General features: G+C 36.1%; 20 protein-coding genes and 6 pseudogenes across 20 annotated transcripts; 17 read left to right on the top strand and 9 right to left on the bottom strand.

Moving 5' to 3' along the window:
• The first annotated feature begins 1,148 nt into the window (after positions 1-1,148).
• LOC130849856 (olfactory receptor 10AG1-like) lies at positions 1,149-2,093 on the top strand. Its single transcript, XM_057729064.1, has one exon. It carries the CDS (start codon positions 1,149-1,151, stop codon positions 2,091-2,093), a length of 945 nt encoding a protein of 314 aa, XP_057585047.1.
• Positions 2,094-18,301: 16,208 nt separating this feature from the next.
• LOC130848646 (olfactory receptor 10AG1-like) lies at positions 18,302-19,276 on the top strand. The gene has a single exon (XM_057727075.1). The coding sequence runs from the start codon at positions 18,302-18,304 to the stop codon at positions 19,274-19,276; it is 975 nt and encodes a 324-aa protein (XP_057583058.1).
• A 14,495-nt stretch (positions 19,277-33,771) lies between these two features.
• Positions 33,772-34,725, top strand: LOC130849791 (olfactory receptor 10AG1-like). The gene has a single exon (XM_057728959.1). It carries the CDS (start codon positions 33,784-33,786, stop codon positions 34,723-34,725), a length of 942 nt encoding a protein of 313 aa, XP_057584942.1. The 5' UTR covers positions 33,772-33,783.
• Positions 34,726-47,495: 12,770 nt separating this feature from the next.
• On the top strand, positions 47,496-48,503 carry LOC130848645 (olfactory receptor 10AG1-like). Its single transcript, XM_057727074.1, has one exon. It carries the CDS (start codon positions 47,496-47,498, stop codon positions 48,501-48,503), a length of 1,008 nt encoding a protein of 335 aa, XP_057583057.1.
• Positions 48,504-65,606: 17,103 nt separating this feature from the next.
• Positions 65,607-66,551, top strand: LOC130847895 (olfactory receptor 5I1-like). Its single transcript, XM_057725604.1, is given in 1 exon segment — positions 65,607-66,551. A coding segment is annotated over 1 exon segment (945 nt).
• Positions 66,552-71,365: 4,814 nt separating this feature from the next.
• On the top strand, positions 71,366-72,289 carry LOC130849943 (olfactory receptor 5W2-like; annotated as a pseudogene).
• A 14,225-nt stretch (positions 72,290-86,514) lies between these two features.
• Positions 86,515-87,450, top strand: LOC130849814 (olfactory receptor 5W2-like). The gene has a single exon (XM_057728995.1). It carries the CDS (start codon positions 86,515-86,517, stop codon positions 87,448-87,450), a length of 936 nt encoding a protein of 311 aa, XP_057584978.1.
• Positions 87,451-97,697: 10,247 nt separating this feature from the next.
• On the top strand, positions 97,698-98,627 carry LOC130849836 (olfactory receptor 5W2-like). The gene has a single exon (XM_057729024.1). It carries the CDS (start codon positions 97,701-97,703, stop codon positions 98,625-98,627), a length of 927 nt encoding a protein of 308 aa, XP_057585007.1. The 5' UTR covers positions 97,698-97,700.
• A 9,746-nt stretch (positions 98,628-108,373) lies between these two features.
• LOC130849504 (olfactory receptor 5W2-like) lies at positions 108,374-109,306 on the top strand. The gene has a single exon (XM_057728442.1). The coding sequence runs from the start codon at positions 108,377-108,379 to the stop codon at positions 109,304-109,306; it is 930 nt and encodes a 309-aa protein (XP_057584425.1). The 5' UTR covers positions 108,374-108,376.
• An 8,803-nt stretch (positions 109,307-118,109) lies between these two features.
• On the top strand, positions 118,110-119,048 carry LOC130849809 (olfactory receptor 5W2-like). The gene has a single exon (XM_057728989.1). It carries the CDS (start codon positions 118,116-118,118, stop codon positions 119,046-119,048), a length of 933 nt encoding a protein of 310 aa, XP_057584972.1. The 5' UTR covers positions 118,110-118,115.
• A 19,242-nt stretch (positions 119,049-138,290) lies between these two features.
• Positions 138,291-141,523, top strand: LOC130848644 (olfactory receptor 5W2-like). The gene is made up of 2 exons (XM_057727073.1): positions 138,291-139,214; positions 141,461-141,523. Exons 1-2 carry the CDS (start codon positions 138,291-138,293, stop codon positions 141,521-141,523), a joined length of 987 nt encoding a protein of 328 aa, XP_057583056.1.
• Positions 141,524-151,304: 9,781 nt separating this feature from the next.
• LOC130849644 (olfactory receptor 5W2-like) lies at positions 151,305-152,246 on the top strand (the record flags this gene model as incomplete). Its single annotated transcript, XM_057728679.1, has 1 exon — positions 151,305-152,246. A coding segment is annotated over exon 1 (936 nt), but the record flags the coding sequence as incomplete, so codon positions are not given.
• A 508-nt stretch (positions 152,247-152,754) lies between these two features.
• On the bottom strand, positions 152,755-153,025 carry LOC130848643 (developmental pluripotency-associated 5 protein-like; annotated as a pseudogene).
• A 6,573-nt stretch (positions 153,026-159,598) lies between these two features.
• LOC130848642 (olfactory receptor-like protein OLF2) lies at positions 159,599-163,690 on the top strand (annotated as a pseudogene).
• Positions 163,691-177,646: 13,956 nt separating this feature from the next.
• On the top strand, positions 177,647-178,585 carry LOC130850085 (olfactory receptor 8U9-like). Its single transcript, XM_057729424.1, has one exon. The coding sequence runs from the start codon at positions 177,647-177,649 to the stop codon at positions 178,583-178,585; it is 939 nt and encodes a 312-aa protein (XP_057585407.1).
• A 6,499-nt stretch (positions 178,586-185,084) lies between these two features.
• On the top strand, positions 185,085-186,024 carry LOC130850257 (olfactory receptor 5W2-like; annotated as a pseudogene).
• Positions 186,025-194,936: 8,912 nt separating this feature from the next.
• LOC130849650 (olfactory receptor-like protein OLF2) lies at positions 194,937-195,875 on the top strand. Its single transcript, XM_057728694.1, has one exon. The coding sequence runs from the start codon at positions 194,937-194,939 to the stop codon at positions 195,873-195,875; it is 939 nt and encodes a 312-aa protein (XP_057584677.1).
• A 9,967-nt stretch (positions 195,876-205,842) lies between these two features.
• LOC130849912 (olfactory receptor 5I1-like) lies at positions 205,843-206,766 on the top strand. Its single transcript, XM_057729165.1, has one exon. It carries the CDS (start codon positions 205,843-205,845, stop codon positions 206,764-206,766), a length of 924 nt encoding a protein of 307 aa, XP_057585148.1.
• Positions 206,767-211,207: 4,441 nt separating this feature from the next.
• On the bottom strand, positions 211,208-212,131 carry LOC130850233 (olfactory receptor 5I1-like). Its single transcript, XM_057729641.1, has one exon. It carries the CDS (start codon positions 212,129-212,131, stop codon positions 211,208-211,210), a length of 924 nt encoding a protein of 307 aa, XP_057585624.1.
• Positions 212,132-218,274: 6,143 nt separating this feature from the next.
• On the bottom strand, positions 218,275-219,826 carry LOC130848641 (olfactory receptor 5L1-like; annotated as a pseudogene).
• Positions 219,827-222,706: 2,880 nt separating this feature from the next.
• Positions 222,707-223,648, bottom strand: LOC130849407 (olfactory receptor 5D16-like). Its single transcript, XM_057728270.1, has one exon. The coding sequence runs from the start codon at positions 223,646-223,648 to the stop codon at positions 222,707-222,709; it is 942 nt and encodes a 313-aa protein (XP_057584253.1).
• A 10,828-nt stretch (positions 223,649-234,476) lies between these two features.
• Positions 234,477-235,412, bottom strand: LOC130849422 (olfactory receptor 5L1-like). The gene has a single exon (XM_057728300.1). The coding sequence runs from the start codon at positions 235,410-235,412 to the stop codon at positions 234,477-234,479; it is 936 nt and encodes a 311-aa protein (XP_057584283.1).
• An 8,755-nt stretch (positions 235,413-244,167) lies between these two features.
• LOC130849246 (olfactory receptor 5D18-like) lies at positions 244,168-245,109 on the bottom strand. The gene has a single exon (XM_057727988.1). The coding sequence runs from the start codon at positions 245,107-245,109 to the stop codon at positions 244,168-244,170; it is 942 nt and encodes a 313-aa protein (XP_057583971.1).
• Positions 245,110-255,929: 10,820 nt separating this feature from the next.
• On the bottom strand, positions 255,930-256,910 carry LOC130848640 (olfactory receptor 5L2-like). The gene has a single exon (XM_057727071.1). It carries the CDS (start codon positions 256,908-256,910, stop codon positions 255,930-255,932), a length of 981 nt encoding a protein of 326 aa, XP_057583054.1.
• Positions 256,911-263,726: 6,816 nt separating this feature from the next.
• Positions 263,727-264,671, bottom strand: LOC130848639 (olfactory receptor 5D18-like). Its single transcript, XM_057727070.1, has one exon. It carries the CDS (start codon positions 264,669-264,671, stop codon positions 263,727-263,729), a length of 945 nt encoding a protein of 314 aa, XP_057583053.1.
• Positions 264,672-273,613: 8,942 nt separating this feature from the next.
• On the bottom strand, positions 273,614-274,534 carry LOC130849040 (olfactory receptor 5L1-like; annotated as a pseudogene).
• Between the last annotated feature and the right edge of the window lie 2,723 nt (positions 274,535-277,257).

Below are 277,257 nucleotides of genomic sequence, written 5' to 3'. Positions count from 1 at the left end.
GAACAGTTGCTTACACCCAGGGGACTATTCCAAAGAAGCAATCACGTTGACTTACTTTTAATTTATTCAAGCAGTGAGTAAATCAATTTTTGTAGAACAGATATGCTATGCATTACACCAAAAGATGTATAGAATATCAAAAGAAGCTTATAATCTAGTTATAGCAAAAAGAAAAGTACAATATATAGATGGGAAATCTCAACCCAACATATTCACATGTCTGAACTAACCCACACATGTACAAAAATAATAATAATAATAATGAATGGATGAAATGGGTTAGCAGAAAAATAGCATTTACTGAGGACCTGGGTAATTCAAGCAGATTTCAGAGGTGAGTTGTGCTGACATGTCTCTTACAATAAGTGTGTGAGAGGTGAACATTCTACTTAGAATTGCTTTCTTCAACATAAGTGCGAGATGAGTCTGCCTCTTACCTGTTGAGTATTCATTGACAGGAAGACCAGCTTACAGTTCCTTTCCTTCTGACTGAAAAATCTGAAAACAAATTATGACTGCTGATTTTACAGACTTTACATTGAAATACACAGTTTTAAATATTAAACATTATCACATAATACTGAGTGGTCCACACACCAATTTTGTTTTAAGATAAAATGGCCTAAATATACAAATATCAAAACTAAATGAGACATTGAAAGTAAAAAAGGCACACCATCACTTTTCAAAATTAACTATATACATCTCTAAAACTATTTTAGGTGCCTTACAATGTATTTAATTGTGCAACCAAATTAGTTTTGAGTTGATGCTGATTAAAAACAAAATTGTGAGGTGAGGAGAAAAACGTTATCTAGAAGAAAAAAATCACTGAAACAATTGAACCTAAGTTCAAATTTTGCATGTTTGAGTGTTTAGATGAATAGCAAAATTACAATCTCATGCCTTCAGAAACAAAGAATGTAATAAATGGCAGAAAAAAGAGCCTAAGAAATTTTTCCTTAAAGATATTTTTAATAATAGTGAAAAATCCATTTAACCACACTTTTAGAGATCTTATCAGTTTTAGGTTTTTTTTTTCATAGTATATTGGAAAAATCAGAAAGTACACCATCCTGTTTATACACAAAAAAACAAGACACAAAGCAAGTGAAATGATGGTACCTCTAAATAAGTCATGCCCACAAATGATATATGAAGAGATGAAAGCAGAAGACAATGTTTCCACAGTCATGCATTTTGAACTCCTGGGATTTTCTGACCTTCCAAACCTTCAAGGATTACTATTTGGCATGTTCTCCATAATTTACGTAATTATCTTAACAAGAAATAGCCTCATAATAGTAATAACTAGGCTAGACCCTGTGCTACAGAAACCCATGTATTTTTTCCTGGCAAATTTTTCCTTGCTGGAAATTTGTTATGTGTCTGTCACTCTCCCTAGGATTCTGGTGAATCTTTGGACTCAGGATAGAAGGATTTCTGTGCTGAACTGTGCCACCCAAATGTGTTTCCTCCTTATACTTGGAACTGCTGAATGTTTCCTCCTGGCTGTGATGGCCTATGACCGCTATGTGGCCATTTGTAACCCTCTGCACTATCCCCTAGTCATGAACCAAAAGACCTGTATCCAGCTGGCTGTTGGCTCCTGGATCAGTGGAATCCCAGTGCAGATAGGGCAAACATGTCAGATTTTCTCCCTGCATTTCTGTAACTCTAACGAAATTAACCACTTCTTCTGTGATGTACCCCCCATTCTGAAGCTGTCCTGTGGAGACACTTCCGTGCATGAGCTGTCAGTCTATGTCATAGTTCTGTTGTTTGGTGTTGTCTCTTTTATGTTGGTACTTGCCTCTTACAGCAAGATTATTTGCACTATTCTGAGGTTGCCAACAGCCAGAGGAAGAACCAAAGCCTTCTCCACATGTTCCTCTCACCTGCTGGTTGTGCTTTTATTCTTTGGATGTGGTACCATTACCTACTTCAGGCCCAAGTCCAGTCATTCTGCAGGAACTGACAAAATGCTGTCTCTGTTCTACACCATAGTGACTCTGATGTTTAATCCCATGATATACAGCCTTTGGAACAAGGATGTAATTGCAGCCCTGAGAAAATTGGTACTGAAAACATAGTGCAATGAGTTTAATTAAAAATGTTCTAAGTGTTTGCTGCACAGTTATTAGAGAAAAACTTTAAATCTCTATTGTCCCCCTTTAAGAACTTAACCACTTCTAGCTCACAAAGTACTTTTTGATACTTTAAAATAAGCTACAATCCACTGTGCTTAAACATTTATTAGGCAAATTATCTTCCATGCTCTATACCTAAAGAATAATCCTGAATTATAAATAAAAGAGTAATATGCCTGGCATGCTTTATTAAAAAAATTCCACGTGTTAAAATTTTTGGCTGAAATATACTGTAAAATATGCAAGATTATTTACAAAAATAATGGCTTATATCTTCACACTTGCCTTTGTCAGGTCTTTTTTATTCAATAACATGGAAACTGTCGGTGGGAAGGTCAATTGATACAGACACTGTGAAAAGCAGTATGGGGGTTCCTCAGAAAACTAAAAATAGAGTTACTATACGATCCAGTAACCCCACTTCTGGGCATATATCCATACAAAACTAGAATGCAAAAAGATATATGCACTCTTATGTTCATAGCAGCACTATTCACAATACTCAAGACATGGAAACAGTTAAATATCCATCCACAGATGAATGGATGAAGAATATATGGTGCATGTATACAATTCAATACTACTCACCCATAAACAAGAAGGAAATAATGTCATTTGCAGCCTCGTGGATGGACTTAGAGATGATCATACCAAGTGAAGTAAGTCAGAAAGAGAAAGACAAGTACCATATGATATCACTTATATGTGGAATCTAAAGCATGACACAAATGAACCTATCTATGAAATGGAAACTGAATGAGGCACACAGAGAATAGACTAGTGGTTGCCAACAGGGAGGAGGGTGAGAGAGGGTTGGATTGCTAATTTGGGATTAGCAAATGCAAACTGGTATACATAGAATAGATAAACAGCAAGGTCCCATGGTATAGCACAGAGAAATATATTCAATATCCTGTGAAAAACCATAACAGAAGAATATGAAAAAGAATGTGTGTGTGTATATATATATATATATATGTATAACTGAGTCACTTTGCTTTATAGCTGTATTTGGCACAATATTTTAATTCAACTATACTTTAACAAAAATAAATTTTAAAAATTATTAAAAATAATGGTTATAAATATCTGTGATATACAGTATATCCTTGTTACTTATCCATTTTATATGTAGTAGTTTGTACCTACTAATCCCATACCCCTAATTTAGTCCTAGGGGTTTCTTTGATGAAAGGGACATCTCACAATATCAATTGTCAAGGGAAAAAAATGACTTGTTTACACATGGTGTTTGCTTTCCTTTTACTATGAATTATGTCTAATTTTCAAAAATGTGCTGGTTAAATGTTTGCTCATCTAAACAGTGACAATGGAACAGGGCTAAATCTTGATTAACATCCAATTAAATAATCAAAATATCAATAAACCTTTATATCATTATGAACTCAGTGTTTATTAACAAGTGTAGGATTATGACTTCCTTTGTATTTTTACAAAATTCCTTGAGACCTTTATATTTCCTCCTTTTATTTATTTAAACCTTGTGTTCCTACTCTGTTAATTCACGAGACTCTAGAAATTATTTTCTGGGCATTTAAATATTTATTTTCTATCCATTACCAGCTAATATATTTGAAATTCACTGGAAGGAAATTTATGACATGGTTTATAAAAACAATCCTTGGATGTTACACATACTTTTTTAACTAGCCAATGATTGCTACCAGGAGCTCCATTAATTTTTTTGAAGTAAAGGCCAATAAATTATTCTTATGGATCTTGCGTTTTCTGACTTTTAAATTACGCCTGATTTCTGGATGGGAGCATTTAAAGACCTCTGGCCACCAAACATATAAGGGATCCAATATAAGTTTGGTGAGCCATTTAATGAAGGTTTAGATTCTCCGTTATGGATGCAGTACATCCATCACCAAAGTACATATTTAATGAGGAAGGAAACATATACATTCCTGTCCAGATTCATGTTGGATGTGTGTTGTTATATGTTGAAAATTACTTCTTCATAGGGAATATCTACACATTGTTTCTTTAGCAATAGTAACAAATTGGCATAAGATCCCTCTAAAGAAAATACTTGTGAAAACTAAGCATAATTACACCTAAGAACGTAATAACAATTATACTTTACAAAAGCCTATCTCAACAAAAAAATTTGTGACATATAGTGATGTATTTCCTTAAAGGATATATAATAGATTTTAACATCATGTCTTTAAAATGCAAAACTGTATTTGGCTTGTGATCTGAACTACAGTTCCTAACACCTCCTATCTGCTGATTGTCTCAGTGTAGCATGGTCTTCCATGGGTGTAGTAAGTTTTAATAATAAAAACAAAGAATGAGACTTCAATTCACAGCTGAACAGAGGGTCAGCAAGCGGGAGCATGGGAACTGGAGAGATGGTACAGGGTGAGAAAAATTGTTGCCAGTAAGGTGACGTACTGAGAGGACAGGAGGGAAGAGGTCCGTGGCAAGAAGTGCCTGCCTCTGAGAGCTGCCTGGCCATGATGACAGTTGGATGCTGCAGGCTCACGGGTGGAGGGGAGGAGATGTGGGCATAGCCTCTCTCTCTCTTTTGGCACCTGCACTGGGCAGTGGAGGGACCCCCTGTGGGCCACCTAAGGCACTCAGGGATAACAGAGATCCTCAGGCCCTCAGGCAGGGCGGGGCTAGCTTAAAACTCCTTGGAATGCCAGCAGCAAGGAGGCTGACAAGTAAAAGAAAAAAAAAAAAAAAAAAAACCATGAGAGAGGCCCAACTCTGAGACTTTCTGTTTACACCTGAGCCACCGGCCTCCCTCTGCAACAGGCACCGCCAAGCCCTACTGAAACAACAATGCCCCACTGCAAACTCACTCCAAGGGGAAGGAGCCACTATTGTACGCTCTCCCTCGCCACAAACCAATGCTTAAAGAGGAACAATAATGGAAGCTCTGCTGGTCACAGAATAACACAAAAAACCCAAGGTGAGTAGAAAGAAACTTACAGCTGAGACTCTAAGGAAACAGAAATATTAATATCAATTCTATAGAATTGGTCCATTCTGGGATAAGTTCTGGGATTTTTTTTTCTCTCTTTTTTTCCCTTTATTAATTATGATCTTAGTTCTATGGGATCTACAAGTTTTACAACATATGTTTTTTTTAATTCTATTTTTATTTTTTTGCCTTTTTATATACTTCTATTTCTAGCTAAGTTTTTGGAAGTACAGACTCTATATCTCTCATACCTTCCTTTCATCTCTATCTTTTATACATTTCTATTCCTTTCTTTTTATTTCCATATTTCAAGTCACACTGTTCCCCTGTTTTCCATCCATTATTAGTTTATTTTATCTTAACATACTTATAAGCAACACTATCGAACTGCTCAGACTCCTTGCTCTATTCTCCAGATGACAACCACCATGGTATTTAATGTTAGGTTTTGTCTTTATCTTAGTTCTTAGTACAATTGTCTAATTTCATTCTGAGAATCTCCATTCTGTCTGGTGGCACCCTAGCTCTTTTTAATATTTGATCCTAGCTTACAAAATCTCCCTGGATTAGTGTTTCTATGTGTAAGGTATTTGTTTGTTTCTTTGTTTTTGCTTTTGTTACTGTTTTGTTCTGTTTTGGTTGTCAATTTCTACTGGGTTTCTCTTTGAATATCTGATAGCATACTGGGGTTCTTCTGTCAGGTCTTTCTAGAGCCTTATGTCCTAATGGATTCAGTAACTGTGTGTCTTATACATGTATGTGTTTCCTATAATTAGTATTTGTTTAACCCAACACTCGGACATTAGTCTGGGGCTTGGACAGTCTTCTATAAACCCCTCTATCACCGGGACAAGCAACGCCAGCAGTTTGGACAACCATGAGGAAACAAAGAAACACCATGCAGGCAAAGGAGGAGGGAAAAAGCCCACAAGACCAAATAAATGAGGAGGAAGTAGGAAAAATGCCTGAAAAAGAATTCAGAGTAATGATAGTAAATATTATACAAAATCTCAATAACAAAAGAGAGAAAGTACAAGAAACAGTTCATAAGAACTCAGAAAAACAAACAGCAATGGATAACAAAATAACTGAAATTAAAAATACTCTAGATGCTATAACCAGCAGAATGACTGAGACAGAAGAACATATAAGTGAGTTGGAAGAGAGAATGGGGAAAATAAATGCCACAGAGCAGGAAAAAGAAAAAAGAATAAAAAGAAGAGAAGAGAGTCTCAGAGACCTCAGTGATAACATTAAGCACATCAACATTTGAATTATAGGCAACCCAGAAGAAGAAGAAAACAAGAAAGGGTCTGAGAAAATATTTGAAGAGGTTATAGTGGAAAACTTCCCCAATATGGGAAAGGAAATAATTCACCAAGTCCAAGAAGCACAGAGAGTCCCATACAGAAAACCCAAGGAGAAATACACCAAGACACATATTAATCAAACTAATGACAATTAAACACAAAGAAAAAAAATTTTAAAACAGTAAGAGAAAAACAACAAACAACATATAAGGGAAAACCCATAAGGATAACAGCTGATCTTTCTGCAGAAACTCTGCAGGCCAGAAGGGAATGGCAGGATATACTGAAAGTCCTGAAAGAGAGAAACCTACAGCCAAGAATACTCTACCCAGCAAGAATCTCATTCAGATTTGAGGGAGAAATCAAAAGCTTTCCAGACAAGCAAAAGTTAAGAGAATTCAGCACCACCAAACCAGCCTTACAGCAAGTGCTAAAGGAACTTCTCTAAGTAGGAAACACAAGAATAGGAAAACACCTACAAATACAAACCCAAACGATTAAGAAAGTGGTAATTGGAACACACATGTCAATAATCACTTTAAATGTCAATGGATTAAATGCTCCAACCAAAAGACACAGACTGGCTGAATGGATACAAAAACAAGACCCTTCTCTATGCTGCCTACAAGAAACCCACTTCAGACCAAGGGATACATATAGACTGAAAGGAAAGGGATGGAAAAAGATATTCCATGCAAATGGAAGTCAAAAGAAAGCTGGAGTAGCAATACTCATATCAGACACATTAGACTTGAAAGTAAAGACTATTACAAGGGACAAGGAAGGACACTACATAATGATCAAGGGATCCATTCAAGAAGAACATATCACAATGGTAAGTATCTATGCCCCCAACATAGGAGCACCTCAATACATAAGGCAAATGCTAACAGCTATAAAAGGGGACATCGACAGGAACACAATAATAGTGGGAGACTTGAACACCCCACTGACATCAATGGACAGATCATCCAAAGAGAAAACAAATAGGCACACAAGCTTTAAATGACACATTAGGCCATCTCAACTTAATTGTTATTTATAGGACATTCTATCCAAAAACGACAGAATACAACTTCTTCTCAAGTGCACACGGAATATGTTCCAGGACAGATCACATCTTGGGTCACAAATCAAACCTCGGCAAATTCAAGAAAATTGAAATCATATCAAGCATCTTCTCAGACCACAATGCCATGAGACTAGATATCAATTACAGGAAAAAAAAACTGCAAAAAATACAAACACATGGAGGCTAAACAATTCACTCTTAAACAACCAAGGAATCACTACAGAAATCAAAGAGGAAATCAAAAAATATCTATAAACAAATGACAATGAAAACACCACAACCCAAAACCCATGGGATGCAGCAAAAGCAGTTCTAAGAGGGAAGTTTATAGCAATACAGTCCTACCTTAAGAAACAAGAAAATGATCGAAGAAACAACCTAACCTTACACCTCAAACAACTAGAGAAAGAAGAACAAAGAAACCCCAAAGGGAGCAGAAGGAAATAAATCATAAATATCAGAGCAGAAATAAATGAAAAAGAAAGGAAGGAAGCCATAGCAAAGATCAATAAAACTAAAAGCTGGTTCTTTGAGAAGATTAACAAAATTGATAAACCATTAGCCAGACTCATCAAGAAAAAAAGGGAGAAGATGCAAATCAACAGAATTAGAAATGAAAATGGAGAAGTAACAACGGACACCTCAGAAATACAGGAGATCATGAGAGACTACTACAAGCAACTATATGCCAATCAATTGGATAACCTGGAAGAAATGGATACATTCTTAGAAAAATATAATGTTCCAAGACTGAACCAGGAAGAAATAGAAACCATGAACAGACCAATCACAAGTATGGAAATTGAGGCAGTGATTAAAAATCTCCCAACACACAAAAGCCCAGGACCAGATGGATTCATGGGCGAATTCTATCAAACATTTCGAGAAGAGCTAACACCTATCCTTCTCAAACTCTTCCAAAATATTGCAGAAGGAGGAACACTCCCAAACTCATTCTACGACGCTACCATCACCCTGATACCAAAACCAGGCAAAGATGTCACAAAAAAAGAAAACTACAGACCAATATCACTGATGAATATCGATGCAAAAATTCTCAACAAAATACTAGCTAACAGACTCCAACAGCACATTAAAAAAATCATACACCGTGATCAAGTGGGGTTTATCCCTGGGATGCAAGGATTCTTCAGTATACGCAAATCAATCAACGTGGTACATCATACCAACAAATTGAAGGATAAAAACCATATGATCATCTCAATAGATGCAGAAAAAGCTTTTGACAAATTTCAACATCCATTTATGATAAAAGCTCTCCAGAAAATGGGCATAGAAGGAAATTACCTCAACATAATAAAAGCCATATATGAGAAACCAAAAGCCAACATCATTCTCAATGGGGAAAAACTGAAAGCATTCCCTCTAAGAACAGGAACAAGACAAGGGTGTCCACTCTCACCATTATTATTCAACATAATTTTGGAAGCTTTTGCCACAGCAATCAGAGAAGAAAATAAATAAGAGGAATACAAATTGGAAAAGAAGTAAAATTGTCACTCTTTGCAAATGACATGATATTATATATAGAAAACCCTAAAGACTCTACCAGAAAACTGCTAGCACTCATTGATGAGTTTAGTAAAGTAGCAGGATACAAAATTAATGCACAGAAATCTCTTGTATTCCTATACACTAACAACGGAAGAGCAGGAAGAGAAATTAAGGAAACTCTCCCATTCACCATTTTAATAAAAATAATGAAATACCTAGGAATAAACCTGCCTAAGGAGGCGAAAGACCTGTATGCAGAAAACTTTAAGACATTGATGAAAGAAATCAAAGATGACACAAACAGATGGAGGGACATACCATGTTCCTGGATTGGAAGAATCAACATCGTGAAAATGACTGTACTACCCAAAGCAATTTACAGATTCAATGCAATCCCGATCAAATGACCAATGGCATTTTTCACAGAACTAGAGCAAGAAATCTTAAGATTTGTATGGAAATGCAAAAGACTCTGAGTAGCCAAAGCAATCTTGAGAAGGAAAAATGGAGTTGGTGGAATCAGGCTTCCTGACTTCAAACTATACTACAGCCCCACAGTGATCAAGACAGTATGGTACTGGTACAAACATAGAAAGGAAGATCAATGGAATAGAATAGAGAACTCAGAAGTAAGACCAAACACACATGGGCACCTTATCTTTGACAAAGGAGCCATGAATACACAATGGAAAAAAGACAGCCTCTTCAATAAGTGGTGCTGGGATAATTGGACAGCAACATGTAAAAGAGTGAAATTAGAACACTTCCTAACACCATACACAAAAATAAACTCCCAATGGATTAAAGACCTACATGTAAGGCCAGACACTATAAAACTCCTAGAGGAAAACATACTCTATGATACACATCAAAGCAAGATCCTTTTGGACCCACCTCCTAGAATCATGGAAATAAAATCAAGAATAAACAAATGGGACCTCATGAAACTTAAAAGCTTTTGCACAGCGAAAGAAACCATAAACAAGACTAGAAGGCAATCCTCAGAATGGGAAAAAAATAGTTGCCTATGAAACAACGGACAAAGGATTAACCTCCAAAATATACAAGCAGCTTATGAAGCTGAATACCAAAAAAGCAAAGAATCCAATCCACATATGGGCGGAACACCTAAATAGACATTTCTCCAAAGAAGACATCCAGATGGCCAACAAACACATGAAAAGATGCTCAACATCACTAATCATCAGAGAAATGCAAGTCAAAGACACAATGAGGTATCACCTCACACCAGTCAGAATGGCCATCATCACAAAATCTGGAAACAACACATGTTGGAGAGGGTGTGGAGGAAAGGGAACTCTGCTGCACGGTTGGTGGGCATGTAAGTTGGTACAGCCATTATGGAAAACAATTTGGAGATTCCTTAAAAAACTACAAATAGGACTACCATATGATCCAGTAATCCCACTACTGGGCATATACCCAAAGAAAACCATAAACTGAAGAGAAACATGTACCATAATGTTTATTGCAGCACTCTTTACAATAGCCAGGACATGGAAGCATCCTAAATGCCCATCAACAAATGAATGGATAAAGAAGATGTGGCATGTATATACAATGGAATATTACTCAGCTATAAAAAGGGATGAGATGGAGCTATATGTAATGAGGTGGATAGACCTAGAGTCTGTCATACAGAGTGAAGTCAGAAAGAGAAAGACAAATATTGTGTGCTAACTCACATATATGGAATCTAAAATGGTACTGATGAACTCAGTGACAAGACAAGAACAAGGACGCAGATGCAGAGAATGGACTGGAGAACTCGAGGTTTGGGGGGGCGTGGGGTGAAGGAGAAGCTGAAATGAAGTGAGAGAGTAGCATAGACATATATATATTACCAACTGTAAAATAGATAGCCAGTGGGATGTTGCTGTATAACAAAGGGAGTTCAACTGGAGGATGGATGATGCCTTAGAGGACTGGGATGGGGAGGGTGGGGGGGAGTCGAAGGAGGGACGGAATATTGAGATATGTGTGTAAATACAGATGATTGAACTTGGTGTACCTCAAAAATAATAAATAAATAAAATGAAAATAATAATAATAATAAAAACTGAAATTACAGTAAATCTATTCATATTTCTTTTTTAGTCTTACTCTGTTTCCTTGGAAGAGGGCCATATGTATTGAAATTGCGAAGAAAGTCTCATTCTTAAGTGAGAATAAAATGTACTATTTAGGCTAAAAAGAGAAAAATGCCACTGCAAAATTATTTATATTATTCCCACTATATTTTATGCATATACATATTTATATATGAAATATATGTATATGAATTATCTAGTTACTGCAGGTCATAGTATGTAATAAAATGCTGCAACATATATCATTACATATAATTTAGTGCCTGTTTGACATTTTGGTGAATTTGCATTTTGACAATACTCGTTCCATGAAGATACCACTCAAATGCTCAGTCTAGTCGATGATATTTTCCCATTCACTTTGAATGCCTTTTTTTTTGCTAATGTAAGGAAGTAGTTGAATATTTGTCTGGGTACCTTGATTGTCATAAATTAACTCTTAGTGTCTAGATATATGTCATGAGGATGGCAAGTAAGGAGTTAAAAGTATGATGCCAATATAAGTATGTTAGTTATACTAATCTAAACACACCTCTAAATTAGTGACCTGGTCAGCTGGACATAAGGCAACATGTTGAATGATTGGAAAAGCCAGAGGGAATGTGTCTTGGTGTTCATCTCCTGATACAGGAACTTTAAAATTAATATGTAAAATCCACCAATTAACATGAGTGAAGTAGACTTTTACTCCTAAGTGACTTAACCAGATTTATCCTGGGATTCAATGTTATATGATGCATCACACAATAATTTATGGCAATTAGGAAGCCAATCAAATGAAGATCAAAGAAGTCAATCAACCTATCTCATAGGGAGATTGTGGCAGACATCTCTCCCTAAGATGTGAACCAGAATCCCTAGAAACTGTCCATATGCTACATTACTTGACGAAATGGACTTTGCAGATATGATTAATGTCACAAATCATTGAGAAATGGAGATTATCTGGGTAGACCCAATCTGATCACATAAGCCCTAAAAAAGAGGAATAGAAATAATAGTATTCCAAAGATATGTTATGACAGATGGAGCAGAGAAAGCAGGGCTCATTTTGTCCTTATTGGTTCTAAACTCTGTTGGGGCCAAGAGCCAAAGACTGTTGTGATCTCTAGAAGATGAGAAAGACATTTGGCTGGCTGCCAGCAAGGAATCAGTCTTGAGCCTCACAACCTCAAGGAATTCAATTCTGCCAATAATCTAATTGAACCAGTATGGCTGAATCCACAATAGAGCATACAGAAAGATGCAGTCCTGCCAACACTTTGATTTTTGCTCAATGAGACCCATTTTGGACCTATGATCTACAGAGCCCAAGATGACACATGTGAGCTGTTTTAAGCAACATCATGTCTGTCAATTTATTACAACAGCAAGAGAAAAGTAATTCAGAGGTTCACATAAAATGATGTAGGAGATGTTGTAGACCTGCTCAGGATATGACAGTGTAAATCTTCTGTCCCACAACCAGTTTAACTGTAGAGTTTGAGGATTTGATATATTCAGCTTCCCAGCCTCCTTTCCAGCTGAGTATGAGGAGGTGACTCAATTCTTGCTGATGAGATGAATGTAGACATCAACAAGTGCTCTGTCCTTTGTTTCCACTTCTTTACATTCCTGGAAGATTGCGGAAGTCATATCTAAGAATGGAATAGCAGGGGAATGTAAGAAACCTGGACCTCTGATGTCACTATTTTAAAACCACAGAACTAGTCACAGCATCCCAGCAGAAGTGTTGCTGTGTTAAGTAAATAAGTGTTTTATTGCATGGCCTTAAATACGATTCTAAGAGAGAAAATATCTACAGCATTACTGTTTCACAGCGTTTGGTTGTGGATAGTATCTCTTCAGTGTCTTTTCAGCTGGTGTAAATGTTCTTTTGTGGTTTCTCAGGAATGCAGGTTTTGGTGCTTTTAATGAGTGCAGTGTGACTGAGCACTTTGGGTTCCAAGGGTGGTTTTCTTTGCTGTGCATGCATTCAACATGCTTTTATCTCTTGTATGAACTTCTGTAGATATAGAGAGCAGTGAATATAGACACTTTTCACTGATATGCAAGAATTTAATATTCTCCAAGTCTCCAAGGGAGAGTAGTATGAAAGATCTTAAAATGATCTATTGATATTTCAAAGAAAAGAGTTGCATGTTTCTGCAGGTGTGGCTTTCATAATTATCATATTCCACAGCTGGACACTTGATCATTTCAAAGCAGTTTTTAGCCAAATATCTTATATTTAAAATTATATTTCACTTTGTCATCAACTTTGTTCCTGCTGCTGTATAACTTTGACATTAAAAACCATTGTTAAGTCTGGGCTTTGCAGGTTTCCTTATAACTTGGCTCACAATCAATATGACCCCTTCACCATTATTTGAAATAATATCCTGAAGATGAAAATGATTTCAATAGATATGATTAATAACACCTGTATTGGTACTACTGACCTATGCTTATATTTCAATCAATTTTTCCTTTGAACATTCATACAGTCACAATAATAAATTCCTGTAACTAAAATTTTATCATTAAGGTAAAGTCAGCAACAAATTTACAAATTTACAAAAGGAAGAATAAGTTGTCCTAATTGTCTTGACAGATATAAAATTCACCCAAAAGGGAAAATATTAGCAAATCACATATTCAAAAAAAATACATATAGATTATACAAACACCCCAAAATCAACAGGAAAAAAGGAAACAACCTAATTAGCAAACGTACAAAAACTCTTAGATAGATATTTTACTAAAGTGGACGTACAGAAGTCAAATTACCACATAAGATGCTCATCATCATTAGCTATTATCAAAATGCAAATTAAAGCCAAAATGAGGTTATGCTATACATGTATTTTAATGATTAGAATTAAAATGAAATAAAATATATCACAAACTATTTTAATATAACTCAAAATTGGTACATAAGTATATAACCCTTGAATAGTGAGAGCTGTCCATGCATGGACATAATTTTCTAAAATATGATTTTCCATCTATCCTATCATTAATCTTTATAAAGGTCTAAATCTATTCCTGTTTCCTATAGTTAAATCAAATATTCTCCTCCATTGTATTTCGTGAGTGTGTGTCCATGTGTGTTTGTGTGTAGGTGTTGTTACAGAAAATATTCTATACTTTTATAATCACTGCACTGAGAGCAGCCAAAATTAACCTGAGGACATCCTTGGCTGGGAACGCAATACAATAATCACTTGGAATTTTAGGTTGTAACAACTGAGGGCAGTTTATTGATAGAAATAGGGAGTCTTAGCCAGTCACATGGCAGTACAGCTGGAACTATTTCCATCCTTTCTTCCCATTTGGTGTGACCTTGTGAATAAAGTTGAGGTGAGGGACTATTCCTGGAAACCCTGCAGATGCTGTTTCCTGTTTGTACATCTAAAAAGGAATAAGTGAGTCCCCCCTCATTAACCACCCCCCTTTTCTGTAGCCTGGGAGGTGATGAGGACCACCTGGCTCCTGTGGCTGTGGAGATGGAAGATTCATGTGGAAGATGACAAAACTGCCCCCAGCATCCCTGGATTTTCTACTTCTGAATTTTTCATGATAGAAAAATAAACCTCTAATTTGAGAAGTATAATTGCATCTTTTTTTTAGAATGTCTTTTATTTGTTATCAAAATTAACATGTAATCATAAATTTCTGATTTTGCAATGCTTATATCTCTTAATAATCACAAGATACTGTAAGGGAGGTAGAGAATTTTGAGGAGGAGTGGTAGGGAGAGATGTGGTTTGGGTTGTTGTACCAGACTTCTTTAGTGGCAGGCAGAATGGTTTCTTGCAATTAGGAAATGACCCGGGGAAGCAGCTGATCCCAAGAGGAAAGCATATTTCTTATTTAAAGAGCTCTATTTGTTACAACAATAGAATGTATTTTAGATGCTGGTGAACTCTGTTTCAAATATATGTGAATTACCTAACTCTCAAAGAAAAAACAAAACAAAACAACTTTCTCATTTTCTCTCTGTCTCTTAACCCTATCTATAAAGTTAAGCAGTATATTTAACTTGAATTTAAACAGGTAAGTATAAATCATTTTTGTCTAATACTGAATTTAGTTTTATATATATCTGTATATATGTTTAGCATCAGCAAGAGAACACTTATTTTGGAAAATTTAAAAAAGTAATCCTTTGATGTAATTGTTATTTACCTTAAAACCCTGATTCACATAGCTTTTTATGTTTCTCATTCTCATCACTATAGTATCAAATTACAAAGAAATTGCGGAGCAATTACAAAGTACATACTTAGTAACATAATGGGCCAGTATACCAAAGATTACTAACCTCTTCATCACTGTCATCATTATAATCATACAGGTGCCATTATTATATGTTAAGCATGTTTTTAAGCAGTTTGCATATATTTAACCTGGGGATATCTCTTAAAATTTTAAGTGTATATAACTAAGGAGTAAGATAGTGAATGGTCTTTATTAAATGGGTTTGTATCCTACTAATACCAAGAGAATCATTTCTTTGAAATATTAAGTTCTATGGTAAATGAATCAGAAAATACTAAAGGGATAATGACATGTTTTCATTTTTATCTTTGGAGACTTCTCCTAAAGGAAACAGGGTTCTGAACTGCATTCACCAACTGTACATTTTTATTTCCTATCTTCAATTTGATTTTATAAAGTTGCACTAAATCATATTAAATGCATTGTGATATAGCTGGTACATTTGATATCATAACCCACATATAAAAGAAAATCATTATTTCAGTGGAAAGGCCAAAATAGAATAAAAATGAATTATTTGTGTAAAAACAAAAGTAGCTACATTTAGCTGAATTAGTGTATTCCTTTTTGAGTAATACAAATAGAAGGATTGAAAGATTTCCAGAAGTCACAGAACCCAACACCTATGTCACATGATTCGAGGAAATTTTTTGATAGAGTTTAGAAGATAAGTCCAATTTGTACAGGATTTGAGAAATTATAATATTTCTTTGCAAATGGTTTTACACTAATAGTTCTGTTTAATAGAGTATTCATGAAATGTTGATCCATTTGACAAAAATTGATGCAAAACAAGATTGCTGTAAATGTATGAGAACACCGTATTCTTTATATCAAGTTCTGCTGTCCTTTTTCTGGCAATTTTTTTGGCACCTTAGTTTCAGTATGTTTTTCAAATGTACTACCCTACTTGAACAGTAGGAATAGTTGAGAGAGGGGATCAACAGACATGCGGAGACCTTACATAAAGAGCAGATACAATAAAAAGATTAAAACAAATGTCAGTGTCTGAAGGTCATGGTTAGCTCATCGAATGTAGGTGCAGGATGCAAGCTAGTTGGAAAAAAAATGTGGATTATTCATTCAAAAAAACCCTTTCAATCAGTGTTCCAGTACTATACTCTACATTGAAATAAATAGGTGAATAAAACATATTTAAGGTGTCAGGAAGAGGTAGTAAAAACAAAAAGGCATTGTAGTGTAGACTTACACACATGAAATAATTCTTAAAAATAGTCCCTATCAGTCACTAGTTTCTGATCATTTTAAAGACACAGTTACAGGGTTTTTACATTTCCTAGAATCACATTTTCTTTGAGAGGATTGTATAGCAATGGGGCAAGGTTTAAATGCCCTCAGTATCTTAATATATAGTCTGGAATACTGCAAGTGGTAAAAGAAATTACTATTTAACTTTCTAAGTGACAGAATTCCTCAGAATGCCCAAATTTTGGATGCATTATTGCTTCTGTCCCTTGTGTGTCTACATTTTTGTGGCTGAAATATTGACCATTGTTCTCACTTAACACCCTTAGAATATGGATATAGGTGTGTCTCCTTTGCAATTACTTAGTATCTATTGGCTTTCAAATAGTTAACACATACTATGCAAGTTATGTACAATTTACTGAAAACAATGAAGTAATTTGCTACTTTGAAAGAGTGAGAAAAAAGAGTATAATTTCTAATACACCCCACACACACAACAGGGAAGGCATGCTTGAACTATAGCAGGAGGGAGGGAGAGAGGAGGTCTGGATTTTGGGTAGGAAACCTTGCTTTCACCTTGGAGACCACTCCAAAGAAGCATTTGTGGACTCACTTTTAATGTATTCAAGCAGTGAGTAAATCAATTTTTTGCAGAACAGATAGGGTATGCATTGTATCAAAAGATATATAGAATATCAAAAGAAGCTTATAATCTAGTTATGGCAATAAGAAAAGTACAACATAAAGATGGGTGATCTGAACCCAACACACTCACATCCTGAACTAACACACACATGTGTACAAAGAAAAAAAAAGAATGAATGGAAGAAATAGGTTAGCAAAAATAGCAATTACTGAGGACCTGGGTAATTCAAGCAGATTTCAGAGGTGAGTTGTGCTGACGCGTGTCTTACAATAAATGTGTGAGAGGTCAACATTCTACTTAGAATTGCCTTCTTGAACATAAGTGCTAGATGAGTCTGCCTCTTACCTCTTGAGTATTCATTGACAGGAAGACCAGCTTACAGTTCCTGTCCTTCTGACTGAAAAATATGAAAACAAATTACGACTGCTGATTTTACAGACTTCATAGATTTTATAGACTTTTACATCAAAATACACAGTTTTCAATATTAAATATTATCATGTAATACTGAGTGGTCAACACATCACTTTTGTTTTAAAATAAACTGGCCTAAATATACAAATGTCAAAACTAAACAAGACTTTGAAAGTAATGCAAGGACAACATCAACATATCACTCTTTAAAATTAACTATAATCATCCCTAAAACTATCTTAGATGGCTTATAAAATATTTAATTGTGCAAACAAATTAGTTTGGGATTGAAAATGATTAAAAACAGATCAAGAGGTGAGGAGAAAAGGATGTCAGCCAGAAGAAGAAAATTGCTGATACAACTGAATATAAATTCAGATTTTCCATTTTTGGCAGTTTACATGAATAGCACGTCTTATATTACAAGTGCTTCTCTTCAGAAACAAAAAAATATGGTAATTTATAGCAGCAAAAAGAGACTAAAGAGGTTTCTTTACCTTAAAAATATATTGAATAATAATGAAAATTCCATTTCACCACACTTTTACAGATCGTATCTGTTATAGGTTTTGTTTTTTTATAAGGAATTGGAAAAATCAAATATACTCTTCTGTTTATACACAAGAAAACAAGGGCCAATGAAAGTGAAATGATGGTACCTCTGATTGACTCATTCCCACAGATGAAATCTGAAGAAATAGAAGCAGAAGACAACATTTCCACAGTAATGCAATTTGTACTCCTGGGATTTTCTGACCTTCCAAATCTCCAAGGGTTACTATTTGGCATGTTCTCCGTCATTTATATCATTATCTTAACTGGAAATAGCCTCATAATAGTAATAACTAGACTAGACCCCGTGCTACAGAAACCCATGTATTTTTTCCTGGCAAATTTTTCCTTGCTAGAAATCTGTTATGTGTCTGTCACTCTCCCTAGGATTCTGGTGAACCTTTGGACTCAGGATAGAAGGATTTCTGTGCTGGGCTGTGCCACTCAAATGTGTTTCTTCCTTATACTGGGAACTGCTGAATGTTTCCTCCTGGTTGTGATGGCCTATGACCGCTATGTGGCCATTTGTAACCCTCTGCACTATCCCCTAGTCATGAACCAAAAGACCTGTATCCAGCTGGCTGTTGGCTCCTGGATCAGTGGAATCCCAGTGCAGATAGGGCAAACATGTCAGATTTTCTCCCTGCATTTCTGTAATTCTAACCAAATTAACCACTTCTTCTGTGACATACCCCCCATTCTGAAGCTGGCCTGTGGGGACACTTCTGTGCATGAGCTGTCAGTCTATGTCATAGTTCTGTTGGTTGCTGCTGTCCCTTTTATGTTGGTACTTGCCTCTTACAGCAAGATTATTTGCACTATTCTGAGGTTGCCAACAGCCAGAGGAAGGGCCAAAGCCTTCTCCACATGTTCCTCTCATCTGATGGTTGTGCTTTTATTCTTTGGATCTGGTACCATTACCTACTTCAGGCCCAAATCCAGTCATTCTGCAGGAACTGACAAACTGCTCTCTCTGTTCTACACTATAGTGACTCCGATGTTTAATCCCATGATATACAGCCTTCGGAACAAGGATGTGATTGCAGCCCTGAGAAAATTAGTACTTAAAAATTAGTACTATGTGTTTAATTATAATAAATGTTTTAACTGTTTGCCACACAGTTATCAGAGAAAAAATCTTCCCACTCCCCCTTTATCTTTCATTGTTAGTGTATTTTGTCTGTTTTTGATTCACTAGCATGGAAACTGACCAATAACAGTTAAATAATGTATGTTTTGTAGGAGAGATTGAGTGAGTGAATGAACAAATGCATACTGTCATGCCCTACCTCAGACTCCTGGCAAAAGCTAGAGATTTCAGAGAACCAGTAAACACTGGGAGCATATTTATTTAACACACTATACCCTCATGTGGAATTACTCCTATCATAATAACAAAAGAACAGCTTTCATGCATTGAGTTGTTTTCCTAGGTGCGTGGTGTACCAGAATTTTCCTGTTTGTCTCAACCTTTTTACTTTGCACATATTTCTATATTCTATGTAGCAATTTTGGGCCCAAAATAACTTGCTTTGAGTTATGTACCTTTTTCATCCCTGCCTTCCAAAATACTCCAATGATAATTCATACTTTAAAAATACAATCTCTGTGTACTCAAAGTGAAGAAAAATGTTACAAGTTAGTTTCATAATTACACAAAGTTCACACATTTGCATTTATATTAGTGTGTCTTGCATAATCCTCAATATTTTTCACCTTTTTAAATGATATAAAGTTTAAAAGTTTGAACTGATATTATCAAGGAAAGTGACCATCTGTCATTAGCGTCATAGACACCCTTCCTCCAAGTTTCATCTTCAAATCAGCATCTCACATTAAGAGAATATTTGGTGCTTCTACACCTGAGAAGTTATGCCTCCAGTTCTTTTGACAATTATGCCATTTTGTAGTTTTAGTTATAATTGTACACATGTGTGTAAGTCAGTGTTAGCTCCTATTTTACAGATAGTTATATTTTACTCCATCAGTCCATTTACATCCTGTACCATCTAACACGATGTACTACATTTATTTGTTTATGTATTTTATTCATGGTGTCTATATGTTCATATCCCTTCTAGTTTAATATTTTGTATGTTGAAATGACTTTATACATAGTCCATACTGGAGATTAGGATGATGATTATAATAGTGATAATAAAGGTGATGATTTTGATGGAGATAACAGGGGTGGTATTTTTTGTTTCTGCAATTTAGGAAAGCAGGAATCACTTCATGGAAAGACTGCTGTCTCCCAAACTCTCATAACTGATTTTTTAATCTTCACCAAATTTTGAGCAGGTCAATTAGCTACTTTTCTTTCCCACTTCATTCCTTAAAAAAAAAAAAAATATAAAGTGGCTATATTGTTAAGGTCTTTTTGGCTGTATTCAGTAATGTGTAAACCAGGCAATATCCAACCCACAAACAGAAAAGAACTCTGTGGAGCTCTACAAGACATGAGAATTTACAGGCAGGAGGGAGCAGAATCAAAGAAGTTCTATGAGACAAAAATCAGATTGATTATTACAGTTAATTTCATTATAGGCGATGGTTAGTGTTTATCAGGCAGTTTACCTAACTAGTGCTGACTGGGCAGCTCCTGATTGACTAGTTTAAGGTTTCATTTTTGAGAGAGCCAAAACTGTAACTAACTTCAGTTTGGAGACATGGGCATTGGCATAAGCAACTCCATTTCAGTCCTGCCATGCCTTTAAAAATTCACAATTATCAAATGGTGAGAACACACACTTTCCTATGAATTCCAGAATTTTCATAAGACTCCAGCATGGAAAAGTATTTGGAAAAGCTTAAAGCACCAAAAATTACAGTATTGTCTCTATTTAGGTATGGAACCAGTAGTTCTCATTTTTTTAAAATTCAAATTTATGTAGAAAATCAGTATAGTGCCATTTTCATTGAAATACAGTTGATTTAAAATAGCATATTATTTTCAGCTGTATAGCATGGCAAATCAGTTCTTCTACACATTATACTCCATTAAAAGTTATTAAAATATACAAAATTACAATAAGGTACTGCCTCATGCTGGTTAGAATGGCCATCATTACATAGTCTACAAATAGCAAATGCTATTTTTAGGGTGTGGAGAAAACAGAACCTTGTTCCTACACTGTTGATGGCAATGGAAGTTAGTGCAGCCACTGTGGTAAACAGCATGGAGGTTCCTCAAAAAACTAAAAATAGAATTAACATATGATCCAGAAACCCCACTCCTGGGCATATATGCATATGAAACTATAATTCAAAAAATACATGCACCCCTGTGTTCATAGCAGCAGTATTCTCAGTAGCCAACACATGGAAATAACCTAAATGTCCATGGACAGATGAATGGATAAAGAACATATGGTACATATATACAATGGAATACTACACAGTCATAAAAATTGAAATAATGCCATTTGCAGCAACACTGATGCAGCTAGAGATTATCATACTAAGTGAAGTAAGTCAGAAAGAGACAAATATCATAGGATGTAACTTATACGTGGAATCTAAAATATGACACAAATGAACCTATCTATGAAACAGAAACAGAATCAGGCACATAGAGAACAGACTGGTGGTTGCGAGGGGAGGGCTAGATTGGGAGTTTGGGATTAGCGAATGTAAACTAGTACATATAGAATAGATAAACAACAAGATCCTTCCTACTTGTGTAGCACAGGGAACTATATTCAATATCTTCTTAAAAAGCATCATGGAAAAGAATATGAAAAACAATGTATATATATATAACTGTCACTTTGTTGTGAAGCAGTAATTAATAAAACATAATTCAACTATTCTTTGATAAAAATAAATTTTAAAAAGTTATTAAAAATAATTGTTATAACTCCCTGTGCTATAAAACATATCCTTGTTACTTGTCTATTTTATACATAGTAGTTTGTATCTACTGAACCCACATCGCTAATTTAGCGCTACTGCTGTTTTTGATGAAAGGGACATCACACAATATCAATTATCTAGGGAAGAAACATGGCGTATTTACACATCAGATTTGTTTTTTTATTTAATATGAATTATATTTAGTTTTTCACAAATATGCTAGTCAAGTGTTTGCTCACCTAAACAGGGACAATGGAACAGGGCTAAATCTTCATAAATTTTCAAATAAAAATCAATAAAAAATTATATCATTATGAACTCAGGGTTTATTAACAATTATAGGACTTCCATTTTACTTTTACAAAATTCCTTTATATTTATATCTTAAATATCTTTATATTTCCTCCTTTAATTTCTCTAAACCTTGTCTTCCCACTCTGTTAATTCACAAGGAGGAAGCCTCTAGAAATTACTTTCTAGGCATTCAAGTATTTTCTATCCATTACTAGCTAATATATTTGAAATTCACTGGAAGGAAATTTATGACATGGTTCATAAAAACAATCCTTGGCTGTTACACATACTTTTTTAACTAGCCAATGATTGCCACCAGGATCTCCATTAATTTCTTGAAGTAAAGACAAACAAATTATTCTTATGGATCTTGCTTTTGCTGACTTTTAAGTTACACCTGACTTCTGGATAGTAGCATTTGAAGACTTCTGGCCACCAAATATATAAGGGATCCAGTATAAGACTTGGTGAGACATTTAGTGATGGTTTAGACTCTCTGCTATGTTACAGCAGGGGCTGCAGTACATCCATCACCAAAGTATGTATTTAATGAGGAAGGAAACATGCACATTCCTGTCCAGGTTCATGTTGGTTGAGTGTTGTTATATGCTGAATATTGCTTCTTCACAAGGAATATTTACACATTGTTTCTTTAGCACTAGTAATGATTTGGCATAAGATCCCTCTAAAGAAAATACTTGTGAAAACTAAGCATAATTGTGCATAAGAATGTAGTAACAATTATAATTTACAAAAGCTGATTTCAACAAAAAATTTGTGACATATAGTAATGTATTTCCTTAAAAGATATATAATAGATTTTAACATTGTGTCTTTAAGATGCAAGATTTTATTTGGCTTGTGATCTGAACTACAGTTCCTAACACCTCCTATCTGTTGATTGTCTCAGTGTATCATGGTCTTCCACGGGTATAGTAAGTTTTAATAATAAAAACCAAAATAGCAGTAAATCTATTCATATTTCTTTTTTAGACTTACTCTCTGTTTCCTTGGAAAAGGGCTATATTGAAAAAAGTTTCCAAGGAAGGCTCATTCTTAAGTGAGAATAAAATGTGTTATTTAGGCTAGAAAGAGAAAAAGGCCATTGCACAATTATGTATCTTATTCCCATTTTATGTTACACATATACGTATTTATACATGAAATATATGTGTATGAATTATCTAGTTACTACAGGTCATAGTATGTAATATAATGCCACAGCATATATCATTACATATAATTTAGTGCCTGTTTTGACATTGCGGTGAATTTGCAGTTTGACAAGACTCATTCCATGAAGATACCACTCAAATGCTAAGTCTACTTGACAATATTTTCCTATTCACATTGAATGACTTTTTCTGCTAGTGGGAAGAAGTAGTTGAATGTTTGACAGGGTGCCTTGATTTTTGTAAATTATTGCTTGCTTCTTACCCATTAAGACTACTGGACTTATTTAATGATGTTTCACTCTAGACCTAGTGTATCTTCAACTCATATGCCTCTCCTAGATACAGGAATTGTGAGTGTGTGAGGGAGGTGGCCTTCTCATGTCACTAAGGACCAGTGGATTAGACAAGAGTAGATGATTCTCTTCAAATTCCCAAGCCTATGAAGCAAACAATTATATAAATCTTTATGTGATTTTCCCATCTGAACTCTAAGTGCTTTGAATGAACTGTGTATTCCAAACTCTACCTCCAAGTCCTATCTGAGAATGTTTGATATATAAGCTTGTACCCAGTGCAGACATTTTTACCTTCGTCTTCTGCCACTTTGGAAAAATCTTTATTCAATATATTTTTAAGAACTTTTATTGAAATACAATTGACATACAATAAACTGCATATATTTAAAGTGTACAATTTGATTTTTTTTCTTTTTAGTAATATATATATGGCAATCCCAATTTCCTAATTCATTCTCCCCCAACCCCCCTCCCCACTTTCCCCACTTGGTGTCCATATGTTTGATCTCTACATCTGTGTCTCTATTTCTGCCTTTCAAGCCAACTGATCTGTACCATTTTTCTAGATTCCACATATATGATATTTGTTTTTCTCTTTCTGAGCCACTTCACTCTGTAGTACAATGCCTAGGTCCATCCATGTCTCTACAAAAGTCCCAATTTTACTTATTTTTATGGCTGAATAATATTCCATTATATATATGTACCACATCTTTATCCATTCATCTGTTGATGGACATTTAGGTTGCTTCCATGTCCTGGCTATTGTAAATAGTGCTGCAATGAACATTGGAGTGCATATGTCTTTTGAATTATGCTGTTCTCTGGGTATATGCCCAGTAGTGGGATTGCTAGGTCATATGGTAATTCTATTTTTAGTTTTGAAGGGACATCCACACTGTTCTCCATAGTGGCTGTATCAATTTTCATTCCTACCAACAGTGCAAGAGGGTTGCCTTTTCTCTACACCCTCTCCGGCATTTACTGTTTGTAGATTTTCTGGTGATGTCCATTCTAACCTGTGTGAGGTGATACCTCATTGTAGTTTTGATTTGCATTTCTCAAATAATTAGTGATGTTGAGAAGCTTTTCATGTGCCTCTTGGCCATCTGTATGTCTTCTTTGGAGAAATGCCTATTTAGGTCTTCTGCCCATTTTTGGATTGGGTTGCTTGTTTTTTTGATATTGAGCTGCATGTAGTGTTTATATATTTTGGATATTACTCCCTTGTCTGTTGATTCGCTTGCAAATATTTTCTCCCATTCTGAGGGTTGTCTTTTTATCTTGCTTATAGTTTCCTTTGCTGTGCAGAAGCTTTGAAGTTTCATTCCACTTATTTATTTATTTATTTTTTATTTCCATTACTCCAGGAGGTGGGTCAAGAGGTGGGTCAAAAAATATCTTACTGTGATTTATGTCAAAGAGTTCTCTTCCTATGTTTTCCTCTAAAAGTTTTATAGTGTCTGGCTTTACATTTAGGTCTTTAACCCATTTTGAGTTTAATTTTCTGTATGGTGTTAGGAAGTGTTCTGATTTCATTCTTTGACATGTAGCTATCCAGTTTTCCCAGCACCACTTATTGAAGAGTCTGTCTTTTCTCCATTGTATATCCTAACCTCCTTTGTCATAGATTAGTTGACCATTGTTTATCTCTGGGATTTCTGTCCTGTTCCATTGATCCATATTTCTGTTTTTGTGCCAGTACCATACTGTCTTGATCACAGTAGCTTTGTAGTATAGTCTGAAGTCAGGGGGTCTGATTCCTCCCATTCTATTTTTTTTCCCTTAAGATTGCTTTGGCTATTTGGGGCTTTTTGTGTCTCCATACAAATTTTAGGATTTTTCGTTCTAGTTCTGTAAAATATTCAATAATTTTAATGAAACTGTAACCATGGTGATAACAATCAGCACAACAAGCTGTAACAACACTTACGACCCACCTTTTGCCAATAAACCCAGGTGAGGATTTTTTTCATAGCTAAATGGCAAATTTCCCTCTGCCCTTCATATACAGTTTCTTTTCAAGCAAATCCAAGGACCAAGTGTCACCTTAAACCTGACAAAAGAAATCATATAGCAAGCAATATCATGAGGTTGACTAAGGCTCAGCAGAGACAGATGACTCTCACGGGTTACAATTCAAGCAATTTTTGTATTTTTTTTTAATTAATAGAAGGGAGGTTAGCAGGTATAACATTTTATCTCATGAATTGATATTAGCAAGTTCTTTACCAGATGGCCAAAGACAAATTTCTTATGGTTAGCTATGAGGATGGTAAAATTTCTTAGTATCCAACAAATTATGCAGGATGTCACATCACTAAAGAAACTTTGTTGCTAAGGGCAGTGCCTATAGTTATGCTGTGAGGACAGCAAGTGAGGAGTTAAAGGTATGACACCAATGTAAGTCTGTTAGTTATACCCATCTAAACACACCTCTAACTTAGTAACCTGGTCAGCTGGACGTAAGCCAATGTCTTGAGTCCTTGGAAAAGTCAGAGGGAATCTGTTCTTAGTGCTCATCTCTTGATAGAGGAATTTTAAAATTAACATGTAAAACCCACCAAATAACAGGAATGAAGTATAGTTTGACTCCTAAGTGACTTAAGCAGCTTTATCCTGGGTTGCAATGTTATATGACACATCACTCAGTAATTTGTGAAAATTAGGGACCCAATCAAATGAAGATCACAGAAGCCAATCAACCTATTTCATAGGGAGATTGTGATAGGTATCTCTCCCTGAGAGACGAACCAGAATCCCTGGAAACTGCTAATATGCTACATTACTTGACAACATGGACTTTGCAGATATGATTAATTATGCACATGCACCCCAATTTTCATGGAAGCACTATTTACAATAGCAGGATATGGAAGCAACCTAAATGTCCATCAGCAGAGGAATGGATAAAGATGTGGTACATATATACAATTTAATATTATTCAGCCATAAAAAGGAACAAAACTGGGGCATTTGTAGAGACGTGGATGGACCTAGAGACTGTCATACAGATTGAAGTCAAAGAGAGAAAAACATTTATCGTATATGCGGAATCTGGAAAAATGGTACATATCATCTGGCTTGCAAGGCAGAAATAGAGACACAGATGTAGAGAACAAACATATGGACATCAAGTGGGGAAAATGGGTGGTGGGGGGGTTGGGGTGGGATGAACTGGGAGATTGGGATTGCCATATATACATTACTAAAAAGAAAATAAATGAAATTGTACACTTTAAGTATATGCAGTTTATTGTATGTCAATTATACCTCAGTAAAATTTCTTCAAAAATTAATTATAATCAATTATAGTCATATAACTATAATTATGTGATATAACTATATATAAAATATATATTATATTATATATATAAATATATATCATATTACATTTTATATATATACTATACTATATTTATATAATTATAATTAATTATAATTATAAGTTTTTCTGCATAGACCCAATCTGATCACATAAGCCCTAAAAAGAGGAAGAGAAAGAAAGAATGGTATTCCAAAGATACATTGTGACAGATGGAGCAGGGAAAAGGCAAGCTGATTTCATCATTATTGGCTCTAAACTCTGTTGGGACCAAGATCCAAGGACTGTTTTGATCTCTACAAGCTGAGAATGACATTTGGTTAGCTACCAGCATGAAATCAGTCTTCAGTCTGACAACCTCAAGGAACTAAATTCTGCCAATTATCTAAATGAACAAGTATGTCTGAATCTCCACTAGAGCATACAGAAAGAATGCGGCCCTGCCAACACTTTGATTTTTATTCAATGAGACCCATTTTTGACCTATGATCTACAGAGCTCCAAGATAATGAATGTGTTACTTTAAGCAACTTAATTTGTGGTAATTTCTTAAAACAGCAAGAGAAAAGTAGTACAGAGATTCACATAAAATGGTGTAGGAGATGTTGTAGATCTGCTTTGGATATACCAATCTAAATCTTCTATCCCATGGCCAGTTTAACTCTAGACCATGCAGATTTGAAATACTCAATTTCCCAGCTGCCTTTCCAGCTGACTATGAGAAGACAACTAAATTCTTGCTAACGAGACAAATGTGGACATCAACAAGTGCTCTGTTGCTTGTTTCCACTTCCTTTCATTCTTGGAAGGTTGCAGTGGTCATATCTGAGAATGGAAAAGCAGGAAAATGTGAAAAACCTGGACCTCTGTTGTCATTATTTTAAAAGCGCAGAACTAGTCACACCACTCCACCAGCATTTTGCTGTGTGAAGTAAATAAATGCATTTTATTGCACAGGCTTCAATATGATTCTAAATGTTTCACAGTGTTTGGCAGTAGTTGATATTGCATCTGTAGTGTCTTTTCAGCTGGTGCCAAAGTTCTTTTGTGGTAGGAAATGTTTCTCAAGAATGCAAGTTTTGGTATTTTAATAAGTGTATTATGACTGAACACTTTGGGTGTCCCAAGTGTGCTTTCGTTTGCTATGCATATGTTCAACACAGCTTCATCTGATATGAACTTCTGTGGATATAGACAGCTGTGAATACAGATACATTTCATTAGCACTTTGCAAGAATTCAGTATACTCCAAGTATGGATGGGATAATAGTAAGAAAGGTCTTAGAATGATATAGTGATATTTCAAAGAAAAGAATTGCATGTTTCAGTAGGTGTGGCTTTCATAATTATGATATTCCACAGCTAGATATTTGATGACCTAAAAGCAGTTTTTAGACAAATATAGTACATTTTAAATAACATTTCACTTTGTCATCAACTTTGTTGCAGCTGCTATATAATTCTGACATAAAGAAGCATTGTTAAGGGACTTCTCTGGTGGCACAGTGGTTAAGACTCTGCGCTCCCATTGCATGGGGTTGGGTTCAATCCCTGGTCAGGGAACTAGATCCTACATGCTGCAACTAAGAGATCACATGGCACAACTAAGGAGCCCACCAGCCACAACTAAGACCCAGCACAACCAAATAAATAAATAAATAAATAAATAAATAAATAATAAGCAAATAAATTAGGAGACTTTGCAGATTTCCTTATAACTTGTTTTACAAAGAATATGACCACATCATCATTATTTGAAATAGTATCACGAAGATGATAACTATTTCAGGAGATATGATTAATAACACCTGGGTCTGTACTGACCTGTGCTTATGTTTCAATCTATTTTTCCTTTAGACATTCATACAGTCATAATAATAAGTTCCTATAACTAAAATTTTATCATTAAGATAAAGGCAGCAACAAATTTACAAATGGTCTCTAATGGAAGAATAAGTTGTCCTAATTGTCTTGACAAATATAAAATACAAGCCAAAAGGGAAAATATTTGAAAATCACATATTCCAAAAAAGAAATATATTCATGTGTGTATGTGTGTGTGTGTGTGTGTGTGTGTATACTATACAAAGAACTCAAAAATCAATAGGAAGAAATCACCTAATTATCCAATGTATAAAATTCTTAAATGGATACTTCACTAAAGCAGATAAACAGAAGTCAAATAATCACATAAAAGATGGTCACTATCATTAGCCATTATCAAAATTCAAATTAAAATAAAAATGAGATTATGGTACACATTTATTTCAAGGATTAGAACTAAAATAAAATAAATTACAAAATAATATAATTCAAAATTTGGTGCATATATCTTGAAAAGTTTCCAATTCTTGGGCATAATATTTCTAAAATGTTTTTCTCTCTATTTATTAATCTTTATAAAGGTACAAATCTATTCCTGCTTCCTATAGTTGAATCTAATATTCTTCTCCCTGTATTTTGTGAGTGTGCATCTATGTGTGTTTTTCTGTAGGGGGTGCTACAGAAAAAACGTTCTATTTATAATCACTACAGTGAGAGGAGCCACAATTAACCTGAGGACATTCTTTGCTGGGAACTCAATACAGTAACTACCTGGAATCTTAGCTTGTGACAACTGATGGCAGTTAATGATAGAAATAGGGGGTCTTAGCTGGTCACATGGCAGTGTAGCTAGAGCTATTTCCATCCTGTCTTCTAGTTTAGTGTGATCTTGTAACTAACATTATCATGAGAGATTATGCCTGGAAATTCTGCACATGCTATTTCCAGTTTGTACATTTAAAAAAAGAGCAATTGAGTGCTCCCCATTCCTCCATCCCCCTTCTGTAGTGGGGGAGCCAATGAGGACCACCTGGCTTGTGTGGGTGGGAGGATGGAAGATTCATGTTGAAGATGACATAACTGTCCCCAACAGTCTTAGATTTCTTACTACAGCATATTTAATGAAGGAAAAATAAACTTCTCTTTAAGACACTGTACATTTGCTTTTTCTTTAGAACATCTTTATTTTATAAAATTAATATGTAATCATAAATTTCTGATTTTACAGTGCTTATATTTCTTAATAATCACAAAATACAGTGAGAAGTAGTGAATTTCGAGAGGGAGTGGTATGGCCAGATATGTTTTTCTTTGTTGTACCAAACTCCTTGAGTGGCAGGCAGAAAAGTTTCATTTAGTTCAATTAGAAAGTGACCTGGGGAAGCAGCTGATCCCAAGGGTAAGAATATTTCCTATTTAAAGAGCACTATCTGTTGTGAAGATAGGAGATATTTTAGAAGGTGGTTAACTTTTTATCAAATAAAAGTGAATTACCTGAAAGCCAAAAAAATTCTCATTTTCTGTTTCTCGACTCAATCAGTAAAGGAAAACATTATATTTAATTTCAATACAAACAGGTAAGGACAAATCATTTTCATCTAATGTCAAATTTAGTTTTAAATGTATCTATTTATACTTAACATTAGTCAAAGAACACTCCTTTCAGAGAATTAAAAAGGAATCCTTTGTTGTTATTGTTGTTTAATTTCAAAACCCTGATTTATATAGCCTTTTTACTTTTCTGACTCTCATTATTATATTATCAAATGGCAAATTGCAAAGTACTTTGTAATATAATGGGCCAGATACCAGAGATTACCAACCTCTGCATCATCGCTATCATAATCATGGCAAATGCTAACATTTATTAAGTGATTACTGTGTGTTAAGTATGGATTTAAATTGTTTGCAAGTATGAAATCTGGGGTTATCCCATAAAAATTAGTTATATATTACTAAGGATTAAGATAATAAATGGATTTTTTGCAAGGGTTTTGCTTCTACTATACCAAATGGATCCCTTGTTTGTCAAAATTAAGGTTTATGGTAAATGAATCTGAAAATACTAAAGAGGTATTCGTATGTTTTTGTTTTAATCTTTAGAGATGTCTCATAAAGGAGTTAGGCTTCTAAACTGGAGTCACCAATTTTAGATTTTTATTTCCTTTCTTTAATTTTATAAACTTTCCATCAACAGTACTGTATACATTTTGATGATAGATGGTGTATGTTTATCATAAACCTCACACCAAAGAAAGTCATTATTACAGTAGAAGGACCAGAAAAGTAAACATGAATTACTTGGATAATAAAAAAAGTGACTACATAAGCTGAATTATTTAGTGATTTTCTTTCTAAGTGTATAAATAGAAGTACCTAAAGATTTCCAAAAGTCAGAAACCAGCAATTTTGTTGTAAAATTTAAGAAAATTGTTTCCAGTGAGATTGAGTTTAGATTAAATATAATACGGGTAGGATTTAAATAATTTTAACATTTTTACTTTACATTGATAATTCCATTTAATATTCATACAATCTTGCTCCATTTGACAAATAAAAATTTGAGGATAAAAAAGATTTCAGAAATGTAAGCACTATATTTTTGATTGCAAGTTCTGTTGTTTGACTTTTTCTGGCTGTTTTTGTACCTGAGTTTCAGTATGCTTTTCAAATGGACTACCGTACTTGAACAGTAAAGAATAATTTTGAGAGAAGATCAAAAAATGAGAGACAACCTTACATAAAGAGAAGATACAATAAAAAGAATAAAGCTGATGGCAGTTTCTGAAGGCAATGGTTAATTCATCAAATGTAGGTGAACTTAGAGGGCTGGGATAGAGAGGGTGGGAGGGAGTCATGTGAGGGAGGGGATATGAGGATATATGTATAAATACAGCTGATTCACTTGGATGTACAGCATAAACTGGTACAATAGTCTAAAGCAATTATATTCCAATAAAGAGCTTAAAAAATAAAATAAAATAAAATTACATGAAAAAAAATGATGAGTTATTCAACAATCAATTTTAATCAGTGTCCAACTGCTATACTCTTCATTGAATGAAACAGGTGAGTAAAGCATGGTTAAAGGTGTCAGAATAAGGTAGCAAAAAAAAAATAGGCATGGTTGTGTGGTCTTACACACATGAAATCATACCTTGGTAATGTCTATTAGCCACTAGTTTCTGACCATTTTAAAGACTCAAAGCATTTTTATATTTCTTATAATCACAGTCTCCTTGGAAAAATTATACAATAATAAGGTAAGTTTAAATACCTTTAATACTTTAACATGTAGTCTGCAATATTGTAGATGGTAAAAGAAATTATTATTAACTTTCTTTTTCTTAGTCACAGAATTTCTCAGGATGCCCAACTTTTGGATGGACTGTACCTTCTGTCCCATGTGTGTTTATATTTTTCTAGCTGAAATGTTGACACTTGTCCTCACTTAACGCACCAAGAATATGAATATAGGTGTGTCTCTTCTTTGCAGTGACTTAGTCTCTGTGGAGTTTCAAATTAGTAAACACATAATATGAAAGTTATATACAACATACTGAAGATAATGAAGTAATTTGCAATTTCCCCAAGCATGAGTGTAAAGAGTATAATTTCTAAACACACATACACACAAACACACCACAGAAGGCAGGCTTGAACTGTACCAAGAGGGAGAGGGAGGTTGCTCTGATTTTTGGGTAGGAACCCTTGCTTATACCTTGAGGACTATTGCAAAGAAGCAGTCAGGTTGATGCCTTTTAATTTATTCAAGAATTTTATGGAAAAATATGCTATATATTGCATTGAAAGATGTATAGGATAACCTTAAAATCTAGCTATAGCAAAGAAAAAAGTGCTTAACAAGGATGGGCAACCCCCCAACCCAACACATGCACATGTATAACACATATGTGAAAGAGGAATGAATGAATTACATGGGGTCAGCAGAAAAACAGCAAATATTGAGGATGTGGTTACTTTAGGAAGATCTCAGAGATGAGTGTGGCTGATGTCACTTTCATACAATAACTGTGTGAGAGGTGAACATTCTACTTAGAATTGCCTGCTTGAATGTAAATGCTAGATGTACCTACCTCTTACCTCTTGTGTGGTCCTGGACAGGCAGACCAGCTTAAAGTTCCTTTCCTCCAAGCTGAAAAAAACTGAATAAAAATTATGACTGCTGATTTTATAAACTGTGAAATACACAGTTTAAAAAATTACATATCATCCCATAATATTCAGTGCTCAGCTCATCAATGTTGTTTTATAGTAAAATATCTAAATATGAAGAATGTAAAAACTAAACAAGATGTGGGGATACCACAGGAAATAAACATTTTAAAAATAAAATATATTTGTCCCCAAAATTATTTTATATGGCTTACAAAATGTTTACAAGAGTAATGAAATTAATTTTGGATTGATAATATTGAAAAACAGAATTGAGAGGTGAGGAGAATAGCACAACAGTTGAAAACATGAAATCACTGTCACAATTGAACATAAATTCAGATTTTGCTTTTTTCAGTGTACAAATGAATAGCAAAATTACAATCACATCTTCATAACCAAATAAATAAGATAATAAATAGCAGAAAAAAAAGGCTGAAAATATTTTTTTTCCTTGCAAATAGATTTAATAATAAAGAAAAATATACTTCACTATACTTTTAGAGAACCTGGCATTGTAGGTTTGGGTTTTATAGGGGATTGAAAAATCAGAATGTATACCATCCTGTTTTTACACAAGCAAGCGAGAGTCAGTAAAAGGGAAATAATGATACCTCTGACTGAATCATTCCCACAGATGAAATCTGAAGAGATGGAAGCAGACAACATTTCCACAGTGATGCAATTTGTACTCCTGGGATTTTCTGACCTTCCAAACCTCCAAGGGTTACTATTTGGAGTGTTCTCACTCATTTACATCATTATCTTAACTGGAAATAGCCTCATAATAGTAATAACTAGCCTTGACCCTGCACTAAAGAAACCCATGTATTTTTTCCTGGCAAATTTTTCCTCCTTGGAAATCTTCTACGTGTCTGTCACCCTCCCTAGGATTCTGGTGAACCTTTGGACTCAGGACAGAAGCATTTCTGTGCTGAACTGTGCTGCCCAAATGTGCTTCTTCCTTATACTGGGAACCACTGAATGTTTCCTCCTGGCCGTGATGGCCTATGACCGCTATGTGGCCATTTGTAACCCTCTGCACTATCCCCTAGTCATGAGCCAAAAGACCTGTATCCAGCTGGCTGTTGGGTCCTGGATCAGTGGAATCCCAGTGCAGATAGGGCAAACATGTCAGATTTTCTCTCTGCATTTCTGTAACTCTAACCAAATTAACCACTTCTTCTGTGACGTACCCCCCATTCTGAAGCTGGCCTGTGGAGACACTTCTGTGTATGAGCTGTCTGTCTATGTAGCAGCTCTGTTGTTTGTTGCCATCCCTTTTATGCTTATTCTTGCCTCTTACAGCAAAATCATTTGCAGTATCCTGAGGTTGCCAACAGCCAGAGGAAGAACCAAAGCCTTCTCCACATGTTCTTCTCACCTGCTGGTTGTTATTTTATTCTTTGGATCTACTATTATTACCTACTTAAGGCCCAAATCCAGTCATTCTGCAGGAACTGACAAACTGCTGTCTCTGTTCTACACCATAGCGGCTCCAATGTTTAATCCCATGATATACAGCCTTCGAAACAAGGATGTGATTGCAGCACTGAGAAAATTGTCACTTAAAAAGTAGTAGTAGTTTTTTACAAATGCTTTAACTGCTTGCCACAGGGTTACAAGAGAAACATTTTAAATCTGCAAATTCCCCCACTTAAGTAGTTAACCACTTACAGTTAATACTGTACTTTTAAATATGTTTTAAATACTAACCTGCAATTTATTCTGCTTATGTATGTGAGTCAAAGTATCTTCTATATGCTATGCCTAAAGAATAATCCTGTCCTATGAATAAAAGAGTAATGTGCATCACAAATTTCATAAAAAAATTCAAAATTCTGTCTGTTAAGAATTTTGGTTTGAATATACTGAAAAATATGTAAGATTAGTTACCTAATTAATCACTTATAACTTTACACTTTTATTTGTTGGCATTCTTTGATTCTATAGCACAGAAACCGGTCCATAGCAAGTTAAATAGTGAATTGTGAGGGAGGGATTGAATGAGTAAAAAGAAGAATGAATATTGGCATGCCCTACCCAGGGCCCTGGCAAAATCTAGAGATTTCAGAGAACTAACATTGGGAGCATATTCATTTAACCCACTATACACTCATGTAAAATTACTCCAATCATAATAGCAAAAGACAGACATTCATACTCTTAGCTCTCTCTATGAGCATATCTTTATTTTTTTTTAAACTTTTATTGAGATACAGTTAAAAGACAATAAACAGCATATATTTAGAGTGTACAATTTGCTATCCCAATCTCCCAATTCATTCCCCCCCAACCATCCCCGCTTTCCCCACTTGGTGTCCATGTGTTTGTTCTCTACATCTGTGTCTCTGTTTCTGCCTTGCATTTCCTCTTTCATAGTTGTTAGCATTTGCCTTATGTATTGAGGGGCTGCTATAACGGGTGCATATATATTTATAATTGTTATCTCCTCTTCTTGGATGGATCCCTTGATCTTTATGTAATGTCCTTTCTTGTCTCTTGTAACATTTTTGATTTTAAAGTCTATTTTATCTGATATGAGTATTGCCACTCCAGCTTTCTTTTGATTTTCATTTGCATGGAATATCTTTTTCCATCCCCTCACTTTCAGTCTGTATGTGTGCCTAGGTCTGAAGTGGGTCTCTTGGAGACAGCATATATATGGGTCTTGTTTTTGTATCCATTCAGCCAGTGCCTTTAGTCCATTTACATTCAAGGTAATTATCAATATGTATGTTCCTAGTACCAATTTCTTAATTGTTTTATTGTTTCTGTAGGTCCTTTCCTTCTCTTATATTTCCCGCTTAGAGAAGTTCCTTTAGCATTTGTTATAGGGCTGGTTTGGTGGTCCTGAATTCTCTTAGCTGTTGCTTGTGTGTAAAGCTTTTGATTTCTCTATTGAATCTGAGTGAGATCCTTGCTGGGCAGAGTATTCTTGGTTGTATGTTCTTCCCTTTCATCACTTGAAATATATCATGCCACTGCCTTCTGGCTTGCAGAGTTTCTGCTGAGAAATCAGCTGTTAACCTGATGGGAGTTCCTTTGTATGTTATTTGTTGATTTCCCTTGTTGCTTTTAATAACATTTCTCTGTCTTTAATTTTTGTCAATTTGACTACTATATGTCTTGCTGTGTTTCTCCTTGGGTTTATCCTGCCTGGGACTCTCTGCACCTCCTGGACTTGGGTAGCTATTCCCTTTCCCATGTTAGGGAAGTTTCCAACTATAATCTCTTTCAATATTTTCTCGGATCCTCTCTCTCTCTCTGCTCCTTCCAGGACCCCTATAATGCAAATGTTGTTGCATTTAATATTGTCCCAGAGGTCTCTTAGGCTGTTTTCAGTTCTTTTCATTCTTTTTTCCTTATTCTTTTCTGCATCAGTGATTATCACCATTTTGTCTCCCAGGTCACTTATTCGCCCTTCTGCCTCAGTTAATCTGCTGTTGGTTCCTTCTAGTGTATTTTTCATTTCAGTTATTGTGTTGTTTACCTCTGATTGCTTGTTCTTTAGTTCTTCTAAATCTTTGTTAAACATTTCTTGTATTTTCTCAATTCTATTTCTGAGATTCTGGATCATTTTTACTATCATTACTCTGAATTCTTTTTCAGCTATATTGCCTATTTCCTCTTCATTTATTTGGTCTTTTGTGATTTTACCTTGTTCCTTCATCTGTGACATATGTTTTGTCGTCTCTTTTATCCCCTTCCTTTGGATGGGCGGGATTGTGTCCCTGTCCCACTGGGTGTTTGGTCTGAGGTTTCAAGCACTGGAGTTTGTAGGTTGTTGAGTAGAGCTGGGTCTTGGTGCTGAGTTGAGAACCTCTGGAAGACCTCACTCTGATGCATATTCCTTGGGGACTGGGGTTCCCTATTAGTCCAATGTTTTGGACTCAGAGCTCCCACCTCAGAAGCTCAGGCCTGATGCTGGGCTTGTGAATCAAGACCCCACAAGCCGTGTGGAGCAAGAAAAGGTAAAAAAAAAATAGTAGGAGAACAGCAGAACAATAGCAAGGTAAAAAATACAATAAGAGTAGCAAACTAACAGATGTGTTAGAAAAAATTTAAAAAAATAGATGGATCAACAACTAGAAGGTAAAACAACTGCAATAGCCAAAGTGGGGGTGTGGGAAAAAGAAAGAAAAAAGAAAACAAAAGGAAAAAAAAGAAAAAAGAAACAGGCCAGAAAAGGCCTTGGCTGTGGGGGCAGGGTTTAAGCAAAGGCAGGTGTTAGGCAGTGGGTAGGACCTATGCTTAGAAAAGGCCCTGGGGGTAGTTGGGAATGGGGCTTAGGCCCAATGAGGCAGAGGGGCGCAGGAATGCCTCTGGTCCTAGGGGCAAAGGGCAAGGCCCAGGTACCCAGCAGGCTCCCTGGGCCTGAGTTGGTGGGAGAAATGCTTTCCCCAGTCCTCCAATCTCAGAGGGTCCCTCTCCTTGGGCTCTCTTCTTCCCCACCCCCTCCCTCTTATTCCCCTAGGACCCTCACAGTTGGAGGGGGCACTGGAAGGTAGGAGACCAGACTTTGATGCCCAACAGGCTTCCCAGGGCCACTTGGGCTAGGGAAATGCCTGTGACACCTCCCCAGATCTCCCAGTCTCAGAGGGTCCTTGTCCATCTCTCTTCCTCTTTCCCCACCACTTTCCTGGGTTCCAAGCAGCTGGGGGGAGCTCTGGACTGTGAGAGACCAGGTCCCTGAGCCCATCATGCTTTCCAGGGTTAGTGGGCAGGGAAAATACCTTCCCCATCTCCCTTGATCCTCCAATCCCAGAGGGCCCCCTCCACTGCCCTCCTCCCCCCTTCTCCCCTGCTTTCCTCTTACACCCCTAGGACTAGTGTGACCTAAAGGAGACCTTGGAGGACCAAAGATCAGGCCTGGGAGCACAACAGGCTTCCTGGTTCCAAGCGCATAGGGAGATTTCCTGCAGTGTCTCCCTGATCCTCTGGCCCTGCAAGGTACCCCCCGCCACTCTCTGTCTCACTTCCTCTTCCCCTCTCCTCCCTATCTCCCATGCCTATCAGGCCTGCACAGCTGGAGAGGGTCCCAGAGAACAAGGGACCAGACTTGGGAGCCCAGCAGTCCTGCCAGGCCCAAGTGGGCAGGAGAAAGACCTTCTGCACCTTCCTTGGTCCTCTGATCCTGGAACATCCCACCTGGTGTCTGCCTCTCTTCCTTTTCCCCTGCCATAATCCTACACCCCTAGGACCAATGAGTCTTGGAAGGGGCCCTGGAGAGTTGGAGACCAGGCCTGGGAGCCCAGCAGGCTTTCCAGCCTAGTGGGCAGCAGAAATGCCTTCAGCTCCTCCCCCAATCCTCTGATCCCAGAGGGTCCCTCCCCCCTTCCACCTCTCTTCTTCTCCCCCCACCAATTCCCTCCTACACCCCTAGGACTAAGGGCCTGGAGGGGTCCATGGAAGGTGCAGGACCTGCCCAGAAGGAATACCTGGTGGCACCTCTCCTATTCTTCTGGTCTTGAGAAATCCCTTCCCACCCATGCTGTTTGACTCTCTTCCTCTTCCCCCTCCCCACTTCCTTCCATGCCCTTAGGACCCGCATGCCAGAGGGTACCCCAGGGAGGGAAGGGCCAGGCCCAGGAGCCTAGTCGGCTTCCCTGGCCAAGTGGGCAGGGGAAATGCCTTCTCACCTCCCAGCCCACAATCTCAAAGGCCAATCTCCACCAGTCCACCTCTCCACCTCTTTTCCCCTCCTCCCTCCCTCCTACACCCCTAGGACCCAGGCGGCCTGAAGGGGACCCTAAAGGGTGGAGGATCCCACTAGGGATTCCAGCAGGCTCCCAGGCCCAGGATACCAGCAGACCTCCTGGCCACCTGGGCAAGAGAAACCCAGATGTGGTCTCCCAATCCCCCTAGGCCTCATGGGTCTCTCCAGGTGGGAACCTCTCCCCTCACCCAGCCACCCCCTGGGGTCACTGGTCCTGTCCAGCTTCCACTTCTCCAACCCCCTGACTTTCCCCATGTCCTACCTGGTTGCTCAGTGGTTCCTCTGGTCTCCTTGGATCTCAGGTCCCCCACCAGCCTCTGGCAACTGATCTAGTTGTGGGGAGATATGTACTCCACTTCTTCCCACACTGCCATCTTGACTCCACCCCAACAAATATATATTTAATGAGAACCATGTGCCTTCCTATCCAGATTCACTTTTGGATGAGCTTTGTTATATGTTGAAGATTGCTTCTTCACAAGGGCCATTTACACACTGTTTCCTTAGCAACAATAACATTTTTGACATAATGTCCTCCAAAAAAGATACTGGTGAAAACTAAGTATGCTTACCCATAAGATGTAGTAATGGTTACAATTTACAAAAGTTTCTTTCATCAAAGAAGTGAGGAGTAAGTAACCTTGGAGGATATATAAAAGTTTTCAACATAGTGACTTTAAGCCACAAAACAGTATGTGGCCTGTGTTTTCTGAACTACAATTCCCAATAAGCTTTATATACTAATTTTCTCAATATATCGCTCTTTTCCAAGATTATAGTAAATTTTAGTACTAAGATTTAAAATTGTGCTAAATCTACTCATGTTTCTTTTTAGACCCATTACCTTTTGGTTCCTTGGAAGGGGACCACTTTAAATCGAATTTCCAAATAAGGCTTTTTCTTAAGTGAGGATAAAAAACACTATTTAGAATAAAAAGTGAAAATAGTCATTGCCATCCTACAATCGTATCATCCAAAAGCTAGGACCAATTGAAACCATCTTCCTGTTCACACTGAATGGCTTTTTTTGCTAGTGTAAATGAGTAATCAAATATTTGTCATTATGCCTTCATTATCATTAAACATTGACTGCTTCTTACCTACTAAGATTAGTGGGTTTTATTTGGTGATGTTTCACAAAAGGGCTATTAGATCTTAAACTCATATGTCTATTCTAATTACATGCCAAGAGTTGTGGGTGTGCAAAGGAGGTCGTGTCCTTATGCCACTAAGGATCAATGGGTTAAAAAAAGAGAAAGTGAATTTCTTCAAATTCCTAAGCCTGTGAAAAGCAAACAAACGCCAACTATATGAATTTTTATATCGATTACTCATAGTAAAGGCAGATAGTGTGAACGAACTATGTACCTATTCCTCTCCCTACCTCCATGTCCTGTGTGAGAATACTGAATATATAGTTTTGTACCTGATCCAAGCATTTTTACCTTGGTCCTCAGGTTTTCATGTCTGCAAAATCTGTTCAGTAATTTTTCAGTGAATACACATTTGTGGTGATCACAATCAAGGCAACAATCTGTAATAACACTGAAAACAATCCTTCTGCAAATAAGCCCAGGCTAGAATGCCTTCATGTCTAAAAAGCAAAATTCTCTCTGCATTGGAGATATAATTTTTCTTTGTACAATTCCAAGGACTAAGTGTTATCTGAAGCCTGATGAGAGAAATCCTATAAAAGTCAGCAAGCATGAGGTTAACTAACTCTCAGAAAAGAGAAGTAGTCTCAAATGTTAAAGTTAAATTGGATTTTTCTATATTGACATAAGGGAGATTATAAGCTAAATCATTTTGTCTCATAAATTGCAAGCTAAAATTCTTTACCAGATGTTCAAAGATAAATTGTGTAGACTTAAATATGAGAAAGATAAAGTTTCTTAGAAAGTTTAAGAAATTAAGCAAGATGCAGTTAGCAATAAGGAGCAGCATCTATAGTTATGTCATGAGGAAGGCAAGTGAGGATTTAAAAGTATGATAGCAATCTTAATATCTTAGATACGCCAATCCAAACACACATCTAAGTTAGTGAACTGGCAAGGTGAGCAGGAGGCAATGTGTTGAGTGCTTGGAACAGTCAGAAGGGATATATTCCTAGTGCTCCTTTCCTGAAATGTGAGCTTTAAATGTAATATATAAAATCTTCCAATGAATGTGAATGCAGTGGATTTTGACTCTGAAGTGGCTTAACCAGCTTGATCCTGGAATGCAATGTTATATGGTGTATCAGTGAAATGTTAAGGAAGTTATGGATCCTATCAAATGAAGATCATACAATAAGCTAATTATTCTATTTCATTGGGAGATTGTCATAGACAGAATAATGGTCCCTCAGAAATGATCAGTCCCTAATCTCTGAAATCTGTGACTGTGTTACATTACTTGACAAAATGGACTTCCCAGATATGATTAAAACCACAAGTTGTGAGATGGAGAGATATTATGGGTAGGCCCAATCTGATCACACAAACCCTAAAAAGAAGAAGAGAAAAGAAGAAGGGTATCCCAAAGATATGTTATGACAGAAAAAGTATTGCTGGCTTTAAAGATTGATGCGGCCTTGAGCAGAGAACTGTCCTGATCTCCAGAAGTTGAGATGACATTTGACTGACAGCCAGCAAGGAAATAGTCTCTTCAGTCCTACAACCTCAAGGCATTGAATTCTGCCAGTAATCTAATTGAGCAAGAATAACTGAATCCCACACAAAGCATAAAGAAAGAAATGCAGCCCTATCAACATTTTGATTTTTGATCAGTGAGACCCATTTTTGGCCTCTGATTATAGTGCTATGAGGTAATACATTTGTGCTGCTTTAAGCCACTCAATTTGGGGTAATTCATGACAACAACAAGAGAAAAGTAATACACAGATTCACATAAAATGATGTAGGAGACATTGTAGACTTGCTTAGAATATGCCAGTGTAAATATTCTATTTCATAACCAATTTAACTGCAGAGGTTGGGGATTTGAAATATTCAATTTCCCAGTCTCCTTTCCAGCTGACTATGAGGAGATGACTCAATTCTTGCTAATGAGATGAATACAGGCATGAAGCGCTCTGTTCTTTTCTTCCATTTCCTTTCATTCCTGGAATCTTGCAGCAGTCATAATTAATGGAAATGCAGGAAGATGTGAGAAACCTGGCCATCTGATATTTTTAAATTTAAAAGCACAGGACTATTCACACCATCCCACCAGACATTATACTGTGTGAAGTCAATACATGTGTTTTATTGCACAGGCTTGAATATTATTCAAAAGGAGAAATATGTGCATATTAATGCTTCACAATGTTTGGTGGTGGTAGATAATACCTCTGTAGTGTCCTTTCAACTGGTGCAGAAGTATTTTGTGGTAGGAAATATTTCTGAAGAATGCAAGTTTTGGTATTTTAATGAGTCTATTATGACTGAACACTTTGGGTATTGCAAGGGTACTTTCCTTTGCTATGCATGTATTCAATAAGCCTCCACCTGATATATGAACTTCTGTGGATATAGACACATTTCATTAGTACTTTGCAAGAATTTAAGATACTCCGAGTGTCAATGGGAGAGTAATAAGAAAGGTCTTAGAATCACCTATTAATATTTCAAAGAAAGGAGTTGTATGTTTCTGTAGGTAAGGCTTTCATAATTATAATATTCCACAGCTAGACATTTGATGATCTGAAAACAGTTTTTAGACAAATACATTAAATGCTAAATAACATTTCACTTTGTCATCAAATTTATTGTTGCTGCTGTATAATTCTGACATTAAAAGACACTGTTAAATCTGCAGGCTTTGCAGATTTCCTTATAACTTGTCTTACAAAGAATATGACCCTTTCACCATTGTTTAAAATAGTATCCCAAAGATAAAAATGATTTCAAGAGATATAATTACTAATGAGTGCATTTATACTATTGCTCTGTGTTTATGTTTCAATCTATTTGTTCCTATAAGAAAATTTTAACATTATGATAAAGCCAGAAAAATATTTACAAATGGTCTCTAGAAAGAATAAGTTGTCCTAATTGTCTTGACAGATATAAAATACAAGACAAAAGGGAAAATATTTGAAAATCACATATTTCAAGAAAGATATATATGTCTATATATATATATGTCTATATATATATATAAACAATACAAAGAACTCCCCAAAATCAACAGAAAGTAAATAAACAACCTAATTATCAAATGTATACAACTCTTAAACAGATACTGTACAAAGCCAGATAAACTGAAGTCAAATAATCACATAAAAGATGGTCACTATCATTAGCCATTACCAAAATGCAAATTAAAACAAAAATGAAATTATGCTACACATGTATATTTCAATGCTTAGAATTAACATAAACTAAAATAAATCACAAAATAACATAGTTCAAATTAGGTGCATAAATATCTAACCCTTGAATAGCTTTCAATGCTTGGGCATAATGTTTCTAAAATAAGTTTTTCTCTTTCTTTAATTATTAATATTTATAAAAATATAAATCTATTCCTGCTTCCTGTATTTAAATCTAATATTCTCCTCCCTGTATTTTGTGAGTGTGTGTCTATGAGTGTTTGTCTCTAGGGGGTGCTAGAGAAAATTTGTTCTATTTATAATCCATACACTGAAGAGAGCCAAAATTAACCTGAGGACATTCTTGGCTGGGAACTCAGTGCAGTAACTACTGGGAATTTTAGGTTGTAACACTTGAGGGCAGTTGATAGAAATGGGGAGTCCTGATTGGTCATATGGTAGGGCAGCTAGAAATATTTCCATCCTCTCTTCTAGCTTGGTGTGATCTTGTAACTAAAGTTGAGGTGAAGGGCTATTCCTAGAAACCTTGCATGGCATTTCCATTTTGTACATCTAAAAAGGAATATGTGAGTGCTCCCCTTTCCTCCATCCCCTTTCTGTAGTCTGGGAGCTGATGAGGACCACCTGGCTCACATGGATGTGGGGATGGAAGATTCATGTTGAAGATGACATAACTGTCCCCAACAGTCCTGGATTACTTACTACGGAATCTTTAATGAAAGAAAAATAAACTTCTCTTTAATTTAAGACATTTGTACATTTGCTTCTTTTTTAGAACACCCTTATTTTATAAAATTAATAGGTAATCAAGTTTCTGTTTTACGATGCTTGTATTTCTTAACAATCACAAAATACAATGAGAGAGGTAGAGAATTTAGAGAAGGACGGGTATAGCCAGATATGTTTTTCTTTGTTGTACCAGACTCCTTGAGTGGCAGGCAGGAAGGTTTAGTTTATTTCATTTAGAAAGTGACTTGCGGAAGCAGCTGATCCCAAGGATAAGAATATATCCTATTTAAAGAGCACTATTTGTTATGATGATGGAGATATTTTAGAGGTTGGTTAAATTTGTATCAAATAAAAGTGAATTACCTAACTGCCAAAAAAAGAGAAAACTTTCTCATTTTCTGTTTTTCAACTCAATCAATAAAGGTAAGCATTATACTTAACTTCAATAGAAACAGGGAAATGTGAATCATTTTTATCCAATATCGAATTTAGTTTTAAATATCTATTTATATTTAGCATCAACCAAAGAACACTCTTTCAGAACATTTAAAAAGGAATCCTTTGTTGTTGTTATTGTTTAATTTCAAACCTTGATTCATAGAGCCCTTTTACTTTTCTGACTCTCATTATTATATTATCAAATGACAAATTACAAAGTACTTTGTAATATAATGGGCCAGATACCAGACATTACCAAATTCTGCATCATCACTATCATAAACATGGTAAATGCTAACATTTATTAAGTGATTACTGTGTGTTAAGGACATATTTAAGTTGTTTGCATGTATTAAATATGAGGTTATCTCATAAAAATTAATTGTATATAACTAAGGAGTAAGATGAGTAAGATGGTAAATGGACTTTATTCAAAGGGTTTTGCATCCTACTAATACCAAATGGATACCTTGTTTGTTAAAATTAAGTTTTATGGTAAATGAATCTGAAAATACTAAAGAGGTATTGTTATGTTTTCATTTCAATATTTAAAACTTTTCATAAAGAAATTAGGCTTCTGAATTGGAGTCACCAATTTTAGATTTTTATTTCCTGTCTTCAGTTTGATTTCCTACACTTGTTCTCAGTCATACTAGGTACATTTTGATGATAGATGGTGTACATGTTTATCATAATTCTCACACCAAAGAAAGTCATAATTACAGTGGAAAGACCAAAAAAATAAACATGAATTACTTGGATTAAAAAAAAAGTGACTACATAAGCTGAGTTATTTAGTGATTTTCTTTCTGAGTGTATAAACAGAAGTATCTAAAGTTTACTGGAGGTCAGAAACCAACAGATATCTTGCAAGATTTGAGAAAAAAAATGTTTTGGTGAGATTGATTTCAGAAGATTAAATATAATTTGGGTAAGACTGGAATAACTTTAATATTTCTTACTTTACATTGATAATCCATTTAATATTCATAAAAGCTTGTTTCATTTGACAAATAAAAATTTGAGGATAAAAACATTTCAGAAATGTAGAACACCATATTTTTTATTGCACTTTCTGTTGTTCAACGTTCTCTGGCTATTTTTCATTCCTGAGTTTCATTATGCTTTTCAAATGTACTATCCTATTTGAACAGTAAAGAATAATTTAGAGAGAGGATCAAAAAATGAGAGAAGACCTTCCATAAAGAGAAGATACAATAAAATAGAATAAAGCCGATGGCAGGTTCTGAAGGCAATGGGTAACTCATCAAATGTAGGTTCATGATGCTTACTAGTCTAAAAGATTGATGAGTCACTCAACAAACAATTTTAATGTGTCCAACTACTTCACTCTTCTCTGAATTAAATAGGTAAATAAAGCATAGTTAAAGATGTTTGGATAAGGTAGTGAAAAAATAGGTAATGTTGTGTTGTCTTATACACATGAAATCATATCTTAGTAATGTTACCTATCAGCCACTAATTTCTGACCATTTTAAAGATTCAGTTAAAGCATTTTTACATTTCTTAAAATCACATTGTCCTTGAGAGAATTATACAATAATAGGGGAAGTTTAAACATCTTTTGTACATTAATATATAATTCAGAATATTGTAGATGGTAAAAGAAATTACTGTTTAACTTTCTTTTTCTTAGAGAATTCCTCAGGATGCCCAAGTTTTGATGGGTTGTAGCTTCTGCCCCATGTGTCTACATCTTTGTAGCTGAAATGTTGACCCTTATCCTCACTTAACACCCTTAGAATATGGATTAAAGTATGTATCTTCTTTGCAGTGATTTAGTCTCTGTGGACATTCAAATTAGTTAACACAGAAGATTAACTTTATGTACAATATACTGAAAACAATGAAGCAATTTGCTACTTCTGCAAGAGTGAGTGAAAAGAGTATAATTTCTAACACACTCCTCCACACATCCCACAGAAGGCATGCTTGAGCTACACCAGGAGGGAGGAGGAGTTTGATCTGACTTTTGGGTAGGAACCCTTGCTTACAACCTTGGGGACTATTGCAAAGAAGCAGTCAGGTTGACTCCTTTTAAATTATTCAAGAAGTTAGTAATCACTTTTGTGGAAAAAATATACTGTGTATTGCATTGAAAGATATATAGGATATCAAAAGAACCTTAAAATCTATTGATAGCAAAGAAAAAAGTACTTAACAAGGGTGGGCAAACTCAACCCAACACATGCACATGCATGAACTAACACACGTATACAAAACAGGAATGAATGAATTACATGGGGTTGGAAGAACAACAACAATTATTGAGGATGTGGGTAATTTAGGCAGATCTCAGAGATGAGTGTGGCTGATGTCTCTTTCATATGATGACTGTGTGAGTGGTGAACATTCTGCTTAGAATTGCCTGTTTGAACTAGATGTACTAATTCAAGATGTGCTAGATGTACCTGCCTCTTACCTCTTGTGCAGTCCTGGATAGCAAGAACAGCTTAAAGTTTCTTTTCTCCAAACTGAAAAATCTGAATAAAACTTATGACTGCTGTGTTTATAAACTGTGAAATACACAGTTTTAAAAATTAAATATCATTCCATAATATTCAATGGTCAGCTCATGAATTTTTTTTATTGTAAAATAGCTAAATATGCAGGATATCAAAGCTAAACAAGAAGTGGAGATGCAACTGGAAAGCCATCATTTTAAAAATTAACTATACTTGTCCCCAAAACTATTTTAGATGGCTTACAAAATATTTACAAGAGTAATGAAATTAATTTTGGATTGATAATATTGAAAAATAATTGAGAGGTGAGGAGGATAGCACAAGAGTTGAAAACATGAAATCATTGTCACAATTGAGCATAAATTCAGATTTTGCATTTTTGAGTGCTCAGATGAACAGAAAAATTACAATCACATCTTCAGAACCAAAGAAATAAGATAACAAATAGCAGAAAATAAGAGACTGAAGGGATTTTTTTTTCATACAGATAGATTTAATAATAAAGAAAAATATATTTCACTATACTTTTAGAGCACCTGGCACTATAGGTTTGTTTTTATAGGGAATGGAAAATAAGAAGGCATATCATCATGTTTATACACTAGAAAACAAGAACTATTGAAAATGAAATAATTGTATCTCTGATTGAATCATCCCCACAGATGAAATATGAAGAGATGGAAGCAGAAGACAACGTTTCCACAGTGATGCAATTTGTACCCCTGGGATTTTCTGACCTTCCAAACCACCAGGGGTTACTATTTGTAGTGTTCTGCCGCATTTACATCATCATCTTAACTGGAAATAGCCTCATAATAGTAATAACTAGGTTTGACCCTGCACTACAGAAACTCATGTATTTTTTCCTGGCAAATTTTTCCTCACTGGAAATCTGTTATGTGTCTGTCACTCTCCCTAGGATTCTGGTGAACCTTTGGACTCAGGACAGAAGCATTTCTGTGCTGAACTGTGCTGCCCAAATGTGCTTCTTCCTTATACTGGGAGCCACTGAATGTTTCCTCCTGGCTGTGATGGCCTATGACCGCTATGTGGACATTTGTAACCCTCTTCACTATCCCCTAGTCATGAACCAAAAGACCTGTATCCAGCTGGCTGTTGGGTCCTGGATCAGTGGAATCCCAGTGCAGATAGGGCAAACATGTCAGATTTTCTCTCTGCATTTCTGTAACTCTAACCAAATTAACCACTTCTTCTGTGACATACCCCCCATCCAGAAGCTGGCCTGTGGGGACACTTCTGTGCATAAGCTGTCATTCTATGGAGTAGCTTTGTTGTTCATTGCCAGACCTTTTATGTTGATACTTACCTCTTACAACAAGATCATTTGCAGTATCCTGAGGTTGCCAACAGCCAGAGGAAGAACCAAAGCCTTCTCCACATATTCCTCTCACCTGCTGGTTGTTATTTTATTCTTTGGATCTGTTACCATTACCTACTTAAGGCCCAAATCCAGTCATTCTGCAGGAACTGACAAACTGCTCTCTCTGTTCTACACCATAGTGACTCCGATGTTTAATCCCATGATATACAGGCTTCGGAACAAGGATGTGATTGCAGCACTGAGAAAAGTATTACTTAAAAATAGTACGATGCATTTATTTATAAGTATTTTCACTGGTTGCCACCGGGTTATCAGAGAAACTTTTTAAATCTCTTCATTCCCCTGTTAAGAAGTTAACCACTTCTAGTTTATACTGTATCTTTAGATACTTTTTAAATACTAACCAGCAATTTACCTTGATTACATAGATGTCAAAGTATCTTCTTTACTCTAGGCCTAAAGAATAATGCATAGAAGAGTAATGTGCATCACATATTTCATAAAAAAATTCCATCTGTTAATATTTTTGGTTTAAATATAGTAAAAAGGGATGGAATATGGGGATATTTGTATAAATACAGCTGATTCACTTTGTTGTACAGCAAAAACTGTCATAACAGTGTAAACTAGTTATATTCCAATAAAGAGCTAAAAATAAATAAATAAATAAATAAATAAATAAACTGAAAAATATGCAAGACTATTTACCTAAATAATCACTTATATCTTCACACTTATATTGGTTGGCCTTCTTAGATTCTATAGTGCAGAAACTGGGCTATGACAGTTAAATAATTAATGTGTGAAGGAGGGATTGAATGAGTAAAAGGATGAATGAATATTGCCTTACCCTACCCAGACCCCTGTCTAAATCTAGAGATTTCAGAGAACTAATAACATTGGGAGCATATTCATTTAACCTACTATACACTCATGTGGAATTACTCCAATCATAAGACCAAAAGACAAACTTCAATACACTGAGTTCTCTTCCTAAGTGCATGCTCTACCAGAATCTCCCTGTTTGTCTCAATCCTTTTACTTTGTGCATATTTCTATGTTCTACTTACCAATTTTGGATCCAAAGTAATTTACCTTGATTCATTTCATTTTTTCATCATTGCCTTCCAAATAGTTAATCCTATGCCAATTTATATATTAAAATAAAATGCCTATTAATCTTAAAACATACAAAAGTGTTACAAGCTATTTTTAGAATTATCCAGTTTGCACAATTGCATTACATTAGTGTGCCTTGCCTAATTGTCTATATCTTTAACCCTTTTTATATGGTTTGAAATATTTAAACCATTGAACTGATGTTATCAAGGAAAGTGAACATCTACCATTAGAATCATTAATGCTAATCTTCCCAATCCCATACTCAAATAAGCTACTCACGTTAAGATACTTTGTGCACCTGTCCCTGAGAAATTCTGCTGCAATTCTTTTGACAATTTTGCCATTCTGTAGCTTTAGTTATAATTGTACACACATATAATAAAATAATTCTAGCTCCTATTCTATAGGTAGTTACATTTTACTTTATCAACTCATTTATATCCTCTATCATCTAACATGAGGTAATACATTTGTTTATTTTATACATTTGTTTGTTTATATATATATACAGTATACATGTATATATCCCTTCTCATGTAATGTTTTATATATGAATTTTATACACAGTCTGTAATGGAGACCAGGATGACCATGATATACTCATGACAAAGATGCTGATTTTGATGGAGGCAGCAGCAGTGGTAGCTTTTGTTCCTGAAATTAAGTAAACTAGGTGTCACAAAATCATGGGAACTGTGCTGTCCCAGGAGTTCAGATCACCAATTTTTAGTTTCTCTTTACCAAACCTAGAGGAAGTCCTTTGGCTACTTTTTTCATTTCAATCTTTTAAAGAACAAAATTAAAATGAGTACATTGGAAAGACCCTTTGGCTCTATTCAGCAATTTATGAATGGGACGACATCCAGTCTAGCAGACAGGAGCTCTGCAGAGCTCTACAAGGCAAGAAATTTTATAGGCAGAAGGGAAAAGAAATAAGGAAGTTATATGGGGCAAAAAGCATATTGGTTATTGCAGTTACTTTCCTTAAAGGGAATGATAGGGGTTTAACAGGCATTTTACCTAACACTGATCAGGCATTTCCTGATTGACTTGCATAAGATTCCATTTTTGGAAGAACACAAAAATGTAATTATGTTAAGTTTCTGTTTGATGACGTGGGGATTAGCATAAAAAAATATTTTTAGGCCTGTTGTCTTGCCTTTAACAATTCACAGCACAGGGCTTCCCTGCTAATGCACTTGTTAAGAATCCAACTGCCAGTGCAGGGGACACGGGTTCAAGTCCTGGTCCGGGAAGATCCCACGTGCCACAGAGCCACTAAGCCCAGGCGCCACAACTACTGAGCCTGTGGGCTGCAATTACTGGAGCCCGCAAGCCTAGAGCCCATGCCGTGCAGCAAGAGGAGCCACTACAGTAAGTCCGCAACGAAGACCCAATGCAGCCAAAAATAAAAATAAATAAATAATAAAATAAATATAAAAAAAAAAAACTGCTGGTATTTAAAAACAATAACAACAACAACAACTCACAGTGACTAAGGTGGTAAGACTCCACTCCTCTTTAGTAACACTGAGGATTATTACAAGGCTCAGTTATCCACCTAGCATGGAAAGTCATTTGGAAAATCTTAAAGTACCAAAAATTGATGTGTTGGCTGTATTTAGGTATAATCCTCCATCAAATCACTACATCTGTTGTATTTTCTATTCAAATTCATGGAGATGATTATTGTATTGGTATTTTTGAGGAAAGAGGCTTTCCCCATATCAGTTACCTAGGGAAGAAAACCTATGTGTTTACGCACTGGAGTTATTTCCTTTTATTAATGTATTAGGTTGATTTTTTTTTTTTTGTCTTCCCTGGAATATACTTTATTTGGTGAGACATAAATTCCACTTTAATTTAATGCTGAAAATGTATTCTTTTTATTTTGGCTCTTTATTGGAATATAATTGCTTTACACTCTTGTACCAGTTTTTGAGGTACACCAAAGTCAATCAGCTTTATTTATACACATATCCCTATATTCCCTCCCTCCCATGACCCCCCCCTCCGCACCCTCCCCATCCCAGCCCTCTAAGGCATCTCCCATCATCGACTTGATCTCCCTTTGTTATACAGCAATTTCCCACTGGCTATCTATTTTACAGTTGGTAGTGTATATATGTCTATGCTACCCTGTCACTTCGTCCCATCTTCCCCTTCACCTCTCGCCCCCTCCAACCTTGTGTCCTACAGTCCATTCTCTGCATCTGCATCTTTATTCTTGTCTTCTAACTGGGTTCATCAGTGCCTTATTTTTTTTAAGATTCCATATTTATGAGTTAGCATACAATATTTGTTTTTCTTTTTCTGGCTTACTTCACTCTGTACGACAGACTCAAGGTCAATCCACCTCATTACATATAGCTCCATTTCATTCATTTTTATAGCTGAGTAATATTCCATTGTATATATATGCCACATCTTCTTTATCCATTCATTTGTTGATGGGCATTTCGGTTGCTTCCATGTCCTGGCTATTGTAAATAGTGCTGCAATAAATATTATGGTACATGTTTCTTTTTGAATTATGGTTTTCTCTGGGTATATGCCCAGTAGTGGGATTACTGGATCATGTGGCAGTTGTATTTTTAGTTTTTTAAGGAAACTCCAAACTGTTTTCTATAGTGACTGTACCAACTTACATTCCCACCAACAGTGCAGAAGAGTTCCCTTTTCTCCACATCCTCCCCAACATTTGTTGTTTCTAGATTTCTTGATGATGGCCAGTCTGACCGGTGTGTGGTGATACCTCATTGTAGCTTTACAGAGCTAAATCTTCATCAATATTCAAATAAAATGTTAAATTACTTTTTTATGATTTTAAATTCAGGACCAATTAATGGTTGTAGGTTTATGAGTTCCTTTATACTTTTACAAAATTTTTTGAGATCTTTACATTTTCTCTTTTTATTTCTCTACCCTGGGTCTTCCAAATCTGTTAATATACAATGAGGCAGCCTATGAATCACTTTTTGGAGATATAATTATTTATATCCTATCCATTTCCAAGTAGGATAATTAAGGTTAACTGGAAAGAAATTTATGACATAGTTTATAAAAAGAGACATGTGGGAATCCCCTTGCAGGCCAGTAGTTAGGACTCGGCACTTTCACTGCAGGGACTTAAGTTCAATGCATGGTCTAGGAACTAAGATCCTACAAGCTGCACAGCACAACCAAAAAAATAAATAAATAAATAAAGTCATGTGACTTTATATATACTTAGTTGACTAGCCCATGCTTGCTACCTAGGACTCCATTTATTTCTTGGAGTAAAGCGCAAGAGATTATTCTCATGTATCTTTCTTGTTTGGATTTTTCAACTATACCAGTTTTCTGAATAGTAGCATTTACTGATCTCTGCCCACCAAATATATGGGGGATCCAATATATAACTTGGTGAAATATTTTGCTGAAGAACTAGATTCTCTGTTATGCTAAAATAGTGGCTTCAATATATATATACATATATCATTACAAATATATATTTAATAAGAAAGGAAACATGCACATTTCTGTCTGGATTCATTTTGGATGAGCGTTGTTATACGTTGAAGATTGCTTCTTCACAAGGGCCATTTATACACTGTTTCCTTAGCAATAGTAATACTTTAGACATAATGTCCCTTTTAAAAATACTGGTGAAAACTAAGCAGTATTACACATAAGAATGTAGTAACAATTATAATTTACAAAAGTGTCTTTCATCGAAGAAATTTTATGACATGTGAAGAATATGTGTCCTTAAAGGATATACAAAATATTTTAGCATGGTGACTTGAAGCCTTAAAATAATCTGTGTTCTGTATTCTCTAAACTATGAGGGTGAGTCAAAAATTATTTGCACTCTGGCTGTAGAATTTAGGGAAGTTTTCATACAACTGAAGTGCAGATAATTGTTGACTCACCATCTTACAATTCACAACACCCTCTATATTCTGATTGTCTCAATATATCACTCTCTTCCAAGAGTGTAGTAAATTTTAGTAATAAAATGTAAAGTTGTGATAAGTCAATTCACATTTCTTTTTAGTCTCCTTACTCTCTGGCTCCTTGGAAGGGGGCCACATTAATGGAGTTACCAAGGAAAGCTCATTCTTAAGAGGTTAAAAAGTATTTAGACTAAAACATGAAAATAATCAGTTTTAGATGCACAATTTTATATATATATAATTTACATAACTTTATATAGATACATAATTTAGTGTTATTTTAACATTATAGTAAATTTGCTTTTAGTGAGAAGACTTATTGTACAACCATACCACTCAAATGTTTAGACTAGTTGAAAAAATTTTCCTGTTCACATTGAATGGCTTTTTTTGGTAGTGTAAAGAAGTAGTTGAATATTTGTACATATGCATATATTTTGTTCAAACATCATGCAACATTGTCTATGTGTCCCTCTCTACAATCTGTATTGTCCAAAAGAATGACAATACCTGTGACAAAAAAGTGACTCTGGGGAGCAAAAAGACCTCCTATTGTATCTAACTGAAATGATTTCTAAACATGCAGGCTGACCTTGGAAGTGGAGTTGTCATGGGAGATTGGTTGGTAAATGAGATTGAAATGTACTCTCTTGACTGGATCATGGAAATGGCCGTGTATAACATCATAATGATACTTTTGTTAATTGACAGTATTTTAAAATGTATTTTTTTATATTTTAAAATGTATTTTTAACTTCATATAGTAAATTTTAAACTTACATGCAAATGAAAATGCACTTTTTTGTTATAAATCCTATAAGAACTTTGCCAAAGCCAAAGAGCTGTAAAACCAAAAACACAATCAAGATACAGAACAAGTCCAAACTCATTCTGCTCACCACACAACAGGCCAATAAATTGGGAGATGAGCTTTGGGATAAGGAATAGTGACTTTATTCAGAAAGCCAGCAGACCAAGAAGATGATGGACTAGTAATGTCCTAGAAAACCATCTTACCCAAGTCAGAATTCAGGCTTGTTTTATATTGAAAGGGGACAGGGGGTGGGGAGTGTGGGTGGTTGGTTGTTGCCAAATTCTTGGTGTTCTTGCAGTTGTCCACATAGGTCATGTCATGATGTTTCTGTGAACCTCCAGCAAGACAAATGTTATTCTCTGTTCTGCAACTTTTTATCTCTGCAACTTTTGATTTTTAATGGGAAGATAGTATACTCTTAAAAGTCAGAGCCTTGAAGATGGGCTGTCATATTTTAGGCTATAGACAACATTGTTAACTTGAAGTAAAAGCAAAAAAATACAAAGCTTAAAGTAAAAGATCTAATAGAGATTCAGGTTCATTCTTCCCTATTACAATTCCCCAATGTCCATGTCCATTCCATAGTCTTGTGGGGAAGAAGGAGTGATGACTGTTCTGGCTACTCCTTGCTGAACAGGCGCAATGCAGGGGTGATCATGGGATGGAATTTATCAGTCTTGGACAAGGAACATTCCTTAGAATCTTTAGTCAGTAGTACAATCCTCTTTTCTTCTTTATCTGCAACTACTTGAACTTGATGAAACCTCTTAGCACTTTGTTGAACTTGGGGTTTGGTTCCAGTTCCCAATACATATCTATTAATTTTACCTTTCCGACTGTGCCATGATTACGCCATATTCTTGTGCTCTTTATTTGGATAAGTAAACAAATAGGTTGATCCTTTTAAGCTACAATGAAATTATAATCTCAATATTTATCATTTTTAAAGATAAGCATTCACAAAGCCATCACTCCCCAGGCCTCTCAGAAGTTGGATCATTTTCCGATGACAGTGATGCTGCTTTAATCTTTGTGTGATGAATCCACGGCTTTACCCCAGGTAACTTGACAAAGGACTGTGTGGTAAGTAAAACCATATGTGGTCCTGTCTACCTAGCAGTCAGCTGATGTTCAGGCCCTTGTTCTCTCCAGGTTTTAAGGAAGACTTGGTCTAGGGGTTGGAAAGGGTGTAAGGCTACTTCAGTTGGATAGGCAGACCTGTTGGAGGCAAACTCATGAACAGAGGTTAGTATAGTGCCCAAAGTTTTAGTGTAATTGGAAACAGCTAGGTCTTTCAGAGGATTTATAGAGTCTCCTGCCCAGGCAAACACCTGCAGTGGCCTACCATACAATATTTCAAAGGGTCTTAATTTAAGGCTCCTTTTGAGAGCCACTCTGATCCTTAGCAGGGCAATTGGCAAGGGCTTATCCCAAGTTAAATTAGTGTCTTGACATAATTTAGCAATACTCCTTTTTATTATATGATTCATTTTCTCCATTTTTCCTGTTGATTGTGTTCTCCCAGATGAACGTAGTTTCCAAGTAATTTGATTGGCTTTAGACACTTGTTGGGTCATGCTAGAGACAAAAGCAGGCCTGTTATCACTTTGAAGGTCATTAGGCAGTCCAAATCAGGGAATAATCTCCATAAGGAGAGCTTTAATCACTTTGAAGGCTTTTTCTGTCTGGGTAGGATATGCCTCCACTCATCCTGAAGAAGTGTCAGATACTTGCAGGTATTTGAAATTTCCTGCAGCTCAAGGCATTTGAGTCCAATCTTCAGTGGGGCAGGTTCCTCTTTGTTTGCCCCACCTGAGGAGGTTTGACAGTTGTCTTTAAGTTATTTTTAACACAGATAATGCAATTCAGAGTGACTCACTGGATGGTTTTTTGAAAGAGAGGCCCCATTATATACTTGTGAATCCATCACAAGGTGACATCTCTCCCATAACAGGTATGACCATGAATGTGTTGCAGCACAGTGTCCAAAAGTGCCTCAGGGGTCAAAACAATTGTTCACTGCATTTCCAGCCAGGTGAGGTGTGATCAAGAGTGAATCCCCACTCTTCCTCTGTCTCCTTGTCCTTTTCTGGATACACCAGCTGGTATTTTGACAAGTCAGCAGCATCAGGAGAAGTGACCCTATCATGGTTTGATATTCCCCTTCCTTAGCTGCTTTCTTTGCAGCTTGGTCAGCTATCTGGTTGCCTTTTATTACATGTGTGTTGCCCTTTTGGTAGCCTGGGCCATGCATTATGGCCACTTGTAAGGGTGTGTGGATGACGTCTAATAATGACAGGATTTCAGATGCATGTTTCATGTCTTTATTGTTTGAAGTGAGGTGTCCCATTTCTTTCCAGATTGCCCTGTGAGTGCACACCATGGATAATGCATATTGAGAGTCTGTGTATTTCTTTTTGTTGTTGTTGGAGTATAGTTTCTTTACAATGTTGTGTTAGTTTCTGCTATACAGAAAAATGAATCAGCTATATGTATACATATATCCCCTCTTCTTTGGATTTCCTTCACATTTAGGTCACCACAGAGATTTGAGAGTCTATGTATATATTTAGCCACTTCCCTTCAGTGAGTATTAGGGCTCTTGTCAGAGCAATGACTTCTGCCTTCCAAGCTGAGCTTCCTGGGGACAGGGCTTTTGCTTCAAGGATCTTTTTAAGGGTTACCACTGTGTACCCAGCACATCGCCTACCTGGGTCCATGGTGCTGTTTCCATCACTGAACAGTTCTATATCTGGCTCATCTGAGGGTTGGTCTGTTAACTCCGATCTGTTACAGTACACTAGCTCAATTACCTGTAAGCAGTCATGCTCTGCTGGTGGTACAGTATCCACCAGGGGCAATGTGGCTGGATTTAGGCTGAATTCTTACACTGGGATTGTCTAAGAGAATGGCTTGTTACTTTCCCATTCTCCCAGAAGTCAGTCTTTGTGTTCCAATACAGAAAAGCCATGGTGAGGCACATACACAGTGGTGAGTTGTCCCAGCTTCCTGAAGTATGTCACATGTAGCTGCTACAGCTCGAAGGCAAGGAGGCCATCCCCTAACAAACTGTCCTAGTTGTTTTGAAAAATCAGCAACTGGTCAAGGGATACTCCCCAGAGTGTGAATTAACAACCCAAGACTTATTCTTGGGTTATCTCTCACAACATATGATTTGAAAGCTTTCTTTAAGACTGGTAGTCCCAAAGCCAGGTCTGAGACTAATTTGTTTTTAATTTTTCAAAGGCTCTTTGTACTCTTTGGTCTAAGTAAGGGGTGAAGGGCATATCATTTTAAAGCCTCATAGAGAGGACTTACCATAGCCCATAGTTTGGCATCCAAATTTGTCAGAACCCTGGTCATTCCCAGAAACTCCCTCAGTTGTCTCCAGGTCTTAGATATTCCCAAGCCTGCAATTGCCTGTTTACTATTGAGGTAGGAGATAGATGGGCTCCAGGCTAGGCATTTACAACTGGTCTCCTGTTTACATCTCATGAGGCAGAGAAAAAGATGAGCTCCAGGCCAGACATTCATTACCGGCTCCCTGTTTACATTTCCTGAGACAAGACTACATATTTATGACTGGACTCCTGTCTCTACTTTGATATCTGCACTTCGATTTAAGAAAGAGCAACAGGAATAGGGTAAATAACCAAACATTGGACACTGTTATGGCAGGGACAGGGAGGGACTAAACCCTGTTAAGAGATCAAGAGGCTATGCACTCCCCATCCTTGGAACAAGGGAGACATTACCCATGCACAGAAAGGCTCCTTGGAGGTCAAAAAGAAGGGGGGACCAGCCCATAATATGTTATGTTAAGCCTTTCCCATAGGCCTCTGGGATGAAATCCATCTTGGAAAAAAGTTGCACATGCATGATAGGGAGAGTCTTAGGGCAGGTCAGTTATGGGAAAAGAAACCAGATAATTGGCCAAAGGTAAACAAAGAGCCAGAAGAACTGTTCTATATAAATGACCTAATTGCCTCTTTACTTTGCTCCTCCTTATTAAAGGGGGGCACCCACACCCTTTCTCTCCAGGTGTGCATCTCTACTTTACTTCTGTCTTAACTAAACAAACTGTTTCTCTGTGTGCTCTCCCACGTGTCGTTATGCTATGTCTCTAATAATAAACTTTGTACATGCTTTTACAGTTTTAGCCTCAGTGAGAAATGCATTTTTCACTGGGGGCAAGATCCAGGGAAGAATAGCTTCTAGCCGCTCACCCTTGCTGGTCTGGCAGCGAGGACTTCTGGCTTTCATCCAGGCTACCCAGGTTCAGTTCCTGGGCAGGGAATTAAGACCCTGTCTCTCACCACCACTGCTCACTGCTGCCTCACTGAGATCACTATCAGGCAAAAGATCTCACTGTCCTTGGGAAAGGACAAAGCCTAGATATGTGACTCATTGCTTACATATCTGGGCCTTTTTCTGGGAACCCTTATATCCCCAATCAGCCAAATAGTTCAGGGTCCTGATGGTATTTTGTAGACACTTATCACATGTAAGGCATGCTATGAGCAAGTTGTCCACATATTGGAGTAAGAGTCCTTCACCCAATATTAAGTTTCCAAGGTCTTTAGCCAACATTTCATCAAATGAGATAGGAGAATTCTTAAATCCTTGAGGCAAGACTGTCCAACTATACTGCTGGTTTACCTGTGTTTCTGGATCCCACCATTCAAAAGCAAACAACTGCTGTGATTCTCCTGCAATAGAAATACAGGAAAAAAATTGTTCAAGTCCAAAGCTGAGAACCAGCTGTATTCTTTCGGAATAGTTGTGAACCGAGTGTACGGTTTAGGTACCATCAGGTGTAAATCTTGGACTACTTCAGTAATAGCCCTCAAGTCTTGGACAAAGTAATACACTGCTAAGTTTGTCTTTTGACAAGGAGAATGGGGTCTTTTATGGGAACTGCAAGGTATAATCAGTACCATTTTTAAAAACTTTTCAAGAATCTGCTGAATTCCATTTAGATTAGGTATCCCAGCATCCCTTTTTAATGGGACTTGTATTGGCCATGTATTTTTGGCCTTCCCTGGGGTGCTGTCAGCCCACATATCTGGCCTTATTTTTTTACAGACCTCAGGGCAGAGGGTGTGGGAGGAAGAGATCTGTCTCCTTTTCCAGGGTTTCCATGAGCACCATCTGTAAGCTTAAGGCATACACTGGTGCGACACTGATGTCAAGTTGTTTAACTTACAGAGGGGATCTCAGCCCAAAAGAGAGATTGGACACTCTGAAATATATATGAAACTGTGTTTCAGGGTGAGGTCCCCTAGTTGGCATTCTAGGGGTTGTAAGAAAGAATGATTTTGCACTTCCCAGAAACTCCTGTGAACAGAAAGGGTTGAAATGTTTTCTGTGCCACCTTGGTTTTTACCACAGAGCATGTTGTAATTGTACCTATTAGAAAGTGCAGTGGAGTCTAACACAACATTGTAAAGCAACCACAGTCCAATAAAAAAACAAACAAACAAACAAAAAAAAAACTCCATCAACTTGTCAAAGTTATGCAGGGCTTCTGTGGGGAAATTGGAATTGGCCACCTCAATACCCCATGAGCACCAGGGCCTCTTCTGTCATCATCAGAGTGTTCCTCTCTTTCTACCCTATGAGAGGCTCTCATCTTTCTTTCTTTTTTTTTTTAATCTACAGATTGAGCTATTATTTTTTTTTTATTTTTTAAGCTCTTTATTGGAATATAATTGCTTTACACTGTTATGACAGTTTTTTTCTGTACACCAAAGTGAATCAGCTGTATTTATACATATATGCCCATATGCCCTCCCTCCCGCGACTCCCTCCCACTCTCCCTATCCCAGTTCTCGAAGTCATCACCCATCATTGAGTTGATCTCCTTATGTTATATGGCAACTTTCCATTAGCTTTTTTACATCTGGTAGTTCATATATGTCAGTGCTACTCTCTCACTTTGTCCCAGCTTCCCCTTCACCGCTCTGCCCACTCTGTGTCCTCAAGTTCATTCTCTACATCTCCATTCTGTCTTTCATTTCTTGTTTTCCTTCTTATTTTTTAGCCTAGGACAATCTCTTTTCCAATGCCCTCCCTCCTTACAGTAAGTGTACAGTTCCCACCCCAGTGGTGAAATCCAATGCTACCGCCAGAAAAGTTTCTCCTTTTTGCATCTTCTTTCTTCTGCTGTGGTTCTCTCTTGTTGAACACTTTAAAGGCAACACCTACCAAGGCACCATCTAACTTTTGTAAGTTTCTTCTTATATCTGGGGTGCCTTGCCCAGTGAAGGTCATATTTACCATTCTTATATTCTCAGGGGACTCAGGGTCTGCATCCATGTAATGCCTATAAGCTCAATAAATTGTTTCTAGAAATTCTAATGAACCCTCATAGGGTTTTTAGTGTATCTCCTGAAATTTGTTTAAGCCCTTTGGCCTAAGTACACCTTTTGAAAGACCTGCTAAGATACACTTTCCATAATGCTGTAGGAATGACATGCCTCCATTATTAGGATCCCAGTTAGGCTCAAAAGTAGCAACTTATCTTAGCATGTCATATTCCAAAAAGAAGAGTTTCGGCCTCTTACAAGATATTTGCTAGCTCATGCAAACTACATTTTCACCTTGCTTTGACAGTTTCTCCAGGACTGATTCATGGTTAAATTATCATTAGCCTTTGCTGGTTTGACACTTGTTCTAGAACATGAGTTCAACATTAATTCAGTTGTATTTTAACTGGTCTGCCATAAAAGTAATCCAGCCAATTGGGGTATTGATACCAAGGATGAGAAGTACAGAATCATGACTTTTTGTTTGATGATGGTTTAGTGGAACCTGAGAATCAGATTTTCATGTGCAGAGAGAAGAGTGATAACTTACTGAAGTATCAAAAATGTTCTCTTAAAAGAAAATTTAAAAATCTGAAAAACATATATAGAGGGTGAGAAACAGAATACTGTCTAGCCTAATTAGAGATCCCAAGTATCCCAAAGATCTCTAGAAATGCTGACAGATTAGAAAATTCTTCAGGACTGATTTAGAGACTTACAAACTAGACAACAATAGTTTTCTCTGGTGCCATCTAGTGTCTTAGGATGTAAAAGCTAGGTTCTAAGGCAAATGGGAAACACTTTAAAATTTTTGTGGAAGTATAGTTGATTTACAATATCATGTTAGTTTCAGGTGTACAGCACAGTGATTCAGATATATACATATATATGTTCAGATTTTCAGATTCTTTTCCCTTATAGGTAACTACAAAACATTGAGTAGCTTCCCTGTGCCTATACAATAGGTCCTTGTTGGTTATCTATTTTAAATATTATACTGTGCATATGTTAATCCCAGCCTCCTAATAGTTCTTTCATTTGCAAGTAGTCCCAATGGTTAAGACCATTTTCTGGGAAAGTCTGATTTCTTAAAGCTGGGCATTGTAGGTATTTGAGTGAAAGCAGCATATATGTTCCTAATGACCTATACCACATCCTGTTGCAAGCCTCAAACAAAAGATACTTAACACAAACCCTCTTGACCTTGTCACTTTCCATCCCATTCCTTGTTTTTAAATATTCAACATGTCATTAAATCCATTCAATAAGTTGCTATTCTAGGTGTATTTTTCAATTTCATTTGATTCTTTTCTAATGATCCAATTCTTTGCTGAGTGTCTCCACACTTTTTTCATTTTCAATTTTTTATTACAATTTTCTTTAAGATATTATTAGAGTTATTTTCAAGTCTTTGCTTACCAACTCCAATTTGTGGTTCAACGTGCATTTGCTTTTAGCATTTTTCTCCTTGTTTATTGGTCATAAAGTCTTTCCTGTTATCATACTTAGTAATTTGTTTATTACACACCATAAGTGGCTATAAAGATTTTCCAGACTCTTTGTCCCACCAAAGAGGCTTCCATCATTTGACTGATAAGTTCCATCCAGTCAGAAACTGGTCCTTATGGCTTTGGCAGGATGCATTGTATCTCCTGTCCACCCCTATTACTAGGGCTCGGCAATCCAGAGCTTTCACATAAGAACTTGTCTACTCTTGTGTTTCAGAGGTTTCTGGCTTCTTCTTAATCTCCCACCCCAAGGAACTTAAAATTTGACAAATGTTGTGAGAGGAAGATCACTGTATTTGAGGCCACACAAATCTTCAGTTTTGGTACTCTAATACTATACGCTTACCAAAAGTTCTGCAAGTTTTTCTGAGAGCAGCAGAAATATCATTTTTTTGTGAAACCGTCATACAAAATGCATGTAAGATTAATCAAATTCATGATGAGAACCTGTATTTACTAACTAGGATAGTTTTGCTTCCCTTTGATGCTCTCAGGCATAAGATGCTTACTTAAAACTCCTTCCATCTTCTCAGAAAGCACCTGCTGACAAGTTTTACAGAAGCCTCCACTGGGCTCAACCTTCAATGCCACAAAAGATTAAACTGATGATATCAAGTTTTTGGAACTTCCATGTGATTTCTGAAACAATGTAAATAATGATAAGTACATTTTAAAATATCTGAACTGTTTACAAAGAACCTCCACAATAATGGGGTCTTTTGTAGGATTCCAACCTACAATATTACTGAGAGTAAAAATTGCCTGTGCAAACCAACACTAACAGAGTAGTTAAGTTTAAAAATAATAACTCATGATGGCAATCACCTGCTAATTATTCCCTGGGGTCCCTTGGAAATTAGCATGTTTGGAATCCTTCAATTATTAAGTCCCTAATGCCATGAGAATGTATGTAAAAGTCCTTGTTTCTATCAGTGAAATGATTCATCTAGGTAATAGGAAACTAGCTCCTTCCTTGGTAAGTAGCTTCTGTGGTTACCAGACTGGCTTTATGGGTGCAAAAATAGGTTTTGTGGATCTGAGAGCAGGAACCACTGATAAGTGTCTAAATACTTAAGAAAACACACTTATCAGTTAGCATTGCACCCACAAAGAAATCTGTGTCACTCATTCTCATACAGCTTCTACAGGGATCTTGCTTGTTTAAATGCGCTTTTTTAACAGATAAAAAAAACTGAAACATAGCTGGCTACCTGATAGTTTCAAATCTTCTGTTGTAACATTGTTTTGTTATACATTTGGGTAGAATTTAGTGAATCATAGTATTCTGTTTAGATCTTTTTGTTCATTACCATTTAAGGCAAGAATCCAAGATTCACTATTCACTATCTTCTCCTACTTTTACCTTCATGCTTTTCTCACTCACATTTCTCTCCACGGAATTGTTAGACTATCAGATGGGATGCTCACTCTGAGTTCCCTGGAGTAATGCTCTGTGTTTTCAGTAAATGAGTCATTTTGTCCTTTCTCAGCAACTCTGCTCCTCAGCCTGTCTCAGGGTGGCCACACCATTAATGCTCTAACCACCTTCATGGTTGCCCTTGTGAGCTTTGACTTTGGACACACCTGAATTTGAATTACACCTGTCAACTACTGGTTGAATGATTTGAAATATCTAAGCTTCAATGTTGTTGTGCAAAATAAAGAATTAATAATGAGAATCTAGCTTATAGAAAGCCAATCTATATTAAAGAGTTGGAGTCAGGAGCTTGGATTCCAATTCTGTTTTCATTGCATCTTAGCTCTCAAACTCTCTGTGCTTTAGTTTCTTCATCTTTAAAAAAAATGATGATAGTGATGGTTACTACATCACAATTTTGTTAGTTTTTAATGAAAATTAAGTGAAAAGAAGCAGGAAATCCCCAGAAGTCAGGTAGGTGCTGGGAGCTCTGGGGGTGGGGGAGTGGGGTGAGTTGCAAAAGAAAAAAAAAATAAATATGAAGTGCTTAGAATATTGTATTTCACATCATAATCATTATGTAAATAATAAGCATCGTCAATGAAACCTTGCACATAATGCGAGTCATAAACTAAGAATAAGAGAGAGCAGTGGAGCAATTGAAACTAGTCTCTACTGTTTACCTGCTATGCATCAATCTGTCTAAAGTGTGACAACAAAAAAGGATAGATAGGTAAATAGACAGTCATTATTATAATATAGATTAAATATATATTTATATATGCTACATATATACACATGTTATAATACTGATATAGTATATATAGTACAATCCAGTATGTATATATATTATAATACAGATTCAGATAATATATATGGATTAAAATATATATATATACACATACATATTAAACTGTGCAAGGTCACAGAGCCAACATGTGGCCCATGTGAGATTCTAACCAAATTCTTATTAACCCTAAAGTCAGGGCTTTTCTTTTCTAAATACACTGATTACTTTAAAAACAGATGAAATAAGAATAAATTAACTACTATCCTGAGGTAGTTCTGCATCTTATTCTGAGACAATTACATAAGACAGCACACTAACCCTTCTTATTCTCTTAGACTTTTCTGTACCCATGTTATAGTGTGGTTTTAATAATTAGACAATATTACAAAAAAAAACCTTCTTCGCCTTGCCACTGTCATAATGATTTTTACATAAATGAGAGAATGACCTCAAACCATTTTGCGCCGGCCACTGTGGCAACACTAACATAGCTCATTGGACGTTTAGCTTGTTTTATATATTTCCAAGACCATTCTTCAAGGCTAAGGTAAAATTTCTTGTAGTTCAAAGTCAGGTTCAAATTCATCCTACTTTCAGGACAATTCCGATATCCCAGAAGCAGGAATTTTGACAGAATTCTTAGACCTGACACCCTGAATTATACTAGCATAAAGGTCAATGGCAACTATTTGTGTTTCCTCATACATCAGTGAGGGGGCTAGAGAGAGTCATTTTCTAAAACGTAGAAGGTAATTTATGACTAGTTTTTGCCCACTTTACCCAGCCAACTAATATTCATTAAGCGCTTACTAGAAGCCAAGAATTTTAATAAAAGCCAAAAGGAAAAAGTTAATTATTTTAGTAATATCAACTTAGTATCTTGAGGGGATTTATGCGATTGCCCTAAACTCTTTCCTGTCAAAAACAAACTCACAGCTGGTGTTTACTGACATTTATTTTCACTTCATTACTATCCTTTTCACTTTACATTTAAAAAAAAATAACTATAGTAAGTTTCATTACATCATTCCAACCGCTTTGTCAAGAGTACAACACACTACTATCAGTTAAATTCTGGACAAAAGGAGCATATTGTTCTATAATTATCATCACAAGCTGTACTCTTTAAGTCAACATATTTTTAATAATTATATATATGTTTTTTCTTCATATCATCATTGTATTCATTAGTACATTACTTCCTTTAATCCTTTGTACCAGCTATTTTGCTATATTTGGGATACAAAAAGGTAAGAAAAATCAGACATGATCCATGCATGTCTGTCCAGTGGAAGAACTAGTCATTAATCAAACGAATAAAACCACCAACTGTGAGACATAGCTACTAAATTCTGATATATATTTCTCAGAGTTTATATTTGAAAGGAAGTTTGGTCTGGGATTCTTTCTTTGACTGCTTGCTTGCTTGTTGAAATAAGAAAATAACCTTATAATTATGTCTAATTTTTTTTCTTTCCATCAATATAACATTTTAGGATGTTAGAATTCTCATAAAAAGGAAACAACACAGAACATGGAGTTTATAGATGGAAACTATACCTTGGTGACTGAGTTTATCCTGTTAGGGTTTCCAACTCGCCCTGAACTGCAGGTTGTCCTGTTTCCTCTGTTTCTGACTTTGTACTGTATGATTTTAATGGGGAACATTGGCCTGATGGTGTTAATCAGGGTTGATCCGCATCTTCAAACCCCCATGTACTTTTTCCTTAGTAACCTATCCTTTGCAGACCTTTGTTATTCTTCCGTCATTGTTCCCAAAATGCTGATCAATTTCCTCTCTGAGAACAAATCAATTTCCTATCAAGGTTGTGCGCTGCAGTTTTATCTTTTCTGTGCCTTTGCAGATACCGAATCCTTTATGTTGGCGGCCATGGCGTATGATCGCTATGTCGCCATCTGTAACCCTTTACTGTACACGATTGTGATGTCTCGGGGCACCTGTGTATGGTTGATTGTCTTGTCATACTTTGGAGGTAACATGAGCTCCCTGGTTCACACATCCTTTGCATTTATTCTGAAATACTGTGATAAAAATATCATTAATCATGTTTTCTGTGACCTCCCTCCCCTGCTTAAGTTATCCTGCACAGACACGTCAATTAATGAGTGGCTTCTCTCCACCTATGGCAGCTCAGTGGAAATTATCTGTTTCATCATCATCTTCATCTCCTATTTTTTCATTCTTCTCTCAGTCGTAAAGATCCGCTCTTCCAGCGGCAGAAAGAAAACCTTCTCTACGTGTGCCTCTCACCTGACTTCCGTGGCCATCTACCAGGGGACACTTCTCTTCATTTACTCATGACCCAGCTACCTGTATCCTCCCAACACTGATAAAATCATCTCAGTATTCTACACCATTATCATCCCAGTGCTGAATCCCTTGATTTATAGTTTGAGAAACAAAAATGTAGAAGACGCTGCTAAAAAACTCTTAAGATCAAAGATAAATTCCTCTTGAGATAGAAAGTTCCAAGATTCATCTAAATTCCCCATTACAAACTCTAGCTAGGAACCTGCAACAACCTCATCAGCCTGTACACAACTTCTTACACAGGGAATTTATGAAGCCCTTGTTTTTCACACAGACAAGAGCATTTCATAGCCCCAAGATATAAGAAAACAAAAGTTTCAAAGTTGCTACAAAATAATAGTTGGACCACTGTCCAACCATTAGGAGCTTAGAGTTAATGATAGAATGGGTTGCCTTAGGTTCTCTTAAGGGATATAGTATATACCTCAGAGACGTGGGCGGGGGGCGGGGGGGATGCAGAATATCTCATTTACAAGGCTGCATTTACAAAATTACTGGATTAGGGAGGAAGCCAGATTCTTTGATTCATATGCCAGCTCTTGTCCAGCTACTTCAGTTGCACTTTGAACAAGTTAATTTTTCTCTGCTTCAGTTAACTTATCTGTAAAATGGGAAGAATTATGTAGGTACTATAGTACCTACATAATTGATTGTTTCATATTTAACTGACTAAATGCTGAGAATAGTGCCTGAACTATTTTAAACAGTTGATAGATCTTAAATACGTATATTTATTTATTTAATTAATTAAAATACATATAGTGCACTAACATGGTGAGGGGCAGGGATGTTATGAAAGCCATAATACAAAATCAAATGCATTTTCTTAAGTGTAGCTTAATAACATGTCGAGAACCTTCTATATCCAATCTACTCCAAAGTAATTTGGAAACTTTTTCTAAGTAGCAACTTGAAGAATACAGGTTAATTGCAAGGCAAAGTATTTGTTTTCCTTCCTATCTTTTATTTTTTATGCATCAAAGTATTACTGAAAGTGTGGAACCTCCTTCTCTGGTACCTCAGGAGCAAAATCAGCTACCTAACATATAACCTGTGTCTTAATGGGCAGATCGACTGACATGACATTGAAGAGCACCACACAGAGAACATACACTTGAAGACTGAACTTAGAGGACATATTTAATTGCAAAATATATTTCCATAACGGTTGTTTTTCCTGTTTATTATTATCATCTTTATTATTTATTATATTATCATTTAATTGTCATTTATATATCTTTTTTGGTGAGGTATCTTTTCAAATTTTCCCCTTTTTATTGTGTTTTTATTATTTGTGGGAATTATTTGTATATTATTTGTACAAATTCTTTGTCACATATGTGGTTTGCAAATTTTTTTCAGTTTATCTAACATCTATCTATATTATATAATAGTACATAATAGTAATAATGATTTCATAAACATTATGTAATAGTAATAATAAATGGTTAGTGAAAAACTTTTCTTTCTAATTATACTCTTTTCATATTGCTTCAGTTATCTTTTGCTATATAAACTCTATCCCCAAATGACACTGTTTAAATAATGACTACTGGGCTTTATTCTATTATCCCTCATGTCGACTGAGGTCAGACAGTATTCAACGAGATGGTGGGTTATGCTGTATGGTCTGTATAATGGTACCAGGATAAGAACAGCTAGAAAGGTTGACTGAACTGGTTCCATTTTTCTCTCCGTGCAGTCTCATAGCCTGTCACAAGCTTTATCCAGAAGATAAGTTGGAATTCTTACCTTCCAGTTCACAGCATTCAGAAGCTGTTTTTGTGAAGGCTATACTCATTGTTGACATGCAATATTTCTACCAATTTCTTTAGTTATAACAGTTAAAGAACAGCAAAAATTCAAAGGGAAAATAAATAGGCAGTATCCATGGAAAATATGTTTAAAAAAAAGCACTGCCATCTTGAATCTGCTCAAAATATCATCAGCCTGGTATAAACTCTAAATTACATATTCCAGATTTTTTTATGAATAGCTTTTAACATTTTAAGAAAATTTGTGAATTTGTGTGTGTGATCTTCTATTTTTTGCTGTGCATGTACTTAGCAAATCCACTGAATGAGCAGTACTTGAGCAGCACAGATACAGAAAGGAAAGTGACAGACAGCAGTTCATTGTGAAAGCAGGGTTAGCTCTGGGACCTTTGGAAGTAGTCGAATCAAAGCAGATACTACCACGACTCAAGAAGCATGGAAAATTTATTGCTATCACTTGGCAAGGATATAGAAAGAATATGAAAGTGAAACTCACTACTTCTCAATTTTGCAGAGAACTAATATGGATAATAGCAAGTGAAAATTATTTTTAGGAAAAAAAAACAGAACTCTCATTTTTTAGAAAAAAGAAGTATCCATGCCAAAAATTTTAAATGAAACAACCTTGCATATATTAGCTATATGACTGGGAAAAAAGAAATCCTCCTGTTCTGTTCTTTTTCCATTACCCTCTATTTCCAGTAGCCTTAAATAAATCTTTAGCAACAATTTGCAATTCCTTGTACGAGGGACCTCAGGGAATACCAAAAATAGAAACTGATAGTCTCAAAGCCTTAAATGTATTAGAGAGATTCCTTTATGAATAAAATAAACATAATTCAAGAAAGAGTGTGCTAAGTATAGGGAATGTGGTAGAGTCATAAGTCAGTGAAATGCCCCTGGATAACATGTGGCTGGAAGATGGGAATAAGACAATGTTTCGTGATGAGAGTGGCCTTGAAACAAGAATGATTATAGCATCATTATCCATCATACCAAAAAAGCAGAAACAACCCAATGTTCATCAAACTGATGAACAGATCAACAAAATATATCCATAAATGAAATATTTTTCAGCTATAGAATAACAAAATCGACACATGCGACAACATGGATGAACCTTGAAAACATTATGCTGAGTGAAAGAATGATGACACACACAGATACACCTGCTGTACAGTTTTGCTTATATGAGACGTCTGGAATAGGCAGCACATGCAATCAGAATGTAGACAAGTGGTCACCAGGGGCTGTGGGAGGGGAGAAACAGGAGCAATCAATAATAGGTATGGGTCCCTTATTGGAGTGATGAAAAATGTTCCAGATTTAGAGAGTCATGATGGCTCTACAACCTTGAAAATATACTAAAAAAAAAAAAAAAAAAAAAAAAGTGTACATGTTCAAATGGTGAATTTCAGTGTGTGTGTATATATATGTTTAATTTTCAAAAAAATAACACCATTGAAAGTCAATAATAATCATAAATATGGTTTTGATAAAGGAAGATGTTTCAAAAACACAAGAAACAAAATGAACAGTAGGAAACAGTTGGAAATGATTAAATAGGGTTCTATTTGAGTTTCAGAAGGTGGTATTTGAGTTTCAGAAGGTGGTAACTGTGAATCATCATAAAAATAAGTTTTTATCTTCTCCTTAACATAGATCATATTAGTTACAACAGTGAACCATGAAAGCTCAGGGCTTTGCTAACGTCTCTGTAATCATGGGGGAATATATTGAACTAGAAATATAATTAATGACATGTTTGAAAAACAACAAACCATAAGGGCAGGAGCTTCAGAGATTTAAATCCCAACTGTAGCCGTAAAATAAAATGCTATCTACCTATTGTTCAGCTACCTGAAACTTCCTCACCTCTGGTAGGTTCCTGAGTCTCCAAAATTAAGTAATAGAGGACAGGAACAAATCTTACCTTTTCAGAAAAAAATGAGAGATTTAAAAATGAATCACTTATGCCTGCTTACTCAATGTAACAAACACTGCAATTTGATGGCCACAAATGGTATTTTCTTCTCAGTACTGAAACACTCAGACTGAAGTTATTAGTATCCATGAGATAACATTTAAATATTTATTCTAATCTAGATGTACTGAAAAGCCTTTACTCCTTTTATCACTGGGTAAATATTAACATAAGTTTAAGGGTTTGTGCTGTTTCATTTCAAAAGTAATTGAGGTTCCTTGTTACAAATAACAACATGTAGAAAAATTGAACTTCATGTGAACCATATGCCTTATTTGCTTAAGTCCAAAAATATATCCATCACTCACATTCCAAATATTATATATCAACAGAGACATACACGAAAGCAAACACAAGACACACACACACAAGGGAGATAAGCCTATATATTTCAGAAGTGTGTATTCTCACTCATCCCATTTGCATTTTATAATATAAAAGTCCTTTTAAAATCCAAAGATATGTAAATGCGTATGTTAAATAAGGGTGTTTTAACTTCTTTTTAGCATTTTCCTTCAAAGAGTCAAAAGGTTCATCCTTTGGCACCATACAATTTCCACAAAAAAATGAGTATTGTGACAAAACAAAAATACACTTCTAGAGAAGTGGTCAATAATACTTATTTAATGGCTCACTAAATACTGAACACAACATAAACCAAAACAAGAAACACAATTATTTTTTTTAGTATTATTAGTCCATAATATGCCCATTGTTTCTGGAACTAATACAAATAAGTTTAAACCAATCACATTTTTGAGAAACGTTAGAATTATAATTGCTTTCTGTACCCAAGTGAATATTTTCAAGCATAGAAAATACTTAGTCCTATGTCTTACATATGGTGTCTCTTCCACATTATTTTCAAGAGGAAAAGAGAGGGAAATATGTCCAAATGTATTCCCTGAGATAAAGAAAGTAAGGCTCAGAGACAAGCTTGCAGAAAGTAACACACCACACAAATGACACTTAGATTTGGTTCAGTTTCTCAACTGTCTATTCCAGGTAATTTTTGTTACTGGCCAATATATAGCTATACCTTTGGAAGAGTGGGTGGCTGACTGGATCATTTTTTGAGTATAAAAAGACTATTGCAGAAAGAAATCATTTTCTGCTTTATGATATTTTGCAGATGCGCAGAAGTGTTACACATGCACATGTCATTTTCTTGCTCACTTTCTCAAAAGTTTACATAAGAAAAAGAAAGGATGGATAGAGGGAGTTGCTTGTCCTTGACTGAATTCATATTCTTGGGATTTACTGAGAACACCAAGAAAAAAGTGACCCTATTTACCATGTTTCTGCTGGTTTATCTCATTAATCTTCTGGCGAATCTTGGAATGATAACCCTGATTAGAATGGATCCCCAGCTGCACACACCCATGTACTTCTTCTTCAGTCACCTCTCCTTCTGTGACCTCTGCTATTCCACAGCAATTGGACCCAAGATGCTGGTGGACCTATTTGTCAAGAACAGGTCAATCCCCTTCGATGTCTGTGCTCTGCAATTCCTGATCTTCTGTACCTTTGCAGATTCTGAGTGTCTACTGCTGACAGTGATGGCCTATGATCGGTACAAGGCCATCAGCAACCCCTTGCTCTATGCAGTCAGCATGTCCAGCAGAGTGTGTTCCCTGCTCATGGCTGGGGTTTACCTGATGGGAATGGCAGATGCTTTGATACACACAACGTTAGCATTCCGCTTATGCATCTGTGGGTCAAATGCGGTTAACCATTTCTTCTGTGATTTACCTCCACTTTTCCTCCTTTCCTGATCCGATATCCAGGTCAATGAGTTGGCATTATTCATTGTTTTTGGTTTTATTGAACTGAGTACCATTTCCAGAGTCCTTGTTTCTTATTGTTATATTACTATGTCAGTCTTGAAGATCCACTCCCCTGGGGGTAGATTCAAAGCTTTCTCCACCTGCACCTCCCACCTAACTGCTGTGGCAATTTTCCAAGGAACTGTACTTTTAATGTATTTCAGGCAGAGTTCTTCTTACTCTCTAGATCAAGACAAGATGACATTGTTTTACACCCTTGTGGTTCCCATGTTAAACCCCCTGATTTATAGCCTGAGGAACAAAGATGTGAAACAGGCCCTGAAAAAACTGAAAAATTAAGGTGATTTTAAATGTGTATATTATACAGACACACACACACATAGTGTTTGTTGTTTTTGTAAAATTGTATTCATGATCCAAGAGAAACAAAGTTGTCTCAAATACTTTGTTAGTAAGTGAACATTTGTTATAAAGTCCAATCTTTAGAAATACTGCAGTTCCAAAACAGACCCTGCTTCATTATATGTCTAGTGTATATATGACATCTCCTCTTTGCTGAAAACTTTCCAGAGTTTTGTAATTTTGCCAAGTTTTATTGTTCATTCTTTCATTCAAACATTATTTCAATTACACTAAAATTTGTTCTGTGTTTACTGAGAGACCTTTGAGTATTTAGGTTCTTTATCATTCTATGGTACTTACTATACTTTGTATACTAATGAATATAAGCTAGAGCTAATAGCAAGCACTGATTAACTACACTGTCAAATAATTCATAAGAAGCCTCAAAATCATCATGAAAGAAAAAAAAAAAATGGAGGGCTAGAAATCCAAAGCAAAATGTCTAAAGCTACTGTAACTTTAGACAGAAATATTCAGTCTCAGATTTAAATATGATTCAGATTTGAGATGAAAAGATAGTAGACAGAGAATCTGACAATTTAGACAGTTCTTTTTTTTTTTAATTTTTTAATTTTTTTTTGGGGGGGTACACCAGGTTCAATCATCTGTTTCCATACACACATCCCTGTACTCCCTCCCTTTAGACAGTTCTTGAGATGGACAAGCTCGTGTTTTTTAGCACTGAAGAAATCATGTTTGCCAGAACATGGAAGAACTGTGGGGGCATTCTGCTAAGGGAAATAAGTCAGACAGAGAAACATAAGTTCTCTGTGGTCTCACATATATGTTGAACCTGAAAAACTCAAACTCAGAGAAGTAGAGATTAGATTGGTGGTTTCCAGGGTCTGGAAGGTGGAGGAAATGGGAAATGTTGATCAAAGTGTACAAACTTCCTGTTTTTTCATGAAAAAGTTCTGGGCATCTAATGTATATGGTAACTATTTAACAATGCTGTATTGGGTACTTGAAATTTGCTAAGTGAGTAGAGTTTAACTGTTCTTAGTATAAACACACTAAAAGTGGTAACACTAGTGATAAATGTGTTAACTGACCTTATTGTGGTAATCATTTCACAATGTATACCTATATCAACTAATCACGTTGGATACCTTATACATGTTGTTTGTCAATTTTACCTCAGTAAAGCTGGAAAAAAGAGGAGAAGAAGCCCAAAGTTTAGGTTACAAAGAGCAATGGAAAGGGTGCTGGTAAATGACATCATTGTGCTTTCACTATCAAATATTTACCCTTCTGTCACTTCCTCCAAGATAATCTCCTTCCATACTTCCCCATTCTCAGCTCTGGTTGAGCCCCCCTCTTTTTCTCTTTGTGGTTTGCAAATAACCATCTACTTAAATCATTATTTTATATCACCCTGCTTGTGAGCATTCTTTGCTAAAGTACTGAGCATTCCATATCTGTTATCTAATGCCCTGTGTGTTGTCTGAGAAACAATGGGAAAATTTTTTTAAAACATAATAAATTTAAAACACCAAATAACATTTTTTGAGTGATAATTGTATCTCAGTAACACAAAATTAACAGAGGGTGTGGTATTTACCATATATATGTATATTTTATATGTATATATAAATATATTATATATTATATATATAGTATATGCATATATACAACAGATTTGGAAAGTACATAAAGTGGTATGGATAGTAAAATAATGGGCTTATAAAGACATGCATATTAATTACACTAGCAGTAAAGTGCTATACATTCTTGATATTTGACTATTTCATCTGCTTTGTTCTTGTTTACTGAAGCCTAAAGCACTGAATCTGTTTGTTGAGAAAGTGTGAATTTTGCCATATACTGAAAAACCATGTAAGAATTAAGGGCATACTTATCTGTCTATTAAGATTGTAAAGGCTAAAATCCACTAGATGTATTAGGTTTTCTAGCTGCAATTTAAAGTTTCCTTACATGAAAATATTTTACAATGTAACTGGAGCCTAAGAAATCCTTCTATTATTCAGGGTGGCATTTATGAGATGGTATGACATGTTAGGAAAAGATCTCATGGTGGATAAAAGCCTACCTAGAACTATGTTCTGAAGAAGGTAATTTTCTGGGTAAACATTTGCCCACACTGAATTGTTTTAGTGTCACCAGGGCCACCAGGAAAACCCTAAAAACAGATTTTTTTTCTGTTGCTTATTTGTGAGGAATGAATTTCTCTTTAAGATGTTTTTCAAATATTTAAGATCTCCATTTTTAATGAAAACACAAATCCCATTGAGAGATATTTTAGATTATACAATTTACAATAATGATGTAGCTACCCAAACTCAAGTTTAAATTGTTGGGTGGGGGTAGAGCAAAGGGATGTTTGTCTTCATGGTTTTAAGGAGAAATATTATTAAGAAGCAAAAACTGGTTTCTGGTTGAGTAAAATGGAGCCCAAGGGATTTTTGAATCCTAGAAGACAAAAAAGCACCTTGGAGAAAAGTTAACTTGGAAAGGCATCAAAAATTGGTGACTATACGGGAGGGAGTGAGAAACATACGGAGGCTCCGCAGCGCAGCTCAACATTCCCGGACCTAGACGTCGATCCACGGCTGAATGGAGGGTCTGGGAGCAGGGACTGTGGGAACCGGAGAGCTGGTTCAGGGTGAGAAACATTGTTGCCGGTAGGGTGACGGACCGAGAGGACAGGACGGAGGAGGTCCGCGGAGAGGAGTGCCCGTCCCTGAGAGCTGCCCGGCCATGATGGCGGCTGGAGGTTGCAGGCTCACGGGCGGGGCGGGGGAGGAGCCACGTGCATAGCCTCTCTCTCTCTTTTGGTGCCTCTGCAACAGCCAGTGGAGAGATGCCCATGGGCCACCTAAGGGGCTCAGGGATAACAAGCACCCTCAGGCACTCGGGCGGGGCTGGATTAAAACCCCTTGCAAGGCCAGCAGCAGGGAGGCTGCCAAGAGAAAAAAACAACAACAACAACAACAACAGCAACAACAAAAAAAAAACGCCAAGAGAGGCCCAACTCTAAGACTTTCTGTTTATGCCTGAGCCACCAGCGTCCCTCTGCAACAGGCACCTCCAAGCCCGACTGAAACAACAGTGCGCCACTGTTCACTCACTCCCAGGAGAAGGAGCCACTATTGTACCCTCTCCCTCCCCACACACCAACGCTTACAGACAAACAATAAAGGAACCTCTGCTGGTCACAGAATAACGCAAAAAAACCCAAGGAAAGGAGGACACTTACAGCTGAGACGCTAAGGAAACAGAAATAGTAGTATCAATACCTATTGAACTGGTCCATTCTGGGATCAGTTCTGGATTTTTTGTTTTTCGTTCTCTCTCTCTCTTTTTTTTTTTTTTTTTGATTTATTAAATACGATCTTAGCCCTAAGGGATCTACAAGTTTTATAACATAATTTTTTAATGGTATTTTTTATTCTTTTTTTTTTTTTTGCCTTTTTATATACTTCTATATCTAGCTAAGTTTTTGGTAGTACGGACAATATATCTCTCAAACTTTCCTTTCATCCCTATATTTTATACATTTCTATTCCTTTCTTTTTATTTGCATATTTCCAACCACATTACACTCTTCTGTTGCCCTTTCTTCCAGCCTTTTTAAGTTTATTTTATCTTAACATACTTATAAGCAACACTATCGGTCTGCTCAGACTCCTTGCTCTATTCTCCAGATGACGCACTGCCTTGGTATTTAATATTAGGCTTTTGTCTTTATCTTAGTTCTTAGCATAATTGTCTAATTTCATTCTGAGAATCTCCATTCTCTCTGGTGGTACTCTGGCTCTTTTCTATATTTGACCCTAGCTTACAAAATCTCCCTGGAATAATGGTTGTATGTGTAAGGTGTTATTTGTTTGTTTGTTTGCTTTTGCTTTTGTCTCTGATTTGTTCTGCTTCAGTTGTCAATTTCTGTTGGGTTTCTCCTTGAATATCTGATAGCACACGGGGGTTCTGTCTGGTCTTTCTAGAGCCTTATGTCCTAACAGATTCAGTAATTGTGTGTCTTATACATGTATGTGTTTCCTAGACTTAATATTCGTTTAATCCAATACTTGGACATTAGTGGGAGGCTTGGACAGTCTTCTATAAACAGCTCTATCGCCAGGACAAGCAACCCTAAAAGTGTGGACAACCATGAGGAAACAAAGAAACACCATGCAGGCAAAGGAGCAGGAAAAAAAACCCACAAGACCAAATAAATGAGGAGCAAATAGGAAAAATGCCTGAAAAAGAATTTAAAGTCATGATAGTAAAAATGATACAAAATCTCAATAACAAAATAAAGTAAAAGAAACAGTACATAAGAACTCAGAAAAACAAACAGCAATGGATAACAAAATAACTGAAATTAAAAATACTCTACATGCTATAACCAGCAGAATGACTGAGGCAGAAGAATGAATAAGTGAGTTGGAAGATTGAATGGGGGAAATAAACACCACAGAGCAGGAAAAAGAAAAAAGAATAAAAAGAATAGAAGACAGTCTCAGAGACATCAGTGATAACATTAAGCGTACCAACATTCGAATTATAGGCATCCCAGAAAAAGAAGAAAACCAGAAAGGGTCTGAGAAAATCTTTGAAGAGGTTATAGTGGAAAACTTCCCCAACATGGGAAAGGAAATAATTCACCAAGTCCAAGAAGCACAGAGAGTCCCATGCAGAATAAACCCAAGGAGAAATACACCAAGACACATATTAATCAAACTAACGACAATTCAACACAAAGAAAAAATATTAAAAGCAGCAAGAGAAAAGCAACAAACAACATATAAGGGAAAACCCATCAGGATAACAGCTGACCTTTCTACAAAAAATCTGCAGGCCAGAAGGGAATGGCAGGATATACTGAAAGTCCTGAAAGAGAGAAACCTACAGCCAAGAAAACTCTACCCAGCAAGAATCTCATTCAGATTTGAGGGAGAAATCAAAAGCTTTCCAGACAAGCAAAAGTTAAGAGAACTCAGCACCACCAAACCAGCCTTACAACAAGTGCTAAAGGAACTTCTCTAAGTAGGACACACAAGAAGAGGAAAATACCTACAAAAAACAAACCCAAAACAATTGAGAAAATGGGAATTGGAACACACATGTCAATAATCACTTTAAATGTAAATGGATTAAATGCTCCAACCAAAAGACGCAGACTGGCTGAATGGATACAAAAACAAGACCATTCTATATGCTGCCTACAAGAAACCCACTTCAGACCAAGGGATACATATAGACTGAAAGTGAAGGGATGGAAAAAGATATTCCATGCAAATGGAAGTCCAAAGAAAGCTGGAGTAGCAATACTCATATCAGACAAATTAGACTTGAAAGTAAAGACTATTAAAAGAGACAAGGAAGGACACTCCATAATGATCAAGGGATCCATTCAAGAAGAACATAGCACAATGGTCAATATCTATGCCTGCAATATAGGAGCACCTCAATACATAAGGCAAATGCTAACAGCTATAAAAGGGGACATCGACAGGAACACAATAATAGTGGGCGACTTGAACACCCCACTTACATCAATGGACAGATCATCCAAACAGAAAATCAGTAAAGACACACAAGCTTTAAATGACACATTAGACCATCTTGACTTAATTGATATTTATAGGACATTCCACCCAAAAACGACAGACTACACTTTCTTCTCAAGTGCACATGGAACATTTTCCAGGATAGATCACATCTTGCATCACAAATCAAACATCGGCAAATTCAAGAAAATTGAAATCATATCAAGCATCTTCTCAGACCACAACGCCATGAGACTAGATATCAATTACAGGAAAAAAACTGCAAAAAATACAAACACATGGACGCTAAACAATTCACTCCTAAACAACCAAGGAATCACTAAAGAAATCAAAGAGGAAATCAAAAAATATCTAGAAACAAATGACAATGAAAACAAAACAACCCAAAACCTATGGGACGCAGCAAAAGCAGTTCTCAGAGGGAAGTTTATAGCAATACAGTCCTACGTTAAGAAACAAGAAAATGATCAAATAAACAACCTAACCTTACACCTAAAACAACTAGAAAAAGAAGAACAAAGAAACCCCAAAGGGAGCAGAAGGAAAGAAATCATAAAGATCAGAGCAGAAATAAATGAAAAAGAAAGGAAGGAAACCATGGCAAAGATCAATAAAACTAAAAGCTGGTTCTTTGAGAAGATTAACAAAATTGATCAACCATTAGCCAGACTCATCAAGAAAAAAAGGGAGAAGATGTAAATCAACAGAATTAGAAATGAAAAAGGAGAAGTAACAATGGACACCTCAGAAATACAAAACATCATGAGAGACTACTACAAGCAACTATATGTCAATCAATTGGATAACCTGGAAGAAATGGATACATTCTTAGAAAAATACAGCCTTCCAAGACTGAACCAGGAAGAAATAGAAACTATGAACAGACCAATCACAAGTATGGAAATGGAGGCAGTGATTAAAAATCTCCCAACACACAAAAGCCCAGGACCAGATGGGTTCACGGGCGAATTCTATCAAACATTTCAAGAAGAGTTAACACCTATCCTGCTCAAACTCTTCCAAAATATTGCAGAAGGTGGAGCACTCCCAAACTCATTCTATGAGGCTACCATCAGCCTGATACCAAAACCAGGCAAAGATGCCACAAAAAAAGAAAACTACAGACCAATATCACTGATGAATATAGATGCAAAAATCCTCAACAAAATACTAGCTAACAGAATTCAACAGAACGTTAAAAAAAATCATACACCATGATCAAGTGGGGTTTATCCCTGGGATGCAAGGATTCTTCAATATATGCAAATCAATCAACGTGATACATCACATCAACAAATTGAAGGATAAAAACCATATGATCATCTCAATAGATGCAGAAAAAGCTTTTGACAAAGTTCAACATCCATTTATGATAAAAGTTCTCCAGAAAATGGGCATAGAAGGAAATTACCTCAACATAATAAAAGCCATATATGAAAAACCAAAAGCCAACATCGTTCTCAATGGGGAAAAACTGAAAGAATTCCCTCTAAGAACAGGAACAAGACAAGGGTGTCCACTCTCACCACTGTTATTCAACATAGTTTTGGAAGTGTTAGCCACAGCAATCAGAGAAGAAAATGAAATAAAAGGAATCCAAATTGGAAAAGAAGAAGTAAAATCGTCACTCTTTGCAGATGTCATGATATTATATATAGAAAACCCTAAAGACTCTACCAAAAGACTGCTAGCACTAATTGATGAGTTTAATAAAGTAGCAGGATACAAAATTAATGCACAGCAATCTCTTGCATTCCTATACACTAACAACAGAAGGGCAGAAAGAGAAATTAAGGAAACTCTCCCACTCACCATTGCAAACAAAAGAATAAAATACCTAGGAATAAACCTGCCTAAGGAGGCAAAAGATCTGTATACAGAAAACTTTAAGACATTGATGAAAGAAATCAAAGACGACACAAACAGATGGAGGGACATACCATGTTCCTGGATTGGAAGAATCAACATCGTGAAAATGACTGTACTACCCAAAGCAAGTTACAGATTCAATGCAATCCCGATCAAATGACCAATGGCATTTTTCACAGAACTAGAGCAAGAAATCTTACGATTTGTATGGAAACACAAAAGACCCCGAATAGCCAAAGCAATCTTGAGAAGGAAAAATGGAGTTGGTGGAATCAGGCTTCCTGACTTCAAACTATACTACAAGGCCCTAGTGATCAAGACAGTATGGTACTGGTACAAGCATAGAAAGGAAGATCAATGGACTAGAATAGAGAACTCAGAAGTAAGCCCAAACACATATGGGCACCTTATCTTTGACAAAGGAGGCACGAGTATACAATGGAAAAAAGACAGCCTCTTCCATAAGTGGTGCTGGGAAAATTGGACAGCTACATGTAAAAGAATGACATTAGAACACTTACTAACACCATACACAAAAATAAACTCCAAATGGATTCAAGACCTACATGTAAGGCCAGACACGATAAAACTCCTAGAGGAAAACATAGGCAGAACACTCTATGATATCCATCAAAGCAAGATCCTTTTTGACCCACCTCCTAGAATCAAGGAAATAAAATCAAGAATAAACAAATGGGACCTCATGAAACTTAAAAGCTTTTGCACAGTGAAAGAAACCATAAACAACACTAAAAGGCAACCCTCAGAATGGGAAAAAATAATTGCCTATGAAACAACGGACAAAGGATTAACCTCCAAAATATACAAGCAGCTCATGCAGCTTCATACCAAAAAAGCAAATAACCCAATCCACAAATAAGCAGAAGACTAAACAGACATTTCTCCAAAGAAGACATACAGATGGCCAACAAACACATGAAAAGATGCTCAACATCACTCATCATCAGAGAAATGCAAGTCAAAGCCACAATGAGGTATCACCTCACACCAATCAGAATGGCCATCATCACAAAATCTGGAAACAACAAATGTTGGAGAGGGTGTGGAGAAAAGGGAACTCTCCTGCACTGTTGGTGGGACTGTAAGTTGGTACAGCCACTATGGAAAATGATTTGGAGGTTCCTTAGAAAACTACAAATAGAACTACCATATGATCCAGTAATCCCACTCCTGGGCATATACCCAAAGAAAACCATAATCCCAAAAGAAACTTGTACCATAATGTTTATTGCAGCATTATTTACAATAGCCAGGACATGGAAGCCACCTAAATGCCCATCAAGAGATGAATGGATACAGAAGATGTGGCATATATACACAATGGAATATTACTCAGCTATAAAAAGGGATGAGATGGAGCTATATGTAATGAGGTGGGTAGAACTACAGTCTGTCATACAGAGTGAAGTAAGTCAGAAAGAGAAAGACAAATATTGTATGCTAACTCACATATACAGAATCTAAAAATGGTACTGATTAACTCAGTGACAAGTACAAGTACGCAGATACAGAGAATGGAGTGGAGAACTCGAGGTATGGAAGGGGGCGGGGGGTGAAGGGGAAACTGAGACGAAGCGAGAGAATAGTACAGACATATATATACTACCAACTGTAAAACAGATAGTCAGTGGGAAGTTGTTGTATAACAAAGGGAGTCCAACTCGAGGATGGAAGATGCCTTAGAGGACTGGGGCGGGGAGGGTGCGGGGGGACTCGAGAGGGGGAGAGTCAAGGCAGGGAGGGAATACGGGGATATGTGTATAAAAACAGATGATTGAACTTGGTGTACCCCCCCCAAAAAAAAAAATTGGTGACTAAGGACAATGCTACAGGCTCCCAGTCTGTATCAGAAAATTAAATAATGGTGGTGAAACTCTACTGTATCAGTGTGTCAGGTTTTTGATTTTAACTGGTGGAAAATTATTAGCAATTGTTTATGTGCTTTGAGCTTTGCCTCAATAATATATCCAGGGAAATGCATTTGGTATTTTAGTATTGGGTTGATCACACCAAGAATGGCTATGACATATAAAAAGGCATCAAAAATTGTCCCTAGAAATCATTTTCACAAAATTAAAAATGTACTAGTTACATGAAATTTAGCTTGAGGAGTTACCTAGTTTTATTAAAAAAAAGAAGGTAGGAAAAAAACAGGAAACAAGCAAATGAAAAACAGAAAAGTAAACCAAACAAATAAGAAGAAAATCTGTGCCTCATTAAATCCTATATTAAGATTCAGATGAAACAGGAAATTAGATATGAGCAGGATTTTTAATTTTAGCCCACTTAACAGATATTGTCACTTTTATTGTCCTTTCCCTAATAACTAAGGTTGCTGTGAAAATTCTTACACATCAACTGCTGTTTATACATATTCTTGATGAGAGTATCTGTTCAATTCCTTTGCCCAATTGTTATTAACGTTTGTTTTCCTATAATTAATGAGAGCTCCATATATTTGGGGGACAAGATATATAGATAAATGGCTTTCAAGTATTTTCTTTACTTAGTTATACATATACAGAAAAGTAACAATAACTGCTCCTAAATACAGTATAGTTTCTCTCTGATTATATTTACCCACACTGTTCCAGGTATTTCTTGCACATGAAGAGTATTTTATGACTTAAAATGATGATCGCTGACTTGTTATTTTTCTCCTTCTCATGTTGCCTGAGGTCACATGAAGTAGGCAGTGGAAGGATGGGCTAGGTTGTAAGGTCTCTCACGTCTGGCACAGGATGAGCATGGCTGAGAAATGGGCTCAGATTCTCCCCTTCCCACTCCATGTGACCTCAGGACCTATCACATGGTCATTCAGATGATTAGTTGAACTTCCTACATCGTAGATCATGGCTTTCACATCCTGTCTTCTTAAAGATAAGACTAACAAGTAACTTACAATATTTCTGCCAATTTCTGTTGGTCAAAACAGTTAAAATATGCAAAAACTCAAAGGGAGGATAAATAGGCACTGTAGCTCTGAGGAAAATGTGTGAAAAGTGTACAGCTCTCTTTAATCTTCCCAAACTATCATTAGCCCATTGTAGAACTCTGTAATTCCTATTTCCAGATATATTTAGTAATAGCTTTTGATACTGTAATTATATCTGTGAGAATATGTGCAGTCTGTTCTTTTTTGTCTTTTTACTAATATTTATTTTTTATGAAATTTTAAAGCTTATTTTCCATTTACAGTTATTACAAAATACTGGCTATATTCCCCATGTTGTACAATACATCCTTGAGCCTATTTTGTACCTCATAGTTTTACCTTCCACTGCCTCACCCTTATCTTGCCCCTCACTTCCTCCCCACTAGTAATCACTAGTTTGTCCTCCTTATGTGTGACTGCTTCTTTCATGTAATATTCACTAGTTTGTTGTATTTTTTTAGCTTCCACATATAAGCAATACCACACAGTATTTATCTTTCTCTGCCTGACATTTCACTTAGCAAATACCCTCCGAGTCCACCCATGGGGTTGCAAACAGCAAAATTCCTTCTTTTGTATGGCTGAGTAGTATTCCATTGTAAATATATACCACATCTTCTTTATCCATTTATCTATTTGTGTACACTTAGCTTGCATCCATGTCTCAGCAATTGCAAATAATGCTGCTATGAACACTGGGGTGCATACATCTTTTTGAATTAGCATTTCTTTTTTTTTTTTGATATAAACCCAGGAGTAGAATTGCTGGTTCATATGGTAGTTCCATATTTACTTTTTTGAGAACCCTCCATACTGTTTTCCACAGTGGCAGGTTGTGTAGTCTCCTTTTATTTTTGTTGTGCATTTACTTAAAAAGCCCCTGAGCAAAGCAGTACTTGAATAGCACACATGTAGAGGAAGAGTGACTGACATTTTAATCATTCAGACCATTGTGAAAGGAGGATTAGTTCTGGGACATTGGGAAGTAGTCCAAGCACACCAGATACCGAGGTGGTAGAGCAAAGTTCAAGGAGTGTGGAAAATTCCATTGTTGTCTGTTAGGTAAGATTTTGGGAGGACATAAAACTGAAACTTCTGTTGTTTTTCAATTTTGCATAGAACTAATATGGATAGTAGGAAACATTATCTTAAGAAAAAATGGAACTTGCTGATTTAGAAAAATCGTCATCCATATAAAATTTTTAAATGAATCATCTTTGCACCTATGAGCTATATTATTAGAAAAATCCCAAAAGCAGGTATATTCTTATTCTTGGTACCTAAATCTCTACTTTGGTAGCCAGAAACACTTAGTAATAAATATTTAGAAAACATTACCTTTTCAAATCATTGTACCAGAAAATTTAGGAAATAAAAGGAAAAAAAATGATTTTATTCCTGAGGCCTTAAATGTGATGGAAATATTCTCATATGAATAAAATAAACATAATTCAGAAAACAGTGCATTATTTAGGGAATGTGAGAGAGTCACAAAGTCAATGAAATGCCCCTGGATGATATGTAGTTGGAGGATGGGAATAAGACAACGTTTGGTGATGAAGGCTGCCTTGAAAGGTAGAATCTAAAGGAATGTTACTACATCATTTTCATTTTAAATAAAGAGTAGAAACAACCCAATGTTCATCCAACTGAATAATGGATCAACACAATGTGTTCCATCTATTCTGTCCATAAAATGAAATATTATTGTGCCATAGGATGAAATAAAATTCTGACCTGGAGCAACATGGATGAACCTTGGAAACACTCTTCTTCCTCAAGGAAAGAATCCAGGCAGGAAGACAAAAACAAAAAAACGCATAAAAAATTCAAGCAAAAAAACACATACTGCAAGATTCTGTGTATATGAGATGTCCAGAATAGGAAACCACATAGAAGTAGTGGTTGCTAGGGGCTAGGAGGAAGGGGAAAGGGAACTGACAGGTAAGAGGTATGGGTTTCTTATTGGAACGATGAAAATGTGCTGGAGTAGATAAAGGTGATAGATGAAAAACCGTGAAAATATGCTAAATCCCGAGGAACTGTATACATTAAAAGGATGAATTTCATGGTATACATATTATATTTCAATAAAAAAGAAAATAGGATCAAAGAGTAATATGTTCCTAAATGAGGTAGGAAGGAGAATGTTTCAAAAACACAATGAATATTCAAAAGGAGTTGGTAGTTTAAGGGGGAAGTTTTGAGTGTCATTAAGTTTTCTCTTTTACTAGAAAAGCACGATATAGTCTCTGGGTAACTGTGAAACACACCATGAATACAATTTGTAGTTTCCTTCCTACCACAGATCAATGTGGTGACAATAGTGAAGCATAAAAGCTCAGTGTTTGCTAAGCTGTTTCTGAATTCACAGGGGAAAACACAGAAGCAGAAACATTATTAATAAATCATTTGCATAATATCAAAGCCTAGGGGTAGTGGCTTCAGAGATTTAAGTCCCAACGTAACTGGTAAAATAAAAAGCCATCTGCTTATTGCTCAGCTACCCAAGACCTGCTCCTCTCAGGTAGGTTTCCAAGTCCTAACATGAAGAATATAGCAGAAAATACTTAACATTTTGAGAAAGAGCAAAAGGTATTTGTAAATGAAATGTTTATGCCTACTTATTCAGTAAATAAACACTGCCTTTAATTGCTGGAAATGATATTTATTTCTCCGGTTGGGAAGAATCTGTCTGAACTTCTTAATATGCACAGTATATCTTTTTCATTATTTTATTTGGATGTTGACTCACAGGAAAACTACTCCTTTTATCATTGGATAAGTATATACATGACTTGAAGCTTTGTTTTATTTTGTTTAAAAAATAATGTAAGTACCACAGTAAAAATAAAAATGCGCAAATTCCTCTTCATGTAAACAATATAACATTTTTACTTAGCTCTAAGGAAAAAGTCCATTGCTTACATTCTACTCTCATATACATCAAAAACATATACACATCAAACTCATGACACATAAATATACACATACACAAGGGACAGTACGTGTATTTCTTGGAAGAGCTTATTGTCCCTCACCTCGATGTCATTTTATAATATTAAAGCCCAAATAAAATCCAAAGAGATGCTTATGTATGTGTTGTTCTGTTGTTTTCAATTCCTTTTAGCTCTTTTCTTCCACCGGTTGAGAGACTCATGATTTGACAGCAACCATTCTGCAAAGAGTTAATGAGTATTGTTGCAAAGCGATAATAAATGTCTGGAAAAAAGGGTGCTGATTCTTAGGTCGTGTCTCACTAACTACTGAACACAACATAAATCACAGCTGGTAACATAATTACCATTATCATTAGCCAGTGGCATGCTCATGTTTTCAGGAATTAATACAAATAATTTTAAACCAATCATATTTTTGAGAAACTTTAACATTGTAATTGCTTTTGTATCCCTGTGAATATCTTTAAGAGTAGAAGATGAAAAGTCCTGTGTCTTAAAGCTCAGTATCTCTAACGTGGAAAAGAAGAGCGGTAAATTCAACCAAATGTATTTCCTGAGATGAAAAATAAGGCTCAGAGATAAGCTTGTAGAAAGTAACATACAACTGACGTTTAGATTTGGTTCACTTCTCAACTGTCTATTCCAGGTAATTTTTGTTATTTGGTAATAGAAAATTATGTCTCTTTAAAGAGTAGGTGCATGATTGGATAATTTTTTGAGTATAAAATGAGAATTACAGGAAGAAATCATATTTTACCTTATGATATTTTGCAGATGTGCAGAAGTGTTACACATGCATGTGTCATTTTCTTGATCATTTTTTAAAAGTTTACATAATAACAAAAAATGATGGATACAGGGAATTGCTCATCCTTGACCGAATTCATTTTCTTGGGATTTACTGAGAATACCAAGAAAAAAGTGACCCTATTTACCATGTTTCTACCTGTTTATCTCATTAATCTTCTGGTGAATCTTGGAATGATAACCCTGATTAGAACAGATCCCCAGCTGCACACACCCATGTACTTCTTTCTCAGTCACCTCTCCTTCTGTGACCTCTGCTATTCCACAGCAATTGGACCCAAGATGCTAGTGGATCTATTTGCCAAGAACAGATCAATCCCCTTCTATGGCTGTGCTCTGCAATTCCTGATCTTCTGTACCTTTGCAGATTCTGAGTGTCTACTGCTGGCAGTGATGGCCTATGATCGGTACAAGGCCATCAGCACCCCCTTGCTCTATGCAGTCAGCATGTCCAGCAGAGTGTGCTCCCTGCTCATGGCTGGGGTTTACCTGATGGGAATAGCAGATGCTTTGATACACACGACATTAGCATTCCGCTTGTGCTTCTGCAGGTCAAATGAGATTAACCATTTCTTCTGTGATTTACCTCCACTTTTCCTCCTTTCCTGCTCTGATATCCAGGTCAATGAGTTGGCATTATTCATTGTTTTTGGTTTTATTGAACTGAGTACCATTTCAGGAGTCCTTGTTTCTTATTGTTATATTATTCTATCAGTGTTGAAGATCCATTCTGCTGAGGGGAGGTTCAAAGCTTTCTCCACCTGCACCTCCCACCTAGCTGCTGTGGCAATTTTCCAGGGAACTATACTCTTTATGTATTTCCGGCCAAGCTCTTCCTACTCTCTAGATCAAGACAAGATGACCTCATTGTTTTACACCCTTGTGATTCCCATGCTAAATCCCCTGATTTATAGCCTAAAGAACAAAGATGTGAAACAGGCCCTGAAAAGATTGAAACTTAAAAGATGGTGTTAAGTGTTTATATTTCACAGAGACAAACATACACACTTTTTCATTTTTGTATTTTTAAAATTACATTGTTTGATACAAGAGAAATAATAGTCTCAAATACTTAAAATTAATAAATGAACATTTGTTATAAACCCCAAACTTTAGAAATGTTACTGTTCTCAAGTACAGCATGCTTCACATTGTATCAAGAATCTATGTATAGCACTTCATCTTTGTTGAAAGCTTTCTGGAGTTTTCCAATTTGGGCAAATTTAACTGGTTCATTCTTTCATTTATAAAATATTTTAGTTACCTGAAGATTTATTGTGTATTTACTGGGAGACATTTCAGAATTTTTTATATTCTATGGCACATACTGTTTTCTGTACTAATGAATATAAGTTAGTGTTAATAACAAGCATTAATTAACTAAATAGCTAAATAATTCATAAGAAGCCCCAAATCATCATGAAATAAAACAACGAGGGCTATAAATCCAAACCAAAATTATAATTAGTATGTCTTTGGGTAGATATAGTCCATCTCAGATCTGAAAATTATTCAAGTTGGGAAATTAAAAGATATTAGTCAGAGGCTTTGATAATTATGTGCGTCTTGAGGTAGATAAACCCATGTATTTATTTATGTATGTATATATGTGTGTATGTATTTATTGTTTGAATCTATCTTTTTAAGAACTCATTGAGATAATTGACATACAATAAACTGCATATATTTAAAGTGTACAATTTGATATTTTTTTCTTATTAGCAATGTATATATATCAACCCCAATTGCCCAATTCATCCCCCCCAACCCCCCCCAAGCCCATGTCTTTTGAAAGTAAAGAAGCCTTTTTTGCCACAATATGTAAGAGCCATGAAGGCATTATGCCAAGTGAAATACGTTCAGGCAGTGAAAGATAAGTACTGTATAATTTTACATATATGTTGAATCTAAAAAGGATGAACTCATAGATATAGAGTGTAGATTGGTCTGGAAGATGGAGGAAGTGGGAGATATTTATCAAAGTATACAACATTTCTGTTATGCGATGAATGGGTTCCGGGGATCTAATGTATATGATGACTCTAGGTGACAATTCAGTATTATAAACTTGCTAGGAGAGTAGATCTTAACTGTCCTCATCATACACACACTAAAAATGGTAACTGTGTGTTAATGAATGTGCTAACTCATGGTAAGCATTTCACAATGTATACACATATCCATTCTTCAGCTTGTTTACTTTATACATGCTATTTGTCAATTTTATCTGAATAAAACTTGAAAAACGAAGGAAAGAAGGTTATAAGGACAATGGAAAGGACTTTGGTAAAGTACATCGCTGTACTGTCCTTTTCAGCTATCAATCCTTCTGTCACTTCCTCTATGATAATTTCCTTCCTGTCTATCCTCTTCTCAGCCCTGGTTGAGTGTCCCTCTTTGTCTCTTAGTGATTCACAAACAACCATTTACTTAAATCAGTATTTTACTTCACTCTGTTTGTAAGCATTCTTTGCTGAAGGACTGAGCATTCCATCTTTGCTATCCAAAACACTCCATGTTATCTGGGCCACAACAGGAAAATAAACAAATACAAAGAAAACTGAAAGCACTAGATAACATTTTTGAGTGTTAACTATATCTCAATAGCAAAATTAACAGAGGGATGTATTTAATATTTATAAATATTTACTATACATACATATATACTACAGTATATATATTGCATGCATATACACAACAGGTTTCTGGAAAGATGCACAAAGTTGTTAGGATTCTAAAATAAGGCATCCATAAAGATATGCATATTAATTACACTAGGAGTAAAGAACTATACATTTCTGATGTTTGGCTATATCACCTTCTTTTATTGTTTCCTGAAGGCTAGAGCACTGAATCTGTTTCTTGAGAAAGCATGGATGTGGCCATATATTTGAAAAGCTTTATAAGACTGAAAGATATTCTTAACTGTCCATTAAAATTTGTAAAAGCTAAAAGCCACTGAAATTCTTAAGTTTTCTCACTGCCATTGTAAAATTTCCTTATGTGAAAATATTTTAGAACAGCCATAAAGCTAAGGAATGCCTCTGTTATTCAGAGTGGCATTTATGAGACACTATGTCATGTTAGGAAAATATCTCATGGTGAATAGAAACCTACAGAGAATTCTTATTTTAGATAAAAGGTTTAAAAGTTTATTTCTAGCATATTCCATCAATTCACCCAAACTCTTTTGGAATTGTTGCTTATGAGGAACAGTATAGCAGAAAAACATTGTCTGAATACAATAAAGTCCAAACAAAATAAGGTGTCATTAGGTTGCCATCAATAACCCATTTCCATCCATTAGACAGAAATTTATTACAGTATCTAAAGAGTGACTTGATTTAAATATTAGCCCATGTTATTATATCTACTTGTGCCATATAAAAAAAGAAAAAAAATTGCCCCATTAAATGGAAAACTAAACATGGAATTACCTGATTCTTCTTCTCCCAGAATTTTCATAGTTAAATAACAGATTATGGGAATATTTTTTAAAATAATTTATAACTCAGAAGTCTTAGCAAGAAAGTATAAGGACTCTTCTAACTTGGAATTCCACAAAATAAATTTGCACTAAAGATTTTGATGTATTCTAGCCTGTTTACTTCTATCCACATCACTATATTTCCCTTGTTAGTATATCTACATCACATCCTTCTTATACATCCACCAATGACTGATAGCAAATACCATTGTACAAATGCAATATTATCAATGACAGTGTGTAGTAGGCTACTACTACAGTCAAGTTCCTATATCTTGACACTTCATCCTTGACACTGAAATATTTAAGTATAAATGTGTCATAACTATGGTAGATTTGAGTATGTGTCTAAGAAGAGAACAGAGAGATATATGTGTGGCATAGGCTGTATAATTACATTTGTAAAAAATAGTGTTCAATAATCAAATAAGTACAAAGTTCTGTGTTAAATACAGAGGCAGCAACTTTTAATTAATTTATTTAATTTGTTTATTGTCTGTGTTGTGGTTGGCGGGGTGGTGTGTGGGCTTCTCATTGTGGTGACTCCTCTTGTTGTGGAGCACAGGCTCTAGGCATGTGGGCTTCAGTAGTTACAGCACACAGACTCAATATAGTTGTGGCTCACAGGCTTAGCTGCTCTGTGGCATGTGGGATCTCCCCAGAGCAGGGCTCAAACCTGGGTCTCCTGCATTGGCAGGCAGATTCTTAACCACTGCACCACCTAGGAAGTCCCAGAGGCAGCAAATTTTAACCTCCCTGACCTCTCTCTCTTCAGAACCATGCTAGGAACCAGGTAGCAATGCCACTCTAAACTTAACTCATCACCCTTCTGTTCTATCCCTCAGATTCTCCTATGTAAGATACAGACCTCAACTAGAATACCTCCAAGATCCTTTCCAGCTGACACAAACTGTTTCTATAAAATCTGACTCTACTGCTGTGTAAATCCATCTCTAGTATTGGAAAGGATTAGAAAAATGTTAAAAAAAGAAAAAAAGAAGGAGTCACTTCATGTTCAAATAAAGTATTGTACTATACACATAAGTTGTTTCAATCTGAAATAGTGGTGACATGAAGTCATCTAGATAGTATGAGATTCAGAAGGCCAAACACTCTCAAACAGGGCCCTTTTGTGTGCCCTGTTATTCAAGTTCAGGAACTCATAGACTCATCACAGAAGTGGATATCCAACTTTATTAGCCCTCCATTTGATGGGGGAAAATTTGAAGTTTATAAGTTTATGCTAGCTCTGTTTCTGTAAAATCTGCTTGCTGTGCCACAGTAAGAACAAGATGACCTAGGTATCAACTGTAACCTTAAGATGTTCTGATAAGTATGGAATGTCCTGCTCCTGCTCATTCAAGTATCTGTTTGGAAAACCCCTACCCGCCTTGCGTGTAACCCATAGCAACTCCCTCACTCTGTAACTGCCCATAACCCATAGTAATTATGTAACCAATCAGTTTGTGCCAAACTGAACTAGAGCCTTGTTTAAACCAGCCAATCAGTCTGTGCCAATTATAGCTATATGCCTTAACCTATATAAGGAAAAGAGTCCCCCTGAAAAGGGGCCCCAGAATTTTGGAGCGTTAGCTCATCTGGGTCTGCCGGCTCAATAAACCTGAGTTCTCCAACACTCCGAGTGTGGTGCTTGGTCTCTTGTGGGATTGGTTTTCTGCGACATATTAAGTAAAACTTAAATAAAAAGTTAATAGTAAATAAAAGCACTATTATAACTCATCTAAAGAATAGCAAGATATAAATAATTGAATTATCCACTGTTGGTGAGGATGTGGAGCAACCATAGCTTTTACAAGTTAGCAGTAGAATTGTCACTACGCTTTGTAAATCTCTAAGCTGCATCTCATATAGCTGGACATATAAATGTCCTATGATGCAAAATGCCATTTTTGAATTATACCCAAGAGAAATAAATGAAAATGTCCACCAAAACTTACACAAAAATAGTCTTCACTGCATTATTTGTCATAATACAGAACTCAAAACAACTCAAAGTTTTTTCAACATGTTAGAACAGGACCTGACAAACTTATCCTTAAAGGGTTAAATAGTGTATATTTTAGGTTTTGTAGTTAATAAACTTTGTCACAACCCTCAGGTTTTCCCTGTATCATGAAAGCAACCATGAAAATATATAAATAAATGGTCTGTCCATCTCCAATAACACTTTACAGATCAAATATACTGACCCCCGCTCTAGATTAGATAAATAACTATATGGTAAGTTTGTACTTGGGAAACCTACACAACACTGAGGATGAATGAATTACCTTGACATACAAAATTATAGAGGAATTTCACAAAAATAGTACTGAATGAAAGAAGTCAGAAATAAAAGTGTAAAAGCTATATGATTTTACTAATATATACCTCAAAAATATCCAAAATAAAGTATCAAATCGAACATCAATTTGTGATGGATATGGGGACAATTTCTGAGATATTACTAGCATTTTTTCTTTGGTCTTGTTCTGGGAGAAGGAATCTTTTGATTCCTGAAAATTTACTCGCAGTATACTCTGGCCTTGGCTGCAGAACCCAGAGGTAATTTAGGCAGCAATTGTAATTAGAGAGTTTTAATGTCACAGGTACTTAAAACTTGATTAAACCTTGTTCTCTTTTATATCATCCCTTAATTATCCCTAGCTATTGGATGGCATTTTGCAGGTCACAAAGGGCTTGCACATAATTACCTCATTCAATTTCATTTAAAAATCACTTAAATTTTTATTTTATTCACAAAAATATAACATGAAAATACCCTTTGTTAAAAAGAATAAAGAAGTGAAAGTTTCCATTGGTCCCCTTTTCAAGCCAACTGTCCTCACAAAAGGAAAGTTTTCAAAATGTGGTGTGAATTCTTCCAAAACTTTTCTTGTGTGTTTATATAGTGTCTGTACAGGTAGTTGTGTTTTGTGGGCTTCCCTATTCATTTTCTCACCAGTGGTAACATGTACTTATTCTACAACTTGTTTTCTGTTACTTTACAATAAATATATCATGAATACCAAAAGAAAAAAAAAAGAACTAATATGGATAATAGCAAACAATTTTAAGAAAAAGAGTGGAACTCTGCTAAAGTAGAAAACTCATCACCATGAACAATCTTTTTTCAGGGAACACTTCTTTAAATGAGTCACCTCTGCACATATTAGCTACATCTATAGAGAAATCCCCAAAGCAGGTATATTTCTATTCTTTATACATTATACTCCACTATAAGAGACAGAAACACTTCATGATAAACATTTAGAAAGCACACCATTTTCAAATCCTTGTACCATTGAGGTTAGAAAAAGCAAAATAAATATTGCTTTTACTCATGATGCCTTAAATATAGTAGAGAGATTCTTGCAGAAATAAAATAAACATAATTCAGAAAAGGGTGCACTATTTAGAGAATGTGAGGGAGTCACAAAGTCAGTGAAAGGTCCCTGAATATGTGGCTGGAGGATGGGGATGAGATGATGTTTGGTGATGAAAGTGGCCTTAAAAGGTAGTATTTGCCTAAGGAGGCAAAAGATCTGTATGCAGAAAACTTTAAGACATTGATGAAAGAAATCAAAGACGACACAAACAAATGGAGGGACATACCATGTTCCTGGATTGGAAGAATCAACATCGTGAAAATGACTGTACTACCCAAAGCAAGTTACAGATTCAATGCAATCCCGATCAAATGACCAATGGCATTTTTCACAGAACTAGAGCAAGAAATCTTACGATTTGTATGGAAACACAAAAGACCCCGAATAGCCAAAGCAATCTTGAGAAGGAAAAATGGAGTTGGTGGAATCAGGCTTCCTGACTTCAAACTATACTACAAGGCCCTAGTGATCAAGACAGTATGGTACTGGTACAAGCATAGAAAGGAAGATCAATGGACTAGAATAGAGAACTCAGAAGTAAGCCCAAACACATATGGGCACCTTATCTTTGACAAAGGAGGCACGAGTATACAATGGAAAAAAGACAGCCTCTTCCATAAGTGGTGCTGGGAAAATTGGACAGCTACATGTAAAAGAATGAAATTAGAATACTTCCTAACACCATACACAAAAATAAACTCCAAATGGATTCAAGACCTACATGTAAGGCCAGACACTATCAAACTCCTCAAGGAAAACATAGGCAGAATACTCTATGACATCCATCAAAGCAAGATCCTTTTGGACCCACCTCCTAGAATCAAGGAAATAAAATCAAGAATAAACGAATGGGACCTCATGAAACTTAAAAGCTTTTGCACAGTGAAAGAAACCATAAACAAGACTAAAAGGCAGCCCTCAGAATGGGAAAAAATAATTGCCTATGAAACAACAGACAAAGGATTAACCTCCAAAATATACAAGCAGCTCATGAAGCTTAATACCAAAAAAGCAAATAACCCAATCCACAAATAAGCAGAAGACCTAAACAGACATTTCTCCAAAGAAGACATACAGATGGCCAACAAACACATGAAAAGATGCTCAGCATCACTCATCATCAGAGAAATGCAAGTCAAAGCCACAATGAGGTATCACCTCACACCAGTCAGAATGGCCATCATCACAAAATCTGGAAACAACAAATGTTGGAGAGGGTGTGGAGAAAAGGGAACTCTCCTGCACTGTTGGTGGGACTGTAAGTTGGTATAGCCACTATGGAAAATAATTTGGAGGTTCCTTAGAAAACTACAAATAGAACTACCATATGATCCAGTAATCCCACTCCTGGGCATATACCCAAAGAAAACCATAATCCCAAAAGAAACTTGTACCATAATGTTTATTGCAGCATTATTTACAATAGCCAGGACATGGAAGCCACCTAAATGCCCATCAAGAGATGAATGGATAAAGAAGATGTGGCATATATACACAATGGAATATTACTCAGCTATAAAAAGGGATGAGATGGAGCTATATGTAATGAGGTGGATAGATCTAGAGTCTGTCATACAGAGTGAAGTAAGTCAGAAAGAGAAAGACAAATATTGTATGCTAACTCACATATACGGAATCTAAAAATGGTACTGATGAACTCAGTGACAAGAACAAGGACACAGATACAGAGAATGGACTGGAGAACTCGAGGTTTGGGAGGAGGCAGGGGGTGAAAGGGAAGCTGAGATGAAGTGAGAGAGTAGCACAGACATATATATGCTACCAGCTGTAAAACAGATAGTCAGTGGGAAGTTGTTGTATAACAAAGGGAGTCCAACTCAAGGATGGAAGATGCCTTAGAGGACTGGGGCGGAGAGGGTGAGGGGGACTCGAGGGGGGGGAGTCAAGGAAGGGAGGGAATACGGGGATATGTGTAAAAAAACAGATGATTGAACTTGGTGTACCCCCAAAAAAAACAAAATAAAAAAATAGGAAAAAAAAAACAGATGATTGAACTTGGTGTACCCCCCCAAAATAAATAAATAAATAAATAAATAAATAAATACAGATATCCTTTAAAAAAAAAAGGTAGTATTGACAAGAATGACATAGCATCATTATTTATAACAGATAACGAGTGGAAACAACCAATGTTTGTCCAACTGAACAATGGGTCAATAAAATGTGTTATATCCATAAAATGAAATATTATTGTGCCATTTAGTGAAACAAAATTCTGACACATGCAGAACATGGATGAGCCTTGATAGTATTTAACTGAAGAAAAGAAGCTTGACAAAAAAGAAAACAAAAGAAAACAATAACAAAAAACACATATTGCATGATTCTGTTTATTTGCAAGGTCAAGAATAAGAAACCATGCAGAATCAGAATGTAGATTAGTGGTTGCCGGGGCTGGGGCCACAAAGAAGGGGGGATGACAGCTAATAGGTGTGGATTTCTTATTGGATTGATGAATATATTCTGGAAGTAGATAGTGGTGATGGATGAAAACCTTGAAAATATTTTAAAACCCAAAGAACTGTACACATTAAAAGGATGAATTTTATGGGATATGTATTATATTTCAATATAAAAGAAAATACAATCAAAGTGTAGCAATATTTTTTAATGGGGTATGAAGGAGAATGTTTCAAAAACACAATGAAAAATCCAAAGGAGTTGGAAATGTTGGAGGTGGGATCTATTTGTGTATCATTAGGTTTCCTCTTTGACTAGAGAAGCAGGAGGAGGTAGTCTTAGGGTAACTGTGAAACACACCATAAATACAATTTACAGCTTATTTCCTACCATAGACCAATTTGGTGACAATAGTGAAGCATAAAAGCTCAGCCTTTGCTAAGCTGTTTCTGAATTCACAGGGGAAAACATGGAAGCAGAAATGTAATTAACGAAGTGTTTGCATAATTCCAAAGCCTAAGGGCAGTAGCAGGGAGATTTAAGTCCCAATGTACCCGGTAAAATAAAATCCCATCTGCCTGTTGTTCAGCTACCCAAAACCTACTCATCTCGGGTAGGTTTGCAGATCCTAAGTTAAAGAATATAGGAGAAAATGCTTAATTTTTTGAGAAAACCAAAGATTTGTAATCGAAGGATTTTATGCGTGCTTACTCATTAAAACCTGCATTTAAAGCTAGAAATATTTTCTTCTTAGAATCTCAGATTCTCAGAAACATCTGTCTGTACCTGTTAATACCCACAATATAACTCTTAATTTATTTTATTTTGCTCTTGGGTTCACAGGGAAGCCTTTAATCCTTTTATCATTGGGCAAGTGTATACATGAATTTAAGGTAAGTCTTACTTTGTTTTGTCTCATTGAAAAAATAATGTAGGTACCAGAATAAAAATAAAAATACGTGCAAATTTATCTGCATGTGAAACTTATATCATATTTACCTAGATCTAAGGAAAAAGTCCACATCATACATTCTATTCCCATATAAATTAAAATATATGCATATAAACACACATAAATACATGCATATAACAGAGAAGTCTATGTATTTCAGATGCATTTATTGTCCCTCATATCATTTCCATTTTATTAAATTAAAAGACATTTAAAATCTAAAGTAATGCAAATGTATGTGGTAAGTTCTATTGTTTTCACTTTCTTTTAGCTCTCTTCTTCCACAAGTCAAGAGAGTCATCCTTTGAAAACAACCACTCCATAAAGAGGTAACAAGCATTCTGGGAAAGCAATAATACATTTCTAGAAAACAGGTCAATAATACATATTTCATGTTTCACCAAATATTAAACACAACATAAACGAAAACCTGTAACATAATTATTTTTTTATTATTACTAGTCATTGATATCTCAGTGTTTCTGAAACTATGACAAATACAAACCAATCATTATTGTTTGAGAAATATAAAAGTTGTAATCACCTTTTGTATCCAAGTGAATATATTCAAGCATCGTAAATGCTTAGTCCTATGTCTTACAGCACGGTCTCTCTAACACTGGTGTCTCTTCCATACTATTTTGAAGGGGTAAAGAGTTAAATTGATCAAAATCTACTGCCTGCGGTAAAGTAACGCTCAGAGAAAAGCTGGTAGAAAGTGAGACACCTCATGAATATCTACATGTCCATCAGAATTTCTCGTCTACCTCAGATATTTTTATTATCGCCTAATAGATAGCTCTCCCTCTTTGAAGAGTGGTTTTCCATGATCTGGATTGTTTTCTGAGTATAAAAAGACAATTACAGAAAAAAAATCATGTTCTGTCTTATGATATTTTGCAAATGTGCGGAAGTATTACACACCCATGTGTCATTTTCTTGACCATTTTTTAAAAGTTTAAAAGAAAAAAGAAGAATGGATAGAGGGAATTGCTCTTCCTTGACTGAATTCATTTTCTTGGGAATTACTGAGAACACTGAAAACAAAGTCACCCTGTTTACCCTGTTTCTACCTGTTTACCTCATTAGTCTTCTGGCGAATCTTGGAATGATAATCCTGATTAGAATGGATCGCCAGCTGCACACACCCATGTACTTCTTCCTCAGTCACCTCTCCTTCTGTGACCTCTGCTATTCCACAGCAATTGGACCCAAAATGCTGGTGGACCTATTTGCCAAGAACAGATCAATCCCCTTCTATGGCTGTGCTCTGCAATTCCTGATCTTCTGTACCTTTGCAGATTCTGAGTGTCTGCTTCTGGCAGTGATGGCCTATGATCGGTACAAGGCCATCAGCAACCCCTTGCTCTATGCAGTCAGCATGTCCAGCAGAGTGTGCTCCCTGCTCATGGCTGGGGTTTACCTGGTGGGAATGGCAGATGCTTTGATACACACGACATTAGCATTCCGCTTATGCTTCTGCAGGTCAAATGAGATTAACCATTTCTTCTGTGATTTACCTCCACTTTTCCTCCTTTCCTGCTCTGATATCCAGGTCAATGAGTTGGCATTATTCATTGTTTTTGGTTTTATTGAACTGAGTACCATTTCCGGAGTCCTTGTCTCTTATTTTTATATCATCATGTCAGTGTTGAAGATCCATTCTGCTGAGGGGAGGTTCAAAGCTTTCTCCACCTGCAGCTTCCACCTAGCTGCTGTGGCAATTTTCCAGGGAACTCTGCTCTTCATGAATTTCCGGCCAAGCTCTTCCTACTCTCTAGATCAAGACAAGATGATCTCTTTGTTTTACACCCTTGTGATTCCCATGTTAAACCCTTTGATTTACAGCCTAAGGAACAGGGATGTGAAAGAGGCCCTAGAAAAACTGAAAAATAAACTATAATTTTAAATAGGTATATTGTGCATATGTGCACACATCCACACACACATCATGATTAAGTAAAATTATATGGCATGATACACAAGAAACATAATTTTCTCAAATTCCTAAATGAAAAAGAGTTTGTATTACCCCCCAATTTTAAGAAATATTGCAGTTGCCCTCACATATCATGCTTAGCTTGTGGCCAGAATTTATATATGGTGCTTGCTGTTTTCGGAAATCCTTTTGACTTTTCTAATTATTCTAATCCTTGGTGCATTTTTCATTCAAACATTATTTCAATTTCACTAAGACTTATTGCACATTTACCAAGCAATCTCTGAGCACTTGGGTCCTTTATATTTTATTGTGCATCTTGTAGATTCTATACTAATGAATTTAAACTGGTGCTAATACTAGACATTAATTAACTAAACAGTCAAGGAATTCAAAATATAACTCAAAATCATCAGGTAATTAAAAAAATTCAAACGCAAAATGTCTAAAACTAGGGGAAAAGAAAGGCATCTTTGCATAAAGATATTCAGTCTCATATATAAAAAAGATCCTATTTGGGTGATGAAAAGATAGTAGTCAGAGGATGTGACAATTGGAGAGGTCTTGAGGTAGACAAGCCCATGACTTTAGAAGTAAAGAAGTCATGTTTTCTACAACATGAAAGACTCTCAAGGGCATTAAGCTAAGTAAAATACGTCAGTCAGAGAAAAGCTAGTACTGCATGATCTCACGTATTTGATGAATCTAAAAAGGTAGAATGAACTTATAGAAACAGAGTAGATTGTTGGTTGCTAAGGACTGGAAGGTAAGAGAAATGGATCATGTTGTTCAAAGTGTACACATTTTCTGTTCTGTTCAAAGAATGCGTTCTGGGGATCTAATGTACATGGTGACTCTAGTTAACAATACTGTATTACAAACTTGAAATTCACTAAGAGAGTAGATCTTAAGTGTTCTCACAACACACACTACAGTGGTAACTATATGAGGTGATGAATGTGTTCACTGACTTTAGTGTAGTAATCGTTTCACAGTGTACATGTATACTCAATCATCACATTGCATACCTCAAAAGTGTACATGCTATTTGTCAGTTATATCTGAAAAATCTGGGAAAAAAAGAAGTCCAAACTTAGATTATAAAGAGCAATGGAAACAGCTTTGATAAGTACATAATTGTGCTGTCATTATCAACCATTGTCTCTCCTGTCATATCCTCCAGCATAATCTCCTTCCCTTCATACTCATTTTCAGCCCTGGCTAAATGCCCCCTTTATCTCTCTGTGTTTCAAATACAAACATCTACTTAAGGCATTCATTTATATTACCCTGTTTGTGAGCATTCTTTGCTAAAGGACTAAGCACTCCATCACTGTTAACCAGAGCACTTCACATTGTCTGGGACATAAAATGAGAAAACAAGAAAATTTGCAATAAACCAAAAATAGCAACATCATTTTTGCATGCTAATTATATCTCAGTCACACAAAATTAACTGAGATCTTAGTGCATATCTCATACACACACATATACACACACACATATACATGCATACACACACATATATGTATGTATATATGTGTATGTACATGTATATATAAATATACATATACATATATATAAAGCAGAATACAGTACACATACTGTATGCATGTGTGTATAATAATTTCTTCAGTAGGTACATGAAATGGTTGTGGACACTGGAATAATGGATCTATAAACACAAATATTAATTACACTAGACATAAAGAGCCATGAGTTCTTGATGTTTGAATATTTCATCTGTCTTTTTTCTTATTTCCTGGAAGTCAAAGCACTGAATCAGTTTGTTGAGAAAGTGAGGGTATGGCCGTATATTTGAAGGATCATAAGCTACAGAAGGACACTCAATTATCCATTAAAATTTAAAAGCTAAAAGCCACTGGGTCTTAAACCTTCTAGTTTCCATTCTAATATGTCCACATGTGAAAGTATTTCAGAATGGAAGTAAAGCTTAAAAACTTCCCCTTTTGTTCAAGGTGGTATTTGTGAGACATTATGGCATGTTAGGAAAAGTTTTCATGGTAGGAAAAACCTACAAAGAATTCTTGTTTTAGATAAAAGATTTGTAGGTTTCTATCTTAATTAACTGAACTCTTTTGAAACTGTTGCTTATAAAAGGCAGTATCTGAAAATTAAAGTCTAAGAAAAATAGGACATCACTGGATTGTCATGTATTGAAGTAAATAAATGCCATATAATTAGTCCATCACCATTCATATGACAGATATTTATTACATCATTTAAAGACTGATTTGATCTATATATGGGTCCTTTTTATTGGATCTAATGGATGTGATATGAAGAAGAAAGAAAGTTCAAGCACATTAAATAGAAGTCAGAAAGAGAATTGCAGCACACAGCATTTAGTTAATAGTAGGCTTCCTCATCTGGAATTGAAGAGGTTGAATAGGAAATGATGGGAATTTTTTTAGGGAATTCATAACTCACATAGAAGTTTGAGCAATGTTGTATTGAGAGTCTTCTATCTTGAAATTCTACAGAAATAGGTAACAACAGATCAAAAGCCTCTGATGTATTCTAGCCTGTCTACTTCAGTTGTCATCACTACCTTTCCTTCTTTCACATCACATAGCTCTCACACATCACCAATGACTGGTGGGAAATATTTCTGTTCAAATGCAATATTATCAATGACAGTGGGAAACATAAATGTTACAGTCAAGTTTCTATATCATGGTCCCTTTCTTCATCCTTGAACTGAAATACTCAAGTATAAATGTGGCATAGCAATGATAGATTTGGGTATACATCAAGTGCAAAGAACAGACAGATACATAGTGGTCATAGGCTGTATAACTACATTTGATAGAAATAGAGCAGTGATAATGTTCAATAAACCAATAAATAGGAGGTTTTCTGTTCAAGCCAGAGGCAGCAACTTTTAACCTCCCTGGAAATCTCTCTTTAGAACCATGTTATGAATCAAACAGCAATGCCACTCTAAATTTAACCCATCACTCTTCCTTTCTATCTCTCAGATTCCCCTATTTAAGATAGGGAATTCAACCAGATTACCTCTTGACAAGCTTTTCCAGCTGGTGCAATCTGTCTCTATAAAATACAACTCTACTGCTGTGTAAATCCATCCCCAGTATTGGAACAGATTTGAAAAACATTAACAAAAAAAAAGGAGTCACTTTATGTTCACATAAAAAATTGTTCTATACATCCTATACAACTAGGCCGTTTTAACCTGAAATAGTGGTGACACAAAGCCATCTAGATAGTATGAGTTTCAGAAGACCAAACATTTATAAACATTGCCCTTTTGTGTGGCCTGTTATTCAACTTCAGAATCTCATAGAGTCCCCTTAAAGCCAACTTTATTAGCTTTCCAGTAAGTAAAATTTAAATAAAACTTTAAAAGTTGCTTTATAACTTATCTACAGAATGGCAAAATATAAGCAGTTGAAATAACTACTGGTGAGGATATGACACAACCATGGTTTTTACACATGGGCAGTAGATTGAGAATTGGCACTGCACTTGGTAAAACTCCATGACTGAGTCTAGTATAGCTGGGCATATAAATGTCTTATGACCCAAAAATATCATTCCTAGAATTATGCCCATATTCACTAATCAGTATGTCCACCAAAAGACATGTACAAAAATATTCACCATTGCATTATTGGAAATTATATAAAACTGAAAAAAAACCTCAAACTTTTTTCAACACATTAGATCAGGACTTGACAATCTTTTCCTTACAGTGTTAAATAGTGTATATTTTAGGGTTTGTAGGCCATGAACTCTTTGTCACAACTAAACAGTTTTGCTCTGTATCACAAAAGCAGCCATTGATAATATATAAATAAATGGTGTGTCTCAGGTTAGATAAAATTTTATGGGTAAAGTTTACTGACCCCTGCTCTGGATTCGATAAATAACTTTACGGTAAGTTTGTCTTTTGAAAAACTACACAGCAAGCATGGCAAATGCACTAACTCAATGTACAACAGCATTCAGAAATTTCACAAACATAATATTGAGTAGAAGAAGCCAGACATGAAAGTGTAAAAGCTGTATGATTGTACTATTATATACCTCAAATTTATACAAACTAACTAGATTATCATATTAGACATCAGTTTGTTATAGGTGTGGGGAAAATTTCTATGAGACTGCTTATGTCTTTTTTGGTCTGATTCTGGTTTCACTTCTGAAAATGTGCTTTCATTATACTTTGTTAAATGAAACTTTTCTGTATGTATATCAGACTCTAAAGTGATTTTCAATTAGCAGGGAATATTCAATATCAGATTGTAAGAAACTTTAGATTTTTACTTTTTAATCTAAAAGTTTCTTGTACAAAATCAATGTTCACTGTATATTTGTGATTTTAATGTAGTGCATAATTTCATAGAGGATTTCAGTACATGATTAATCTTTATATTATTAGAAGTGCTGCCTTGCCTGTAGACCATCACTGTCTTTATTCACACACGGGCACTTCTAGTCATTCTCACAGCAACAGAGAGACATAATGTATTTGGTTCTGCGCTGTGCAATGGACTCTGTGTCACAATATCTCAGGTGTGAGGAACAGAAATTACACTCCAAAGAAGGTAATTTTCTGGGTAGATATTTGCCTACACAGCATTGATTTAATGTCACCAGGAGTGCCAGGAAAACCCTAAAAAACTTTTTCCTACTTGCTTATACCTGAGGTATACGTTTTGTCCTAAAGGCATGTTTTTCAATTATTTAAGATCTCCATTGTTAATGAAACATAAATCCCATTGGGAGATATTTTAGGTTATCCATCTTTAACAAAACTGTATATATCTACTCAAACTCAGGTTTAAATTGTTGTGTGGGGTCATATTGATGGGTTATTAGTTTACACAGTCTTGAGGAGCAACCCTGTCAAATGTTAAAGCTGGGTTGTGGTAACCCAATGGGATATAACTCAAGGGACTTTTGCATCCCAGAAGACAAAGAAGTGTCTGAGGGAAAAATTAAAATGGATAGAAACAGAGTAAGGTGAACAGGACAATTCTACATACACCATATGTGTAACAGAGAGGTAAACAATGGTAGTAAAACTCTTTTGTAATACAAATGCATCAGAGTCTTTATTTTACTGGGAGATTATTGGCAATCAGTTATGTGGTTTAATCTTTGCCTCAAAAGTACACAGAGTACTGTTTTTGGTATTTTAGTATTGGGGTGATCACACCAAGAATGGGAATGACAGATAAGAAGGCAGCAAAAATATTCACTAAGAATCATTTTCCCCAAATTAAAAATGTACTAATTAAATGAATTTTAACTTGATGAGTTTCCTAGTTGTATGGGGAAAAAAAGGAGAAGGAAAAAACAAATAAAAGAAACAGTCAGAAAAGTAACTCAAACCAATAGTAAGAAAACCTATGTCCCTGTTAAATCCTAAATTATGATTCAGATGAAACATGAAATTAGGTATGATCAGTATTTTTAATTTTAGCCCATTTAACAGATATTGTCACCTTACTGTCACTTCCCAAATAACTAAGGATGTTGTGCAAATCCTTACACATCAACTTGCTGCTTATAAATCTTTTTTTTTATTCTATGGCTTTATTTTAATTTATTTTATTTTTTAAGTTCTTTATTGGAATATAATTGCTTTACACTTTTGTACCAGCTTTTGAGGTACACCAAAGTGAATCAACTGTATACAAATCTTCTTGATGAGAGTATTTGTTCAGGTCCTTTGCCCAATTTTAAGTTGTTTTTTTACAGTTGATAATGATTCCTCATAGATTTTGGGGACAAATTGTCAGATATATAGATTTATTTTTTTAAGTATTTTTCTCACTCTTTGGAGATATGTATGTGTAAAATATTTTTATATTTTAGTAAATGTATATATTATAGTGTACATATTATGTATAGCATATAGTATGTATATACTATATATCAATAGTATAGTGTTTATATATAGTAAATTTATATTACAGTAAAATATATGTATATATATTACTAAAAATAAATATTCCTAAAAACTTGTTTCTCTCTGAGTTATTTTCCCACACTGTTCCACTTATCTCTCGCTACATAAACACTATGTCAAAACTAAATGCCTTTGTTATACAGCAACTACAAAGGGAGTTCAACTCGAGGATGGATGATGCCTCAGAGGACTGGGATGGGGAGGGTGGGGGGGAGTCGAGGGAGGGAGGGAATACAGGAATATATGTATAAATGCAGATGATTGAACTGGTGTACCTCAAAAAATAAAAAAATAAATGCCTTAAAATAATGACGACTGATTCATTATTTTGTTCTTCCTCATGTTGACTGAGGTCCCATGAAATATTCACCAGAAAGATGGGCTAGGTTGTAAGAGCTTTCATAACTGGCACAGGATGAAATGGCTGGAAAGATGGACTGAGATTCTCCTCTTCCCAGCCTGTGTAATCTCAGAACTTGTCAGTTCATTTATGCAGAGGTTTAGTTGGACTTCCTACATGGTAGGTCATGGTTTTCAGATACTGTCTTCTTAAAGACTAGACTCAAAAGTGACAACAATACTTCTAATTTCTCTTGGTCAAAGCAGCTAAAGTATGGCAAAAATTCAAAGGGAGGACAAATAGGCATAAATCTCTAAGGAAAATGTTTGAAATGTACAGCTCTCTTTAATCCACCCAAACTTTCATTAGCCCATTGTAGAACTCTGTAATTTCTAATTCCAGATTTATTTATTAATAGCCTTTAATATTGTAATTAAATCTGTAAGATGTGCACTGTCTCTTTTTAATTTTGTTGTGCAAGTACTTACACAGAGCCCCTGAATGAAGCAGTACTTGAACAGCTCACATATAGAGGGAGAGTGACAGATATGTTTTTCATTTAAGTCATTGTAAAAGGAGGATTAGTTCTGGGACCTTAGAAAGTAACCTTAGCACACCAGATACCAAGATGATAGACCAAGTCTTAGGAATGTGGAGAATTTCATTACATATCTGTTAGGGAGGATTTAAGGAGGACATAAAAGTGCAACCTTCAATATATTTTTCAATTTTGCATAGAACAAATATGGATAATAGCAAAGTATTTAAAAAAATAATGGAACTGTGCTGATTTAGAAATATCATCACCATGCACAGTTTTGAAATGAGTCATCTTTGCTCATGTGAGCTATATAGGTAGGAAAATCCCCAAAGCAGGTATATTTTTCTTCTTTTCATTGTTCTTCATTTCGATAGTAAGAAATACTTAACAATAAATATTTAGAAAGTACCATCATTTTCAAATCCTCGTACCATGGAGTTTAGTAAATACAAAATAACCAGTGATCTTATTCCCAAAGCTTTAAATATAGTAAAGAGACTATAAAATGAATAAAATAAACTTAATTCAGAAAAGAGTGCACTGTGTATACAATGTGAAGTCACAAATTCAATGAAATGTTCTTGGATGATATGTGGTTAGAGGATGGGTATAAGCTGATGTTTGGTGATGAAGTCTGCCTTGAAAGGTACAATCAACAGGAATGTTTATAGCATCATTTTTCATATCAGCTAAAAAGTAAAAACAACCCAAAGTTCATCCATTGGAAAAATGGATCAATAAAGAGTGTAATACCCATACCATGAATATTATTCAGCCATAGAATGAAACAAAATTCTAACACATGTAACAACATGGATGAAACTTGAAAACATTTTACTGAAGAAAAAGAACCTGATAGGAAAGAAAAAATGCATATTTCATGATTCTGTTTACATGCAGGCCAAGAATAGGAACCCATACAGAATCAGAAAGTGGATTAGTGGTTGCCAGGGCTGAGCGAGGGAAGAAGGGGGAGTGACAGTTAATAGCTACAGGCTTCTTATTAGACTGATGAAAATGTTTTGGAAATAGTAGTAACAATGGAACAATCTTGAAAATATATTAAAAACAAAAGAACCACAAACATTACAAGGGTGGTTTTAAGTCATGTGTATTATATTTCAATATAAAAGAAAATACGATCAAAGTGTAGTACTATTCCTACATGAGATAGTGAAGGAGAATGTTTCAAGAACACAGTGAACAATCCAAAGGAGTTGGAAATGATGGGGAGGGTATCATTTTGAGTGTCATTAAGTTTCCTCTTTGACTAGAGAAGAAGCAGATAGTCTCAGGGTAACTGTGAAACACATCATAAATAGAGTTTGCAGTTTCCTTCTTACCAGAGATCAATGTGGTGACAATAGTGAAGCATAAAAGCTCACCTTTGCTAAGTTGTTTCTGAATTCACAGGGGAAAATACAGAAGAAGAAATATAATTAATGACATGTTCCCATAACACCAAAGTCTAAGTGCAGTAGCTTCAGAGATTTAAGTCCCAATGTACCTGATAAAATAAAATGCCATCTGCCTGTTGTTCAGCTACCCAAGACCTGCTCATCTCAGGAGGGTTAATAGATCTGAACTTAAGAAATATAAGACGAAATGCTTAATTTTTGAGAAGAACATAAAGGTTTGTAAATGAAAGATGTTATGCCTGTCTACTCATTAAAATCTGCATTTAAAGGCTAGAAATACTATTTTCTTTTCAGAATTGGAACAACCTGTCTGGACTTGTTAATATCCACAATATAACTGTTTATTTTATTTTGCTCTTGGTTCACAGGAAAGCCTTACTCCTTTTATCATTGAGCAAGTGTATACATGAATTTAAGGTATGTTTTGTTTTGTTTTGTTTCATTGAAAAAATAGTATAGGTACAACAATACAAATAAAAACATGTACAAATTCATCTCCATGTGAAACATATGTCATATTTTCTTAGGTCTGAGGGAAAAGTCCATTACTTACATTCCATTCTCGTGTACACTGAAATATAAACACATGCTCACACATAGACACACTCCTATAACAGAGAGAGAAGTCTATGTATTTTAGAAGCACTTATTGTCCCTCATCTCATTTCCATTTTATAATATAAAAGCCATTTAAAATCTAAAGTGATACAAATGTAAGTTCTGTTGTTTTCACTTCCTTTTAGCTCTTTTCTTACACTGGTCAAGAGATTCATCCTTTGACTACAACCACTTTGCAAAGAAGAAATGAACACTGTGAAAGAGAAATAATAAATTTCTAGAATGCAATCAATGATTCTTACTTTGTAACTCACTAAATGCTAAACACAGCATAAACTAAACCCACAAACATAATTATTTTTTATTATTACTAGTCAGTGGTATACTCACTCTTTCTGGAACTAAGACAAAAATTCTTAAACAAATCACATTTTTCTGAGAAACATAAATTTTAATCACTATTTGTATCTGAGTGAATATTTTCAAGCATAGGAAATGCTTAGGCCTATGTCTTAGAGCCTGCTTTATCAGTGGTGTCTCTTCCATATGGTTTGAAGAGGTGAAGTAAAGTAAATTCATCCAGATATATTCCTGAGATAAGAAAAGGCTCCGAGAAGAGAATGTAGAAGGTAACATACCTTATGTATGACACCTAGATTTACATTAAACTTTCTCAAAGATCTTTCTCAGATACATTTTATTACTGCAGAACAGGCAGCTATGCCTCTCTAAAGAGTGGGTACATGACTGGACAATTTTCTGAGTATGAAAAGACAATTACAGAAAAAAAATAATGTTCTGTCTTATGATATTTTGCAGATGTGCAGAATTGTTACACATGTATGTGTCATTTTCTTGATCATAATATCAAAATTTACATAAGAACAAAGAAGGATGGATAGAGGGAATTGCTCTTCCTTGACTGAATTCATTTTCTTGGGAATTACTGGGAACACTGAGAACAACATGACTTTATTTACCATATTTCTACTTGTTTACCTCATTGATCTTCTGGCAAACCTTGGAATGATACTCCTGATTAGAATGGATCCCCAGCTGCACACACCCATGTACTTCTTCCTCAGTCACCTCTCCTTCTGTGACCTCTGCTATTCCACAGCAATTGGACCCAAGATGCTGGTGGACCTATTTGCCAAGAACAGGTCAATCCCCTTCTATGGCTGTGCTCTGCAGTTCCTGATCTTCTGTACCTTTGTAGATTCTGAGTGTCTACTGCTGGCAGTGATGGCCTACGATCGGTACAAGGCCATCAGCAACCCCTTGCTCTATGCAGTCAGCATGTCCAGCAGAGTGTGCTCCCTGCTCATGGCTGGGGTTTACCTGGTGGGAATGGCAGATGCTCTGATACACACGACATTAGCATTCCGCTTATGCTTCTGTGGGTCAAATGAGATTAACCACTTTTTTTGTGATGTTCCTCCTCTCCTATTGCTATCTTGCTCAGACACACAGGTCAATGAGTTGGTGATATTCATGGTTTTTGGTTTCATTGAATTGAGTACCATTTCAGGAGTCCTTGTCTCTTACTGTTATATTATTATGTCCGTCTTGAAGATCCACTCTGCTGAGGGGAGGTTCAAAGCTTTCTCCACCTGCACCTCCCACCTAACTGCTGTGGCAATTTTCCAGGGAACTATACTCTTCATGTATTTCAGGCCAAGTTCTTCCTACTCTCTAGATCAAGACAAGATGAACTCATTGTTTTACACCCTTGTGATTCCCATGTTAAATCCCCTGATTTATAGCCTGAGGAACAAAGATGTGAAAGAGGCCCTAGAAAAATTGAAAAATAAATGGTTTTAAATATTTATATTAACCATATATGTCCACATATACATCCATACACATATAATGATTATAAAATAGATGACTAATGAGAACCTACTGTATAGCACTGGGAATTCTACTCAATGCTCTATGGTGACATAAATGGGAAGGAAATGCAAAAAAGAGAGGATATATATCTATACATATAGCTGATTCACTTCAGTGTGCAGCAGAATCTAACACTATAATGTAAAGCAACTATACCCTGATTAAAAAAAAGTACATGGTAAGATACATGAGAAAAACACTCTTTCAAATTCTTATATAAAGTAGTATTGTATTAAATCCCAATTTTAAGTATATTGCAGTTTCCCACACATGTCATGCTTCATTATGTTTCTGGAATATATATATGGCACTTTATCTATGTGAAAAACATTTCTGATTTTTCTATTATGATAATTTTTGTTGAGTTTTTATTTAAACATTAATTCAATAACACTAAGATTTATTGTGCATTTACTCAGTGACCTTTGAGCATTTAGGTTCTTTATATATTGTAGTACATCTTTAGTTTAAATGCTGCTGAATATAAGCTAGTACTAATAACACATTAACTAAACTGTCAAGAAATTCATAATATGCCTCAAATTCATCAAGAAACAAAAATAGAGGGCTATAATTTCCAAGCAAAATATATAAAACAAATCTAAAAGAAAGGCATCTTTGATGGAGACAGTAAGTCAAATCTAAGAAAGATTCAGTTTGGGAGATGAAAAGATAGTAGTCTGAGGATCTGATAGTTATTCAGATGTTGAAGTGGACAAGTCCATGTGTTTTAGATGAAGTCATATTTGCTACAACATGGTAGAATCATGAGGTCAATATGCTAAATGAAATAATTCATACAGAGGAAGACAAGTACTGAATGATCTTCCATATACATAGAATCTAAAAGGTCAAACTCTGAAATTCCCTTGTGGTCCAGCTGTTAGGACTGTGCACTTCCACTGCTGGGGGCCCAAGTTCCATCCCTGGTTGGGAAACTAAGATCCTGCAGGCCACATGTTGAGGTCAAACAACAACAACAACAAGTCAAACTCATAGAAACAGAGAATAGATTGGTTGTTGCTAGGGGCTGAAAGTTGAGGGAAATGGGTGATATTGGTCAAAGTGTACAACCTTTCTGTTATTTAGTGAATAAGTTCTGGGCATCTAATGTACATAATGAGTCTAGCTAATGATACTGTATAAAAAACATGAAATTTGTCAGAAGAATAGATCTTAACTGTTCTCACCATACACACACTCAAAATGGTAACTATGTGAGATGATGAGTGTGCTAATTAACCTTATTGTGGTAATTATTTCACAATGTACACATATATCACTTCATCACATTTTATACCTTATAATTATATGTGGTATTTTTTGATTATATTGGAATAAAGTTAGATAAAAATAAGAAGAAAAGAAGTCTAAAGTTTAGATTATAAAAACCTATGGAAAGATCCTTGATAAAGTGCACCATTGTACTTCCATCAGCTATCAATTCTTCTGCACTTCCTCCAAGATAATTTTTTCCCCTTCTTCCTCATTCTTAGCCCAGGTTAAATGCCCCTCTTTGTCTCTTTGTGGTTTACAAATGACCATCTACTTAAGGCATTATATTATTTCACCCTGTTTGTGAGCACTCTCTGCTAAAGGACTGAGTGTTCCATCCTGTTATCCAAAACACTCCATGTTGTCTGGGCCACAATAGGTAAATAAACAAATATATAATAAAATAAAAACAATAGATAACATTTTCTAACTGTTAACTGTACCTTAGTAGCAAAATTAACAGAGGGATGGTAGTATATATTTTTGTCAAAAATTATCCGCACTCTGGCTGTAGAATTTATTTTAATTAATTTTTAGAAGAGACAAATACATCATTTTTCAACATAATCTCCTTGCTTTTCAATACACTTCTCTATCTGTCAACAAGCTTTCATATCCCCACATTAAAAAATGTTATGGGTTGAGCTGCAAGCCACGAATGCATCACTGTCTTCACTTCTTCATCAGAAGTGAGTCTTCATCTTTGCAGGGATGCTTTCAGGGGAGCAAACAGGTGAAAATCCGATGGAAATTCTCTATCCATTCATACACACTTCTTCACGACAAAGGACTTTCTGCATAATGCACACAAAGTCTTCAATAGCTAACAGCACTGGGTACACCCTCAGACCACAAAAGATGAATCACTGCACGCTACTCCTCTTTCATGCAAATCACAAGTGGGACATCCATTTTTGCTCACACTGCAGTTACAAATGAATTGATGTTACGTTCACACCTGCACAGCAGTGACTGGGGAGACAGTAGTCTTGAATGGAAAGCACTGATAAGACATTGCAGTCAACAGAAGTTTTAATAATAACCACAGTGCAGATAATTTTTGCCTCACCCTTGTACATATTACAATATATACTATAGTTCATAAACTTTGTCACAACCCTCAGGTTTTCCCTGCATCATAGAAGTAACCATGAATAATATATAACCATGAATAATATATATAACCATAATAACATATAAATGGTGTGTTCAGCTCCAATGAAACTTTATAGGTCAAGTATACTGACCACTGCTCTAGATTAGATAAATAACTATGTGGTAAATTTGTAAATAGGAAAACTACACAACAATGAGGATGAATGAACTACCTTGACAAACAGAAGTATAGAGAAGTTTCACAAAAATAATAGTGTGAAAGAAGCCAGTAACTGTAAAAGATGTATGATTTTACTACTCTATACCTTATCCAAACTAGAGTATCATATTGGACATCAACTTGTGATGGATGTGGGGGGACAGTTTCTGAGATGCTAGTAAAGTTTTATCTTTGGTTTTCTGGGAGCAGAATCATTTCATTATTGAAAACTTACTTGTGGGACTTCCCTGGTGGCCCAGTGGTTAGCAATACGCCTGCCAATGCAGGGACATGGGTTTGATCCCTGCTCCGGGAAGATCCCACATGCCCGTACACTACAACTACTGAGCCTGCACTCTAGAGCCCATGAGCCACAACTACTGGGCTCACACACCACAGCTACTGAAGCCTGCTCCCCTAAAGCCCATGTTCCACAAGAAGAGAAGCCACCATAATGAGAAGCTGGTGCACCGCAAAGAAGACCCAACACAACCAAATAAATAAATAAATAAATATTTTTTTTTTTGAAAAAAAGAAAGTAAAAAAAAATTACTTGCAGTATACTTTTATAGAAGGAAGTTTTCTATATGTGTATTGTACTCTAAAAAACAGGATTTCCATAAACAAAGCATGGTCACTATCATATTGTTAATTTTTATTTCTTTAATCTAACAGTTTGCTTTACAAAATGGGTTGATTATATATTTGTGAAATTGAAATAGTGCATCATTTCATAGAATATCTCAATACATAATAAGTCTTTATGTTACTAGAAGTGCTGCCTTGCTTGTAGAACACCACTGTCTTTATCCACCCACTGGCTCTCCTAGTGATTCTCCCAGCCACAGTGAGACATAATGAACTTTGGTGCCCTATCCCACAGTGAACTCTGCATCACAGTTCTCCAGGTTTGAGGAACATAGCCCTATGTTCTGAAAGAGTAATCTTCTGAGTGGATAGTTGCCTACAGAGATTTTCCTGTCACCAGGAGCACCAGGAAAACCCTAAAAATAGATTTTTATTTTTCTTACTTGCTTGTATTTGAGGAATACATTTTCTCAGTAAGACTTTTTTTTTTTCAATTATTTCAAGATCTCCATTTTTAGAGAAACACAAATCCCACTGGGAGACATTTTAGGTTACTCAACTTGAATATTAATGAGCTACCCAAGCTCAGGTTTAAACTGTTGAGTAGGAGTAGACTGAAGGGATGTTAGTCTATATTGTCTTGAGGAGCAGCACTTTTAGAAAGCTAAAGTGTGTTCTGGTTGAATAAGAGATAACCCAAGGGATTTTTGCATCCCAGAAGACAGGGAATTACCTGAGGGAAAAATTAATTTGGATAGGAACAGAATTAGGTGTCCAAGGACAATTCTACATACATCAAATATGTACCATGAAGGTAAATAATGATCCTGAAACCTTTTTGCAACATAGATACATCAGTTTATTGATTTTAACTGGTGAAAAATTGTTAGCAATTAGTCATGTGGCTTGAGCTTTGCCTCAACAGTATCTCCACAGGAGAACATTTGGTATTTTAATATTGGGTTGATCATACAAGGATTGGCAATGACATATAAAAAGGCATCAAAAATTGTCCTTATGAATCACTTTCCCCAAACTGAAAAATGTACTAATTACATGAAATTTAGCTCGATGATCTTTCTAGCTTTACAGATAAAATGTAAGAGAAAAGCAAGAAACAAATAAAAGAAACAATCAGAGAAGTAACCCAAACAAATCAGAAGATAATGTGTCCCTGTTAAATACCAAATGAGAAATGAGAGGAAACAAGAAATTAGGTATGGGACTTCCTAGGTGGTACAGTGGTTAAGAATCTGCCTGAAAATTCAGGGGACATGGATTCGGTCCCTGCTCCAGGAAGATCCCACATGACGTGAAGCAACTAAGCCTGTGTGCCACAACTATTGAACCTATGCTCTAGAGCCCGTGAGCCACAACTATTGAGCACACTGCACTGAGAAGCCCGAGCACCACAATGAAGAGTAGCCCGCATTTGCTGCAACTAGAGAAAGCCTGTGTGCAGCAATGAAAACCCAACACAGTCAATAAATAAATAAAAAAATAATAAGCCAATTAATTGAAAAAATAAATTAGGTATGATTGCTATTTTTAATTTTAACCCATTTAGCAGATATTGTCACTTTATTGTCATTTTCCTGATCACTAAAGATGCTGAGCAAACTCTCATACATGGTCTTGCTATTTGTACATCTTCTTGGTGAGAGTATCTATTCAATCCTTTGCCTAATTTTTATTAACTTGTTTTCTTAATATTAATGAGAGATTTTCATATAGTTTGGAAACAAGTTCTTTGTCAGATACATAGATACATGGTTTTCAAATGTTTTCTTCACATTTTGGATATATGAGAGTTAGTTAAAAATTATCCACACTCTGGTTATATTAAAACTTCTATAAATTCTTCAGCCAGAATGCAGATAATTTTTGACTCACTCTTGTGTATCCTATATACATATCTTACTGTAAAAATCAATACTCCTAAAATATTCTCTCTGATTTATGTCCTGACACTGTTCCAGTTATCCTTTGCTACATAAATAGTGTCCCCAAACCACATGACTTAAAATAATGGCAACTGACTCATTATTTTATTTTTCCCCATGTTGACTGAGGTCACATGAAATATTCAGTGGAAGGATGGGCTAGACTATAAGCTCTCTCACGTCTGGCCCAAGATGAGAATGGCTAGAAAGATGGCCTCAGATTCTCACCTCTAAATCCAAGTAATCTCCAAACCTTTCACAAGTTATCCTCAGATAATTAATTCAACTTCCTACATGGTATCTCATGGTTTTCAGATACTGTCTTCTTAAAGGCTAGATTCAGAATTGACTTACAGTATTTTTGCCAATTTCTGTTGGCGAATAATTAAAGTACAGGAAATATTCAGAGAGGAAAAATAGTCATTTTATCTCTTAAGGAAAATGTATAAATAGTGTACAGCTTTCTTTAATCTGCCTAAACTATCATTAACCCACTGTAGAACCCTGTACTTTCTAATTCCAGATTTATTTATTAATAGGTTTTTATATTGTAATTAAATCTGTGAGCATGTGTGCAGTCTGTTTTTAATTTTGTGGTGAATATACTCACATGAAGCCCCTGAATGAAGCAGTAATTCAGCAGCACATATATAGAAGGGAGAGCGACAGATACTTTTTTCATTTAGGTCATTGTGTAAGGAGGATTAGTTCTGAGACCTCAGCAAGTATCTCTATCACACTGGATACCAACATGGTAGACCAAGTTTTAGGATCATGAAGAATTTCATTGCTATCTGTTGGGAGGATTTGGGGACAATATAAAAATGAGAATTCTGGTGTTTCTTTTGCAAAGAACTAATATGGATAATACAAGCAAATTATTTTAAGAAAAATAATGGGACTTCCTAGGTGGTGCAGTGGGTAAGAATCCTCCTGCCAATGCGGGGGACATGGGTTGGATCACTGTCCCAGGAAGATACCACATGCCGCGGAGGAACTAAGCCCATGCACCACAACTATTGAGCCTGCACTCTAGAGCCCATGAGCCACAACTATTGAGCCCATGTGCTGCAACTACTGAAGCCCATGCACCTAGAGCCCGTGCTCTGCAACAAGAGAGGCCACTGCAATAAGAAGCTTGTGCACCACAACAAAGAGTAGCTCCCATTCACCACAACTAGAGAAAGCCCGTGTGCAGCAATGAAGACCCAACACAGCCAATAAAATAAATTAAATAAATTAAAAAATAAATAAATTTATAAAAAGAAAAAGAATGGAACTCTGCTAAAGTAGAAAACTCATCACTGTGCACAATTTTTTAAATGAGCCATTTCACATGTGAGATATATCCATAGAAAAATCCCCAAAGCAGGTAAATTTCTATTCTTTGTCCATCATTCTCCACTTTAATAGACAGAAATACTTAGGGATAAATATTTAGAAAGCACTACCTTTTCAAATCCTTGTACCATGGAGTTTAGAAAATACAAAATATACATTGCTCTTAATCCTGAGGCCTTAAATGTAGTAGAGAGATTCTTACATGAATCAAATAAATATAATTCAGAAAAGAATGCATTATGTGGAGAATATGAGGGCATCACCAAGTCAACAAAATGTCCCTGAATATGTGGTTGGAGGATGGGAATAAAATGATGTTTGGTGATGAAAGTGGCCTTGAAAGGTAGCATTGACAAGATGACATAGCATCATTATTCATGACGGCTAAAGAGGAGAATCAACTCAACATTCACCCACCTGAACAATGGATCAATAAAATGTGTTATATCTATAAAATGAAATATTATTGGGGCATTTAATGAAACAATATTCTGGCACAGGCACAACATGGACGAGCCTTGATGATATTTTACTTAAGAAAAGAAGCCTAACAGAAACACACACACACACAGCATGAGTCTGTTTATATGAAAGGCCAAGGATAGGAAAGCACATAGAATCAGAAGGTAGATTAGTGGTTGCCAGGGCTGGGGGACAGGGGTAGAGGGAGTGAGAGCTAATAGCTGTGGGTTTCTTACTGGACTGAAGACAATGTTCTGGAGGTAGATAGTGGTAATAACTGAGCAACCTTGATAACATAATAATAAAAAAACCCTGTATACATTAGAATTGTATGGTATATGTATTATATTTCAATATAAAAGAAAATACGATTGAAGTGTAATAAGATTCATGAATGAGGTGTAAAGGAAACTGTTTCAAAAAACACAATGAACAATCCAAAGGAGTTGGAAATGATTAAGCGCGGATCTGTTTGTGTTTCATAGTTTTCCTCTTTGACTAGAGAAGCAGGAGATAGTCTCAGGGTAACTGTGAAGTGACCGTAAATACAATTTGTAGTTTCCTTCCTACCATAGATCTATTTGGTGACAATAGTGAAGCATATTATCTTAGCCTTTGCTAAGCTGTCTCTGAATTCACAGAGGAAAATACAGAAGCAGAAATATAATTAATGACATGTTCCCATAACGCCAAAGTCTAAGGGCAGTTGCTTCAGAGATTTAAGTCCCAATGTACCTAGTAAAATAAAAGGCACTCTGCCTATTGTTGTTCAGCTACACAAGTCCTGCTCATCTCAGGTAGGTTTGTGATCCTAATTTAAAGAATATTGGAGAAAATATTTCAGTCTTTAAGGAAGAAAATTGTAAATGAAGCATTTTATGCTGCCTACTCATTAAAATCAGCAGTTAATGGCTAGAAAAAATGTTTTCTTCTCAGAATCAGAAAAATCAGTGTGAACTTAGTATCTGCAATATAAATTTTTATGAATTTTATTTTGTTCTTGGTTCACAGGAAAGCCTTTACTCCTTTTATCATTGGGGAAGTGAATACATGAATTTAAGATATTTTTTTAATTGAAAAATAGTGTAGGTACCAGAATAAAAATAAAAACACATACAAATTCATCTCCAAGTGAACCGTATGCCATATATACTTAGGTCTAAGGGAAAAGTCCATAAGTTATATTTCCTTCCTGTATACCTTAAAATATAAACACATGCACACACATAAACACACACATATGACAGAGAGAAGTCTATTCCTAGTCAGTGATATAATCACTGTTTCTGTAACAGTCAAAGACTCTTAAACCAATCACGCTTTTTTTAGAAATATACAAATTGTAATCATTTTTGTAATTATTTTTTTGTATCCAAGTGAATATTTTTAAGCATCAGAAATGCTTAGTCCTATGTCTTAGAACCTGGTCTCTCTAACACTGAAGTCTTTTCCAAACTATTTTGAAGAAGTAAAGAGAGTTAAATTTATTAATTTCTACTCTCTGAGACAAGGTAAGTAACACTCAGAGAGGAGCTTGTAGAAAGTAACATACCTCATGAATGACATCTAGGTTTACACCAAAATTTCTCTAAGATCTATACCACATAATTCTTATTATTGCATAATAGATAGCTATCCCTCTTTAAGAGTGGATACCCATGATCTGGGTACTTTTCTAAGTATAAAATGACAATTATAGAAAAAAAAAATCATGTTCTGTCTTATGATATTTTGCAAATGTGCAGAAGTATTACACATGCCTGTGTCATTTTCTTGATCATTTTCTCAAAAGTTTACATAAAAACAAAGAAGAATGGGTACAGAAAATTGCTCCTCCTTAAGTGAATTCATTTTATTGGGATTTACTGAGAATACCAAGAAAAAAGTGACCCTATTTACCACATTTCTCCTTCTTTATCTCATTAATCTTCCGGCGAATCTTGGAATGATACTCCTGATTAGAATGGATCCCCAGCTGCACACACCCATGTACTTCTTCCTCAGTCACCTCTCCTTCTGTGACCTCTGCTATTCCACAGCAATTGGACCCAAGATGCTGGTGGACCTATTTGCCATGAACAAATCAATCCCCTTCTACGGCTGTGCTCTGCAGTTCTTCGTCTCCTGTGTCTTTTCAGATTCTGAGTGTCTACTGCTGGCAGTGATGGCCTACGATCGGTACAAGGCCATCAGCAACCCCTTGCTCTATGCAGTCAGCATGTCCAGCAGAGTGTGCTCCCTGCTCATGGCTGGGGTTTACCTGGTGGGAATGGCAGATGCTCTGATACACACGACATTAGCATTCCGCTTATGCTTCTGTGGGTCAAATGAGATTAACCACTTTTTTTGTGATGTTCCTCCTCTCCTATTGCTATCTTGCTCAGACACACAGGTCAATGAGTTGGTGATATTCATGGTTTTTGGTTTCATTGAATTGAGTACCATTTCAGGAGTCCTTGTCTCTTATTGTTATATTATCCTTTCAGTCTTGAAGATCCACTCTGTTGAGGGAAGGTTCATAGCTTTCTCCACCTGCAGCTTCCACCTAACTGCTGTGGCAATTTTCCAGGGGACTCTGCTCTTCACGTATTTCAGGCCAAGTTCTTCCTACTCTTTAGATCAAGACAAGATGACCTCATTGTTTTACACCCTTGTGATTCCCATGTTAAACCCCCTGATTTACAGCCTGAGGAACAAAGATGTGAAAGAGGCCCTAGAAAAATTGAAAACTAAATTGTATTTTTAAATACTTATATTTTGCATATGTGCACATACTTACACACATATAGTAATTGTTTAAGTAAAATTATATGGCATGACCCATGAGAAACATAATTTTCCCAAATTCCTAAATGAACAACCCTGCGGTTAAGAAATATTGCAGTTCCCCTCACATATCCTGCTTGGCATGAGGTCAGGATTTACATATGGCACTTACTGTTTTTGAAAAACCTTTTGACTTTTCTAATTTTACTAATTTTTGGTTCATTTCTCATTTAAACATTGTTTCATTTTCACTAAGACTTATTATGCATTTACTGAGCAAGCTTTGAGCACTATAGCCCTTTGTATTTTATAGTACATCTTGTTGATCCTATACTAATGAATTTAAGTTGGTGCTAATATTAGACATTAATTAACAAAACAGTCAAGTAATTCATAATATGCCTCAAACTCATCATGTAACAAAAAAATGAGGGCTGTAAATCCAAAAGCAATGTTTAAAACTAGTGTATGATAAAGGCATCTTTGGTTAATGATATTCAGTCTCACATTTAAAAAAGATCCACATTGGGTGATGAAAAGATAGTAGTCAGAGGATGTGACAATTGGAGAGGTCCTGAGGTGGACAAACCCATGACTTTAGAAGTAAAGAAGTCATGTTTTCTACAACAAGGAATAATCTCAAGGGCATTAAGTTAAGTAAAATATGTCAGTCAGAAAAGCTAGTGCTGCATGTTATCATGTATGTGCTGAATCTAAAAATGTAGAATAAATTCATAGAAACAGAGAATAGATTATTGGTTGCTAAGGACTAGATGGTAGGAGAATGGATCATGTTCAAAGTGTCCAAACTTTCTGTCATTCTATTCAATGATACACCTTGCTCAGTAATTGCACAAGTCTTAGTGAAAATGAAACAATGTTTGAATGAAGAATGAACCAAAAATTAGTAAAATTAAAAAAGTCAAAAGTTTTTTTCAAAAACAGTAAGTGCCATATGGAAGGTACATGAAACGGTTGTGGACACTAAGACAATGGATCTATAAAGACATGATCATTAATTATGCTAGAAATAAAGATCCATAGTTTCTTGATATTTGAATATTTCATTGGCCTTTGTTCTTGTTTCCTAAAAGCTAAAGCACTGAATCAGCTATTGAGAAAGTGAGGATGCGGCCATATATTTGAATGACCATAAGCTACAGAAGGACACTTTTAATTATCCATTAAAATTGTAAAACCTAAAAGCCACTGATTGTCTTAAATTTTATAGCTGCCATTCTAAAATGTCCTTATGTTAAAGTATTTCAGAATGGAAATAAAGCTTAAAATTTTTCTTTGGTATTTAAGGTAGCATTTGTAAGACATTATGGCATGTTAGGAAAAGTTCTCAAATAATTATTCTTTTAGAAAAAAGATTATAGGTTTATACTCCCAGCTTATTTTATCAGTTCACACTGCACTCTTTTGGAACTGTTGCTTATAAAAGGAAGCATGACTGAAAACATTGTCTGAAAGTTAAAGTCTAAGAAAATTAAGACATCAATGGATTGCAGCAGACAACATTTAGTTAAGAGCAGATTTCCTCATCTGGAATTGTAAAATGGTTGAATAGGAAATGATGAGAACATGTTTTCAGGGAGTTTATAACTCAAATAGAAATTGGAGCAATAGTGTATAAAGACTCTACCATCTTGAACTTCTACAGAAATGGGGAATAACAGATCAAAAGACTCTGTTGTATTCTACCCTGTCTACTTCAATGCTTGTCACTATCTTTCCTTCTTCTCTTCATATCACATCCCTCTCAAACATCAGCAATGACTGATGGAAAATATCTTTGTTCGAATGTGATATTATCAATGATAGTGGGAAATGTGTTAATATTATAGTCAATTTTCTATATCATGGTCCCTTTTTTCATCCTTGAATTGAAATACTTAAGTATAGATGTGGCATAGAGCAATGATAGATTTGGGTATATATCTAATGCAGAGGAGAGATGGATACACAATGCTCATAGGCTATATAACTACATTTGACAGAAACAGACCAGAGATAATGTTCAATAAACCAATAAGTAAGTAGGTTTTCTGTTCAAGCCAAAGGCAGTGACTTTTAATCTACCTGCAATTCTATTTTTGACTTTCCATTTCCTACCTGGAAATCTCTCTCTTTAGATCCATGCTATGAATGAGGCAGCAGCACCACTCTGAATTTAACTCATCACTCTTCCTTTCTATCCTTCAGTCTCCCTTGTGTAAGATATGGACTTCAAGAAGATTAACTCCAAGTTCCTTTCCAGCTGATACAGCCTGCCTCTGTACAATATGACTCTACCACTGTGTATTCAACCACCGTATTAGGAAGGATTTGAAAAATGTTTAGAAAAGAAAAGGGGGAGTCACTTCATCACTTAATGTTTAAACATGTAATTGTGTGGCCTGTTATTCAAATTCAGAATCTTATAGATTCCTTATAGAAGTGGATATCCAACTTTACTAGTTCTCAAGTAAAAAAAAAAAAAAACAAATAAAAAGTTAAAAGTCATATTGTAACTCATCTGCAGAATGGGAAAATATAAGTGATAGAAATAGCAACTACTGGTGAGGATGTGAAGTGACCATGGCTTTTACACACTGAGAGTAGATTGAGAATTGCCACTGCACTTGATAAAACTCCATAGCTGAGTCTTCTATGGCTGGACACATAAATGTCCTAGGACCCCAAAATATCACTTCTAGAATTATGCCCAAGAGGGAAGAATTAATATATTCACTAAAAGACACATGTAGAAATATTCACCATTGTATTATTTGCAATGGTATAGCACTGAAAACAACTCAAATTTTTGCAATTCATTAGATTAGGACTTGACAAATTTTTCCTTAAAGTGTTAAATAGTGTATATTTAAGATATTGTAGGCCATAAATTCTTGGTCACAACTAAACAGTTTTCCCCTGTATCACATAAAAAACCATCCACAGTACGTAAAGAAATGGTGTGTCTCAGCTTAGATAAAATGTTATGGCTCAAGTTTAGTGGTCCCAGCTCTATATTAGATAAATAACTTTATGGTAAGCTTGTATGTTGAAAAACTATGCAGCAATGATGACAAATGAACTACCTTCAAATTGAACAGCATTGAGAAATTACACAAACATGATATTGAGTGAAGAAGCCAGACATAAAAATGTAAAACCTGTATAATTTCACTACTATATACCTTAAAAATATACAAACTAAGTAATGTATCATATTTGACATCAATTTGTGATGGGTGTGGGGAAAATTTCTGAGATGCTGCTGATTTTTTTTGTTGTTATTGTTCTGGTTTCATTTCTGAAAATTACAATATGCTCTTTTAGTTGAAACTTTTCTGTATGTATATTAGACTCTAAAATGCTTTTTCCATAAACAAAGTATATTAAATACCAGATGGTAAGTAGCTTTATTTTTAGTTTTCAATTTAAAAGTTTCTTGTACAAAATTAGTGTTCATTGTACACATGTGATTTTAATGTAGTGCATAATTTCATAGAGTATCTCAGTATATTATTAATCTTTATGTTATTACAAGTGCTGCATTGCTTATAGAACAATACTGTCTATATTTACACACTGGCACTCCAAGTGATTCTCCCAGCAGTTGGTGAGACATAATGTATTTGGTACTGTGTTATGCAATGAACTCTGTGTCATAATACTCTAGTTTTGAGGCACAGAAAGTATATTTTGAAGAAAGTAATTTCTTCCATAGACATTTGACTATACAGAATTGTTTTAATGTCTCCAGGGGCACCAGGAAAATCCTAAACAAATTTTTTTCCCACTTGCTTATACCTGAGGAAGACATGTTCTCCTAAAGACATGCTTTTCAATTATTTAGGATGAGACACAAACCCCACTGGGAGATATTTTATGCTGTTCAGCTTGTAAAATCCTAAATCACAATTCAGATAAAACAGAACCTTAGGTATGATGAGTATTTTTAATTTTAGCCATTTAACAGATATTATCACTTTATTGTCATTTCCCTAATAACTTAGGATGCTGTGCAAATTCTTACACATTAACTTGCTGTTTATACATCTGTTTTTCTAAACTTTTTTTTTTTAATTTTTAATGGAGTATAGGTAACTTACAATGTTGTGTGAGTTTCTGCTGTGAGCAAAGGGAATCAGTTATACGTATACGTATATCCACTCTTTTTTAGATTTTTTTCCTATATGGATCATTACTGATTATTGAGAAGTGTTCCCTGTGCTATACAGTAGGTCCTTATTAGTTATTGATTTATATATAGTAGTGTGTATGTTTCAATCCCAATCTCCCAATTTACATCCCCCTCCCACATTCTGCCCTGGTAACCATAAGCTTGTCTTCTAATACATCTGTGACTCTTTCTGTTTTGTAAATAAGTTCATTTGTATCATTTTTTTAGATTTCACATATAAGCGCTATCATATGATATTTGCCTTTCTCTCTCTGACTTACTTCACTCAGTATGAAAATCACTAAGTCCATCCCTGTTGCTGCAAATGTCATCATTTCATTCTTTTTATGGCTGAGTAATATTCCATTGTATATACGTACCACATCTTCTTTATCCATTCCTCTGTCAATGGACATTTAGGTTTTTTTTTTTTTTTTTTAATTTTTTTTTTTTGGGGGGTACACCAGGTTCAATCATCTGTTTTTATACACATATCCCCATATTCCCTCCCTTCCTTGAAGCCCCCCCCTCGAGTCCCCCCCACCCTCCCTGCCCCAGTCCTCTAAGGCATCTTCCATCCTCGAGTTGGACTCCCTTTGTTATACAACAACTTCCCACTGACTATTTTACAGTTGGTAGTATATATATGTCTGTGCCACTCTCTCGCTTCCTCTCAGTTTCCCCTTCACCCCCCGCCCCCTCCCATACCTCGAGTTCTCCAGTCCATTCTCTGTATCTGCTTCCTTGTTCTTGTCACTGTTTATCAGTACCATTTTTAGATTCCGTATATGTGAGTTAGCATACAATATTTGTCCTTCTCTTTCTGACTTACTTCACTATGTATGACAGATTGTAGTTCTATCCACCTCATTCCATATAGCTCCATCTCATCCCTTTTTATAGCTGAGTAATATTCCATTGTATATATATGCCACATCTTCTGTATCCATTCATTTGTTGATGGGCATTTAGGTTGCTTCCATGTCCTGGCTATTGTAAAGAGTGCTGCAATAAACATTATGGTACAAGTTTCTTTTGGGATTATGGTTTTCTTTGGGTATATGCCCAGAAGTGGGATTACTGGATCATATGGTAGTTCTATTTGTAGTTTTCTAAGGAACCTCCAAATTGTTTTCCATAGTGGCTGTACCAACTTACAGTCCCACCAACAGTGCAGGAGAGTTCCCTTTTCTCCACACCCTCTCCAACATTTGTTGTTTCCAGATTTTGTGATGATGGCCATTCTGATCGGTGTGAGGTGATACCTCATTGTGGCTTTGACTTGCATTTCTCTGATGATTAGTGATGTTGAGCATCTTTTCATGTGTTCGTTGGCCATCTCTATGTCTCCTTTGGAGAAATGTCTATTTAGGTCTTCTGCCCATTTGTGGATTGGGTTATTTGCTTTTTTGGTATTAAGCTGCATGAGCTGCTTGTATATTTTGGAGGTTAATCCTTTGTCCGTTGTTTCATAGGCAATTATTTTTTCCCATTCTGAGGGCTGCCTTTTAGTCTTGTTTATGGTTTCTTTTGCTGTGCAAAAGCTTTTAAGTTTCATGAGGTCCCATTCATTTATTCTTGATTTTATTTCCATGATTCTAGGAGGTGGGTCAAAAAGGATGTTGCTTTGATGTATGTCAAAGAGTGTTCTGCCTATGTTTTCCTCTAGGAGTTTGATAGTGTCTGGCCTTACATGTAGGTCTTGAATCCATTTGGAGTTTATTTTTGTGTATGGTGTTAGGAAGTGTTCTAATGTCATTCTTTTACATGTTGCTGTCCAATTTTCCCAGCACCACTTATTGAAGAGGCTGTCTTTTTTCCATTGTATGCTCGTGCCTCCTTTGTCAAACATAAGGTGCCCATATGTGTTTGGGCTTACTTCTGAGTTCTCTATTCTATTCCATTGATCTTCCTTTCTATTTTTGTGCCAGTACCATACTGTCTTGATCACTATGGCCTTGTAGTATAGTTTGAAGTCAGGAAGCCTGATTCCACCAACTCCATGTTTCCTTCTCAAGATTGCTTTGGCTATTCGGGGTCTTTTGCATTTCCATACAAATCGTAAAATTTCTTGCTCTAGTTCTGTGAAAAATGCCATTGGTCATTTGATCGGGATTGTATTGAATCTGTAAATTGCTTTGGGTAGTACAGACATTTTCACGATGTTGATTCTTCCAATCCAGGAACATGGTATGTCCCTCCATCTGTTTGTGTCATCTTTGATTTCTTTCATCAATGTCTTAAAGTTTTCTGTATACAGATCTTTTGCCTCCTTAGGCAGGTTTATTCCTAGGTATTTTATTCTTTTGGTTGCAATGGTGAATGGGAGAGTTTCCTTAATTTCTCTTTCTGCTCTTCCGTTGTTAGTGTATAGGAATGCAAGAGATTTCTGTGCATTAATTTTGTATCCTGCTACTTTACTAAACTCATCAATTAGTGCTAGCAGTTTTCTGGTAGAGTCTTTAGGGTTTTCTATGTATAATATCATGTCATCTGCAAAGAGTGACAATTTTACTTCTTCTTTTCCAATTTGGATTCCTTTAATTTCTTTTTCTTCTCTGATTGCTGTGGCTAACACTTCCAAAACTATGTTGAATAACAGTGGTGAGAGTGGACACCCTTGTCTTGTTCCTGTTCTTAGAGGGAATTCTTCCAGTTTTTCTCCATTGAGAACAATGTTGGCTTTTGGTTTTTCATATATGGCTTTTATTATGTTGAGGTAATTTCCTTCTATGCCCATTTTCTGGAGAGCTTTTATCATAAATGGATGTTGAACTTTGTCAAAAGCTTTTTCTGCATCTCTTGAAATGATCATATGGTTTTTATCCTTCAATTTGTTGATATGATGTATCACGTTGATTGATTTGCGTATATTGAAGAATCCTTGCATCCCAGGGATAAACCCCACTTGATCATGGTGGATGATTTTTTTAATGTGCTGCTGCAGTCTGTTAGCTAGTATTTTGTTGAGGATTTTTGCATCTATATTCATCAGTGATATTGGTCTGTAGTTTTCTTTTTTTGTGATATCTTTGCCTGGTTTTGGTATCAGGGTGATGGTAGCCTCATAGAATGAGTTTGGGAGTGCTCCGCCTTCTGCAATATTTTGGAAGAGTTTGAGAAGGATAGGTGTTAACTCTTCTCTAAATGTTTGATAGAATTCACCTGTGAATCCATCTGGTCCTGGGCTTTTGTGTGTTGGGAGATTTTTAATCACTGCCTCAATTTCTGTACTTGTGATTGGTCTGTTCATGGTTTCTATTTCTTCCTGGTTCAGTCTTGGAAGATTGTATTTTTCTAAGAATGTATCCATTTCTTCCAGGTTATCCAATTGATTGGCATATAGTTGCTTGTAGTAGTCTCTCATGATGTTTTGTATTTCTGAGGTGTCCGTTGTGATTTCTCCTTTTTCTTTTCTAATTCTGCTGATTTGCATCTTCTCCCTTTTTTTCTTGATGAGTCTGGCTAATGGTTTATTAATTTTGTTAATCTTCTCAAAGAACCAGCTTTTAGTTTCATTTATTTTTCTTATGGTTTCTTTCCTTTCTTTTTCATTTATTTCTGCTCTGATATTTATGATTTATTTCCTTCTGCTCCCTTTGGGGTTTCTTTGTTCTTCTTTCTCTAGTTGTTTGAGGTGTAAGGTTAGGTTGTTTCTTCGATCATTTTCTTGTTTCTTAAGGTAGGACTGTATTGCTATAAACTTCCCTCTTAGAACTGATTTGCTGCATCCCATAGGTTTTGGGTTGTTGTGTTTTCGTTGTCATTTGTTTCTAGATATTTTTTGATTTCCTCTTTGATTTCTGTAGTGATTCCTTGGTTGTTTAAGAGTGAATTGTTTAGCCTCCATGTGTTTGTATTTTTTGCAGTTTTTTTCCTGTAATTGATATCTAGTCTCATGGCGTTGTGGTCTGAGAAGATGCTTGATATGATTTCAATTTTTTTGAATTTGCTGAGGTTTGATTTGTGACCCAAGATGTGATCTACCCTGGAATATATACCATGTGCACTTGAGAAGAAAGTGTATTCTGTCGTTTTTGGATGGAATGTCCTATAAATATCAATGAAGTCGAGATGGTCTAATGTGTCATTTAAAGCTTGTGTGTCTTTATTGATTTTCTGTTTGGATGATCTGTCCATTGATGTAAGTGGGGTGTTCAAGTCCCCCACTATTATTGTGTTACTGTTGATGTCCCCTTTTATAGCTGTTAGCATTTGCCTTATGTATTGAGGTGCTCCTATATTGGGGGCATAGATATTTACCATTGTGATATGTTCTTCTTGGATGGATCCCTTGATCATTATGTAGTGCCCTTCCTTGTCTCTTTTAATAGTCTTTACTTTCAAGTCTAATTTGTCTGATATGAGTATTGCTACTCCAGCTTTCTTTTGACTTCCATTTGCATGGAATATCTTTTTCCATCCCTTCACTTTCAGTCTATATGTATCCCTTGGTCTGAAGTGGGTTTCTTGTAGGCAGCATATAGAAGGGTCTTGTTTTTGGAAGCATTTAGCCCATCTGTGTCTTTTGGTTGGAGCATTTAATCCATTGACATTTAAAGTGATTATTGACATGTGTGTTCCTATTACCATTTTCTTGATTGTTTTGGGTTTGTATTTGTAGGTGTTTTCCTTTTCTTGTGTTTCCTACTTAGAGAAGTTCCTTTAGCACTTGTTGTAAGGCTGGTTTGGTGGTGCTGAATTCTCTTAACTTTTGCTTGTCTGGAAAGCTTTTGATTTCTCCCTCAAATCTGAATGAGATTCTTGCTGGGTAGAGTATTCTTGGCTGTAGGTTTCTCTCTTTCAGGACTTTCAGTATATCCTGCCATTCCCTTCTGGCCTGCAGAGTTTCTGTAGAAAGGTCAGCTGTTATTCTGATGGGTTTTCCCTTATATGTTGTTTGTTGCTTTTCTCTTGCTGCTTTTAATATTTTTTTCTTTGTGTTTAATTGTCATTAGTTTGATTAATATGTGTCTTGGTGTATTTCTCCTTGGGTTTATTCTGTATGGGACTCTCTGTGCTTCTTGGACTTGGTTCATTTTTTCCTTCCCCATGTTGGGGAAGTTTTCCACTAGAACCTCTTCAAATATTTTCTCAGACCCTTTCTTGTTTTCTTCTTCTTCTGGGATGCCTATAATTCGAATGTTGGTACGTTTAAGGTTATCACTGAGGTCTCTGAGACTGTCTTCTAATCTTTTTATTCTTTTTTCTTTTTCCTGCTCTGTGGCGTTTATTTCTCCCATTCTATCTTCCAACTCACTTATTCGTTCTTCTGCCTCAGTCATTCTGCTGGTTATAGCATCTAGAGTATTTTTAATTTCAGTTATTTTGTTATCCATTGCTGTTTGTTTTTCTGAGTTCTTATGAACTGTTTCTTGTACTTTCTCTAATTTGTTATCAAGATTTTGTATCATTTTTACTATCATTACTCTAAATTCTTTTTCAGGCATTTTTCCTATTTCCTCCTCATTTATTTGGTCTTGTGGGTTTTTTTCCTGCTCCTTTGCCTGCATGGGGTTTCTTTGTTTCCTCATGGTTGTCCATGCTTTTGGGGTTGCTTGTCCTGGTGATAGAGGTGTTTATAGAAGACTGTCCAAGCTTCAGACTAATGTCCAAGTATAGGATTAAATGAATATTCAGTCTAGGAAACACATACATGTATAAGACACACAATTATTGAATCCGTTAGGACATAAGGCTCTAGAAAGACCTGACAGAACCCCAGTGTGCTATCAGATATTCAAAGAGAAACCCAGCAGAAATTGACAACTGAAACAGAACAAATCAGAGACAAAAGCAAAAGCAAACAAACAACAAATAACACCCTACACATACCAACATCAATCCAGGGAGATTTTGTAAGCTAGGATCAAATATAGAAATGAGCTGGAGTACCACCAGAGAGAATGGAGATTCTCAGAATGTAATTAGACAACTGTACTAAGAACTAAGATAAAGACAAAAGCCTAATATTAATACCAAGGCAGTGCATCATCTGGAGAATAGAGCAAGGAGTCTGAGCAGACTGATAGTGTTGCTTATAAGTATGTTAAGATAAAATACACTTAAAATGGCTGGAAGAAAGGGGAACAGAAGAGCATAATGTGGTTGGAAATATGCAAAGAAAAAGAGAGGAATAGAAGTGTATAAAAGAAAGGGATGAAAGGAAAGTATGAAAGATATTTTGTCCGTACTACCAAAAACTTAGCTAGATATAGAAGTATATAAAAAGGTAAAAAAAAAAAAAAAAGAATAAAAAATATCCTTAAAAAATTATGTTGTAAAACTTGTAGATCCCTTAGGGCTAAGATCGTATTTAATAAATCAAAAAAAAAAAAAAAAAAAAAAAAAGAGAGAGAGAAAAAGAAAAAACAAAAAAATCCAGAAGTGATCCCAGAATGGACCAGTTCAATAGGTATTGATACTACTATTTCTGTTTCCTTAGCGTCTCAGCTGTAAGTGTCCTTCTCCTTGCCTTGTTTTTTTTTTTTTTTTTTTGCGTTATTCTGTGACCAGCAGAGGTTCCTTTATTGTTCATCTGTAAGCCTCGGTGTGTGGGGAGGGAGAGGGTACAATAGTGGCTCCTTCTCCTGGGAGTGAGTGAGCAGTGGCGCACTGTTGTTTCAGTCAGGCTTGGAGGTGCCTGTTGCAGAGGGCGCTGGTGGCTCAGGCGTACACAGAAAATCTTAGAGTTGGGCCTCTCTCGGGGTTTTTTCTTTTTGATGCTGTTTTTCTTTTTTTCTCTCGGCAGCCTCCCTGCTGCTGGCGTTGCAAGGAGTTTTAATCTAGCTCCGCCCGAGTGCCTGAGGGTACTTGTTATCCCTGAGCGCCTTAGTTGGCCCACAGGGCGTCTCTCCACTGCCTGTTGCAGAGGCTCCGAAAGAGAGGGAGAGGCTACGCGCGCGGCTCCTCCCCCCCCGCCCGGGAGCCTGCAGCCTCCAGCTGCCATCATGGCCGGGCAATTCTCAGGGACCGGCACTCCTCTCCGCGGACCTCCTCCCTCCTGGCCTCTCGGTCCGTCACCCTACCGGCAACAATGTTTCTCACCCTGAACCAGCTCTCCAGTTCCCACGCTCCCGCTCCTGGACCCTCCCTTCAGCCGCGGATCGATGTCTGGGTCCGGGAACGCTGAGCTGCGCTGCGGACCCTCCGTATGTTTCTCACTCCCTCCCATCTGCCACAGCTCCGCCGCTTGACCCTCTTTGAGCCCTCGTAGATGCCTCCCTACCGGCTCTGTCGGGCTCCCCGCAGCCCTTTCTGGTGTCCGAGGCCGTCTGCTGGTGTTCAGCTGGTTCTCTGTGGGAATGACTGCGTCCTTCCGTGCATTCCCAATGCATCTGTGGAGAGGGATGCACTCCACGTCTCTCTACTTTGCCGCCATCTTTTTCCTCCCGACATTTAGGTTTGCTTCTATGTCCTGGCTATTGTAAATAGTGCTACTATGAACATTGGAATGCATGTATTGTTACAAATTATGGTTTTCTCTGGATATATGTCCAGGAGTGGGATTGCTGGGTCATATGGTAGCTCTATTTTTAGTTTTTTAAAGAACCTTCATAGTGTTCTCCATAGTGGCTGTACCAATTTATGTTCCTACCACCAGTGCAGGAGGGCTTCCTTTCCTCCACAACCTCTCCAGCATTTATTGTTTGTAGATTTTTTGATAATGGCCATTCTGATTGTTGTGAGGTGGTACCTCACTATAGTTCTGATTTGCATTTCTCTAATAATTAGTGATGTCGAACATCTTTTCATGTGCTTTTTGGCCATCTGTATGTCTTCTTTGGAGAAATGTCTATTTAGATCCTCTGCCCATTTTTTGATTGGGTTGATTATTTCTTGTTATTAAGCTGCATGAGCTGTTTGTATATTTTGGAGATTAAGCCCTTGTTGGTTGCTTCATTTGCAAAGATTTTTTTCCCCCATTCTAGGGTTATCTTTTCATTTCATTTATGGTTTCCTTTGCTGTGTGAAAGCTTTTATGCTTAATTAGGTTCCATTTGTTAATGTTTGTTTTTATTTTCATTACCCTATGAGATGGATTGAAAAAGATCTTGCTATGATTTATGCCAGAGAGTGTTCTGCCTAATGTTTTCCTCCAAGAGTTTTATAGTATCCAGCTATACATTTAGGTCTTTGGTCTATTTAGAGTTTATTTTTGTGTATGGTGTTAGAGAGTATTCTAATTTCATTTTTTTCCATGTAGCTGTCCGGCTTTCCCAGCACCACTTATTGAAGTGATTGTCTTTTTGCCATTGTATATTCTTACCTCCTTTGTCATAGAGTAGGTGACCATAGGTGTATAGGTTTACCTCTGGACATTTTATCCTGTTCTGTTGATATATATTTCTGTTTTTATGCCAGTACCATACTGGTGATGACTGTGGCTTTGTAGTATAGTCTAAAGACAGGGTACCTGATTCTTTCAGCTCATTTTTCTTTCTCAAGATTGCTTTGGCTATTCGGGGTGTTTTGCTTTTCCATTTAAACTAAAATTTTTAGTTACAATTCTGTGGAAAATACTGTTGGTAATTTGATAGGGATTGCATTGAATCTGTCAATTGTGTTGGGTAGTACAGTCATTTTGACAATATTGATTCTTGTAATCTAAGAGCATGGTATATTTCTCCACCTGTTTGGGTCATCTTTGATTTCTTACATCAGTATTTTATAGTTTTCAGAGACAGGTGTTTTGCCTCCTTAGGTAGGTTTATTTCTACTTATTTTATTCTTTTTGAAGCAAAGGCAAATTGAATTGTTTCCTGATTTTTCTTACTGACACTTTGTTTTTAGCGTATAGGAGTGCAGGAGGTTTCTATGTGTTAATTTTGTTACCTGCAAATTTACCGGATTTATTGATGAACTCTAGCAGTTCTCTGTAGCATTTTTAAGAATTTTTATGTATACTATCATCTCATCTGCAAACAGTGACAGTTTTACTTCTTCATTTCCAGTTTGGATTCCTTTTATTTTTTTCTTCTCTCATTGCCATGGCCAGGACTTCCAAAACAATGTTGAATAAGAGTGGCAAGAGTGGATATCCTTGTCTTGCTCCTTATCTTAGAGGAAATGCTTTCAGGTTTTCAGTGATGAGAGTGATGTTTGCTGTGCATTTGTCATATATGGCCTTTATTATGTTGAGGTAGGTTCCCTCTATGCCCACTTTCTGTAGAGTTTTTATCATAAATGGGTGTTGAATTTTGTCTAAATTTTTTTCTAAGTCTATTAAGATAATCATATGGTTTTTGTTCTTCAGTTTATTAATGTGGTATATCACATTGATTTATTTGCATATATTGAAGAAACTTTGCATCCCTGGAATAAATCCCACTTGATCATGGTGTATGATCCCCTCAAAATATTGTTGGTTTCAGATTGCTACTATTTTGTTGAGAATTTTTGCATCTATATTCATTAGTGATATTGACCTGCAATTTTCTTTTTTTGTGTGATATCTTTGTCTGGTTTTGGTATCATCGTGATGGTGGACTTGTAGGGTGAACTTGGGAGTATTGCTTTTTTGGATGATTTTCAGAAGAATAGGTGTTAACTTTTCTCTAAGTGTTTGATAGAATCCACCTGTGAAGCCATCTTGTCCTGGACTTTTGTTTGTTGGAAGGTTTTTAATCACAGTGTCAATTTCAGTGCTTGTGATTGGTGTGTTCATATTTTAATTTCTTCAAGGTCAGTCTTAGAACATTGTAACTTCCTAAGAATTTGTCCATTTCTTCCAGGTTATCTCTTCTATTGGCATATAGTTGCTTGTAGTAGCTTCTTGGGATTACTTGTATTTATGTGGTGTCTGTTGTAGCTTCTTCTCCTTTTTATTTCTAATTTTATTGATTTGAGTCCTCTCCCTTTTTTTTTCTTGGTATGTCTGGCCAAAGATTTATCAATTTTGTTCATTTTCTCAAAGAGCAACTTTTTAGATTAGTTGAACTTTGTTTTCTTTGTCTCTATTTTGTCTCTATTTCCTTTATTTCTGGTGTGATCTTTGTAATTTCTCTCCTTCTACTAGCTTTGGGTTTTGTTTTTTCTTCTTGCTCAGGTTGCTTAGGTGTGAGGTTAGGTCATTTGTGATTTTTCTTATTTTGTGAGGTAATATTGTATTGCTATAAACTTCCCTGTTGAAACTGCTTTTGCTGACTCCCATAGGTTTTGGATCATGTTTTCATTGTCATTTGTCTCTGGGTATTTTTATTTCCTCTTTGATTTCTTCAGTGATCCATTGGCTGTTTAGTATCCTATTGTTTAACATCCATGTGTTTGTATTTTTACAGTTTTTTTCCTATAATTGATTGCTAATTTCATAGCACTGTGCTCAGAAAAAAATGCTTGATGTGATTTACATCCTCTTAAATTTACTGAGGCTTGATTTTGTAATCCATGATGTGATCTATCCTGGAGAATGTTCCATGTGCACTTGGGAAGTGTACTCTGTTGCTTTCAGATGGAATATCCTATAAATATCAGTTAAGACTGTCTAGTCTAATGTGTCATTTAAGGTTTTTGTTTCCTTATTAATTTTTTGTCTGGATGATCTGTCCATTGGCGTAAGTGTGGTGTTAAATTCCCCCACTGTTATTGTGTTACTGTTGATTTCTCGTTTTGTGATTTATACATTGAGGCATTGCCTTATATATTGAGGTGCACCTATGTTGGGTAATATGTATTTACAATTGTTATATATTCTTGGATTCATCTCTTGATCATTATGTAATGTTCTTCCTTATCTCTTGTAAAATTCTTTATTTTAATGTGTATTTTGTCTGATATGAGTATTGCTACTCCAGCTTTCTTTTGATTTCCATTTGTATGGAATATCTTTTTCCATCCCCTCACTTTCAGTTTGTATGTGTCCCTAGGTCTGAAATGGGTCTCTTGTATACATCTTAATGAGAATATCTGTTCAAGTCCTTTGTCCATTTTTTGTTATTTTTTTCTTTCTTTCTAATGGTGAGGACTCATATAGTTTGGACACCAGTTTTTTGTCAGATAGATAGATATATGGTATTCAAACATTTCCTCATTTTTGAATGCATATATATGCAAAATATATATATTTATTCAATATATATATATTCCTAAAAATTTATTTTTCACTGATTTATTTTTCCACACTGTTCCATCTATCCCTTGCTACTTAAAATGCATATCAAAACTAAATGACTTAAAATAATGACCATGACTCATTATTTTATTCTTTCTCATGTTGACTGAGGTTACATGAAATATTCAGTGAAAAGATGGGCTAGGTTATAAGATCTTTCATACCTGGCACAGGATGAGAATGGCTAGAAGGATGAACTGACATTCTCCCCTTCCCTGTCTATGTAATCCCAGAACTTGTCACATCATTTATTTGGATGGTTAATTGGACTTCCTACATGGTAGACCATGGCTTTCAGATACTTCTTAAAGGCTAGACCCAGAAGTGACATACAAAATTTCTGCCAATTTTTGTTGCTCAAAATAGGCAAAGTATGGCAAAAATTCAAAGGGAAGATAAATAGTACTGTAGCTCTGAGGAAAATGTGTGAAAAGTATGCAGCTTTCTTTAATCTTCCCAAACTATCATTAGCCCATTGTAGAATGCTGTACTTTCTAATTACAGAGTTGTTTGTTAATAGCTTATAATATTGGAATTAAATTTGTGAGCCTGTTTGTAGTCTCTTTTTATAGTGCATACACTTACCCAAAGTCCTTTAATGAAGCACTACTTCAACAGCACACATATAAAGGGAGACTGACTGACAGTTTAATTATTCAGGTCATTGTGAAAGGAGAACTAGTTCTGGGTTCTTGGGATGTAGCCCAGTCACATCAGAGATACCTAGATGGTAGACCAAATTTTAGGAGTATGGAAAATTCCGTTGCCATCTGTTGGGAAAGAGTTCAGGAGGACATGAAAAGAAAACTTCCTATATTTCTCAAATATGCACAGAAGTAATGTAGATAGTAGCAAACAAATTATTTTAATGAAAAAATGGAACTGTGGATTTAGAAAAATTATCATAAATACACAATTTTCTAAATGTGTCATCTTTGCACATATGGGCTATATCTGAGGAAAAACCCCCAAAACTGTATAATTTTATTTATTGTGCATCACTTTGATAGTGAGAAATACTTGAGAATATATAATAATAATAAATAATAATAACAAATAGAGAGCATTACATTTTCAACTCCTTCTACTGTGTAGTTTAGAAAATACAAAATAATCATTACTCTTATTCCTGAGGCCTTAAATGAAGTAAATATATTCTAAAATGAATAAAATAAACATAATTTGGAAAAGAGAACACTATTTAGAGAATGGGAGGGAGTCATAAGGTCAAAGAAATATCCCTGGATATGTGGTTGGAGGATAAGAGTAAGATGATGTTTGGTGATGAAAGTGGCCTTAAAAGGGAGTATTGCTAAGAATGATATAGCATCATTATTTATAATAGTCAAAGGGTAGAAGCAACCAGACTTTCATCCAATTGGACAATGGATCAATAAAATGTGTTATATCCATAAAGTGAAATATTGTATCACTTAAGGAAACAAAATTCTGAAAATTGCAACAACATGTATGAACCTTGAAAACATCTTACTGAGGAAAATAAGCCTGACAGAACACACACACACACACACACACACACACACACACACACACTGCATGATTCTGTTTATATGCAAGGCCAAGAATAGGATACCACATAGAATCAAAAAGTATATTACTGGTTGCCAGGGCTGGGGAAGGGAGGGAGAGGGGGTAATAGCTAATAGATATGGGTTTCCTACTGGTCTGATAAAAATGCCCTGAAAGTAGGTAGTGGAGATAGTTGAACAACGTTGAAAATACATTAAAAACCAAAGAACTGTGTACATTAAAAGTGTGAATTTTATGTCACATGTAACATATTTTAGTGAAAAATAAAATACAAAGTTTAGTAATTTTCCTAGATGAGGTATGAATGACAGTGTTTCACAAACACAGTGAACAATTCAAAGAAATTGGAAATGATGAAGGGGGCTGTTTTTGAGTGTCATTAGGTTTCCTCTTTGACTAGAGATGTAGGAGGTATTCTCTAGGTAACTGTGAAGCATACCAGAAATACAGTTTGCAGTTTCCTTCCTATCATAGATTAATTTGGTGACAATAGTGAAGCATAAAAGCTCAGCCTTTGCTAATTTGTTTCTAAATTCACAGGGGGAAATACAGAAGCAGGAATATAATTAATGACATGTTTGCATAATACCAAAGCCCAAGGGCAGTAGCTTCAGAGAATTAAATTCCAATGTACCTGATAAAATAAAAGGCCATCTGCCTATTATTGTGTGGCCACCCAAGTCCTGCTCATCTCAAGTAGGTTTCCAGATCCTAACTTAAGAATATAGGAGAAAATACTTAACTTTTGGAAACAAAAGATCAGATGTAAAACCCAGTCTGATCTCATTAAAATTATTCACAATTGTGCCTTAATAACTGCATAAAATTCATTATTTGGATATGAACTAATACTTTTCAGAAAGAATGGAGCTGACCTTAACAAATCAGAAAATTCTCTCTAACACAAAAAACAAAAAACAACAACCAAAAGAACCAAAAATAAACTTAATTTTTTGAGGAAAAAAAAGAAAAAAGATTTGTAACTGAAGCCTTTTTAGCCTGCCTACTCATTAAAATCTGCATTTAATAGCTAGAAATAATATTTTTTAAGAAATTATATTGAGATATAATTGACATACAATAAACTGCACATATTTAAAATATACAATTTGATATTTTTTCTTGATGTTAGTAATGTATATATGGCAATCCCAATCACCAAATTCATCCCGCCACAACAGTTTCCTCCCTTGGTGTCCCTATGTTTATTCTCTACATCTGTGTCTTTATTTCTGCCTTGCAAACTGGTTGACCTCTACCATCTTTCTATATTCACATATAAGTGTTAAAAATAATATTTTCTCCTCAGAATCAGAAGAAGCTGTATGAACTTGTTAATATCTACAATACAACTTTATTTTATTTTGCTCTTGGTTCACAGGAAAGCTTTCACTCTCTTTATTATTGGGCAAGTGTATACATGAATTTAGGGTATATTTTGTTTTGTTTCATTGAAACAAAGTGTAGCTAACCACAATAAAAATAAAAACATGTGCAAATTAATCTGCACACATATAACAGAGAGAAAAGTCTATGTATTTTAGAAGCATTTATTGTCCCTCATCTCATTTCTATTTTATAATATGGAGAGCCATTTAAAATCTAAATTGACAGAAATGTATGTGATAAGTTCTGGTAGTTTCACTTCCTTTTAGCTCTTTTCATCTACTGGTCAAGATATTCATCATTTGACAAGCACTCCACAAAGAGGTAATGAGCACTGTGGGAAAGCAATCACACATTTCTAGATAACAAGCCAGTAATACTTATTTCATGTCTCAGCAAACACTACACACAACATAAATTAAAACAAGTAACATAATTATTTTTATCATTATTAGTCATTGATATCCCCACTGTTTCTGGAACTACAACAAAGACTCTTAAAACACGATGGTTTTTTGAGAAACATAAAAATTGTAATCATTTTTGTAATCATTTTTTTGCATCAAAGTGAATATTTTCAGGTATAGGAAATACTTATATGTCTCAGAGCTTGGTCTTTCTAACACTGGTGTCTCTTACTTATTATTCTGAAGAGACAAAAAGACAAATTGACCTAAATCTACTCCTTGAGATAAGTAAAGTAATGTTCAGAGAAGAGCCGTTGAAAGTAAGATACTTCATGAATGACATCTAGATTTACATCTGAATTTATCAACTGTCTAGCCCAGATAATTTTTATTATTGTGTAATAGATACCTATCCTTCTTTAAAGAGTGGATACCCATGATCTGGATTATTTTCTAAGCATAAAAAGACACTTATAGAAAAAAAAAAAAACATGATCTGTCTTTTTATATTTTGCAGATGTACAGAAGTGTTACACATGCATGTGTTATGTTCTCGATCATTTTCTCAAAAAATTTACACAAGAACAAGGAGGAATGGATAGAGAGAATTGCTCCTCCTTGATTGAATTCATTTTATTGGGAATTACTAATAACACCGAGAACAAAGTGACCGTATTTACCATGTTTCTCCTTGTTTATCTCATTAATCTTCTGGTGAATCTTGGAATGATACTCCTGATTAGAATGGATCCCCAGCTGCACACACCCATGTACTTCTTCCTCAGTCACCTCTCCTTCTGTGACCTCTGCTATTTCACAGCAGTTGGACCCAAGATGCTGGTGGACCTATTTGCCAAGAACAAATCAATCCCCTTCTATGGCTGTGTTCTGCAATTCATGGTTATCTGTACCTTTGTAGATTCTGAGTGTCTACTGCTGGCAGTGATGGCCTGTGATCGATATAAGGCCATTAGCAACCCCTTGCTCTATGCAGTCAGCATGTCCAGCAGAGTGTGCTTCCAGCTTGTGGTTGGTGTTTACCTGGTGGGAATAGCAGAAGCTCTGATAAACACAACATTAGCATTCCGCTTGTGCTTCTGTGGGTCAAATGAGATTAACCACTTTTTTTGTGATGTTCCTCCTCTCCTATTGCTATCTTCCTCAGACACACAGGTCAATGAATTAGTGATATTCACCATTTTTGGTTTCATTGAATTGAGTACCATTTCAGGCATCCTTGTCTCTTATTGCTATATTATCCTGTCAGTCTTGAAGATCCACTCTGTTGAGGGGAGGTTCAAAGCTTTCTCCAGCTGCACCTCCCACCTAACTGATGTGGCAATTTTCCAGGGAACTCTGCTCTTCATGTATTTCAGGCCAAGTTCTTCCTACTCTTTAGATCAAGACAAAATGACCTCATTGTTTTACACCCTTGTGATTCCCATGTTAAATCCCCTGATTTACAGTCTATGGAACAAAGATGTGAAAGAGGCCCTAGAAAAACTGAAAAAAAAGATGGTTTTAAATGTTTATATTAGGCATATTTGCACACATATATATCTATACACATATAGAGATTGCTGATTTATTAAAATTAAATGGGAGGATACATGAAAAACATATTTTCTCAAATTCTTATATAAGGTAGTATTTGTATTAAATCCCAATCTTCAGTATGATGCTATTCCCCACACATCTCATGCTTCACTATGTTTCTAGAATATATATATATGGCACTTTATCTATGTGAAAAATCTTTCTGAGTTTTCCATTATGCTAATTTTGTTCAGTTTTTATTCAAACATTAGGTAAATTATCCTAAGATTAACTTTGCATTTATTCTGTGACCTTTGAGCATTTAAGTTCTTTCTATACTATAGTACATCTTATAGTTTAAATACCACTGGATATAAGCTAGTATTAATAAGATATTAAGTAAGCACCAAGTAATTCATATTAAACCTTAAATTCATAGAGGACTATATAAAAATAGAGGACTATAATTCCAAAAAAAATTTATGAAACCAGTCTAAAAGAAAGGTGTCTTTGGATAGAGATATTAAGTCAAATCTTGAAATGATTCAATTTCGGAGATGAAATGATAGTAGAGAGAGGATCTGACAGTTATTCAGATGTTGAAGTGGACAAGTCCATGTCTTTTAGAAGAAGTCATGTTTGGTACAACATACAAGAACTATGAAGGTAAAAGGATAAGTGAAATAATTCATACAGAGGAAGACAAGTATTGTATGATCTCACATGTACATAAAATCTAAAAGGTCAAACTTGGGAATTCCCTGGCGGTCCAGTGATTAGGAATTGGTGCTTTCACGGTCCAGGTCTGGTTCGAAACCTGGTCAGGGAACTAAGATCCTGCAAGCTGTGTGGTGCTGCCAAAAAAAGGAGGAAAAAAAAAAGCTGAAACTCATAGAAACAAAGGGTAGATTGGCTGTTGCTAGGTGCTGATGGGGGAAATGGGTGATATTGGTCATAGTGTACAAACTCTGTTATTTGATGAATAAGTTTTGGGGATCTAATGTACATGGTGCTGCTAGTTAACAGTACTGTATTATAAACTTGAAATTTGCTAAGAGAGTAGATTTTAACTGTTCTCACCTGACACACACTCAAAATGGTAACTATGGGAGCTGATGCATGTGTTAAGTAACTTGATTGTGTTAAATCATGTCACAATGCATACATATATCACATCATCACATTCTATACCTTATAATTATATGTGATATTTGTCAATTACATTTGAATAAAGTTAGATAAAACATAAGAAGTCTAAAGATTAGATTTTAAAAACCTATGGAAAGATCCTTTTTGAAGTAGAACATTGTAGTGTCATTATCAACTATCCATTCTTCTGCCCTTCCTCCATTATCAACTGTCAATTCTTTTGCACTTTCCTTCCCTTCTTCCTCATTCTCAGCCCTGGTTAAATGCCCCTCTCAGTCTCCTTGTAGTTCACAAACAACTGCCTACTTCAAGCATTATTTTATACCCCCCTGTTTGTGGGCATTCTTTGCTAAAGGACTGAACATTCCATCCTTGTTAACCAAAGCACTGCATGTTGCCTGGGATGTAAACAAATGTGTAAGAAACAAAAATAGTAGACATTTTTTGACTGTTACTTATATCTTAGTAATACAAAATTAATTGAGGATTTGGTAAGTACCTTCAAATATATATATATATATATACACACACACACACACACACACACACACACACACACACACACACACATATCACAATACAATGTACATTCTGTATAATTATACACAACAGTTTCTTGGAAGGTGCATAAAATGGTTGTGGACACTAAGATAATAGATTTATAAAGACATACATGTCAATTGCTCTAGAATTAGGAAGCTAAAAGTTCTTGATGTTTGACTATTTCATCTGCCTTTGATCTTATTTCTTGAAAGCTAAAGCACTAAGTTTGTTGAGAAAGTGAGGATATGACCATATATTTGAAATACCATAAAATGACATTTTTTTAATCCATTAAAAGTGTAAAGTTAAAAGCTTCTGATAGTTTTAAATTTTCTAGCTGCCATTGTAAAATGTTCTCATGTGAAAATACTTCAAAATATAAAATAAAGCCTGTGAACATTCTCTATTACTTAGGGTGGCATTTGTGGAACACTATGGCATGTTTATAAGAAAAATTCTCATGGTAGAAAAACCTTAGGATAATTCTTGTATAATATGAAAGGTTTAAAGCTTCTACTCCTGGCGTATTTTATCAGGTCACCCAAACTTCTTTAGACTTCTTGCTTATGAGGAGCAGTATGGCAGAAAACATTGGTTGAAATATATTAAAGTCAACAAAATAGAGTGTCAGTAGATTCCCATTAATAAAATTATGGATCTAATTAATCCATCTTCATATTTATGAAAGACATTTATTTCAGCATCTAAAGACTGATTTAATATAAATATTGGTGCATTTTATTGGCTCTAGTGGGTAATATATAAAAAGAAGGAAATTTTAAGTGCACTAAATGGAATTCCAAAAACAGAAAAACTGATTTATTTAATTGTAAGCTTTCTTTCCTAGAATTGGAGAGATGAATGCAAAATCATGGAAATATTTTTTAGGTAATTTGTAATTCAAATAGGAATTTGGTCAATGGTATGTAATAACTCTTCTTTCTTGATGTTCTGCAGAAGAATGGGCACACTACATCAAAAGACTTTCATGTATTCTAGCCTATTTCAATATTCTTCCTTCTTTTCCCTTTTGGTATCTGCATATCACACATCACATTCTTCTCACACATCCACCAATAACTGATGGAAAATATCATTGTCAAAATGCAATTTATCCATAACAGTGTGTACTATGTTAATGTTATAGTCAAATTCCTATATCTTGACCTCCTTCTTCATCTTTGCCACTGAAATAATTAACTATAAATATGACAAAACAATGTGAGATTTGGGTGAATGTCTAACCAGAGGACAGACAGGTACGTACTGGTTATAGTCTGTACAAGGACATTCATTATAAATAGAGCAGTAAAAATGCTCAGGATACCAACAAGCAGGAGGTTTTGTGTTAAAATCAGAGGCAGCAACTTTAAATCTCCCTGGAAAATTGTCTTCTTGGTTAGAAACATGTTATGAACCAGGCAGCAACAGCATGCTAAATATACCTCATCACTCTTCATTTCTAGCCCTCAGATTCCCTGAAATAATATAGGGACTTCACCAATATTACCTCTAAGGTCCTTCCCAACTGATACAATCTGCCTGTATGAAATATGGCTCTAGTGCTGTGTAAATCTATCCCCTGTATTGGAAAGGATTTGAAAAATGTAAAGAAAAAAAAAAAAAAAGGAGTCACTTCATATTCAAACAAAGAACTGTCCTGCACATCTAGGCTGTTTAAGCTGCAATAGTGGTGACATGGAGAAATCTAAGTAGTATAAGTTTCAGAAGGCCAAATCCTTTTAAACATGGCCCTTTTGAGTGAACTGTTATTCAAGTTCAGAAACTCATAGACTCATCACAGAAGTGAATATCCAACTTTATTAGTGCTCAATGTAAATAAACTTTAAATAACAATGTTAAAAGTTGTGTTATGACATCTACAGAATGGCAAAATGTAAACAAGTGAAATATCTACTACTGTTGAGGGCATGAAACAACAGTGGCTTTTACACATTGGCAGCAGAATGAGAACTGGCACTGCGCTTGGTAAAACTCCATGGCTGAGTCCACTAGAGCTGGACATATAAATATCCTACCTAGGACCCCAAATTTCCATTCCTAGAATTATGCCCAAGAAAAATAAATGAATATGTCCATCAAAAGACATGTACAAAAATATTCACCATTGAATCATTTGAAATCATACAAAGCTGAAAACAATTCAAAAACTTTTCATTACATTAGATTAGTACTTGACAAATTTTCCTTAAATTTTTTAATAGTCTATACTTTGTTTGTAGGCCATAAACTTGTTGTCACAACTAAACAGTTTTTCCCTGTATCACAAAATCAGCCATCCATAATACATAAATAAATAGTGTGTCCATCTCCAATAAAACTTTATGCATCAAGCTTACTGACCCGGTTCGACATTAAATAAATTACTTTATGATAAATTTGTATGTTGGAAAACTGCACAGCAAATGGGATGAATGAAATACCTCCTCATACATGGAGAAATTTCACAAACATAATATTGAGTGAAAGAAGCCAGACATGAAGTATAAAAGCTGTATGACTTCAATATTGTATACCTCAAAAATATGCAAACTAAGCAATGTATCATATTGGACATCAATTTGTGATTGGTGTGGGGAAAATTTCTGAAATGCTACTAATTTTTGTTTTTGGTGTGATTCTGGTTTCATTTCTGAAAACTGCAGTATGCTTTTTCAGATGCAACTTTTCTGTATGTACAAAAGACTCTAAAATTATTTTTCCATAAATAAAGTATATTCAATGTCCAATAGTAAGAAACTTTATTTTAATTTTTAATCTGAAAGCCTCTTGTACAAAATAAGTGTTCATTGTATACATATGATTTTAATGTAGTGCATAATTTCATAGGGTATGTTAGCACATAATTACTCTTTATGTTATTAGAAGTGATGCCTTGCTCGTAGAACAACACTGTCTTTATCTACCTACTGGCAATTCTAGTCATTCTCTAAGCATTGGGAAGCTATAATGTACTTCAGTTCCAGACCATGCAATAAACTCTGTGTCATGATACTCAAGGCTTGGGGAGCAGACAGCTATATTCTGAAGAAGATCATCTTCTGGGTAATGTTTGCCTATACTGAATTGTTTTAGTGTGACCAGGGCACCAAGAAACCCCAAAATATGGATTGTTTTTCTCTATTGCTTGCATCTAAGGAATACATTTTCTCCTTAAGACATGTTTTTCAATTATTTAAGATCTCCATTTTTAATGAAACACAAATCCCATTGGGAGGTATTTTAGGTTACCCAGCTTGTAATAATAATGTGGGTTCCCAAACTCAGGTTTAAATTTTTGGGGGTATATTAAAAGGATGTTAGTTTACATGGTCTTGAGAGCAGCACTGTTAAAAAACTAAAGCTGGGTTCTGGCTGAACAAAATATAATCCAAGGGGCTTTTGCATCCCAGAAGACAGGAAAGTACCTGAGGGAAAAAATTAATTTGGATAGGAATAGAATTAGGTGACTGAGGACAATTCTGCATACACCATATGCATAGCAGAGAAGCAAATAATGATAGCAAAAAATATTTTGATGCATAAGTGCATCAGTTTCTTGATTTTAGTGGGAAATTATTAACAATTAGTCTGTGGTTTGAGATTTGCCTTAACATCCCCACAGGAGTGCAGTTGGGACTTTAGTATTGCGACCCTCACAACCAAGAATGACAAGGACATATAAAAAGGCATCAAAACTTGCCATTAAGAATCACTTTTCCAAAATTACATATGTACTAATTATATGTTTTAGCATACTGAATTTCCCAGATTTATAGGGAAAAAAAAGTAGAAAAACAAACAAATGAAAAGAAAAAACAGAGAAAAACACCCCAACTAATATAATAAGAAATCCTGTGTCCCTCTTAATTTCCAAATAAGAATTCAAGTAAAACAAGGAATTGGTTATAGTCAGTATTTAATTTCACTCCATTTAACATTTGTGTCATATCATCTTATTGTGGCTTTATTGTCATTACCTTAATAACTAATGATTCTGAGCAAATTCTTATGCATTAACTTATTGTTTATATGTCTTCTTTGTGAGAGTATCTGCTCAATTTTATTTACTCATTTTTTCTTAAGGTTTTTTGTTTGTTAGTTGTGTGTTGATGAAAATTCTTCACATGTTTTGGATGTAAGTTCTTTATCACATGTATACGGCTATATGGTTTTCAAATATTTTCCTTATATTTTATGGAAATGTTTCTCTCTGATTATATTTACTCACACTGTTCCAGTTATCTTTTGATACATAAACACTATTCCAAAATTACATGACTTAAATAATGACCATTGATTCACTTTTTTGTTGTTGTTGTTCTTCCTCAGTTTATTGAGGTCACAATGAAGTTCTCAGTTGAAAGATGGGCTAGGCTGTGCGGTCTCTTCTAACAGGCACCAAGGTGAGAATTGTTGGAAAGATCAGTTTAATTGGTCCCCTTTCCCTGTCCACATGGTCTCAGAGCCTGTCACATGATTTATCCAGCAGTTTAGTTGGACTTCCTACATGGCAGCTCATGGTTTTCAGAGATTTTCTTCTTAAACAATAGCCTTGGAAGTGACATACAGTATTTCTTCAAATTTCTGTTGATCAAAACAATTAAAGTACAACAAAAATTCAAAGGAAAGATATATAGGCAGTGTGTTTCTAAGGAAAATGTATAGCCAAATTTAATCTACCCAAACTATAATCAGTCCGTTGTAGAACTCTGACAGATTATTTTATTAATAATTTTAATATTTTAATTAAATATGTGAGTTGTGTAAAAATCTATTTTTATTTTTGCTGTGGACATACATATCACAACAATCAAATGAAGCAGTACTTGAGCAGCACACATGTGGAAAGGAGAGCAACAGACATTTCACTCATTCAGGTCATTGTAAAAGCAGGATTTGTTCTAGGACTTTGGGAAATAGCCCAATCACATTGGATGCTATGATGGGAGACCAAAGTGCAAGGAGTGTGGAAAATTCCATTGTTAGCTGTTAAGAAGGATTTAGGAAGGATATGAAAGTGAACAGTGCAACCCCTGTGGAAAACAGTATGAAGGCGCCTCAAAAAATTAAAAATACAACTGCCATCTGGTTCCGGAATTCCACTCCTGGGTATATATCTGAAGAAAATGAAAACACTAATTCCAAAAGGTATATGCTTCCCAATGCTCATAGTGGCATTATTTATAATAGCCAAGATATGGAAGCAAATTACATGTCCATAACTGATGAATGGGTAAAGAAGATGTGGTGTGTGTATATATACACTGGAATATTACTCAGCCCATTAAAAAAAAAATGAAATTTTGCCATTTACAATAACATGTATGTCCCTGGAGGATATGTTTAGTGAAATAATTTAGACTGAGAAAGACAAATACTCTTTATTCTCACTAATGTGTGGAATCTAAAAAATAGGACAAACAAATGAAAACAACAACAAAAAAAACAAAAAACAAAACAGAAACAAAATCACAGAGAGAGCAAATTACTGGTCACAAGCAATGGGGAGGGGTGGGAGAGGGTCAAGATTCATGAGGTTAATTAAGAGGTACAAACCACTAGGTATGAAATAAGTAAGATACAAGATGGTCAAACAAAAATATAGCCTATATTTTACAATTACTATATATGGAAAATAATCTATAAAAATATGGAATCACTAAGCTATATACCTGAAAATCACACACTATTGTAATTCAGCTACACAAAAAATAAGGAATTTCCAGTATTTCTCAATATACAAATCTAGTATGGATAATAGCAAACAAATTATTAAAGAAAATAAAAATGAAGCTCTGCTTATTTAGAAAATCAACAAAACTACAAAAAAAATTAAATCAGTCTTCCTTGCATGTATGAATAATATCAGTATGAAAATCCCCCAAACCAGTATGTTTTTGTCCTTTGTATATTATTCTCCTCTTTAACAGACAGAAATATCAACTTCCCTGGTGGAGCTGTGGCTAAGACTCCGTGCTCCCAATGCAGGGGGCCTGGATTCAATCCTTGCCCAGGGAACTAGATCCCACATGCATGCTGCAACTAAGAGTTTGTATTCCACAGCTAAGGATCCTGTGAAGTGCAACCAAGGAGCCTGCCTGCAGCAACTTAAAATGAGCACAACCAAATAAATAACTCAAAACAACAGCAACAACAACAAACAGACAGAAATACTTAACAGTAAATAGTCCAGAAAGCAAACACCTTTGCAAATCCTTGTACTAACTATTTTAGGAAATACAAAAGATAAGCACAGAACTTCTCTAAAGACTTAAATGTAGTGGAGATACATTTATAGAAATAAAATAAACATAATTTAAGAAGGAGTGCACTATGTGGAGAATGTGATGAAGTCACAAATTCACTGAAATGTTCTTGGAAGATATATGGTTGGAGGAGGGGAATAAGTTGATGTTTGGAGATGAAGGCTGCCTTAAAACGTACCATTGACAGGAATGTTATAGCATCATTATTCGTAATGGCTAAAGAGTAGAAACAACCCAGTGTTCATTTATCTGAAGAATGGATCAATAAAATGTGTTCTATCTATAAAGCAAAATATTATTGTGCCACTTAATGAAACAAAATCTAACACAGGCAGCAGCACACATTAGCCTTGAAGACAGTCAACTGAAGAAAAGAAGCCTGAAAGGAAAAAGGAAAACAACATGTACTACATGACTCTGTTTACGTGAGATGGCCAGCGTACACAACAGCATAGAGTCAGAAAGTAGATTAGTGGTTGCCAGGCCTGAGGGAGAGGGGGAGCGGGTAGGTGTGGGTATCCTATTAGGGTGATGAAAATCTTCTGAAATAGACAGTGGTGATGGATGAACAACCATGAAAATATTTTAATACCCAAGGAACTGTGTACATTCAAAGAGTGAATTTTATGGTATATGTATTACATTTCAATAAAAAATATATGGTCAAAGTGCAGTAATTTTCCTACATGAAGTAGTGAAGGGGAATGTTTCAAAGGCACAATGAACAATCAGAAGGACGTGGAAAAGATTAAGGAGGGACCTATTTGCTTTTTATTAGATTTCCTTTAACTAGAGAATGAGGATATTGATTGAGGGTAACTGTACAGCACACCATAAATGCAATTTGCAATTTTCTTCCTACCAAGATCAATTTGGTGACAACAGTGAAGCATAAAATCTCAGCCTTTGCTAAGTTGTTTTCTGAATTCACAGGGGAATATACAGAAGTAGAAATATAATTAATGATGTGTTCCCATAACACCAAAGCCATAGGGATTTAAGCACCAATGTACCTGGCAAAATAAAAAGCCATCTGCCAGTTGTATAGCTACCCAAGATCTGCTCATCTCAGGTAGGTTTCAAGGGCCTGATTTAAAGAATATAAGACAAAAAAATTACCATTTTGGGATAAAAAGAAGCTTGTAAATAAAACATTTTGTACCTGCTTACTCAGTTAAATAAACTCTGTAATTACATGTCCAGAAATAATATTTCTTCTCAAAACTGGCAGAATCTGTCTGTACTTGTTAGTACCCATAAATGACTATTAAATTAATTTATTTTGGTGTTGGTTCACAGGAAAGACTTTACTCTGTTTATCATCAGAGTAGTATGTAGATAAATTTAAGGGGTTTATTTGGTTTGCTTGTTTTGTTTTATTTAAAAAATAGTGTAGGTGCCACCTTAAAAATTAAAATATGCAAATGTATCTTCATGTGAATTACATGCCGTATTTACTACAGTCTAAAGAAAAAGTTGTTCACCCACATTCTGCTCTCATATACATCAGAGACACATAATACACATGCAAACACATGACAGACACACACACACACACACACACACACACACACGACAGAGAAACCTACCTATCTCAGAAGCACTTCTTCTTCCTCATTCTGTTTCCATTGTTATGATATAAAATGCCATTCAAAATGCAGAGATGCAAATGTATGTGTTAAATTCTGTTTTCATTTCCTTTTAGCCCTTTTCTTTGACTGTTCAAGAGGCTCCTCCTTTGGCACCAGACACTCCACATATAGGTAATGTGGAAAAGTAGTAATACATTTTTAGAGAAAGGATGATGTTACTTATTTCATGTTTCACTAAACACTAAAAATCAGGATCAATAACATAATTATTTTCATTGCTATTAGTGTATGATATGCAAGTAACCTTTTCTCCAATTAAAAACATATATATATCTAAAGATTGTTGGTGGAATCCAGGTATTCACTCAAACCACACCTGTATTCACTAGTAATAACATTCAAGAATTGATTTTGGATACTGATTTTTGAATCTGTTGGCCTTTCATGCATTGCTTTTGACTTTCCTTCAGAGCTTTTTAGTACTGGAAATATTCCAAAATGGTGTGGGGAAGGTGAATGTTTCAAAAAGGAAGAAAAGAATAATAGCCAGAAGGTGTAAATTACTAAGTGGGGGGACTTTTTGTTTGTCATTGAATTTCTGCTTTGACTAGATATGGAGGGTGTAGCTTCAGTGTAACTGCAGCTTAAAATAAAAGTAATTTGTGGCTTCCTTCCTGTCAGATTAACGTGTTGGTAATAGTGAAGGAATAAAGCTCAATTTTTGCTAAAGTTGTTGCTGTAGTCACAGGGAAAAATACAGAAGAGAAAATATAATTAATCACATGTAAGTATACATTGAGCCAGATGGTGGAAGCTTCAAAGATTTAAGTCCCAAATGCTACCTGGTAAAATAAAATGCCTTCTGTTTGTTTTTTAGCCATCACTAACAAGTACAAAAAGACCTGCTCATTTCAGGTAGGTTCTCAAGTCTCCAGACTGAAGAGTATAGGAGAAAATATTAACATTAAAAAAATGAGAGATTTGTAATTTAATCATTTATGTCTACCTATTCAGTATAATAAATTCATGAATTAAATGGTCAAAATAATATTTTCTTCTCAGAACTGGAAGATCTGTTTCAACTTATTAGTATCTATAAAATGTTTTAATTATTTTATTTTACTTTAGGTTCACAGGAAAGCTTTTTCTCATTTAATATTGGGGAAGTATATACATGCATTTTATTTTTTTAATTTTATTTCAAAAATAATATAGGGCGGGGGGTGAAGGGGAAGCTGAGACGAAGCGAGAGAGTAGCACAGACATATATATATACTACCAACTGTAAAATAGATAGCCAGTGGGAAGTTGTTGTATAACAAAGGGAGTTCAACTCCAGGATGGAAGATGCCTTAGAGGACTGGGACTGGGAGGGTGCGGGGGACTCGAGGGAGGGTGGGGGGGAGTCGAGGGAGGGAGGGAATATGGGCATATGTGTATAAAAACAGATGATTGAACTTGGTGTACCCCCAAAAATTAATTAATTAATTAATTAAAAAATAATATAGATAAAATATTTAAACAGCAATATGTGCAAACTTAACTCTATGTAAACCACATGGCATACACACTTTAAAAAAAATCCATCACCAACATTCTTATTCTTATATCAACAGAGACATATGTATACACAAACACGATACATGCAAATACACACATGCAGAGATGACTATCTATATCAGAAATATTTATTGTTCCTTTCCCATTTGCATTTTTAATGTAAAAGTTTATTTAAAATCAAAGAGATACAAATGTGTGTGTTAAATTCTGTTGTTTTTACGTCTTTGTATCACTTTTCTTTGAATGGTCAAGACACTCATCCTTCAGCACCAGACCACTCCACGGATAGCAGATGAGTATTGTGGCAAAGCAAGAATACATTCCTAGGCTAAAGGTACAGAATACTTATTGAAAGTGTCACTAAATACTGAAGATAACTTAGAACAGGGCCAGTAACATAATAATCTTTATTACTGTTAGTTACTGATGTGCTCCTGGTTTCTAGAACTAACAGAAAATCATTTAAACCAATGTTTATTTGAGCTGTTTTTTGAGAAACATAACAATGGTAATCCTTTCTTGGGTTCCTGTGAATATTTTCAAACATAGAAAAGTTCAGTCCTGTGTATTACAACCTGGTCTCTCTAACATGGTATCGCTTCCGTAGTATTTTGAACATAGAATGAGACATTGATTCATCCAATTATACTTGCAGAGATAAGAAAGCTAAAACCCAGAAAAATGAAAACTTCATAGAAAATTATATACAACATCATGGCATGCAGACTTTGATAAAGTTTTTCAATGCCTATGACAGTTTTTGTTTGTTAATTTTATTGTCAAGTAGATAATAATGTTCCTCCAAAGAGTGGGTACACGGCTGATTGATTTTCTGAGAATAAAAAGAAAATTACAGAAGGAAACTGTGTTCTGTTTTACAGATATTATGTAGGTACCCAGGCATTCACCTATCCTTTCCTTGATCATTTTGTCTAAAATTTAGACAAGAAAAGAAAAGAAAAAGAATGGAAAAAGAAAATTGCTCTTCTGTGACTGAATTCATTTTCTTGGGAATTACAAGTAACCTGGAGATAAAAGTGACCCTCTTTTCCATGTTTCTACTTGTTTATCTCACTAACCTTCTGGCAAACCTTGGGATGATAATCCTGATTAGAATGGATCCCCAGCTGCACACACCCATGTACTTCTTCCTCAGCCACCTCTCTTTCTGTGACCTCTGCTATTCCACAGCAATTGGACCCAAGATGCTGGTGGACCTTTTATCCAAGAACATATCAATCCCCTTCTATGGCTGTGCTCTGCAATTCTTGATCTCCTGTACCTTTGCTGATTCTGAGTGTCTACTGCTGGCAGTAATGGCCTATGATCGGTACAAGGCCATCAGCAACCCCTTGCTTTATGCAGTCAGCATGTCCAGCAGAGGGTGTTCCAAGCTCATGGCCGGGGTTTATCTGGTAGGAATGGCAGATGCTGTGATACACACGACATTAGCATTCCGCTTATGCTTCTGTGGGTCAAATGAGATTAACCATTTCTTCTGTGATATCCCTCCTCTTCTATTGTTATCTTGCTCAGATACACAGGTCAATGAATTAGTGATATTCACCATTTTTGGTTTCATCGAACTGAGTTCCATTTCAGGAGTCCTTGTCTCTTATTGTTATATTATCCTGTCAGTCTTGAAGATCCACTCTGCTGAGGGGAGGTTCAAAGCTTTCTCCACCTGCACCTCCCACTTAACTGCGGTTGCAATTTTCCAGGGAACTCTACTCTTCATGTATTTCAGGCCAAGTTCTTCCTATTCTCTAGATCAAGACAAAATGACATCATTCTTTTACACCCTTGTGATTCCCATGTTAAATCCTCTGATTTATAGCCTACGAAACAAGGATGTGAAAAAAGCCCTAGAAAAATTGAAAACTGAAAAATTAAAAAATAAAAGATGGCTTTAAATATATTATCCATATGCACACACATAGTAGTTATTGTTTTTACAAAATTATATGGTATGATACATGTGAAATATAATTTTATCAGATCATTAAATAAATGAGTATCTATAATAAAGCCCAGCTTAGGAAAATTTTGCAGTTTCTCAAATTTGTCATGCTTCACTATGTGCCTTGACCTGATGTATGAAATTCCTTCTTTCTGAAAAACCTCCTGACTCTTCAAATTTTCTCATTTTTTTTTTTTAGCACTTAAAATTTTATTCTTTAATTAGCAACCTTGTGGGGGTGGGGGGGTCACATCAGGGCTTAAAAGCAATGACAGAGACCCAAAACCAGCTGGGTTTTTCCTCGTTAGGCTGGAATAGAGTTTAAACCAGGGTAGATGCACTACAGCTTTGGCCGCAGCCTCCTTTTTACACCCTGGTCGCAGGCTGGTCTGGTTGTAAACTGGCTTCATTTTATAGGAGGAACTAGCTGGAGCAAATTCATGGCTTCCTCAGGTTTGAGCATCCCTGCTCATCAGGCTTCCCAGCTGCCCCTGGCGCTGGCGGTGCCGCCTGGCCACAGACTGGAACCTCCGCTTGGTCCGGAACTTGTACAAATAAGAGCCATAAACCATGCCTTCGGCGAGGTCCGAAGGTGCCAGAGCCTTCACCAAATACTGCTTCCAGCAGCCGCATTTCGACCTGGAACACCTCGAGCTCCTTCAGGTCTTCAGGAGCCTCCGCCCAGAGTGGGAGGTCCTTCTGCTCAGGCAGCTTCCCCATCTTCAGGGCTTCTAAACCAACCCCGCTCAGAGCTCAGACCTAGGCTCTTTCATATTTTTATTTGTGTATTTGTTCATTCAAAGATTATTGTTTGAAGTATATTAAGATTTATTGGGAAGGGAGTCCAGCTCGAGGATGGAAGATGCCTTGGAGGACTGGGGCAGGGAGGGTGGGGGGGACTCGAGGGGGGGGGGTCGGGGAAGGGAGGGAGTACGGGGATGTGTGTATGGAAACAGATGATTGAACCTGGTGTACCCCCAAAAAAATAAAAAAAAATAAAAAAAAATAAAAAAAAAAGATTTATTGGGTGTTCACTAAGTGTTTTTATTTTTATTTCTTTGCTTTTAAGTGCTTTGCATTTCATGAAGAATCCAGTAATTTATATATTAATGGATCCTACAGTCTAGAGGAATAAACAAACATTAATTAACTAAGCATACAAACAGTTCATAATAAGGTTCAAAACTGTTATTAAGTAAAAAAGACTTAGGTTTAAAAATCCAGGAATAAATGTAAAAACGTAGAATGCAGAAGAGAGCCTTTGTTGGAAGCAGATATTTACTCTCAGATCCAAAAAAATTAAATTGGGGAAGGAAAGGATTCTAGGAAAATGGTCTTGAGGTGAACAGTTTTATACCTTTTTAGAATTAAGAAATTCAACATGGACAGGTAACATGGAGCAATGTAAAATGTCTGGTAAATTATAAATTACATCATTTGCTGTAATAATTAACTAACAACTCCTCTCCCTTCTCAGGTCTGAATAAATGTTTCACTTTATAGCTCACAGACAACCATCTTTTTTAATCATTCCATTTAATGTCAACTTGTTAATGAAATCATCACCTACAATATGAGATTGTGAACAATCCTTGCTCAAGGCTCTGCCTTCCATCCCTATTATCCAAAGCACTTACATAATGTCTGGGACACAAACTGGAAAGAGAGAGAGAGAGAGAGAGAAAGAGAGAGAAAGGAAGGAAGAAAAACAGTAGGTAACATTTTGACTGTTTATTAGACATCAGTAATTAAAAATTCAAAATTAACTGAAGGTATGGTGTGTGGCTTGAATGTATATATATGTATACACATATATTATAAATTTTAAGAAAGAACATAAAAGGGCTGTGAATACTAGGTTATTGATCTATAGAGCCATACATATCACACTAGAAGTAAAGAGCAATCATCTGTATACATTTTTATTATTTATCTATTTTATGGGTCTCTGCTCTAGATTCTGTTGTTAATGCACTGAATCAGCAGGTTTAGACAATATGGATATGGCCATATATTTGAAGGACCATGTAAAATTCATTATTTGTCCATTACGATTATAGAAAGTAAAAACCACTAAGTGTCTTAGATTTTCTAGCTCTCATTGTAAAACGTCTTTATGCAAAGACCTTTCAGCATGAAATTAAAGCCAAAGAAGGTTCTCTGGTTTTCAAAGGGGCATTTGTGGGACACTGTGATCTTTTACACAGAATCATGTTGGAAAAAAAACCTACAAAAAATTTTTTTAATAAAATATTTCAAGTATTTTCACCTGTACCATGTTTTCTCAATTTAAAACACAATATTTTGAAACTGTTACTTATAAGCAGAAACATGATCGAAAACATTTTTTGAAATATATTGCCCAAAAAAAATGGGGTGTCAGTGGGTTGTTGCTAATTTAGAGGTTATAAATGTGTAAACTGTTTATCTAATCTCTTTCCTTTTTTCCTGCTATGACAGCATCTAAAGACTGATTTGATCTACATATTGGCTGTTTTATGAGATCTAGTAGATGTGAACTAAAGGTGAGGACATTTTAATTCCTATAAATGGAATTCCAAAATTAAAATTGACTAAATTACCTGTGGGCCTCCCACCCCAATTCACCAGTATTTCCCTGGAAGGAGCTTGTACACATAGATGTACCCAGCTTTTGTGGCTGCCCTGAGGGATGTCATGTCTCCAGATCATCTGATTCTGATAGTCAATAGGTCCTCCATTCAGGAATGTCACAGAAGAGTGAAATCATGTCAAACATCTTTACCAACCACAGCAGTACAAAACTAGAAATCAGTTAGAAAAGTAAACTAAAAAATTCACAAATATGTAGAGATTAAACATACCCCTGAACAACCAATATCTCAGAGAACAAATCAAAAGGGAATTAAAAAAATATCTTGAGACAAATAAAAATAGAAAGATGTCATACCAAAAGTTAGAGGACAACAACAAATTGCAACAAAAGCAGTTTTAAGGGGAAAGTTTGTAATAAGAAATGCTTACATTAAGGAAAAAAAAAGAAAGGGAGATACATTTATACCTCAAGGAACTAGAAAAAGAGTACCATGCTAAGTCAAGAGTTATTAGAAACAAGGAAATAACAAAGACCAGAGTTAAATGAAATAGAAAAGGTCAATCAAAATAAAAGCTGTATTTTTGAAAAGGTAAAAAACAATATATAGAAACATTTCTAGCTAAACTTTCTGAGAAAAAAAGGAAAAGTCTCACATAAACAATATTATAACTGGAAGAAGAGATATGACCCTTGATACTATGCAAAAGCAAAGGATCATAAGAAATTACTATGAAAAATTTACACCAAAATAAAAAAGTCAGACTTAGAAGAAATTGATAATTCCTGGCACATAACAATCTATGTGACTGAATTATGAAAAAATAGAAAATCTGAGTAGACCAATCACAAGTAAAGAGATTGAATCAGTTGTCAAAATCTCCCCACAAAGAGAATCCAGGATCATATGTCTTCATTAGTGAATTCTATTTAACATTTAAGGAATTAATATTCTTCTCAAAATCTTCCAAAAAATAGAAGTGTAGGCAATACTTCCAAACTCATTTTATGAGGCCACCACTATGTTGCTTCCAGCACCAGACAAAACACAACATGGAATGAAAATTAAGGTTCATTATTACTGATGAACATAGATGCAAAAATCCCTAACAAAATATCAGCAAACCAAATTCAATAGTGCATTAAAAGGATCATACACTATGATGAAGTGTTATTTCTTCCAGGCATGCAAGTATGGCTCAACTGTCACAATTACTGTGATACACCACATTAACAAAATGAAGGAAAACATCATGTAACCATCTCAATAGATGCAGAATAACAGCTGATAAATTCAAAATCTTTTCATGATAAAACCCTCAGCAGGGACTTCCTAGGTAGTGCAGTGGTTAAGACTCTGCCTGCCAATGCAGGGGACACGGGTTCATGCCCTGCCCTAGGAAGATACCACATGCTACAGAGCAACTAAGCCCATGTGCTACAACCATCGAGCCTGAGCTCTAGAGCCCATAAGCTACAACTATTGAGCACATGTGTTGCAACTACTGAAGCCAACACACCTAGAGTTTATGCTCTGCAACAAGAGAAGCTACCACAATGAGGAGCCCACACACCACAATGAAAAGTAGCCCCCAGGGGCTTCCTAGGTGGTGCAGTGGTTGAGAATCCACCTGCCAATGCAGGGGACACGGGTTTGATCCCTGCTCCAGGAAGATCCCACCAAAAAAAAAAAAAAAAAAGAAAGAAAGAAAAAAAAGAAAAGTAGCCCCCACTTGCCACAACTAAAGAAAGCCCATGTCCAGCAACAAAGACCCAAAACAGCCAATAAAAAATAAATTCAATAAATGAATAAATAAATTAATTAAAAAATCTCTCAGCAAACTAGGTAGAGAGGGAACCTATCTCAACATAAATAAAATACATATGACAAGCTCACAGCTTATATCACATTAAACAGTGGAAAGATAAAATCTTTCCCTCAAAGATGAGGAACAAGACAAGAATGCCAAAACTTGCCAATTTTATTTAACATTTTGTTGAAAGTCCTAGCCAGAACAATTAGGAAAATAAAGAAATAAAAATTATCCAAGTCAGAAAATAAGCAAAATAGTCTCTTTGCAGATAGCATTGTATTTCATATAGGAAATACTAAAAATTCCACCAAAAACAACACCAATAGATAAATTCAGTAAATTTCTAGATATAAAATAAATACACAAAACTTAGTTTAATTTGTATACACTAACAATGATTTATCAAAAAGAGAAATTAAGGAAAAAAATCTCATGAAAAATAATAACGTAATTAGAAATAAATTTAGCCAAGGAGGTGAATGAACTATACACTGAAATTTTACTGATGAAATACAATACAATGTACTGATGAAAGAAATTGAAGAAGACACAAGTAAATGGAAAGATATTCCATGTTCACACATCAGAATAATTAACATTGTGAAAATGTCTGTATTAATGAAAGCAATCTACTTATTCAATACAATCCCTATCAATATTTCAATGCCATTTTTAACAGAAGTAGGAAAAAAAAAAAACCTAAATACATAGAACTAATAAAGATGCCTAATAGCCAAAGCAATCTTGAGAAAGCAGAACAAACCTGAAGGCATCACAATTCCTGATTTCAAACCATATTACAAAGCTATAGTAATCAAAATAGTATGTTATTGGCAAAAAACAGACACATAGATCAATGGAACAAAATAGAAAACTAAGAAATAAGCCACCTCATACATGGTCAATAAATTTACAACCATGGATCCAAGAACATACAATGCGGAAGATAGTCTCTTTAATAAATCATGCTGGAACAACTAGATAGCTACAGGCAAAATAGTGAAACTGGACTCCTATCTTACACCATATACAAAAATCAACTCAAAATGAATTAAAGACTTGAGCATAAGAGCAGAAACCATAAAGCTCCTGGACAAAATAAAACTGATATCAATTTTCTTGACATCACTCTTGGAAATTATTTTCTGGATTTGACACCAAAACAAATACCTGAAAGCAAAAGTAATTGAGAAAAAACAATAATAAATAAAATAATAATTTTATTTAATGTATTAATTTAAGAATTTAACAGGATAAGTAATAACAGATAAAATAATTATAGGGAGTCTACTTCAGTATCATTAGATATCTGATTTGCATGGAAAAAGATGGTATAGACTCAGGGTAACAATGAATCATATTTTTAAAATTGTTTTACTTTCCTTATATTTATCAATTTGATACAAGTATAAAGAAATAAAGTTTGGCCATTGCTGAAGCAGTTGCAATAAATCATGGGGGGAAATACAGAACTAGAAACCTAACTAATCACATTTTGTATAATACAAAAGTGTGAGGGTAAAGGCTTTAGAGATTTAACTCTGACATATGACTACAAAAAATAAAATCTGATTTCTGTATATTGTTCAGCTACCAGAAGCAAGCACTGAGAGCTGCTGATCACAGGTAGGTTTCTAAGCTGCCAGATATAAAGAATGAAGAATAAAATACCTTACAGTTGGAAAAATAAAAAATCAAATATTTGGAAAATTGTGAATAAACATTTTATTTATTTCCTCTAGTTATAGCCTGCAATGTATTGGCAAAAAAGAAAGATATTTCTTATTAAAGCAGGGAAAATAGGATTCATTTAGATTAGCAAATGAAAAGTTAATTTATTTATATCAATCAAAATGAAGAAGAAAATCTTTGACTACTTTAATCACTGTGAAATGTTATATGTAAATTTATTTTTTTTCAGTTTTTTTACCAATCAACATTGAGATTCCACAAAACAAATACTAACTTGCATAAATTCAACCCAGTATGAACAACATACCATATTTACTCATCTAAAACAAAATCAAACTATCATTCATTTTCAAACTTTCATATTTTAACAGAGAAACAAAAATGCATGCACACACACACACATTCATATAAATAGAAGTGTTTATATCAAAGATATGTTTATTACTCCTTTTCCCACCTCTATTTTTAATGAACAAGTCAGGTTAAAATCTAAAAGGCTGGAAATATTAAATTCTGTTGATCCCACTTGTTGGAAACATTTCTTCTTGGCTGGTCAAGAGACATGAGCTTTGCCACTAGGCCACTCGTGCATGTAAGTAATAATAATATGGAAGGCAGTAATCTATTTCTACATAAAAATTTATTGAAATATATGTAATGTCTCCAAAAATACTGAAAATAATATAGACCAAGAATAGTAACATCATATTGTCCATCATTCTGAAATCAGAGATATGTTCATTGTGTCTGAGTTTAATACACAATCTTAAATCATGATTCTTAAATAACTCAACAAGCATAATCACTTTTATGCTCAGTTGAATATTTATTTTACAAATATAAGGTGGTATATTCCAGCTTTTTCTTTGATTTAGGTGTTGCTTTCATATCATAGTGACCTGTAATGATCTCTAAGCTCATGAGTGACTGCTGAGATAAAGTGGTGAAGGTTCACACAATCCACATACCGCATAGAAGACCTCCAAATTGAGTATCAAACTTTGTCAAAATCCTATCCTAGACAGTTTAACTTTTGTCAACAGCATAGCAATAAAACTTCTCTGAGCTATTTTCTAAGGACAAATAATATAAAATATATAATATACTATAATAAATCCTTTCTGATTTACAGATTATATTTTTCCTGAGTGTCAAGAAAAAAAACAACTTTGATTTCACATTTTTTTTATCACTTCTGGGGCATTTTAGAAGAAGAAAATGGATGGAGAAAATTGCCCTTCCTTGAATGAATTCCTTCTCTTAGTGATTAGTGATAACACTGTTATCAAAGTGACCCTATGTTCCATGTTTCTAGTTGTTTATCTCATTATTCTTATTGCAAATTTTGGGATGATCATTTTACTAAGCATAGATTCCCAGCTTCACACGCCAGTGTATTTCTTCCTCAGCCACATCTCCTTCAGTGACCTCTGCTAATCCACGGCAATTAGACCCAAGATGTTGGCAGACTTCATTGCCAAGAACAAGTCATCCTCTTCCTTGACTCTGCTCTACAGTTGTTGATCTTCTGTACATTTATGGATTCTGAGTGTCTATTGCTGGCAGTGATGGCCTATGATTGGTACAAGGTCATCAGCAACTCCTTGTTCCATGCAGTCAGCATGTCCAGCAGAGTGTTCTCCCTGCTCATGGCTGGGGTTAACATAATGGGAATAATGGATGCTTTATTTTTTTTTCTTTTTTTTTTCTTAAGAACTTTTATTGAGATACAGTTAACATACAATAAACTGCATACATTTAGAGTGTACAATTTGGTATCCCAATCTCCCAATTCATTCTGCTGGACACATTTCTATGTGAGATGATGGAGAACCAGTAGCTTGGGCGAGGGAGAGTATAGTCAGTAAAAGCGCAAGCTCTGAATTCAGACCTAAATTCAAATCTAGACTGTGTGACAGTAAGCCAGTTACCTAATCTCTCCAAGTTTCCAAAACAATCTAAACATGATAAATACATCTAATCTACCCCATGGGTTATAAAGGTATAAGCAGCATGGTCCACTTCACTAACTCAGGATAAACACATGGCCAAGTCTCTTTTCACTTAGAGTTAATAACTCAAGCACCCAGATACCTGCAAAGACTATTTCCAAAGGCCACATTCTGAGGTTCCAGTGGACATGAATTTGGGGGACACTATTCAACCCACTACAGGGTCTCTTGATAGCAAAGCTTGAAGACCAATTTCCCAAATTTCAAATCTCTGAAACAAGAGCTCTCCTCCCCCTTCCTCCAAGAAAGTCCACTGGGCTCCCTATGTAGATTTTTCTTATATCCTCCCTCCCAGTCAGAGATAGCAAACAGGTCTTCTTATATTTCCAATGTTTCACTTAATAAGAACAATCTGCCCAAAGAGTCTTACGAGACCCCTCTTAGAGTTTAGAAGAAAGGGGCATAATTTTTAATCTCACTTCTTGTGCTAAGTATGTACCATGTCTGGCACATGGATGGCCCTCAATTATTGGCAATTATTTATTTTCCCTGAAAGTAACCAAAAAATGCCCTGAAGATATGGAGCATCAGAATAAAGCTTACTTTGCTGGAGGCAAAATATCTGCCCTCTTTAATTTCTAGGGCAATTTGAGTGGAACTCTCAATGCAGCCTGGCAGGCTCTGTAACCTTCATATAACATCTAGATATATTTTATATATGGTTGGCTCATCGATCAGACTAATGATCATGTGCTTCAGAGCTGATAGTACGAACATTTCAGGGCTCTTGCTAGTGCTAAACTAGGATAGACAGAATGTGTTCAGAGTGGAGAGAAGTGAGGTATCGATACCTAGCAAGGGCCTTTGTCTCATGAAGACCATATCTTCGCATCTGCAGGTTCTATGCAACCTCAGGCTGGTTGTAGCAGCAGCATCGTGGGGTCCTTCCAAAATCAGCACCACCTCTAGTTACTTTATGAACTTCATCTTCCACTCTTTTCTTCCTTTTTCCCTTAGCATTTCCTTCACTCTGTTTCTTTCCAGTACTTCCCTTGTGCCCTGAGAAGAGCAATAAAATAATAGCTACTATCCTTCAAGACAGCCAGAGGAATCTTCCTGAGCTGTTGCTTTCACTCCTTGAGAACATACTGGAACACAGCTCTGAGGCGCAAGATGAGCGTCTATAAAATCTCATCCATTTACATCCTAGGCATAAGGAAAGGTCAGACCTCTTCATGACATTGGGGAAGACAAATTTTTCTTAGGCAGGACACAAAAAACACTACCTCACTGAGAACACTGTCTCGCCTTTAAAATGGAAAATTGCATACTCGGTAGGTCGCGGAGCTAGGTCGAAGCTCACCCTCGGGATAACTTCCCATGGATGCTTTAATTAATACAATATTAATATCCTGCTTGTGTTACTGTGGGTCTAATGAGATTAACCATTTCTTTTGTGATGGCCCACCTCACCTTTTGCTATCTTGCTCAGACACACAGGTCAGTGAGTTAGTGATATTTACCATTTTTGGCTTCATGGAACTCATTACCTTTCCAGGTCCTTTTGTGTTTTATTGTTACATCATCCTAGCAGAGATGAAGATCCACTCTGCTGATGGGAGGTTCAAAGCTTTCTCCACCTGAACCTCCCACCTAACTGTGGTTGCAATTTTCCATGGAACTCTACTCTTCATATATTTCCTGCTGAGTTCTTCCTACTCTCTAGATCAAGACAAAATGAACTTATTGTTTTATACCCTTGTGATTCCCATGTCAAATTCTGTGATTTATAGCCTGTGGAACAAGAATGTGAAAGAGGCTCTGGAGAAACTTAAAAATAAAAAGTGTTCCATTGAAAAGTTGTAGGTACATGTTTTTCTTCCACTCTTACATTATGATTTAACTCAAAATTGTTTTGACTAATGTGGTGTGATCAATATTTTTTATTATGTTCAAGCCGTTCCAAAATATGTTATTTTCTGTTTACTCCATGCTTCATTTTATGTCTTGAATTTATATTTTTTAATCCCTATTTGTGGAAAAATTCTGGACTCTTAAATTGCCAAGTTTTTTTTTCTTCAATATTTCATTTGTGTATTAATATAATTTTGTAACAGTCATTAAGTGTTTTCTAAGTACTTGTTGCACTTCTCTGTACTCTGAATTTCAAAGTGAACCCAGTAGTTTTTATACTAATTAATCGTATCTCCTAATGGAAGTGATAGATATTAATCAGATAATTATATAAATTATAATTAACTATAATTATGTCATAATGTAAAAAGACTGAACACCATAAACCCAAAGTGCATTGTTCAAATATAGTGAAGGAAGTTAAAAATTGCTTCCTGAGAATGAACACAGCTATTTTGGTATCTAAAAGATAAGTAGGAATTAACTGAGAGATGCAAGTCAGCAGAGAAAGCATCCTGTGCAGAGCAATTAGAGAGACCCTGAAGTGGACAAAATTCTGTTAGAGTTCTGCCATCCACAACCCAGTCACTTCTTCCAGGGGGCTTTCCTTCCCTCCAGCAAGCTCTAAGCTTGTTTCACTAACTGCTCTGTGCCTCACATCACTGCTGCTTCTGTTACTCTGTTTTCTAAATTATCTTCAATGTGGGTTTAATGAACACCCTGGTTTTAAGGACCGTGCATTCTATCTCTTTACCCAAGCATCAGCGTAACATGTAGGCAGACTAAAAGAGATAGAGATAAACCAAAAAGGTTAATTATTATTGAAAGTTTATTCATATGAAGCAAAAGAAAAAAATTACCTAGGTTCTTGTATGTGCCTTAAACAAATATTTTTTGTCTTATATCCAAGTACATAAATTGGTTGTGATACTAAAAGTAATGGGAAGTTAAAGACATACACATAAATTTTTTGAAAAATAATTAAACCAAAGAGGTATTTTCTGGATATTTAGAAGATATTTAAAAGCTTTGCATACCTCTGCTCTAGTTTGCTGGCAATTAAATCACTGGAAGTGGGCATGCATTTGAAGGACCATGCAAGAATCAAGAGCACTCTTGAACGTTTGCTACAATAAAACAAGCCAAAATTCATTCAGGACCTAAGGCTATCTAGGTGCCATTGTAAAATGCCTTTGATTGAAAACATTGTAGATTGCCAGGAAAGCCCAAGTAGGACAATGAGACGTCAGGGTAATAGTCTTTCTGGGATTCTAAGATCTGGTAGGGGGATGTATAGAGGTAGAAAAGAAATAGGGGATGCTTCTTTTAGTTATAATATTTCCTCAACCCGTTTGAATTTTATTCTTTTTTGAAATTTTATCTACCTTCTAGATACTACATTGAACAGAAGAATGACAGGAGTGAAACTGATTCAGACTAAAGCCTCACACAGAGATGGGTGTCAGTCTCAGAAGTATAGAGATATCTAGCTAGCTCTCCTAAAAAATAGCTGTAACATGTCTAAAATCAGATTTCATCTTCATTTAGCTCCTATAAGCAAATCTACGTCTAATGAGTGAACTAAAGTAAAGGAAATGTTGCATATTAAATGAGGAATTTTAAGCTCAATGAAAGGGCGTCTTAACTTGATTGATTCATAAAATGTATAAGATGCCTGTGCCTAAATGTAGAATGTGGAGGATAAATAAGCATTTAATGGAAACACTAGAGAATCTGTGATTCAGTTAGGGGCTTGAGTTAATGACCTGTAAGAGACTTCTGGCTTGATTTTCCATACTATTGATTCTGAAATTTTTTACTTCTTGGTCTGGGTTCTTTAAAAAAAAATGTTTATCTGTATAGTTATTATTGAAGTATTCTGTATATGTACATTACACAGCAAAAACATTTTCCAAAACCAAAGTCTGTTTACCATTAGATTATAAGAAACTTCAGAATTTTCTTATTATAAATTTTTATTCCTAGAATGCCGAGACCAGCTCGGCGACTTGAGGTGAGTGACGGGTGCCGCAAGCTTGAAGAAGACACAGACACAGACTGAAGAGAAAAGTGGGACCGGGGGGCTCAAGACCTCTCAGATCAAGAGCCCTGCTGACTCATCCCAGGTTGCTTTTATTGAGTTCGTGGGCTAACATTCTCAGGTTACACTCATAAACAATCAAGGGCCTCACATGACTGAGGCAATTATCTTTGTTTACTTCCTGGGTCCGAGTTGAGCAGGTGTGGATCTGAGCTGGGGGTGGAGAGCAAAACAGCCCTGGGGGCAGGAGACCTCTCTCAGATATTGGGGGTCTGTGCCCCACCCGTGTTGGCCCCTCTGCGACTGTGCCTGTCTTAGGTTGTTCCTCCCTTGAGGAATCTTACCCGTCTCTGGCTAACCAGTCATCCTCCAGGGCCAAACAGGGTGATATAAGGAAGGCTCTATGCACCACCCCTGTTGGCCCCTCTGCGGCTGTGCCTGTCTTAGGTTGTTCCTCCTCTGAGGAATCTTACCTGTCTTTGGCTAACCAGCCATCCCTCAGGACCAAACAGGGTGATATTAATCTCCACGCCCCGCACCCTCAGCTCCTCCACTGCTCAAGCAGGACATTCTGAATCCCATCGCTCGGCCCACATACTTCAACATTTTCAATGTTTCAAAAAGGTTCCGGAATGTCTTCCCACACTAGAAATTCTTTATAAAAAAAGTCCAGGACATTTTTATAAAATAAATAGTTCAGGGCTTCCTAGGTGGCGCAGTGGTTAAGAATCCACCTGCCAATGCAGGGGACACAGGTTCGATCCCTGCTCCAGGAAGATCCCACATGCCACGGAGCAACTAAGTCTGTGTGCCAAAAAAAATAAAATAAAATAAATAAATAAATAAATAGTTCAACTTTCATAGATCACTAGTGAATACTTATCTCTTTTGCTATTAAAAATTCAAAGATGTTTTACTTAACCCATGAGCACTCCTAATATAGTTTTTACCAACAATGAGGCTTAACGAACCTTGGCTTTCCTTGGTACCATTGTCATCCACTGAACTTAAACATATTGACTCATGACTTAGGGCCATAAAACTATTTTCTAAAGGCAGGTGTTTATACATAAACAGTTGCCTACAAAGTATTACCGAAGAGGACAATTAGAAACTTTCATTCAACTAAAAATAACTCCATGCTTGTTCTGCTTTTGTGAAATATGCTTGCTACACCGAAAAGGAAAAACAAAAACAGGATAATCTAGCAATCAAATGTAACCATAGGATGTTTTGCTAAATATGGAATGCTCTGCACCTGCTCTTGTAAGTTTCTGTTTGGAGACTTCCCTGCTCTGTAAACCAAATAACCAATCTAGCAATGCTAACTGTAAGCATGTGCACAGACCCCTATAAAAGTAAATCTCACCCTGAGCCCGGGGCCCAGAACTTTGGAGCAATAGCTCATCTGAGGCTGACAGATTAATAAACCTGGGTTCTCCAACACTCAGAGTGTGGTGATTGGTTTCTCCTGGGACTGATTTCTGCACCATTACAAATAGAGGTACAGTGGCACAGGGGAAGTCATGTAGACACAGATTTTTTTCTCACTTGCTTGTCTCCCGTGTATTAAATTCCAAGTACGTAAATTTCTTCCATGTTTTAAGAAAGTTAACTTCAATTTAATCTAAAACCCTTTAGGAAGCTAATTATCCAAAGTTTTTAATAATGTAGTCACTACAGCTTATTCGCTCATAATGGAGGGTAATTATACTAAATAGTCTGCAGGGGCAGTCACATTCAGGAAGCTAAATTTAGGTCCTATCTCAACAGAGTGAAACCCTAAGAGATTTGTCATCCCTGGAGACAGAGAAGCCCCTGATGGAAAAAGTGATTTTGGAAAGGAGTCATAATAAAGTAAGCAAGGAAAAACTCCATCATTCAAATATGTAACCACAGAAGTAGATAATGGTAGTAAAGCTCTTGGGTGACACAAATGCATTAGCACTTTCAGTTAAACATGTGGCAAATTATTATAATTATTTACCTTGAGCTTGACCTCAACGATATCTCCTATAACAGCAAATGAAGTATATTTGTATAGATATCATCATTCAAATAATTGCAACAAAGCAACAATAAATATATCACTAAGACACCCTTTACCATACATCAACTACTTTATTTTAATGATTTTAGCCTACAGTGTGTTCTAGTTTTATAAGACTCCAAAAAATAGCTAAGTCTTTGTCTAGTTCTCAGTGAGATTTCAGAAGAAATAAATCCCCTGGAATATTTGTAAACATACACTGGCTTATATTTATCACTTCATAAAATACTTTGCATACACACAAATTTGCATTTACCTGTTATGTGGTAAAGAAATAAATTGCAACAAGGCAGAACACAGAGTAGGAAAGTATTATTGTATGTTACATTCAGCAGTAGAATTTGATGAATACCTAGGAATTTGTGCTTGTCAACATCCTGAAATGATTTGTATTATCACTCAGAACATGGCTGATAAACTATCTATCCCCTAAGGCTGCCATGTTGCACAACTTCAGGGGAGACATTTTACTTATTTTCTTGTGCTCTCTGGAATTATGCATTTGATACATTTACGCATTGGAATACGATTACCACCGTATCTTTAGCTAACACCTGCATCAGTCACATAATTATTGTTTATTTTTTGTGGCAAGATCATTTTAGACCTAGTCTTTTAGCAAATTTCAAGGATGTAGTATGGCATTGTAACACATAGTAGTACAGCATAATCACAATGCTCTGCTTTAGATCTCCAGAACTATTTCATCTTATAACTACAAGTTTACACACTTTAACCAACATCTCCTCAATTCCCCCACCCCCGGCTCCTGGTACCCACCATTCTCTACTCTGTTTCTATGATTTTGGCACACAAAAGCTATTTTGGAAACAAATGGACCTAGGCTTATTTTTGCTTTTTTTTTCTTGAAAGCAGTATCACAGCACCCTTTTTTTTTTTCTTATAAAAGATCATCCTTGTTCACATGAACTATATTAGTACAAAGAGCCTTCAAAGGCTCTTTATTTCTAACTTTCATTGAACATCTACCAGCCTTATAGCAGCAGAGATAGTCAACATCTGCCAGCATAAAAACAGGAAAATATTTAATAAACATTTTCTGAGTCATTGCTGATGGAAATCTTACACTAAGGATTGTAGGAATATACAAAGACACATACAGGAATGCCTCAGAGATATTGCAGTTTCCGTTCCAGAACACCGTGATAAAGTGAATATCACAACAAAGCAAGTCACAGGAAATTTCTGGTTTCCTAGTACTTGTGAAAGTTACATTTACACTATACTGTATTCTATTAATTGTGCAATAGCACTGTCTAAAAAAAGAAAACAATGTACATAGCTTAGTTAAAATGTACTTTATTGCTAAAAAGTGCTAATCATCACCTGAGACTTCAGCAAGCTGTAGTAGTAACATTAAGAATCACTGATCATTCCAATAAAATCACAGATTGCATATCAAATATACTACCATGAGACAGTTTGAAAATTGTGAGAATTATCAAAATGTAATACAGAGACATGAAGTGAGCAAATTCTGTTAGAAAAACAACACTGATAGATTCTCTTGATGCAGGGTTGCCACAAACCTTCAATTTGTAAAAAACACAATAATCTGCAAAACACAATAAAGTGAAGCACAATAAAATGAGGTCTGCCTGTATATAGGTAAATTTCATAAACCTGTAAAGAGTATACAACTTGTGATGGATGTTATACACATGAAGGAGAGCAGAATATGCCACCCCAAAATGCACCTCTTTGGCATATTAATTATTTTGAAATAGAAGTGGAAAAAGGACACTCTGATCCTCCTTCACACCCCTGAAAGCAGGAAATAAATCTCCCATGTGAAAGTTCCCCTCTCTGTGCCAGAGGGTAGAAGACATTCATATCCCCAGAAACAAGGAAGTTAGAGCCAATAAGTCTGTGTTTTAACTTATTTACTAATTACTAACCTAACCTTAAACCCCTTTGTCTTGTCAATTCTCCACACATTTATTCTTTCCTTGTCTAAAAGGAATGAAAGCTGACTGCTGTGGTCACTTTGAATCTCATTCTTTTTATGGGAACTCCATATGTAGAAATTAAATTTATTTTTCTCCTGTTACTCTGTCTTATGTCAATTTAATAATTAGGCTAGTCATAAAACTTAGAAAAAAAGAAGGAAAAAGTTTTCTGTAGCGACATAATAAAAAATCATTGAAATACGGGTGATTAACAGGTACTTGGCAGAAAGGATTCAGCCAATGACTAATGGAAAAACCAATGCATAAGATTATCATGTCTCTAAATGAGAAGTGAAGGAGATCTTTCAAAATGGAAGAGACTGGATCGACAATGAAAAGATGAAAGTCATTAGTACAGGACCTAGTTTAACTTCATCAGACATCTAGTTTCACTGGAGAAGAGGGTAGATTTGTTGCAGGAAAGACAGTGGGGCGAAAGAAGATGCTCACATCACAGGTCACATCCAAGTCCCTGGGACAGCCGCCAAGTGTGGGTTCTTGACTTCGAGCAGGAAAGAATTCAAGAGTGAGCCATAAGAAAGAGAAAGAAGGTTTATTCAGGGAGAAACACACTCCATACACAGAGTGTGGACCATCTCAGAAGGTGAGAGTGGTACCAGGTACCGGGTTGTCAGTTTTAATAGGGGTGGGTAACTTCATAGCCTAATGAATGGGAGGAGTATTTCAGATATTTTGGGGCAGTGGTGGGGACTTCCAGGAATTGGGCCACTGCCCACTTTTTGAACTTTATGGTCGGCCTTGGAACTATCATGGCTCCTGTAGGTGTACCATTTAGCATGCTGCTGTGTTACAAAGAGCATAGAGGCTCGAGGTTTAGTGTAAGTCAACTCTGCCCACCATCTTGGACCTATTTGGTTCTAATTAGTTTCTGTTCTGTCCTCAAGCTACGTGATTCTTTTAAAGATTGTGTCCAGCACCCTTCCTATCTCAGATTTACAGTAGCCATAAAGCATAGCATTAAAATAAATTCTGGTAATTTTCTGACATTGATCAATTTGGTAAAAAGAGTGAAGAATTAAAAGTTCAGCCCTTGCTAAATTTGTTGTGAATTCACAGGGGAAAATATAGAACTAGGGATCTAATTAATCATGCTCTCATAACATGAAAATGTTAAGGCCGAGGTTTTAGAGATTTAACTCCCAACAGCCACTAGATAGAAATAAAATGCAATCTACCTATTGTATATGTACCAGTAAGAAAGAACAGAAAAAATTGCTCATTGCAGGTAGGTTTCTAAATGGCTAAATTTAAAGATTATGTGAGGGAGATGCAGGGGAATCTTACTTTTGTGGAAAAGTGAGAAATCAAGTACTGAGAATTTGTAAATGAATTATTTTAAACCTTCTTACTCAGTTAAATAAACACTGTAATCTAGTAATCAATGATATTTACTTGTTACACCTGTGTGAATTACACAAACCTCATTTGTAATTTGTAGAAGGATATTAAAGATTTTGTTTATTTATACTTTAATTGAGGTTGATAAGCAAACCATTACTTTTTTATCACTATGCAAGTGATATCATTGTACATGTAAATTTGCTCTTGTCTTTTTCAAATAATAGTAGAGATAACACATTACAAATACCAATATATGTAAATCCAAGTCCATACCATATTTATAGTATCCAAATGTCATAATATTTAAGTATAGAAAAAATAAAAATCAGACCACCACCCACATTCCAGTTTTTATACATCAACACACACACACACATACGTAATGTGTATACACAAATGTAAGAAACAAAAGTCTATATTTCTCAGAAACAATGATTGTTCATTTTCCCATTATCCTTTGAATGGAAAAGTCAACTTAAAATCCAAAGGTATGCTTATTTACCTATTATAGTATGTTCCATTTCTTTTAAGTACTTTTTGGTTTTCAAGAAATTAATCTTGGAAAGGTCAGTTATCCAATTGGCTATAAATCCTGTAGCAAATGAGTGATGAAAAGTGATAGACTAGTTCTATAAAACTTGTTTCATATATCTGTAGACACTAAAGATGCTATACATCAAAAATAGTGCCATAATAATTTTTATTTATTAACTTACATGTAATATCATTGTCAGTGATAGGTCAATTATTTTTCTCTTAATAAAGCAATAAATTTAAGTTTCTTTCCAATCTCCATCTTAGTGTGCCAATGTTTTCATATTTTGCTATTTATTTTATGCATTAATTGAAGTATTCTGACTTATTAGTGTTTAGAATGCAATTTTGTACTTCTAGGAGAATTGCATGTAATGCTGAATGCAGTTGTTTTGTTACTAATGAATTATATAACATAGTGAAAATGAGAAACATTAATCAACTAATCTTACAAATAATAAATTATATGTCATCTTGAAGAAAAATACAAGATACCCTAATTTCAAGCAAAACATCTTAATCTAGAAGGCAGAGAAGGAATGATTATTTTCAGATCTAAATGGTGAGTAGAGAAGAAAAGGATGATGGGGAGAAGAAAGATTCTAGACTGAGGTGCTGGGAATTAGAGATGCTTAGGTAGACAGGATAATGCCTTCTTAGAGAATGTGAAGTCCAACAGGGGACAAATAAAAGAGCAAGCTGGAGGGTTCTGATAAAGTGCACCATTTTGCTGAAATTTTCAACTCAGTCACTTCCACTCAGCTTTTCTTCCCATTTTCCCTCTTCATAGTCCTGTTTGAAACCTCCTTTGTGCATTATAAGTAATACTCTTCTCAAGGGATCACTTTATCTCTCTCTCTGTGATTAAGCTATTGCCTCCAATATGAGACTGTGAACATTTGCTTAAAGACATCCTATCCTCCCATTAACTGCACCATGACTGGGACACAAAATGGGAAAACACATAAATAATTAAAAAAACAACATTCCTAGTAATATTTTGAGTTTTTATTAGGTATTAGGCAAAACAAACTAAATGAGGATATGATATGTGCCTTGTATATATACATTGTATAGCTTTTAAGAAATTACATACAATGGCATGGTTACAAAGAAAATGAATCTACAAAGACTTTCATATTAATTTCATAGGAAGTAAAAAGTATGATCCTGTGTACTTTCTTGATGTACCCTGCATCATCTGCTTCTGCTCAAGTATTCTGTCAAATTCTAGAAACAGCTTGTTGAGAATACATGGAAATGGCTGGGTATTTGAAAGATCCAATGGCATTCTTGATTATCCTTTAGAATTGTAATTGCAAATGTCCTTATGTGAAAGAATTTCAGAAGGGAAGTAAAGCCCAAGAGGCTCACTGCTAGTGAAGATGACATCTGTGGGAAACAGTGAGAGATTAGGGGTAAATATGGTGGTAGAAAGAGTCATTGGTTACTGCTATTTTAAAGAAAAAATTGTTTTAAAGATTTCTACCTGTATCATATTTTCTCAATTTACCCATGCTCTTGTTAATCTTTCTTAATAGAAAAAATATATCAGAAAACATGGTTTGAAATATATTAAAGCCCCAAAAATGGGAAGGTCAGTGGATTGCTGCTATTCAGAAGTTATAGACATACCATCTTCCTTCCATTTTACATAGGACAGTGATATTATGTAAAGATTGATTTGATCTGTTTACCGACCCCTATAATCACATTCAGTGAGTGGAAACTAACAAGAATAAAATTTTAATACAACAAATAAGGTATCTGAAGCTCAATAACTGAATGTCTAAAAATGGAAGAAACCAATTTGATTAATTAGAGGCTTCATCTCTCTGATTATGCGATTAGAGGATAAAAAGTCACTTACTAGAACTGCTGCATAGTAAAATTATGACTTAAATAGAAACTTGGGGTTGATGGCCTGACCTAAACCTTCCTTACTGGGATTCTACAGAAACTGGGAAAACATAGTATCAAAAGCTTTGATCTACCTAGCTTACCTACTTCAAGACTCACCATTCCCTTCCACTCTATATCTCTACATCACACTGTTCTTACACACACATCTGGGACTGATGGAAAATATTATTGTCCAAGCATAATATCCCCAATGACTTTGTGCCATGGGTGACTTATTAGGAATGTTTCTATAACAAAATCTCTTTCATTTAGTCTTGACACTGAAAATTATAAAGATAATAATGACATAGTGATGGTATATTTGGGCATAAGTATAACATAGTGAACAGACAGATACATACTGGTAGTAGGTTGCAGAATTACCTTTGTTAAAACACTACAGGTGTAAAGCTCAAAGACTCCAGTACATGGGATGCCCTGTGCTAAAGTTAGAAGCAGCAACTTTTAACTTCTCAGAAATTCCTCTCCAGAAATTTGCTATGAACCAGGTACCCATTGCAACTCTAAATCACTTGTGTTGTTTACCAACTCACTCTTCCTTACTAGCCCTCAGTCCTTTCTCTGTAAAAGAAAGCCTCATACTATGTTATCTAGAGAAGGTCCCTTAGAAGGTCCCTTCCGGTTGCCACAACCTGCTTCTATACATCTATGATCCACTACTGTGTAAATCTATCCCCACTACTGGAGATATTAAATTAAAAAAAACACAAACAACACAAAAACAAAAAGAAAACAAAACAAAACAGAGCAGCTTCATCATCATACAAAAGAACTATGTTGCATCTATCAGCGAGGAATTGAGTTGTAGAAGACCAAATACTTTAAACCCAACACCTTTAACCTGCCTCCAATTTGGCACTCAGGCTTTACTAGAAACGGTTATACAACTTTATTAGCATTCTTAGATATTCTTATAAAATTAATAAAACATGCAACTTTCACAGATGATTTTATTAAATGATTATATTTTATGTTCCTAAAAAGTACTACCTTGCTTATAGAACAGAGAGGATTTAAGAACCCAAGACACTGCTTTGCTTGTTTCAGACAACAGAATGACCCAGTAAACCTAGTGTTTTTGGTTCCATGGTCATGCACTGAATTTATATGATAATGATTCATGCCTCAGGTATAGACAATCATTTTCTGAATGAAGGAGAGTGAAAGTAAACAGTTGCCTGTGTAATTATGTTTATGGACACCAGTGATAACAGAAAAGCCATGCAGATGTTTTTCCTCACTTTTGTCTCTAAAGTCTTAAATTCAACCTTATATCTTCCCCTCAACTATTCTCTATCAACACACAAACCTTTGGGAAGTAATGTATCACCCAACTTTCAGCGATGCACGACTACCCATACTTTGAATTTTAATGGGGATGGGAGTTAGACTACAAAGTCTGGAGGGGCAGCCGTGTATATGAAATTAGCTCGCATCCTGCCTAACAAGTGTAGCTTGAAGGAACTGGCATCCTTGGAGACAGGGAAGCCCCTGAAGGAAAACCAAGTATGGAAAGGCATCAGAAGAGTGTGGTCAAGGATGTCTCTCTCCCTTGAATACGCCTCAAAGAAGAAGAGAATGGTAGCAAAGTCTTAGATACCACAAATGTACCATTGTTGTTATGGTTTCCTGGTGGAAAATGACTAGTAATTAATTAGGCGGTTTGTGATTGGCCTCAATAATATCCCCCACAGGAGTACACTTGGTATTTTATTATCGGACCATCACTCAAAGAACTGTAGTACATTAGAAAAATACATTAACACTATCATGAAAAGCACTTTTCCAAAAATCAAAAATAGGCTAATTTCATTGAATTTTGCCTGAAGAGTTTTCTAGCTTTATAAAGTAAGGAGAAACCCCATAACAACAAACAATACAAACAAGTAAACAAAAAATCCTTCAGGTTAATTTTACTGTCTATTCAGGTTAATTTTAGAAAAAAAAATATGAAACTATCTGAAATATTAGAATGCATAAACTGATGCATCCTTTCACATCGTTTTTGTTTTAAACACAAATTTTGTATTTACAGGTCTGTGGCAATTAAATCAGCTGCAACAAGACTAAAGATGTACTGCTAAGGTACATGATTACCGTATATCTGGGGGGACATTTATCAATGGTGTTCACGTAAAGAATACACAGCGACCTCTGCTTATAAGCGTATGCCAGTGATTCACACACATAATGAAATATTGCTCAATAAATGGACAAAACAGAGACTGTCCCTCTAAGCTGGCAGGTAGCACAACATCAAGAGATGCAAATTTCTTTATTTTCTATTTACTTCCTGAAACTCTCCAATGCAGCCACCCTCCATACCACTTTTCACACCCACTTAATTATGTTCGAGTGTCCAAGTGCTTTAATTAAAACAGATCACCTCCCAGTGTGACATCCCTTCCTAGTTGCTCCCCTCTGCTGTCAATCACTGTTGGATCCCACTTTGGTTTAGAAGTGGGGCTTGAATGGTCTTTCAGTTCCCTCAGAAATCTAAGGGTCTCTGGGTCATTATTGTGTGAATTTTCAAATGTCACTTTAACATAAACACACTCCAACATTATTTGTCTCAATGCACTGTATTCAGGAATCTATGGTGAGCATTTTCTATGAAGTCAGAGGAACTTAATATCTACAGGCTGTAGAAGTTTACATATCACCTCTGCATTTCAATTTCTGTATCTTATAATAAGGTTGTCAGAGATAACTCCAACATATGTGATAATATAAAATATATGATAAATGTGGTAATTAAATAATATAAAACCTCTGAGCTGGTAAAAAGGCCAAATTTGTCTTTATTAAAAGTCAAATCTCTTTGCTTTTAAAAGCCATTTCTTAGAATTATTTTAAAGAAAGAACTGATAAATTATGTATGTATAATTTTACTCATATCAGAGTTTTCATGATATGATAATTATACATAAACCAGGTGGCCATTAGCAGAGAATAGAATGAATAGATTAATGTATATCAATAGAAAGGAATGATTTGACTACGTTCATAATATTCATATGTATAAGGTATGTTTATTCTGACCTCATTTTTGTTTAAAATTTTAAAATCTCATAACAGAAAACAAAAATAGTTAGTCCTAGGTGGTATTATTATAGTTAATTTTCTTGCTATATTTACAAAAATTTAATTTGTAAATGTGTTTAATGGTACAGACTTTGTGTATGTATGCCTGTGTAAGTGTGAGCATGAATGAGGGTATATTTTTTTCTAAATTATGAAATTAAAACAAAATCCCTGAATAGAGATTTTTGAGGTGAAAATAAGGGATGCTCATTGACTGGACTCATTTTACTATTGTTAAATATGTATAATTGGGCAAGAAGATATAGAGGGATGAAAGTAACATTTTTTCTTTTTTTAATTTTTTTAAAATTGTTTTTTCTTATTTGGCTGCATTGGGTTTTCGTTGCTGTGCACGGGCTTTCTCTAGTTGTGGCGAGCGGGGGCTACTCTTCCTTGTGCTGCATGGGCTTCTCAGTGTGGTGGCTTCTCCTGTGTTGCACAGCATGGGCTCTAGGCACCACGGGCTTCAGTAGTTGCGTCATGTGGGCTCAGTAGTAGCGGCACGTAGGCTCTATGACACAAGGGCTTTGGCAGTTGTGACTCATGGGCTTAGTTTCCCCATGGCATGTGGGATTCTTCCCGGACCAGGGCTCAAACCTGTGTCCTCTGCATTGGCAGGCAGATTCTCAACCACTGCACCACCAGGGAAGTCGCATTATATTTATTAAAATTTTCTTCTTTTTAAAAAGTTTTTCTTTCTCAATCACCTAGCTTGTAGGAAATAACAGAAACCATATTATTATATTGTCACTTATTTCACAGAGACCACATGCAGAGATGGTTATATAATCCTGGTCTGTCAAGTGACAATGCTGAAGCCTCCTGTGGACAGAACTGCACACAACAAACAATCAGTAGTTCTGATTCAGGTACTAATAATTGTGTTTGTTTCTCAGATTTATATTTTAGATTCCTTTAGTTAGTTTATCCTTTTCAACTGAAAGCATGTAATAAAAACACCGAAGGGTTTGAAATAGCATACAAACTTTTTAAAATTACATTTTCAATAAAATTAAAATATATCAGTACATATAACAGGGAATACAAAAAAGGGCAAGTATGTAGTGGCTAGACATTTTACATTGTTTTAAATTTCTTACCTGTGCTTTTATATATTTTTTAAGGTTTTCATTATTTTTTTTTAAATAATATGTCTACATGGACAGGTAATTAAATGAATTTAAGCCAAGGTCTTGAAGACCTGCACATTGATCACTAGATCATTAATCAGATACTCTTGTGGTTCTTCATCTACCTTCAACTCCATCTGATGAATATTCTCAAAGAACAGAGGAGGACATGTGTGACATTATATATAATATAATTTATTGTGTAGAATGCAAGAGTGGGGCAGAGAATTCAAGAAACACAAACTCATTTAAACCAGAGGGAAGCAGATTTCAGAAATATTCAAGAGAAACAGAGATCAAAGAAAACAGTAAAACAGTATCACAGTTTCTGAGGAATTGGGATGGGAAGACAGTTCATATGTGAATCTCTCCAGATATGTGGAACTGTGAACATATGAGTCCTCTTATCAAGCATCCTACAAATCTGATCTGTTAGAGCATGTGGACTCTAGTTGAATATAGCAGAGGGACTCACACAGTAAACCATACTGCCTTTCTTGTGCCACCTGTCATCTGTGTGACAAGATCCCTATGATAAGTCCCAAACATTCTTCATAATGTCCCTTGAGCAACAGCAAATGTCAGAGGAACACGGTCAGCCCCAGAATATTCCTACCTGTGATCCCCAGCATACAGTTCATGGAGATACTTCCAACCTCTTCTTTAGTTCACTCCCTGCTTCAGTTAATTGATAGCTGTTAATGGATACTGGATAGGGCCTGAAGTACTTATGAGGATGTGTGAACATGTTATATGAAAGAATCTGACATAGCTCTGTCTGCTCCATAACTGTGGATGATGAGGAGATAACAAAGGAATACATCCATTATTTGTGCATCTCACTAACCATGATTCCCTATTACCGAATAAAACAATATTTCTGCAGTACTGAAAAGACTAACAGGAATCTTGTTGCAAGATATGGGATATCTGGACCAATTAATTTAAGAATTACTGCCTCAAATCCGAGGACATCCATTCCTTAATATGAGTAGAAGTAGCAAACATTATCACAAATACTAATAAGGCTGGTATGGAAATAACATGGTTTAATTTAGATGAAAGAGAGCCACATATGGTACAGTGCTATATGAATGTGATATTATTATTACCATTTATTGATTTATATTAAATTGGATGTATTTTCAGGGAATCAGTTTACCTCACACACTCCTAGAATTATCTCTTTTCTTAAATACTGAAATATAGAAAGGACCAGCAACTTAAATGTTAAAATAGTGAGATAATGTTACCCTTCACTTCCATTTCCTCTTTCATAACCAGGGATTTCCAGATCGGCGTGATGACTGTGGAGAACTGCACTGTGGTTACTGAGTTCATATTGTTAGGACTTTCTGACAGACAAGATGTGCAGCAGGGGCTCTTTGTTTTTTTTCTGCTGGTTTATGGGATAACTGTGATTGCCAATCTAGGGATGGTCCTGCTGATCAAGATGGACCCCAGATTCCACACACCCATGTACTATTTCCTGAGCAATCTGTCCTTCTGTGATGTCTGCTACTCTTCCACTGTCTCTCCCAAGATGCTGGCTGATTTCTTATCTGAGCAAAAGAAGATTCCATTGAACTTGTGTGCCATTCAGATGTATTGTTTTGGGACCCTGGCAGATGTGGAGTGCCTCATGTTGACTGTCATGGCTTATGACCGCTATGTAGCCATTTGTAATCCACTTCTTTATACAGTTGTCATGTCCAAGAGGTTCTGTACTCAACTTGTGGCTTTTGTGTACATAGAAGCTGTGATCTATCCAGCAATTTTCACCTCTTCCACAATTCAGTTATCATTCTGTATTTCCAATATCATCAATCACTTTTTCTGTGACTTCCCACCCTTATTAGCCCTCTCCTCCTCAGATACAACTATCAATGAGATCGTGATGTTCACTTATAGCAGCTGTGTTCTGGGTTGCAGCATCATCACTGTGCTCCTCTCCTACAGCTACATCATAACAACCATCCTTAGAATGAACTCAGCCGAGGGGAGACGCAAAGCCTTCTCTACGTGTGCCTCCCATTTAACCGCTGTGTGTATATTTTACGGCACACTTCTGTTTATGTATTTCAGACCCAGCTCAAGTTACTCCATGGACACGGACAAAATAGCCTCTGTCTTCTACACAGTTGTCATCCCCATGTTAAACCCCCTGATCTATAGCTTAAGGAATAAAGATGTGAAAGTTGCCCTAAGAAAACTAATCAGTACTGAATTATATTCTGGGTGAAACAGTGTTTTCAACTAAAAGTATATACATAAAGATTCTGAGAGCTGAGGCTCAGATGCTAGTATAGATGCTTGTAGTCTCACCAGTACAGTCTTGTAGATGTTTCCCATTACTTACATTTGTGCCTAAATTGAGTGTTGAGGGCAATCGTTAGTGATCTTTAACTTTCTCCAAATTAAGAAAGAGCAGTAATATGATGAATTTGCTGTTTTGCAGAGAGGGTCTTTTTATATCTCTTTTCTCTGCCCTTGAGTAAGTTCCAGTGAGATATCATGTACAGAGTAACCCCTCCACCCATGTCAACTCAACTTACCCTCCGTAAGATTACAGTCTTAAAAAAAAAAACTGTTTAATAAAGTTGCTCAGCAACAAGGGAGAGTTAGTGGGTCAAATAAGTGTTTTGTATCCTTTTTATGCACTTGTATCACCCTATAATTGTGTTATCATAGCACCTGGGAGTACACAGGAAATAAATACATAAATATATAAATAAATAAGAATAAATGTAAAATCATCTGTTGTAACTCAAACTTTCATAAATGGAAGGGCTTTTCCTGGCTTGTTCACCAGTTTTCTACTTTGATATTTATAATGCTTGGCTTCAGGGTGCCATTCAAAATTATTTACTGCAGCAATGAATGAGAGCCCCTTCCTTACAAAATCGATGAAGAAGAGCCTTTGTAAATTTACCAAACAAACAAGTACTCCTCCCTTTATTTTATTTTATTCTGGTATGTTTACCTTAGAAGAAATCCATCTGTGCCTCTTGCCTCTGGCGTAGGTTGAATAAGGAACGGGGACAGGAATCACTGGATGGACAGAACTTCTCAAGTCACCTATTCCTCATTATTCTGTCCCAGTTACATCCAAGGGTAACCATGGGATCATCAGCACTAGATTGACATTGCACTTCACACACTAATTATCAGCCTGTGGATTTTCCTACTTGTCCTCACTGCAGAGAAGAGATACGGTTCTACCGACAACTGTACAGAAACTGCATGACTGGAAGTTTGGGGTAAAGAACCTAGACCTTCTCCAAAGGCCACTGGAAAGGATGACTCCATCTCCCTTGAGGTGTTCTTAGCATTATCCTAGTTAAAATGTAAGAGAAAAAAAAAAAGTACCCAATTGATTCAGTTTAAATTGAAAGGAAGAGTTATTATCTTAATTATGCATATAAAGGAAAACAAAACAAGGCAGTGTTTATATTAGTATTCTATTTGCAGTGATTGATATTGGCTCTCTGTGTATCTGTGACATGGTCAGGAACTGTATTCTAGACACAATTTTAGTAGTGGTCATCATGAAGAGCTGAATGTTAGGTAATTCTGTCTTTTATGCCAATAATTTAAATTAGTTGCTTATTTTGTTCTGACTGTAATCCATTAGTAAATAATTCAGCTATAAAATCATAACACTATTGCTGGTCGTCACGACTGTTCATTTTATTTTATGTTGTTAACAAGAAAGAAACATGGAATCCCTCTTTTCTGGTTCTAGGAGCTGAGTAATGGGATGTACAGGATCTTTCCTTTAGGTCCTCTTTCCTAATTGTACACATCCCTTCAGTGCATGCGATATGCTGAATACTATGTACTTCAAACATCATTAGGTTGAAACTACACATAAAAACATGAAAATGTCAGCAGGTTATTTGTCATCAATGACTGAATGAACACAGTCTTAAGACAAATGAAAATATTTTACCACTCAACTATTTTCTTTAATTATCTCAAATAATTGATTTCTTGTTCCTAGGATATTTCATATATCAGGACTTCTCAGTCATTGTCCAAACCCCTTCCACACTCAATGCACTTTTTTAAAAACCTATTAAAGATATTCCTGCCTATAAAAATTAAACATTCATTTTATGTAAAATTGGATTCTCTGGCCACCTTTCACATATTTGTTTGAGGAAAAAAGGTATTCCTTCCTTTTTTTTCCCTTTAACTTTTCCTGTAATAACACTGTATTAATAGCCCTTACATATGGTCAGGAAACCAAGACATTTTGCATTTGTTTCTTCATTTTTGCTTTAAGGGAACAATCGAGATATGAGAGAGGTGGGTATCAGACCTGGACTTTTAAGTGAGGCAGCTTGAGGTCAAATCTGTAGGGAGTTGACCCCTGAATGATGCAGGGGTTAGGGACACCTACACTCTGCACAGTGGAAAATTGGAGTGTGACTTATAGTTGGGCTTATATGGCATTCCTCTATGTGAGGTTCCCTATATGGGAATTCAGTCAACCTAGGATTGTTTAGTACTGTAAGATATACCATTTAAAAAAACAAACAAAAAATTGTATGTGTACCTGTGCAGTTCAAACCTGTGTTGTTCAAGGGTCAACTGTACCATCTTTGGCTTGTTAGTTGTGTGTCTTTAGATTGCTTCATCTTGTTAAGTTTCATTCTTCTCAAGCCTTTAACTTGGCTTTATCATATGCAATATAAGTATATATTGATGGCATTCAGGGCAAGTAACCCCAAATGTGCCACTTTGGTGTATTGATTATTTTGAATTACAGTTTTTGACACTCTGTTGTGCCCATGAAAGGAGGAAATAAATCTCTTATGTGAAGGGTACCTCTCCTGTACCAGGGATAGAGAGACCTCTTTATCATCAGAGATAGGGAATATGAGTCCAGGAGCCTACATAAACAAGTGTTGTTACTTCTTTACTAATTTACTACCCTGAGGTTAAGTTTCTTTGTCTTGTCAATTCTTCTCAAATTCATTATTTCTTTGCCTAAAAGATACAAAAGATCCCTGTTTGGATCACTTCTCTGCATTTCATATTTCTTTGAACTCTGGTACATACCAAAAAAAAATTGTTTTTCCTGTAAATCTACCTTGTGTAAGAACAAAGAAGAACAAAGAGTGGTAGGGGGGAATTTTTCACCTCCCTGACCTAATACTACACACACACACACACACACACACACACACACACACACACACACACACACACACACACACGTGGTTGAGTCAAAAATTACCCGCACTCCAGTTATATTAAAACTTCTGCAAAGTCTACAGCCAGAGTGCAGATAATATTTGACTCACACTCATATGTCCTTATAATTATGTGTGTGTGTGTATGTATAATATATCTACCTCTTAGGTTAATCAAGAGAGTGTGTAAGGCCATTCAATGCCTAATAACTCCACTGGGGAAATCCTGGTGCTGAAAGGAAAGATGGTGTTGTTCACAGCACTCACTCATGAGATGCAGTCTGCAGGATCCATCATCATCCATTTTAGAGCCAGATCAGCCAGTCTTTCAGATTCTAGTTGCACATCTCAGCCTCAGGTTATGTCTGGAGCTCTCTGCCAGCACCCTCAAGATTTGTTTTTCCTCACCCTGACTTCGCTCCGGTTAAAGCTGAGCAGAGGTTTCTTCACAGTGACCCACGTTGATCACATCATTCCCAATCCTGTCCAGATGCCTGAAACCACCCTATTCATCTAATTCCCTGATCCCAATTTGCCAAGAAATGACTTGAGATAATTGACCACAGGGTACCTTGTTTTATGTTATTCTCCGTGGTCCTGCTCCAAATGTTGTGTCTGACATGGCACATGTGGCTGCAAACAAAACAAGGTCTATCTTGTGTGATGAACCCATGCACTTCTGACATTTCCTGCTCCACATTTAGGACAAAACACTTGATTCTCATCATCTTCAGGCTGCCATTCCATTTTTCCCCACTGAAAGCCCGCATTGGCCAAGCCCTACCTCACCACTGATCTGTATGGACAAAACTTTTCTTTTAGAGTTACTTTCCTCTGCACTAAATGGGACTCTGATGTGATTTATAACCCAGCATACATTTTCAATATCTGAAGGCCTTCCTCTCTAGTTCTACCTCTCCCCAGCTATTCAACCTCAACTTTGGGTTTAATAATTTCTTTAGATTTTCCAGCCATATTTTCTCTATGAGTCACTCTTCAGCTACTCACCAAACTATCATTTCACCAATGTTAGGCTCCATTTCCCATCTCTGGTTCCCATTGCTTGGCCTCCTTTCACAATTGGGTGTAATGAGGTTGTATCATAGGTCAATTCTTTTCTCATAGTCCCTTCTTTCTGCTCAGGCATTGGTGTCCTTAAAAATAAGCACAACCAGTGATGACAATTAGGTCATGCAGAGAGTGATACAAGCCATGCGCTCATACTGGTGAGAAGCTGGTGAGCAGAATCTGTTAAATATAAACCTTAATACTTCTCATCAATCTCATCAGTATGTGGCTGTTTCTTAAGTGCCAGCAAATTTAACCTAGCTCAAAATCCTCCCTAGACACTTGCTATGACCTGGAGAAGCAGCGACAACATAACGGGGTCTGTATGAACTCTCAACTCACTATAGCTGCCACCTTCAACAAGTCACTTCCTCCTTGGGCCTCATTTTCCATTGGGTCAACAAAGAGGTATGAACTGGATAATCTTTATTGCACATTCCAGCTTCCACATTCTGCATCTATATTGATATAACTCTATCAATATATATACTCATTTATTTTGTGTGTGCGTGTGTCTTTTTTATTTTTTAAAGATTTATTTTATTATTTATTTATTTATTTATTTTGGCCATGTTGGGTCTTTGTTGCTGTGCATGGGCTTTCTCTAGTTGTGGGGAGTGGGGACTACTCTTGCTTGTGGTGCACTGGCTTCTCATTGTGGTGGCTTCTCTTGTTGCAGAGCATGGGCTCTAGGTGCACAGACTTCAGTAGTGTGGCACTCAGTCTCAATAGTTGTGGTTTGTGGGCTCTAGAGCACAGGCTCAGTGGTTGTGGCACATGGGCTTAGTTGTTCTGCGGCATGTGGGATCTTCCCGACCCAAGGCTAGAAACCGTGTCCCCTGTATTGGCAAGTGGATTCTTAACCACTGTGCCACCAAAGAAGCCCCACATACTTATTTCTATTTGGGGTGATAAAAAAAGTATAACAGATGGGTAGAACTATATTCGTACCAATGGATAGAAAAGATTACAACTCCCGGCCAGTTTGACCTGAAATGAGAGTGGCAATAAGACAGAGAGGTGGGTTGCAGGAACCCTGGTGCCATCAAGAAGAATTCAGGTTACTGGCCTATTCTGAATGTTGACTTTGAGACACTTCATAAAAAAGAGATATTCATATAAGTGGATTTCCAGCTGTATTAGTCATCAGGAAATCATATATTCCACATAATGGCCAGGATTGAAATGACAGACAATACTAAGTGTTTTTGAGGATGAGGAAAAGCCAAATGACTCACACTGAAAGTACCATAGTGGAGGTGGGGTGGGGGGCATACTTCATTGAAAACCTTATGAATATTTCCTCAATCTAAATTTTATGTTTAACTTATACGTAGACAGTTACCTATATAACACTATATTTAGGGGCATCATTGGCATCTGGGAAGTTGTTTAGATATAGATTTTTTATCTCAATTGTTTGTCTCCGAAGTCTTAAATTCTACCTTCAGTCTTTCCCCCCATGATTAAAGAAAGCTATTCTCGGTGAACACACAAATCCTCTGGGAAGCAATTTAGATTTTTCAAATGTCAGCAATATGTTATTATCTATGTTCCAGATTTAATAAGACCAGGTTGTTCTACATGGTCTGGGGGGCCATCAGGGTTTGAGGATGATCTGGGGTTCTGCCTAAACAGAGGGCAGCCCAAGGACATGGGTCATTCTTGGAGCAAGAGAAGCACCTGAGGGAAAAACAGGTCTGGAGAGGAATCAGAGGAGGGTCAGCAAGGTTGACATCTCTCCCCCCAGATATGTTCCAGAGAAATAGAGAATGGCTATAAAGCTGTTAATCACCACAAATATATCATTTTTTCTGTGTACCTGATGGAATATCTTTAGGAAATATGTAGGATTTTTGAGAGTTTTCTTGACAATATCTCCCAGAGGAGTACATTTGGTATTTTAATACTGAGTTCCAGTGTCCTTCTGTTGATGATTGTTCAGCAGTTAGTTGTAATTCCAGTGCTCTTGTAAGACGGAGTAAGCACACATCCTCCTACTCCGCCATCTTGATCCATCTCTGTGCCAGGACATAAAAACTTTCTTACATCACTGAAAACAAAGCAGAACAGAACAAAGCAACACTCTTGTGAAAAGACAGGTTACCTGGACCACCTAACTGTAGGAACCTTGACTTTACTCTGAGCACATAAATGTCTTAATATTATATAGAAGTGGCCAACATGGTCATAAACACCACACAAGCTGGTGTGGGAATAGTCTGATGTGCTTTGTACAAAAGTGTGCTTTACATGTGACATTATTGTTGTTAACATTTTCTCATTTATAATAAATTGGATAGTATTTCACAAAGAATCTGTTTACCTCATGCACACCTAGGATGGACTATGTCTTTTCTTAATTATTGAAATATAAAAAAGACCAGCAGTTTAACTATTAAGATAGTAAGATGTTATTAACCTACTATGTCCATTTCCTCTTTCACAACCAGGGATTTCCAGATCTGAATGATGACTGTGGAGAACTGCACTGTGGTTACTGACTTCACATTCCTAGGACTTTCTGACAGAAGGGATGTGCAGCAGGGGCTCTTTGGGCTCTTCCTGCTGGTTTACAGCATAACTGTGATTGCCAGTCTAGGGATGGTCCTGCTGATCAAAATGGACCCCAGACTCCACACACCCATATACTTATTTCCTGAGCAATCTGTCCTTCTGTGATGTCTGCTACTCCTCCACTGTGTCTCCCAAGATGCTGGCTGATTTCTTATCTGAGCAGAAGAGGATTCCATTTGATATGTGTGCCATTCAGATGTATTTTGGGGGGACATTTGCAGATGTGGAATGTCTCCTGTTGACTGTCATGGCTTATGACCGTTATGTAGCCATTTGTAATCCACTTCTTTATACAGTTTCCATGTCCAGGAAATTCTGTTCCAAGCTAATAACCATGGTCTACATGGAAGGTTTGGTCGATTTGGCAATCCATAAGTGTTGTACATTTCTATTGTCATTCTGCAATTCTAATATTATCAATCACTTTTCCTGTGACATCCCACCCTTGCTAGCCCTCTCCTCCTCAGATACATCCATCAATGAGATAATGTTGTTCATTTCCAGTAGCTGTGTTCTTTGTGTCAGCATCATCACTGTGCTCCTCTCCTATAGCTACATCATAACCACCATCCCCAGAATGAACTCAGCCAAAGGGAGACACAAAGCCTTCTCTACATGTGCCTCCCACTTAACCGCTGTGGCTGTATTTCATGGCACACTCCTGTTCATGTATTTCAGACCCAGCTCCAGTTACTCCATGGACATGGACAAAATAGCCTCTGTCTTCTACATAGTTGTTGTCCCCATGTTAAACCCCCTGATCTACAACTTAAGGAATAAAAATGTGAAAGTTGCCTTAAGAAAAATAATCAGTACTGAATTACGTTCTGGGTGATACAGTGTTTTGACCCAAATTATTTATTTAAAGATTTTGGTACTGATATAGATGCTTGTAGTCTCACCAGTTCAGTCTTCTGGATGTTTCTCATTACTAACCTTTGTACCTAAATCGGGTGTAGAAAGCAGTCATCCGTGATCCTAGTTTTCTCTCCAAACTAAGGAAGAGTAGTAACATGGTCACTGCTATTTTGCAGAGAGAATCTTTTTTTTTTTCTTTTTTTTCTTCCAGAGAGGATCTATTTATACATTTTCTCTGGTCTTGGGGAAGCACTAGTCAGATATCATGCAAAAAATAATCCCTCCATCCAACTTACCCTCTTAAGAATCCAATATTTAAAACAATATGTTTAAAGTTGCTCAGCCAGAAGGGAGTGTTAATGGGTCAAATAGATTTTTGCATCCTTTTATATACTTGTTTCACCCTATAACTGTCATCACTGAACTTAGAAATGCATTAGTAGTAAATAAATAAGTAAGAATACACTTAACATCTTTTTTTTTTAACTCAGAGTTCCATGAATATAAGTGCTTTTCCTGTTTTGTTCATATGTTATCTACTCTGACATTTACAAAGCTTGGTTACAGGAAGCCATTCAAAAATGTTTTTTGGATAAATGAATGAGGGCCCCTTCCTTACAAAATCGATGAAGGGGAGCCTTTGTAAATTTACCAAACAAACAAACAAGAACCCCTTCATTTTATTTTCTTCTGGTGTGGTTACTGTAGAAGAAATCCATCTGTGCCTCTTGCCTTTGGCCTAGGTTGAATAAGTAACAGGGACAGGGATCACTGGAGGAACAGAACTTCTGAAATCCTCTATTTCACATCATTCTGCCCAAGTTACATCCAAGGGTAACTGTGGAATCATTAGCACTAGATTCATATTGCACTTCGCAGACTGATTATCAGCCTGTGGATTTCCCTTCTTGTCCTCACTGCAGAGAACAGATATGGTGCCATTAACAGCTGTACAGAAACTGAATGATTGAAAGTAGGGGGTGAAGAACCTGGACCTTCTCCAGAGGCCACGGGAGAAGACAACTCTGTCTCCCTTGGGGTTTCATACCATTATCCTAGTTAAATTTTAAAAGAAAATATATACCCAATTGATATGGTTTAAATTGAAAGGAATTGTATGAAGAAAAACAAGAAACAAAAACAAGGTAATGTTTATATTAGTATTCCACTTGTGATGGTTTCTAATGACTCCCTATGTGTCTGTTATCATGAACTGAAAATGTATTCTAAATGCAATTTTAGTAGTGGTCACAATGAAGAGCTGATTGTTGGGTAATCGTAGCATTGATGGCAATACTTTATTGAAGTTAATTGCTTATTTTGTTCTCACTGTAACTGATTAGCAAAAAATTCAGCTATAAAAAATATAACTGTAATTCATTTCATTTTACATCCTTGTCAAGATAGCAACGTGAAGGCACTCTTTTCTGGTCCCGGGAGCAAAGTAATGGGATATATAAGATTTTTCCTTTAGGTCCTCCTTCCTAATTTTATATATCCCTTCAGTGTATACAATGTGCTGAATGTTACACACTCTAAACATTATAAGACTGAAATGATACATTAAAAGCATGAAAATTTCAGGAAGTTATTTGCCATAAATGACTGAACACAGTTTTACAATAAAAATAATGTATTACGCCTAAATATTTTCTTTTATTACCTCAAGTAATTGATTTCTTGTTCCTAGGATATTTCATACATCCAAAGATCTCGATCATTGTTCAAATCCCTTCTATACTCAATATACTTTCTTAAAAACTTATTAAAAATATTCATACCTACAAAAATTAAACTTATTCATGGTATGTAAAATTGAATTCTCTGGCCATCTTTCACATACACATTTAAGGGAAAAATATATTCCTTCCTTTTTTCCTTCAAATTTTATTTTAATAACACTATAATAATAGTCTTTACAAGTGGTCAGGAAACTAGGGCTTCTTGTATTTGTTTCTGTTCAATTTTTGTTTTAAGGTAGTGATCAAGATATGAGAGAGGTGAATATTTGACCTGCACTTTTAAATGAGGCAGGCTCAGTTCAAATCTGGACACTGTTGACCCTTGAGCAACATGGGGGTTTGGGGCACCTAACCTCTGCACACTCAAAAATAGAAGTATAATATGGGGATATGTGTATAAAAACAGTTGATTGAACCTGGTGTACCCCCCCAAAAAATAAAATAAAATAATAAAAAAAAAAAAAAAAAATAGAAGTATAACTTATAGCCAGCCTTCCCTTTATGGCTTATATGCCATTCCTCCTTATCTGTGGCTCCCCTGTAAGAATTCAGCTAACCTGAGATTGCTTAGTACTGTAATATTTACTATTGAAAAAAAATCCACCTATAAGTGAATCTGTGCAGCTCAAACCTGTGTTGCTCAGGTCAACTGTACTATCATTGACTTGCTCGCTGTGTGCCTTTAGAGTGCTTAATCTGGTTAAGGCTCAGTCTCCTCATCCCTTCAACTTGGCTTTAGATATATATTATAAGGATATATTGATGGGGTTCAGGGCAAGCTGCCCCCAAAATGCCATGTTGGCATGTTGACTGCTTTGAGTTAAAGTTACCTAAGAAACAGCTGGTGCAAAATGAACACCCTGATGTTCTTTTCTCCCCTTGAAATCAGGAAATAAATCTCATATGCAAAAGGCATTTTATCTGTACCAGAATGTTGAGAGACATCCTTAACACCAGAGATAGGGAAATCAAGGCCAGGAGGCTGTATAAACAAACTCCCTTAATTCTTTACTGATTTACTATCATTTCCTCTTGTGAATTCTTTTCAAATTTATTATTTCCTTGTCTAAAAGATACAAAAACTCCATGTTTCAAGGGATAGTGGGAAAATTTCCTTTCCTTTCCATATATATATATGGTTATAGTGTGTGTATGTATTTCTGAAGTTTATCAGGAAATTGTGTAACAACATACAAATTCTAATAACTCTCCATCAGGGACTAAATCCCTGGAGCTGAGAGAGAAGATGGAATTGCTCATGACAACATGTCCTTAGATGGAGTCTGCAGGATCCATCTTTATCTAGTGTAGAGACAGCCCATCCAGTCTCTCAGCTCTCACTGCATACCCCAGCTTTGTATCATGTCTGGAGCTCTCTGCCTGGCACTTGTAGGATTTGTTTTCCTAACACTGCTTTCACTCCTGCTAGAGCTGAGCAGAGGTTTCATCATGGTGACCCATGCTGGCCACATAATTCTCAACTCAGGCCAGATGCCTGAAACCACACTAATAATCTCATTCCCTGATCCCACTTTGTCAAGGAATGACTTTAGATAATTGATCTCAGTACATTTTGTTTTATGTTATTCTGTGTGGCCCTGTTAAGGCCATGTCTGAAATGGCACACTTATATGCAAAGAAAATAATATCAGTCTTTTGTGATGAACCCTTGCACTTAGGACATTTTCTGCTCCCTACTTAGGACAAAACTCTTGATTCTCACCATCTTCAGGCTGCCATTCCATTCTCCCCCACTGAAAGCCCGCATCACCCAAGCCCTACCTCACCACTGATCTGTATGGACAAAACTCTAAACATACTTTCCTCTGCAGAAAATGGTACTCTGATACAGATTTATAACCCAGCATACATTTTCAGTATCTGAAGACTTTCCTCCCTAGTTCATCCTCTCTCCCACTACTCAACCTCAATTTGGGTTTAACTTTTTTTTAGATTCTCCAGGCATATCTTATCTGAGTCATTCCTTAGCTGCTCACCAAACTATCATCCCACCAATGTTAGGCTCCATTTCCCATCTCTGGCTCCCAGAGCATAGTCAAGATCAGTAATTGTGTATAATGAGATTGTATATAGGTCAATTCTTTCCTCATAGTTCCTTCTTTCTGCTCTGGCATTGGTATCCCTAAAAATAAGTATAACCAGTGATGGCAGTTAGGCCATACATAGACTGATACAAGCCATGAGCTCATACTGGTGAAAAGCTCGTTAGCAGAATTTGTTAAATCAAAACTGTAATATTTCTAATTGATTTGATAAGTACCATATATGGCTCTTTCTTAAGAGACAGCAAATATAACCTAGCTCAAAATCCTCTCTAGAAACATGCTATGACCTGGAGAAGCACTGACAGCAGAATAAAGTCTGTATGAACTCTCAACTCACTACAGCTGTCACCTGCAACAAGTCACTTCCTCCTTGGGCCTCATTTTCCACTGAGTCAAAAGAGAGGTTTGAACAGGATAATCTTTATGGCATATTCCAAGTATCACATTCTGTATCTGTATTGATATGAAGCTAGCAATATGTATTCTAACTTCTATTTGGAGTGATTAAAAAAGAGTAACAGATGCTAAACTCATATCAGTGGTGCAAAACATTACATCTCTTTGTGAGTTTGACCTGAAATGAAAGTGGCAATAAGACAGACAGAGAGGGTAGGTTGCAGGAACCCCAATACCATCAAGCAGAATTCAATTCTGCATGTTGACTTTGAGACACTTCATAAAAAGAGGTACTCATATAAGTTGATTTCCAGCTTTGTTAGTCATCAGGAAGTCGAATACTCCACACAATGCAAAGGCTCAAAATGATAGACAACAATGTGCTGATTAGGATGCAGAAAAGCCAGACGACTCATAGTGAAAGTGCCATCGTGGAGGCGTGGGTGGGCATGCTCACAGAAAACCATATGGATACTTACTCAGTCTAAATTTTATATTAAAATTATATGTAGTGTGTTTCCTATATAATATTATGTTTAGGGACATCCTTGGCATCTGGGAAGCTGTCTAGATACAGATTTTATCTCAATTGTTTGTCTCCGAAGTCTTAAATTCTACCTTCAGTCTTTCCCCCCATGATTAAAGAAAGCTATTCTCTGTTAACACACAAATCCTTTGGGAAGCAATTTAGGTTAGTCAATTTTCAGCAATATGTTCCTTTTGATGTTCCAGATTTAATAGGAAGGGAGAGGTAGACTACATGGTCTGGGGGGCAGCCATGTTTATGAAGATAAACAGGGGTTCTGCCTAAACAGAGAGTAGCCTGAGGAAATGGGTCATTCTTGGAGCAAGAGAAGCACCTGAGGGAAAAATAAATCTGGAAAGGAATCAGAGGATGGTCATCAAGGTTGGCACCACCGCCTCCAAATATGCACCAGAAAAACAGAGAATGGAAATAAAGCTCTTAATTACCACAAATATATGATTTTCTTATGTGTATGTGATGGAATATATTATCAGTTACTTAGGGTTTTTGAGATTTCCCTTGACAATATCTCCCACAGGAGTACATTTGGTATTTTAATATTGAGGTTGTCACATAAAACATAGCAATACATTATGAAAAGGCATTAATAATTGTCACTGAAGTTCCTTTTCTGAAAATTAAAAATTTATTAAGTTCATTGAATTTTGTTTGAAGAATATTCTAGCTTTACAGAGAACAAGGGGAAACACTATAACAGCAAACAATATGAACCAATAAACAAAATGACTGAAAAACCTATTTTTCTGTTTATTCCAAGTTAGATTTCAGAAGAAATATGTATATCTATATTACTGGAATGAATAAACTTTTCCATGTCCTGCTCATCTTACTCTTTTGTTTGTTTATTCAAATTTTGCCTTTACAGGTCTGTGGCAATTAAGTTAACTGCATTACGACTCAAGATGTATAACTAATACATGTGATTATAGTATATTTGGGGGGGACATTTATTAACTGTAGATATCTACACAGCACATAGCAGCCTGTGTGTGTAAGTGTACAGCAATGACTCACACACGTGATAAAATATTGCTGAATAAATGGACAATGCAGAGATCACCCCCTAAACTGTCAGGTTGCACTATGTCAAGGGACACTAGTTTATTTACCTTCTGTTACTTCCTGAAACTGTCTAATGCAGTCATCCCTTACATAACTTTCTCTTTTCATCAACCTTAATTATGTTCAAGTGTTCAGGTGATATATTGGGTGGCCAAAAGTTCTTTCTAGTTTTTCATAAGATGTTACAGAAAAACCCAATGAACTTTTTGGCTAATTCAATAAATAAAATAGACTGCCTCCCAGTGTGACAACCCTTCCTGTGTGCTCCCCTCTGCTGTCAGTCATCTGGATCCCACCTTGGTTTAGATGTAGGACTTACACAGTGTCTCAGTCTTCTCAGAAATCTAGGAGTCAATGAGTCATTATTTTGTGAGTTTTCAAGTGTCACTTTCACACAAACACACTATAACATTCTGTGAGACTATTTAAGAGAGAGATCCTTTAATACAAATTTATGTCATTGCACTGTATTTGGGAATACATTGTAAGCAATTTCTATGAAATCAAAGAAACAATGGCTATGGGATTGTAGAAGTGTATCCCCTCTGGGCTTCAATGTCTGTTTCATGTTATGAGGTTGTTAGAGACAATTCAGGATGTATGTAATGATACATAAAATATAAAATAACATACAGTGAAAATGAGATAATATCAAACATTTTAGTATAGTGAAGAAGCAAAAATTACAAGTTTTAATTCATTTCAAATCTCTTTGCTCCTAAAGTTTATTTGTAAAATTTATTTTTAAAAAATCTGGCTATGATTAAGTATATTAATAATTGTATGTACCTAAGTGGTCTTAGCAGAAAATATATTTTACATATATACACATATATTTTACATATATTTTACATACACACACACACATATAATTTTTTTAACATCATTTTTGCTTAAAAGTTAAAAGCCAAATAATGTAGAAAACACAATCTACTTAGCCCTAGGCAGTGTAAATATGTTCAGTTTTTTGCTGTTTTTACAAAATCTTTATTTTGCTAATGTGTTTAACGTAGAGTGTTTGTGCATGTGTGTCTGTGTAAGTGTGTGAAGGTGAATGGGTGTGCATTTGTTTTGTAATTTATCAAATGAAATCAAAGTGCCTATATAAGGATTGGTGAACTCAAAATAAGGAATGCTTGTTTACTGGACTCATTTTTCTATTTCTAAATAAGTATAATATTGGTCAGTAAGGTGGGGGGGGAAAAAGAAAAAAGTTATTTAAAGGTCTGCATTTCATTCTCAATCAACTTACATGTATGAAGTATCTAATGATAAACTACATCATTATATCTCTTTCTTATTCCTGAGAGACCAAGAGTTCAACAGCCAGGGACCAGACACAGAGATATTTATATAATCCAGGTCAGACAGGCGACAGTGCTGAACCTTCCCACAGACAGAACTGCATGCAGCAAACAAGTCAGTAGTTCTGGTACAGGTACTAGTATATTTGTTATTGCTCTGATTTATATTTGAGGTTTCTTTAGTTTTTTTTTTTTTTTATCCTTTTTATATGAAAGCATGTTATAGAAACAAAGGAGGATATGAAATATTATACAAATTTTTATTTTATGTACTTTTTCCAATCTGTGTATTTTAAATAAATATATACATAGATAGCAGGGATTAAAAAAAGGAAAAAACATTCATTGTGGCAAAGGTCAGAAATTTTTTATTGTTTTCATTTTTTACATATACTTTTACATATTTTATAAATATTTTCATTTGTAAAGGAAAACATTTTTGAAGTTATGTGTTTGCAGGAACATATATATTAATGAGTTTAGGCCAAGTGCTGGGAGACCTGCACACTGATCACTAGGTCATTACTCAGATGCTCTTCTGTCCCTCATCCACCTTCAACTCCATTTTTCTTAGATTCTCACAGAACAGGAGAGGACATGTGTGGCACTGTGTATCACATTATTGGTTTGGGTAAAATATAACAATAGGACATATAATTTCACTGGCCACCCAAAGACAACTGAAACTTAAAGGAAGGCAGATCTCAGATATATTCAAGATAAATCTGGTTCAAAAAAAGAACAAAACAGTATTAAAATTTTTAGGGAATTGGAGGGGGAGTGGGAATACAGTTCAAACATAAATGTCTCTGAGGTTCTGAGTCTGTGGACAGATGAGTATTTCTATAATGTGTGACTTACACAACTGATCTGGTGTTGAATATATCATGTGGAAAATAATAGATTAGGGTAGAAAGACTCACACAGTAAACCACAGTGCCTTTCTTGCCTTTGTGTAACCTGTGCTACCAGCATGTCTGCAGTTAGGTCTCAAACATTCTTCATCACCTCCCCTACATAACAGCAACTTCCACAGTGGAGAATGGTCAGCCCTGGCATATTACTCAGTCTACACTAGCATTTCATGCATAGAGACCCCTCCACCCTCTTATCCTCTCTGCACCAGTGGGTCCTGCATCATGAACTATCTATCCCTCATTTACTGAGGCTGGACAGGACCTGAGGAGTCAATGAGGAAGTGAGTGCTTGTTATAATAGGAAATTTGCCACGACTCTGCCTGCTACACATTTTAGGAAGACGAAGAAAAAACAAAGCAATATATTCATTACCTGCACCTCTCATTAACTACATGTCTCTATTACAGGATATAAAAACATTCTTGCATCACTGAAAACAGAACAAAACAAAACAACAGTCTTGTCAGAAAACGGGTTATCTGGACCAACTAATTGTAAGAACCTTGTCTTCACTCTGAGGGCACCGATTTCTTAGCAATAAATAGAAGTAGCAAAATTAGTCATGAATGCTCCACAAGTTGGTGTGGAAATAGCCTGATTTAATTTGCATGAATGTGTGCTGCAAACACTACAATGCTTTACAAATGTAAGTAGTAGTAGTATCATTTTACCATTTATATTAAGTTGGATATATTTCCCAAAGATTCCATTTAACCTCAAGCAGTCTTAGCATTATTTATCTCTTCTTCTAATTACTGAAATACAGAAATGCCCAGCAATGTTAGGTAGTAGGGTGATATTAACCATTCACATTGATTTCCTCTTTCATAACCAAGGATTTCCAGATGTGAGTGATGACTGCTGAAAACTGCACTGTGGTTACTGACTTCACATTCCTAGGACTTTCTGACAGAAGAGATGTGCAGCAGGGGCTCTTTGTTTTTTTTCTGCTGGTTTATGGCATAACTGTGATTGCCAATCTAGGGATGGTCCTGCTGATCAAGATGGACCCCAGACTCCACACACCCATGTATTATTTCCTGAGCAATCTGTCCTTCTGTGATGTCTCCTACTCCTCCACTGTCTCTCCCAAGATGCTGGCTGATTTCTTATCTGAGCAAAAAAGGATTCCCTATCACTTGTGTGCCATCCAGTTGTATTGTTTTGGAGCCTTTGCAGATGTGGAGTGTCTTCTGTTGGCTGTCATGGCTTATGACCGTTATGTAGCCATTTGCAATCCACTCCTTTATACAATTTCCATGTCCAAGAGAATCTGTACCCAACTTGTGGCTATTGCCTACATTGTAGGCTTGGTTGATTCGGCAATCCATACCTGTTGCACATTTCGATTGCCATTCTGCAATTCCAATGTCATCAATCACTTTTTCTGTGACAACCCACCCTTGCTAGCCCTCTCCTCCTCAGATACATCCATCAATGAGATCGTGATGTTCACTTTTATTGGCTGCATTGTGGGAGGCAGCATCATCACTGTGCTCCTCTCCTACAGCTACATCATAACCACCATCCTCAGGATGAACTCAGCCGAGGGGAGACGCAAAGCCTTCTCTACGTGTGCCTCCCACTTAACTGCTGTGGCTGTATTTCACGGCACACTGCTGTTCATGTATTTCAGACCCACCTCCAGTTACTCCATGGACACAGACAAAATAACCTCTGTCTTCTACACAGTTGTCATCCCCATGTTAAACCCCCTGATTTACAGCTTAAGAAATAAGGATGTAAAAAGTGCCCTAAATAAAGCAATCAGCACTAAATTATGTTCTGGGTGATACAATGCTTTCACCCAAAAGTATTTAAAGATTCTGAGAGCCTAAGATCAGGTACTTTGACATAGATTCCTGTAGTCTTACTAGTGCAGCTTTCTGAATATTGTCTATTATTTGCACCTAAGATGAGTGTAGGGAGCAGGCATTACTGGTCTTAATCTCTCCAAACTAAGGAAGAGGAGTAATAGGGTCATTTTGCTGTTTTGCAGATAGAGTCTTTTTGTATCTTTTTTCTCTGTTCTTGGGGAGGTCCCAGTGAGATACGTGGGAAGAGCAATGTCTCCACTCATTTCAATTCAACTTACTTGCTAAAGGCTCCAATGTATTTATTTATTTATTTTAACAATAGGCTTAATAAACTTGATCAGCCAGAAGGGAGTGTTAGTGGGTCAAATTAGGTTTATTTGTATCCTTTTTATGTACTTGTATCACCCTATAAATGCTCCATCATAACACTTAGAAGTAAATAAGTAGTAAATAAATAAGAATGAATAAGAAATCTCTCTCCCTAGACTAAATATTTCATAAATGCTTGGTCCCTCCTGTCTAGTTCACCATTGTCCAGCTATTTACAGTGGTTGACCTCAGGATGCAATTCAAAAATATTTATTGAATGAATGAATGAATGAATGTAGCCTGAAAAATTAATGCAAAATTGAACCTCTGTAAATTGATCAAAAACAAAAATTACTACTTTTCTTAATTTCATTGCAGCATGTTACCTGTAGGTGAAATCCATCTGCATATGTTTTATTTTGCCCTAGGCAGAAATGAGAATCTGGGACAGAAAGGATTTGCTGTAAAAAGCTTCTCAGGAGATTCCTCTACATTTGGCCTCAATTATATTAGCAAACATCCCCTGATCCACCAGAGGTCACTGGAGAGGACTCCATCTTTAACACTAGTTAAAATTGGAAAAATAAAGAAAATGAAATGCCCCATTGATACTGTTTAAATCACAAAGGAATGGTTATTAACATAAATATATGTCCCTTGGGGGGAAAAAAACAAAGTAGTAGTTATGTTAGTGTGTCATATGTAATGATTTATGTTGTCTCTCTATGTATCTATGAAATAAATTGAAATCATAATGTAAGCAAAATTTTATTAGTGGTTATTACTGTTGTGTTGTGCTGAGTAGTTGAGTGTTAATTAATCTTGTAATCTTTTCCAAAAACATAATTAATTGTGTATTCTGTTCTTCCTGTATTCAATTAGCAATTAATCCGATTATGAAAACATAATGCAAATTATTCATTTTATCTTAGGTTGCTGCCATGAAAGGAACATGAATGTACTCTTTTTGGTTCCAGAAGGAGAGAGTAATGGCTTATACAGGTTTTTTATTTAGGTCCTCTTCCCTAATTTTATTTTATTGTATTTATTTTATTTTATTTTATTTTATTATTTTATTTTTTAAGCTCTTTATTGGAATATAATTGCTTTACAGTATTGTGTTAGTTTCTGCTGTACAACAAAGTGAATCAGCTGTATTTATACATATGTCCCCAATTCCCTCCCTCCCGCCACTCCTTCCTGTCCTCCCTATCCTGGCCCTCTAAGTCATCACCTATCATCAAGTTGATCCCCCTTTGTTATGCAACAACTTCCCACTAGCTATCTATTTTACATTTGGTAGTGTATATATGTCAATGCTACACTTTCACTTTGTCCCAGCTTTCCCTTTCCCCTCCCCAACCCCGAACCCCAAGTCCTCAAGTCTGTTCTCTACATCTGCGTCTTTATTCTTGCCCTGTCACTGGGTTCATCAGTATCATTTTTTTAGATTCCAAATATATAAGTTAACATACGGTATTTGTTTATCTCTTTCTGGCTTACTTCGCTCTGTGTGACAGTCTCTAGTCTATCCACCTCACTACATATAGCTCAATTTCATTCCTTTTAATGGCTGAGTAATATTATATTTTAAATATCCCTTTGGTACTGATTGTTTTGTAGTCAATACATCATAGGAGAGAAATAACATATTAAAGACATGCAATTTTCAGCAGATTGTTTATCTTGCATTATAAACAGAATTTTAGACAAAAGTATCTCATTGTCTCTAAAATATTTTCTCTTATAATCTCAAATAATTTATTTGTTGTTCATAGAATATATCACATATCAAGAACTCTCAATCACTATCCAAACCTCTTTCCAACCCAATGTACTTTATTAAAATGTATTAAAATATGTCTGTCATACAAAGTGAAGTAAATCAGAAAGAGAAAAACAAATACTATATGCTAATGCATTTATATGGAATCTAGAATAATGGCACTGATGAACCTAGTGGCCTGGCAGGAATAGAGATGCAGACATAGAGGATGGACTTAAGGACACAAGGGGAGGAGGGGAAGCTGGGACATAGTGAGAAAGTAGCACTGACATATATACACTACCAAATGTAAAATAGATAGCTAGTGGGAAGCTGCTGCAGAGCTCAGGGAGATCAGCTTGATGCTTTGTGAAGATCTAAAGGGGTGGGATAGGGAGGTTGGGAGGGAGGCTCAGTAAGGAGAGAATATGGGAATATATGTATAAATACAGCTGATTCACTTTGTTGTACAGCAGAAACTAACACAATACTGTAAAGCAATTATATTCCAATAAAGGTGAAAAACATAAATACAAAATAAAAAAAATTAAGCCCATTCATATTATGTAAATTAGCTTCACTAATCAACCTTTACATATATGTGTATTCCTTTTTTTTTCCTTTACCTTTTCCTTTCAGAATTTTGATTTAATAATCTTTACAGATGGTCAGAAAACAGGGTTTTATGTTTTTGTCTTTGTTTTATATGCATTTTTTTAAATGATAAAGATGGAAGAGAGTTTAAGAAAACAACTGGGTTTGAAGTGAGTCAGACATGAGTTCAGATCTGCATCCTACCATTTACTTGTAAGATCTGTTATCTTACCCGACTAACTCCTCATCAGGGACTAAATTCTGGTGCTGAAAGAAAGGATGGCATCATTCAGGGCATCAAGTCATAAGATGGAGTCTGCAGTGTAAACAGCTTTGGCAAGAAAGAGCTCTCTGCAGGAGGCCCCCTCGTCTTGTTACTAATCTTAAACCAGACACCCCCATGCTCTACTCATCTCTGGCCCTCCCACACATTTCATATCTTTTCATCCCATGATACCTTGTCTAATGTGTTGGTTCTTTCCATAGATCAAAAAAGTAGAAAGCAATAAAGTTATTCTTTTCTACTTCACCAAAAATCTGTCTCCAAGATTTGATTCAGCACCAGTGCGCAGGGGCCGAGTTTTCTGCATCAGTTTTGGGGGGATACTGAGTCCACCATCTCCCCAGATTGCTGGCATTTTGATTAAAGGCAACTTTTCTTCCTACCAACATTTGCCTCCCTCTTTCCAGTATTGACTTTTTTGTAAATTAATTTTTATTGGAGTATAGTTCCTTTACAATGTTGTGTTAGTTTTGGCTGTACAGCAAGGTGAATCGGTTATACCTGTACACATATCCACTTTTTTTTTTTTTTTTCATTTCCTTCCCAGTTAGGTCACTGCAGAGCACTGAGTAGAGTTTCATGTGCTATAGAGTAGATTCTCATTAGTTATCTACTTTATGCATAGTACTGTATATATGTCAATCCCAATCTCCCAAGTCATCCCACCACCACCCCTTCTCCCTGTGGTAACCATAAATTTGTTTTCTGCATCTGTGACTCGATTTCTGCTTTGCCACTAAGTTCATCTGCACCATGTCTCCAGTATTGACTTTTGAGGGGTTAGCAGCCGGACCTGTGTTGAGTAACAGGAGAATCCATCTTCATCCACTTTAGAGGCAGCTCACCCAGTCGTTCAGATTCTAGTTGCACATTTCAGCCTCAGGTCATATCTGGGGCTCTCTGCCCAGCACTCTCAGGACTTGTTTTTCCTGACCCTGCCTTCCCTCCTGCTAGAGCTGAGCAGAGATTTCTTCACAGTGGCACACACGGATCACACCATTCCCAATCCTGGCCAGATGCCTGAAACCACCCTACAGAGCTAATTCCCTGATCCAACTTTGCCATGAAATAAGTTTAGATAATTAGTCCCAGAGTACCTTGTTTTATGTTATTCTGTGCACCATGACTGAAATGGCACACTTGGCAGCAAAGAAAATAATATCTGTCTTTTGTTATGAACTCGTGCACTTAGGACACCATTTCCTGCTATTTAGGGCAAAGCATTTGATTCTCATCGGTCTCAGGCTGTCCTTCTGTTTTTCCCCACTGAAAGCCCACATTTGCCAAGCCCTTCCTCACCACTGGTGTGAATAGACAAAACCTTTTCTGTAGTGTTAGTTTCCACTGAAGAGAGTGGAACTGAGGTCTGATTTTGTAAACCAGTGTACATTTTACTACTCTGGAGTAAAATGTACATGGAGGCACACTGACTGCTCCTCAAATTTCTCTGAAAAGCAATCACATAAAAGTTTTCTTTGTATTTCTTTAAGTGGCTTTACTTTACCTATATAATCTAGACACTCCCTTCCTTGAAAATTATAGGGGTTCATATGTATTTCTCATTCTCTTACCAACAGCATCTCAATTTTCTGGTGGGGACTCAGTCTTTTGTGTTGTTGGTGGGTCCCTGTTCTTCATATCCAATGGCATTTGGTGAAGTGTTCATGGCCAGTCACCAAGAGACCCAGTGATTGGCTTCTGAGTGGGCAGTAGTGAGGTAGTGACTTAACTGTGGATTTTGCTGGAATTTTTGGAAAAGAAGAATTTCTTTCTGCTGTGATTAATACTCTGGACAGATAGAAGCTCAAAAACAGCTCATAGCTCTCTTTGTGAAAAAAAAAAATACATATATATTTTTCCAGATATGTATGTATGTATATATATATATATGTATTTCTTGATTAGGCAAATCTCTCTAAATCTTATTTGAAGCTTTAAATCATGCCATGGTTGAAATCTCTGTTCAATTCCTTTTTTTCCTCTACTGTCTCTGATTCACTGTCCTATACTTGACAAAATTTTTACTGTGGAGTTCAATTTATCCCCCTTTTCTCTGTTTTGTGCCCAGAACAGTGTTTGACACACATTGGTAGAGTAAATGTTTTTATTAAATTAAGACTCTCAGACCAATTCTAGCCTTGAGTGACCAAAATTCCACTTGAATATGATGCACAGATGGCACATATCTGAGTCATTAACTTTAGTCATAACTAACTTTCCACCTACATGTTGGCTTAAAGATCTTCTTATTCTCAATGCCTTTATAGATACTTTTTTGTGTCCTTCCAGTTTATCCCAATGTCCTAGGACATAGAACATTCTGTTAGTTTTTTGATAAATTGTTTTGAGCAGGTTAAATCAAATCAGATAGCAAGTATCATAATCCAGTTTTATGTATAATAATCTACCATTTTGAGAGCCACAATAGATTTTTTCTTGAGATGTTCTTAAGAATTAGAAAAAAATTACATCATTTCCTTTTGTGTTTAATCAACTCCTCAGTAGAACTGTAATTGCTCAGGTAAATTTTCCCACTGGGATTTGGATGTCAGAGTGTGTGTTCCTGGGATCTGATGTGAGATCGGAAATCTCAAAAGCCTCAAAGCAACATATAAAAGGTCTTGCATTATCCTAAGAAACTACAGCCTTCCCAAGGGAGGCAAAAATTTCTTCTATGAGCACAGAAGGCCGGCCCAAATAGATTATAAAAAAAAAATATTGCAATGGGTCAATTTCTTTATTTTTAATTGTCAAAATTGACTTTTCCAGTGAAAAATGAACTGATGCTGACAACAGTGCAGTAAAGAGGTGAATGAAAAAGATAGAGATCTGGTAAGTGTTCTTACCTTAATCCCAGGATATTAGAGCTTGATGGGATTTTAAGTGCTTATCTTCCATAGTCACTTATTTTACAAATAGAAACTCATGTTTTGAGAATAAACATGCCTAGGGTAACAAAGATTTCAAATTCTCAAGATAAATCTAACAAAAACAACAGCTACAACAAAAACTGCACATTTAACACAAGATATTCTTAAGACAATCCTCACCATTATTGGACTCTGATTAAGAATCTAAAACTTATTAGCTACTATTTCTTTTTAAAGGATGGGTGGACTTATGTATCAATTAAGGCTGACCCAATTTGTATATAATATTATTTATCCTATCTTATGGTAATGCATTGATACCAATGGTTATCAATACACAAATAAAAGGACTGGGGTGGGGATTAGAAGGTTGACTTTAAGGGAGTAGAAAAAAAGTTTTAAAAAGTAGTGATGTGACCTGAGTCCAAGCTTGGTCTGCTCGCCACATGACAAGCCAATAAATCAGAGATAAGATTTTGAAACAAGGAATACAACTTTATTTGGAAAGCCAGCAGACCAAGAAGATGACAGACTAGTGTCTCTGAAAAACCATCTTCTTGGGGTCTGGATGCCAGTCGCTTTTATTGCACAGAGAAGGGAAGGAGATGAGGAAGTAAAGTTAGAAGGCTGTAAGTTTTTCAGATATCACCTGGATGACCAGCCTTGGGGAGGGGATGTGTTAATTTCTTCTTTCTTGCAGCCATCCACAGGCGGACAGGGTCCAGATGTTTTCCTGAGCAAAGGCACTTTGGTTTAACATTCAGGTAGAGGGGCAGGGTTCCCTGAGGCAGGCCATTATGTATAGACAGTATCCTTTTAGTGAACAAAAGCAGTGGGAAGCAAAGGTTAAAGTAAAAGAAACAGATCCAACATGTAGCTTTATTTGGCTCTTCCCTGTTACAGTGACTGGTGTTCAATATACAGAAAATACTGGAGGAATATGTGATCTTGCTGAACTTTTCCAGAAACCTCCATTTTCATGCTCACCTGCTGATTACATAGAAGAATAGGATTTGGCTCCTCACTGGACTCTCAGTTTTTTGTTTCCTGTAATCTTTTCCCCTTCCATTGTGCTATTTGGTTTTCATATTTCTTTTTCGAATTTTTCAATTTTCTTTCAGTCAGCATGCAACATCTGTGAGAAATTATTACAAGTAAATATTCTCCACATAAATTGATTTCTTCATCTCCTTTACTTCTGTGAACAGAAATAAAGGGTTGGTAGGAAAACAACTTCAGCAAAGAAGTGGTTGTTTCCCATGGCTGAGGCCACAAGCTTATTTAAACATTGTCCCTAAAGATGATCCTTTCTTTGGTGCCTACTTTTTTTTTTTTTTTTTTTTTTCTATTTTAGTATATATGCTGTTGAAGTGAACACTGGTGCCTGCTTTTTAATAGTCATTGTTTATTATTACCAAAGAGAGAATAGCCTAGCAAAGATCTAACTGTATCTTTTTCTTGCCTTCAGAGCAGCGGCCATTGTTCCACTCCTTGATAAATAGACCCTTGTATCTCACAGTTGTAGACAGAAACAGATGGGTTGCCACTCAGTGAGACTTGGCATTTTCTAAGGAGGAAGCCATATGTATTTCAGGAAAGGAGAACTGCAAAGAAGCAACTAGTAGCTCTATGATGCTTCCTTTCTTCAATTAACCCTTTTTTAGAGCAAAGGGAATCCTGGTTGATAACAAGATAATAAGTATCAACGTCTAATGAAGTTCAAATTTGTCTCAACAGCTTCATAATAATCACTAACATTTACTGAATATTTGCTGTGTGAAAAACACTCCAAAATATCAATACCTTCCATGTATTAGCTTATTTAATCCTTATTACCCTGTAGACAAGTGTTGTTATAATATTCAATTTACATATTAGAAAATGAAACCATAGAGCTAATAAAATTTTGCTAAAGTCATACATATATCAAGTGGAAGAGCCAGGTTTCAAACTCAGGCACTCTGGTTCCACCATCCATGCTTTCACCCACCACAGCATACTGTCTCTGTTACTGTGTAAAAAAAAGGAAATTTTCCTATTTGAGCACATATTCAACATGAAAATTTAAGTTGGTTTTAAACTAATATCCCTACAGCAAATTTAGCACATTGAGTTTTGGGAAAATGATGATATATTTATTGCAATTTTCTAAGTTCCACCATCTCTGAAACATTTTATTTCTGGGAAGGTAGTGTTTAGTGAAGAGTGCCCAGTGATACTGAATGGCCAGACTCTGGCCCTGGCTCTTTGACTGCAAAGCTACACAATCCTGGGCTGTCGATTGGGCTGAAATCATCAGTTTCTTTTCAATAAATCTGAGAGACGAGCAGCATATTTTAAAGAGCTGTGAGAATAAAATTAGATGTGAAGTTACTATGAAAATTACAAGATGAAAGATATTAATGCCAGTTATGCACATTTACCCAGAATTTACCTAAATTTGCTAGAAACAAAACAAATGTAGAAAAAACACACATTGAGTAATCCAGAATCCACAGTCATTATAGTACCCATAGTTCATTTCCTGTACCCAGAGAACAGCTTCACAGATAGTTGTGTTATGCTTATTAATTCTAAATGTGTACAAAGCTTCAATAAAAACATTTAATTTTATTAAAAACCTGGAATGAATTAAGGAAAGGACAGGAGGTTAAGATTTTGGTAATGTCATTAGATCAAGTTCTGAGATAGCGTATATGATATTAAAAGGAAATATATTCAAATCTGAAGTTATTTAAATGCTGAGCTTATAGGGACTGTGTGTACCATAATTTTTTAAAGAAAATTGTGCGTATACATATATAATACATACATACATAAATGACATAATTACAGTTTTTATAACCACATAAAGTTTGTAAAATATTTTACTTATTTAATTCATCAAGATGTTATAAATGGTACAAAAGATAATTCAAAGAACCACAATATAATAAATATGGAATTCACAAATAAACTGACAATTAGATCCCTAAGTGGATTTTTCCAATGCAGGGAGGCAAATCAATTGTCTCTACACTGGAAAAAAATGTATTCAGCTATGGACAATATCACTCATATTGCTCAGGGTTATTTACAACTTACAGAGCTATGAACTAGAGCAACGGCAAGGAAATGCAGAGATAACTCAGAGAGGTGGGCAGGTGAGCATTTCTTAACATCTTTTGAAGTTTTTCATTACAGAGGCTTGGAAACACTCCTGGATACTATTATTGTATTGCCTGGATGAATTTAACACATGTCCAATTATGAGGATTTCTTTAGTTGTATTCCTTAGGTTGAATGCAAGTTTCAAAAAATAAAATAAAAATAAAAGATGTCCTAAATGCTATGTTGCCAGCTTTAGAACTGTGAATCAACGAGATACTGAAGATATGTAACTGTAGAAGCAAATGCATTCAACACATAATTTGGTGAGAAAGGCACTGTCATTCTCATACTATAGATGATGAAACTGAAACTCAGTGATTACTTGGCCTATTTAAGGTTTGGGAGCTGCTAAGTGGCAGAGCTAGGGTTCAGTTACTCATATAACTAATTCTAAATCTTTCCTCTTTCTATTTTATAGGTAGAATACAAGCAATTCTAAGAAGTTCCTTTGTTGCTCAGATGCAAAGCCACATCTCAAGGTGAGAAATAAAGAAACACTGCTCCTCTACCTATACAAGGCTTCAACTGGAACAGCAATATTTTATTTGTTGTGGAAATAAAAACAGCACAAAGGGGAACAGAGGCTAGTTACTCAGAGTTTGCTATGCAGCAATGTGGTTAACCAAGATCACTTGACATTGGTGAAAGATGAGAGATGGATGAACGTAAGAGGTTCAGAGTTTAGAGTTCACCCACTGGTTTGATGGTGTGCCATTTAAGGTGAAAAACAATAGTTTTAATAAATAGAAGTGGTAAGTTATCATTTCAATTAAAAAATTGAAAACAGAAGCATTATACTACACTTACTGTACATATGCCTAGCTATTAGCAGGATGCCGTAGTGGATTTAGAATTACTATTCTAATTATTTTAACCATTTTCTTTCTTATGTTTTTGTTCCTGTTGAGGTTATTATCAACATTGCCATCATTACTCTGTCACAGCTGCAGACATCCAGGAGCATTGCAGAGCATGGAGGCGGACAACAGCACTGTGAAGATGCAGTTCTTTCTCTTGGGATTCAGTGACCGTCCAGAACTTCTGTTTGTTGTGTTTTTGTCCATTTACTCTGTTACGCTAATGGGGAATCTTGGGATGATCTTATTGATCACAACCAGTCCTCCCTTGCACACCCCTATGTACTTTTTTCTCCGCATCTTGTCTTTCATAGATGCCTGCTACTCTTCCGTCATTGCTCCCAAGTTACTTGTGGACTTGGTTTCCGATAAGAAAACAATTTCTTATAATGGCTGTGCTGCACAGCTGTACTTTTTCTGCTGTTTGGTTGACACAGAATCTTTCCTCTTGGCAGTCATGGCTTATGACAGGTACATAGCCATCTGCAACCCACTGCTTTACACTGTTATTATGTCCAAGAGGATTTGCTGCCAGCTTGCAATTGGAGCATTTATGGGGGGCACCATGAGCTCAATCATTCACACCACTAATACATTTCATCTGTCTTTCTGCTCTAAAGAAATTAATCACTTCTTTTGTGATATCTCTCCACTCTTATCTCTGTCCTGCACTGATACTTACATCCATGACATTGTTCTGGTGGTCTTTGCTAGTCTGGTGGAAGCTCTCTGCCTTCTAACAGTGCTTCTCTCTTATGTCTACATCATAGCAGCTATTCTTAAAATAGGTTCTGCCGAGGGAAGAAGAAAAGGATTCTCCACCTGTGCTTCCCATCTGACCGTGGTCTCTATCTATCATGGTACCCTGATCTTCATTTATTTGCGTCCCAGTACTGGCCATTCACTGGATATTGACAAAGTGACCTCTGTGTTCTATACATTGATTATACCTATGTTGAACCCCCTAATTTATAGTCTAAGGAACAAAGATGTAAAAAATGCCTTTAGGAAAATGATTAGCAGGAAATTGCCTTCTTAAAAAGGATGAAACTGAGCCTTAAAACCTTTCCACACTGTTTCTTGACTTTTGGGTCTAACTGCTGGAAAAGTCAGTTTAATATGGATGTTTCCCAATTCTATAGGCAATGAAGCCTCAACCACAAAATAGGGCCAGACCCTAACATTAGAGGCAGGCCATGTTACATATTATATTACCTCTAATTCTTCATCATTTTAACATTGAATTTTTTTCACACTCATTCATTGTTGGTGGAAGCCTAAATTACTATCATTTATGGAAGATAACTTGCTAATATTTGAATGGAATATAATTCATCTGGCAATCAAAAATTCAACATGCATGTATCAATTAAACCAGTAATTCTACTTCTAGGAATTGAACCTATAAAAGTTCACCACTTTCAAAATTTTTCATTGCATCATAGCAAGTCATTGAAAATAATCTAAATGTCTACTGATAGGGGACAGGTGAAATGAAATAAATTCAAATTTTTAATATTTATCCCAGGGATAGATTTACACTTCATATAATATTGTATATTTCATATTCTTCTCCTCATCCTAAATGTTATCACACTTATTCTCAATATTGATTAAGCCACTGACATATATTGCAACCCCCCTTTTGTGAAAGAAGATAAATGTAATCCACTGAGAATTTTGTTAATTACTTTGATTTCCACGGCAATGCATGCAGATTGCAGCTCAGCTCTCTGAACTGTACTTACTCTGAAAGCCTCCCTCAGGTACTAACTCCTACATAACTTTTTTGACACTGAGGCAGGAAATAGATGGGCTCCAGGCTAGGCATTCACAACTGGCATCATGTGTACATTTCTTGGGGCAGGAAAAAGTGGGTTTCAGGCCAGACATTTACAACTAGCCTCCTGTTTGCTTTTCCTGAGACAGGAAATAGGTGGTCTCCAAGTTAGATATTTACCATCAGCCTCCTGTTTGCACACTGAAATAGAAATAAAAAGAGAAACAGGGTAAGTAGCCAGGCTTTGCCTCCTGTGGACACCTTAAGATAACAGTCATGGCAAGAACAAAGAGGGGCTAAACCCTGTTTGAGTGAAGGATCAGGAGGTCACATATTTCCCTCCTTGGAGCAAGGGAGACAATGCACATGAGCAGAAAGGCTCCTCAGAGATCAAAAGGCAGAGAATGCTGGATCATAATGTCTTGCCATTGCCCTTACCCCCTTGTGCAGAAATTCATCTTGGCTGAAGGGTGCACGCACACCTAAGGGAGGATCCTGAGACAAATTAGCCATGGGGGGGGGGGGGGGCGGGAAGCAAGACAATTGGCTAGAGAGAAGACAAAGGCCCTGAAAGATGTCCCTTTAAATGATTTAAATTTCCCAAAAGAACAACCCTTGCAACTCTCTCATTGAGTTTGCCCATGAGTCTTTCCACATGCACTCTGCTTTTCTGATAAACGCTTTACTTTTCTCTTTACCTTTTTCCTCCTTGTCAGAATTTTCTTGTCAGGAAAGGCAAGGACTGGGGATGTAGGTTCTAGCTACTGGCCTTCATGGTCTAGAGGTTAGGACTCCTGGTTTTCATCCAGGTGACCAGGGTTTGGTTCCCGGTCAAGGAACTAAGATTTTGCTTCCAGCTACTGTTCACTGCTGCTTGTGTCTGAAATCAACACCACCTACAATTACCATGGTAACTCATATTCAAAACCTCACTAGAGGTCTTCCTAGGTGGAGCAGTGGTTGAGAGTCTGCCTGCCAATGCAGGGGACAGGGGTTCGATTCCTGATCCAGGAAGATCTCACATGCCTCGGAGCAACTAAGCCTGTGAGCCACAACTATTGAGCCTGCACTTTAGAGCCCATGAGGCACAATTATTGAGACCCTGTGCTGCAACTGCTGAAGCCCATGAGCCTAGAGCCCATGCTCCACAACAAGAGAAGCCACGGCAATGAGGAGCCCGCACACCACAATGAAGAGTAGCCCCCCTCACTGCAACTAAAAGAAAGCCTGTACACAGCAAAAAAAAAGACCCAACACAGCCAATAAAATAAATAAATAAATAAATTTATAAAAAAAACTCACTAGAATCGTGTGTGTCTTTTAAGACTCTTAGCATTTTCTAATCATATAGTTATTTGTGTCTGTGATACATCCCTCTACTAGATTTATTCATTAATAATTAGTTTTTATTTTAACCCTTGACTTTTTATCACAGTATCTTCTTCAGTGTATATGAGTACAATTTTATGAAATATATATAGTTTTACTATTGATTGTAAATTTGGATTATATGCCTATAATAGGCAGAAACTATTTCTTTCTCTTGCAGTATTTTTCGTTTATTCTTCGGAGGGGTACCATATACACACATGCTTTTTGTAAGATGTTGTCAAGTATGGTGGCTTTTCAAAAAACAGCTTGCAAATATCAACTACATTAAAGCATAGCTCATAAAGTATTTCCTCAAAAATATATTCAGTCTGAAGTCCCTTGACTGGTAAGCAGTTAAAATTTCTGAGGAAGGATATTCCCTGAGAACCAGAGATGGGAACTGAAGTGGATGGATGGTGGGTTGATAGTTTGGCCAGCTGCTGAGGCATGACCAGCAGAGGAAAGTCTAAAGTAAGTGATAAACCCTAAAGTGAGTTAAATAGTGTGAGGGAGGATGAAGTAGAGAAGAAAGTCTTCTGACAATAAAAATCTATGTGGGGTTTGAAATCCAGACCTCAGTTCTACCCACTACAGTGGAAACTAACTTTACAAGAAGGGTTTTGTCCACACAGATAAGTGGTGAGGTAGGGCATGGCCAATGCCAGCTTTCAGTGGGGAAGAATGGAATGGCAGCCCAAGGGTGATGAGAACCAAATGCATTGTCCTAAATAGCAGGACATGGTTCAGGAGTGCATGTGTTTATCACAAAAGGTAGACAGTGTTTCCTTTGCAGCCTAGTATACCACTTCAGCCATGGCCCTCAGGACAGGGCTAAAGCTGAATCCTGCCTCTGTACATGGACACCAAATTAAATCTCAAAGACAGAGTTCTGAGTTAAGTAGAAAAGAATAGCTTTATTGCTTTGATAGGCAAAGGGGGCCAGATCAGACTAATGCCCTCAAAACTGTGTATCCCGACCTGGAGGGGGTAGTGAGGAGTTTTATAGTAATGGTTCAAAGAGGGCATGGTCAGCTCATGGACAGTCTTCTGATTGATTGGGGGTGATGTAAGTGGGAGTCAGCATCATCAACCTTCAGGCAACACTCATTCATTTATTCAATAAATATTTTTTTAAATTGCAACCTGAGGCCAGCACTGTAAATGGCAAAGCAAAAATAATGATGAACAAGACATTAAGGGCCATGCTTTTACTGAATATTTAGTCTAGGGAGGGATATTTCTTATTTTTTTAAATTTATTTAATACTTATTTACTTCTAAGTGTTATGATGGAACATTTATAGGGTGATACAAGTACATAAAAAGGATGCAAACAAACCTAATTTGTCACAGTAACAGTCCCATGTAGTTAAGCAAGGTTATTAAACCTACTGTTAAAAATAAATATATTGGAGATACTGGGAAATTAGTTGAATTGACATGCGTGGAAATGTAGCTCTTCCCATATCTCACTGGGGCTTCCCCAACAGCAGAGAAAACAGGTACTATGAAAAGACCCTCTCTGCAAAATAGAAAAATGACCGTATTACTACTCTTCCTTAGTTTGGACAGAAGATTAAGATCAATAATGACTGTTCTCTACGTTCAATTTAGGCACAAAAGTTGATGAGGAAATTGAAACTTCCATACTTCTAATTGCTTACTCTCCTCTATCTTGCAAAGGCTTGCTCTCCACTCTCAGTTAAACAGTAAAATGAATTACTAAGAGTGATCAGATAAGGGAAGACTGTCTTGCTCTCAGGCACCCACCCCAAGCCTTTGTTTGAGACCCTTTGCACATAGACTTGTTAAGTGACCATTAACTTCAACCTGCAACCAATATGAGAATGCCAATTGTGACCTTAGTCCTGATAGGAATGGAATGTCTGGCTCCTACAAGTTCCTGTTAGGACCCCCTACTATGTGGTTAACCCATGGCAACTCCCGCCCTCTGTAACTGCCTGTGACCTATAGTAACTTGTAGTCAATCAGTTTGTACCAATTATAGCTGTATGTTTTAACCTATATAAGGAGAAGACTCCCCTGAAACGGGGCCCCAGAGTTTTGGAGCATTAGCTCGTCTGGGTCCGCCGGCTCAATAAACCTGAGTTCTCCAACTTTCCGAGTGTTGTGCTTGGTTTCTCATGGGATCAGTTTTTTTCTGCAACAATGTAAGTAGTGGGAAACATTCAGCAGGTTGCACTAGTGAGATTACAAGAATCTATGCCAAAATACTTGAACTTCAGTTTTCAGAGTATTTAAATATAGATTCTCTCACCAAAGGTCAAGAAACAGTGTAGAAAAGTTGTCAGGCCCAGTTTCATCCTTTCTTAAGAAGGCAATTTCCTGCTAATCATTTTCCTAAAGGCATTTTTTACATCTTTGTTCCTTAGACTATAAAATAAGGGGTTCAACATAGGTATAATTAATGTATAGAACACAGAGATCACTTTGTCAATATCCAGTGAATGGCCAGTACTGGGACGCAAATAAATGAAGATCAGGGTACCATGATAGATAGAGACCACGGTCAGATGGGAAGCACAGGTGGAGAATCCTTTTCTTCTTCCCTCGGCAGAACCTATTTTAAGAATAGCTGCTATGATGTAGACATAAGAGATAAGAACTGTTGGAAGGCAGAGAGCTTCCACCAGACTAGCAAAGACCACCAGAACAATGTCATGGATGTAAGTATCAGTGCAGGACAGAGATAAGAGTGGGGATGTATCACAAAAGAAATGGTTAACTTCATTGTAGCAGAAAGTCAGGTGAAATATGTTAGCGGTGTGAATGATTGAGCTCATGGTGCCCCCCATAAATGCTCCAATTGCAAGCTGGCAGCAAATCCTCTTGGACATAATAACAGTGTAAAGCAGTGGGTTGCAGATGGCTATGTACCTGTCATAAGCCATGACTGCCAAGAGGAAAGATTCTGTGTCAACCAAACAGCAGAAAAAGTACAGCTGTGCAGCACAGCCATTATAAGAAATTGTTTTCTTATCGGAAACCAAGTCCACAAGTAACTTGGGAGCAATGACGGAAGAGTAGCAGGCATCTATGAAAGACAAGATGCGGAGAAAAAAGTACATAGGGGTGTGCAAGGGAGGACTGGTTGTGATCAATAAGATCATCCCAAGATTCCCCATTAGCGTAACAGAGTAAATGGACAAAAACACAACAAACAGAAGTTCTGGACGGTCACTGAATCCCAAGAGAAAGAACTGCATCTTCACAGTGCTGTTGTCCGCCTCCATGCTCTGCAATGCTCCTGGATGTCTGCAGCTGTGACAGAGTAATGATGGCAATGTTGATAATAACCTCAACAGGAACAAAAACATAAGAAAGAAAATGGTTAAAATAATTAGAATAGTAATTCTAAATCCACTACGGCATCCTGCTAATAGCTAGGCATATGTACAGTAAGTGTAGTATAATGCTTCTGTTTTCAATTTTTTAATTGAAATGATAACTTACCACTTCTATTTATTAAAACTATTGTTTTTCACCTTAAATGGCACACCATCAAACCAGTGGGTGAACTCTAAACTCTGAACCTCTTACGTTCATCCATCTCTCATCTTTCACCAATGTCAAGTGATCTTGGTTAACCACATTGTTGCATAGCAAACTCTGAGTAACTAGCCTCTGTTCCCCTTTGTGCTGTTTTTATTTCCACAACAAATAAAATATTGCTGTTCCAGTTGAAGCCTTGTATAGGTAGAGGAGCAGTGTTTCTTTATTTCTCACCTTGAGATGTGGCTTTGCATCTGAGCAACAAAGGAACTTCTTAGAATTGCTTGTATTCTACCTATAAAATAGAAAGAGGAAAGATTTAGAATTAGTTATATGAGTAACTGAACCCTAGCTCTGCCACTTAGCAGCTCCCAAACCTTAAATAGGCCAAGTAATCACTGAGTTTCAGTTTCATCATCTATAGTATGAGAATGACAGTGCCTTTCTCACCAAATTATGTGTTGAATGCATTTGCTTCTACAGTTACATATCTTCAGTATCTCGTTGATTCACAGTTCTAAAGCTGGCAACATAGCATTTAGGACATCTTTTATTTTTATTTTATTTTTTGAAACTTGCATTCAACCTAAGGAATACAACTAAAGAAATCCTCATAATTGGACATGTGTTAAATTCATCCAGGCAATACAATAATAGTATCCAGGAGTGTTTCCAAGCCTCTGTAATGAAAAACTTCAAAAGATGTTAAGAAATGCTCACCTGCCCACCTCTCTGAGTTATCTCTGCATTTCCTTGCCGTTGCTCTAGTTCATAGCTCTGTAAGTTGTAAATAACCCTGAGCAATATGAGTGATATTGTCCATAGCTGAATACATTTTTTTCCAGTGTAGAGACAATTGATTTGCCTCCCCGCAGTGGAAAAACCCACTTAGGGATCTAATTGTCAGTTTATTTGTGAATTCCTGATTTATAATATCATGATGCTTTGAATTTTCTTTTGTAACATTTATAACATCTTAATTAATGAATTAAGTAAAATAATTTATACCTGTATATTTTATGTGTAAAATCATAATTACATATGTATGTGTATGTTATATATATATATATACATTTTTTTAACAATTTACAATACACACGGCTCCTACAAACAGTATTTAGATAATTTCAGATGTGAATATATTTTCATTTTCATCTCACATACTCTATCTCAGAATATGATCTAACCACATTACCAAAATCTTAACCTCCTGTCCTTTCCTTAATTTGTTTCAGGTTCTTAATAAAAGTAAAGGTCTTTATTAAAATGTTGTGCATATTTAGAGTCAATAAGCATAACACAGCTATCTGTGAAGCTTTTCTCTGGGTACAGAAAATGAACTCGATACAGTAATGACTGAATTCTGGATTACTCAACATGTATTTTTCTACACTTGTTCTTTCTTAGCTAAATCAGGGTAAGTGTGCGTATGTGACATTGATACATTTCCGTCTTTTAATTTTCAAAGTACTTTCTCATCTAATTTAATTCTCACAGGTCTTTAACATATGTTGATCACCTCACAGTTGTATTGAAAAGGAACTGATGATTTCAGCCCAGTCAACAGTCCAGGATTGTGTAGCTTTGCAGTCAAAGAGCCAGGGCCAGAGTCTGGCCATTTGGTATCACTGGGCACTCCACACTAAACACTACCTTCCCAGAAATGGAAATGTTTCAGAGATGGTGGAACTTAGAAGACTGGAATAAATAATATTGTCACTTCCCCAAAACTCAATGTGCTAAATGTGATATAGGGATATTAGTTTAACTAAAATCTTAATTTAGAGCATGTGCCCAAATAGGCATGTTTACTTCTTTTGACACAGTAACAGAGACAGTATGTTGTGGTGATTGAAAACATGAACTGTGGTACCAGAGTATCTGGGTTCAAGTCCTGGCTCTTCTACCTCATACCTGTATGGCTTTGGCAAACTTTCAATAGCTCTATGGTTTCATTTTCCGATAAGTAAATTACACGTTATAGTGACCCTTGTCTACAGGGTAAAGATGAGGGTTACATGAATTAATACATGTAAAGTATTTTGAATAGTGTTTTCCACACAGCAAATATGCAATAACTATTAGCTATTATTATTAAGCTACTGAGACAAGTTTGAACTACACTACAAGTTAATACTTATTATTTTATTATCAACCAGATTCCTTTTTGCTCTAAACAAATGGTTAATTGGAGAAGGAATACAACACTGAGCTACTCGATACTTTTTTGGAATTTTGCTTTCCTGAAATACATGTGGTTTCCTCCTTAGAAAATATCAACTCTTCTTGAGTAACAGCCCATCTGTTTTGGTCTACAAACATGAGAGGCAATATTGTCAATTGACCAAGCGTGGAGCAATGGCCACTGCTCTGAAGCCAGGAAAAAGATACAATTAGATCTTTGGTGTGCCCTCTGATCTTTGGTAACAATAAAGAATAACTTAAAAAGTAGGCATCAAAAAAAGTGGCTTCTCTTTAAGGACAATGTTTAAATAAGCTTTGAGTCTGGGTCATGGGGAAAAAAAAATACTTCTTCGCTGCAGTTGTGTTTTACCAACCCCTTATTTCTATTCACAGAAGTAAAGGACATGAAGAAATCAATTTATATGGAGAATATTTACTTGTAATAATCTTTCAAGGATATTGTATGCTTCAAGACTGAAATAAAATTGCAAGATTCAAAAAAGAAGTATGAAATCTAAATAAGACAATGGAAGGGAGAAAGATTATAGGAAACAAAAAATTGAGAGTCCAGTGAGGAGCCACACACTATAGGTCTATATAATTGGCAGGTGAGCATGAAAATGGAGGTTTCTGGAAGAGTTCAGCAAAATCATATATTCCTCTATGAAAATTGAACAGTAGTCACTCCTTTTTAAAACATTTTTCTACTCCCTTAAATCCAACCTTCTAACCCCACCCCAGGTCTTTCACTTGTGTATTTATAATTGTAGGTGTCAATGCAATACTGTAAGAGAAGAGGAATATGATATACAACTTAGATCAGCCTTAAGTGATATGTAAATCTATTCATGCTTTAAAAAGAAATGATAGTTAATAAAGTGTTTACATTTAAATTCTTAATCAGAGTCCAATAATGGTGAGGATTGTCTTAAGAATATCATGTGTCAAATGTTTGTTTTTGTTGTTTCTGTGGTTTCTGTTAGACATTTCTTGAGAATTTAAAACTTGTGTTACCCTAGGCATGCTTATTCTCAAAACACCACCTTCTATATGTAAAAAAAGTGACTATGGCAGGTAAGCACTTAAAATCCCATCAAGCTCTAATATCCTGGGATTAAAGGTAGGAACACTTACCAGATCTCTCTTTTTCATTCACCTTCTTACTACACTGTTGTCAGCATCAGTTCATTTTTCACTGGAAAAATCTATTTTAACACTTAAAGATAAAAAAAATTGACCCATTGCAATCTTTTTTATAATCCATTTGGGCCAGCCTTCTGTGTTTGTAGAAGAAATTTCTACCTCCCTTAGGAAGGTTGTAGTTCCTTAAGATAATACAAGACCTTTTTATATTCTCCTTTGAGTCTTTTGAGATTAGCTTTCTGATATCATAGCAGATCCCAGGAACACACACTCTAATATCCAAATCCCAATGGGAATATTTACCTGAGCAATTACAGTTCTATTGAGGAGTTGATTAAGCACAAAATGAAATGATGTAATGTGTTTTTCTATATGGTAAGAACGTCTCAAGAGAAAATATATTGTGGCTCTCAAAATGGTAGATTATTATATATAAAACTGTATTATGTGTTTACTATTTAATTTTATTTAACCTGCTCAAAGCAATTTATCAATTAACAAACTATTCTAGGACGGTGGAATAAAATGGGAAGAAGCAAAAAATGTATCTAAGTGCTGAAAACTAAAAGATCATTTAAAGTCAGTGTGTAAGTGGGACGTCAATTATGACTGAAGCTACTGACTCAGATATATGCTGTCTGTGCATCATATTCAAATGGAATTTTGGCCATCAAAGGCCAGAATCCATCTGAGAGTCTTAATTCAATACATGCATTTACTCTATGAATATGTGCCAGGCAGTGTTTTAGGTACAAAGCAGAGGAAAGGAGGATAAGTTGAACCCAACATTAAGAATTTTGTCAAATACAAAATAGTGAATGAGAGACAATAGAATAAGAAGAAGAAGAAAAAAAAAAAAAGAAATTGAACAGAGATTGGAAAATCCATGGCAAGACTGGAGACTTGAAATGAGATTTAGAGAGATGTTGGCTAGTGAAGAAATATATATATATATCCTTATATATATATATATATATATGGAAAAATGTATATATATACACATATGTATCTTGACAAAGAGAGCTTCTATCTGCCCATGGGATTAACTTCAGTGGAAAGTAACTCTTCTTTTCCAATAATTCTAGCAAAATCCACAGTTAAGTCACTAGCTCACTACTGCCCACTCAGAAAGCAACCCCTGGGTCTCTTGCTGACTGGCCATGAGCACTTCACCAAATGCTATTGGATACAAAGACAGGGACCCAGCTATAATAGGAGAGGCTGAATCCCCACCGGGATATTAAGATGATACTGGTAAGAGAAATATATAAGAACCCCTATAATTTGCAAGGAAAGGAATGGCCAGATTATGTGTGTAGAATAAAATGACTTAAAGAAATACAAAATACAGTTTTTAAAGAAAATATTTATTTATTTTTGGTAACACCGCATAGCTTGCAAGATCTTAGTTCCTCTACAAGGGGTTGAACCCGGGCCCCTGCAGTGAAAGCTCCAAGTCCTAACCACTGGACCACCAGGAAACTTTTATATGATTGCTTTTCAGACATGTAACTAAAATCCCTCAAGAGAAAGCCCTAAACTCCAAGGTCTCTGAAAGGGACTGTCCCCTAGAGCCTCCTGAGAGATTGTGGTCCGACAGACGCCTTGGATCATTGATATCTATTTCAAATGTCTGACCTCCAGAACTGTGAGAGAATAAAGGTCCATTGTTTTAAGCCACCAAATATGAGCAACTTTTTCATAAACCATAAGGAACAAATATAATAAGTTTAGAATATAACAGATTTAGAAAATATGATGAATGCTTAAAATAATTAAAGACAGAGTGAAAACAAAATTAACAAGAGCATGGGAACTTAAAAAAAGTAAGGCAGCAAATGTATGATCTACTTGTTAATCAAGAATTAAGGTAAAAGAGAACAAAAGGTAATATTAAAAACAATAACCAGCTATAGATAACTTATTAATCACATATCACAGAGTGCTAAGAACTTAAGATACATCATTTAATTTTTTAAAAATTTGTATTGGAAATGTAGAGTAATATCTCTATTTTGCAGAAGAGAAGGTTTTGTAAGTTCTAAAATAATAACCTTGCAATAGAAAAAGTAATACAAAAAAAATAACAAAAAATGACTAAAAAATAATACCCAGAAATACACATACACATGTTGGAAATTCACTTCAAATTTTTCTGAAAAAATATAGACTATAGATGAATGTTGACTCATTTCTTTAAAAAAAAAAGGTCAATTTAGTAAAAATGGCCGTATGCCTTAAAGAAGATGATGAAAGACATGTCTGTTTTTGTGAACTTTGTTAGAAACATATTGATGTTCCTCAAGCCAAGAAATGGAGTCTAACAATACCACCCCTAAAACCCATTTTAAACAATTAGAGATTGGAGAAGAGCAGCAAAGGTAGCAGATGCATTTGAACTACCCAATGAAAGAGATAAGATAGGGCTTAGGAAGCTAGGCATGTGGCGAACAAAAGACCGCATTGTCCCCTAACTCAAAAAATACTTCCCAATTTTACCTCTCTTTCACATTCAAAAACAAACCTCTGACCAAAAATCTCTGATGAAACCCAGAGTCTAGCTAACAAATCTCTGATCAGAAATCTCTGATGAAACCCTGAGTCTAGCTAGAATTAGGTTCTGAAAAATTAAGTTGGATCCCACCACTTTCTTGAGAGCTCCTTTCGCATCCTTGTTGCTCACGGTGTAGATCAGGGGATTCAGCAGGGAAAATATCACAGCATAGAGCACCATAGTCACTTTGTCAGGATGCATGCTGTTGCTAGAACCGGGCTGGCAATAAATGAAAGTGACTATCCCTGGAAGACAGCAATGCTGTGAGGTGGGAGGAAGGAACAGATGGAAAAGGCTTTGCATCTTTCCTCTGCAGAGGGCACCCTTAGGATGGTGATGAGAAGAAACAAGTAGGAGGTGAGGGTGGGCACTATGGTGATATCTCATTGAAAGTGGCTGTCAGTTCATTAATAGAAGCATTGTAACAGGCAAGAGTAAAGAGAGCAGGTAGATCACAAAAGAAGTGGCCAAGTACTTTTGATCTATAGGATGGGACCTCAAGAGCTAAATGCAAATCATTCAGAGAACACACAATTCCACAGAGGTAAGCAGCCAGAAACCAGCACTGCAGGGCATTCCCAGGACATGGATACTATGTAGAGCAGAGGGCTCCAGGTGGACACAAAGCCATCACAGGCCATCATAGCTAACAAGGATGACCTCAGTGACTACACATGTGCAAACAAGTAGATTCACCACGCCTCCCAGACAGGAGGTGGCTTTTCCCTTGTTTGAGATATTAGACAGCATCTTTGTCACAATGATTGTGGAACAGCAAAAATCCACAAAAGACAAATGGCTGAGGAAAAAGTATAGGGGTGCGGGACGGAGTAGAGAACTGACTTGAATTGGTATGATCATGCCCAGGTTGGCTAAACTGTGACCCCATATGTGAGAAGGAAGAGCAGGGAGAGAAAGACTCTCAGTTCAGGGACATCTGATAGTTCAATGATAATGAACTCTATCACAGGGGTTCATTTCTACCATATATCAGGTTTGGAAAACCTAATGATAAATTTTGTGTTTTTTCCTGAAAAATAAAAGATAAGGGAGAAAACAGCACATTTGTATTAACTTCAGTAAAATATAATATTGGCAGCAAACACAGTGTCTTTAAAATACAATTGTTAAATAATTCAAAATGTTCAATGTTTCAGCGAATCCCACTGATCAAATTTCAAGTATCAGCACAAACCCGTATGATTCCAAACTTTTATATATCACAATAAAATGAGCTGATGAATTAAATTTGATATTTTGATGGACTTTGACATAGACTTGGTGATAGAGTCATTAGAGCCAGATGGAGATCAACTCTTTTTCCTTGAAAAATGTAATAAGTTCTGTCCAAGTGGGGTGACAGCTATTGTGATCCTATACAATGCACACTAATTGTTTTAGTTTGGCCAGTCAGTAGTATAAATTTGCAGTGGGTGAAGCCCTTGTTGGGGAATGTGACCCATTTCTTTGAGATTTAGTCATTCAAGGACCATTTACATTTGGAATTATGAAGAATGAAAAAGAGAAAATTTCAATATATACTGAAGGCCGTCATCATTTTTACTTATCAAATTAACAAAGAGATTAATAACAGTAGTAGTGGTCAATGTCAGTAGGACTCAGAAAGATGTAACTCTGGTATACATACTTTCTGGAAAGCCATTGGTAACATGTTTCCAAAGTCTAAACCTTGACAGCGATAAAAGCTATATGATTTTTAATGAGATATTTTATTTTCAGCCGTTAAGAGAAATAATTTACATTTTGATAAAATTGAGAAAAACTGTGTCCAAAGCTACATTGTAGCATTGTTTAGAATATTAACACTAGAGAAAATTAATAGTAGAAATTAGAGCAATTTTTAAAACTATGGTGCATGATATTTAGGGTGGAAAATTATCATGCTATTTAAAATTATGTTTTTGAATTTTGAAATTAAGTTTAATTAAAAAAATAAGGATACCTAATGGTATACTTAGTTTACACATGCAGATGTAAATGAAGATGTATATGTAGAGGTATGAATACATATAATAGAGGTATCACTTTGATTTGGCTACTACCTTAAAAAGATAAATCCTTTATCCATATTAAAAAAGAGGTAAGTAAAAACTTCCCCAAGGTCTCTAGAGAAATTGGTTAGGGGAAGCAAATACATTGTGTATTCTATGTAAGTAGGACCTACCATTCAGGCATTTTCTTAAGGAAAAAGCAAATAGAAATTAAGAAATTTTATTCTCTGCTCTCCTTCCTAACAGCAGGAGAATTATACATGCCTTCATATACACAGTAATGAAATGGAGTCAAGAGATTCTGTACCAGAAACCTTACCTGGTGTATTCTCTATACCTTGAACTAATTTCTTTAAAATTGGAAAGTCTCCAATTCTTTAAATTGGGGACATCACTTTCCTGAAGTCATATTCTTTTTCACTGCAGGACCAAACAAAGCAAAGCAAAACAAAACAACAAATAATAACAACCAAAAATGAGTTATTTGCCTACTTCAGAGTTAATACAGAAAAATCAACTTGGAAAATTTCCTTCCTTATGTTCTAGACTAATTGTAAGGAACAAAATTTTGATAAACCTATAACTTCATCATTTTATGGCCTCTTTATTCTTAGTAATATTTCTTATTCCAAAGTCTACTTTGTTTTTTATTAATATATTCATGCATATGATACTTTCTATACTTTTATATTTAACTCAATATATCTTTATAATTAAGGAGGTTTCTTTAGAAACATTAATTCATTCATTTTAGTCACATGATTAAAAAAAATAATAACACTAAAGTAAACCTAGCTCTATAGCAGCTGTAGGAATTACTGCAGATAATTTGAAATCTAAAGATAAATAATAGAAGAACATGAAAGTTTGCATCAGTATTTATTGAAAACTGTAAATACCTGTAGTATTGCAGTATCAAATTATTCTCTTGGTTATGTCACCCACTAATTTTTAAACAATGGTCAGAGACTTAAGAAATATATATTTCAATTTTTGCAGAATAAAAAGTAAAGAGTTTGTGTTTCTGACTTAACAAAAAATTAATCACCCTTTGCCAGGGTACAGAAGAAGAATGAAAATTTATTCTCTGAAAATGGATTATTCATCACTGATTCCAATCAAGATCAATATAGTATTTCTGCTACTTTTCCACTGTTATTCTAGTTAAGTTAAATATCAAGTAAGTGACAATGTATAGAAGACATTTTATTTGTGAATATGTAAAATGATGTTTGTTATCACTACATACCCAAATGTTAGCCAGGAAAAAGTTGATGTTAATTCTTCATTGTAAGTTTGAAATCCTATAACTAAATTACCTCATTGAACTAATATAAAATTTTCTTCCAGTTTTTACTTCACCCTCACAAAAATAGTAAGAATTTCTTCTCTCAATATTTTTCTCACAAAATATGGAATTTTTATCCAACACAAAGAGTGTAGAAAACATGTGTGTAAGTAATTTAAGCAAAATTGGTGAGAGAAGACATGAAAGAAAAGATAAATATGATGGTTATTTTCAAATTAGTTACATATGTCTATGCAGGTGTCTTATAATAAATATTACATTGATTAGAGGAAAAATTAATCCTCCCCAATATAGACAACCATCTAGATTAGATTATTTCTATGTTTAGATTATACTTAAAAATTATAGCTAATTTAAACCAACATTCAAGTCCAAGAAAAGCTATTAGCTCTCAATTTTTACAAAAAATCTACTCAATTATTTTATAGAGACTTTGAGGAAGTCCTGATAAAGAGAATTAAGATGCAGCCTTGGTCGAGCTGCCATAGGAAGTAATAACATATTTATGATGATTGGTAGGTGACAGGCAGGAAGCACAAAACATGAAATATGAATAAATTATCTTAGTTTTTGTTCTCAGTATTTCAAGAAACAAGCTAATATTCCTAAGCCTCTTGTAAATTCTTTCATTTTCTACACTGAAACTTTTCCAAAATAAATTAGAATAGTAGCCACAATTTATGCAAAATTTCACTCCTTCCACCACCTAGCAAGATACCTTGTATGTATAAGACATAAAATAGTAGCTTAAATACTTGTAGAATCACCAACTCTTCAACATTATGTTTTTTCCTCCTGAGTAAAACGTGTGTGTTTCTATTTTGTTTCTCTTAAAAAACTTGCCTGTCCTTCAAGGCCAGGTAAAAGATGCATGATAGCCGCAAATGATTTTGAAAAGTCTCTCCCCATCAACTCTGAAGATCGAGTCAAGTCAATTAATCTTCTCTTATTCAATCAGAGCCAGGTATAGCTTCCTAAATCTCATATCCTTTCTATTGCAAATAATCTTTGCTTTTTAAATCTAAAGTGATTTTTTAAAAACGAATACACAGTTCATTCAAAATCAGGAAAGTATTTGGTAAGAACCAAAGTAAATATTTACCAGCACATGCCGTCAATATGAAAAAAATTTCATTTTCATTATTTTGCTGACTGTGTCCTTGACATCTTTATTTCTCAGACTGTAGATCAGAGGATTCAACATGGGGATCACCACAGTGTAAAACACAGAGGCCACTTTGACTGTGTGCCTGGAGTTCTTGGAGTTGGGCACACAGTAGAGGAAGAGGATGGTGCTGTGGAAGATGCTGACAGTGGTCAGGTGGGAGGCACAGGTGGAGAAGACTTTGCGGTGGCCGCCAGCTGATTTCATCTTCAAGGTGGTGACAACAATGAACAGGTAAGAAGTGAGAATGCTGAGCAGTGTCATCACCTCATTAAAGGCGGCAACAGTGAAAAGAAGCAACTGGCTGAGATAAGAATCAGAACAAGAGAGGGAGATCAGAGAGGAGAGCTCACAGAAGTGGTTGATTGTGTTGAAACCTCGAAAAGATAATTTGACAGCAGAACATGTGAGTGTCAAGGAACAGGCTGCTCCCCATGCATATGATACAACCACTAACAAGGCACAGAGTTTTGAGGACATGGTGACTGTGTAGAGCAGAGGGCTGCAAATGGCCACAAAGTGGTCATAGGCCATCACAGCAAATAGGATTAATTCAGTCACCACAAAGGTGCAAAAGAAGAAGAATTGCACCATACATCCTGAAAAGGAAATGGTTCTGTCTTCTGCAAGTAGGTTCACCAGCATCTTGGGAGCAATGATGGAAGAATAGCAGAAATCCACAAATGAGAGGTGGCTGAGAAAAAAGTACATGGGGGTGTGCAGTTTGGGGTTAATTTTGATAATCACAATCATCCCAAGATTCCCTACCACACTGAAGCTGTAGATGGCCAGAAATACCAGGAAGAGGGGGGCCTGCAGTTCTGGGTAATCTGAGAAACCCAAGAGGGTGAATGTGGCCCCAGCGGTTATATTTCTCTTTGCCAGAAACATGTTTCCTGATGGCAGGATCTGAAAATCAGTCTTGGAAAGAATATATTATGGAGAGTGATTGACACATGAAACATGCTTACCTATGCCCTGTGCAGAAGGGATATAAAGTGAGACAAAATAAATCTGTGTTATAACCCTGGTAGGCGTTCATCATCCAAGGCAGGAATAGCTAAAGTTTCAGAAAAGAATTACTAGCTGTTTTTTTTTTCTCAAAAATGGTAAAACTTAATTCGATTCATGTTCTGAAATATAATTTTAAAGACATACAAATGTAATAATTATAAACTCCAGCAATTTAAATAGTAATGTTATCAAATCCTCATGTGAGACATTCTAATACTGAACTCCATGAATTCGGCAAAATGGAATAATTTTAGTCGATACAACAGTTACCAATGAAGAGTGAAAACATCTAAAATAACTTCTATAATCAGAACTAATTTTTATATAAAATATGTGTGTATTTGTGATATAAAGAAAGAATAGCCTATGTACTTATTCATGTCTATATTTTAAATATCTGTTCAGCACTTTAATCATCATTCCTCTTTTTGACTGAATAAGCCAGATAGCAAAGTAAATAATGATTTATGTTTTTTAGCAAATAATACATATTGAACTGCCTTTTTTTAACAGGTGAGTAAACAGGAAACTGAAGAAGCTATGACTTGCCCTACAACATAGGTATTGATGTTCAACCTACAACTAGAACTCATATTCCTGAATTCCCAGTCACATACCCATCTGTCTACACCATGCTCTGATCCACATTACAGCTTGAGATATGAGCATTTCTACTTTGTAAAGTTCACATTTTCACCCTTCATTTCACTATTCTTTTGGCCACTTTAAAGAGAAATGTTATACTATAAAGCTAGGAAAATAGCCCAATGAATGCATTGAGGGCCACAGAGATGTTCTGAATATCTGTGTTGAGATTGGACATGGAGAATGGACGTTAGAGAAAAACCCCTGTTTAGAAATAAGTATGGTTAAAACTCTTAAACATTGACACTTGCCTTTTCTAGGCACTTTTCTCTTCTTTTCTTTTTTTTTTTTTATTATTTTTTGCAGGGTACACCAAGTTCAATCATCTGTTTTTATACACATATCCCCATTTTCCTCCCTCCCTCAACTCCCCCACCCACCCTCCCTCTCTTCTTTTCTTAAGGCACCTAGAATACTCAATCTGTCCTATTACCTGTCAGAAGCGTGGATGAAAATTCAGATTCTCCACACTCTGAAGACACTTATGATCAAGGAGTTCTTAATATAGAAAAAAATGGTGAGATTTCTCAACTTGGTTCACCAATAGGAAGCCTAGTTACATTTGAATCTTAGCTAGATAATGAATTATTGCTATAAGTGTATCCCAAATATTCTATGGTGTTTCTCATACTAAAAAATATTCATTGTTTATCAGAAGTTCAAATCAAGTTTAGCATTCTGTATTTTTGTTTGCTAAATATGTCAGCCCTCTGGAAGAATTCAGAATGTAACGGTGGACAATACATTCCACTTGGAACTTTCCTCGTTTTAGTACAATAATGTCTTGCATACCAGAAATTCCCTCCATCATATAATGAAGAGTTCTTTCTCAGACCAGCATTTCTGGTCAGGTCATCTCTGTTTCTACCACCCTAGAGCCATCTGGCTCTAGATGTTTCAGCACTAAAGGCGAGAGTTCCCATATAACACTCAGAAATTTTGGTGGTCCTATATGTTCAGATATCCAAGTATTTAAGGATAAATCAGGACGCAATCTTTCCAAGTCAATTCTCCTATTGTAAAAAGTTTATTAGTAACATCGTGCAGATTTTCTCAAACCCAGAACTGTTGATATTTTGTGCTGGTTTATTCTTTTTATGGGGACCTACCATGTATAGCAGCATCTCTGGCCTCCATGATAGTAATACCCTTCCCTGGCCTCTCCATTGTGACAATAAAAAATGTCTCCAGATATTGTCAAATGTACACTTGGGAAGGGAGGGAAGGCACATAATCATCTGTAGTTGAGAACTACTTCCTTATTTCCTTAACTGCTGTAGATTTTCATGTTTCTTCTATCTCACTTAAAACTATTCTTTATCTCCCAAATGATGTTATCATATGGATTAAACAATGTGTATTATATTTGGATCTGGGAAGGATGGTATCTAAAATCTTCTTCCTTATAATTTTTTCCTTTTTCTTTCTTTTTGTTTTTGTGAGCCAACATATTTTTCCCCATGCTTTAAAGTCTTATTTAGAGCTAGTTCTATTGATTCTATTTCTCCAGAAGGTTTATCATTCTTTTTGATTCAGTTTTATGTAAATACCTCCCTATTGTCTGAAAATGCACAGAAGCAGAGTAACATATAGCAGAAAACTCTCAGGACCCCTCTGGTCCCCCACTCCAAGGAAACACTTGTTCAGGACACTGTTATGAAAGAGTTCAGGTAAGCCAGGCCCCCTCTACAAACCTCTCTAGAAATTATGCACTTTCTGTTCTAAAAATGTAATGTTTGCAGTGCCTCAAAATTTCCCCAAAATGATTTTTCTCACGAAGAACTAACTAAACCTAAGCTATCTTCTAGGTACCTTACATGGTAAAGATTATCCATATTTTCTCAGACCTACAAACAAACCTGCTAGTGGAAAAGGCAGCCTCCCCTCCAGGCTTTGGAGAGCTTGCTGGTTTAGAAGAGAGGCTAAGACTCTTATGTCTCCTCTACTCCCTGTGCCACTGGGACCCTAGAGAAAATCCCTTGCCTTATTCTTCAGAGGCCTCAAAACAAGTAATTAAAATTAATTATTATTTTCTGATATAATTCTGATTTCTTGAAAAACAAACAGCAGCTTTAGAAACACCTTACATGAAAGTTAATCAGAAGTGTAAATGTCTTCTTCCTATGCTCCATGACCATTCATGTAGATTTCAAAATCTTTTGTGTAATAACGTCACAGCAAAAGTTATCTTTATTACTCAGCAAATATATTTTTGGTATATTGCTTTATTCTTTTATTTTTTCCATAGATTTATTGAGGTATAATTGACAAACAAAAAATGTATGCATTCAAGGTGCACAACTTAAATGTTCTGAGATAGATAGATAGATATATTTATAGTGAAACAATCAACACCATCAAGCTAATTAATATAACCATCACTTCACATTACCATTTTCTTTTTTTCTCTTTCTTTTAAATAATGAGAACACTTAAGTTCTACCCTCTTGGCAAGTTTCAAGCATACGATACAGTATTGTTAGCTACACCTTGTTGGTTGTTGGGCCTGAGGACACCTAGTGTTGGAGCCCACAAGCTCTTTGGTGGGACTAATGGTGGACTCTGGGAGGGCTCACAGCAATAAGCATTTCCCAAAACCCCTGCTGCCAGTGCCCCGCCTCCTCGGTGAGCCACAGCTGCCCCCCTACCTCTGCAGGCAACCCTCCAACACCAGCAGGTAGGTCTGGTTCAGCCTCCTATGGGGTCACTGCTCCTTCCCCCTGGGTCCTGGTGAGCACACTTTTTTGTGTGCCCTCCAAGAGTGGAGTCTCTGTTTCCACCAGTCCTGCAGAGGTCCTGCAATCAAATCCCGCTGGCTTTCAGAGTCTGATTCTCTGGGGATTCCTCCTCCCGTTGCTGGACTTCCAGGTTGGGAAGCCTGATGTGGGGCTCAGAACGCTCACTTTAGCAGGTGGATTTCACAGTATAACTGTTCTCCAGCTTGTGAGTCACCCATCCAGCATTTACGGGACTTGATTTTAACACGATTGCGCCCCTCCTACCATCTCATTGCGGCTTCTCCTTTGTCTCTGGATGTGGGGTGTCTTTTTTGGTGAGTTCCAGTGTCTTTCTGTCGATGATTGTTCAGCAGTTAGTTGTAATTCTGGTGCTCTTGCAAGAGGGAGTGAGCACACATCCTCCTATTCCGCCATCTTAATCCTATCTCTCCAGTATTGTTAACTACAATCACATTGTTGTATATTAGAGCTTCAGGATTTATTCATCTTTCATAACTGAACCTTTGTACCCTGTGACCAACATCTCTCCTTTCCCCGGTCCTCCCAGCACTGACAACCACCTTTCTACATTCTGCTTCTATGAGTTTGACTTTTTTAGATTGCACACACAAGTGAAATCACGCAGTATTTGTCTTTCAGCAAATATTTATGTTCCTGACCTCTGTAAGGCATACCTGCCCTGGTTACACTAACCACACTGAAGAGTGGGAAGATCCTGCCTGCAGGTCCCTCAGCTATTTTGTTATCATCCTGCAAAGGGTATTATGGTCAGGGCATCTCCTCATACATACTAATGATAGGACCACAAAGGGGAATTTAGTTTCTCAGTGTCCCCAGAAGAAGCTACATCTGGTTAGAACCAGTTTCCAAAGTTATTGCAAACATTCTGGATAACTGATAAACAAATATTTTTTATATTGCTTGCAGCATGATTTCACATTTATTTCCAATTTATTAGAATGCTTTCATCCAGAACTCTGCAGTTGCTTAAAATACCATATTTCCAGAAAACCATTCATTCTATCTTCTCTATCACCATTGGCATTTATTTAGATTATATTTTTATTACTACACTTGTACTGTTCAATAGTCTTCAAATTGGTATTTAAGTGTATAGTTTCACCCTCTTATACCTGTCTGCCACACAGCCACTAAAATCACTCTTTACAAAGTGAATCAATTGACATTTAGATATTTCTTTGAATATGTGTAAAATATCTCTGGAAGTATATATTAGGCATTTTTCAAAGGGCAGAGAGAAAAGAAGTGGATCATGAGAATATATTACCTACTCCAAAAATATATACATTAAATAAGTGCAAACTAAATTAAAATAAACAAATGAAAGTTGTAATGATGAAATAATTCTCCAGATTGTAAATCTGAGGGACTCACAGCCACTTATAAGTACATTTGCAAGTTCCTAAAAATATCCTCCAAGGCTTTCTCTACCATACTTATCCCTCTCCACTTCCTGTAGAAATTTTAATCTCTATAAATATCAGTATCTTTATTTATACCTATAGCTATCTATGTATGTATAGATATATGCTATTCCCATATCTGCACATAGATGCAATACCTCATCAGTCTGGGTGCCCTTAACTTACCACTTATCTCATTCATCCACAAAACACTGATGAGCCATGAACTCTTCCATTAAGCTTTTTCTACCACTTCCAGACCAAGGTCATTATTCTTTGAAAGCCACAGTTTTCTGTGAATCATTTTTTCTTTACTTGTTGTTTGAGCCACAGTGTGATGTGGTTGTCAGTTCATGTGTTTACATGGCTGTCTCCCCAACCACAGTGTGTGTTTTCTGAGATTGTGAACACTGTCTCTTTCACCTAGGTATGCTCTGCACATGTTTCTATGTCACCCAACAGCAGATGTATACTTACATAAGGATCAAAGCAGACAAACAAACCCTGAAATCAATGTTATTAACTTTAGAAATGTAAAGTACATTTTGCTGTAGGTCAAAAATGTAATGAATAAGCTGTAGTTACTGTATTTCAAAGACAGTTTTGCTTAGAATGCATAAACTATCAAAGTGATTCTAAACTAATTAAAGGAGTTGGTGGATTGGAACAGAGTTTCAGAATGTGAGTCATTTTAACTCTGAAAATTATCTGATTTTTATTTATTTTTAATATATTTATTTATTTATTTGTTTGTCTATTTATTGACTGCACTGGGTTTTCATTGCTGTGTACCTGCTTTCTCTAGCTGCAGCGACCGGGGGCTACTCCTCACTGTGGTGCGCGAGCCTCTCATTGTGGTGGCCTCTGCTGTTGCAGAGCGTGGGCTTTAGGTGTGCATGCTTCAGCAGCTGAGGCACATGGGCTCAGTAATTGTGGCCCGTGGGCCTAGTTGCTCCGAGGCATGTGAGATCCTCCCTTACTAGGGGTCAAACCCGTGTTCCCTGCACGGGCAGGCAGACTCCCAACCACTGTACCACCGGGGAAGTCCTCCAATTTTTAAATAGAGCATTAGTTAAAATGTTTAGTTTACTTTTTAAAAAATTTCCGAATATTACTTTTTCCTGGTTTTTAACTACTCTTTTCAAAAGCCATTTTTTAATCTGATATGAGCAAATGTTCATATGATTGAGTTAATTTACTTCTTGTAGTTTGAGTATTGAATAAGATCAATGTTTATGGTAAAACATTTACAAGGAACTCTGCAAATTTTTCCCATTAATTGCAATGTTTAATTTTTGCATGTGTGGGTTATGATTGTTATCCCCTCACTGACGATTGTATCCACCTAGAGGCCTAATATAGTTCTGGCCATGTATTAATATGGCAATTGCTGACAGAAGAGAGGTAGTATATATTATAGTCTTGCATAACACCACTGGGTCTTACGGAGAAAATATTGCACTTTCTTAAACAACAGTATAAAATAATATATCCTTTACTCTTTATTAAAGAAAAAGCAGACAGTGTAGGGACTGTGAGATATTATCCACGGTCTTGCAGAAAAATCAATGCTAAGAGCATAATTCTTAAAGAAATGAATAAATGTTAGTGGACATATTGCATACCAATAGGGAAGGAAAGAATTCTTAGTAAACGATATTGTGAAGATTTATATATAGTTTGGGGAGGGTAGCTGGACTATTTGTTTGCAAGTACTCTTTCACTTAACAAACATATATGAAATAAACAAACAAGAAAACCCAATATATTTAATAAAACATTGAGTTCAAATATCATACAAATTTGAGATAAGATATAGAATGGAACCAGATGTATTTTCACTTCATTTTTTCTTTAAATTGCTAAAAGTGAATATATATACAAAAAATCCTAAACTACATATCAAAAAGCATGCCTGATACATAAAATTAAATGACATTATGAAATTATGATATTCTGTAAATATTCTTCTTAGAGGCTAATGCTTTTAAGATGTAAAATGTAAATTATCATGAAAAACATGAATATGCAATGGAAATGTGAGCAAAGTGTTTGAAAAAAAAACTCATAAAAAAGTTAAAATTATTGAACATTAAAATACTTCCATTTCTCAAATTTTTCTTGTTTTTTTTTTTCTAATTTTTAGTTTCACGTCAAAAATAAACCTATTTCTTGGATAACGTCAGCATTAGGATGTTGTTTTAAGTTTTATTTTATCTAAAACATATTATTATAGGGAAATGTTTCTTTATACACTTTTTCTTGCTTATTTATGTACTTTGAGGATATGATTTTATTTGATCCAAGATATAAAATATGGAAATAAAGTTTAATGTTTTATCTACATTTCCTTGGTTCAGTGATTTATGTCTCTCCTTCACCCCCTTCCAAAATTCTGAATCACCCTTTCCATTCTTCTATCTGAATACCAAAGTCATCAACTACAAAGAGAATTTATTTTTGAAGACTAAAATTCCTTTTGGAACAAGCTGTTCAAGAAAGCTTCTTCCTAGTTACTAAGACTAAAAGCATCCAAGGAAAATAGAAGGTTCTTATTTGAGAAATTATAAGTAAATTATGAGATTTACCTTTCTATATGGAACAAAGGAATTTTACTTAGAACTTAAAAGGTGATCCCAGCACTCTTTCACATTTGGTTTACAAATATTACAAAGAATAAAGTGCATCTATAATTAAAATAATAACATGAAGACTGAAGAGGGCTGAGGTATACTTGAGTGTTTAGTTATAGAGAGATTTATACACTAAGAGAGATGAGAACAGGTAAAAACAAACAAACGAAAAATAACAACTCTTCTTTGCATCATAAACTGCAATCCCTAAATAGCCCAAATTGTAGGCTTTTGTCATACTTTCATGTCTACTTTTCTATTCTTTGGGCTGCAATGTTGCTGTTGGGACTTGCAAACTGAATCCTCAGATGCCTTTGTTGGGTGCCTTCCTTTTAGGTTCTGCCAAAGGGAGAGAAAAGAAAAGAGGGAAGGGGAGGAAAAGGAAGAAATGTTCAAGGGAAATGGCGAGAAGAGAAGAAAGGAAAGTCTTGTTTTCCAGTTTCTGTTCCAGTTTCTCACAGTACTCTTCTCAGAGGCAAAAGCAGCAGTCTGGCTTGCCCAGGGATCAAAGATTCACAGGGCATGTCTCCAGAGGTCTGAAACATGTTGATACCCTTAGAGCTCTGTCTTTTCCTCAAGGTCTTAAGGCCAGATGAGCAGAGCACTTCCTCCAAACTCTGAGATTCTGGTAAGGGTACCTTCCCTACTGTCTGCCAGCATTAAGAGTAATAGCTGCTTCCTGCAGTTAATAACCTTTAAATCAACACATAGCATCTTCTTCACACTCATCAGGCTTCCAAACTCTAACATTCCATGTATTCAACCCAACTGGAGATTTATTTTCTTAGGTGGACCTGCCTGAAAAAATACTCAGTGCAACATGGGACAATTTTGAACCAATTCACAATTCTTAAAAGTCAACATAGGACTTCCTAGGTGGTGCAGTGGTTAAGAATCCACCTGCCAATGCAGGGAACACGGGTTCGAGCCCTGCTCTAGGAAGATTCCATATGCCACGGAGCAACTAAGCCCGTGTGCTACAACTATTGATCCTGTGCTCTAGAGCCTGTGAGCCACAACTATTGAGCCCATGTGCTGCAACTATTGAAGCCTGCGCACCTAGAGCCTATGCTCCACAAGAGAAGCCACTACAATGAGGAGCCCATGCACCACAATGAAGAGTAGCCCCCACTCGCAGAAACTAGAGAAAGCCCGTGTGCAGCAATGAAGACCCAATGCAGCCAATAAATAAATAAGATAAATAAATAAATTAACTAATTAAAAAAGTCAACATAGAGCTTTAGTTCTAATATTAAGCCCAGTCTGCATAGCGTTTATTCACCAGTATTTATTCATCCAACCATCGAATAAAAAAACAAAGATAAGTTATAATACACCAGTGATAGTGAAAGGGAAACGAGTAAATAACTCCAGGCCTCAAAGACTTCACTGAAACACACCGAGTACTTTCCTGGTGGCAGTGAGTACACGCATGTGGTCAAAATGTAATCTCAGTATAGTGTTGAGACGTTAGCAGTATCAACCATTGTTTAAACTTGAGGAACTTTATATTACTTGTCAAGTTAAAAAAAATGAGGGTCAAATTACCAATCCTAGTTTTCATAAACTCCAGACTAGGGAATTCCCTGGCTGTCTAGTCATTAGGACCACAGGCTTTCACTGTCAATGGCCCAAGTTTGATCCTTGATTGGGGAACTAAGATTCCACAAGCCATCCTGCATGGCCAAAAATAAATAAATAAATAAAATAAACTCCAGTCTAGTGCTTTCTAACATTAGCATAGACACAAGGACAGAAGCCTCATTGAGCAAGTGAATGTAATGTAGAAATTGACATAAATCACAATGAAAGTACAAATAAAGTATCAATGGTGCATATGAATCAGTTGAATGAAGAAATGGAGTTTAGACACACAGAAGAATGAAAATCACCTATTTCATCAAGACACAGCAGTGACATGTAAACAGAGGTTAGGAGCCCACCTACAAGTCACAATAAGCATTTGATGCACAATTTTTAAAGTAAGCATGAAGAAAAGAATTAAAAGAGAAAATGAGAAAGACCAAAGTCGGAAATGCCAATAGTCATGACAATGATTATTAAATAATTGCATACACATATACATACACATATATATTACATAAAGACTTATGCATATATAAGTATACAGACATAACTGGGAGATATTATACTTTCAGTACATCACTGTAAAGTGAATATACAGAATTCCCAATATTGCAGGATCACCCCAGTAAAGCAAGTATCATTAATAAACCAGGTCAAACAAATGTTTGGTGTGCAATAGCATTACATCTATAAAATGTACATATCTTAGTTAAAAAAAATACTTTAAAAAATGCTAACCACCCTCTAAACCTAAAGTGATTATAACATAATAACAAAAATCAGAGATCACAGATCACCATAACAAATACAGTAATGAAAAAGTCTGAAATATTGCAAGAATTAACAAAATTTGACAAAGACACATGAGTGAGTAAATGCTGTTAAAAACATAGTGCTAATAGACTTGCTTAATGCAGGGTTGCCACAAACCTTCAGCTTATAAAAAGCACAATATCTGCAAAGCATAATAAAGCAAAGTGCAATAGAACAATATACGCCTATGCACATATACACACACACAAACACATAGAGACATAAACAAGTATGTGCTAGGGATTATTCCAAGCTATCTGCACTTGACTTATTTAATTTTCCTAAAATTTCTGTGCCATAATTATTATTAATGTCTCCAGTTTTCAGATGTGGTAATCTATGACGTTCCAAAAACACTGGCCACTGCAATGACAACAACAAAAAATAATAAAGGAAGCAAGGAGTAAACAATAAACAGGATATATATATATATATATATATATATATATGGAATCTCATTCAGTGTGTAAACTGACAAAGGTGTGTTCTTTATTGTAAAATAACAGGTATTCAGTTTTGAAATGAATCATAGTTCCCATAATGGATCCGAAAATAAAATGTGATACTTGTGAATTCTTCATTAAGCGCATAAAAGCTTTATAGAAAAATAAATATGTGTGTCTTAGTCTACCATGCAATCCCCTTTAAAACATTACAGAAGGAAAAAAAGTAGAGACGTAGGCTGCAAATTTTAAAATATTCTCATTCCTACTCTTGTAAATTGACAAAGATAAGTGAATCGAAAAGACTCACTCATAGCTACCTAGCTCTTGACTGTTCTCTTCGCTCCAACACTGCAACCCATCATTTCATGCTTCCAGTGGCCTCCAGTTTGGAAACCTGAGTCCTCCTAGCAAAACATTTTCTAGGAAAATATTTTGGAGTTCACCACTTTTCTGAGAGCATCCTTCACATCCTTGTTCCTCAGACTATAGATTAGGGGGTTCAGCATGGGAATCACTATTGTGTAGAACACCGTGGCCACTTTGTCAGAATCTATACTGTTGCCAGAATGGGGCCGGCAATAAATGAAAAGGATTGTTCCATGAAAGACAACAATGGCTGTGAGGTGGGAGGCACAGGTGGAAAAGGCTTTGCACCTTCCCTCTGCAGAGCGCATCCTCAGGATGGTGAGGAGGATAAACAAGTAGGAGGTGAGGATGACCACGATGATGATGGTCTCATTGACAGTGGCCCCGATGTATAGCAGCAGTTGATTCACAGTGACATCAGAGCAAGCAAGAGACAAGAGAGGGGGTAGATCACAAAAGAAGTGGTTGATCACATTTGATCTGTAGGATGGGATCTTAAGGGCTAAACACAAGTGAATCAGAGAACACACAGTCCCACAGAGGTAGCAACAAGACACCAGCTCCACACAGAGGTTTCGGGACATGGTGACCACGTACAACAGTGGGTCACAGATGGCCACAAAGCGGTCATAGGCCATCACAGCCAGCAGGATGACCTCAGTTACCACACATGTGCAAAACGAGTAGAATTGCACAGCACATCCCAGGAAGGAAATGGTTTTGTCTTCATTTAAGATGTTAGCCAGCATCTTTGGCACAATGATTGTGGAGTAACAGAAATCCACAAAGGACAAGTGGCTGAGGAAAAAGTACATGGGGGTGTGGAGTCGAGAGCTGACCTGAATCAGGGCAATCATGCCCAGGTTGCCCAAAACCGTGACTCCATAGATGGAAAGAAACCCCAGGAAGAGGAAGACTCTTAGCTCAGGGGCATCTGAGAATCCAAGCAGAATGAACTCTGTCCCAGTGGTGCAGTTTTCCTTACCCATGTCCCCACTCTATAAGGGTTGGAGAAAAATATTAATACTCATTTTCCATTATGTCACCCAATTCAGTTTTGACTATCTCCTAAAAAAGACATTATAATAAATAAAATAAGTAATTTTTTTCAGCACAAAAATAGGACACTGCCTTTGTGATGTTTAGGAAAAGTTAAGGCATTTTATCACACAAATGGATAGAGCTGACTATTTAACTCACAAATCACATGAAATCATTCACTTCCATGAAAGCATGTATGATTTCTTAAATTAGTTCAACATAATTTGGAGCTTAGAACTGAAACATTAGAAAGACATCAAATATTATTCAATTAGCAATATTGTTTTATTAAACTAACATATACACGCTACTACATGTAAAGTAATTAAACAGCAAGGACCTATATGTATAACAAAAAGAACTATGTTCAATATCTTATGATAACATATAATGGAAAAGAATCTGAAAAAAATAATGTGTATATATATATATACACATATATATATGCATAACTGAATCATTTTGCTATAGACCTAAAACTAACACAATATTTTAAATTATACCTCAATACAAATTGTTATTAAAAAATCCGAATACCTTTTTACTGACTGACTTTTTAATCAGTTATGGAAATATCAGGATCCCAGTGGATAATTTTTAAAAATTACTACATGATAACTTTCTTTTCTTCCAATGAAATTATGTGAAGTATGCTCATTTAAGATTGTTAACCCACAAGTGCTTATTTATCTCAGTATGTTTTAGTTAGGGAAAGTAGCTTTTATAATCTATATTAGCATTTTTTCTCTAAAATTAGCATAGTGATTTTGGTAATTATGCTACACAATGTCTGTCATTCTTCAGGCAATTGGTACTCAGAAACAACCTTACTGTAACTGTGATTCTCAAGCCTTATAAAGACCTATTTGACAAATTCTCTGCCTTAAATGTATTTGGAGAACTAACCAAAGATATGACTGTGTAATTAACAGAAACGCTTGCTGTTGCAATGCACCATTATTTATGAGAGCAAAACTTAGAAATAAAGTGTCATGCAACTGGAAAATGCTCAAAATTAGGGTGCACACATTTTATGGAAAATTACTCAGGTTTTTGAATAACTTTTAATGACCTGAAAAATGATTATGATAAAATGGCAAGTGAAAAAATAGTAAGATTACACAGATAGAATATTATACGAGTATACATAAGTTGCATTGTATATTTAATCTTCATAACATGCATGGAATATAAATATTTTATTTCAATTACTTTAAAAAAAGGAAGGCAGAGAAGAATCTTGCCTGAATTCTCACAAAACATAAGTTTTATGGGGTGGAGTGATTTTTATTTTAATAAAGGAGAGTTACATTCAAAGATTTTGACATATAGAAAATGCCAAAAGGGGATAAGAACACATTCATTATTTTTTTCTCTGCTGACCCTTCATAAGAATAAAATGATTTTGAGGCACCTGTTGGTTATTTCTAGGGGGAAGAGAGTCTGGACTAAATCCCAACACATTCAGGTATTTTTCTCATTCTTCAAATAACTTCAGAGAGGTGAGGGACATGCGAATTGAGAAATCCCAGTTTGAAAACAAATACTTATTCTGATGATACAGTTTTCTCTCTTCAATCACCAGTAAAATTGAGTTACTTGTATTTTTCTGATTTCAGAGTACATAATTTGATAACCTTTTCCTGTTTTTAAGTCTAAAGATGAAAAATCAGGCTGCTGATTTGTTATAGAGCAGTGGTTCTTAACCAGGAGTGATTTTGATCCCCATGGGACATTTGGCAAGGTCTGGAGATGTCATTTGTTGTCACAGTGGGGAGGGGTGTTACTGACATCTAGTGGATAGATCAGGGATGTGACTAAACAATCTACAAGGCAGAGGACAGAATCTCCTTCCCACCCAAATCCCGCACACATCCCCACAACACATGCAAACACCAAAATATGATCTGTCCCCAGGTATATGTGAGGAGATGCTCTGCCCATAATACTCTTGGCTGGGTGATATGATCTATCCCCAAATGTCAATAGTACCAAGGCTGAGAAACCTGCGATGGAGAGGCATCCCAAAGCCCCTTTGGCATGAGGCCAAAGTAAGTCCTCTCCTGTCAATTCAGAGGTGGTTCCCAGGTCTGTGTACCTCCATGACTGGTCCTGAGGACCCCTCACTACCACTCAGCATCAGAGTGACTGTCAGGAGAACCTCCCTGCTATCTTTCCCAGGTCCCATGGATGGAATCAATGTGAGAGAGGAGGAAGAGGGAAGAAGAGAAGTCAAGCATTCTTCCCACTTTGTTTACACTCTTTTCTTTTCCATCTTACACTAACAGCTATTACAAGGTAGTTCCTGCTCCATATTGAATTGTTCCCATTTCCCATTGAGACTGTTTCTCAGTACAAAAAGGGATAATACATTCATAAAGAAGAGCTCAAAAGTTGGTATTTCTTAAAACACTCTCTAAATACAGACTTTTAAAAATGTCTAATACCACTGCCCTATTTTACAACTCCTCCTTCTCTTATATATGGCTATAATAAATTAACCTATGAGAAAAAAAGAAAAAAAAACCTTCCAGACCCCAGGAAATAACATTCAGTCCATTCCCTCCAAAAGAGAGTGTAGTCCAAGCAACCTGTGGGATAGACATTGCTTCCCCTGTGTCCGATGATGCTATGATGGAAAATGTTACAGTCTTTATGTTTTATGTATGTGTATCCCTGGAGCCCACATTTCTTAAGCTTCCAAAACCAATCATTGATCTCTCTGGGACATCAACAAGATATCAAGAAAACAACATCATCTTGGGACTCAAATAATTGATGAGTTTTATGAGATACAAAGAGAGGGAAAAATGATCCCAACTTGGTACATTTTGTTATAATCCAACAGGATTTCTTCCAGAGCTCATGAGGAATTGCAGAACATTGTATGCTCCATTCAAATGTTGTTCTCCAAATCAGGGGTTATGTTGCCATTATAAAATATGTGAATAAACCTTACAAACTTTGCCTGTCTTACACTTAAAGCCCCTTCCTGGAGGGCATAGGGTCTGAAGACACAACAGGATTTTGCCAAATACCAGAAAGGGGTGGGAATAATGAACCTCCTTTACAGAGGATGATATGAACTGCTTACACTTCCTGAACACTTCCTAAGTGCTGTGTACTCTTCTGAATACAGCTATTAACACATTTCATTTTTATACAAATAGGTGAGGTAAGTGCAGTTCTGCACCTTTTCTAGTGAGGTGACTGGGGCACAGACAGGTGTTGTAACTTGCACAGAGTGAGAAATGGAGTCACTGATAGAATGAGCCCACATGCTGCTTTTTGGATTAACCCATCCAGCCCTGTGAGGATGAGCAGAGCTGCTGAACGGTGGTGGATGGCACACGCCCTACTCAAGGCAGAGGCCATTTAATGGGTTTCTTGGAGGGTTTCTCCCAGGTCTGCTCCTTGTCTGACTACATAACGTCTCCCCAAACCAGCAGTGTTCAAATGACAGTCTGTGATTTGTGTCTTTGGCTATACTAAATATTAAAAGAATTCCATGAATGTAATTAGTTCCAGGTAATCAGTTTCCAAATTCTCAACAACCCACATGTGTTTCCCTAAAATTGATCCATGTGTTAATTTCCTGAGATCAAGGAGTTTTTCTGCATCTCCTTTTCACCCAGCACTCTCAGTATTCCTTTTATTTCATTTTCAGAAGCAAGGTTTCCTCTAATACATTCACATATTACTCCATGAATTATCCCAATTAGATAAACAAAAACAAACTTCCAAAACCTAAAACATAATAACACTGTGAAATATTGTTTTCCATGAAGCTTGATATTTGCTTTAATCCACGAAATTTTCCAACCCATGGTAAGACTTCTTGTTTCTCTCTGGGTTATACACCTTTCTTTTCTTGACAAAATAGGGACATTAGACATGTATTTTAGATAATACAGTGATGTTTTGAAATTAGATATTAGTAGATTGATGATGATATCTCTCTAGTATCTATTTTTTGTTGCTCTTACTATTGCCACAAAATGCATTCCCCTGAAGGAAAGTGTCTCATGAGAGAAAGACTAAGAGGACACCTATTAAATAATATCATTGAAAAAAACCCCTGCTGCCAGTGCCCCTGCCTCCTCGGTGAGCCACAGTTGCCCCCCCCCCCCACCTCTGCAGGCAACCCTCCAACACCAGCAGTTTCAGGTGCAACAGTATGTCTCTCAGAGTCTGGTAACCCTGGGAAGTTTCAGCTTGTAGAGAAAATCTATAATATCTCTGCTTCTCTCAGAAGTAAACAGCTTTGCTGATGATCTGGGCACCATCAATCAGAGTCCCTCCCATCAGGAAGCACCTGCGAGCCTCCTAGATAGCTTCCTCCACAAGAGGGAAGACAGCAGTACCAAGCAGTATCAGCAGTATTTCGTCTTGTGGAACTCAAAACCAGAGCCACAGAAAGGCAGAGAAAATGAAAAAGCAGAGGACTTTGTACCAGATGAAGGGACAAGATAAAACCCCAGAAAAACAACTACATGAAGAGGAGATAGGCACCGTTCCAGAAAAAGAATTCAGAATAATGATGGTGAAGATGATCCAGGACTTTGAAAAAAGAATGGATGCAAAGATCGAAAAGTTTACCAAACACCTAGAAGATTAAAGAGCAAACAAACAGAGATATGCAACACAATAACTGAAATGAAAGATACACTAGAAGAAACCAACAGCAGATTAACTGAAGCAGAAGGGTGAATAAGTGACCTGGAATACAGAATGGTGATAATCACTGATGCGGAAAGGAATAAGGAAAAAAAGAATGAAAAGAACTGAAGACAGCCTAAGATACCTCTGGGACAAGGTTAAATGTGCCAACATTCGCATTATAGGGGTCCCAGAAAGAGAAGAGAGAGAGAAAGGACCTGAGAAAATATTGGAAGAGATTATAGTTGAAAACTTCCCTAACATGGGAAAGGCAATAGCTACCCAAGTCCAGGAAGCACAGAGTCCCAGGCACGATCAACCCAAGGAGAAACACGCCAAGACATATAGTAGTCAAATTGACAAAAATTAAAGACAGAGAAATGTTATTAAAAGCAACAAGGGAAAAACAACAAATAACATACAAGGGAATTCCCACAAGGGTAACAGCTGATTTCTCAGCAGAAACTCTGCAAGCCAGAAGGGAGTGGCATGATATATTTAAAGTGATTAAAGGGAAGAACCTACAACCAAGCATACTCTACCCAGCAAGGGTCTCATTCAGATTCGATGGAGAAATCAAAAGCTTTACAGACAAGCAAGAGCTAAGAGAATTCAGCACCACCAAACCAGCCCTACAACAAATGCTAAAGGAACTTCTCTAAGTGGGAAACATAAAAGAAGAAAAGGACCTACAAAAACAACAACAAAACAATTAAGAAAATGGTAATAGGGACATACATATTGATAACTACCTTGAATGTAAATGGACTAAATGCACCAACCAAGAGACACAGACTGGCTGAATGGATACAAAAACAAGACCCATATATATGCTGTCTCCAAGAGACCCACTTCAGACCTAGGCACACATACAGATGGAAAGTGAGGGGATGGAAAAAGATATTCCATGCAAATGGAAATCAAAAGGAAGCTGGAGTAGCAATTCTCATATCAGATAAAATAGACTTTAAAATCAAAAATGTTACAAGAGACAAGAAAGGACATTACATAAAGATCAAGGGATCAATCCAAGAAGAGGAGATAATTATAAATATATATGCACCCAATAGAGGAGCACCTCAATACATAAGGCAAATGCTAACAACTATGAAAGAGGAAATGCAAGGCAGAAATAGAGACACAGATGTAGAGAACAAACACATGGACACCAAGTGGGGAAAGTGGGGAAGGTTGGGGGGGGGATGAATTGGGAAATTGAAATATCAAATTTTATACTCTAAATATATGCTGTTTATTGTCTGTTAACTGTATCTCAATAAAAGTTCTAATAAATAAATAAATAAATAAGTAAATAACATCATTGGCAGTGATGTTTTATATTATCTGGGCAACCCACTCAGAAGAAATGGCTTTGCTAATCTACTTATCTAAGACTTAAAGACAGGATATGCTTTTTATTTTTTTAATGATTTGAATATAACTACATAAGTGAAATTTATTTTATTGTCATTGTGCATAAATTGTATAATATAAGTATAGAGTTGTAAGTTTTTGATGCACTGTATTTATACCACATAAGACAATATAATTTTAGTAGAATATTGTATTGAAAGATTCAATGACATCAGCAATATATTAAATTTTTTATCTTTTTAATTGCACATTTTAGCAAGGTTGCCTCTAAGTGGAAGAATAGCAGATATGCTTAATTGCTATATAATAAGACTTGGGAAGATCTTTGTGTTAACATCAGAAACTAAGAAAGTCAGTGGTTTTAGAGTCTGCAAAAAAGCTACTTCAAAGCTATGGGAATCTGGGATGAAGTGAGAGAATAGTATTGACCTATATACACTAAAAAATGTGAAACAAATAGCAAGTTGGAAACTGCTACATAAAACAGGGAGATCAACTAGATGATGGGAGATGACTTGGAGGGATGGGATAGGGAGGGTGGGAGGGAGTCTCGGGAAGGAGGAAATATGGGGATATATGTATAAATACAGATGATGCACTTTGGTGTACAGCAAAAACTGGCACAACTGTGTAAAGCAATTATATTCCAATAAAGAGCTTTAAAATGTGAAAACAAAACCAAACCAAACCCAAAACAAGCAAACAAAAAATAACTATGAGTTAAAAACAGTTGCTTGTTGCAGGGATCACTATTAGGAGAGAAGCAAAGTAGCTCCGCTGATCTGATCCTGACATGACTGATCTTGGCTTGGTTTGCTTCTATGTATGAGAGCAGCTTGTCAGGTTAAGGTGATCTAAGAGGGCCTCACACTCAAGTCTGGAGGCTGGCTAGATGCTGTTTCATGGGATACGGGTGTGGGCTATTCTGCTCACTATCCAATATGCTAGCCTGTGCTTGTTCACATGGCAGCTTTTCTAAGAGATCGTGGAGATTCCAAGACATTATGAGAAAGCCATAGGGCCTCTGAGAGGCTTAAAAGTGGCACAGTGTCACTTCAGCGGCCTTCTGTTAGCCAAGGCTAGTCACAAAAGTAGTCTACATTCAGAAAATGGAGAAATTGATTTGACCATTTGATGGGAAGTGTGGAAACAGGTGTTGATACCTGGATAACTGGAGACTTGGGACTATGCGTGCAATCTATTTCATTGGGTAACAAATCCTTTTGAAAGATATAATCTCCAAAATTTTAGCCTTCAACATAATTGGAAGACAATCTAATTTTATGTACTGCATTACTGTTAAAAATTTGATGAAAGATCATTGTGAGAAATTGGCTGAAATATGTGTGTCATTACTTTTCCAGCACAATTTCAGATAGAGTTTCTATTCCCACTTACATTTAATACAACCAAATATCCTCAGTATTTTCGTCTATTAAAAAGTACACATGGACTAATTTATCTAGGCATATTGACTAGAGAGGAGGAGAAGGGTATACAGGTTATTGAAGCAAAAAATGAGCTATTAATATTAGAGATCTGATGTTTCTAATTTGCCAGATTAAAAAAGATCCTGATGACTACCTAGTTGACATTTTATTTTGAATATGGTTACATAGGCAATTAGTTTTCAAAGAGAATTTATAATGCTTTTGAGGTCTTCATAAGCAGAATAATAGCATGAAATTCAGCTTGGGCAGGCACTCGCCATGCTTCCTTTTGGCATGTAAGACTTTCTGAGAGCTGGTCTACCATTTTTAAGCCTCTAGTGGAGTCTATCATAGCTTGTCATACTGTCACACTGGAGCTCCTTTGAAAACATATTCAGAGTATAGATCGTGTATTATCAATTTTCCATTCATGCCAGGTTGCATGTGTAAACAATACAACACACACAAATGCTCAAACACACACAAACACACATACACACACACGTACACACTTTGCAGTATTCATTCAATAAAAAAGTTTGTTGGATCATTGACTCAATATTACGTTCTCACCTCCTTGTTTGTCATGCTTTTATCTCCTGAATAAAAATCCTACCTTGTTGAAATATGTATCCTAAATATCTGTCTTTTTCTTATCCAAGGCCAAGTATACATGACACCTATTTTATAAAGGCATTTTTCTTAAGTCCCTAAATGGACTTGAACTTTTCCTTCTCTCAAACTCTGTGATACTATTTTCTCCCTTATACAATGGTCACTTTCTTAACTGCCCTCCTCTCAACACTGGATTTTCATTCCTTGAAGGATGAAGACTATGTCTTATCTTAACTGCTATTTGTAGTTTTATGAGAGAAATGCACATGTTTATTGAGATCCCAGTCTACTCTACGTATGTTATAAGGAAAGTGGATAAAATATATGTTTATTGAGATTGTGCAAGGCATGCCACATGATACCTAAACAGTCTCTTAATCTTCACAATCAGATTTGTTTATGTTGTCTCAATTTTGCAGATGAAAAATTAAAAATTTTAAAGATGGCTGATTTTGTTTCTACTAAGTAAGAGACAGAGTCAGATTTAGTCTCTTTGGGCCAAAATCCATGTTCTTTCCATTTTACAGCATAACTCTCATTAATTTTAAAGTTATCTTTTAAAAAGCAACCTTTGCAGACATGCTTAATTTACATATCAAGGACAAATCCTACTAGAATAATATGCTCAATAAGAAAAGAATTTAGTGTTCAAGATCTTGCTGACCGAGTCCTTGACATCTTTATTTCTCAGACTGTAGATCAAGGGATTCAACATGGGGATCACCACTGTGTAAAACACAGAGGCCACTTTGACTGTGTGCCTGGAGTTTTTGGAGTTGGGCATACAGTAGAGGAAGAGGATGGTGCCGTGGAAGATGCTGATGGCAGTCAGGTGGGAGGCACAGGTGGAGAAGGCTTTGTGGCGACCACTGGCTGAATGCATCTTGAGGATGGTGACAGCGATAAGTACATAAGACAGGAGAATGATGACAAGTGTGCTGACCTCATTGAAGGTGGCAAAAATGAAAAGCAGCATCTGGTTGAGAGAAGTATCAGAGCAAGAGAGGGAGAGCAGGGAGGAGAACTCACAGAAGAAGTGATTGATTTTGTTAAAACCCCAAAATGATAATTTGGGAACAGAACATGTGAGTATCAAGGAGCAGGCTATTCCCCAGGCATAAGATCCAACGACCAACATAGCACAGAGTTTATGGGACATGACGACTGTGTAGAGCAGAGGGTTGCAAATGGCCACAAAGCGATCATAGGCCATCACAGCTAATAAAAAAGACTCAGTCACCACAAAGGTGCAGAAGAAAAAGAACTGTACCACACAGCCTACAAATGAAATGATTCTGTCTTTTACCACGAGGTTCACCATGGCCTTGGGAGCAATGGTGGAGGAATAACAGAAATCCACAAAGGAGAGGTGGTTGAGGAAAAAGTACATGGGAGTGTGCAGTTTGGGGTTAATTTTAATGATTACAATCATCCCAAGATTCCCTACAACAGTGACAGTGTAGATGGCCAGAAATATCAAGAAGAGAGGGACTTGCAGTCCTGGGTAATCGGAGAAGCCCCAGAGAGTGAACGTGGCCCTGCTCTTATTTGTCTCTGACAATAACATCATTTCTGCTTGTCAAAATGTGGATCAGTCCTGGAAGCAAAAATATTAAGGAAAGTGATAATATCAGGCACTCTGTGAACTACTCTTTAGGAAGACTGAAACATGAAACAAAATATCTCTTTTAGAAACTCTCTATGTATTTTATACACAAGATATGCTAAATGCCTAAAATTTTTTAAACAGGATAACCATTGAAACTTTTTCTTTATGTAAACCATACAATTATTGATATTTTTAGTTCTTAATTGTAGTTTTTAATACTTACAAGTAAAAACATGAGATCAAGGGATTTGGGAGTTATTTTAAATGACATCCTCGCATAACATTTTCAGGGCTCCTTGAACATTGTAAGTTCATAAAAGATTAACCTAGCATAGTATAATGCCTGATTATGTCAGTCCTACAATTGATATCATAAATGAGAAATTTCTAAACAAATTAACTTTGCATCATACGTTCGTGATGTGACATTAAGAATGACAGCCCTGTCACTTTCCATTTGTGTCTTTATTGTTAATTCCATACAGCACTTTAGTGCTTATTTTTGTTTCTGACTCAGTGAATCTGTTGTCAAAATAAATCTTAATTTGTTTTTTTCAGGGAGTGTCCTTCTCACCTCAGGGAGTCCTGATTGTCAGTCCCCCCTCCTTGCTTGAGGAATAATAACACTGAACAAATAACAAAGAAAATCTAGTCTCTTTATTCTAGAGGTGACAAAGCACAAGATGGAAATCCTTGACTTTCCCTATAACATGCAAATAAGGACCAACTACACACCTGTGACTTGAACCTTGATCCAAACTCTCAGCAATTATCCATTTCTCTACAATAGACTCATTCAGTCTCAAGGTCTAGATACTAAGGTATTTCCCCTATTCATGATCATAGTTTTAATTTATGACAAATTAATATTTTAAATCTATGGGACATTGCCCAATGAAAGTGTCTATACCACAGAGCTATCCTAGAAAGCAGCATCAAGATGAGATGAGAAAGGAACCTAAGAAAATTTTCTCTCCCAGAAAGAATATATAACTCTATTAAAGAATCTACCTTAGAAGTGTCCCTTTTTTGTCCCTTCTTTCTCTTTTCTCTCCCTTTAAAACATAGGATATTTATTCTGTCCCTTTGTTACGTGCAAATGAGAAATACTTGAGGTAGTACTACACTGTGAAGACATCTCATAAGAAAATTGTAATAATTGGTGACCAACACCTCTAAGATTCTATCATACCAAACAACTCTTTATCATTCTGGTACAATTCTCTTGGGTCCCACAACCCAAGAAATAGATTTCAGATGGCTCATCAATGAACATGTCAGATCATATGCAAAACTGAGACATTCAAGGCCTTGTCTCTTCCTAAACTCATAAATGTGAGTACTAAAGGCAACCTCAAAAAGACAATCACAAAGTCAGACATTCAAACTATAGCTAATTTATCTGAGGCACTTAGTCATTTTAAACTAATGTTCCATTTAATGTAATGGCTCTTATGTCTCAAATGGTGTTTTTTAATTGCTAATGTTTCTTTGAGTCTAGGAAATATGACAGCTAATAGCTTTCCTACAATTTTTTTGTCTATTTTATTGTAGTTTTTGCTCTCAGGGCCACTTTATAATGTTAAATAAAGATGATCCCTTTTCCTTTTTTTTTCACTAGTGAGTTTGTTTCATCTCTGTTTACTTTTTAAATTAAATACTTGTCTTTTTTACCTTGAGTATTCTTTTAAAAATTTGATGAAGTAAGACAATGCATATTCCCCAAATTCCCAGATTTCCTCTAACCCCCTACTCCAGGTATCTGTTGTCTGTGGGGCTGTTATTCAGGGGATCAGCTGACCAGTCCTCTAACACAATGCCCTGCAGGCTAAGTGTGCTCCATCTTATTTGAGAGTTCAGATAGGTAATTTTGGCAATGACTAGACATTTTTCAAGAACTGTTTATGTCTAAATGGCAAGTTTCCCTTCATGTTTTTTTTTTTCTAGGTACCTAACATTGAAATTAATATTAATCTGTCTTTAGAATGTTAAAACATACCTGCTGATGGGAAAGGTAGGACCACTCCTAGTTGGGAGGGATGCATGTATTCTTATATCTGGAGTCACAGCCTATGGGACAGAAACCCTAGAGACTATCTGTTGCCTCATTCACTTAAAGCCATGAAATAAACAATTAAATTAATTGCCATTCTCTGATATAATTCTTGTATCACAGAAAACCTGGAGCAGCATTATGGGCATTTCATATGAAAATCTATATGTTAAAGTCACTTTTCTCAGACCCTTCACACTTCAATACTTTCCTACAATTATCAAAATTATGTAATTATAGAAGTCATCATTCTCAAATATTAAGTGAATGAGCACAATATGCCAGGCAAAACCCTCTTCCTCCAATCTTCCACTCTCACTATATGGGAGAAGTATGAAGATCCCTCTTTTAGGGATCATCATGATTTATTAAGGGTTAAAGCAGAAATATTTACAAAGTTAAATATTAATTTGGGAAAATAATCTAGTCCCTTTTAAATATCTCTTCTATTACACCACCATATCCATTCCATTAATTACTTTTAGATATTAAATTATTAAAATAACACATTCATTGAGGAAAACATGAGCTATAGAATTGAAATAAGGAAAAAAAAAACCCTAGAAATAATAGTAACTCAACTGTATTTCAAACTTTGCCTTTAAGTTTAGAGAAATGTGACCGACACTACCTGACTACCTGAAGCAAAAGATAAAGGTGAGCATCACCAGTGGTGTGGTGTGGATCTCATTTACCCACGATATGATGTGATGAGAAAAGCTTCACCTCTCTGATATTTTCCCCCCAAACCAACGTGAGAAAATCATTAGGATTTTCTACCAATACTCACCAGTATTCCTTAGAATTGTCAAAGCCAAGAAAAACAAGAAAAGAGTGAAAAATTGCCACAGACCAGAGGAGATTTGAAAGACATGATGACAATGCAACATGGTACCTGGATTGGATCCAAGAAAAGAAAGAGGGCATTGATGGAAAAAATGATGGAATCCATATAAAATTTAGATTTTAGTGAGCATAATGTACCAATATTTCTTTTATTTTTTAAAAAATTTTATTGTGGTAAGAACACCATATGACACCTACCTCCGTAAGAGATTTTAAATGCACCATATAGTATTGTTGACTACAGATATAATGTGTTTATGCTACATCTCTAGAACTTATTCAACTTGCTTCACTGAAACTTTATGCCCATTGATTTGTGACTTCTCATTTCCCCCTCCACCTGCCACTGGCATCTCTCACTCCACTTTTGATTCTATGAATCTAATTCCATTAGGCACATCATACAAGTGGAATCATACAGTATTTGTCTTTCTCTGACTGGCTTATGTCACTGAGCAAAATGTCTTCTATGTTCATGTTTGTGGTCACATATTGCAGAATTTCATCTTATTTTAAAGGCTGAATTGTATTCCATTTTATGTATATGCCACAATTTCTTTATCCACTTATTTATCCATAGACATTTAGATGTTGTTTCCACATCTTGACTATTGTGAATATTTCTGCAATGAACACAGGAATGATAATATCCCTTTGAAATCGTGATTTCAATGACTTTGGATAAATATCCAGAAGCAGGATTACTGGCTTATACAGTTATTTAATTTTTTTACTGTGAAAAACCTCCATACTGTTTTGCATAGCAGCTGCATCACTTTGTGTTTCTACCAGCAGTGTACAGGTTTCCAATTTCTCCACATCCTTTGCTGATGCTTGCTTTTTTTTTTTTTTTTTTATGATAGTCATCTTGACAGATGTGAGGTGATATCTCATTGTGGTTTTGATTTGCCTTTCCCTGATGATTCGTAGCATTGAACATGTTTTTCTTCTTTTAATATACTTATTGGTCATTTGCATATCTTAGAAAAAATGTCTAAATCATGTCCTTAGCTAACTTTTTAGTTGGGCTATTAGTTTTTGTTGTTGTTGTTGTTGTTTTACTTTTTTTTTTTGCTATTTAGTTGTATGAGTTCTTCATCTACATGTTGGAGATTAATCCTTTATTAGACACATGGATTACAAATATTTTCTCCCATCCTATTGTCTCTTCTTTCTGTTTATTGTTTCCTTTGCTGTGCAGAGGTTTTGACAAATAAATAATGACAATTGTAGAAGATATTAACAATATGGTTAATTCAGAATGCTATAGTGATCATCAGATCCCAGTTCACCTGGAGCTGTCCTCGCTTTAGTACTGTAAGTCACACATACCAGGAATCCCCTTAATCGTCTTTCTTTATAATGAAGATTTCTTTCTCAGGCTAACATTTCTGATAAGGTCATCTCTGTTTCTACAACCTAGAACCAGCTGATTTTAGACATTTCAACACTAAAGGCTAGAGGACCCATATAACAGTGAACACTCTTGATGGTTCTGTGTTCAGATATCCAAGGATTTAAAGATTAATCAGAAGGCAATCTTCCCAATTCAGTTTTCATTACCATAAAATTCTTTGATTATCTTTTTCAGAATTTCTCACCCTTGGCACTATTCATATTTTGTGTTGGATTATTCTTTTTATGGGGAGCTACCCTGTACGTGGTACCATGTATAGCAGCATCTCTGGCCTCTGTCCATTCACCCCTGGTCCCTCCATTGTGACAATCAAAAATGTCTCCAGATATTGTCAAAAGTACCTTTGGGAAGAGAGGGGATGTGCATAACTGCCTATAGTTGAGAACTACAGCCTTATTTCCTTGATTCCTGTAGATTTCAGTGTTCATCTATCTGACTTATGTGCAAATTAAATATCTAGTTTCTTATCTCCCAAAAGATATTATTAGGTAGAATAAACAATTTGTATTAGCTTTCAATCTGGGAAGCATTGGTATCTAAAGTCTTTATCCTTATAATTTCCTCCCATATATATATTTTTTAATTTTTGTTCTTGTGAGTCAGCATTTGTTTTTTCCATGCTTTAAAATCTGGCTTGGAGCTGACTCTGTTCTATTTCTCCAGAAGGTTTATTTTATTCTTTTCAGTTCAATTTTGTTTAAATACCTGCCTATTCTCCCTGCACAGTTCTTTGGAAAATTCACAGAAGCAGAGAGACATGTACCTGAAAACTCTCAGGGCCCCTCTGTTCCCACACTCCCAAGAAACACTTGTTCAGGACACTGCTAGGAAGGAGCTCAGCTGAGACAGGCCCCTCTTCAAAACTCTCTAGAAACCATGCACTTCCTGTTGCTGATACTTAGTGATTGCAGTGGCTCAAAATCCCCCCCCAAGTCATTTGTCCCATAAAGAAATGACTGAACCTAAGGTGTCTTTTAGATACCTTCCATGGGCTGTGGAAAAGGCAGCCCCCCTCCAGCCTCTGGAGAAGTTGCTTATTGAGGGGAGAGGCTAAGACTCTAATTTCTCTTCCACACTCTGTTCCACAAAGGCCCTAGAGAAAAACACTTGCCTTATTCTCTAGAGGCCTCAAAACAAGCAATTAAAATTAATTGTCTCCTGATATAATTGTGTTTTGTTGGAAAACCTGAAGGAAAAGAAACAGCAGCTTTAGAAATATTTTTATATGAAAGTTAATCAAAGTTTAAATGTCTTTTCCCCCTTCTCCATAATCATTCCCATAGACTCCAAAAATTTTGGATAATGACAAGTCATAGCAAAAGTATCTTCATTACTCAGCAAACATTTCTCTCTTTTTTAGTGTATTGTTTTATTCTTTTACTTTTTTTAGATTTATTGAGGTATAATTGACAAACAAAAATTGTATATATCTAAGGAGTATACTTTGACGTTCTGATATATATATATACACATAGCAAAATAATCACCACAATCAAGCTAATTAACATATCCATTACTTTATGTTACCATTTCTTGTTCTTTTCTTTCTTTTTTATGGAGAGAATATTTAAGTTCTACCATCTTAGCAAGTTTCAAGTAAACAATACAATGTCGTTAAATACCGTGATATTGTTACACATTAGATCTTCAGGATTTATTCATCTTCCATAACTGAAACTTCGTTGCCCTTGACCAGTATCTCTCCATCATCCCCTCCTCCCAGCCCTGACAACCACTGTTTTATGTTCTGACAACCACTGTTTTATGTTCTGCTTCTATGAATTCTATGAGTTTGACTATTTTAGATTACATATGCAAGTGAGATCTGTATTTGTCTTTCACCAAGTATTTCTATCTTTTTTTTAATTTATTTATTGACTGTGTTGCATCTTTGTTGCTGAGAGCAGGCTTTTTCTAGTTGCAGTGAGCTGAAGCTACTCTTCCTTGTGGTATGTAGGCTTCTCATTTCCGTGGCTTCTCTTGTTGCGGAGCACAGGCTCTAGATGTGTGGGCTTCAGTAGTTGTGGCATGTGGGCTCAGTAGTTGTGGTTCCTGGGCTCTGGAGCCCAGGTTCAGTGCATGTGGGATCTCCTGGACCGGGGATTGAACCCCTGTCCCCTGCATTGGCAGGCGAATTCTTAACCACTGTACCGCCAGGGAAGTCCTTTTCATCAAGTATTTCTTAAGTTTCTACCATGTTCCTGAGCTCTGTAAGGCATAACTGCCCCTGCTAACACTAACCACACCAAAGAGTGGGAAGATCCTGCCTCAGATCCTTTGGCTACTTTGTTATTATCCTGCCAAGGGTATTGCGGCTTATGGGAGCAAATTCTTAGCTTTACTTTCCTCATCTGAAAAGCCTGGCATAACTCTGATACTCTTCACAGCAGGAGTAAGACTATGCTCACCTGTTCAAGTTCAGATACTAGTTGCTGCAGCCAAACCTGGATCTCAAGGCTTATCTTCCAGTCTTCAGGTCTTTCTTCTATACTATACTGACCATTGGCTTTCGGTGAAAGGATCAAATAGACATGAATTGTAAAGCCTTGATTGAGCTATGAAAATTCAATTTAAAATGTATGAGATAATTGGGGATCATTTTTTTTTTGACAATATTATAATGAATAGCATTGTCAATTGAATCCATACCATATTTCATCTATTTTAAGGTATATTTTTTCCTATTGAAACATTGTCTTTTGCAATTAATGGTAAAGAAATTATTGTCTGATATTTGAATGAGAAAAGACTGATTCTGGTGGATTCATTTAATGATGGTGAATCTCATAATACATGAACTAAGAAATGGTAATGGACATAGAGAAGATGGATGCATGGTGAGAAACATTGAGAGACAGCACTCCTGAGACTGGGTAATAGCATCCTCTTTCATTCAGTTAGGATAATCACAAATATGTTAAGCTGAATTTGAAAATAAATTGAGCTTTATTTCTATCCAAGTCCTTTCTTTCAACATAAATGCTATGGATGAAATTAAGGCAACAGAGTCTAGGCAGATGTGTCTAAAATCTCATATAGTAACAGACAAAAATTGCAATAGAACTAGTGTTTCTGTTGTTGTATATCTGCTTGCTTGTTCAATTTGTATATTTCTCAGCTAAATATCATCACTTAAAGATCTAAAAAAATCAAAACAAACTAACAAAGAAATACTGAATTTGAAGTTATTGATGTTAGAATTATAAATTGTGATTTCCTGTAGGGAAAAACATGTCCTCATCAAGCTCTAGTTTCCTGAACTTTTGGAGATGATTCTTTTTAGAACATACATACCATCAAAGTGATCCTAAAGGAATTAAATAAGAGTTAGTGGTTTGGAACAAAATTTCAGAATATGGATCATTTTAACCCTGAAAATTGTTTCCCCCATTCTTAAAGTGTTTTTTTGAATTGTTTAATTCATTTTTAAAAAGTGAATTATACATTATTTTTACTAGGTGTTGATGATTCTTTTCAAAATCCATTTTTATCTGGTATGAGCAAATGCTCTTATGATTGATGTAATTTACTTCTTGTAGTGTGAATATTAAGAAGATGAACTCATGGAAAAAACATTTGCAAAGAACTCTATAATTGGTTGCTATTAAATGTGATGTTTTCTTTTTGTTGTTTATAAATGTCACCCCCTCATTATTATTGTATCCTGTTAGAGGTACAAGATAGTTCTGCCCATATTTTAATATGGCAATGGCTAATAGAAGAAAGGTAGTATATACTAGATTTGCATAACACAACTGGGTCTTGCAACAAAAATTTTGTACTTTGAATGTTAAATAACATTATAAAATAATGTATGCTTTATTCTTTTTTAAAGGAAAAGAAAAGAAGATGTGGTATAGATATGACTGCAGGATTCACTCAGGATCTGACAGAAAGATCAATGCTAAGCATACAATTAGTCAAAGAGCATAATATATGTTATTGTATATGGTACATAGGAATAGAGAAGGAAAGAATTCTCAGTAATAGATGCTGTAACATTAGTCTGTGGTTTGGGAAGGGAAATTGGACAGTTTGTTTGTAATTCTCCTTCACTTAGCAAAGAAATAAACTAAACCCAGTAAGCTTAATACTTACTAAAATTGATGTTTAAAATATCATACCATTTGAGATACAATATAGAATGGAGCAGGATTTATTTTCACTGTATTTATACTTCAAATTGCCAGGTAATGAATATAAATACATAAAAATGTAAACTACAGATCAAAAAGCATGCCTAATACATAAAATTGAGTTACATTTCCAAATTATGGTATTTTGTAAATATTAAGCTTTCAAAATGTAAGATATCTTATAAATCCTTATGAAAAATAGCAACATCTAGTAGCAATGTGAGCAAAGTGTTTGAACAGAAATCTCACAGAACAGAGTCGAAAGTCATTCAACAATAAAACGCTTCTATTTTTAAATGTGTCTTCCTGCTTTTATGTTTGTCTCTTTTGTCCCTAATTCTCAGGTTGATACAGAAAGTAAAACTATCTCTTGGATAAAGTTAATATTAGGATGTTTTCTGAAGCCTTATATTCAAAATATATTATTACAGAGAAAAATGTTTATACACTTTTTCTTGATGATTTATGTACTTTGAAAACATCATTATATTTGAACCAAGAAAATAAAATACAGAAACTTTGTTTAACACTATATCTACATCTCTGTGGTTCAGTAGTTTATGCCTCTGCCACACCCCTTCTCCAATTCTGAGTCACCCTTCCCATTCTAGCTAAACACCAGTGTCACCATCTGCTGAGAGAGTTTATTTGATGACTAAGATTCCTTTTAGAATGAGTTACCCAGGAAAGCCTCATCTTACAAAGACTAAAATCAGCCAAGGGAAATATGACTCCTTAATTTATAGAAATTGTAGGGAAAGCAACAGAGTTAATACATGACAAGGAACCATGTAATTTTACATGGGGAGATCTTAAGGGGTGACAACCACCCTCTGTCATGTTTGGTTTACAGATGTTATAAAGAATCAAGTGCATCTGTAACTAAAATAATTAAATGAAGAGTGAAGAGTTGAGGCGCATTTGAGTGTTCAGTTATAGAGAAACTTATACACTATAAGTGACGTGAGAGGAGATAAAAAGAATCTTTTTTTGCATCCCAAACTGCAAGCTCCTTGTTGCCTTTTGTCAAACCTTCATGTCTCCCCTTCTATTTCTTGGGCTGTGCTGCTGCTGCTGGGACTTGCAAACTGAATGCCCAGTTGCCCTTGCTAGAGGGCTTCCTTATAGGTTCTACCAAAGGGAGAAAAAATGGAAAGGGTGGAGGAACAAGGAAAGATTAAAGAGAAATGGGGAGAAGAGAAGAAAGGAATTTCTCCTTGTTTTCCGGTTCCTATCCCAGTTTCTCATCATATTCTCTTCAGAGGTCAGAGCAGCAGTCTGGCATGACCCTGGGACCAACACCATTAGGGTGCCTCTCCAGGGGTCTGCAAACTGTCCAGTGTTAAACCAGCCTTAAAGGCCAGATACCCTTAGAGCCATGGTCCTTCCTCAGGGGCTTCACACCAGATGAGCAGAGCACTTCCTCCAAGATCTCAGATTCTGGTAAGGACACGTCTTCCCTCTTCCCCCAACATCAAGAGTGATGGCTGCCTCCTGAAGTTAATAATCATTAAATAAAGACATAGTATTCTTTTCATACTCCTCTGAAAAAGTGTGAAATATAGCAAGAATTACCAAAATGTGATACTGAGACATGAAGTGAGCGGTGCTATTGGAAAAATGGCTCATATATACCTGCTCAATGCAGAATTGCCACAAACCTTCAAGTTATGAAAAAACTCCATAACTGTGAAATGCAATAAAATGAAGTGCAAAAAAAGTACACACACACACACACACACACATACACAGAAAACTATTTATGTGCCAGGGGTTATTCTAAGCTATTTGCACATGACCTGTAATTTAATTTTCTTAAGATTTCTGTTATATAATTATTATCAATGTCTCCATTTTTCAGTTATAATGATATATGAAGTTCCCTAAACACTGGACACTGCAATGACAACAAACAGTAATAAATGAAGCCTTAAAGAAACAATAAACAGGGTATATACACATATGGGAATCTCATCTGTGTATAAACTCAAAGGTGTTTTCTTCATCGAATAATATTATAATGTATTCAATTTTGAAAAAGATCATAGTTTCCATAATGAATACAGACATAAAATGTAAGTTCTTTATTAAACTTATGAAAGTTTTAGGGCAAACTAAATGTGTGTCCTAACAGTCCATTACCCAGACAAATTTAGAACATTTTAGATTGATTAAAAACAAAGAAGTAGGCTGCAAATTTTGAAATATGTTCAATCCTACTCTTGTAAATTGACAAGGTACAAGGTACAAAGATAAGTGAGTCAAAAAGAAACACTCATAGTTACCAATCTTTTGACTATTCTTTCCCTTCTAACACTGCAGCCCATCATTTCACTCTTGCACCAGCTCCCAATTTGAGACCTAGAGTCCCACTGAAAAGTATTTTGGAGTTCATCACTTTTCTGAGAGCTTCTTTCACATCCTTGTTCCTCAGACTATAGATTAGGGGGTTCAGCATGGGAATCACTACAGTGTAGAACACCGTGGCCACTTTGTCAGAGCCTGTACTATTGTCAGAATGGGGCCGGCAATAAATGAAAAGGATTGTTCCCTGTAAGACAAAGATGGCTGTGAGGTGGGAGGCACAGGTGGAAAAGGCTTTGCACCTTCCCTTGGCAGAGTGCATCCTCAGGATGGTGAGGAGGATAAACAAGTAGGAGGTGAGGATGACCACGATGGTGATGGTCTCATTGACAGTGGCCACAATGTATAGCAGCAGTTGATTCACAGTGACATCAGAGCAAGCAAGAGACAAGAGAGGGGGTAGATCACAAAAGAAGTGGTTGATCACATTTGATCTGTAGGATGGGATCTTAAGGGCTAAACACAAGTGAATCAGAGAACACACAGTCCCACAGAGGTAGCAACAAGACACCAGCTCCACACAGAGGTTTCGGGACATGGTGACCACGTACAACAGTGGGTCACAGATGGCCACAAAGCGGTCATAGGCCATCACAGCCAGCAGGATGACCTCAGTTACCCCACATGTGCAAAACAAGTAGAATTGCACAGCACATCCCAGGAAGGAAATGGTTTTGTCTTCATTTAAGATGTTAGCCAGCATCTTTGGCACGATGATGGTGGAGTAACAGAAATCCACAAAGGACAAATGGCTGAGGAAAAAGTACATGGGGGTGTGGAGTCGAGAGCTGACCTGAATCAGGGCAATCATGCCCAGGTTGCCCAAAACCGTGACTCCATAGATGGAAAGAAACCCCAAGAAGAGGAAGACTCTCAGCTCAGGGGCATCTGAGAATCCAAGCAGAATGAACTCTGTCCCAGTGGTGCAGTTTTCCTTGCCCATGTCCCCACTTTATAAGGGCTGGAGAAAAATATTAATGGTTATTCTCCATTATATCATCCCAAATTCAGTTTTGCGTCTCTCCTAAAAAAGAAATGATAATTTATAGGAGAGTCATTGTTTTTTTTTTTTTTTTTGGCAAAGAAATAGGACAGTGCCTTTGTGATGCTTAGGAAAAGTTAAGGCATTTTATCACACAAATGGATAGAGCTGACTATTTAACTCACAAATTGCATGAAATCATTCACTTCCATGAAAGCATGTATGATTTCTTAAATTAGTTCAACATAATTTGGAGCTTAGAACAGAATCATTAGAAAGACATCAAATACTATTTAATTAGCCATATTTAAAAATTAAACTTAAATACCTTTTTTACTTGGAGGCCGTTTAATCAGTTACGAAAAAATTTGGATCCTGGGAATATTTTTCTTGAATACTGCATGGAACACTCTCTTTTTGCTGCTGAAATGATGACAAGTTTACTTATTTAAGATTATTAACCCACAAGTGTTTATTTTATATTTTGTTTTAGATAGAGAAATGAGTTTTTGTGCTATATTTTAGCATCTTTTTCTATAAGATTAGCCTAGCAATTTTTAAATCGTGCTATGCAATTTTAGTCTTTGTTCAGACAATTGTTACTCAGGTCTAAACTTTCTGTAACTGTGACTCTGAAGCCATATGAAGACCTATTTGACAAATGAATTCACAACCTACATCTATTTGAAGAATCAAAATTGTGAATGTGAAATCAATACAAATCTTTTTTGCTGCATTGCACCATTATTTATGATACCAAAACTTAGAAATAAAGTGTCAAATAATAGCATCAAAGTTAAGGTACATATATATTATGGAAAATTATGCAGCTTTCTGAAGAACTTTTAATGACCTGAAGAATGACTAGGATAGAATGGCAAGTTAAAAACTAGAATGCCAGATTGCCTAGGTAGACTAAGGTATATCTATACATAAGTCACTGTGTATATTTTATTCCCAAAACATCCACGAAACATAAATATTTTATTCCAATTACTTAAAAAAAGCCATGCAGAAACTTGCCTAAATTCTCACAAAACTTAAATGTTACAAGGTGGTGTGATATTTTGAGTAAAAGAGAGATACATTCAAAGCCTTTGACATGTAGAAAATGACAACAGGGGTGAGAACATGCTCATGTCTTCTCTCTCCTGATCCTTTGTACTCAAAAAATGATGTAGTGGCACCAGTCAGTTATTCATGGAGGATAGGGGATCTGGGCTAAAACTGAACAAGCCAGGATTTTTCCTCATTTTTCAAATAATTTAAGAGAGGTGAAGGAAATGTGAATTAAGATATATGGGTTGGAAAACATATAATAATTCTGATGGCACAGTTTTTCTCTTCAATGGCCAGTAAAAGTGAGTTATTTGTCTTTTCCTGATCTCAAAGTAGTACATAATTTTGAAAACCTTTTCCTGTTTCTAAGTTTCAAGATGAAAAATCAGGCTGCTGACTACTTACAGACCAGTGGTTCTTAACCAGGAGTGTTTTTGATCCCCAGGGGACATTTGGCATGGTCTGAAGACAGTGTTGGTTGTCACAGTAGGAAGGGGTGCTACTGACATCTAGTGGATAGATCAAGGATGCTGCTAAACAATCTACAAGGCAGAGGACAGAACCTCCTTCCCCACCTATACCCTGCACACATACCCACAACACTTGCAAACACCAGAATAAGATCTGTCCCCAAATGTCAATAGTACCAAGGCTGAGAAACCTGCTATGGAGAGATATCTCAAAGTCCCTTTGGCACAAGGCCAAAGTAAGTCCTGTCCTTCCTGCTTCAGAGGTTGTTCACATGTCCATACCCCTCCATGAACAGTCCTGAGGACCCCTCACTACCACCCTCAGCATCACAGTGACTGTCTGGAGAACCTCCCTGCTGTCTTTCCCAGGTTCCATGGATGGAGTCAATCTGAAAGAGGAGGAAGAGGGAAGGAGAGAGAAGTCAAGCATTCTTCCCACTTTGTTTACACTCTTTTCCATCTTACACTAACAGCTGTTACAAGATACTCCCTATTTCCCATTGAGACTGTTTCTCAGTACCAAAAGGGAAAATACATCGATAAAGAAGTGCTCAAAACTTGGTATTTCTTAAAACACTCTCTAAATACAGACTTTAAAAAATGTCTAATACTACTGCCCTCTTTTAAAATTCCTCCTTTTCTTATACATGTCTACAATAAATTACCCTCATGAGAAAAAATACAAACAAGCTTCTGGGCCCCAGGAAATATCATTCAATCAATTCCCCCCAAAAGAGTGTGTTGTCCAAGCAACCTGTTGATAGGCATTATTTCCGCTGTGTCTGAAGATGCTGTGATGGAAAGTGTTACAGGCTTTATGTTTTTATGCATGTGTATCCCCGGAGCCCATGTTCCTTAAGCTTTCAAAACCAGTCATTGATCTCTGTGGGACATCAACAAGGTATCAAAGAGACAACAGCATCCTGGGACTCAAACAATTAAGTAATGACTTTATAAGATTCAAACAGAGGGGGAAAACAGCCCCTAGTTGCTGCATGTTATTATCATGTGGCATGATCCTTCCAGAGTTTATGCTGGACTGTAGAGCATTGTATGCTACATCCAAACATTGCTCTGTGAGCCAGAGACTAGATTGCACTGATGAAATATGCGATTTGGTCTTATAAACTTTGCCTGTCTTACACTCAAAGCCCCTTCCGGGAGGGCATAGGTTCTGAAGTCACAATAGAGTTTTGCCAAATACCAGAAAGGGGTGGGAATAATGAACCTCCTTTACTGAGGATAATAGGAACTGCTTACACTTCCTGACCACCTCCTATATGCTGTGTACTTTTCTGAATACAACTATCAACACATTTCACCTTTATGCAAATAAGTGAGGTTAAGTACAGTTCTGCACCTTTACTAACGAGGTGACTGAGGCAAAGACAGTTGTAACTTGCACAGTCTTAAATAGAATCACTGATAGAATGAGCCCACATGCTGCTTTTTGGTTTATTCCACCCATCCAGCCCTGTGAGGATGAGCAGGGCTACTGAACAGTGCTGGATGGCACACGCCCTACTCAAGGCAGAGGCCATTTAATGGGTTTCCTGGAGGGTTTCTCCCAGGTCTGCTCCTTGTCTGACTACATAACATCTTCCTAAACCAATAGTGTTCAAATGACAGTCTGTGCTCTGTGCCCTTGGATATACCAAACATTCACGAATTCCATGAGTGTAATTAGTTACAGGTAATTGGTTTCCAGTTTCCCAACAACCTACATGTGTTTCCCTAAAATTGATCAATCTGATAATTTCCTTAGATCCAGAAGTGTTTTTGCATCTCCTTTCCACCCAGCACTCTCACTATTCCTTTTCTTTCATTTTTCAGGAGCAAGGATTCCTCTTATCCATTCACATATGACTCTTTCAATTACCCCAACAAGAAAATCATAAGCAAACTTCCAAAACCTAAAACATAAGAACACTGTGAAATATTGTTTTCCATGAAGCCTGAAGTTTGCTTTAATCAAGACTTTTCAAACCCATGGTGTGACTCCTTGTTTCTCTTTGGCTTATGCATCTTCCCCCCACCCCAACCCCATTGGAATAAAGGTATTAGATGTATTTTAGACAATAGGGTGATATTTTGAAAGCAGTTGTTAGTAGATTGACGATGATAGCATCTATGTGAGCATCTATTTTTTACTGTTGTTCTCAGTACACCCTGAAACTATCGCCGCAAAATGCATTCCCTTGAAGGAGAAAGTCTCATGAGAGACTTGAAGAACATTTATAAAGAGCATCATTAGTGGTGATGTTTTATATCATCTGAGCAACCCACTCAGAGAAAACTGCTTTGTTTATCTATTTATCTTAGATATAAAGAAAGAGCAAGTTTTTTCGTTTAAATATAAATATGTAATTGTAGGCTTATCCATAAGTTTAATATAAATGAATATGAACTTCTAAGGTTTTGATTAACCATATTTATACCACATAAGAAAATATTTTAACAGGTATTGCCTCGAAAGACTCAATGAAATCAACAATATGTACAATTTTCTAAGCTTTTTAATTGTGTGCTTTAATCCAGGTGCCTTTAAGTGGAAGAATACATATGCTTACTTGCTATATAAGACTTGGCAAGGTGTTTGTGATAACATCAGAAATTAAGAAAGTCAGTGGTTTTACAGAGAGCATAATGAACTACGCCAAAATATATGACTTAAAAACAGCTGATTATTTATAGATAAAATAGATAATCAACAAGGTCTTACTGTATAGAACAGGGAACTCTGCTCAATACCCTAATAACCTATATGGGTAAAGAATCTGAAAAAATATATATATATATGCAAAACTAAATCACTTTGCTGTACACCTGAAACTAACACGATATTGTAAATCAAATATATTCCAATACAAAAAATTTAAATATTAAATAAATATATAAATAAATATAAAATATCCCACCCAAACAAGAGCTGCTTGTTGCAGGGATCACTATTACATGAGCAGTAAGTTAGCTCCACTGTTCTGATCCTGATATGACTGATCTTGGCTCGGTTTGATTCTGTGTATGATACCAGCTTGGCAGGTTAAGATGATCTAAGAGGGCCTCACACTCAAGTCTGGAGATTGGCTAGATGCTGTTTCATGGGATGGGGTGTGGGCTATCCTGCTCACTATCTAATGTGGTAGTCTGTTTTTTCATATGGAAGCTTTTCTAAGGGATTGTGCAAATTCCAAGAGATTATGAGAAAGCCACAGGGCCTCTGAGAGTCTTAAAACTGGGACAGTGTCACTTCAGCTGCCTTCTGTTAGCCAAAGCTAATCACAAAAGTGTCCTACATTCAAAAAATGGAGAAACTAATTTGACCATTTGATCAGAAGAGTGGAAATGTGCATGGACACCTGGATACTGGAGAATTGGGACCATATTTGCAATCTACCTCATTGAGTAACAAATCCTTCTGAAAAATATAATCTCCAAAATTTTAGCCTTCAACAAAATTAGAAGGCAATATAATTTTGTTTAACACATTACTTTAAAAAAAATAATGAAAGATCATTGTGAGAAATTGGTTGAAATATCTGTGTGTCATTCATATTCCAGCAAAATTTCAGACACAGTTTCTATTCCCACCTACCTTTAATACAACCAAATGTTCTCATTATTTTCATCTATTAATAAGTAGCCATTGGGGAAATTTCTCTAGACATATTTTTAAAGATTTATTTATTTGTTTATTTATTTATTGGCTGTGTTGGGTCTTCATTGCTGCACATGGGCTTCCTCTAGTTGCAGTGAATGGGGGCTACTCTTCATTTCAGTGTGCGGGCTTCTCATTGCAGTGGTTTCTGTTGTTGTGGAGCACGGACTCTAGGCACCCAGGCTTCCGTAGTTACAGCACATGGGTTCAGTAGTTGTGGCTCACAGGCTTATTTGCTCCACAGCATTTGGGACCTTCTCAGACCAGGGCTGGAACCCCTGCCCCCTGCATTGGCAGGGGGATTTTTAACCACTGTGCCACTAGGAAAGTCCCATGTAGACATATTGAGTAGAGGGAAGGTGAAGGGTGTACATTTTATTTAAGCAAAAATGAGTTATTAATGTGAGAGGTCTCATATTTTAATTTGCCAGATTAAATAGAACCTAATGACTGCTTCGTTGACATTTTTATTTTGAGTATGGTTATAAAGCAATAAGTTTTCAACTCTTAGGGCAACTCCAAGCCCTTTTATTTTTAATGGTTGGAGTTTAGTTGAGAATGATACAGACATTATGTTCAGAAAACAAAACATCATGAAGAATTGATCACGCTTTTAGTGTCTTCATAGGCAGCATATTGACATGAAATGCAGGTTGGGCAGGTACTCTTCATGCTTCTTCTTTGCTTGGAAGGTTCTCTGAGAGCTAGTCTACCATTTTTAAGCCTCTAGTGGAATCTAGTGTAGCTTGCATGCTGCCATATCGGAGCTCTTTTGAAAACATATTCAAATACAGATTGTGTCTTATCAACTTTTATTCATGCCAAGTAGCCTGTATACACAGTACAGAAAAACAAACACATGCATATACATATACATCATGCAATATTTACTCAATAAATTTTTTTTTGGATCACTGACTCAGTATTACATTCTCACCTCCTTTTATGTCATGCTTTAGTCTCCTGAATGAAACTCCTACCTTATTGAAACATGTCTTCTAAAACTCTTTCTATTGTCCAAGGCCAAGTTTACATAACATCTATTTTAAGAATGCATCTCACTTAAGACTCTAAATGGATTAGAACTTTTCTTTCTCTCAAACACTCTGTGAAACTTACTATTTTCTGCTTTCTACAATGGTCACTTTCTTAACTGCTCTCCTCTCAACTCTGGATTTTCATTCCTTGAAGGATGAAGACTATGTCTTATTTTAACTGCAATTTGTACTTTTATAAAAGAATTACATGTGTGGCCTAGTCCACTCCAGGTATAATGGAGGATGAAATTCATCCTTATTTAGTTTATAGAAGGCGTTCCACATGGTATCTATACTGTCTTTTAATCTTCAAAATCAGATTAGTTTATCTTGTCTCAATTTTTTGGATTAAAGAGTAAATATTTGAGAGGTTGCTTATTATTTCCCAGTAAGTAAGAAACAGAGTCAAGTTTAGTCTCTTTGCACCAAAGTCCAAATTCTATCTAGTTTTCAGCATTAACTCTTCATTAATTTTAAATTTATCTTGAAAAACCAACCTTTACAGACATGTTTTACTTAAATACCGAGGATGAACTCTACTAGACTAATATGCTCAATAAGAAAAGACTTTCATGTCCATAATCTTGCTGATCGTATCCTTGACATCCTTATTTCTCAGACTGTAGATCAGGGGATTCAACATGGGGATCACCACTGTGTAAAACACAGAGGCCACTTTGACTGTGTGCCTGGAGTTTTTGGAGTTGGGCACACAGTAGAGGAAGAGGATGGTGCCGTGGAAGATGCTGATGGCGGTCAGGTGGGAGGCACAGGTGGAGAAGGCTTTGCGGCGACCACTGGCTGAATGCATCTTGAGGATGGTGACAGTGATAAATACATAAGACAGGAGAATGATGAAGAGTGTGCTGACCCCATTGAAGGTGGCAAAAATGAAAAGCAGCATCTGGTTGAGAGAAGTATCAGAGCAAGAGAGGGAGAGCAGGGAGGAGAACTCACAGAAGAAGTGATTGATTTTGTTGAAACCCCGAAATGATAATTTGGGAACAGAACATGTGAATATCAAGGAGCAGGCTATTCCCCAGGCGTAAGGTCCAATGACTAACATAGCACAGAGTTTCTGGGACATGGTGACTGTGTAGAACAGAGGGTTGCAAATGGCCACAAAGCGGTCATAGGCCATCACAGCTAATAAAAAGGACTCAGTCACCATAAAAGTGCAAAATAAAAAGAATTGTACCACACAGCCTACAAACGAAATGCTTCTGTTTTCTACCACAAGGTTCACCATGGCCTTGGGAGCAATGGTGGAGGAATAACAGAAATCCACAAAGGAGAGGTGGCTGAGGAAAAAGTACATGGGGGTGTGCAGTTTGGGATTAACTTTAATGATTGCAATCATCCCAAGATTCCCTACAACAGTGACAGTGTAGATGGCCAGAAATATCAAGAAGAGAGGGACTTGCAGTTCTGGGTAATCGGAGAAGCCCCAGAGAGTGAACGTGGCCCTGCTCTTATTTGTCTCTAACAGTAATATCATTTCTGTTTGTCAGAATGTACATCAGTCCTGGAAACAAAAATATGAAGGAAAGTGGTGATATAAGACACTAGGTTCACTACTCTTTACGAAGACTAAAAAAATGAAACAAAATATCTCTTTCAGAACTTCTCTATGTATTTTTCATGCAAGATATGCTAAATGTCTAAAATCTTGAAAAGAATAACTATTTAAAATTTTTCTTTAAGTAAAGCAATACAATTATTGAATTTTTAAATTCTCGTATTTAAAAGTTGGAAATAAAAATATGTAATCAAGGGATTTGGGATTATTTTAAATGAAATCCTCCTATAACACTTTCAGGTCTCCTGGAACATTATAAATTCATGAAAGATTAACCTAGCATAGTATAATTACTGGTTATGTCAGTCCTATAATTAAAGGCAAAAATGAGACTTTTCTAAACAAATTAATTTTTGTGTCATATGTTCACATTGTGACATTAGGAATAAACCACTAACACTTTACATTTGTGCCTTTATTGTTAATGCCAGATAGCACTTTAGTACTTGTTTTTGTTTCAGACTCATTAAATCTGTTGTCAAATAAATCTTAATTAATTTTTCAGAGAGTGTTCTCAATTTAGGGAGTTCTTGTTTTCAATTCCCTCTCATTGCTTGAGAAATAATAAAGTTGAACAAATAATAATGATAATCTAGTCTACTTCTTTGTTCTAGAGGAGGTGGAGATCTTTGACTTTCCCTATAACACACAAATAAGGACCAGTTCAAACATCTATGACTTGAAGCCTGATCCAGGCTCCCAGCAATTATCCATTATTCTACAATAGACTCTGATCCATGTTCAAGGCCTAGATACTAAGATCTTTCCTTTATTCATGATTATACTCTTATTTTATGACAAACTAGAGACTTTACACTTCTGGGAAATTGTCCAAAGAAAGTGTACATACCTCAGAGCTGTATTAGAAAGCAGCATCAAGATGCGATGAGAAAGGAATTTAAGAAAATTTTCTCTCTCAGAAAGCATAACTACCTGCAGTAAAGGTTCTAACCAAGAAATGTCCTTTCCTGGCCTCTCCTCGTTGGGAGGGATGCATACATTCTTATATCTAGAGTCACAGCCTTTGGGATATACACCCTGGAGACTATCTGCTACATGATTCTCTTAAAGCCATGAAATAAATCAATTAATCACCATTCTCTGATGTAATTCTTGTGTCCTCAAAAACCTGGAGCAGCGTTAGGGGCATTTTATGCAACAATTTATATGTGTTTTGTTTTTTTATTAGTAACATCTTGCTTTAATGGGTATATTTGCTATAATTAATGAACTAATGTTCATACATGATGATTAAGTAAAGTCCATAGTTTACATGAGGATTTACTCTTTCTATTGTACAGTTCTGTGGGTTTTTGACAATTTATACGTTAAAGTAACTTCTCTCAGCCCCTTCATCACTCCAATACTTTCCTACAATTATGAAAATTGTGTAAGGATAGCAGTCATCATTATCAAATGTTAATTGAATGACTCTAACATGCCAGGCATAATCCTCTCCCTCCAAACTTGCACTCTAACCAAAAGGCAGAAGTATGAAGATCCATCTTTTAGGTTACCATGATTTATTGAGAGTTAAAGCAGAAATATTGACAAAGTTAAATATTCAATTGGGAAAATGATCTAGTCCCTCTAAATGTTTCCTCTATTGCACCACCACATTTATTCCATTAATTACTTTTAGATATTGAATTATTGAAATTACATTTATCCATGAAAGGAGACATAAACTACAGAATTTAAATAAGGAAAAAAACTCAACAATTTAGAAATAATTGTCATTAATTTAACTGCCTTTCAAATCTCGCATTCAAGTTTAGAGAAATGTGACTAACATTACCTGACTCCCTGAAGCAAAAGATAAAGGTGACCATCACCAGTGGTGTAGTGTGGATATCATTTACTCCCTGATATAATGTGATGCAAAAGCTTCATCTCTGTGATATTCTTTCCCCCAAACCAATAATCCCAGGTTAATGTGAGAAAATCATTAGGTAACCCCATATGTAGAAGCATCCTACAGGATACCTCACCAGTAATCCTCAGAATTGTTGAAGCCAAGAATAACTAGAAAAGAATGAAAACCTGTTACAGACCAGAGGAGATATGGGAGCTATATCAGCTTAATGCAACGTGGTACCTGGACTGGATCCCAGAAAAGAAAAAGGGCATTAATGGGAAAACATACTGGAATCTAAAAATAAATTTAGATTTCAGTGATCATAATGCACCAATATTTATTTTTTAATATTCATTTTATTGTGGTAAGAACACCATATGAGACCTACCCCCTTAAGAGATTTTAAGTGTACCATACAGTATCATTGACTATGGATATGATGTGTATACACTACATCTCTAGAACTTATTCAGCTTGTTTAACTGAAACTTTATGCCCATTGATTTATAACTTCCCCTTCTCCCCTCTACCTGCCTCTGGCATCTATCACTCGACTTTTGATTCTATGACTTTGATTCCATTGGATGCATCATATAAGTGGAGTAATATAGAATTTGTCTTTCTGCGACTGGCTTATATCGCTAAGCATATCTTCAATGTTCATCCATGTGGACAGATGTTGCAGAATTTCATCGTTTTTTAAAGTCTGAAATGTATTCCATTTTATGGATGTGCCACATTTTCTTTTTCCACTTATTTATCCACAGACATTTAGATGTTGTTTCCGCATCTTGGCTATTGTGAATAGTTCTGCAGTGAGCAGAGGAATGCTAGTATTTCTTTGAAATCATGGTTTCAATTCTTTGGATAAATATCCAGAAGCAGGATCACTGGATTGTATAGTTATTTAATTTTTATACTGTGAAGAACCTCTATACTATTTTCCACAGCAGCTGCACCATTTTGCATCTCTACCACAAGTGTACAGTTTCTCTGCATCCTTTTCGACACGTGCTTTCCTTTGCTGATGATGGTCATCCTGACAGATGCGCACTGGTGTCTCACTGGGGTCTTAATTTGCATTTCCCCAACGATTAGCAACCTTGGGCATGTTTTTCTTCTTTTAATATGCCTACTGGCCATTGGTACATCTTCTTAGAAAAGAACGTCTCAGTCATGTCTTGAGTTAACTTTTTAGTTAGGCTACTAGGTTTGTTTTTTGTTTGTTTGTTTTGTTTTTTTCTTTTTGGTATTGGGTTGTATGAGTTATTTTTATACTTATTGGAGATTTATCACATACTTGCATTGCAAATATTATTTTCTATTCTGTTGCTTCTTCATCTGTCCATTTCCTATGCTGTGTAGAAGGCTGTGACAAATGTATGATGACAATTATGTGAGATATTAACAATGTGGATAATTCAGAGTGCTATAGGATCAGCACATACCAGTTCACCTGAAGCTGTCTTTGTTTTAGTACTGTTAACTCACTCATACCAGAAATTCCCTTAATCATATTTCTTTATAATGAAGATTTCTTTCTCAGACTAATATTTCTGATAAGGTCACCTCTGTTTCTACAACCCTAGAACCACATAGTTCCAGATGTTTCAACACTAAAGGCAAGAGGTCCCATATAACAGTGAGAACACTTTATGGTCCTGTATGTTGAGATATCCAAAGATTTAAGGATGGATCAGAAAGCAATATTTCCAAGTCAATTATTACTATTATAAAACTTTTTATTGGTAATATTTTTCAGAGTTTCACAGTCTTGGCACTATTGAAATCTTGAGTTGGATTATTCTTTTTATGGGGACCTACCCTCTGCATGGTATCAGTATAGCAGAATATCTGGCCTCCATCTGCTAGATTATAGCATCACCTTCATCCCTGGTCCCTCCATTGTGACAATCAAAAATGTCTCAGATACTGTCTAATGTTCCTTGGGATGTGAGAGGAGGTGCATAAACCACTACCTTTTCTTTCTGTTTATTTTTTTTTATTCAGATAGATTTTCATGTTCTGCTGTCTAATCTATGTGCAAATTAAATATCTAATTCCTTATCTCCCAAATGATACTATTATATAGATTAAACAATCTGTATTATCATTAAACCTGGGAAGCATGGTATCTAAAATCTTTATCCTCATAATTTCTTCCAAATTTTTTTCTCTTTTTCCTCTTTTGAGTCAGCATTTGATTTTTCCATGCTCTAAAATGTGATTTGGAGCTGTTGATTCTGTTTCTCCAGAAGCTTCATTTTAATTCTTTTCAATTCAATTTTTTTAAATACCTGCCTATTCTCCCTTGCACAATTCTTCCAAAATTCACAGAAGCAGAGAGACATGTACCTGAAAACTCTAAGAGCCCCTCTGCTCCTACACTCCCAGGAAACACTTGTTCAGGTAACCGTTAAGAAGGAGCACAGCAGAGACAGGCCCCTCTTCAAACCTCTCTAGAAAGTATATGCTTCCTGTTCCTGTTCCTTAATGATTGCAGTGGCTCAAAATTTCCCCCAAGGGACTTTTCCCATGAAGAAATGACTGAACCTAAGGGGTCTTTTGACATCTTACATGGGCTGTGGAAAAGGCAGCCCCCCTCCAGCCTCTGGAGAACTTGCTGCTTTGGGGGAGAGACTAAGACTCATGTCTCTTCCATTCCCTGTGCCACAAGGGCCCTGGAGAAAACCCCTTGACTTTGTTCTTCAAAGGTGTCAAAACACGCAATTAAAATTAATTATTGTTTTCTCATGTAATTCACATTTCTTGGAAAACCTGAAGAAAAACAAATTGCAGGTTTAGAAACTTTTTATATGAATGTTAATCAAAATTTATATGTCTTCTCACTATGGTCCATGACCATTCCCATAGACTTCAAAAATGTTGGATAATGAGAAGTCATAGCAGAAGTTACCTTTATTACTCAGCAAACATTTCTCATTTTTAGTACTTTGCTTTATTGCTTTAATTTTTTTAGATTTATTGAAGTATAATTGACAAAAATTGTAGGTATTTAAGGTATACCATTTGATGGTCTGGTAAACATATACATTGTGAAATAATCACCACCATCAAGCTAATTAACACGTACATCTCTTCATGTTACCATTTTTTCCTCTTTTTTTAAATAATGAAAACACTTAAGTTCTACCCACTTAGCAAGTTTCTTTCTTTTTAATTTTTATTTTATTATATATATATATATATATATATATATATATATATATATATATATTTGGGGGCTGTGTTGGGTCTTTGATGCTGCACATTGTCTCTCTCTAGTTGCGGCAAGCTAGGGCTACTCTTTGTTGCCGTGAGTAGGCTTCTCAGTGCTGTGGCTTCTCTTGTTGCAGAGCACAGGCTCTAGGCGGGCAGGCTTCAGTAGTTGCAGGGCATAGGCTTAGCTGCTCCACAGCATGTGGGATCTTCCTGGATCAGGGAACAAACCTGTATCCCCTGCACTGGCAAGTGGATTCTTAACTTTGTACCCTGTGACCAACATCTCTCCATTCCCTTCTCCTCTCTGCCCTGACAACCATCATTCTATGTTCTGCTTCTATGAGTCTATTTTAGATTACACACACAAGTGAGATCATGCAGTATTTCTTTTCAAAAAATATTTACATTTCTACCATGTTCCTGAGCTCTGTAAGGCATAACTGGCCCTGGTGACACTGACTACACTGAAGACTGGGAAGATCCTATCTTCAGGTCCCTCAGCTACTTTGTTATCATCCTGCCAATGGTATTACTATTTGTGGGAGCAGAATCCTTAGCTTTATGTTCTTCATCTGAAATAGCTGGCATAACTCTGATTTTCTTCACATCAGGAGTAAGGATGTGCTCACCATTCAAGTTCATGTATTAACTGCTACCGCCAAACCTGGATTTCATTTATTAAAATGTTTAATTCATTTAAAAAAATTCTGAACATTATTTTGTTAGGTATTGACTATTCTTTTCAAAAGTCATTTTTAATCTGGTATTAGCAAATGCCCTTGTGATTTAATTTACTTCTTGTAGTGTGAATATTAAAGAAGATCGACTGTATGGCAAAAACATTTGCAAGAAACTCTGTAATTTGCTGCCATTAAATGTGATGTTTAATTTTTGTTCCTTATAAATGTCATCCCCTCATGACTATTGTATCCATTTAGAGGTACAATATATTTCTGTCAGTGTTTTAAGATAGCGAAGGCTAATAGAAAAGGTAGTGTATACTACACTTACATAACACCACTGGATCTTGCGGAGAAAATTTTGTACTTTGAATGTTAAATAACATTATAAAATAACATATTCTTTACTCTTTTTTAAAGAATAAAAAGCTGATCAGTGAGGGATGTAATTGTGGGATATTACACAGTCTTGTAGAAAAATCAATGCTAAACATACAATTAATGAAAGAATTTAATGTATGTTAATGGATATATTACACACTAATAGTGAAGAAAAGAATGCTCAATAAAAGTTGTTGTAAACATTACTATATAGCTTGGGGAGGGAAATTGGACAATTTGTAATCATCCTTCATATAGCAAACAAACAAACAAAACTCAGTAAGTTTCATACATACTAAAATTGAAGTTTAAAATACCATACAAACTTGAGATACAATATAGAATGAAGCAGGATTTATTTTCACTGCATTTATACTTCAAATTGCCAAATAATGAGTATAAATACATAAAAAATGTTAGCTACAGATCAAAAGCATGCCTAATCCATAAAATTAAATGACATTATCAAATTATGATATTTTGTAAGTATTATCCTTAGAGGTTAATGCTTTTAATATGTAAAATGCCTCATAAATCATTATGAAAAACAGCAACATCCAGGAGAAATGTGAGCAAATTCTTTGAAAAGAAATCTCACAGAACAGAGTTTAATATCATTGAATATTAAAATGCTTTCATTTTTAAATTCTATTGTCATTTTAATATTTTTTCTCATGTCCCTAATTCTCTTGCTGATACAGAAAATAAACCTATTTCTTAGTTAAAATCAGCATTAGGATGTTTTCTTCAGGTTTGTTATATTCAAACAACAAAGTGTTTCTGTATAGACATTTTCTTGCTGATTTATGTACTTTGAAAATGTCATTTTATTTGACCCAATACAAAATAATACAGAAATAAAGCTTAACACTATATCCACATTTCTATATTTCAGTAACTTATGCCTCTGCCACACCGCTTTCCCCAATTCTGAATCACCATTTCCATTCTATTTGATCACCAAACTCACCAACTACTGAGAGAATTTATTTGATTACTAAGATTCCTTTTGGAATGAGTTGCCCGGGAAAGTCTCATCTTAATTATTGTGAGTAAAAGCAGCCAAGGAAAACATAAAACTTCAAGTTATAAATATTGTAGTGAAAGCAATGCATTTAACATATAACATGGAACCATGTAATTTTACATGGAGAGAACTTAATGTGTGAATACCACCTTCCATCATGTTTGGTTTACAAATGTTATAAAGAATCAAATGCATCTGTAACTAACATAATGAAATGAAAAATGAAGAGACTTGAGGTGCACTTGAGTGTTCAGTTGTAGAGAGAATTATACACTCAAGTGAGGTGAGAAGAGATAAAAAGAATCTCTTTTTGTGTCCCAAACTGCAAGCCCCTTGTTGCCTTTTGTCAGATCTTCGTGTCTCCCCTTCTATTTCTTAGGCTGTGATGCTGCTGCTGGGACTTGCAAACTGAATCCCCCAGATGTCCTTGCTAGAGGGCTTCCTTTTAGATTCTGCCAAAGGGAGAAAAAAAAAAAAAAAAAAAAAAAGGAAAGGGTGGGGAAAAGGAGGGAAGATTAAACAGAAATGGGGAGAAGAAAGGAAAGAAATTTCTTCCTGTTTCCCAGTTGCTATTCCAGTTTCTCATCATACTCTCTTCAGAGGTCAGAGCAGCAGTCTGGCATGCCCCTGGGACCAAACACCATTAGGGTGCCTCTCCAGGGGTCTGCAAACTGTCCAGTCTTAAGCCAGCCTTAAAGGCCCAGATGCCCTTAGAACTATGGCCCCTCCTCAGGGGCTCCACACCAGATGAGCAGAGGACTTCCTCTAAGTTCTGAGATTCCTCTTCTCTGCCTTCCCTCAACATCAAGAGTGATGGATGCTTCCTGAAGTTAATAATCATTACATTAATACATAGTATTTTTTCAATGGTTTTCTGAAAAAGTTTCCAACATTGCAAGAATTACCAAAATGTGACACAGAGACATGGAGTGAGCATTGTTTTTCAAACAATGGCTCAGATATACTTGCTCAATGCAGAGTTGCCATAGACCTTTAATTTATAAAAAAAAAAAAAAAAACACATCTGTGAAGCACAATAAAATGAGGTATGCCTGTACACATACACACACACACGCACGCACACACAGAACTACTTATGTACCAGCGATTATTCTAAGCCATTTGCACATGATCTGCAATTTAATTTCATTAAGATTTCAATGAAATAAGTATTATACATGTGACAATTTTTCAAATATAATGATACATGAAGTTCCCCAAACACTGGACACTGTGATGACAACAAAAAATAAGGAAGGAAGCAAGAAATAAACAATAAACACAGTATATACACACATAAGAATCTCATCTGTGCATAAACTCAGAGATTTATTTTTCATTGTAAAATAACAGGAATTCAATTTTGAAATAGATCATAGTTTCCATACTGGATACAGAAATAAAATGTAAGTTCTTTACTAAACTTATGAAAGTTTTACAGCAAACTAAATGTGCGTGTCTCAACAGTCCATTACCCAGACCCAGTTAAAGCATTTTAGATTGAATAAAAGCAAAGAAGTAGGCTGCAAATTTTGATATTTGCTCAACCCTACTCTTGTAAATTGGCAAGGCACAAGGAACAAAGTTAAGTGAATCAAAAAGACTCATAGCTACCCACATCTGTCCTCCCCCTTCCAACACTGCAGCCATCACCACCTTTCTACCAGTCTCCAAATTGGGACCCTGACACCAGCTAGGAAAATGTTTTGGAATTCACCACTTTTATGCAAGCTTCTTTCACATCCTCATTCCACAGACTATAGATTAGAGGTTTCAGCATGGGAATCACTACCACTTTGTCAGAGTTTATACTGTTGTTGCCAGAATGGGGCCAGCAAAAAATGAAAAGGATTGTTCCATGAAAGACAACAATGGCTGTGAGGTGGGTGGCACAGGTGGAAAAGGCTTTGCACCTTCCCTTGGCAGAGTGCATCCTCAGGATGGTGAGGAGGATAAACAAGTAGGAGGTGAGGATGACCACGATGGTGATGGTCTCATTGACAGTGGCCACAATGTATAGCAGCAGTTGATTCACAGTGACATCAGAGCAAGCAAGAGACAAGAGAGGGGGTAGATCACAAAAGAAGTGGTTGATCACATTTGATCTGTAGGATGGGATCTTAAGGGCTAAACACAAGTGAATCAGAGAACACACAGTCCCACAGAGGTAGCAACAAGACACCAGCTCCACACAGAGGTTTCGGGACATGGTGACCACGTACAACAGTGGGTCACAGATGGCCACAAAGCGGTCATAGGCCATCACAGCCAGCAGGATGACCTCAGTTACCACACATGTGCAAAACGAGTAGAATTGCACGGCACATCCTAGGAAGGAAATGGTTTTGTCTTCATTTAAGATGTTAGCCAGCATCTTTGGCACGATGATGGTGGAGTAACAGAAATCCACAAAGGACAAGTGGCTGAGGAAAAAGTACATGGGGGTGTGGATTCAAGGGCTGACCTGAATCAGGGCAATCATGCCCAGGTTGCCCAAAACCGTGACTCCATAAATGGAAAGAAACCCCAGGAAGAGGAAGACTCTCAGCTCAGGGGCATCTGAGAATCCAAAGAGAATGAACTCTGTCCCAGTGGTGCAGTTTTCCTTGCCCATGTCCCCACTTTATAAGGGCTGGAGAAAAATATTAATGGTTATTCTCCATTATATCATCCCAAATTAGTTCTGTCTGTCTCTTAAAGAAGACATGATAATAAATAAGATACTTTTTTCAGCAAAGAAATAGGACATTGCCTTTGTGAAGTTTAGGAAAAGTTCAGACATTGTAGCCCGTAAATGTGTAGATCTCACAATTTAATTCACAAATCACAGAAACTAATTCACATCCATGAAAATCTGTGTGATTCCTTAAATTAGTTATACACAATTTAGAGCTTGTAACTGAGTCATGAGAAAGAAATCAAATATTATTTGATCAGCTATAGTGTTTTATGAAATTCAAATCTCTGTTTAGTGGCAGTACTGGAAATATTGGGATCTCAGGAGATATTTATTTTTAAAGTACCACCTAGTAACCTTCATCATTCTCACTGAAATGATGAGATGTATGCTTTAAGGTCATTAACCCACAGCATTCTTTTCAATATGTTTTAAATGGAAAATTAGTATTTAGACTCTATATCATCATTTTTCTGTATAAAGATAGCATAGTGATTTTGTTAATTATGCTATACGTCTGCCATTGTTCAGGGAATCAGTACTCAGATTCAAACTTTCTGTAACTGTGATTCTAAAGCTTTATAAAGATCTGTTTGTCAAATAAATTCACTGCTTTAAATTTCCTTGAAGAACTAAACAAAGATGTGCATGTGAAATTAACAAAAATGCTTGATGCTGCATTATACCATTATTTATGATAGTAAAACTTAGAAATAAGGTGTAAATATCAAAGACATGATCAAAGTTATGATATACACACACACGTATATACATACTATAGTTTTATGGTATATATACTCTATAACCATAGTTATGTGTATGCAATGAAAAACTATGCAGCTTTTTGAAGAACTTTTAAGGACTTGAAAAATGACTGTGAAAAATGGCAAGTGAAAAATCTAAGCCACATTGCACAGATAGAATATATCTGTACATAAATTGTGTCGTATATTTAGTCCTCACAATATCAATGAAGCATAAATAGTTTATTCCAATTCTTTAAAAAAAAAAAGTAATGGGGAAGGTTGTTTGAATTCTCACAAAATGTTGTGTTTTGTGGTGGGCTGGAGAAGGAGGGTGGGGTTTTTAAAAATAAAAGACAGATATATTCAAGCCATTTGACATATAGAAAATGCCAACAGAGGATAAGAACATGCACATTTCCTCTCTCTCCTGACCCCTGGTAATTTTAAATGCTTTACAGCCACCAGTTGCTTATTCCTACAGGAAAGAGAATCTGGACCAAAACCCAAAATATCATTAATACCAAGGATGAGAAACCTGCTATGGAGAAATATCTCAAAGTCCCTTTGGCACAAGGACGAAGTAATTACTTTCCTTTCTGCTTTGGAGGTGGTTCACTTGTCTGTATCCCTCCACGAAGAGTCCTGAGGACTCCTCACTACCATCTCAGCATCAGAGTGATTGTCAGGAGAAGCTCCCTGCTGTCTTTCCCAGGTTCCATGGATGGAGTCAGTGTGAGAGAGCGGGAAGAGGAAGAAGAGAGAAGCATTCTTCCCACTTTGTTTAAGCTTGTCTCCCTGTTACACTAATAGCTGTTACAAGATATCTGGTCCTGCAGATTAAATTTCTACCATTTTTCATTGAAGTTTTTCCTCAAAAGGGTAAAAACCTTTATATTAGAGTTCCTCAAACAAGGCATTTCTTAAAACACGCTCTAATTGAGACAATAAAATACAGATTCGTAAAAATAGGTCAATACCACTGCCTTCCCACTCCCCCGAAATCAGAGTGTAGTCCTACCAACCAACCTGCAGAACAAACATTGCTTCCTCTGTTTCTGAAGATGATGGAAAATGTTATAGACTTTATGTTTTCATGTGTGAGTATCTCTGGGGCCCATATTCCTTAAGTTTCCAAAACTGATCACTGATGTCTGTGGGATGTCAACAAGATATCAAGAAAACAACATCATCCTGGGACTTGGATCATCAATGAATTTTGAGATACAAACAGGGGGGGAAACTATCCCAACTTGGTACATGTTATTGTAATCCAACATGATTCCTTCCAGAGGTTGTGAGGAATTGCAGAGCATTGTACACTGCATCTAAACATTGCTCTGTGAACCAGGGCCTACACTGTCACTATGAAATATAAGAGGTTTTTTAGACTTTGCCTGTCTTGTACTCAAAACTCCCTTTTTGAAGGATTAGGGTCTGAAGTCACACCAGAGTTCTGCCAAATACCAGATGGTGGGAATAATGAGCCTCTTTTACTGAGAATACTATGAACTGCTTACACTTCCTGAACACTTCATATGTGCTGTGTACTCTTCTGAATACAACTATCAACACATTTCATCTTTATACAAATAGGTGAGGTAAATGCAGTTCTGCACCTTTACTAATGAGGTGACTGAGGCACAGACAGGTGTAACTTGCACAGAGTCAGAAATGGAGTCACTGATAGAATGAGCCCACATGCTGTGTTTTGGCTTGTGCCACCCGTTTGGCCCTGTGAGGACGAACAGGGCTACTGAACGGCGCTGGATGGCACACGCCCTACTCAAGGCAGAGGCCATTTAATGGGTTTCCTGGAGGGTTTCTCCCAGGTCTGCTCCTTGTCTGACTACATAACATCTCCCTAAGCCAATAGTGTTGAAACATGAGTCTGTGGTTTGTGTCTTTGTCTATACC

Source organism: Hippopotamus amphibius, chromosome 3 (assembly GCF_030028045.1).
Source record: "Hippopotamus amphibius kiboko isolate mHipAmp2 chromosome 3, mHipAmp2.hap2, whole genome shotgun sequence".
In the NCBI taxonomy this organism is placed as follows: Eukaryota; Metazoa; Chordata; class Mammalia; order Artiodactyla; family Hippopotamidae; genus Hippopotamus; species Hippopotamus amphibius.
The sequence above is the reverse complement of the archived record's forward strand: the minus strand, read 5'-3'. Positions and strand labels throughout refer to the sequence as shown.

Coding starts and splice junctions, on each gene's coding strand:
- LOC130849856 (XM_057729064.1), top strand. CDS start 1,149: ATGATATATGAAGAGATGAAAGCAGAAGACAATGTTTCCACAGTCATG.
- LOC130848646 (XM_057727075.1), top strand. CDS start 18,302: ATGGTACCTCTGATTGACTCATTCCCACAGATGAAATCTGAAGAAATA.
- LOC130849791 (XM_057728959.1), top strand. CDS start 33,784: ATGAAATCTGAAGAGATGGAAGCAGACAACATTTCCACAGTGATGCAA.
- LOC130848645 (XM_057727074.1), top strand. CDS start 47,496: ATGAAATATGAAGAGATGGAAGCAGAAGACAACGTTTCCACAGTGATG.
- LOC130849814 (XM_057728995.1), top strand. CDS start 86,515: ATGATGGATACAGGGAATTGCTCATCCTTGACCGAATTCATTTTCTTG.
- LOC130849836 (XM_057729024.1), top strand. CDS start 97,701: ATGGATAGAGGGAATTGCTCTTCCTTGACTGAATTCATTTTCTTGGGA.
- LOC130849504 (XM_057728442.1), top strand. CDS start 108,377: ATGGATAGAGGGAATTGCTCTTCCTTGACTGAATTCATTTTCTTGGGA.
- LOC130849809 (XM_057728989.1), top strand. CDS start 118,116: ATGGGTACAGAAAATTGCTCCTCCTTAAGTGAATTCATTTTATTGGGA.
- LOC130848644 (XM_057727073.1), top strand. CDS start 138,291: ATGGATAGAGAGAATTGCTCCTCCTTGATTGAATTCATTTTATTGGGA. Junction 139,215..141,460: donor AAAAACTGAAAAAAAAGATG/GTTTTAAATGTT, acceptor GTATTTTATCAG/GTCACCCAAACTTCTTTAGA.
- LOC130850085 (XM_057729424.1), top strand. CDS start 177,647: ATGACTGTGGAGAACTGCACTGTGGTTACTGAGTTCATATTGTTAGGA.
- LOC130849650 (XM_057728694.1), top strand. CDS start 194,937: ATGACTGCTGAAAACTGCACTGTGGTTACTGACTTCACATTCCTAGGA.
- LOC130849912 (XM_057729165.1), top strand. CDS start 205,843: ATGGAGGCGGACAACAGCACTGTGAAGATGCAGTTCTTTCTCTTGGGA.
- LOC130850233 (XM_057729641.1), bottom strand. CDS start 212,131: ATGGAGGCGGACAACAGCACTGTGAAGATGCAGTTCTTTCTCTTGGGA.
- LOC130849407 (XM_057728270.1), bottom strand. CDS start 223,648: ATGTTTCTGGCAAAGAGAAATATAACCGCTGGGGCCACATTCACCCTC.
- LOC130849422 (XM_057728300.1), bottom strand. CDS start 235,412: ATGGGTAAGGAAAACTGCACCACTGGGACAGAGTTCATTCTGCTTGGA.
- LOC130849246 (XM_057727988.1), bottom strand. CDS start 245,109: ATGTTATTGTCAGAGACAAATAAGAGCAGGGCCACGTTCACTCTCTGG.
- LOC130848640 (XM_057727071.1), bottom strand. CDS start 256,910: ATGGGCAAGGAAAACTGCACCACTGGGACAGAGTTCATTCTGCTTGGA.
- LOC130848639 (XM_057727070.1), bottom strand. CDS start 264,671: ATGATATTACTGTTAGAGACAAATAAGAGCAGGGCCACGTTCACTCTC.